The sequence below is a fragment of the Phocoena phocoena genome, chromosome 13 (assembly GCF_963924675.1).
Source record: "Phocoena phocoena chromosome 13, mPhoPho1.1, whole genome shotgun sequence".
In the NCBI taxonomy this organism is placed as follows: domain Eukaryota; kingdom Metazoa; phylum Chordata; class Mammalia; order Artiodactyla; family Phocoenidae; genus Phocoena; species Phocoena phocoena.
Window position 1 is genome coordinate 16,242,359 of NC_089231.1, and position 288,358 is coordinate 16,530,716.

Consider the following 288,358-nt stretch of genomic DNA (forward strand, 5'->3'; position numbering starts at 1 on the left):
GGCGGGCATGGATATTTTGAAAACGTGACTCACGTCCCCCCATGAGCAGCTGAGGGGCAAGCAGCCCCCAGCAAAGGCTCTAAGGAAGGCCTCGCAGGCCCGTCCGCCATTTCTCCCCGCAGAGCTGCGCTCGCATCTCGGGAGCAGGGGCGCAGAGGGGAAGGGGCGATTGCCCGGACGGAGGCCCACCGCTTGTGTGCATTTGCCGCCCCTCAGCTACAGGTAGGTGCCCTGACTCACATGCAAGCACGTTTACAGCGAGTCAGGACCAAACAAAAGCGTGTCTCTCACTGAGGCAGCCAGTTCCTCCTTCATTCCAGGCGCCCGAGAGGTCAGAGGGGTGAAGCCGGGCAGCCCCCCGACTCATCCCGCGCGAGGGACAGAACCGGCGGTCTCGCCTCCGGGGCGTTTGTGGTCCAGGAGGGGCCGCGGAGGTGGGCCGGAAGGGAGCGCGGGACGAGGCTGCGTGCGGCCTCCTGCTGCCTCCGCGCCAATGGGGAGCCGCCACCTCACGCGGGCCGGGCCCGCGGCCTCCTCTGAAGCTGGCCGATTAGGGCGCTTTAATCCTTTGCTCTTGTCCTCGGGCTCCGTCGGCGGGGAAGGGGGCTGGGCCGGCTGCCGGTTCCCTCAGCAACGGGGCCTGGCCCGGTTCCATTGTGCGGCGGGCCCCCGCTGGGAAGGGCCGTGGGGAAGGAAGGGGGGAGCGGCCTTGCCCGGGCTTTCCCTTCGCAGCCGCGGTGGAGCTGTGGACCCCCGGGCGCGTGCCGCCAGAAGGCGGTGGGACGCCCTCGGGGTCCTCGGACCCGCCCTGGGCGGGGACGGCCGCGGAGGGCCTGCGGGCAGAGCGGGGCTCACTGTTTACGCGCCGACACGAGGCTGCAGGCCGACTTGGCAGCGCGCAGCGGGAGGAGGCGTTCGAGAGCATTCGCGGGCGGGCGAGCTTTCCCTTGGATGCAGAGGAGGCGGCCGCTCCCCGACGGCCCTGCTTGGCGGCCGGTCCTGGCCTCCAGCCCCGAGAGCCCACACTTGGCATTTTCTGACCAGCCTGTCAAAACGACCGAGTCTTCTTAGCATTTCTATTTTCGGAGCTTCTTAATGCTTCTCCCACTACGGCCCCGTCTACCGCGAGGATTCGCTATCCTCCGCCCTCCGACTGCGCCATCTTCTATCCCCGTTTTACTGTGGTCCTTTCTCCCCCTCCCCTCTGCGCCTCATTCAACTCTCCCCACATTCCTTCTTCCCATTTATCTTTTATTTCCTTCACGCACGCACGCGTACACGCAAACACACACACATTGCTAAAACAAAGGAAAACCTCCCATCCTCTTTCTAGTCTCAGTTTTCTGTCAGGATAGTAAAAGTTCAGATGGCCTTGAGGGGGATCAATAAGACCATCCAGGGCTAAAGATATTAGCACACTTTGTGAACTAGATATGCCCTCCGCTTTAGAGAGCTTCTGTCGCTAGTAATGTTTGGATTCTTGGTACTTAAGGATGTGAGCTTCTAGATCTAGAGACACAGCTGCTACAAAAGTGACCACTTTTCCCTACCACACCCAAGGAGGAAGAAGCTCGTGTACTTTACAAACGCGATTTACATCCCTTAGAAATAAAATAAATGTCTTCTGGAGACACAACCTGCTGTTTTTAATAATTCCCACAACGCCGTTTCCTTACGGACTGTTGTTTCAGCCTGGAAGATGTCATGGTATTCAGTGTCACGTTGAGGAGACTGTCACCCATTCATGAGGTGCCTTTTTACTGTTGGAGCATCACTGACAGTACCCAGGGCCCAGGAGCACAGAGCATGCGAGCCCACATTGAACCTACCCCCCCAACCTGCCCACGAGTGAAAAGATCCTGGTTCATTTTTCACAGGGAGGAATGGTACCCTTAGACCAGCATCTTTCTCACGCCTGCCAGCACCACGGTCCTCAGACAGTTCAGTAGCCCACAAAGCCCTTCACTTCCAACTCCTGCAGGTATAGGGTTGTTATGAGGATTAAGATAATTCATGTGTGTTGAACATGGCACATAGGGCCCAGTGCTCAGTAAGAATTAGTAATACTGTCTTTGACCTTCTGGCCTTGGGAATGCACCTCTGTTATCTCCATGGCTCACCATAAGCTAGTGCACCAGGATTACTAACTTCGATTCACAGAGATGGAACCTCAGGCGGTTCAGTAATGTGCCCAGGGTCACCCAGCAGTTAGACGGTGCCGTCTGAATTCGAACTCAAAACACTCAGCAACATACAGGCTCTCTCCAAACATCCGCGGTCTCTCCTGCATCATGACAGTATTATAAATGGTCTGCCTAGCCTGAGTCCCCAGAGGTTTGTTCTGTGAAGACAAGTCCATTATGTCAATGCATTTGAAATCAGCTGGAGGCAGTCCTTCAGTGCACAGCTTTTAATGCCTATTAAGCAGGGTGGAGAAAGATCAATGAACAGGGGTGTTTTTGCAGCTCCACTAGGGCTCGCCGTCCTGACTGTACTGCCCAGGTTCTCTGGCAAGGCTGGAGTTTTAAAGCCTCCGAGGAGAACTACTTGAAACAAAGACGGAGGAGATGGCTGTTCCCATGCTCATGTAATTTTAGGGGAAAAGGAAAATTCCCTGCAGCGTATCCTCTAGATCCAGATGGTCTGACATGAAGTGTATCCGAAGAGCCATCATTAAGAATTATTCTCCTGAGGTCTTCACTCTGTTCAGAGTTCTCTTTTCGAAGGAAGATGCCTACAAGCATCTTCCCAGGGTGATGGGACCATCTTCTTGCAAAGCAATGAAGCATCGCCGTCAGGAGCTGGGGAGGCATGGGGGCGGGGGCACAGAAAGGGGATGGGGTAACAAAGGCGAGAGGCACGGCACCTCGGTGTTTTTCCCGAGGCGTCCTGGGGAATATCTTTTGATTCAATATTGGTTTCATGATCTTGCTGGGTTTTCTTGCTCCTCTCTGCTCCTTTCTGACCAAGAATGGGAAAGAGGGATGATGGAGGAGAGAGTGTGAGTAGATGGTGGAAGTCAAGGGAGGGGTTGGCTACCTGGCTGAGTGGAGGGGAGTGGATGAGAGGGAAGTTGTCTCTCACTCCAACACACGTGTGTGCATATATGTCACACACACACACTACCCCCTCCCTCCAGCAGCATTTTTAGAGAATAACAGTGCCCCCTGGTGGCCATTTACATGCAAGACTCCTCTAAACTTTCACTGAAGAATAACACAAGTTGTGTTATTCCATACTTATTTACTCTGGTTTCCCACAGTCGAAAGTCTCCCTTGTCCCTCTTGTCCTTTTCTTGGAAAATGAGCCAAGACATAAAGGTACTTCTGAGAAGCGCTTTGCAGCATTCCCGGTGGTACTTGGCGCGAGAGAGACAATACCCAGAAAACAGCTCCCAAACAGAAGGCCGTGTCCTTAGTGTCTTAAGGCCCTGGCCTTGTGCTTATTTGGGAAAGAAGCAGCAGGCTTGAGGAGCAGGGATCAGTGAAGAAGGTATTGATTTCAGGAATTGATTCCAGCCACGGTGCATTTTTTTAATCTGTACATTACCAGAAGAGCAGAGAACCCTGTATTATCAATATCATCCATTTCTGCTTCTCTGACCTAAGCTTGGTCTCTCCGGTAATGGCTCATTTCACTTTGCTATAATTAAAAGAAATGCCATCCATTTGCCTCACCGAGTTCCTACCCTGTACCAGGCTCTGTGCACAGGAGCTGGTGACATCAGGGTGGATGCAAACATACCTGTGGGACTTTGTTTTCCTCCCAGGAACTCAGACAGCCCAGGTCACAGGTGATCTTGATCTCCCTAAATCAACGAGATCGTGTGCACGGTGAGCTTAACTCACTGCCTGGTACCTCGTAAGTGTTCTGTAACAGCAGCTCTGAATGTACCTGATATGTATGGAACTACATGTATGTATAGAACTGAAAGCTATTTCTAGGGAGCAACATGAATTTTTAAGTGCTTTGGGATTTTATAAGGACTCATTAAAAGGCATCAGGATTTCCAGCTGTGAGATTTTTTGTTTATGTAGGAGTTCAAAGAGTTCTTTCCAAATGCTAACTCATGAATCTTCGCAAGATGCCCTGGAAATGGCTGGCCAGAAAAGGGAACACGGACGAACCATTAATCGGAGTAATATGGCAGTAGAGTCAGGGCAGGGAACAAACAGTTCTTCGATGTGCGCCCCCCGCCCGCAAGTCTGGAGCAGTAAAACTCCCCTGTAAAAAACGTGGTTTTGTACTGTAAGTTCTAGGTAAGGGAGACTCCTTCTTTACCCCAAGGCGGGGAAGGAATAAAGCTCTGAAAAATAGTTCCGGATGAGCCGGGAGCAGGATAACAGGGAGGAGAGTGGAGGCCTCACGTTGTCCCTTCTTCTCCCCAACATTTGAATATGGGTGAATCAGGTGAAAGTAAGTAGCAAGAGAGCCTCCAAGGGGAGGGCGCAGAGAGGAGTGCTAAAGGGGCATCAGGTGGGCTTGCAGGAGGCTTCCGGGGAGAATCCATTTCCTTGCCTTTTTTAGCTTCTACTGGCCACCTGGGTTCCTTGGCTTGTTGCCTCTTCCTCCACCTTCAAAGAGCATCTGTCAGTGTCTGCTCCATCATCACATGGCCTTTTCCTTTTGTCTCTAGCTCTCCCTATGTTCCTGTTATAAGAATCCTTGTGATGACGTTGGCTCACCCACGTAATGCAGGATAATCTCTCCATCTCAAGATTGTTAATCACTTCTGCAAAATCCCTCTTGCCATGTAGGGTAGCATTCCCAGGTCCTGGGGATTAAGATGTGGGTATTTTTGGGGGCCGTTATTCTGCCTCCCATGCTGGGAAATCAGGGCAGAGAGACTGAATAATATTTTGAAGAGGAACTTCTATAATATAGAAATCTTCCCATAACATCAACTTCCAAGGGCCGTGGACTGTTTCACCCATGAGTTGTCCATTGCGGTTCTGAAATATGCAGATGGGAAGTGTGCTTCTCCACATGTCCCCCACCTTGGGGGCAAGGGAGGTCACACCTGGGAGTCTCCTGAGCTAGGGGTGGTGAGACCCTAGAGCTGTACAAATTTCTTCCTCTGGAAAGCAGAGAAAGTCCTTTAAAGTCTAGCCACCCACCAAGCAGGCCCCACAGGTTGATAGGGAGATGCCCTTGGTCACAGCAGTTGTGGAGAATGGAAAAGAGATTTTATAACCAAAGCACATTGAGTCCTTTTGGACTGTCTCTGGCGAGACTGTTCCTGGCATTGGATTAGTAGGAGGAGTCTTGATGGGATCCACATATCAAATTTCCTTCTGCTTTGCAAGGGAACCAGGTTCAAGGTAAGAATTCTCAGTGGAGGGCTTCCCTGGTGGCGCAGTGGTTGATAGTCCGCCTGCCGATGCAGGGGACACGGGTTCGTGCCCCGGTCCGGGAAGATCCCACATGCCGCGGAGCAGCTGGGCCCGTGAGCCATGGCCGCTGAGCCTGCGCGTCCAGAGCCTGTGCTCCGCAACGGGAGAGGCCACAGCAGTGAGAGGCCCGCGTACCGCAAAAAAAAAAAAAAAAAATTGTCAGTGGAGAAAGCTGGTTTCAGAACACCTTCAAGAAATCCCCCAGTCAGCGCCATTCAAAAGGAGTGGCGCCACACCTTGCCCAAAGAGTAAGACAATGAGTTGGCATCCATGTGGCCCAGAACCTCCCAGATGGGCACAAGTCTTCTGTCCTGTTGTCAGATCTTGTGGGAGCTTCTAGGACTTGATCTGGCTCCAGAGTACGCAGGCGCCTCTGACCCTCCCTGCACCACAGCTGAACACACAGCCCTGAGCACAGCAGACTGACTGCCGCCTTTCTCTCTCAGTATTGAGGCTTTGGAGTCCCCAGTGGGAGGCTCTCCACAAACCACAGTCTCTTGTGTCACTGCTGAGGTTACAATGACCATCACTCCCCCAGCCCTGCCGGCCAATCCTCTCGAGCCTCGATTCCTGCTGTCCTTTCCCTTCCAAGGGGTTAGCCCCATCTACAAAGTTTTGGATAGCCCCAAGTTTAGGATAAGCACACTTTCCCTCTTCCAAGCTTGTACTGTTTACAGAGCTCTTTCAATCCTTTGATTGTACCAGGGAGAACAATCTTAATGAGCCATGTATCAGATAGGAATTGGTTAAGTGGCAAAACATGGCAGACTTGACTAACGCTGGATCAATCAGGGCAGTTTGAGGGTTTCTCAGCCTCAGCGCTGTTAACATCTGGAGCCAGATAATTCTTTGTTGGAGGGCTGTCCTGTGTGTTGTAGGATGTGTCACGGTGTCTTCAGCTTCTAACCACTAGATCAGTGATTCTCAATTGGGGAGGGGGCAATTTCGCCCCCAGAGGACGTTTGGCAATGTCTGGTTGTCACCACTGTGGAGGTAACTGGAGGGTGGTCTACTGGCATCTAGGGGGCTGCGGTCAGGGATGCTGCTAAATAATCCACAGTTCACAGCTCCCGACCACAAAGAATTATCTAGCCCCAAGTTTCAATCGTGCCATGACTGAGAAACCCTGGTTTAAAGAAACAGAAATGATGTTTAAGTTGGTCCAACAGGACGGGGAGAGAAAATCCCAAAAGAAATCTCCCCTCCCGCAGTAGGATTCTCATCCTATTCTCTCTGCTGATAAAGCCAGAAATAGTTCGTTTTAGCTGATAATTCCTGCGACGAAGTACCTCCCTGGAGGCACTTCCTGGCAAGAGACTCAGAGGGGACCTGGAGCAGGAGAGAGGGTGCTCGTTTCATTTGAAGGATGGCTGAGGAAGCGTGGGAGAGAGTTAATAGACGCATGCACCACTGATTGGGAAGAGGGACTGCAAAAATTCTAAAAGCCACCGAATGCAGCTGCATTTGGCAGAAGGAGCACTGACGGTACGTGGAAGAACGAAACGACAAATATTGAAAAGATCGGTTGCAGACACAGCCCACAGAAGACAGCAGGCAGGGCTCTTATCGTTTAGGATTATGTTTTTTTAGTACCCAGTGTCTGTTGAAATACTTACATCCCAAAGTGCATTCAACCATCACCTACTTGTACCTACACGTGAAAGCAGGCCTCCATTACAAAAGATAATGAACAGATAACACAGGGAAAATGGAAAGAGTGTGTTCATAAATGCCTCCGCTACAGATCAATCAACGCTGGGCACCGAAGGCTGTATTTTTTTTGTTCTGTGAGTGCAGCTAGGTGATAATAAATAGACGTAGGTTCTCACCAATTAGAGTAGCTGCTGGGTCCCTCCCCACACCCTCTCCCCATGACAATGAAGTGGGTACAGGTTGAGAGGGAAGGTCAGATGCGGAGCCAAAGGAAGGAGAGGTTAATTAAACTCACGGTGTGCTCAGCTGCCTGGTGCACGGGAATATTATTCTCAAACCTTTTTTCCCCCACCTACCACTAGCTCGAGATATAAGAGCGAAAATACATTCCAAAAAACCAAGTACGGGCAAATAGAAAACCATTCGATATTTTTTGTTCTACTTTTTCTTTCGGCTCTTTCAGATCAAGGGATAACGCAACTTCCTGGCCAGGTGCTCTCAGGTTCAAATCTCTTACAGAGCCGGCAGCAAAGCCAAGGATGAAGGGGAAGAAGGGATGGGCCGAGGAAGGTTTTCCTGCTGAAGTGTTCAAACATCCCGGACGTTCTCAGGTACTTTGGTGACATTTGTTGTTTCTTTTTGCACTAAGACCAGAACTGAGGGCGTGTGGTGGAAAGAGGGGGTGTGGCTCATGAGCATGTCTGTGAATGCCCCCGTTAAAGCTTTTACGTGAAAAGTCACCAATTAAAATGGAAAGATTTAGGGCAATTCTAGCTCATCAGGACTGGTGACTCTGACGTTGTTCAAAGATGGGGAACTCACCCTTCCACCCACTCCTGGCTTTCCTGGGGCTGGGAACTCCCACAGTCTGTCACTGCACCTCGGCCCCAGCATGTCAGGCAAGGGCATGGTCATTAGGCCACGACCTGGAGCTAGTCTGCAGGGTCCAAATCCAGGCTCCACCATTTCCTTCCTCTGTGACCTTGAGCAAGTCAGCTAGCTCTGGGGGGCTTCAGTTTCCTCCTCTGTAAAATGGGCACAACAAACAGCACCTCCATTGCAAAAGCCTGAATGAGGAAAGTAGTTGGCATCGTGCCAGGCTCCTAGGAGCTGTTTAAATACCAGCCGTTATTATTATTAGGGGTTCAAGTTCTGTTTTGCTCAGCTTTGTAGCTTATCAAAGGCCAAACACCTGAAGGTATTTAATTGCTTAAAATGACACTGACATTCCATTTACATGCTGTACAGATTATTTTCAAAGTGATGTTTGAGAGGATTTTGAATAACCTTCGGTCCTGTTTCTGAACGTGGGCAGGGATCCCTTTGCGGGTGCTCTCTACCGCTTCCAGATGGGCTGCAGATTCTGTCCCGCCGATGTCTGGGGAAGGCCTGGGGGCAGATATGATTGAGATGGACAGGATACCTGCACCCAGCCCCTCGGGGCAGAGGGGTCTGGAAACTTTGTGGGTGCCTAATAGCCTGAGAAACCTCTCAGGCCCACCTTGGAATTCCTTCTGTATTTTTCTCAGCAAAATCATTCTCCAGGTCCCTGCCTTTTCTTTGAGGTTCACTGTATTTGTGCCTCGGGTTCTATATATGGAAAATCACGATTGAAATCTAGAGTGGGAACAAGATGCTTGCCCTTAACAGTTCTGAACTGTACACTTAAAATGGTTAAGATGGTAAATTTTAGGTTTAGGGATGTTTGACCACAGTTACAAGTAATTTAAAGAAAAGAACAGACTGGACTGGGAGGGATCTGAGGGCCTTCGTTCATGATCTGACACCCAGTTCCGTGAGGCTCAAGTCCAGGGTGGCGGCTTCTGGGGCGTCTTCTGCAATCCTGGCGTTTTCTCTCGCTGTGTGGGTAGGACTCAGAGGGCAGCTGGGACTCTTAAGTCCTGTGGCTCCTGTGCCCTGACCCATCCCCAGAGGGGCCCTTGTTGACTGTTCCTCAAAGCAGGTGCCTCCCTGAGAGGAGGCCCGGTCGGTGTCCGAGGCCCCACCCAGGAGCAGTGCTTCTTACCGTTTCTCTGGGCTTTTGGGCACCAGGGTCATGGGGTGAGAGGTCAGGAGAGGAGGAGGCAGTGGCTACTTACAAGGCCTCATCGTGGCTTGGCTGCTCAGGCAGCCTTTTCCGAGGCTCCCGGCCTTCTCTGTGCCCTGGGTTGGAGGGGGAGGCCCGGAGGGTGTGCAAGCTCCCGGGCTGTAAAAAAAACCCAGACCCAGAGCCAAGGACAAATGAGCCTCTACTGCCCTCTGCTGGGAATCCCAGCTCATGACCACCAGGACTCGAGAAAAGGAAACACAAGGCAAGGCCTGGCCCAGAGAGCCAGGCAGGCCCAGGAGGCCCAGGAGGCCCGTGCGGACCTGCAGTACTGAAACGGGGGCCTCGAATTTCCCCAGGGCCCCAGTTTCTCACCGAGCCCGCTGTGAGGGTGCATCACCACCAGCAAGCCAGCTCCAGGCGAGCACGACTGGGCGCTCTCCCCTCCGGGCCAGGTGAGCTTCAGCTCTCCCCGCAGCCCCCCGGGGGCGGGCTCTGGCTCCTAACCCCCTGAGGGGTGCGCCTCGCCCTGCTTGCTCCTCTAGGGTGTGCCCTGTCCTGGGCTCGTCTTTGTCATTGCTGTTCCCCCATTTCCTTTCCAAAACAGAGTTCTAGATGCGCTGCCCAGTCCCCCCTTGTTGCAAGAGTCTCTGAAAAGCTTGCCTGCCCTAGGCCATTCCCGCCTGACCCTGCAGCCAGACTGAATTTCCATAATGTTGTTAAGGTGATGCTGTCACGCCCTTGTCTGACCTCCTTCAAAGTCTGCCGAGAGGGTGATTACAAAACAGCGTGAAATACAACGCGCATCACGATCTGGACCCTGCCCTTCCTTTCCGGGTTTCACACCAACATTACCTCCTCTGGAAGCATCTTCTTTTCATTCAAACAAGAGGCAGCATAGTCTCTGCTGCCAAACAGCCCGGATTCCTAGACCAGCTGCACTATTTGCTAGCTGACCTTGGGCGCGTTACCGCTCTGCCTCAACTTCCTCCTCTATAAAATGGGGACGATAATAGTAATAGTACGCTTCGTAGGGCTGTCGTTAAGGTGAATGATAGAATCCGTGTAAAGCACATAGTAGGCACCTTATACGTGTTGCTTATTGTTTTCTTAAAGATGTTTTTTTGATGTGGACCATTTTTAAAGTCTTTATTGAATTTGTTACAATATTGCTTCTGTTTTATGTTTTTTTTTATTATGAATTTATTTATTTATTTTTGGCTGCGTTGGGTCTCTGTTGTTGTGCACGGGCTTTCTCTAGTCTCGGTGAGCAGGGGCTGCTCTTCATTGCGGTGCACGGGCTTCTCATTGCGGTGGCTTCTCTTGTTGCGGAGCACAGGGCTCTAGGCGCATGGGCTTCAGTAGTTGTGGCTCGTGGGCTCAGTAGCTGTTACGGGCTCTAGAGCGCAGTCTCAGTAGTTGTGGCACACGGGCTTAGTTGCTCCATGGCATGTGGGATCTTCCCGGACCAGGGCTCAAACCGGTGCCCACTGTATTGGCAGGCAGATTCTTAACCACTGCACCACCAGGGAAGCCCCCGGTTTGTTTGTTTGTTTGTTTGTTTGTGAGGCATGTGGGATCTTAGCTCCCTGACCAGGGATTGAACCCGCACCTCCTGTATTGGAAGGCGAAATCTTAACCATTGGACTGCCAGGGAATGGTGTTGGTTATTATTATTTGTTGAAAATCTTGGCAAAGTTGTCCCTTTGACTCCAACTCCTATTATCTATCTGATTGCCTGAATATTCATCTGAGCAAATTATCCAGCAACCTTAGATATATAAAAAATATATATATATATATTTAAAAATATTTATTTATTTGGCTGCGTTGGGTCTTGGTTGTGGCACGCGGGATCTTTGTTGCGGCATGTGGGATCTTTAGTTGTGGCATGCGAAGTCTTAGTTGCAGTATGTGGGATCTAGTTCCCTGACCAGGGATCAAACCTGGGCCCCCTGCATTGGGAGCGTGGAGTCTTAGCCACTGGACCACCAGGGAAGTCCTGGCAGCAGATTTCTTAACAGAGATAGTGGACATCAGAGATTCCACCTACAACTTGGTATTTTGAAATTGTGCCATTTGGAAGAAGTATTTGAAGTGGAGTGTTTCTCTGGTTCAGGAACTCTGTTTTCACCAGCTTTATTTAAAAAGAACGATTTTGAATTCTCTTGCGTATTCATTCACGTATTCACTCAGTACGCATCCACTAAGTGCCCTCTGTGTGCCAGGCACTGTGTCAGGGGTCGGGCACACACAGTCCCTGCCCTCAAAGCTTAGGGTCTAGAAGAAAAAGACAAAAAGTAGGTTGACAATTCTACATTTACAAACTGAAGAAAGTGCGAGGAACATAACCAAGGGGGCGGTAGGATGAAGAGGACCTACTTAGGGGGCGTCTTCAGGGCTGACAACACGCAATTATTCATTGAATTTGACCAAATAGAAACCATTGGTAACTTTGACAACGACAGTTTCAGGTATAAAGAGTTGGGATTTGAGCACTTAAGAGTTAAGGAGGGCTTCCCTGGTGGCACAGTGGTTGAGAGTCCGCCTGCCGATGCAGGGGACATGGGTTCGTGCACTGGTCCGGGAAGATCCCACATGCCGCGGAACGGCTGGGCCCGTGAGCCATGGTCGCTGAGCCTGCGCGTCCGGAGCCTGTGCCCTGCAACAGGAGAGGCCACAACAGTGAGAGGCCCGCGTATCGCAGAAAAAACAAAACAAGAAAAACAACAACAAAATACAGAAGCAATATTGTAACAAATTCAGTAAAGACTTTAAAAATGGTCCACATCAAAAAAAAATCTTTAAAAAAAAAAAAAAAGAGGTGAGCTGCAGAGCTGGGCTTCAGACCCAGGGGAGCTGCCCTTTTAATCCCCGGCCTCTTAGTTTTATGCTGCCTCTTCTTGGTAGGATCACGTTTCTACCAGGAAGACTCCTGCAGTTAGAAGAATCTGAGTGGCTAAGGAAATCTGAAGTTTTGTACTACAGTGTAGAGAAAAGTGGGACTGCCTCTGGCTTCCCAGCTTAAACACTGTAACCCTGGAACATGACATGTCACCAGCGTCAGTTACAGAGAGTGACAGAGGATGCAAAACGTGGGATCCAGTACTCATTTGTCCTCCTGCGGAACTGCCTTCCCCCTATGAGGTGCCTGGTATCCTGGGTTTCAAGATGCGTCTGTGCCAGCGTGGAGATGATACTTCAGGGCAGAAGGCAGCCACCCAGATCCACGGTTGCCAGCAGAGCACACCTGCGCTCATCGGCTTGCATCAGGGTGGTGTGCAGGTGTACCTGGCGGGCCACGGCAGCTCGTGTTCATGAACAAGTACCACAGGCAGAAGCTGTGGGTGCAGAGCTTCAAGGAGGTGCCTTTCTGGTTCTTCCACAGCAGGCGGCACCTGCGCTGTGCGCCCGGGGGCCCTTTGCTTAGGAAGCTGGCTGAGCTCGGGCAGTGCTGGAGCAGCAGGGGTCCTCCCGCTTCTACTCTGGCTCTCGGCTGGTCATCCACGATGGCAAGGCGTATAACCAATTCCTAAAGGGGATTCTGGAGACCCCCAGTCTTCCCACTTAAGTGCCCCGGGCACCATAGCTTCCGCAGACTCAGGCAGCAGCATTGACCTTGGGCACGTTTGCATACTCTTTGGACCAGATGTGAAGCTTGGAGGAGTAGGTCCTGCAATGTCCCTTCTGTCCCTCACAGCCCTGCCATCCTCACTTAGATTGCATTTCTGGGGATAGATCTAGGGAGCGGGGCTCTGGTGACCCCAGGCCTAAGGCATCTGGTCAGAGAGCTCCCACGCAGTGTGGGCCGACCCTAATCGTGTCCCTTTAAAGAGGCTTTTTGGAAGCCAGCTGCCCCTGTGGCCCTGCCGGAAACAGACCTCCCTTCCCTCGTTGCTCACCAGTGGGGACTGGTCAGCCTCCTTCCCCTTCCTCACTGTATTACTTGGTGACATTCTTTTCAGTCTATGGACAAATCAGTGCTATCTTACTACAGTTTCTGCAGCCACTGGCCCTCTCTGCTGGCCAGCTCCGACATGTGCCTTGGTCACCCATGTTGGTCACATCTGCCAACAAGGGTCCAGGGCATGAAAATGAGGGAAAAGGTAGTCCTGAGAGTCGCACCAAGATATTGACACTTCATGGGTCAGACCTGAGATGTGTGAGGTCAGTGGGTGTGGCTAGAATGGCTCCCAGACCAGCAAGGTGAGTCTCAAGCTGACTGGGTGTTCCTACCGCTGAAGAAGATCCTCTGTCAGAAAGGGGCGTTGGTAGCAGACGCAGGTACTGCGGACAGGGACTCTCACTGTTGTGGCCTCTCCCGTGGCGGAGCACAGGCTCCGGACACGCAGGCTCAGCGGCCATGGCTCACAGGCCCAGCCGCTCTGCGGCACGTGGGATAGTCCCGGACCAGGGCACAAACCCGTGTCCCCTTCATCGGCAGGTGGACTCTCAACCACTGCGCCACCAGGGAAGCCCTGGGACATGGACTCTTGAAGCATCCAGGCTCATTGGCAAGGTTGGCTAATGAGATGGGTGTTTGGGTCAGCTCAGCTTGGCGTCCTTAACCACTGGATTCTTTACAGCGCCTCCCCTGGTTCCTATCATGCTTACAAAATGCTTTGTCCTTTCTACACAGGTGTGCTTCCAGGCAGGGTGCGTACAGGCGGGCTGACACTGGCGTGTCGCCCACCTGGCCTCCCCCAACAAGCACACTTTGCCCTGCTGGTGGGAATGCCACTGCATGCTCCGAAACCGTATGGTTCCTGGGATCACAACAAGGTCAGGTGACTCCAAAGTATAAAATCCGGTATTAAGAAACTTAATACCTAGTTAGCAATAACTGATTCCAGTGGGAAGGTTATCAGATGGTGTCTTGCCTTGTTAATAACACCTACCAGGAAGCCACATCTTGAATGACAAAGTTGATTTCAGGGCCAAGTTTTGTGCTGTTTGCCACAACTCCCGGTCAATACCTGCTCCTCTGGCCTGTACTTGTCATCTGCGGCTCAGACTGACTGCCCACTGACCTCCTCCCCTTGACGGGGAGGCTGGAAGCCCTTGCAGCTCAATGGGATTTTCTTCTTCCCCTTCTTTCTCAGCTCTGTAGTCTGCCTCAGGTCACCTAACTTATGGGGGCGGGGTCACCTAGCTGTGTGTGAGGGGAGGATCCCTCAGCAATGGTGGGATCTAGTGAGCAGAGACTAGATCCATTGTTTCTGGCTGAGAAACTTTTTATGCAAACCAAAGCTTACCTGGAAAGGCAGCATGTAAAATAGATAAAAGCAGAGCTGCTCCAGATGAAACAGAGGTGGGGAGCCCCAATCCCACCCTTCCAGAGAGAAGCTACTCTGAATAGTTTGAAAGGCAATGGACTCAGATGTGACGTCCACCATTATGGCAGGTCGTTGGGAAGGGAGACAAAGCCACTTACCCAAGCTGAGCACAGGACAGAGGATCCTGAGGTCAGAGAGTGATGTTGGAACCCAAGCGTGGCAGCAAAGGGGATAGGTGTTCGTAGAAGATGTATATTATAAAAATGATTGGTCTTTGGGGAAGGCACTAAATCTTCATAATAGAAAAATGACCATTCTACACAAAGTCGAATGTGGTAAAACTAAAGCTAATGAAAATACTTTAAACAAATATTCTTTTTAACACCTTTCCCTGTCAGACTTTATTGAGCATAAAACAGCAACATTTCTGAATTTAGGTCAACTTCTTAGGAAAGTTTTGGAGTGTGACCTGTGACTTTCACACAGAGATGGTAAATTACCTTCTCTTTTAAGAATAATGTGTCAATATTTAGAAATTACTTTTCATGTTCTTAGAAGAGTGAAATATTAAGCCACTCTGTTAACACACATGTCATCAAAAATCATACTTGGCTCTTTCTCTGCTGTGTTAGAAAGACACCAAGATCAAGTTTATAAGATTCAAGATGCCATTCCTTCTGTTTTCCAAGTAGGATGGTTTCTTGCAAGCTTCATTCAAACAAAGATTTGTATCTTTGACACGATATTTAATACTCCATCAAATGTGAACATTTAATGTCATTTAACGTTAGCCCACTTTTGCATTGATTCCGCATTTATTATTCAACAAGGATTGTGTATCTCTTCATTACTGGGTAATAAGCAGCAGCATAGTGGAGAAAACAATGGGCTGTGTTCTGGGTCTGAGTCAACCTGCCCTTGCCACTTGCCAGTTGGGCTCTCCAGGTGAATTGAGAGATCTTGGGTCAGCCTAACAATTTGTTTCCTCATCTATAAATTGCAAAGATGTTGAGAGTTAAATGAGATGCTGTGTGTAAAACATTTGTACCCAGCACACAGAAAGTGGCACATCCCACTCCAAAGACTTTTTCCTTCCTTTGCATAAATATTTATGCTCCCATGTCTTCATTCAATAATATTGATGCTACTAAAATAGTAGATGCAAATTGCCTTTTAAAAAGTCAGTTTTGGGGTGGGATAGTGAATAGGAAGGGAAATAGTTTGCTCAGAAAGGTGTGAATTTTGAAACTGAGGGTAATCATTAGTTAGATCCATTACACTTGGAACCTTTCTTCACTATCAAGCTTGCTTTAGTGCTTGCTACAAGAACTTGTATGTCCTCCAAACAGCACGTAGCGTAAACAATAAGATGTTCTCCAGGAACTTGGAGTCAGCTGTGTCTAGTTGGAGCTGAGCTGGTTGAGACTGGTTAGGACCATCCACCCTCCAACTGGGCATGCGCGAGTGTCCGCTCAGTGACCTTTTGACGTCAGAGGGCCGAAAACTCCACCCTCAGATCGTGCGAAGAGCCTCCATTTTTGAACGTGGAGAGAGCAACTGCCTCACCTTTTTCTTATTTCCAATCACCCTTCCCCACCCTCCCCATGCCTGAGACCGTCCTGCTTCAATCTCATAAATACCCTGAGCCTCTGGCCTCCGGCGAGGCAGCTCTGAGGCTTGTTCTGCGGTCTGGTCGCTAGGCTGCGTCACGGAGAGACTTCCACAAACTGGGGTCTGGGTGTTTATGGCTGCTTGGGCTTTGGGCAAGGGAATTTGGTTCAGTAGCAAAAGCGGAGCAGTGGCAAGGGACAGACTCCCCGTTGTACTGAGTTTTACCCTCCGTTGATAGCAGGCTGCGGGGAAGGAGGGCCAGAGGGGGAGCCTGGGGAAAAGTGGGTTGCTGTAGTGGATTGAAAAGCATCCCCCAAGTTCATATGCACCTGGAACCTCAGAACGTGAGAGGAACTAAGGTCCTTGCAGATGTTGGTAGTTGAGGTCAAAAGATAAGGAAAGATTATTTCCTAGAGCCCCAAAATGGGGTGTGGCCCTGGGGACACCCTGATTTCAGACTTTTGGCTTCCAGAACTGAGAATGTGTTGTTTTAAGTTAACCAGTTTGTAGTAATTTATTTCCGAAGTCCTAGGAAGAAGCCTTAGTTGCCAACGGTGGGTACAGGGAATTACCAGAAAAAATTCTTGTCTCTCCACTTCTGCCTCAATTTTCTTCCAAAGCATCTTGGGCCTGGGGGGAGGGGGTGCCTTAGGGATGAGATGGGGATGGTGATTAGAGTTGTACGGAGGAAAGCAAACATAAAAAACAGGTGTTTGGCTTTATTTTCATTTAAGCAGGGCAGTAATCTTTAAAGTCAGGCTTTACTGAGTTTTCTAAGTTCCTTTTTCTTAGAACAGAGTCTTACCTGCACAGTCGGAAATCGGGAGTGTGTGAGGGTGCGGACGAGGGGACCCGGCCCTCAGATGCTGGGACAAAACGGCTGACGGAGTCGGGGCTCATGGGGGCACGTAATCCCAACTCGAGTTCCCCTAACCTCGGGGTTGGGTTAGAACAAACCGAGGGAAACCGTGAGGACGGGAGCTGTTTCCCCGCTTCCCTTCTGGGACACGGGGCCTAGCCAGTCCCCACCCACCTACCAGAGGCAGCTTAGTGAGAGAGAACTGTTCTCCACTCATCCCCCAAACCGCTACATGACTGGGGGCTTATGAGGAAGACATCAGTGCCAGAGAAAAAGCATAAAGGGAATGCGTTTGCTCACGTATGCAAGAAGTCCTATGTGTGAATCTTCGCCACAAGTACAAATACCAGCTCAGTATATTTTTGCTTTCTAGCTCCAAATCACTGTATTGAGTCCTAGACATTTTCTTTCTTGTTTTTAAAGTCTTTCCCCCAATAACTTCAGCTTTCCAGAAGCTTTTTTTTTTTTTTTTCCCCCCCCGTTACGCGGGCCTCTCACTGTTGTGGCCTCTCCCGTTGCAGAGCACAGGCTCCGGACGCGCAGGCTCGGCGGCCATGGTTCACGGGCCCAGCCGCTCCGCGACATGTGGGATCATCCCGGACCGGGGCACGAACCCGTGTCCCCTGCATTGGGAGGCGGACTCTCAACCACTGCGCCACCAGGTAAGCCCTCCAGAAGCTTCTTTGTGAATCATTCTTTTTCTAGCTACAAGGGGAAAGTTGATTTCTGACGGCTCCATCAAAAGAGGTTCCTGAATTTCTAATCTGCACCTGCCCCTCCCCAGTCCCACCTTGCCTCTGACTGCCTTCATCTTTAAAGTACAGGTGTTTAAACTTAACACTTTGGTTGCATGTTGTAAATTCACAACCCGGTTCCCCCATCTTCAGTGCCTGTTGCCCATGTTACAACCATGCTGATGTCTTCTTTGGGGTTTGTATTGGGAACCTCATTTGCTCATAGATAAAACAAGAGACACTTCTTCTCAAAAGAGACCAAGGTGGCTTCCATTTCAATGGAAGATTTTAAAGATTGAGGCCAACACAGCACCAAGTCATTAGCGGTGAAGAAGAGTTAGTTTAGTGGCAAGTACATATTAACCAAAGCACAGGACCCTCGGGCAGGTTAGCGGGCAGAAGATCAATGTCTTGATAGAATTAGACGAGAACCAGACTCTGAAGGGATGGACGAACCCTCCCTGCTTCTGTCGGCAAAGGGACACGGGACCAAGAACAGACTGGTTGGATGTCCACTCCTTTGACCTATTTTTGAGCACCTACTATGTGCCTTGCACCACGATGAGTAAGACTAACCCTGTCCTCCACTCATGGATCTCACTGTCCAGGGAACTTTGATTCTCCTGTTGAAGAAGCTGTCTCTGAATCTAATCAGGTAACTGTTGCTGCCGGCTGCGTAACTGTGCCCTCCTGGAACTGTACTCTCTCGAGCCGCTTAAGACTGGTTAGGGCCACTGACCCTCCAGCTGGGCGTGTGTGAATGTCCTCTTGGTGACCTTTTGACATCAGAGAGCCGAGAACTCTACCCTCTGATGGTGCTGGTGCTACCATTTTCTCAACACTCTTCCTGTGAAGAAGCCTAGTTGCACCTGCACAGAATGACGACTACCTCACTGTTCTCTTGTCTCAGATCACCTTTCCCCACTCTCCCTCAGTTTTATCCCATAAAAGCCCCTTGCCTTCCAGGAGGCAGATTTGAGATTAGTTCTCTCGTCTCCTTGCTTGGCTGCCTTGCAAAGAAACCCTTTCTCTGCTGCAGACCTTGGTGTTTCAGGGTTGACTTGCTGTGCTTTGAGCAACGAACCCTGGTTTGGTAATAGTTTCTTGCAATATATGCAAACTCATCCAAAAGTATTTTTGAATATGTGATTAGTTTTAAAAATTATTTGCGAATGTTCACTTAGCCATGATGGAATGATAAGGCTGGAGGTACTGTCCCATCTTAAACAACCAGAATAGCAGACAAAATACAAGAAACAATAGTCTTTAGATACTGGACCAGGAGCACAGGATGGTGATCCCTGAGGGAAGGGAGACAAACAAGATAAGCCCTCGGTTCCTGGCGGTCAGGCCACAGCAGAGGGAGGTTCTGGAATCCTAAGTGTCATCTTGACAGTGTGTTACCAAGTATGTTTTTGTTTTTAGGCAATACACACCTAAGTATTTGCTTAGGGGCTAAAGGGTTACTTCCGAACAGCTCAGGAAAAAATGTCATACATATATGTATATAAATATACATACAAACATATACATTTGAGACAAAATGATACGATATGGGAAGATGTTAGTATTTAGAGAATCAGGGTGATGGGAATATGGGAATTCTTTGTATTAGTTTTGCAACTTTTCTCTTGCGTTTGGGAACATCTCAATTTTAAAATTTAAAAAAGCACCTATGTATGAGTTATGACATCAAAAACCACATGAGAGAACTTCCCTGGTGTCACAGTGGTTAAGAATCTGCCTGCCAATGTAGGGGACACAGTTTCGAGCCCTGGTCCGGGAAGATTCCACATGCTGCACAGCAACTAAGCCCATGTGCCACAACTACTGAGCCTGCGCTCTAGACCCACGAGCCACAACTTCTGAGCCCGTGTGCCACAATTACTGAAGCCCGAGCACTTAGAGCCTCTGCTCCGCAACAAGAGAAGCCACCGCAATGAGAAGCCCACGCGCGCACCACAACAAGGAGTAGCCTCTGCTCGCCACAATTAGAGAAAGCCCGTGTGCAGCAATGAAGACCCAATGCAGCGAAAACTAAATAAATAAATTTACAAAAAAAACCCATATGAGACCCTTTGCATTTTTAAACTTGATTGCATTTATGAAAAATTGTGATCAAAAACATTTATTGATGCTCAGAATATTAAACAATATATTTTAAAACTATACTTGTTCTCTGTATAAGAACTGGAAAATACAGGTAAGCAGAGACAAATAATCCCACCAATTAGAAACACTGCTAATCAAATTGTTTTTGCGTGTAAAGTACTTTATGTAACATTAACGGCTGGGGACGTTCAATTTCCATACTTTTTGCAAAGTGAATTTGGAGTGAACAAAATTCAATTGCAACTTACTTTAGAAGCCAATATGCATTGCCAATACTATGAAAAGTGCATTGTAGGAAGTACCTTAATAACAGATACTACGCCCCGTGTAGGGACTGGTACGATTTTGAGAATGCCAGATGGAGAATGATGATCCTTTTAAAAAGGCTGGCCCTTTACGGGAATTTCTGGAGTATTGCCAACCCTGTAAAGTGTTATAAACCCTATGATATTATATCATCGTCCCTATTTTACAGATAAAGAAATAGAAAAAGCATACACAAGATAAATAACACACTCTAAGTCACACCACTTGGAGCGGACTCAGACTTTAGGAAAGCCAAACTTTGTGTCTGCTGAAATGTTTTTAATGCTGTCAAACAGAAAAAAAAAAATTACGTTTATACAAACATTATTTCTGGGTGTATTTTTCTTACAGCTTATCAATATGAGAAATATGTCATATAATTCAAGGGCAAGTATTGAAAACTTATTGTGGTTGGGCCTGGATAAAATTCACAATGTTAAGCTAGAAAAACAGGTTGAAATACATGAAAGTAATGTGTAAATCCTGAGTTTTTGGCAACAGTTGGTAGTTGAAAGCAACAGCATACAAATACCAGGGGAACGTTTAAACAACAGGAAACAACTTAAAATTTATTGGGCCTTAAAAAAAAAAAAATCAGATCTCATCCTGACACTGAAATGGTGCAGATCTATGTGTCAATATCTCAGTTATCTGAGCTATGGATACATAATTGAATTTCTTGAGTTTGACGAGTTGAAAAAAATTGTGATTACTGAGACCACTTCATTGTTGCTTCACGTGCAAGTTAGATTTGGAGATCAAGGGAAAACAAAAGGTCTAAATGCCCCTTTTCAGTATTCTTTAAAGACTTTCTTTCCTAAGGCTATACCTCTATTTACCTGTTCACCTCTGGAAGAACAACACTTTAATGTTTTACATTCAAATGATCCCATGTGTTGAGGTTTGATTTTTCTTTTATTAGAAAACATGTAACTTATAATTTTTATAATTTTTAAAGTTACTTTCCAGAAAATACCTTCTCTAGAATCAAGTATTAGCTTTGGATTTAGTGAGCCTTTACTATCCTAATCTCTTCCTCACTTTGTCATTGGTATGGATAGGTTACCTTTCCTAAATTCCACTGATGTATATAAAAAAAAATCCTATGCTAATATTACAAAGCAACTGGTGTGTGAGATTCGAGTAAAATAAAAGCATGGCTGATGGAAAAGATGAAAAATCTGCACCATTCTTATTTTTTTAATGTTTTAAAATTATAAATACATGCTTGGTTTAAAAATTCAAATGTACAGAAAAATATAAGGTGAAAGGCAAAAAGTCCCTTTACCCTACCTAACTTCTAGCCCCATTCTCTACAGCTGCGCAGTTGAATATGGAAGCCCCTAGCTATATGTAGCTATTTAAATTAAAACCAAAATTAAAAAAAAGTTCCTCACACCAGCTGTATTGCAACTCCTCAGTGACCACATGGGACCAGAAGTTATCATATTGGAGAGTGAAGATATACAAGATTTCCATCATCACAGAAAGTCCATTGGTTACTGCTCCACAGAAACCATAATTAAGCACTAGCATATAAAAGGCTCATTATTATGAGTTATGAGTTCTTTATATATCCCAGATACAAACCCCTTATCAGATGTGATTTTCAAAAATTTTCTCTCATTCTGTGGGTTGTCTTTTTACTTTCTTGATGGTGTCCTTTAAAGCACAAAAGTTCATTTTGATTAAGTCCAATTTATTTTTTTCCCCTTGTTTGTACTTTTGGTGCTGTATCTAAGCTGTTGGTTAGCCCAAGGTCACAAAGATTTACTTCTGTGTTTTCCTGTAAGAGTTTTATAGTTTTAGCTCTTATTTAGGTGTATGATCCATTTTGAGTTAAAATTTGTGTATGGTATAAGGAAGGGATAGCCTTCCTTATACCATAAGTGGCTATCCAGGGATAGCCACTAGATAGCATGTGGCTATCCAGTTGTCCTTGGATCATTTGTTGAAAAGACTACTCTTCCTCATTGAATGGTATTGGCACCCTTACCAAATATCAATTGATCATAAAATGTATGGGTTTATTTCTGGACTGTTATATTTTATATTCCTTTGTAATGTCTATCCTGTTTTGATTACTATAGCTTTGTAATAAGTTTTAAAATTGGTTAAGTGTGAATCTTCCCACTTTGTTCTCTTTCAAGATTGTTTTGGGTATTGTGGGTTTCTTGCATTTCCATGTGAATTTTATCAGCTTATCAATTTCTGTAAAAAAGCCAGCTGGAATTTTGATGGGAATTGCATTGAATCTGTAGACCAATTTGGGGAGCACTGCCATCTAAACAGTGTTAAGTCTTCCAATCCACCAACAAAGATGTCTTTCCATTTATTTACATCTTCTTTCTTTCAACAATGTTCTGTAGTTTTGTTTTATTCATCTAATGCTATTATAAACAGGAGTAAAAAAAAAATCTCAATTTTAGAATGTCCATTGCTAGTATAGAAATAAAACTGATTTTTGTATGGTGATCTTTGTATCTATCCTGCAACCTGTTGAACTCATTAGTTTTGAAATGAATTCCTTATAATTTTCTATATACAACAAGATCATGTCATCTCTGAATACATATAGTCTTACTTCTTTTCCAATATGGTTGCCCTTTCTTTTTCTTGCCTAATCGCCCTGGCTAGTGCCTCAAGTACAGTGTTGAATAGAAGTGGTGAGAATGAAAATCCTTGTCTTATTTCTGATCTTAGGGGGAAAGCAGTCAGTATTCAGTCTGTCGCCATTAAGTATGATGTTTAAGTAGGTGTGTATTTTTGGTAGATGCCCTTGATCATCCTGAGGACGTTCCCCTTTTATTTCTAGTTTCTTGAGTATTTTTATTATGAAAGGGTGCTGAATTTTATCAAGTGCTTTTTCTGTATACATTAAGACAAGACAATGTGGTAATTTTGATCTTTAGGAACATGATCCTCATTCATGATTCTGTGTTTGTAAATTTGCCAATTTACTTATTTAAAATTTTTTATAACCCTAACGTCAATACTTGCAGCACTTTTATGACCATTCACGGACATGTGCAGACGGGTGAAAAAAACTGAGTTCCTTGAGGTGCATGGTCTCAGCTGAGGTCAAACAAGGCACTGCTTTGCCTTCTTGTTTCAGCTCTCCTGCAGAGATGACCAGAGGATGGAGAAGGCATGGGGAAAGGCAGTATAGTGCAAGAAGCTCTGGCTCTGGGGCCAGTTGGATGTGTCTGAATCCCAAGTCTGGCCCATTAGTTGGGTGGCCTCAGGCAAGTCACTTAATACTTCTGAACCTCATTTTGTCTCTTATAAAATAAACAGACTCTACCAGGATAAGCTGATTTTAGGATTTAAGGTTACAGTCTATTTGAGATACGTATATGTGTAAAACACACACATTTCCCCTAGGAGCAATGGCTCTGTATTCGCTAATTCAGTATTCATAGTGACATTATAGAATATAACTATTGTGAATAACAAGATAATTTACACATTATGTTTAATTTTGGATGTTAAACCAACCTTGCATTCCTGGGATAAATTTCACTTGGTCATGGTGTATGACCCTTTTTATATTTTGCTAGTATTTTGTTGATGATTTTTTGTGTCTATAGTCATAATAGATATTGCTCTGTAGTTTTCTTGCAATGTCTTTGGTTTTGTATTAGGGTAATACTGGCCTCAAAAGATTGAGTTGGGAAGTGTTCTCCTATTTTTGGAAAAAGGTTGCAAAGGATTGGTGCTACTTCTTTAAAAAATGTCTGGTAGAATACAGCAGTGAAGACATCTGGGCCTGGGATTTTCTTTGTGGGATGTTTTAAAATTACTAATTCAAGCTTTTTATTGCCAGCTGCTTTTTAAATTTGCTTTTAGGTAGAACCAAAGGTGACTGTCTCCTAAGGCCAATAAAATGAGAAAATACACCTTATTAAGGAAGACATGTCCAATATCTGTAAGATTCAGGTAAACAGCCACCAAGGTCATCCAGTAGCAAAATTATCCTGCTGTCTAGGGCTTTAACATAGACAAACATCTTGTCACTTCTCACGTGCTTTCATGACCTTAAGAAATTTCAGCCTGTTATACATAAGATTTACATACAAACCTCTTAACTGGCACTTGCAGCAAAGTCCTATAATCACAAACTAAAGTCCATACATTTCTAGATTATATACAGATATCCATATTTATATATCTTTAAATCTATCTACCAAAATACTGCCTGTCTCAGAACCTGTCAGGAAGGCAGTATGTAGTGGAATAAACACTGGAATAGAAGCCTGGAGGTCTCAGCTCTAACTTAAACAAGATGCCTCAATCTGTTTCTCCCACTGATAAAATTAGGTTAAGCCTGATGACCACCAAGGTACATTTTCTGGCTCTAAAAATACAACGACTTATTCTACAGTAATGCCATTCCCACTGTTCTGACTTCAGAGTGGTCAAAATGAAAACACTTTTGTTATATACACATAAACATATACACATCCGTACTTCATACTTACAGAACAAATCAACCAATTCACAGAATCTTAGGAAGTCCGTAGTTAAATAATATAATTCCAGCATCTCAAAGTCCTGAGTTTGCCATGAAACAGCTGTTACTAATTTTTTCTTTCCACATGTATATATATTTGCTTTTCCCCAATACCTGACTTTATGTTAAGTACTGTTGGATGAGACATCTATTAATTATGATCACTTTCAAAAACAAAAAGGTCACTTTTCAGAAATTCTGAGCCCATCAGAGAAAGCGAATGGTATTTCATCAGTTGTCTCTACTGGCACATTGCTTCTGCCAAACTGACATGAATAATGGTGGGTATGATGACTTGAAATAAACGCATCTGCAGTCCGGCTGCAACGACAACTATCTGACGGCATCACATTACTTGAGTTACTAAGATGTGAATGGTAAACACCACAGAATGAGTCTTGGGATGAACGATAATGGCCAGCTCCCACGGACACAGCTGTTGAGCTCTGGTAAGGGCTGTTACACATAACACAAGTTTGGAAGCAAGTCTTCCGTCCGGAGCCTCGGTGAATGTCTAGTTTAGCAATGAGAGGTTTTCCGACATTCACTTCCTGCTTTTCCTCTACAGTATCTTCCAATCCTGAGTACTGATATGATAAACACACTGTGAAGACTAGATGTTCCTGAAAAGGAAAAGAAAAGGTTTGTTATCTTCATCAACCCTGAAAGTATATTCAATCTTAGACTCTCATTCACACAACATACAGACAAAACCAAACAACAACAAAAACCCAGTCTCACTCCTGTTTCCCAGGTTCCAGACCCTCAAGGTATCCTTTACACCTTCCCTATACTAAGAAAGGCCGGCTAGAATTAGCTTCCTTTTCCCTCATTCAATGCTTTGAATTAGTATAGTCAAAATCATAGAGATCTGGTATTGTATTCCTGATGAACAGGGAAAAGGTATTTTCCAAGCAGTGGGGCTTGGGAAACGATATTTCCCTATGACTGGAGATGGGGAATAATCTTTTAATGAAACAATAACTGGCTTTACATCTAGGTCAAAATTTTGTTTAGCTGTTTTAAAAATACTACAGAATAATCACAACCATAGGTGGAGAAGTATAATTGAATCAGATAATGGACAGAAGTTCAAAGATACAAGGAGAGTGGAAGTAGATTAGCCACGGACGGGGCAACGGCAGGTTTATGACTGTCCTCGTCAACAGTGCTCACTTCATTCCCCAGGTTTTGGCTATAAATAAAAACTCAGTTTGGCAAGAATTTGGTTCTGTTAGAAAGTTCAACCCTATAGACCATGTACCATGTAGTTTCTGACTTAAGGTCAACGAGAGATGAAAAGAGATCAAAATAAATTCCAATTCTAATTTGTTAAGTTTTCTAGAAAGTCAGAAATAGGAAATGCTTAACTGAAAATGCTAAGATATTTACAAGTAGACTATGCTTTTTGTCTCTGTGGAGGGCAATTACTTGCATTCTCACACACCAATCCTCAGGCCATTATCAGGGACAGGATACAACATGCAAAAGGTCACTGAGACTTGCTGCACAGCCAGCTGTTCGCTCTACTTCAACTTAATACGCCAAGCAGCAGCACATCTATGGACCAATCCAAGGTTCACAGGCAAAAATGCATTTTCACTTTCATAAAGTTTTCCCTTAGTAGTTATAGACAGGAAAAGTAATAACCTTTAATTTTTGCAGTGAGCTGAGTCTAGTATAGAGGCAATGCTTGGGGAGATCCTTTGATACTAAATAGCTCCCAGTTTCTTCGGGCGTCCCTTTATTTGCATCTTTTGGGTCAATATCTAGGTCCTGTGAAAATCAGCAAATGTTATTAATGAAATCAATGGAAGTCACAACATCATCTGACCATAAAACATCTTAACAGGTACTGCTCTCTGATGAACTGTGGTCAGAGTAGATAATCCCTTACCTAGGGCTAGAGATACAATGAAAATATAACATTCTAGAGTCAATTCTAAATTCCTCACCGATACACTTAAGTTAGCTCTGAAAGGACAGTTACTTTCAAACTATTCCTACAAACACTACTAAGTGTCCTCAAGTTTCCTTTTAAGTTCGAGCCCCACTAGTGTTAGATTCCTGGATTCTCTCCTTCCACATACATCACTTTTGGGAAGGTGCAGGGGGATTTATGTGATTTGTATGTTTAAAAGGAATAAGTAGACATGCCAAAGGCAGCTTTTCCCTTTTTTCTTTTAGAGGCAACGGCTGTCGAGAGCAGGGGATCTACTCTGTGACTCTATAGAGAGCAGCCCTCAGGCTCCGCCTGCCCAGTGCCCGGGGGCCAACCCGGGTCCAGAGCTGCCGGGACTGGTGCACAGACCCGTCTAATTCTGGGGGTCACACTGAGCAAATGTCCTCCATGAAGGAGAAGCAAAGATGTTTTGGATTGTTTGCCTTACTCCGTGCTTACGCCTCCATTTACTACAACTACGTAGGAAGGAGGGATATTGTTTAGTGGCTTCCGTAGGCCAATACGAAATACATGTTCTGGAAAGAACTAGGTTTCTATTCTTCCAATATACTACTATAGCTTGACAAATACGACTTACACTGTTGTAGTAACTTTTTCTGGAAACGTTTTTGGAAACGTTTTTAAAAGGAAGTTATTCTGGACATATGTATAGCACATTTTATTCCTTCACATTTGATATCCTATTTAGGGTAAAGGAAATTAAAGCCTTCTTTTCTGGGTGAACTTCAGACATTCCTAAACTTAACAAATTTAAGGTATTTTGGCAAAATTAGTTTTTAAATACTACGACTATCATGACTGAAATGCAAATATTTTTATAAGTGTAAATATATGTATATATATATTGCCTTTACACTTATCAACTTTTAAATTTTCAGAAACTTAGTTGTTAGTAAGTGAGGATATATCATGATATTTTAAATAGAAGAAAAGGACTTACAAGTGGAAAATCGGTAACATAGGCGTCGCACATTGATATGTCAGGTGGTTTGTGGACTATACTCGTATAGATTATCATGACGTTGGAGAACTCAGCTGCAAATCCTAATTGGATCTGAACACCACATTGAAACTTAAGACACATACTCTCTGGAAGTTCTGAAAAAACAATTTATAAATATTTAAAGAATGCTTCGTAAGTTTTCTGATGTTAAGTGGCAAACAAATATTCTTCATGAGGCAAAATACAATTAGAGCTATTTCTGCTGCCTAAAAATGTTATATAAGTAACATTGTTTAAAGACACACACACACACACACACACACTTTAAAAAAAGGGTGCAATATTCTACTGGTCAAGCAAGTATCTTTTGTTTTCTATTTTCTTACAGCTCTTGTCCCTCTGCATACATAGTTTTTATAGTGGTAATCAAAAGTATACATACAATTGTAGATATATTTTCACTGTTTCCTTACTCTTCATGAAAATAGTTTTATTTAATGTGCTTCAATGTGTTAATTTACCAAAAATATATCTTAGAGAACAGACTGTTACGAAAAATAAGACATTATATAGGAGTTCAACAAATACAATTAATTTTCAGTTATCACTTAATAATGTATCCACAGCATAGATATTTGGGATTCATAGACGATTCAACCAACTATTATTTCAGCCAATACTTTAAACTTACTTTTTCACTAAATCACATAGAATTACCAGAGGTGATTAAGTTGCAGATGATTTCTGCCTCACCTTCTTTCTCTTGCTCACCCACCCATGGATTCAAACGTCCAGGAGACAATGCTCAGTTATGCTCAGTAATATTTATAAGCATTCAGTATTTGCTGACCATCACGTTTGTGTCTTTACATGTGATTTCATTCAGTATCAACAACCCTATCAAGTAAGCACTACTTCTTGTCCCCATTTTACAGAAAACATGTTTATCAGGTAGGGGACTGTCTGATTTTTGAAATGGCACATTTCAACATCTCACAATACAGGAGAATCTAAGGGATTGTATATTAGACAAATTGAAAATAGTTTTAAAGATAGAATTTAAGAATGATCATTTAAATTTTATCAAAGGTGAAAATAATGGGTTAATTTAATATTTCCAACATCAAATAAATCAGTGTAATATCTATAACTGAAACCTTTGCTTAGTCTTGGGTTTACTCACTAGGCTAAAATATTTTCCTTACAAAATTCGGAGGAAAGCTGTATGTTCAGAAGGAAAAACACTTTACAATTTTATATAAACATATTATAGAAACAGCTCATAGAAAATAGACTTTACTGTACCATGTGCCTTGGCCCACTGGAGATTCCGCACCAGAGATTCTGCAGAATGTGCTGTTCCCTGTATTGGGTCAGTGAGTGCTCTCTTTTCAGATAAGCTACTTCGAATCTCTAGAGCCTGTTTGCCTTTGGTAAGGTGACATTTACCCATATCTAAAAGATAAGAAGTGAATATAGGTCTTAAGACCACATCCTTTCATTTAGACCAAGAACTCTTCTACAAATCACACTATATCCTCAATATCACTTATTCACTCAACAGACATTTACCAAGCACCTACTATGTGCCAGGCATGGTTCCAGGTGCTAGGGATATAGCAGTGAGCAAAAAGGTAAAAATACTGGGCCAGCTCACTTCTAAAGGCCCCTTTCTAGCTTTTATCTTCTATAATTCTATTAATGAATCCCCAATATTTTAAGCCTTGAAATTCACAAAGGGCTGAAAATGTATTTCTTTACTGTATGGGCAGTCATAATTTTATGTCTATACTCTGTTGAGAAATCCATTCTCAACATGATAAACAAATACATTCTCATAATAAATGATGACACAGCTATGAGCAAGTTAAAATATCATGCTGTCTTTACCTAAGATTTGTTTTTAAAAAAGGAAATAATGTGTTAAAACTACCAATATGTTAAAGCACCATCACTGTCCTCCCCCAACTCAAAGTAACCAAAGTACTCTGTATATTCTTATGCATATTTTAATTTTCACTCATGTAGATATTGGTAAATAGTATGTGCGAACATTTTAGATTTTGTGCTTAACAAAAACGTTACACACATATTTTTGTAATACTATTTTCATTCAACATGATTTAGAGACTTATGAATAGTAACAAATCTCAATTTAAATTTATAAAACCAGATATTCTTTTGTATGAATACATTACAAGAAATGTATCCCATTTCTGTATATATTAATAAAAATAGATTAATATCTGTCTTGGGAAAGTAGTTACTTATCTGGGAAAAAGAGACATAAAACTCTAAGACTTTATCCCTTTTGCTCACAAAGAGATTCCAAATGTTTTTCTTTCACCAATAGTAAGGTCAGAGAGAGAGAGACAGAGTGTGATTTTATATATATGATTATTATAAACACACACACACACACACACACACAGAATGGGAGGAATATATCAAACAATTGAGAACTAAGTTATATCAACATATTGGGGGTTGCAGGGGAGCCTAAGGGTCATGAGCATATATAAAATTATATTGTTGTAGGAGAGAAGATGTAGAAATCAATTTTTTAAAAGAGGAAAAAGGAAGAATGAGCCAAATAAAAAATTAAATGGTTCAAACAGATACAAAAAGCCCACGGTAAAGGTAGCTGAACTAAATTTTCTAGCTGAAGGAGAAAGGTTATCACGTTGGATTTAAATTCATTGATTCTAAATGTGAAAATATTAGAAGCATTCCGTTTAAAATCAGAAATGAGGCAAGAATGTCTACCACTGCTACTTTTATTCAAGAATGTCTCAGAGGTCCTAGCTAGTGCGACATCAAGAACATATCAGAATTCCTCTAAATCAGTAAGAAGAGCAAAAACACCACAATAGAAAAATGGACCAAGGACACGAGCAGATTTTCATGAGAAGACATACGTATTGCCATTAAAAACATGTTCAATATCACTAACAATCAGGGAAACCCAAATCAAAATCACAATGAGATAGTATTTAACACATCTGATTGGCAAAAATAAAAAAGTCTGACATATGAAGTGATGAAAAGAGTGTGGATTTACACGACCTCTTGTACATTACGGGGAAGCGGGTAAGTGTAGATTGGTGCAACCACTTTGCAGAACGGTTTGGCATTATTTCTTAAAATTGAATACTGACATACCCCATGATCCAGTAATTCCAAATACTGGATTTATACCCCAAAGAAACTCTTGCATACATACTCCAGGAGACATATAAGAGATTGTTACAACGGTACTGTTCACGATAGCAAAAACTGGGATGTAACTCAAATGCTCAATAGGAGAGCAGCTGAAAAAACTAGTATGTTTGCACAGTAGAATATTATAATACAGTCAAAATGAATGAACCACAGTCATGCAACAATATGGATTACTCTTACCAATATAACATTAATTGAAAAACTTCAAGTCCCAAATACACAGCATAATATCTTTTGATAAAGTTAAAAACAACTAAAATTAAAATATACATACTTCTTGCAGACATAATATAAACTCAATTAAAACTATGTAAGAAGCAAATCAAGGGAATGATAAACAAGATTTAGAATGATGGTTACCGTGTAAGGGGGGGCAAGGAAAGAGAGAGAGGGAACATATAATTGGATGTAGATTACTGTCAAGGTCTGAGATTCATGTTAAACAACTAATTTCACAATAAAAACTGTCAGAAGTATGTTCTAAGGGACTTACATCATTAAAAATGAAATACTAATTAAATAATTTTTTCTAGCAGGTCTTGGAGTTTTATATAGTAAGATGGTTTTTGGGTCCCTTAAATGCCATACTGCTAAAACTAGATAGGAAAGAATTTATTTTGCAATTTCAAGCAACTGAACAATAATGCTGTCTGGAGTACAAAGATCAAAATCCGGGGTCACAGATTAACAACTGGAGCCTTGTAACAGCAGTCCGCTTATTTCATATTTTGTTTCACGGGTACACAACTGAAACTGGAAAGGTAGTTTTTCTGCCTTGACTATTTGGTCTATGATCTTTGAATACTTACATTTTTTTCTGAATATTTTTAAGTTATCCAGAAGATCCAAAGTTCAAATATATAATAAAAATATAATCCAGAAGTTCAGATATAAACTCATAGCACATACTGGGATGCCACTCATTGCCATAACAACAAAGTATATATCATATGTGGGTGAACTGGTGCTTTTTACTAAGTGTTAAGATAGTTAATATATCTTAAAGACTAAAATTAGAATAAAGCATTTTAGAGTCTTTGAAGCACCTTCACAGATCTCACTTTGAAAATAACTGACATACTCCAAAGGCTTTAATTTTTTTTTTTAAGCGCCAGAACTTTGTCTTCAAATGAGAACTTAAATAGAAGCCCACATAATATGTAAAACAGATAAAAGCAGAACTTCTTTGGTTGAAGAAGGAGGGCCAAAGCTCTGACTGTTTACATTAAAGGGGAAAGTAGTTAAGTGATCCAGCTAAGGGATCTACACCAACAAAAATATGAAAATAAACGAATGTGACTAACAGCAGGTCGTGAAACACTCAGATACCATACACTCAAGCTGCCATCTTAGGAACATCCATGAAACTCCATTTGCTAGTGAGCCAGTGTGTAAAAGAACTGCCTTCTTTTTGATATGACTTGGAAAATGGCATTTCAAAAAACACATGTCAATCTACGGCTGTAACATGTGATTATTCAACACCTGACACGAGCACAGCATTATGCCAGGCAGGGAAGGAAGGAATAGAAGGGAATGGAAGACATGGTGTTAGACCTCTAGGATCCTGTCCTTAAAGCAGAATTTTAAAACTGCTAAGTTCATCAAGAAAAAAAAAAAAAGAACCCAGCTTTTCCCCATAGGGTCTCAGCATTTCTGTAAAGTTTATCTGTCTGATCCTGAAAGAGGATGCTCATTAGGCAATTTTTTTTTTTTTTTTTTGCAAATAAGCAGACCGGGCAGCAACAGGCACTAAGCATAGAAACAAGGTGAAGAGCTCTGAGGATTAAACTTCATTTATTTCACAACCACGTCTGGGGTCAGACTCGTACTTCAAGTAATACTGCACAGATGCATGTAGCTAAGCCAATAGGGGGGGAAGGAGGGAAACCTGAGTGTTGTGAACATTATATAAAAAAAAATTGTCTTATAAATACGAATTCCAAATCTGCACAGTAACAATAGGAATAAAATAATGACCCAACAGAGAACCCTGAGTAGCTTTCTCTTTAGTTTTTATTTTACCTTCCGCAACTTCATCCAGTAACACAGTTATTTTCTTTTCTTCTAATAATCTATCTTTTAAAAATTTCATGAAGATTCCATTTGCCAACCCAGAATGCTGTATTTCAAAGGCTTCTGCTCCTTGACACCTGAAAAAAGACATTTTTAAAAAAGCAAGCACTTGCCGCATGAGGCTTCTGCAAAAACTGAGGAGCCTCATGTACTCCCCGCCTCTCTCGTGGCATCCCAAATAAAGAGTTAATCTTTAAGCAAGAACTAAATGCTTTGCTGCTTAGTAAAAACAAGATGCCAAGCTATGAAGTGCTGAAGTCAATTATTTAAAAATTTCTATCAAGAATATCGAGGCAGGGCTTCCCTGGTGGCGCAGTGGTTGAGAGTCCGCCTGCCATGCAGGGGACACGGGTTCGTGTCCCGGTCTGGGAAGATCCCACGTGCCGTGGAGCGGTTGGGCCCGTGAGCCATGGCCGCTGAGCCTGCGCCTCCGGAGCCTGTGCTCCGCAACGGGAGAGGCCACAACAGTGAGAGGCCCGCGGTCCGCAAAAAAAAGAATATCGAGGCAAATTTATGCCTAGATGGCTATGGATATTTCTAGGCTTCTAATCTACAATCAAAAAGAAGTCAACAAAGAATGAAGGAATCCTCAACAAAAACATAAAAGTTTCTTACGTGGCATATCCAAACACAATATTGGCAGTGACTTTTAGTGCGTCCAAGATTGGGATGGTATCATCGTAGTCATTTCTATTTAAAAGGTAGGAGAGGAGAAGGACAGATATAAATATGAAAAGTTAAAACAGCATTCTTAAAAGAACATAAATAACAAACATGATACTATCCTATTACACATAACTTAAAATTATAGGTTCAAATTCCTTTATCTTATTAGCTACATATTTACCAAAAGTAATCCAGGGCTCCTAAACTATTGAGACAGCAGAGACTCACACCTTTTTTCTTGTTAGCTTTAAAACTGGAGTTACATTTGAATTCGGCCATTGGATTTTGACTGGTAAAAGCTGAGCAAGCAAAACACTAAACCTGAGTAGAATCATCATTGGCTCCACTCCTTAGTATCACAATGGCAGACAAATGGGATCCAAATCTTCAAACGTCTGCTTCAGCTAAACTTTTTCTGTCTGCAATACCATGACTAACTAGAGGCCCTCACTCCATGCATGGTGTCTCTGCTAATTCCTGGAGGAACAGCTGCAGGGATTGTTAGAAACGTTCTAAAGGCAGGCTGAAGAGCTGTATGTTTTCCTTCTTTTTTTTTAAATTTTAATTTATATTATTTATTTTTGGCTGCGTTGGGTCTTCGTTGCTGCACTCAGGCTTTCTCTAGTTGGTGGCGAGCGGGAGCGACTCTTTGTTGTGGTGTGTGGGCTTCTCATTTCGGTGGCTTCTCTTGTTGCGGAGCACGGGCTCTAGGCGCGCGAGCTTCAGTAGTTACGGCACACAGGCTCAGCAGTTGTGGCTTGCGGGCTCTAGAGCACAGGCTCAGTAGTTGTGGCGCACGGGCTTAGGTGCTCCGTGGCATGTGGGATCTTCCCGGACCAGGGCTGGAAACCGTGTCCCCTGCACTGGCAGGTGGATTCTTAACCACTGCACCACCAGGGAAGCCCCTGTATCTTTTCTATTATGAGAAAATACCCATGCCCTTTTGTTCTTCACTTTTGTCCTAGAGCAGACAGGAAAAGGTAAAACACACACAGAAAATATATTTTCCTCTAGTTTTCTTCTTCATCACTTTCAGTCTATAAGCTAAAATTCACAAACTTGTGATTCCTACCATGCAGAGGTTTGCCTTTAGATTTAACTTCTCAAGGTTGATATTTAACTGACGAACAAGTTTCAGTATATAAAGAATGGACAGTTTACCTTTTCCTGCACATGTCCAACAGGAACACATTGAGTCCGGTTTCTTTTTCTTGCATCAATTTCAGTATATTTTGTACACACAGGCAATTTTCAGACCTATATGGATTTGGAGCATCAACAGGGACCATAAAGCTGTTCCCGAAGTTTTCATAACCATGTCCTGCATAATATAATAGTCCTGAAAAGCAAGAAAAAAGAGAAATCGCACTCTGAACATGTAGCACTCTTTAAGAAAAAAGGATGTTAATGCATGCTTATTTAAGATATGTGCAACTATAAACACAACTCAGTGTTAACTGAATTTGTATTAAATTATTTTGACAACCATCTTTATTTAAGTACTGAATTTTCAACCAACATCAAGATGCTATCCAGAAGTGTGTTTTAATTCATAAAGGTAATACATTTGTAACCAATGGTATCATATGGAATGCAGTTTTATCTCATGATGTTAAAATACAAAAAAAGGCTAAGGACTTCTTTGCTGACTCATCTGTCTCCTCTGTGAAACCAGAAACTTCTTCAGGGCAGGGCAGTCTTACATTTATCTGTGCATTCCTGGCACACAGCAGGAGTATAGTATTTAATGGATGAAGGAATAAACACAACTCAGACGAATAGCCACTGCAGTGTCAAGTATTCGAACCCATGTCCCCTGCATTGGCAGGTGGATTCTCAACCACTGCACCACCAGGGAGGCCCCTCTAACTCTTTGTAGTTACAGCCCTAACCCCTAGCAAGAATGTGGCTTTAAACGGCCACGAAAACTTGCTTCCTTTGGCCCTAGAGGGCAGGATCCAGGTTGCCTACTTTTCTTGAACTCCTATTTAAATGAGAAAAATGGGTCTTTCGTATGTATCACTTTGGGTAAAAAATGACAAAAGGGGCCCACCCATATATTCAGTGTGGGTTTATTCTACCTCAAGTGAGCCCTGAATATTATCATGTAGGCAGTGAGGACAATGAAAAAGAAATGAAGACAGAGTTCCTGGCCCTGAGGGTCTCGCAATTCATTCAGGCACGCTCATGTTATTAGTTAAAGAAGAGTCGGCATCTAATTAAATACCATATATCATGTGATGAGGGCAACCCTGTATGAAATGAATGAAGCGCAGAGAGGAATATCAGTGTAAGGTGAAGCAATAACGGACGGTCTTGAGAGAAAGGGTGCGATCTGGAAAGGCAGCGAGAAAGCAAGGTGTGTTACAGGCAGGATGCACAGAAACGAAGCTTGGGCCTGGAATGACAGCTAATGGAAAGGAGACTAGCCTGGCAAGGAATTAAATGATCACTGGAAATGAAAGTAAGAGTGCACAGATAGCATTTTGAAAATCACGACAAAGGGAGTGGGTTTAATTCGCTAAGCCGTGAAGATCAAGTGAAAAGACAACTCACAGAATGGGAGAAAATACTTATCTGTCTATAAGGACATATATATTTGTAAGGATGAATCCTGTATCTGTAAGGACACTTTGTATGCAGAATATATAAAGAACCCTTCAATTCAACAATAAAAAGACAATCCAATTTTAAAACGGGCAAAGGATTTGAATAAACATTTCTCCGAAGACAATATACAAATGGCAAATAAGCACATGAAAAGATGCCCAACATCATTAACCATGCAAAACAAAACAATGAGATACCATTTCACACTTATTAGCATGGCTATAATCAAAAAGGCAGTAACAAATGCTGACGAGGATGTAGAGAAATTAGAAAGCTCGTTTATTTCCGGCAGGAATATACAATAGCACAGGCGCTTTGGAGTCAAGCAGTTCGTCAAAAAACGAAACTCAGAATTATATGACCCAGCAATTCCACTCCAAGGGAAGTATCCAAGAGAACTGAAAACAAGTGTCCACAGAAGAATAGGCACACGAATGTTCATAGCAGTGCTATTCGCAATATCCAAAAACTGGAAAATGCCTAAATGCCAACCTGCTGATGAATGGATAAATAAAACGTTCTATATGCACACAACGGACGACTCATTGGCCATAAAAGTAACACTACCGCAGATGAACTTTAACTACACTGTGCTAAGTGAAAGAAGCCAGACGCAAAAGGACGCACATGGAGCGATTCCATTTATATGAAATGTCCTCAACAGACAAATCCAGAGACAGAAAGTGATCTGGTGTTGCCAGGAGTTTGGGGTATGGAGGACTGAGGTGTGACCGCTAATGGATATGGGTTTTTCTGTGGGCGTGATGAAAATGTTCTGGAATTAGGTGACTGCCCAGCTTTGTGCATATACTAAAAACCACTTGTATACTTTAAAAGAATTGTATACTTTATTTATTTATTTATTTTTTGGTACATGCGCCTCTCACTGTTGTGGCCTCTCCCGTTGCGGAGCACAGGCTCCGGACGCGCAGGCTCAGCGGCCATGGCTCACGGGCCCAGCTGCTCCGCGGCACGTGGGATCTTCCCGGACTTGGGCACGAACCCGCATCCCCTGCATCGGCAGGAGGACCCTCAACCACTGCGCCACCAGGGAAGCCCAAGAATTGTATACTTTAAAAGAGTAAAATTTATACTCTGCCAAGTACTCAAAATCTGACTCTGCTCTCTCTTTCCTGCTTCCAGAGCAAGACATGCTTATCTGTAACCTCCATGACCCTGCTCAGGTCACGATCTCCTTTCCACCTACCCAAATCTTCACCAAGGCTCCAGGCTTATCTCAGGTTCAGAACCCTCAGCAACTTATCACCTGGTCTCTAGTTTTCTAACACACTTCAGCCTCACCCTGCTGGGAAATCCTACAGCAGCACTCTTGACACTTAAAGTCATATACAGTATTTGCTTTATTGACATTTTACGGTTCTACGTAGATATAGTTTCTCTGATAAAAGCGATCGTAATAAAAACAGGAATTTTATATTTGCGTAGCATTTTCATGGTTTTCAAAGCACCTTCATATACATGATCTGATTTTAACCCATATAACAATCTTTAAATGACCTATTTAATAAGTGAGGAAATCAAATTTTAAAAGATTAAACAATTTGTTTAAAATCATGTAGCTGATAGGTGTTTGGATTCCATTTACAGTCTTCTCCCCCTCCCATTATATTAAGGGACTTATAATTTTCTTTCCTTTTTTTGGTTGGGCCATGCGGCATGTGGGATCTCAGTTCTCCCACCAGGGATCAAACACACGCCCCCCCAGTGGAAGCTTGGAGTCTTAACCACTGGACCACCAGGGAAGTCCTGTAATTTTCTTGGAGTATAGATCATGTTCTTTATTTTCTGTATCTCCCTCAACACCTAGAATACTCTTTATCTGGGCTAGGGACATAACAGGAACTCAGTAATTAGTTCTTTTTTTTTTTTTTTTTTTTGCAGTACGTGGGCCTCTCACTGTTGTGGCCTCTCCTGTTGCGGAGCACAGGCTCCAGACGCGCAGGCTCAGCGGCCATGGCTCACGGGCCCAGCCTCTTCGCGGCATGTGGGATCCTCCCGGACCGGGGCACGAACCTGCGTCCCCTGCATCGGCAGGCGGACTCTCAACCACTGCGCCACCAGGGAAGCCCCAGTAATTACTTCTTGACTGTATTAAATTAACAGTGCAAACTGGTCAGGGCAGAGGTAGATCTGGAGACCTTTCTAGAAAGAGTCTGACTTTCAGTAGCAATGGTACCATTTCTACAACTGATATCATTAAGAGACAGCCAACCAGAAAGCATGGGTATTGCTCCCATTGTATCACTTAACACATTCTGGCTCAAGCAAGACTTGGCTTGGGAGAAGAAGCAACTTCAAGGGAAGGTTCAGCCTCCATCATCCAGGAAAAGCTAAGTGTGTGGTCCAGTGTTTCACTGCTGCATGCCCAGCTCTGCAATCATGGATATTAAGGCACTGACAACAAAATACCTTTTCTCCACTGCAGAATAATTCATGAAAAGTGTAATAAGAATTTTGTATCAAAGTCTACATACAAATTATACTGCAGGAGATTAAGCATTTTTATGTTAAATAACTAGACCAAATGACTGTATTTTAAAAATTCCATCTCTAGTACTACTTGTACGTTTAATTAACTACCCTCATTACTCAAGGATAGAAGGACAAAACAGATCTCTTTTAAAATGTCAAAGAATTCAATGTGGTTAAAAATACAATCTTATAAATTAGATCTTTTGGGAATTTTATTTCTTGGGAATATGATTTCTAAGAATATAGTCTGTCACAGATATTTATTTTTGCCTACAGAGAAAATAATTGTTTAAATGGAAGATTTTCCCACTTGAGTTGAGCTGCAGTGCACCTGGCACAGGGCCTGATTAGAACATGCACCACCATGACCACCACCGCTGCCGCCATCGACCTACATAGCTCTTACTACACGCCAGGCACTGTTGGAAGAAGGCCCTTTACTTTTATTATCTTATAATGCTCACAACACATATCTCACAATAAGGTAGGCAATGTTATCATCCCCCTCTTACAGATGTAAAAGCTGAGACACCGGGAGGTTTAATGGCTCACCCACATTCACATGACTAATAAGCGATAGACTCGGAAGTGGGATGCCAGCCAGAGTAACTGCTGCGCTATGTTATACTGTCTCTTTATTATCTACTGCTGGCTTTCTAGTTAACTTTACTCTCAGAAAATATAAAATGTTGGTGTGCTGGTTTTCATCACTTCACCACACTATCACTTTAAAAACCCCTTCTTTTTTTTCAAATGAAATCTTAGACTGAACCGTAACACATAATAACAGATGAAAGCTGGGTTTCTCTGTTGAGGCCTGAAGTGGAATGTTGTCCAAATGCCCCATCTATCGGTGAAGGAAAATCTGAATTCAGAAAATCATGACAACAATAGCTACAGTATTTTGAGCGCTTTTAGTGTGCCAGACACAGGGATGATTATTTTATCTTACTTATTCTGGAACAACTTCATTAATTTAGCCTATCCATTTCAGAAGTTCTTTTTGGCTTAGAAAAGTGAATTAACTTCGTCATAGTCACACAGCTAGGAAGCAGAAAAGCCAGAGCGCCGAGCCTGGGGTTGGTTACTCTCAGGTTCGTTGCTTAACCACTGAGCTACAATGACGTGAATGATTCCTCTAGAGTGAATGAGGCTTTGGCCTTATTCTGACCAGACTCCTTTTTTTTTTTTCTTTTCAGGTTTGACATTAGCATTGTATTTTATTTATTTATTTTTAAAAACATCTTTATTGGAGTGTAATTGCTTTACAATGGTGTGTTAGTTTCTGCTTTATAACAAAGTGAATCAGCTATACATATACATATACCCTCATATCTCTTCCCTCTTGCGTCTCCCTCCCTCCCACCCTCCCTATCCCACCCCTCCAGGCGGTCACAAAGCATCGAGCTGATCTCCCTGTGCTATGCGGCTGCTTCCCACTGGCTATCTATTTTACATTTGGTAGTGTATATATGTCCATGCCACTGTCTCACTTCGTCCCAGCTTACCCTTCCCTCTCCCTGTATCCTCAAGTCCATTCTCTAGTAGGTCTGTGTCTTTATTCCCATCCTGCCCCTAGGTTCTTCATGACCCTTTTTTTTTTTTTTTTTAAAGATTCCCTACATATGTGTTAGCATACGGTATTTGTTTTTCTCTCTCTGACTTACTTCACTCTGTATGACAGACTCTAGGGGACTCCTTTAATCTTGTTTTCTATCAAAGCATATCTAAGCTGCAGCAAGTGACGAATGTCAAAAGGTGTTACGTAGGGTGGATATCAAGCCAAATATGTAGTTACTCTCCATCCTGGTTTATCTATACAACTGAAATCTTTATCCTTATTTATCTTCAAGGACATGTAGTATTTAAGTCAGTTATTCCTGTTCTTAGATTGTGTTTTTAATGTTTATATATGTTTAAAATTTGAGTTACTTATTTTCTGTTAATTTTTATTTCTCTCACAAACCCAAGGGCACTATAATACAAAAGGGCATAAACTTGAATGCCTGTGTTTCCCACATCTAATGGGAAATTCCTATGACTCTGCCTCGGCCTCCCCTACCCCCGAAGTACTCCTGGCCCCCCGGGGCTGTCAGCTGGACACAGGGCACAGTCCAGGGGAAACGCCTATGCCCTCAGGCCTCTACCACACTTACATGGAAAGTAGATGTGTCTGATGTTTGGGATATTCACAATACTTCAAAATATAATGCAGCCACCCTGTTAAGACATGAATCAGTAGTATTTAAACATCTTTTCCAGCTTTCTTAAGCTGCCATTTCGCTTTAATATACCTATTTATTCCATATTCCAAGTTGAGGTTTTCATACTGGGGCAAAGCTTCAGCATAAGCTGAACTCTTCTTGCCAGAACTTTAACTATTTCTGGTTCTCAAGCTTGCAGGGGCAATTAAAAGTTTTGATTTAAAAAGCCAAACCAAGGACTTAAAGCCAAGGTGATAATGTTAATAAGAAATGAGAACAAATAATCAAGTACATACTTCTTCATATAATTCCCTCACTCTTAAAATACTTCACCAATCCCAAAACCTAAGTTGGTAAATATTTTTTCCTTCTACCTCCTTACTTTTGGGGAAGTTTTAGAAGCCTTTTCCTGTTTAAGCCATCTATGCACTTAAAAATGGAGATAAATTATGTAATATAAAAATAATCAACCAACCACCTTATTAGAGACTAAAAATATAAACCAACTACCACAAAGGTACATTAGTATCATATATTCTACCATGTTTTCATAAGACAAATGAATGGATTCACCCAGATTCATCACTTTATATACTCATAAACAAGATTATGTTATTAAAACGTCACCGTAATAGTTGAAATCCCAAATCTGAGAGATTTAATTTGTTGATTCACCTGCCTAACTGTAATCCTTATTACTTAAGAAGAAACTCATTTAAAACTTATTTAGTGCGATTTTAAGACTGTCCCTCATCCCACATACAGTAATGTGTTAAATCTTGGAAAAAAATCTTTTCTTCCATTAAAAATTCTACTCTGAGAACCTTTAGCAGTTGTACCAAGCTTGCCTCATCGTATGACTCTAATTAGAAGTAAAAAGGCTACATTTAGAAATTATTTTTTTTTTTTTTTTTTTTTTTGCGGTACGCGGGCCTCTCACTGTTGTGGCCTCTCCCACCGCGGAGCACAGGCTCTGGATGCGCAGGCTCAGCGGCCATGGCTCACGGGCCCAGCCGCTCCGCGGCATGTGGGATCTTCCCGGACCAGGGCACAAACCCGTGTCCCCTGCATCGGCAGGCGGACTCTCAACCACTGCGCCACCAGGGAAGCCCTAGAAATTATTGAAGTAAAATAATTGGAAAGGTATAGAAGCCAAATTGACGCTTTGTTTATCGGTGGCATCCTGACAACAGGCCTGGAGATGTCACTTTCCCAGCAGCTGAATGTTATTACACAACATCGTGGTGAGCACAACTCTGAGACACATGGCTCACAGCACAACATTTGGCCGTTCCATGCTCGTGGTTATGCCCACTAAAAGAAAGAAATTACCAAAGAAATTGCTTACTACTGACAGCATATTCTCTCTTTAAAGAATCACTGACATATATGTAGTGTTCTTAACATATTTAAAAGAATGAGAAAAACCATTACAAATTTACTGTTAGAATTTTTGTGGAGGTCCATCTTTAACTGCATCTGCATAAAACTTTAGTTTACTGATTGCTTTCACATGTCTCACTCCCCAACATTTTCTTGTTAAATTCTACTGTAGTTCCCACTAAAAGACCTGAAAATACTATGCAATAGTTAGAAAAAGGAAACAAACGTGAAATGTTCATTCGGTTACAGCATTTTGTACGCTAAACACACACACACACACACACACACACACACACACACAGTAATATTTAACATATATGAATATACAATTTGCTATTTGGTCATTGAACTTTACTATACTGTAGATCTCGTAGTCAATAAAACAGAATCACGTAAGATAGGTAAGAATTCTAATAAGAACAACATTGTTTTGACACATGAAAGTAAAGACATCAAGCTAATTAGTCATATGGAACTATGGAATGAAGATCAAAATCCATCTTTTATTACAAGAATAAAACTTTTCAACAATCCGTTTACCATGCCTTTCTGTTTTTTAACTCTTAACCTAACTTATACAAGAAAAACAGTGGATAATTATAAAAGCAAAGATGACAAACATCTTACCATAGACTCCTTTGTCTAAAAGCAGTAAAAATTCATCCACGGCATTACGCATCTCATATTCAGTAAGATCCAGCAGTGAAACGACTTTGAAATCTAGCTGTCTTAACAAGTTGGTCAATTCATACACATCCACCAAAGGAGCTTTAAGCTTGGGGTGCTCCCAGTAATTCATATTTCCTATCAAAAGAGCAACCTTGTCCTTTGCTATTTAAAAAAAAAAGGGGGCGGGAGGGGGAGAAATTTAAAGGAGGATATAAAAATTAAACCTAATAAAATACTTTACAAATAAGATTTCATTATTTAATTTCATTTTAGAGTGAACACCTTACATAGCAGACCAATAAACTCTATTGAGGATACAGAGGCTGATGAATTAAACAACTGAAATTAATTGATGCTTTTGAGAACCAGGCAAAGGATATTAGCTGTATATGAAGCGTAATAGTAACTAATATTAAAGTAATACTTTTACTGATTCACAACAGAAGGAAAGAATATTCAATATAGACTTTTAGAGCAAATTTAAACAAAGAATGTTTGGAATTGGGTTCCCATCAAATTAGGTTCTGTTTTGCTGACAACGGAACAGGCTAGAAACAAAAGAAATACCAAAAAGAGGGAAAGGAAGAATTCCCATCAGAGCAGATAAGGGGAAATACCAAAGAGGAGGGAAAAGCAGGAGTTTAACAAGTACTGTACTTTTAAATTTTCAGTTGATGTACTGTCTCCCGTTAGCTTCTTCAAAAAAAATTTCGTGTTTGGGTGAGATGCGGTTACCTCAGGGCTGCATGAAGACTTTTTGTATGAATACCTTAGCAGTTCGGTCTGTGACCTTAGTGAACTGAGGCTCTGCTCAAGGACGTGGTCTCATACAAAAAGTGGTTCTGTTTGTAAGAGGCAAAAAGATCCACACCTGTGCCTTTAAAAGTACCAGCTGGCTTCATCTGGTATATAGCTTGTCCAAAAGAGTTGTGGAAGGCTGAGCATAGCTTAGTGCCTAAGAGGTCTTCAGAACTGTACTTCTGCTAGTCGCGGGTGGGGTTAAAGGTTAAAGACTTGAGACTGTGCCACGACAACAGGAACCTGTCACGATGTTTTTCTCAAGGGCTGGCAGTGGGGTGTGTGCAGCATGTTACGGTCTAAATCCATGATGGAGACACCAGAGAGCAGCAGAGAAGGTGTAACAGGAGCACGTGGCAGTCCCAGACTGACGCTGGCCAGGACTTGGTGACCAGCCTTTGTCACAGAGTGCTGCTAAGTAGCTTATCTGTAAATTAATATGGATTACACTCGTGTGGGATTGAAACAGGCACAAATAATCCCGTTGCGGACTTGATGGCTACAATACGTAATCTAATTTCAGATGCTTCAAATCGCCAAGATGATTAAACGTCACCAAAAATCTCTGGTGGAATTTCTTCTCTTTCCACAGAGCATTTAAGTCTAGGGTTAAACAAGGTCTGGAGAAAAACTAGCACCAACTAAAAGAATGTGACCCTCTCAGAGTGGCAGAATACCCCACTTTGTGAAAATCCTCAATACTTCTGTCATGGTATCTTTTTTTTGTTTCTTTGGCCTCGCCGCGGCTTGTGCAACCAGGGATTGAACCTGGGCCCTTGGCAGTGAAAGCGCCGAGTCCTAACTGCTGGACGGCCAGGGAATTCCCCTTGTCATGGTACGTTTATCCTACACTGACATTTTCGGAGATTTCTTGCTAATTGCCTATTCTTATGAGTATACACATTTTTGAAAAAAAATGAAATGATACTTAAGCCACATTTCTAACTCAGTAAGTCACTTCAAGTCCTGTACAAATGATAATCTCTTCTTCTATTCCAAAGAAAAGGCCAATTTTCAAGACTGTTTAATAAATAAGTAAATTGAGACATAAAGCCTCTACTAAACTGCCTTTCGTTTTAAAACAATAAAAAAAGTTGACAATACTCAGGATGGACTTCAACTAGGAGGCAGTAGAAAATATGATCACTTGTATTTTTTTTTAAAGTTTCTTCTTAAATAAACTAGAAATGTACTCTTACCCCAATTTACCCACTATATAGGAACACTTCAGCTGGCTAATCCACGGAAAAATTTCAGAGCATGTTTTTCAGAGCCCATCAACCCTATCAGAGTTCAGAGCCAATGTCAATACACTGATGGACTCAGTTCAATCCGTTCCTAAGTGAGAGGAGGTGGAGGATGTGTGGTCACTGGCTGACATCATTACAGTCCAAATCATGGGGTTCCCAATGCGATTCAAGTAGTAAAGTGTCTGCAAAGCATCGTGGGTTTCGTGGTGGGATATTATGATAGTTTAGGATATATATTAGATTAAAATTTTCTGTTGGCAGAAAACAATTATAAAGGTATGTAATAAAAAAAAATCACTGGGGTTTTTGGTTGGGGGAACAGTTGTCAAACTAACCATACAGGCTGTTTCTGCTAAGATCGATTATTTATTCACTAGTTTTGTTATCTGTTTGGAAGGAACACTTGGCATTATTTATAGAATGCAAGGGTTCAGGGCTTCCCTGGTGGCGCAGTGGTTAAGAATCCGCCTGCCAATACAAGGGGCACGGGTTCGAGCCCTGGTCCGGGAAGATCCCACATGCCGTGGAGCAGCTAAGCCCGTGCACCACAACTACTGAGCCTGAGCTCAAGAGCCCCCAAGCCACAGCTGCTGAGCCCACGTGCCACAACTACTGAAGCCTGTGCGCCTAGAGCCTGTGCTCCGCAACAAGAGAAGCCATGACAATGAGAAGCCCATGCACTGCAACGAAGAGTAGCCCCTGCTCGCCGCAACTAGAGAAAAGCCCGCGTACGGCAACGAAGACCCAACACAGCCAAAAATAAAGAAATAAATAAATTAAAAAGAAAAAAAAAGAATGCAAGGGTTCAGCAATTTGAGAACTATGGGCTTAGAATGTGTGTATCAATAATTGATCATAACTCTTCAAAAACTTTTCCCCAAGGATAATTTTTAACAGCTAGTTCCTAAACCGTCTTGGAGCATTTTGAGCTTGATGGTAATAAAGATGATGGGTAGGGAACTTACCTTGCCCACTCTACTTGTAAACCAGTTCCTGAACGATAGGTGAACTGGGGTGGATTTAGAATAGAGAAGCAGACTGCAGTGGTCGAAATGAGAGGTGACAAAGTCTCATTCCAGGAATTGGTTGTAGAAAGGGAAAGGAAAAGTCAGACTTTAGAGCTATGACCGAGAAAGAAACAGTAAAATCTGAAGTTGAGGAGATAAGAGTGAGGAATCAAAGAAAACTTCAAAATAGCAACTATATAAGCGACTTATGATGGTTTTCAAGTGATAAAATAAATGGAAGAAATTTTCTGTAGAAAAACATTTACTGTAAGAGCCACCCACAACTTCTTGAACACAAACCATTCACTGGAAAAAGGAAACACAAACACCAGTTGATTAAGCAACAGGATAAAACAACTTCAGAAAGAGATTTTAACTACATGATCCTAGACATCTTCCAAAGTTTAATGAAATGTATTCTTTAAAAACTGGTACAAGTTACATCAATAATTTTATGTCTGATTATTCTAATAGTGTATTACTCATCTCATCCAAAAAGAGTTAATATTCATAAGCAACTGGAAAAGGACCTGGTACATATTAAGTGCTATATAAGTGTTTAAATAAAAAACCCTTTGCGGCTTCCCTGGTGGCGCAGTGGTTGAGAGTCCGCCTGCTGAGGCAGAGGACATGGGTTCGTGCCCCGGTCCGGGAAGATCCCACATGCCGCAGAGAGGCTGGGCCCGTGAGCCATGGCCGCTGAGCCTGCGTGTCCGGAGCCTGTGCTCCACAACGGGAGAGGCCACAACAGTGAGAGGCCCGTGTACCGCAAAACAAAAAAAAAAAACAAAAAAAAACCTTTGGCCATCTATCAGTGATTGAGTATTAACATCAACTTTGACTGGGTGAATATACAGTCCTTGTTGGTTTCATGCATCAGATCTTTTAATCTCTATGTCCTACAAAATAAAGTCCAAGTTCCTTAGACAAAACCATTCATATTCTAATCCAGGATGCCTTTCCAGCTTGTGGTAAGAGGCAGCCCCTGCGGAACCATGGCTTCCTTGTCTTTAAGCAGTGTGGTCACCCTCACCCTGGCCCCTGCCCCCGGCTCCAAATCTGGGATGCCCTGTGGTTCTCTCTGAGCATAATGTAGTGTGACACTCTGCCAGTTCTGGGTCTCAACCTTAAGTCCAGAGAGTTTCCGGTTTGGGGATTCAGCCACCATGTAAAGAAATTTAACTACCTGGTGAGACCATGTGGGGAAGGAGGGGAGGAGAGAGAGGGAGAGAGTGAAGTAGACTGAGAATATTACATGACAGGAAAACAGGGGCACATGCCCTTTTACAGGGACAGCCACTGTTTAAGCACAACTGACAGCTCTCAATCAAAATCTACCATTTTCAGGAGAATCTAGAAACCTGAATTTATATATGCTATCTGATCAGTGACAACTGATTCTAATTGTTCAACACTGTGTGGGCCACCCCCCTTCCCCAGTCAGTGCCCTTTTCTCCATGGACTGAGCAATCCCACGTTACGCTACCCTTCACGGTGTCAGCCTCCACCTCTATGCTGATGACGCTCATAACTGTATCTCCGAGCCTGGCCTCTCCTTAAAGTTCCAGATCCACGTGCACAATTGCCTGCTGTGTATCTCCGCCTAGACGCGACACAGATACCTCAAACCGGTTAGGTCCCAAAATGAGGGTCATCTATCCTTTGGATCCTGCTTTTGATTCTGTATTCTCTAACTCAGTGGGCTGTATTACTACCTGCCTAGTGGTCCAGCAAGAATCTGGAGCAGGCATGGTGATTCCGCTGTACTTTTTATACCCTATGGTGAGGTGATGAAAACAGCTTACTGATTCCATCACCTCAAGGTCTTTTGAATTTGTTCTGTCTTCTTCTGCATGGTCTTGGTACTACTCTGGTTTAGATTCTCATTATTTCTTATCTAGACCATTGCAACAGTCTCGATTGTTCTCTTAACCTAAACAATGTCTCCCTCCAGTTTATTTTCTACACCGATACTAGACTGGCCTTTCAGAGGGACAAATCTCACCCCTCTATCAAGTTTTCTTCCAATAGCTTGTCTGAGAAACGGGGCTCCTCAAGACCTGGTCTCACCCTGCTTCTCCAGGCTCCTTCTCTTCATGTTCTAGAGAGTCGTTTGTTACCTGCAACTCCCCAGATACAACAGGCACCCTGTATTCCTTCTCTACAAAGTTTACTTAGGATTTCACGTTCCCTCTATCTGGAAGGCCCTTCTCCTATTCATCCTTCAACGTGTAGAGCTGCTATGGCAGCCTCTTTCGTGCTTTCCTAACCTCTAACTCCACCAAGATATAGTATTACTCATTTTTATGTGACCTATACATGTTTCTTATTGTCTATATGTATATTTGTTTGCACATTGACAAACACAGAAATCACTCCACAGAAGCTGATCTGGTCCCTGAAACTGAATTCATAATCTTTTAAAGCCTCCTATTCTATAATTTCTTGTATAAATATTCAAAGTAAAACATTTGGTTTCGATGTTATTCAAATATTTATAAAAGCTGTCAATTTAAAAAGTCTCAAATCCCTTCATGATCCCCATAAAAGAGTCACATGCTACAATTATATTTTGATGAAGCATTTTAAAGCTCTACTCACCCAAAGGTTGGTCAACTGTTTGCTCTTTATTATCTATAGAAAGGTAAAAATGCAAAAAGATAAGGAGCTGTTACCCACGATACATCTTCGGGGTTAGAGAGATACGGAAACAATGAACAATCGCATCTGTAGCACTGAAGGCCAGAGTGTGATTTCTAACAGCTAATTTATGATTTTTAAGGTTTTCAGGTTCTTGATTAAAAACACGTACCTAGATGGACAAGGGTTGGAATCGGGGCGGGAGAATGTCTCTGGTAACTGATTACCACAGCTGGGGGTGATACTCTTTAACACGTTAGGTAGAAATTACAATCTGAAAATGGTTGGTGGCGGCAAGCAGCAGCAGGAATTTAACATCTGCTGAACGATGGCGTGGGACTGCTGTACGTGCTGTAAATATGACTGATTTAAATCATCTCGGTTTATGAGGTATGTACTATTATTACCTCCATTATACAAATAAGGAATCTGAGGCAGAGAAAGACTGAGTCACTTGCCCAATGTTTTCAAGCTAGGAAATCTCATTCTGTGGTCACGCTCTTTGCCATCAACTATACATAAAATGAAATACCTCCCACTCTCAAGGACCATGCAGGAAGAGATGCAGGGAAAGATGGAGTTCAGTCAGTAATGTGTCTCTTACTATAGACAGAGTGTTTGCATTTTTAATAATATATATGCTACGAGAGTCCACTAAAAATATATTAAATTCTTTTTAGCTAAATTTCTTGGTGTTTCTAATTCTTGAGGAGTAACGATATAATGAAAGAGGAGGTCAGGAAAATTTTAGAAGCTTAGTGGTGCTGGTTTGCAAAAGTTTTCCTGAAATAGCTTTTCATAATATTCACTGAAGGGCATGAAATAACAGACAAACTTAGGAAAAGGGGATTCCTAACCAGATCAAGAGAAGCAACTAGCTACATGACGAGGGTGGTTCTCCAACACCACTTAGTTTTGGGTGCTTGAAGCACGTCTCACAGGGGCTTCCCGGAGCTCGAGGCTGGCACAGCAGGAATGACATGTGGGTAACAGTGGCGTTCTGGTTTGTCTCACTGGCTTATGTGTCATCACTCACAATAACAGATGTTTTTAACAAAATATGGGCACAAAACTAAGCAAACTAGTCACGGTGCTAAAACTATGAGAAATAACATGTCAAGAAATAAGAGGGATCTCTACATATATTAACTGATACATATAACTACCCTCTTATTGTACTCCTGTGAGGTTTTATTTTCAGATAGTCACAGGTTCCATCAGTGCCTTTCAGAATGCCCACAGCCTGGACTGATGTCCTCGGTCTTTATGGAGTCCTCATTATTACTACGCCTTTCATCTCAGGTAAGGCTTCCCTTCAGCTTAACTTGTTCAGAAATCTGTTCTGATTAAAACTGGCCAAAGAATGATAAATACTCCTGCCAACTGTCAGTCCCTTAATGGTCAATGACTAACTACTCATCTGTACAGCACTAACAATAATTTTACTTCCGTTACAGACACCCACCCAACTAGTTCAGATGTGTTCAATGACTGAGCAGCTTTGAACAAGGACCCAGGGGTCTGGTGAGTTCAGAGATGTTACTCCTGTCACTCTTTCAAAGGCTGCTTCTTGTCTTTCAAATTAAAGAGCAAGCATTTCCCCATTTAACTGCCTTTTGATGATACAGAGTTATTCACAATGATAGAGAATATCTATAGTATCTTTAAGTTACTGTATTCAATAACTAAATATCTAAAGCTAATGTTTTAATGTTTGTATTACTCACCGGGATGCCCGAGATTATTTAATTCATCTAAAATAAAATAAGAGAAAATAGATTAAATAATCTTTAAATAATTTAAATAGATTTAAATAACCTTTAAATAATCTGCCAATTTAGCACAGATAGTAAGACTGACAAAAGAAGTTGATTCTTGCACTGTTGAATCGTGTTATAATGTCTTATCAGGTTAGAACGTTTAAAATGCCATAAAGGAGAAGTCATGCAGTCAAATTGTGAAGAGGAGAGAACGTGGTGTGGACATCAGTTAGGACTCCTGAGCTATCACTACTTTCATTAAATGACAAAAAGCTAAACAGACTCATTCTTAATTTGATCAAAGTTTTAGATATGCTGGCCAATTACTGGATGAAAACCATCACGAGACAGGTTTGTCTGTGGCCTTGACTATACACTTCATGAAACTAATTAAAAACCTCAAACGATATTTTTGAGAATAAACTTTTAATTTTAGAACAGTTCAAGATTTTACAGAACTATCGTGAAGATACTACGGAGAGTTTCTACAGACACCCATACCTAGTTTCTCTATTCCTAACATCTGTTGTTAGTAAGACGTATTTGTCACAATTAATGAACCATTAATGTTCTTTTTTGTTCCAGGACCCCATTCGGGACACCACATCACGTTTACTTGTGTCTCCTTGGGCTCCTCTCTGCTGTGACAGTTTCTCAGACTTTCCTTGTTTTTGATAACACTGACAGTTTTGAGGATTATCGGTGAGGTATTTTGTAGAATGTCTGTAAATCGGGAGATGTCTGATGTTTTTCTCCTGGTTACACTGGTGGAATGTGTTTTTGGAGGTATAGTGGTTTCAGAATTGTTAGCCTGTAGAGCCTGGCTAACAGAAAGAAAATCATCTAAGCAAATACTTATGACATTATAGCCATCTATTTTTCCTTTACAAATTGTGTGAAGATAAAAATTAACATTCACAATAAATTATAAATGCTATACTATTCACAAAATAGTATGCAGTAACTTCTATGAGATATAAAATCAACTACAGAGTGGTATCAGCTAGAGTACAGGGTTCTGTACAATTTCTTCTGCCTTCTGTGTTCACTCATTCCCAGGTACTTAGGTTAGCACCTGTTCTTCCATCCCATAATCAGTGAGGTTGCTTCATACACTTGCAATAGGTTTAGATTCTTCTGTCATATTCTGTGTTCCATCCTGGGATCCCCCTCCTCTGACCTTCCTAAACGATTTAAAACCTGCATATATGTATTTACCACTACAGCTGCCATAGAGAATACTTTCACTGCCCTAAATAAATCCCCTGAGCTCCACCTATTCAACCCCCTACCCCTTCTCCTGATCAAGTATCTTTAACAAAGCACATAAAATAGGTCACATCATGTTCTACAGGTAAAAAAAGATACGGTATGTTGGGACATTGTTAACACGTGCCACTCCACCAACTATAAAATGCCTCAACTTTGAAGACTTTTTTAGAAAGAAGGGTTGGATCTAATTTTTCCATCTGAAATTTTTGGAGTAGTTTCATAGTTGGGTTTTCATCTGTGTTTGTAACAGATTTATCTGAAAGTTATTACTTAATAGTGTGTTTGCCACTGCAAAAATTATAGGAAGAATCTTGCAGGTAAAGAAGCAGCAAGGCGGTAATATACATGCATTACCCAGAAGCTGAACAGCAGTGCTAGTTTATGTTTATTCTTAGAGGTCTCCAATGTTAGGAGGTTTTAAAAATCATGCAATTAGCTGAAAAAGGAGAAGGAAGAAGAGTTTGGTTAGGATTTCTTTACATAGATTCCCTCATGTAGGGCTCATGGGCCACAGGATTAGAACTGCTTTATGCTAGAGAATTCCTGTCCGCAACTATGACTGGGATGAAAACAGTACTTATAGTATTTCAAAGTGACACCATAGCAGTATGAAGGACAGGAAAACCGGGAAACATAAGATTTAACATTATTTTTTTTACTTTGCTCAAGTAGAGCCTAAGGGTTTATAATAAAGAGGCAGAAATTGAAAAAATACTTTGCTATCCACAAACCTAATTTTCCAAAACAATGTAACATCACACTAGGGGAAGGTAATTTAAGTTTTAAAATTTACTCATTACAACTTATGTGCAAGGCTTTGGTTAATTAAAACAAGATAAAAGTTTATGTTAAAATAACTTTCAGTTCTCTTTAATCTACCATGTCACTTTTACCATAATATATAGTCTTCAGCCTTGTAGCTTCAAAAAATGGATCTTATAAATTTTATATTAAAACAGGATATTTAATATTTGGTAAGCATGCATTAAACAATAAATCTCCTGTCCTGAAACTGTTATAGAAATTACATTTGCATTTGAGAGGCATCTTACCATGGCTAAAGGATAGATAAAATAATCTAAACAACTATCCATGACAGTATAGTCATGTATTTTTACAAATTTTATGAAGATAATTAACATTAAGAATTAATTGCAACTGTTCACTATTCATAAGGTGTTGTACAGGAGCTTTATTTTATTTATTTTATTTTTTGGCCACACCATGCGGCGTATGGCATCTTACTTCCCCCACCAGGGATCGCACCTACACCCCCTGCAGTGGAAGCGCAGAGTCTTAACCACTGGACGGTCAGGGAAGTCCCAGGAACTTTATTTTTATATACAATAGAAAATCAATTAAAAATTAGGGTTTTTTTTTTAACATCTTTATTGGGGTATAATTGCTTTACAATAAAAATTAGTTGTTTTAATTAATGTCAGTTTAATAGTGTCTCTGGTAATTTATTAACCCTCAAAGACTAAGATACAGTATCCTTCTATCAAAATTTTTCCTTATAGCTAGTATTTTTTCCATCACTGCACTCAGTAAACCAGGGCACGAGGAACCAGCATGCGGGATATTTGGTTTCAAACCAAAGGATTACACTACCTTCAGTGCACTCCACTGCCACATCTGTTCTTCCTTGTTTCAGAGAAAACAAATGTGAATATATTGTAATTCATGATCTTAGGAAGGGCAGCCATCAAGCAGAGATAAATAGCACAGAAGTATGTTGACAAACCAACATATGCATCAATATCTCCTCCTACCGACAACATAACTAAATGCATTAAGCTTGACTAGAACACCCTCCCCACATCATGCTCTTCATACAGGGATTGTTGGTTAATAATCATTCTTTTCTTTATATGCCTGTGATTTTTTTTGAAAAAATGGTTTATTAAAAATCTTTTTCCCCTAAATCAAGGGTTTTTTTTTTTTTTAGCTAAAGCTTTAAGGAATACATTTTTGCCATAAATGTTTAACATAAACTATAAAACTAAAAAAATTATGAAAACGGTCTCAATAAAATAGCCTTTTTTACAGTTCTTTCTGCTCTTTGTATGTGAATCCTGATTAGGAGTTTTAGTATGTATGCTCTCAAATTTCTACTTAAGCATCAGCAGTTATTTTGTTTAACATACCATTAAATTCAATGGGTGAACAGAATTTCCGCTGTTCAAACACTTCATTTTATACGGCTCCGTTTGTCAGAATACTGAGCGATACTGCTTACCTACGATGACTTCTACTTTCTTGCTGTTTTGACTGTCTCGATCATTATATACACGACACCAATAGGTTCCTTGATGCTCCAAATCCACATAAGGCACCTGTATCAATATTAGAACATGCTCACATTTCCTCAATTTTAATTTAAGTGGCTTGGAGAAAGTTGAGTTTTTTTTTTTTTTAAACCTATAAATCCTAACATTTCAGACATTCCTAGATTATTTCCATTCATTAGGTCAAATATTAGCAAGCAAATAATACAATGAGTCTAACAGTGGTGAGTCTGATGCAATACTCAGTCTGACATTTTTCATACAAGCACTTACATGTGGGCTGGTGTTCTAGCCCTTTTGCAAATATAAGAATCAATTAATATTAGATAATAAAGAACTTGAAAAAATACTGAAAACATTAAAACACCCCAGAGAATATGAATTTTAATATTCACTGTAATTTTCAATTATACTATTTTTTTTACATATTAACCCCCCCAAATACCCCCAAGGCCAACTTCCTACCATGTATAGCTTTTTTGTCTCATGTGTTAATGGTGATTCATTTTTGAACCACTGGTAGTGAGGAATGGGGCTTCCAACAGCAACACACTGTAGGATCAACGTGCTGCCAGGCATCAACTTTTGGGACTTTGGTTCAATACAGATTTGCAACTTAGAGTCAGAGACGCCATCCAAACTTCCTTAAATTAAAAGAAAAATATCATGGAACATAAATAAAATCTCGAGGTTAAAAAATTTTTTTTAATTAAAAAAATATTTTCAAGTTCATCCATCTTTTTTTTTTTTTTTTTAACAATCTTCAATAGCATCTCCCAAATGATGTTTCATAAAACTGTAGCACATCTAGAAATATTAAGAGATGTTCTGTGGATATAAGGATGCTATAGACAAATAAGTTTAGAACATTCTGGGTTAAACAAAGTTAAACAGATGTCTTTATTGAAGGACTTCTCAGTTTTCCAAGTGTTAGTATGCACTGTGTATTTAAGGGGGGAAAATAGCTTAAGTGGTTTCTAAATGTGTTTGGCCACAGAGCCTTTTCGGTGGGAGCAAAGGACATAAACACCTTGAGCGATGTTTCCGTTCAAAACAGAAAGCTCTACGTTCTGCTGTTTCGTTTAACTTGCCTTCTTAAAATTAGGAGTTTTGTTATTAGCACTGAATAAATATGGATGGGTTAAGCGTTATCTATTGAATGCTCATCTGTTACTCTCTAAGGGCCTTGAGGACAGAAGGCTTGTCAATGTGATCCAGTAACAATGAAACTCAGTGTGTAGCACACTGCAGGTGATCAATAATGTTTGTTGAATGAATAAGATTCCATTTATAAACATATTAAAGTTAATTACATGCACAGAAATATTCTAGGAAAACATAAATCACTCAATTAATCATGACTATTTCTAGAGACTTTATTCGGGTGTAGGAAAAGCTAAATTGAGAGAAGAATGGAAGACAGACAAATTGGCAACAAAAAGTCTGTTTCCCTCATTCTTTTTGTCTAGCAAAAATGACAAATATGGTTCTTGACTGTTTGTGTGAAAAAATAATACCTGATGGCTACTCTTTAGAGTACACTGGGTTTTTCCCTTGATCAATACTAGTTATTGGACTAAAAAGATAGATGGCAAAAGTAGAAAACCAGTTGCATGAAATGCTTCACTGCAGCAAATGGTGCACTATATGCCCTGTCATGCCTACTTCAACTCTATACATAGTCTTTATTCCATGACACAATTTTTTAGAAGTAATACAATAGTTTGGGAGAAAAAGTATAGAAAGGAACTGAAAAGTGAGCAAGACGGCATTAGATTTCTCTTCTCCTCCAAAACCAGAGACCACAACAACATTCAGACCCATGAAAGGTGGCAAGTTTGAATAGGTCAGCAGCAGGGCCAGACTGAGAAAGGTCAGGTCAGCCCAAGACATCTGCATGTCCGTCTTGTCTGTCTGTCTATCCATCACATGGGATATGGGATAAAATATTATCGACTGGTGACATTATACTGGGTGAAGTACATATGTGAGTACTATCTTTGATACTTTGAAATTATTTATTTAAAAGTAAACATTTAAAATAAAATTAAAAAAAGGCAATTCCCATCGCAGCATTCAAGTTACTTTATCACTTACTCTGGAAGCTTTCTGTTACTTCTGTGACATCACAAACATCCAACTGTGACCACTGGCTAAATTCGAAGGTGAAATTATTATTAACTCGACAGACATAAAAGCCTGCATCTTTTATATGCACTGTGTTAAAAATAAGTTCTGATGCATTTCCGTTTGGAATCTGTGAAAGAATCAATGAGAGGATAAAAATGAATGACTCATCAAAACACACCTTATAAAAATGTGCTGTGCAAAATGTATGATGCTCTTGGAACTTTGAAAAGTATATCTTTTTTTCCCCCAAGTTCTAAAATATCTGTTACTTAAAAAACAACAACATTTGGAGTAACTTGGGACTGAAGTCTTAGGAAATCAGTCTTCTACAAATCTGTTAACAAGAGAGTTAGGCTCTCTCTCTCCCTTATATCTTCCCAAAACTCACTAACAGAGAAGTATCTAATCTGTCATTTAAAATTGTTTGATCATTAGTATCTAAAGAATCTAGAATTGTAACATTTATGAGCTAAGTAGTCATACAACATGACCAACCCATGATGGAGTGAAGGGATCACAGAAAGTTAGGCCTGGCTCTTTATTTCTGTTCTGATCAAATTAGCTGTCAGTATAAGAGCAAGTTATTTTACCCCAAGGCCTCATTTCCTCATCTGCAAAATTCTATCCGAGGATAGATGCCGTGACCAATACGCTTCTCTCAAGGTCTGGGTGGAGAAGGGCTATGGGAAGCCTATCAGTGATGGGAAGGAAGGTCCATGCAAGGGTTTCCCAAGCTTTTACTCCTGGGCTCTGGTCACCACGTTAAGTTTTCTTTCACCTTAGCTGCTCCCATCAATTTATCAGCACCACCCAACTCTGGCATATTGTCAAAGGGCTTTGTCAAGTGACTCGTTATATAGTGGCTCCCTTGCAAAGTACTTTAACAAGCTCTCCGTCTCCAAACTCCAACCAATTGAATTCGGCTCTCTCTCCTCTCAGAACCTGCACCGGAGAGAGAGCATTTTGCTGAAGATCTGACAGCTGGGATGGAGGCTGCCTTAGCACTGCCTGACCATCCTACCACGTGAACCTACTAAGTCTGCTTTCCTACTAGGCTATTCCTGTGGACTTTCTCTCTCCTCAAACCTCCTGCAATCCCACTTCTCTCAGCCGTTGACTTTAGTCTGTGCTTATTTGTAACTCTCTTCCCTCCTGTTAAAATGGAAAGCGTGTCTTCCTAACAAAGGTGACCTGGGCTTGGGTTGCATGGGGATGCTAAACCACTCAGAATCCCAAAGCTGGTACGTAAACCAGCTCAAGATGAAGATGTTGAGGAATCGACAGATGCAGAAAGAAGCCTTATCGGAGCTTTCCTTATCTGACCCAAAGCAGAAACTTCTGGGAAATGAGGCTGCCATAAACTCCCTCTTCAGGGTGGCTTTTATTCCTAGGAAGAAGACCGAGAGGAAACCTACCATAAATCCCCTCTCCAGGGAAGTTTTATATAGCCATGAGGAAGATGGAAAGACCACTTGCACTTGCATGAATAGATATTACCACAAACTTTCTCATCTCCTGTTTATTCTCCTAGAAACCCCTCTGTATCTATTTCCTAAAGAAACCCATTTGTTCTTCCCAGAGAGGCTTTTTCTTCTTCCTCCCTTTTCCTCTAACTGTAACCAATCACAGGACTACTTCTTTTGTAATTTCCCATATGAATAAACGTCTCTTGTTAATCTGTATTTTGCCTGTTAATTCACGGGCCCCCAGGGACTGAGCATGAACGGGTGGGAGAAAGGTTTTTTTCTCTCCAACAATCCCCTCATCCTCTCTGACTTTGCTCCTGCAATTTTCTCTCTGCTTTAGCATCTATTCTCCCTTTTATTGTATCACTCCCCAAAACATACTCTAGTACCTTTATATCTTAAACAAAAGAATCCCAAGTATACCCCCCCCCTTGACCCACATACCTCTCAGCAGCACCGAAAATGCTGACCACCCCTTTCTTCTTGAAATACTTTCCCAAGGGCTTCATACCATTCTCCTGGTTTTCCTCTTATCTTGCAAATTCTTCTTAGTCTCTCTACTGGTTCCTCCTCCACTACACAAACTTTCTTTTTTTTTTTTTTTTTTTTAACACATTTATCTATGTATTTATTTATTTCGGCCGTGCTGCATGGCACGCGGGATCTTAGTTCCCTGACCAGGGATCAAACCTGTGCCCCCTGCAGTGGAAGTGTCGAGTCCTAACCACTGGACCGCCAGGGAAGTCCCAACAAACTTTCAATGTTGTCTCCTGAGGTATCCAAGCTGACTTAGATGCATTTAGACATCCAATAGGCACTTCGAACTTAACATGTCTAAAACCAAACTCTTAGAGTTTCTGCCCTTAATCTCTTCCTCTCCCAGTCTCTTAACACCTCAGTAAATAACAGGTCCCCAGATGCTTAAGTAGAAAATCTAGGGTCATCCTTGAGCTCTCTTCCTTTCCCCTCAGGCTCCACATTTAATCTGTCGGGTTTGATGAACTCTATCTCTAAAATAAAGTGACTTACCCACTTTGATCCGTCTCCACTGCCATGTCCTAATCCACACTACTGTTATTTCTAGTCCAGTGTAGGCATTAGATAACTGGTCTTTTTTTTTTTTTTTTTTTTTTGTGGTACGCGGGCCTCTCACTGCTGTGGCCTCTCCCACCGCGGCGCAGGCTCAGCGGCCATGGCTCACGGGTGCAGCTGCTCTGCGGCATGTGGGATCCTCCTGGACCGGGGCACGAACCCGCGTCCCCTGCATCGGCAGGCGGACTCTCAACCACTGCGCCACCAGGGGAGCCCCTAACTGGTCTTCTTGCTTTGCTCTTGCTTCCCTTCAAGCAGCAAGTTGGTGTTTTAAAAACAAAAATTCTATCATGTTACTTCTCCTACTTAAGACCTTTAGTGGCTTCTCCCTTTGTATCACCCTGTTTATTTTCTCACAGCTCTTAACTCACAGAGTTATCTTATTTGCTCACTGTCTTTCCCCAGTGGAGCTGGCAGGGCCCCTGTGTGTCGGTGCTTCACCATCCTGGACTTAGAACCTGGCCTGGCACAAAACAGGTGTCCAACAAGTAGTTGTTAAGTGAGTATCTCCTGAAATAGACTACGAACCTAAGTGTGGTTTGACAAAACTCGACTGGTAAGGGCTTTAAAATCCATTGCAACTCCTCAGATCCATGATGCACTGCTCACCCTCTACATTCCTCCCCTTCTCAAGTCAGGACATAGTTCACAAATGATATACTTAATAGAGTAAGTTTCGTCCATGATTTCTTCCTCAAAAGGTGTTTATTAAGATGAAAGCCACTTTGCAATTGAGAAAATATGGTAAAAATAACTTTAGTTACCATCTCTTGAGAGCCTTGGCACATAAACTATCCCATCAATTAAGTTCTCTCGACCCCTGACGATAGGAATTCGAGTCGCTACTAAGAGTCAAGGATCCAACACAGGCCTGTCTGGTGCCAGTGCAGTCCTGTTACTGCAGTTCACATCTGCCTTACCTCACCTGTGTGTGAGGGACGGAAATTAAAAATTGTACAAATCCACACGTTTCTTTTTTTTTTTTTTTTTTTTTTGCGGTAGGCGGGCCTCTCACTGCCGCAGCCTCTCCCGCCGCGGAGCACAGGCTCCGGACGCGCAGGCGCAGCGGCCACGGCTCACGAGCCCAGCTGCTCCGTGGCATGTGGGATCTTCCCGGACCGGGGCACGAACCCGCGTCCCCTGCATCGGCAGGCGGACTCTCAACCACTGCGCCACCAGGGAAGCCCCCACACGTTTCTTCTAAGGCACAGGGTGATCCCATCAAAGGAAAGACTGTCATCTCGGAACAGCTCTTGAACTTAGTTTCAGATTTGCAAATGGAGTCTTAAGTTGAGTTGGAAAGAAAGTTTAGTTATGTGACTGACAGGCTGAAAAGAATAATGGAGTTTCAAGGTACCATCTAGGAGGGAAGGGAGCGAGGGGAGATGAATGAGGGAGAAGAGAGAAGCCCACCAGAGTGGGACACAACATGGCCAGACCACTGAGAAATCCCCAGCTCAAAGAGTGCTCAAAGAATGTTTAAGACAAGAGGATGCCAATATGCAATTTTAAATTATTTGTTGGCTGGCACGGGGATATAATTCTTCCACAAAAGGAATAAATGCCCCTTTCTACCGACCTGAGTTTTACTTCAGAATCTACCATAAAAGCCTAAATCTTTTGATATAATACAGTTACGGGGAATGCTTAAAATAATATTGCCTTCCGTGTTGCTTTGAAAATCTTTTAAAGATTTAGACTGGAACATAATCTGTTGTAAAGAATTTTGCGTAGATATTTTAGAATGTACTGGTGACGTTTCATGTTTGTTAACATTGTTGCCCCAAGTACTCCTGATTTTCCACAATTTTCAGAATAGAGAACTGATTTTATTACTGCTTACCAAAGTAGCGATTACTGAATAAACACTTCAGTTACAACACAGATCCTTTGACAAGGACCTATCATATCCTCTAACAAAATTCCTAGAAACACACTGAAGACAACAGGCTAATTAATTTTTTATCTTTCTGTCTTCTCATGACAGAGGAATTAAAAGACATTTAAAAGACATTAAAAAATTACCTCTTTATTCATTTTGAACCATTGATACTGTACAAAAGGATGCCCAGTTGCCCGGCAACACAGCTTCACAAACTGTCCAGCCAAGACTGCCTTGGATTCTGGGTTTACAGTGATCTTTATTCCTTAAAAAAAAAAAAAAAAAAGTTATATAAAGTCAGAGAAGAGGGGTTTTCCTTGTTTATGTTTCTGAAACCAAAAGAAGAAATATTTTGGAAATAACCTGCATATTCATCCTGGTTATAAGTCATCCATTCACATCTCCTTCTCCATCAGATGATGAGTTTGTGAGCTCCAGGCTCTGTAAAACCTGGAGGAAAGGAACTCACCTGCAGAAGACTTTGATCTACTGTACTTCCCCACGATTGGGGGAAAAAATTGTTTGCCATATTTCTTCAATTCTGAGAAACATTTTTTCCACATTCTAACGCCTCTGAAATCAGAATGAACCTTATCATAGCTGTCTGCATACAGCAGTCACGATGCTTTCTCTGCGCCAGCTCTAGAAATACTTAGTCATAAAGGCTTATCCGGCCAGCACTTCAACTGAGTTAGGTGTGCTGTTAGTAAGACAACTTGAGTTTAAATACCACTTAAATGTCTTCAAAAGACATATGAGGGACTTCCCTGGTAGCCCAGTGGGTGAGACTCTGTGCTCCCAATGCAGGGGGCCCGGGTTCGATCCCTGGTCAGGGAACTAGATCCTGCCTGCCACAACCAAGAGCCTGTGTGTGGTAATTAAGACCTGCTGCACGGGGCTTCCCTGATGGCGCAGTGGTTAAGAATCCACCTGCCAATGCAGGGGACACGGGTTTGAGCCCTGGTCGGGGAAGATCCCACATGCTGCAGAGCAACTAAGCGCGTGCACCACAACTACTGAGCCTGCGCTCTAGAGCCCGCGAGCCACAACTACTGAGCCCACGTGCCACAACTACTGAAGCCTGTGCGCCTAGAGCCCGCGCTCCACAACAAAAGCCACGACAATGAGAAGCCTGTGCACCGCAACAAAGAGTAGTCCCCGCTCACCGCAACCAGAGAAAGCCTGTGCGCAGCAGTGAAGACCCAACACAGCCAAAAATAAAAACAAAACAAATAAACAAGTTAAAAAAAAAAGACCTGGCACAGCCTAAATAAATAAATATTAAAAAAGAAAGGGCATATGAATGTCAATGCTGTGATTTAGCATTAAAACTATTCTGTAACCAGAAAGGTACAGAAACACAACAGCAGGATATAAATTTGATACATGTGATGCAAACAGTTCTCATCTGAGAAATGACTACCAGCATCAAAACTTGGAAAACTTTTGACAGGAGCTTCCTGTCAAAGATCCTGGAGTTGGGCTTCCCTGGTGGCGCAGTGGTTGAGAGTCCACCTGCCGATGCAGGGGACGTGGGTTCGTGCCCCGGTCCGGGAAGATCCTACACAAGATCTCCTCCTCCACGAGAGCCCCCAGTCTTGTCCATCTCAGGGAAGATAAACCAGGCCCCAGCCTTGCCCCAAGCATCCAGTTACTCAGGACGGAAACTTAGCAGCCCCCCCAAACCCCTCCTGCCCACGTCCTCCTTCCCCACGTGTAATTTAGCTGCGAGGCCTGTCGCTTAAGCACTTCCACATCTCACCATCTTCAATGCCATGAGCTTAATCCAAGCTGCCATCCCCTCCCAAACTGAACTATTGTCACAGCCTGCGAACTTTCTTTCCTTACTTCCAACCAGCAGCCCAATGTCTTTTTAAAACGTAAATTAATCCATGTCACTCCTCTGATAAAACCCTTTACTGACCTCCCATTGGATTTAGAATAAAACCCAAGCTCCTTACATGGCCAACGAGGCCCTCGTGCCCACCAGGCTCCAGCCGCGAGGGCCTCTTTCCTTCGGAAGACAAGCTCTTTCCTGCCTTTCCACCTCCTGGTCCTCTGCTGGATTCCCCCCTAACCCCCACTGTTTCCTGACACAGTCTCTCATCATCCAGGTCTCCAGCTGGTCCAGGAAACATGAGCTACCTCCCCCCTCCCACCCAGCATTACACTCATCCCACTTTCTGGGCTTCATTGCACTAATCACCCCAAGTCCCGTTTCTTATTATCTGTGTCACCTGCTAAAACAGAAGCTCTTGTCTCAGCCACCAGTTTACCAGATGCCTAGAATAGTGCCTGGTATATGTGAAACGGTGGGTGTTCAACACACGTGTTGAACGAATGTGTAGAATAATAACAAAAATTACTATAACGGCAATTTACTGGCTGCTTTACATATGCCTGGCACTTTGATCTCTAACTTTCAAAATAATCACGTGAGTTAGATATTAACTAGATCTATGTTACAATGAGGAAAATGAACTCGTGTCATTTGCAGAAAGTCATCCAAATTACCCTGTGTAAATTATTAACTTCTCTGAGATTCCTTTTTTTTCTCATTGTAAAACAGCAGAACCAGGATGCAAAGCTAAGGTTTCTTGGGCTTTAAAACCCTTTTAAGCCTTGGGTTATCCCAGTGATTGTTCTTTTTTCCTTCCACCTTTATTGAGGTATAAGTGACAGATAAAAACTGCATATATATAAGGGTGAGCAACACGACCCAGTATAGTGTACGTTTGTGAAATGGTTGTCACAATCAAGTCAATTAACACATCCGTCACCTCACATAGTTATCATTTTCTGATGGCTCTTAATGCATCTCCCAGGCTAATCCCATCTTCTGCCACAGTGAGCCTCTCTTACTGGAAGGAGGGTGTCAGGCACGGTGCAGTGTCTTGTGCTGTGGCAGTGCTGTGGCCAAGATCCTCTGCTGTTACACAAAGAGACGAGATGAGAAGGAAGGAAACCGAAAGCCTTTCTCTCTAGAGGGTCTTACGAAGAAATGAATGACTTCAGAGGAAGGCGCCCATGTGACCAGGATGCTCTAAAGGCTTCCTTTGTGGGAGACAAGACTGAATGATTTTTAACAGACATTCAGACTCACAGCTGCTACATCTGTCCTGTACCGACAGTTTTAGTAGTCTGAGTCTTCAAGAAGCAATCAAAGACATGTCTTTATTATCTACTGCTTCAAAGACTGAGAACTGAAAGGTACAGTGTGATTCGGAACCCGCCCGTGTCTTAACCACACATATTTCTTTCCACCCTGTCTCGTGTGCGACAGGGAACCACGGTCACCTCTAACCACCCTCGCGCAGCGCCCACTAGGCAGAATGTGCTGAACAGAGTAAAGAGGGAAGATGACACAGAGCTCTGGACGGTGTACCAAGGCAGACGAAAGTTCTGTTTTAAAGGTTGAATGCACAGCTTCCTGGCAAACGAGCCTATTTTCAGATAACATCTGCAAAGAAGTCAAAGAGGTTACTTGATTTCCTGTAAGCCGGAGAGAATCTGACTGGGTCTGATGGAACATGGGGATTGTGCTTTCAACACGTGTACACCTGTGTAGAGCAACGGGCTCAAGGTATTACACAATAAAACTACAACCCCCGCTGGAATCGCTAAACAGATAAATTAGGGTGATTCTTGACCTGACAAAAGGATTCATCATAGGTTCCCTTTGAGTTGTTGTCTCTTGCAATGCAGTTACTATCGAAGTAATTCACAGCTTTTCCAGGAACAGATCTATTGGGTACGTTTCAGCACATCTATTTTCAGAGGCCATGAACCAAAAAACTTTTTCTATCATCTTCCATCTAAAACTCTCCCTCAACGTTATTTTGAACATTTCAAAACTATTACTGAAAAGCACCCCAGAGAGTCCCAGAATAAATACCATTCCTCTTCCTCTAACAACTTCCCCTCATTACACAACCAGTGTACTGGTTGTGTACTTTCCTCTTACAGGTCAATTTACATTTGCATCTACTGTGGCTAAACCTGGTCTCCTACATCACACCCCTCATCCTTCTACATCATCGACAACTCCCTTTAACACCTTGGCATGGAAACCCATCCTTCCAGCCCTCACCACCACTCTCTTTCTAGCTCTCTTCTTTAATTTTACTCCCATTTATACGATCTTTGCCTCTTTTCACTTCTTAATATCTTGCTTTCAGGAATTTCTGTTGTTCATGGAACAAGATGAGTCCCTTATAAGTAAGGTCTAGCAGTTGAGTACTTTTTAAATTTGGCAAGAAGAAAAAAATGGAAGTCTGTGGGTCAAAGAGAGAATTGAGCTAATAATCCATAACTAAGCCTCCCAAACAATCCAGAAACTTTCTAGTATTATGGAAATGACATTGAGTTCAGGTCAGGGTCAGGAGACCTGGATTCTGATACTACTTTTGTCAATAACCAACTGTGATTTTGGCCAAATGATAACTTCTGGTAATCTCTTTTTCCACATAAATGTGTGCTCACATTTAAAATTTAAATGTACAGGACATGGAAGCAACCTAAGTGTCCACTGACAGATGAATGGATAAAGAAGATGTGGCACATATATATAATGGGATATTACTCAGCCATAAAAAGAAACGAAATTGAGTTATTTGTAGTGAGGTGGATGGACCTAGAGTCTGTCATACAGAGTGAAGTAAGTCAGAAAGAGAAAAACAAACACCGTATGTTAACACATATATATGGAAGCTAAATTTAAAAAAACCCCCAAAAACCTAGGGGCAGGACAGGAATAAAGACTCAGACGTAGAGAATGGACTTGAGGACACAGGGAGGGGGAAGGGTAAGTGGTGACAAAGTGAGAGAGTGGCATGGACATATATACACTACCAAACGTAAAATCGATAGCTAGAGGGAAGCAGCCGCATAGCACAGGGAGATCAGCTCAGTGCTTTGTGACCACCTAGAGGGGTGGGATAGGGAGAGTGGGAGGGAGGTGCAAGAGGGAGGAGATATGGGGATATATGTATATGTATAGCTGATTCACTTTGTTATACAGCAGAAACTAACACACCATTGTAAAGCAATTATACTCCAATAAAGATGTTAAAAAAATAAAAGTAAAATAAAAAATAAAATAAAATTTAAATGTTCATAATAGTACTGTTCTGGGCTTTCACAGAATTGCGAAGATAAAATGTGAAGTAAAGCTATCCTGGAAACGAAAGAATAATATTCAACTATCTTTGCTCTTGTCTCAGAGACAATAAAAGTAATAAAAAATTGGTACCAGAAACATGAGTATAGTACAAGGAATTAAAGAAGAAAAATGAATTGATATGAAAAAGGGGTGGGGAAAAATGGAAATGACGTCAGTGAAATCACATGACTCTGCCAGCACTTCTGAAATGTATACGCAGCAAAGCTCCTTTCATACAAGAATGAAATAAAACGGCAGCATCACAGAACCGGAGCAGAAAGAACCTTGGGATCCATCTAATGAAACCCACGTGTAACGTGTTAATTCTCTCTAAACATCCCCCACTGTCTAGCCTCTGCTTAGCCGATTCCAGGTCAGAGCACGGCTTCCTTGGCAACCAATCTCATGATGTGCGGGACTCTAGTTGATAGAGACTACTAGTCAGCACTCAAATGGTTTCTCTTAAACAAAACTCTAATTGATGGCGCTTATACATCTGCACTCAAATGGTTTCACTCAAAACAAAAACATCTCAAACGGCACATCTAAGTTTATCTGTATTTGCCAAGGTTACAGATGCCAATTTGGGTTGCTTTGAGATCAGAGTCTTTGACCCTTAAATAAAAAAAAAATAAATAAAGGTCTAAAAAAGTCATTACAGACCTCTGGTTCAAAACAATTTCAGCAAATTCATTTAACACCCCGCCCCTCTTCAATTCCCACTGAAATGACCACAGGAATAAAAATAGGGAAACAATGAGTCAGAGCTGGAAAATGCAGATGGACACCATCAATACATAAAAATTATAAGCCACTTTTCTAACAAAGGGCAGGCAAGACCAGTCTGAGAGGCAAGCTGGCCAACCCATGTGCTATGGAAAAGCCCAATCGGAGGGAAAGCAGAAGACAGTAAACCACAACCTTTTGAAAAATATATTAGGTGTCAGAGCTCATGGAGCACAAGAATTTGGGGGTGAGTTACCCTTGGCTTAGACCTCATGCTAAATGAGGGACCACTGAAGTTGGCTCCTAATCAAGGCAGGTGTTCCAGTTAGAGATGGGGGAACCCTCCCCAGCTACCTCTGAGCCACCAAAGCAAAGACATCCAAGAAACTTGGTACCACAGCTATCTTCTATGGTCATCTCTGGCTGTCATCCCACAAACAACTGGGACGGAATATGACAAAATCAGACTAAAATAAATCTGAAGTTTCCCCTTCTCCTTGTATTTAGGCCTGAAAGACCTGTTCAGAGGTTCACAGCATCTTAGTCACCCAAAACCAGGCTCTCTATAACGACAATCAGATAAAAGTCATCAGGCTCTTTGTGGAATAAGAACTAATGTCTTCTTATGAAACTGCGCTACCAAAAAAAAAAAGAGAGAAAATGTTAGATTATTCCTCCTTTTATTTTCACCAAGATTCAGGAATACACTCAAAAGGAAAAACGAGATTTAATATATACTTGTTCTTATGACTGTACTGGACGTGATGAGTTACATGTTTGTCTCCCCTACTAGACGATGAATTTTGAACATGCGGGAACTATTGTCTTAATTCATAGTACCAAGCACAATGCCTGGAATAGCAGAAGTATTAGAATACAGTAATGTTGATTGAATGAGCAAAACCCCAGATCAAGTTGATTCTATCAGAGCTTGCATTCTTAATATAATTACAGTAGTTTTTATTCTCAACGTCTTTATTGAAATATAAAAATTATTCTCAAATTCTTATATTTCTATATTCTAATGTATGTAAATACAGTAAGTTTTAGATTATCCAAGTAAGATTCCGGTAGAAAGCTAACTGTAAATTACTGAGTTTTATTAGATCCCCAAATATTTCCTCTTAAATCAATAATTAACATTCAAGTAACAACTGATTTCTAATGAATACTATAATGTGCCTAATATGACATAAAACTTCACAGAAATAGTGCATAAGTGGTCATGTAGAAACTGCTGTCTTTTTCCTATTCTCCCCTCAAATACGAGAGTGTCCCAGGGGACAACTGAAAACGCCTGTTGGCCCAACATCGGAACGATCTGCGCAGGGGAACACTGACGGTGAAGCGCTGATCCTACTATTTGGAGAGAAACACAAAGAGCAGGAACAGATTTTTCCCAAGAAGATGACTGATGTTTATCAGGATGGCACTGTACTCGCTGCTGGCCTATCACGTCAAAACAGAAAATACTGCTAAAAATTCCAGGCGCATCATTACACACACATAAACATGTGACTCAATTTCAGTCAAGCTCAGTTTCTTACGTGGGAAACTGTGAAAACTTGGAAACCTTTGATCTCAGGCCAGTGATCACACCACAGATCATGAGATGTGTGTGCAGCCTCCGTGGTCACCTAGATGCAACTGAACGCAGCATCATCTCAGCAGCTCCTCCAAGTCTGAGAGGTAGAGAACACTGACTCTCATTTTATTGACTTGGCAACAACGGTGGAGTAATTAAGTGCAATTATTGAAAAACGTAATGAGATAGTAAAGTTATAGTTAATTCCCAAAGAGGTTCCTTAGAGGCCCCGGTAAGTCTATAAAGTCTGAGAACTTAGTGGCTGAGTGCCCTAGACCAGCAGATTTCAATTGCCACAACTCTTGGGTACTTTTGAGACACTGGGGATACAAAAATTAATAAATGTCACCTGAAGAAATAATTTACTGTTTGGTGACAGAAAGCAATTGCATCTAGATGGGATCTGCATTATCCCAGGCCTCTTGTATGAAGAGGCACTGAGAAACATTTGTCAAGCATCAGATACAGTGGGTAACACAAGAGAGGCGTTTATAGAGGACCTACTTCCTCATCTACACTAGGCCTGGTAGAGCCAGGGATAACCTGAGAGTCCAGGTTTCCTGGCTCACAATCCAGGGTTCCTTCCATTTGTAGTAGACTTTTCAGGTGCTCCCCCTCACACGCCCAGCATCCAATTTTGTTTGGCGATCCATGAGGTTTCTGGAAAGCTAACTGAACCCACTCCACTCCTGGCTCTACGCCAGGGGAACTGGCACATTCCAACTCCCTGGCTGGTGACAGGTACAGGGGCAGGCACGTGGCCAAAATTAGTTAGCTTATTAAGGAATCTTACGATTTTTGCTGAGACGAAGATTAATGCAAGGAACAGCTGGTAGACATCCTATGACCAGGTAGAAAGTCAGCCTTGGGAGGAAGCCAATGACAAGAAAGGAAGAGCAAAGACAAAATACAACTCCTTGGAAACAGGGCTGCCCCCTGCCTTTCTCGAAGCCCAACCTGCTTCAAGACTTTTCTGTTGGAACCAGCATGCTCCCTTTATTACACCAACTTGAGTTGGGGTTTCTGCTACGTGTACTTGTCAGTACACCACTACAAGACGTGTCTCTAATTCCCCAAGCCCCCAAGAAAGAAGGTCTGCAGCGCCGCTGCCATCACGTGACTTGGATGACATGGTCCCTCCTGCTGACGTCATGGTAACTGACCAACTCCATCCACAGTTGTGGAAAGGAGGGACTGTTTCCTATTCCTCAAATCTGACCTTGGAAGTGAGCAACCTCACGCAATATTGGTATATTCAGGAAAAAAAAATCGTGGTTGAGTTACTCAACATTTCAAAAGCACCATGTTGGCAAAAAACTTCAACAATAAACATTTGTTACACTTTCTCTCATTCATATACATAAATAAATGTGTGTATTTACTTTCTTGGCTGCACTATTTTAACATAAGTTATAGAAACCTTTCCCCTCAACACTTTCACATGCACTTCCTTGGAATAAAGACATTCTTCTATAGAAGTACAGCACCATCGTCACATGGTAATTCCCTAACGTCTAATATGCAGGTTATACTCAAGTTATTCCAATTGTCCCCAAAATGTCTTCTATAGCTGTTTTTTTTGAAAAACAATCCAACAAATGTTTATACACTGTATTTGCTTTTTATGTGTTCTTTAGTCTCAACCTTGGGGGGGGGAAACGAGGCTCCATATGTGTACATGTTTCAAAAATACTTAACACAATTCATTTGGTCAAATGAGATATTTTCCTCTGTCTCCATGAACTCCTGGAGAACGTGACCCCGGGAAGCACGTACCTGGGGGGTTGAGGAGCTGAAGGACCTCAGTGTGCTCCATTGTCTGCAGGAAGTCGCTCAGCTCCACGACCGTACAGCCTTTCTCACCCAGCAGCTTCAGTAAACACAGGCTCGGGCTGCCTTCAGGCTCCAGGACCTTAAGACAACACTGCTCCAAGTCTAGACAACTGCAAACAACAAATTTAATTCAAGTCAACAGATTTTCTTCACTATGACCTGCCTGCTATGTGTTTGGCCCCGTCATGGGTGTTGTAGAGAATACACAGCAAGTTGTTGCGTGGTGGGGAAAACGGTTTACATTACGAATGCTGCTGTCCCTTTAGACACGGTCTCCTAATGATGCTCATCTTGGACAGCAGAAGTTGGCAAACTTTTCCTGTGAAGTGCCAGAGAGTAAATGTTTTAGGCTTCATACGGGCCACAATGTTTTAGGCTTCATATGTTTTATGCATATTCTTTTCTTGATTTTTGTTTTGTTTTATAATTTTTAAAATATAAAAAAACATTCTTAGCTATACAAAAACAGGCAGTGCCCTCAATATGGCCCACAGGCTGTTGTTTGCAGACTCCTGTTCTATATGTTTCGACACAATTTTGTCTTAAAATCATGAGCTTTTCTTTCACAAGCATGTCTTCTTTACCCAACTAGATAACAGTACTCCTTGCAAGCAGACACCCTATCATATATATATATATATATATATATATATATATATATATATATATATATATATATATATATATATATCTTTTTAAAATCCCTCAATATCTAAAATTTCTTGCCCATATGAATTATTTATAACTGAAATGCCTGGAAGCCTGGATGGAAGGGGTCAAACATAATGGTACCACAGCTGTGGCAGAGCCAAGATTAGTTAGCAAGCTTTCATACGACTTAAAATATTGTTGGTCCACATTCACTTTGATCAGTTTTAGTAAAAGGCTGCCACAGCATTTATATCATGGTCACCCAAGATTTATAATTCTGTGATAAAGTAGGTTATTTCATGAAGAAAATGGATTCAACCAAAATAACTTCAATACTAATATTCTATCTCAAAGAACTGTTAGAATTAAATTAGACAATCCACGTAAAAAGTACTTAGCGCAGTGTGCACCAAATAAGAAGCACTCAATAAAAGCCAGCTCTTATTATGCAATAAAAATATGGGAATATTAAAAGGAGACTAAGGCCGCTTATTTCTAAAACTGTTTTAGCTTTTCCTTAAAAACTGTTTTTGACCCTGGACGCCAGCCTCTGCCTCTGGACCCGTAAGGCCGAGGAGCCGCGGTCCGCAACCCTGAGCGCCAACCATGGGCCCGCGCCGCCAGATCCGCAAGCCCATAGTCCCAAGGAGGCGCGCCGCAAGCCCGGCTCCCGTCGCCCGCCCCCCCACCCCCTCCGGCCGGGCCCATCCTTAGGCACTTCCTCCCGTCAACTTGCTCGCCGGAGACATCGGGTTCTGAAGGAGATCCGAACTCTTCAGAAGAGCACACACTTGTTGTTAAAGGAAGAACCCCTTCTGCCGCCTGGCAAGAGAAATACGTGTTAAATTCACTCGTGGTGTGGACTTCAATTGGGAAACCCAGGCCCTGCTGGCCCTACAAGAGGCAGCAGAAGCGTTTCTAGTTCGTCTCTTTGAGGATGCCTATCTCCTCTCCTTACATGCCGGCCGTGTCACTCTGTTCCCGAAGGATGTGCCGCTGGCCAGGAGGATCCGAGGCATCAGGAAGGGCTCGGCTGAGCTCCTGCCGCCCATGACTCTGGATGATACCAGGGACTCTGCCCGTAACTAGGGCCAGATCCACGGAGTACAAGGTGGTGCCTGGACTTGCTGTCTCTGAGCAGAGCGTGCGTGTTGCTTTTGTAATTAGGTTTTCTTTAAGAAGAATAAGACTGCATGGCTTTCCTCTGTAACAGAGGTAATACATCACAGAATCAACACATTCCAAAAGTCCTGAGAATAATTTTCAGATGAAGGGACTCCAAGTTTGACTTCGCTTTGCAAATTATTCATACACCTGATGATTTGGAAGACACCAGATTTTCTAGGTTGTGAGAGAAAAGGATATTTACTGATTATTTTAGATCTTTCTGTACCATTTAAATTTTTTACCATATGTATATTTACTTTTATTTAAAACATAAGGGAAAAAAATAAGAGAAGACCACTTCAACCAGTTGCATGGAAGAGCCTGGCACGTCCAGCATGCAAATCTCTGTCCTTCAGATTGATTTCATCATCAGTGGCTGTAGCAAGTTCCTGTGTGGACTGTGCCTGCCAACAGATTATACAGCTTTTCAAAAACTCAATTGGGATGAAAACAGGAAATCGTTAAGGTTTGATGTTCTGGCTCCTTCTGGTAAATTCCTATCAAAATCATTCAGAAATTCTAGCTTGTAGAATTTATTCTTATTTGCAAGTCATAGACGATGTATCGTAATTTATACTGCAGAATTTTTCATTCCAGGACTTTTAAGAGCCTTTTCAATGTTCTTACAGGTATTTTTTATAACTCCCTTGTGGAGAGATAATAAAAATAATTCTTAAATGAGAAAAAGTTGAAGCAAAGTCACGATTATACAGAGATTATACTGTGTCCTTTGTGCGTTAGCATTAAGTTCTTCATTTGAATGCTTTGCCAACAGCCACAATTTAAACGAGAATTCAGGGATGTGTTTTTGGCTCTGGTGGAGTAGAGTGAGAGCAGATAAAAACCTTGCCCATCTCTTGTAACTGAAAGCAACTTAAGAGATCTCCAGAGAAATGGGAAGTGCCACCCGAAGACTTTTAGATATTGTGTGTAGTGAAAATGATTAGTGAGGGCGGACACTAATAATGATGTGTCAGCCAACTGAACTGAGAGACAAACTAAAGGGAAAAGGACCAAGTTCTGTTGTGTGATAGACTTTAACCCTTTGGAAAAACCGTTTCCTGTTCGACATCAACTCATTTTTATGTAGACACTGGAATAAAGCTTACCTATCTATGACTAAAATAAACAAACAAACAAACAAAAACTGTTTTTGAGAGACTCCCCTGGTGGCGCAGTGGTTAAGGATCCGCCTGCCAGTGCAGGGGACATGGGTTCGAGCCCTGGTCCAGGAAGATCCCACGTGCCGCGAAGCAACTAAGCCTGTGCACCACAACTACTGAGCCTGTGCTCTAAAGCCTGCGAGCCACAACTACTGAGCCCATGTGCCACAACTACTGAAGCCCACACGCCTAGAGCCCACGCTCCGCAACGAGAAGCCACCACAATGAGAAGCCCGCGCACCGCAAAGAAGAGTAGCCCCTGCGCACCGCAACAAAGACCCAATGCAGCCAAAAATAAATAAATAAATTTGTTAAAAAATTGTTTTTGAGTAATTACTGTTTTGGTAACCAGATAGTGTCCTCCAAAGCCTCCAGTCACTAGGTATTCTTTTCTAGGTATTCTAGCTAAATTTGTATATTCAATAGTCTATCCTTGTTAAATGTCAATAATCATATTACAGATCAACCGTTCCCAATTCTGGGCTGTACACTCTGGCAACACAATCTGAAGTCCACGGCAAATTGATAAAGTAAGGACAATAAGACTGCCTTTTACTCTAAGATTATCTTTCCTATTTTTAAAAGTGTCAAAGTGTCCTTTCTTTTATGAAATAATGGTGATTGCGATGGTAGCAAAAACAAAAGCTGAAGGTGCTGCTACAGTATTTTGTAAAATTTTCTTTTACTAGTCTCTGGAATACCCAAGGAACCGGTATTAGACACAATATAAGGATTACCCATTTTTCAAATAATTATTAAATATGAAATTTATAAAAACAAGGATGCTGTATGCTATTTTTTTTATGATTCAGAAAGGTTATCAAGATCTGATACATGAAATTAAGATGCCATCTTGTCAAATGCAACCAAACGGTGCTTTAATCTTTATATTAATATGGAGAAAACTAAAAACAATTTTACTTTCCCCCCACCAAATGAAGAAAGATCAAATTGAAATAGACAACGACTTCTCTTCCAGTACAAGAGGCACTGGAGAAAAACAAGGTGCTCTCTCTTCTTTCCTTTTACTGATTTTCCACATGGGCACCGGCTTTCAGCTAAGATGATGTTTATACATACTCAACTTTTCTTTCTTTCCTTTTTTAGTTACATTCCTGTCAGGCTGTGCTTTGAAGTGGTTTCTACCAGCTCTAATTTGAAATTTCTGATTTAATTAAAAAGACTGCTTTCTTACTGAAACAAATAGACTTTGCTTTAAAAATAACCCTACATTTATCTTTTAAAAATGTATAATCAAATAGAACATATTGATATTATACAACTTTTAGGGTACAAACCATGGCACTGCTTTTAGATTCTTTTGTTTCTCTTGGTACACTTACACTTCAGAATCCTTATTCATTAATTCAACAACTACTTATTAATCACCTAAAATAGGACAACCATTTTTTCTAGGTATTTTTCTAGCTGCAAACAAAATCGCCCATCCTCCTAGATTTTTCTACAGGAGAGGGACAGATATGTATACACACACAGAGATCTGTGCATCCATCCATCCAACTGTCCTAAGTGCTTTGGAGAAAAACAAAGCAAAGCAGAGGGATAGGTAAGGCTGGAGCAGACGTAGAGGGTGATTTTAAGTAGTGTGATCAGAGAAGACCTCACTGAGAAGGTGACCTTTTTAAAAAAAATGTAATCAATGTTGTTTATTTTTAAAATTTTTATTGAAATATAGTTGATTTACAATGCTGTGCTAGTTTCAAATGTATAGCAAAGTGATTCAATTATACATAAATATACAAATATATTCCTTTTTTACATTCTCCTCCATTATAGGTTATTACAAGATATTGAGTATAGTTCCCTCCGCTATATACTAGGCCCTTGTTGGTTAACTATTTTATATACAGTAGTGTGTATATTTTAGTCCCAAATTCCTAGTTTATCGCTCCCTCCTTTCCCCTTTGGTAACCATAAGTCTGTTTTCTACATCTGTGAGTCTATTTGTTTTGTAAATAACTTCATTTGTATCATTCTTTTAGATTCTACATATAAGCAATATCATATGATATTTGTCATTCTCTGTGAGAAGGTGACTTTTAAGCAAACACCTGAAGAGGTAAAGGAGCCTGTCTCGTGGGTCATCCGTGGAAAACACCTCAGGTTGAGCAAACGGCAAGTCCAAAGGCCCTACTGTCTTCAAGGAAGGGCAAGAAAGCATGTGTGACTAGAGCTGAGAGAGGGAGGGAGACACTAACAGGATATCAGTTCCAAGAGCTCACTGGTAGCTAACTGGTGTTTTTACTCTGAGATGGAGAAACAATGGGAGGATTTTGAACACAGGGAGGATAAGACCTGATTTAATGTTTTAAAAGATTCTTACTGCTATATTGAGAATAGACTGGGATGGGAGCGAAGCAGGAGGCGGAGAAGTTAGGCGGCCATTGGAACAATGCAGGTGAGAGATAATGGTGGCCTGGACCAGGGTGGTCGCAGTGGATGTAGGATTCTAGACACATACTGGAGGTATGGCAGAAGGGATTTGCTGATGCAGTGGATGTGGTATATAAAAGTGGAGTCAGGAATGACTCTCAAGTTTCTGGCCTCAGCACCTGGACAGATGTAGTTGCCCTTCACTGAGATGCAGAAGACTGCAAGAGAAAGAGGTTATGGCGGAAGACGTGTTAAGTTTTGGACGTGTTGCATTTAGGATGTCTATTAGTCATTCAAGAGGAGATCTACATGAATGAATCCAGGAGTTCAAAGCAAAGACATGGGCTGAAGCTAGGAGGACTTAAGGATAACACCAAGGTGGGGATGAGGTGAAGAAGTCTAGACAAAGAGATACAACGCCTAAGCTCTAGGGCATTCCAAAAATCCAAAGATGAAGAGGTAGAGACTGAAGAGATAGGGACAGGAGGAAACCTTCCTATCATAAAGTGCTCGAGGGCAGGATTCCGTAGCTAAAAGAGCACCTTCTACACAGCAAGTATGCAGTGGCTGACTGTTTTCCCTGGTCCCAAAGCCCCATCTCTAAGCTCCCTCCTTCATGGAATTTACACACTGTTAGAGCCTCCTGAAAGTTCTGCCATCTTTGGGGCTTGAACGTTCCAAGCCTCCGCAGAATTCACACTGCTTGGGCAAGACACTCAGAACCTGTGCTTATCTACACTGACAGCAAAGGGCACTCAATATTCAGGCAGTTTGGAATGGAACTAGGGCTGAGTTTGTTTAGGGCACTCCCACATGTTCATGTTTTGGGAAACTAAACTATATGTAAGGATTTATCCTGAATCACCAATAACCATCTGGAAACACTCCTTATCCCTGATGGGGCAGTTCAGAAGGAACTCCTGTGGCTTATTTATTAAATTCTTACCTAGTCTGAGGAAAGTTGTATAGAGTGAGGAAAAAAAGTGAAAAGAAACAGAATAGGCAACCTTCTGGGATTTTAGGGCTGTGAATCCAGCGACTCTGCAGAAAGCACTGCACATCCTCGTGGGAACTGTCATCCATTTGGACTAGATTCACTATAATTCCTGTGTTTGACACTAGAGAAAAATGCCTTTTGGACCTTTTACTATTGTAGATGCTCTTTTGCCATCGGTATGAAATCGTTTTAAAATCACTGTTTTAGTCTTAAATAGAAAAAGCACCGCCAGCTTACCTTGCCCCCTCAGTTGTCACTCCCCAGCCTCCCAGTTCCCAGGGCTAACCTTTTGTTAGGTCAGTTTAATTCTTCTGATCTCAACAGGTATGTGAGCTTAATGTTCTCCAGTTCTCCAACCTTCAGGGTGGCCTCCACTTTGCCCAGCACAACTAACCTACTCTGAGCTAACCTTCACCATCCTGGAAGGCTGGCCAAACTCATCTGTCTCCAGTAAACTTCCCACCCTGAAATCCCCAGCTTCCACAACTTCATGCCCTTTGTTGCTTGTCTCCTCTTGCTGGGCAACTGCCCTCTTTCCATACTACCTTCACCAGAGAAGTGGTCTCAAATTTTTCCATTAGTTCCTCAAACAAAGCTAATACCATTCTATAGCCTTTAACAAAACTTAACTGAAGGCTTAGGGAGGAAAACTGAACACCTGATGTCAGGTATCCACTACTTTTAGATTCCATCAGCCATGCCTCTTCAGTGGCAGGGCCTTACTGATGTTCTCCCTCCTTCATGGCCAAATAGGAGTGCTCACTTCAGGAGAACCTTCTTCAGGAAAGGCCAGAGCCTTCCCTAACTAGAGTAGTAGTTAATTTCACAAATTAACCAATCACAGATCTGGTAATCTGACCCCGCCCCCTGCCCACAAAGAAGACAACTGTTTATGTTATTTTAAGTCTAGAAATTCAGAAATCTATGGATGTAGAATAATAGTATGTATCTTGGATTTTCTTTGCACAGCCAAAAGCACAATGTATTCTTCCTAGAACAGAAAAAAAAAAAAAAGGGGTGTACTTCCCTGGCAGTCCGGTGGTTAAGACTCTGTGCTTCCAATGCAGGGAACATGGGTTCGATCCCTGGTTGGGGAACTAAGACCCCACGTGCCGTGCAGAGTAGCAAAAAATTAAAAATAAAAAGAGAAAGAAAGAAAGAAAAAAGTATGCCATCTGCTCAACTTTGCAAATTTACTTCTTGATTCCATCCTCACATCATTACTCCACTGAAGAGCCAAATAATCCCAAATCATTATTATTCTGGTTTAACCTCAAACTCTTTGAAACTCAAGGTTGTGGTGAGAATTAAATACTTACTACATTGTCTGTTATATATATTAAGTGATTAATAAATGATAAAAACCCACTGTGATTATTCACACCCAACATAGCATCTAACATATTATTTGTGATTGTCTCAGAATAACAGTCTATTACTGCATAAGCCCTTATAAGTAGGAGCTAAATATCTGACATCGTTTTATCTTCTGAAACATTTGCAAAAATCAGGCACTCAAAAAACTTAATTTTGAATGAATGGTTCCCCTCTCAATTCAAAATTATTTATAGAGTGTCTAAGATAGGTTCTATGCATAACATATAGGATCTTAAATCTTCTTGTTCTCGAGGTGTTTATAAAGACATGTACAAATAATTATACAAGACAAAGTTTGGTTATATGAGAAGTTAAAAAACTGCTAAGGGGTTCAAAGGCAGACCCAAATCGTAACAGTGATCTAGAGCAGTGGTTCTAAGTGTAGTCTGGGAAGCCCTACTGCAGTTCCTGAGACCCTTTTCACAGGATGCCCAAGGTCAAAATGAGTTTTCATAATAATACTAAGATGTTATTTATTTTTTTCATTCATTCTCTCAAGAATGGACATTGGCATATCCAGTGTTACCTGACCTGTGACAGTGCAACAGACTGAGTGCAGAAGGACATAAAAGATGCCGGTTCTCTGGGATTAAGCCAAGACATTAAAGAGATTTTCAAAATGTAAAACAATGCCACTTTTCTAACTAAATCTTTTGTTTTGGAAAAGGTTGTTCTTCCACAAAAACACGTTATTTCTGTTAACATGTAATGAATTATTCTCTTTAAATATTAAAAAATTGTTAATTTTAATTTCTAATACGGTAAATATCAGTATATGTTGTATGTATGTAACATATAGAACCCACGTTAAAAACTCTCGGGCAGGCGGGGGGGGGGGAGGGGGCGGTTTCCCTGGCAGCGCAGTGGTTAAGAATCCGCCTGCCTATGCAGGGGACACAGGTTTGAGCCCTGGTCCAGGAAGACCCCACATGCTGCGGAACAACTAAGCCCATGCGCCACAACTACTGAGTCTGCGCTCTAGAGCCCGTGAGCCACAACTACTGAAGCCCTCACGCCACAACTACTGAAGCCTGCGTGCCTAGAGCCCGTGCTCCACAATGAGAAGCTCACGCACCACAACGAAGAGTAGCCCCAGCTCGCCGCAACTAGAGAAAGCCCGCGTGCAGCAACGAAGACCCAACATAGCCAAAAATAAATAAATAGATAAATAAATAAATAAATAAAACCCAAAAACTCTCTGGGGTTCTCATTAATTCGTAAGAGTGTAAAGGAGTCCTGAGAGTCTTAAGCCCAGTTCCAAGCCTGGTAATAGGAAAATGGTTTAATGTTCATGGTGAAATCAGGAAGAAAACCTGGCAAGTTGGTTTGATGGAGGAAGACGGTGAGTTTAGTTTCTTTCTTTCCCACTATCCTTCTCCCTCTACATCTCCATTAAAACCTTCATGAATTTCTGCACCTCAAACCCTTCACCTTCATTATCTACCTGCACGTCCCCTTCCTAACCTCCCTTAGGTCTTCTAGGTCTGTGTATTTTAATCTTTTGGAATTACCGCCCTAACGTAATGGTCTCCGGATAGCTTTCTTTATATTCTCCTTGGTCAACCTCGATTTCTCTCTTTCAGCTAAAGGGAAGGAGGGTAGGAAAAGGATGTGCACTGCCGGAGTCCAACCTCGAATCTCTGCATTCCCAGGACTTTCCTGGGTTCAGGCTCTCTGTCTGGAAGGTTACTGAAGTTCTCCCACCTCCTTCCCCCCGCGCTCCTTACCCCCAGCGGCCCCTGCACCATCTCAAGTGGCCCAGCTGTTTTCCAACCTCACCCATCGCCGCGTCCGCCCTCCCTCTCCCGCGCCCACTTCACTCTCCCCGCGCGCCCCCCGCCCAAGTACGCCCCCACGTGACCCCGCCCCGCCCTTACACCCCACCCCACCCCGCGCCCCGGTGCCGCACCTGAGCCGGAGGCGCCCCCGACTCCCTGCCACCTCGGCCAGCCTCCTCCATCCCCGGCCCTCGGGCGCTCGGTCCAAGCTCCGGCCCAGCCTCCGCAGCAGCGGCTCCGGAAGGCGGTTGAGGGTCACGCCGGCAGCTGCGGGGAGCGGCGGCCCCGAGGGCGCGGCCGCCGGCGGCTGCGAGGCCAGGGGCGGCGGGGCCTGCAGCAGCTCCCCGCACAGCGACATGTCCCGCGCCGGCGACCCCGCGACAGCCGCTGCTCCCGCCGGCCGCATCGCGCACTTTCCGCTCGCCCCCTCGCTCGTCGCGGCGCCGCGGAGGCAGGGGCGGAAGGACTAATTGGACGGCGCTGCACCGTGCTCGGAGGAGGAAGCTCCGCTTCTCGCCCCGCAGAGCCAGGTTTGCCTGGGTGAGTCGGGCCGGCTGGCCGCGCTAGCGGCTCCGGGGGCGGGGCTGCCCACTGCGCGCGTGCGCGCGGCCGCGCACCTCCCCCCGCCCTTCGCGCCGCCTCTTCTGGGCCGCGGCGAGGCGCGCGCTTCAAACCCGGTTGGGAGATGGAGTCGTTGCTGAGCAGGAAGGGTCGAATGGTGGCAGCTGGAGGAGGAAGCGGTGGAGGAACTACGGTCGGGCGGCACCACTATGGCGAGGAAGCCTGTGGCGTCGGGGCTTCCCGAGGCTGTGGGAGGAGGGTTGCCTCACGCCAAGGAGGGGAGCACGTGGCTTTCCATCGCCGGCGGGTCCGCTCCTCCGGAGGCGCGCTCTGCTGACTCAGTGGCTTGCGTGTGCCCGGCGACGCCACCAGCACCCGCGTTGGGCAGCCTCAGCGGAGGCTTCCTCGTTTTAGGATTAGATGTGTATGGCATTGCTAAGGGAAGTGGTGCTAGAGATCCAGATACTCAATGGAAATTGCCTGAAATCTGTGCCTAGACTTCAACAATAACAACAAAACTGGGCTATGGTGTATTTAAACCTAATTCGATCTTGGAAATGATTGTTTTTAGCAGGAATCACCTGGGTTCCTCCGAGTCAGACTGCCATCCAGAATCTTCATAAATCAGAGCAGACAGCTTTATAGAGGTTGCCCTTCCCTGGAAGGACGCAGAATAGATGAAATAACAAATGCAGACGCACCTGAGCTCACTCTCCCACTCTTAGCGATATTCGAGGCCATTGCCCCATTGAAAACTAGAGGATAGTTTGGGACAAAAGCGAGAAAGTAACTTATAAAGTGTGACTAGCCAGGTAGCCCCCAGACAGGTTTCCTGGCCCAGTTTCTGGTGGTATTAACTTTTTCATCACACGGGACAGCAGGATTTTCTGTAGCAATAATTTGGACACCCAAATTCTCACTACCTTTTTTCAGAGTGGTAGCTCCACACAGCCTCCACCACATTCTAGCACAGTTAGTCACTATCCAGTGATTTTTTTTAATCCAGTGTAAGTTCAAAGTTCAGAATGCGGTATAATGGCTAAGTGCACAAACTTTGGATCCAGGAAGATCTGCTGGGTTCTAGTTTTATGACTTTGAATAAGTTACTTAATTCTCTGCCTCATCTATTAAAATGGGACTGAAAATATAGTATATATAGAGTCGTTACCAGAATTAAAGGAGTTGATGTATGTCAATCACTTAGCTCTGCTTAGCAAGTAGTAGATAATAAATGCCAACTTATCAGCATTATTCTTACAAGTGCAAATGCTTGTTTCATACCCGGTTTGACCTTGGTAAACCTTTTCCAATTGCTTCTGGTGACTTCTGCTTTTGTCCTCAGTCAGTGAACAGATATTAGTCTATTACCTTCAGGTACCAAGCATGGAAATCAAGTCTTCTGGTCTTTATTGGTCTGGTCCTTATTAGTGTAGTCTTCTAGTCTGTTAAAATTGAGATTCAAGGGACTCTTTTCTAAGTGTATATACACAAGTTTTTGCTTGTGCGCCTGCTCATTCATTACCCTGTGAGTATCCTTCCCAATTTGACCAGGTGCATCTTAGCCAGTACAGCTCAGCTGGGTAATGATGATGTCAGAGCCCTCCCACCCCCTCCCCTGCTTCTCCTCTCTGCCTCAAGACAAGTGCCTCCCTCATTTCACTGGAGTCAGGGCCCTGTTTTTCACCTAGCAATTTTATATCCTATGCATTCACCTCACCTGTCACCCTCCAGCCTCTACCTTGGGCTAACATTACGTTTTATGACTGGTCTTTTTCTCCTCCCAATCAAATGTTAATATCTTTTAATGTAATTTCACTCCTGTGTTTCTCTTATGGGGGCTAATGGTACAGTAGAAAGAATGTGACCTTTAGAGTTAGCCCTGAATTTGAATCTTGATGCTGCCAGGCATTAATGGTGTGACTTTAGGCAAGTTAACCTCTCACTTGCAGTTTCCACATCTGTAAAGAGTAGAAGATGATAGTACCTGTTTTAAATGATTGTTACGAGAATTAAATGAGAGATAATTTCTATATGTACACATAGAAAGTGTCTGGGAGAAGTAGATGCAGAGTTTATTAGTACTCTCAAAGTTGCCAGGTTAATTTTGGAAAAACATAATAAACAGTAATTCAACATTGTAAATCAACTATGCTCCAGTAAAATTAAAATAATAAAAAAATAAATAAACAGTAAGTCACGTACCTTTTCTATATCAGCCATTACATTTCTATAAAGATAGGAGAAAAACAGAGTGGAGATCTGACTTTTAAATGCCCCTTGAAAGTTCATGCATGTCTACGGATAATATACTCGGGAGTTCTTCCTCCTTAGTTGAAAGTGACATAGGGCTTTGTGAATCCAGACAATTTGCAGGAAGCCTGTGGTTTCATTCTATAGAAATCCATTGATGTCATCTTTAAAACACACATCTGGAATCTGACCCATAGCTTTTTTTTCCTTTACGTGTTTTGACTAGAGTTGGTACTCTAACCAAAAATGCCAGAATGCCATTATTTTATATCTGGACAGATTTTCAAAGGCCCAGTGCAGGAGAACACCCAGAGGTCCTGGGATCTGTATACAACAGAGGGAAAGGAAACAGGAGTCCTGTGACTTAAATGACATTCCTTGTCTCCCACCTTATTCCAATGTCATCACCCTTTGTGACCTCCAACTCAGCCTCTGTGTTGAGTCCACGCAAGCCACTTTCTGATACAAGGTTCTCCACTTTCCTTGCTGCCCCTTCTTGCCGCCATCTCTCAAAGGATTGGGGGGATTTTCCCATTTCAATTTCAACTTGGGAATAACAGCTAAGCATTGCATTAATATTCCATACCCTTCCTTCATGATGAATCATCCATGGCAGAGATTACATTTACTTGTCTCATTCATTCACAAATATTAATTGGATTCCTACCTTGTGCCAGGCTCTGTGCCAAATACTGTTAAGGGATGATTTTCATTTAGTTTTGTTTTTATTAAGCCTGTATTTTTTCTAGAGTTGTTTTAGGTTCACAGCAAAATTGAGGGGAAGGTACAGAGATATCTCATGTACCCTCTGCTCTCACCTACTTACAGCCTCCCCCATTATCAATATCCACCACCAGAGTGGTACATTTGTTACAACTGATGAACCTATACGGATACATAATAATCACCTTAAGTCCATAATTTACATTAGGGTTCATCCTGGTGTTGTACGTTCTGTGGGTTTAGACAAATGTATAATGATATGTATCCACCATTAAGGTATCATACAGAGTATTTTCACTGTCCTAAAAATCCTCTGTACTCTGCCTATTCATCTCTGCTCCCTCCCAACCCTTTTCAATCACTGGTCTTTTTACCGTCTCCATATTTTGACCCTTTTCAGAAAGTGATATAAGTGGAATCATACAGCCTTTTCAGATTGGCTTCTTTCACTTCATAATATGCATCTAAGATTCCTCCATGTCTTTTCATAGCTTGATAGCTCATTTCTTTTTAGTGCTAAATAATATTCTATTGTCTGGGTGTACCACAGTTTGTTTAGCCATTCACCTACTGAAGGACATCTGGGTTGTGTCTAAGTTTTGGCAACTGTGAATAAAGCTGCTGTAAAGATCTGTGTGTAGGTTTTGTGTGGACATACGTTTTCAGCTCCTCTGAGTAAATACCGAGGAGGGTGATTGCTAGATCATAGGGTAAGAGTATGCTTAGTTTTGTAAGAACCCCAAACTGTTTCCCACGGTGTCTGTGTCCTGCATTCCCACCATCAATGAATGAGAGTTCCTGTTGCCCACAACCTGGCCAACACTTGGTGTTTTTGGTGTTTCAGATTTTGGATAAGATGGTTTTTCAAAAAGAAAGTTAAAATCATGACTCTCAACGAATGTACAGTGAATACAAGTCAAAGGTTTTATTTAACACGTTAGTGAATGAGGGAACCAGAAAGGTGTTGTGACCACTTCAAAGGAAAATCCAAAAGTGAGATAAATATGTAAGCCCAGCAGGGAGCTGAGATGAATTAGCTTAATAGATGCAAAACAACTTCTTCCACAGTGGAGGAGGGAAATCCATTGAACCCCCCCCCCCACAGAAGTTATCTATTTATAATCAAGAATTATTTGCATTAGTATCAGTTTTCTACAACTTCTATCTCTCGGAGTTGCAAGATACCTTAGTCAAAGGGTTGACTAAATCCAATCTCTGCTTATGGCAAAGAAAGGGAGTGGTGAGTACTCTGTTGGCAGCAAGAAGGAAGGCTGAAAACGTGGAGGAGAAAGTACCGTGTGGAGCAGCAAGAGAAAAAACAAAACAAAAACCTCCTCACATACAAGGGATTTCCCATGAGGCTGTCAGTGGCTAGTTTAGCAGCGCTTTATGAGATGGAAGACATTCCCGTGTACAGCACACTCCTGTATACATTGCCACTTTCCCCTTCCTATTCAAGAAAACGTATCTGAGGAATAATACCAGGTATCATGATAGATACAACATTACGATAGGAGAAGTCTTGAATCAGGTCTAATTTACTATCTAAAATGCCAATCATTTATTATCTACAAAGCAGATCAGAAACTCTGATACTTAAATGATCAGCAGTAGCAAATCACTGGGGACACATTTCAACTGAAGGCAGGAACTGCAGTTGACGTGATATTTCTCATGGCCGTGAGACACTTTGTTGGGGTTTTCAAAAGGGTGCTAACTACGTTAAGCCACCCAACAGTCTTTTTTTTTTTTTTTTTTTCGGTATGCGGGCCTCTCACTGTCGCGGCCTCTCCCGTTGCGGAGCACAGGCTCCGGACGCGCAAGCTCAGCGGCCATGGCTCACGGGCCCAGCCGCTCCGCGGCATGTGGGATCCTCCCGGACCGGGGCACGAACCCCCGTCCCCTGTATCGGCAGGCGGACTCTCAACCACTGCGCCACCAGGGAAGCCTCCAACAGTCTTTTGACTTTGTGACACTAACAACTGCATTGGGCTACGATGCAATTTATGACGAAATTAATCCAATAATATTTACCAACCGCCAATCTGTACTCTCTTAGGATGTAACAGGGATGCTGGCCTCGCCAGTGTTCCTCATCCTTGACTGCACATAAGAATCACACGAGGGTAGCCCAGTTCCTCAAAAAGTTAAACATAGAATTATCATATGATCCGGCAATCCCACTTCTGGAATATACCCAAAAGAATTGCAAGCAGCAACTCAAACAGATGCCTGTACATCAATATTTGTAGCGGCATTATTCACAGTAACCAAAAGGTGGAAACAGCCCAAATGTCCAGTAACAGATGAATGGAAAAGCAAAACGTGCTACATACACACAATGGAATATTATGCAGCCTTAAAAAGGAAGGAAATTCTGACGCATGCTACAACCTGGAAAGCATATGCTTAGTGAAATACACCAGAAACAGAAGGACAAATATTGTATGATTCCGTTTATATAAGGTACCTAGAATGGGCAAATTCATAGAGACAGAAAGTAGAATAGGGTGGGGCTGGGGGGCTAGGGGAAATAAGGAGTCATTGTTTAATGGACACAAAGTTTCTGTTCGGGATGATGAAAAAGTTCTGGAAATGGATAGTGGTGATGGTTGCACAACATTGGGAATGTACTTAATGCCACTGAATTATATATTTAAAAATGGTTAAAATGGTAAACTTTATGTTGTATATGGTTTACCACATACACACAAAGGAACCTTAAAACCTGAGAAACCTTAAAAACATACTGATACCTGGCTCACAATCCCCAGAGATCTGATCTTAATTGGTCTGGGGTGTCTTTAGTTTTTCTTTCTTTTTTTTATTTTTTTAAATTTATTTTATTTTTTATTTATTTATTTTTTACGGTACGCGGGCCTCTCACTGTTGTGGCCTCTTTCGTTGCAGAGCACGGGCTCCGGACGGCAGGCTCAGCAGCCATGGCTCACGCGCCCAGCCGCTCTGCGGCATGTGGGATCTTCCCGGACCGGGGCACGTACCCGTGTCCCCTGCATCGGCAGGCGGACTCTCAACCACTGCACCACCAGGGAAGCCCTTTCTTTCTTTTTTTTAATAGTAGTTTTAAAAGTCCCTGAAGTGATTCTAAGGTACAACCAGGTTTCAGAAGGGATGCTTAATCTCCAGGGTGGTGGTGCTCAGCCTTGACTATATATTAGACTCATTTGGGGAGTTTTAAGATACATTGGTGTCTGAGTCTCACACCCAAGATTCTTATTTAATTGGCTCGGGAATGCTGCCTGGTTACTGAGAATTTTTTCTTAGTTTCCCATCTGATTCTAATATGTAACCAAGGTGAGAACCACTGCTCTAGGGAGAGCCCAGGATCTCTGCCTTTCATTCCACCTTTGGAGAGCAAGTACTTCCTTGTATGTCAATGATGAAACCAAGGGCATAGTGGGAAAGGAACTACTGATGAGAGTCAGAGGCTCAACTTCTCCAAGGCCACTTGATTCTCTTTCCCTTTACAGTCAGAATGTTAAAAGTGGGAGAAGTGGGCTTCCCTGGTGGTGCAGTGGTTGAGAGTCCGCCTGCCGATGCAGGGGACACGGGTTCATACCCCGGTCCGGGAAGATCCCAGATGCCGCGGAGTGGCTGGGCCCGTGAGCCATGGCCGCTGAGCCTGCGCGTCCGGAGCCTGTGCTCCGCAACGGGAGAGGCCATGGCAGTGAGAGGCCCGTGTACCGCAAAAAAAAAAAAAAAGTGGGAGAAGCAAAGCAGACCAGTAGAGGGTCCAGGAGAAAGGAGTGAAGATCTACCTATTAGGCTCATTCCTAAGGGAGAAAGGCTCTTTATTCTTCTGGCATCCAGCTCCTCCCAGCTTCTAACATGGGCACTGCTCCCTCACCATCCCTAGTCCCCACTTATTCCACTCCTTCCCCAAGAGGGGCTCAGAACTGACATGTCCAGCCAGGATTCCAAAGAGCCAGGGCCGTTAAGAGTATCTCGATCAAGGGACCATAGCTCTGGGACTTCCCTGGCAGTCCAGTGGTTAAGACTTTGTGCTTCCAATGCAAGGGGCGCGGGTTCAATCCCTGGTTGGGGGAACTAAGATCCCACATGTTGTGTGGTTCAGCCAAAAAAAGAGGGGGGGAACCATGGTGCTGGTGCCTGAAAAATGAGCTAGTTTACCTTTAAAGGGTCATCTAGATGGTGGACATGCATCATCCCTTGATTGATCCTGACTTACCTTCAGCCAATCTTTCATCACTTTTATCTTCCTTGGTATTTGTATTTCTGTTCTTCTGTATAAATACTGGCTCAGTCTGCTTATTAGGTCCTGTTGCATCCTGCCATCTTGTTTGTGATCGCCCTACTCCAGCTCTCAGTCCTTGGAAGCAAGGCCAACTAGACCGGGTGGGGTGGATTTAGACACGCAGCTGAAAAGCAACGTGAGATCAGGGTGGCCCCCGGAAGACAGGAAGTATGGAGAGAGCAGATGAGGCCAGCTCTACTCTAAGCCTTGAGGTAAAGTAGTGGTTCCCCATTAGTCTATGCCATTCCATCAAGGTGGAGTCCCACCATGAGGATTTTGGCTGATGACTTACCCAGTTATAATGAGAACACATTGCAGGCAGTGTCCCCCATATAACATGTCCTTCTTCCATATATATGCCCCTTGGGAAACAAGCAGACATTGGCAAGGAGACTTGGGGTTCCAGATCCTGGCTGCCCATTCAGACACAGCAGACAAGGGACACAACATATAAAATAGAACCTGTGTTTTCTAGAAGCCTGTAATCTAGCTGAGGAGAGAAATTTTATAAACATGAAAGAGTGGCAAAGCAAGATTTTGGACCTTAGGATTTCTATATTGGTGTGTACAGTTTAGAAGTTTTCCAGAGACTTTTATCAAAAGCCCTAGAGATGGGCCATGAATGAAGAGAAGTAAACTTCTAGGATTAGGGATGGTAGACTCAGAGAGTGCAAGGAGTCTGAGCAGTGAAGGCATGATTATTTCCTGGATAATACTTATATAATTTTACTTTTTAAAAAATGTGACACCTATGACTCTTCCCAGTCGAATGACAGTATTAACCTTTGTAGGTGAGCACACTCAGTTGGAAAGGTGAAAATACACTAGTGCTGGCTCTGCTCCGTGCTTCCAAGGGTGACCTGTTCTCAGTTTCTTGGGGGTCACTGATGGAGGGATCTGACTGTGCACATGGTGTTATGTACCAAGAATTGATTCAAAACTTCTGGCAGCTTGGGCTGTGCATTGGAGCTTGGGACTTCCTAGGTGTGGTACCCTGAGGACATATTTGGTGGCTCAGATTGAGGGTATGGACTAGATGCTTTGTAAGCCCCTTTCAACATTACGGTTCTGAGTGGAAGGGCATGAGGTCTCAGAGGAGAGCACGTGATCAAAGACTAGCCCTGGATGGTGATCACAGCTCTTCCAGTATCCTGGACTACTTCTAGTTAAGCAAATTAACATATAAATAAGATTATTTGTTGGGGGGCAGAGGGGCAATATTTAAATGACTGAAGGTTTAAATTGTAACATATTAGTTATCTGCTCAAATTAGATGTCGAGAACAAACAATGCTGTTTCAGGAGAATGGACACCGTATTAAATTAAAATGCAAGTAATATTTATTGGTTGAGGGAAAGGGGAGAAGGTGCATGTTTAGCCAAGCAACAGTTTAAATCATACTTAAGGCCTTTAAACATTAGTTATTTGCTAATCCTTACATGCTAATCATTCATTTATTCTGTAAAGCTACGTCAATGAAAACTTTTCTTTGAAACATTTTTTGTAGGAGGCTAGTTGAAATTATGAGTAAAAGGGCATTTATTTAAAATATTCTCTAAGCTTTTCACTGAGTGACTCTAACAAATTTAAGTTACTGAGGCTTTGCTGTATATAGATCAGAGCACGGAAGCTCCTGGAAATTTTTATGGCATCATAATAAAGATAATCAATAATTATTTCATGATAATGAGAATAGCTTGAACAAGTATGTATGTGGTCACCTGTTCAACACGATATTCATGGAAAGTCAGCCCTAAAGAGCACCTCAGTTGACTTAGGCCAACACCTTCAATTTCAGATGAGAGCTCTGTGGCGTAGAGAGGTTTTCTGTCTCTTCTTAAGCCTCTACAGTAGTAGTTGTTAAAGTGAGGGCCCTGGCCCAACTGCATCAGCTTTTCGGAAATGCAAATTCTCAGGCCCCCCCCACAAAACCTACTGAAAAAAACTCTGGGCGTGAGCCCAGGAAGATGTGGCTGAACCAGCCCTCCAGGTGATTCCAATCCACAGCAGTTTGAGAACTGCTCCCCCCAACTCTAGCTTTAAAATATCTTGAGACAATAACTTCTCCAGTGACATAGAGAATTACTTCCTGTTTTATGTCTAAATTTATCTCCCTAAAGCTTTGCAGGGCGTGGCACAGAGTCTGTACAAGTGCAGAGACACCTTTACGGGTAACAGCGCAGAGTGGGGCTCAGCAGAAGGGGGAGATGAAGACAGGGCTGGCGGTGGGCAGGGGCTGGGGAAACGAGGGCTGGTCTTTGCCCCTTCTTATTACTATTAATTGATAATCTCCTAATCTGAGATCCATTCCAAAGAGGGGCGCGGCACAATTTCATTTGGGGTCTGGGTTTTTAAGACAAACAACACTGAGTCGAGGGAGTGCAGAGTTGGGGTAAAACTTAGGAGCGATGTGGTAGAGACATGGGTGTCTCAGACGCTGGCCAACATTGTCCCACAAGTTGTCTGAATAAAGCAACGTAGAATGGAGAAGGGTCTAGCCCTCTGGGAGCGGAGCACAGACAAGCTAAAAAAGGCTCCAGATGACTGGCTGGGATCCAGGGCAGGATTCTGCCCCTCCCCACCCACTCCTGCGAAACCAGTGTTAGGGGAGAAATCCAGGGATTCAGGGTACCCAAGAGATGGGGGTTCAGGATGCCGAGGGAGCCATGTAGGTGGCCTGTGTTTCTGAGGTCTTCACAATGCTGTTTGGAAGGACTGTTCTGTCTGCCTAGAGTGGCACTCTTTTCTCAGAAATATTGCTTTTCAATACATGGTTCATTGGGAGCCCCCAGTTTCTTACCAGTCTGCTTCCTCAACCCAGTGATTGGCAGGCGTGTTGCCCAAGCTTGGCCAGTCCTGGGGATTTCTGACCTTCACCTTGATGAAGAGGGTCTCAGGCTCTCTCAGGTGGCAAACCTGTGAAGTATGAGCCTGAGCTGGCTGGTGGTCATGTCCCCACCGGCTGTGTGGACTTTTCCCATAGGGGGAGAAAGTGACCGGTACCCTGAGAGAAGCAGAAATGAGAGGTGGAGAAAGTAGTGTTCCATCCCTGGTTGTGGTTGCCGCCGAGGCCCAGCTCACTTTTCACCTTTCCTTTACTTGCAGTTGGCTGAGCCAACAAATTTGCTTTTTTGCTGTAGGCGAGGGAAAAAAAAAACCTTTTCCTCTACCCTCTTATGTTCAGTACCTGGGTCCTGCGAATTACACTGGTAAGCAACAGATGAGCCGGAGAAAATGTTTATTTCATGTGCACTGTGGGAACCATCAAAGGAGGTAGATGCCTCCTTAACTGGTTGGCCTTAAAGAATCATATACCTAATTTCGTAGAAGAGGGGGAGGGGAGAGAAAAGGCTTCTTATGGGAAGAACAAATAGGTTTCTTTAAGAAAGGCCAGTGGGTTTTAGAAAACTAGATGGGAGAGGAGAAAGTTTGTGATAACGTTTGTCTATACAGGTATGGGTAGTCTTTCCATCTTCTTCAGGGTCATAACAATCCCCTGGAGAAGGGAATTGGGTTAGGTTTTATTTTTGTTCTTTCTTCTGGGAGTAGATCCACCCTGCAGAGGAATTTATGGCAGCCTTATTTCCCAGAAGTTACTGCTTTTAGTCAAATAAGGGAAGCTCCCAGAGGGCTTTGTGTGTGTGTGTGTGTGTGTGTGTGTGTGTATGTGTGTGTGTGTGTGTGTGTGTGTGTATGTTTATCTGTTGAATCTCAAATGTCTTCAGCCTAAAATAATCATTATACAAAATATTTTGGTATCTTTTGGAGAGGCATATTCTGAACCCCTTCATTGCCTAAGCCAATTTCGTACCCTTTAGGTACTGTGCCTAGCTTCACGACATCTTTCTGTAGATGCTTTAACTAGCAAGACACCCAGTAGGTTTTCTAAAAAAATATTTTCTAAGTGGATAAGCAATCAATTCATACTAATTATTTGAGACTTAATTTTTTTTTTACAGTAGTGTTAGGTTTACAACAAAATTGAGAGGAAGATACATAGATTTCCCATATACCCCTGGTACCCACACATATATAGCCTTTCCCGTTATCAACATCACTCAGCAAAATGATACATTTCTTACAGTTGACAAACCTACACTGTCGCATCATAATTACCCAAAAGTCCACAGTTTACCTTAAAATTCACTCTTGGTGTTATACATTCATTCTATGGATTTAGACAAGTATACAATGACATATAGCCATCATTATAATACACAGTATTTTCACTGCCCTAAAAAATCTTCTGTGCTCCCCCTATTAACACCCTCCACCCTCATCCCTCACAACCACTGATATTTTTACTGTGTTCATAGTTTTTTCTTTTCCGGAATGTCATGTAGTTGGAATCATACAGACTTTCCAGACTGGTTTCTTTCACTTAGTAGTCTGCATTTAAGGTTCTTCCACGTCTTTTCATGGCTTGCTGGCTTATTTCTTTTTAGTGCTAAATAGTATTCCATTGTCTGCATGTACCAGTTTATTTACCCATTCACCTACTGAAGGACATCTGGGTTGCTTCCAAGTTTTGACAATTGTGAATAAAGCTGCTATAAACATCCGTGTGCAGATTTTTGTGTGGACATAAGTTTTCAACTCCTTTGTGTAAATACCAAGGAGTGTGATGGCTGGATTGTAGAGTTTGTTTAGTTTTGTAAGAACCCCAAACTGTTTCCCACAGTGTCTGTGTCCTTCTGCATTCCCACCAGCAATGAATGAGAGCTCCCGTTGCCCACAGCCTGGCCAACACTTGGTGTTGTCGAAGTTCCAAATTTTGGTCCTTCTAATCTGTGTGTAGTGGTTATTTTTAAAATTATGCCATCTGCTTTATAAATCCTGCATTGAGTATTCTTGTACCTCTTTAGAATGTGGTGTCTATTTCAGGGGCCTCAGCTGAAAATTTCATTTTACCATCCTGTTACACTTATCTTCCTTAACTTGGTATCTTCCCAAGCTCACTGATATCCATAAGCTTGTAGATTTCAAAGTTCACATATCTTCATGATATATAGCAACGACTTGAAAGGGCTATTACCTTCCTCTCTCGAGAAGCATTTCCCTTTATTCCTACCCTTCATTTACCGTCATTGAGCCAACACTTGAACCTTTGCACACTCTTTAATATAGTAATGACCACGTGGTTAGAAAAATTTGCTTGTGTAGAATTTTGCCGAAGAATTTTATCACTATAAATAATTTACATCCACTTATTTGTACAATTTTAATCAATTATGCTTTCTTTTTTCTGGAAAACATGTTGCCATTCACTCAATGGATTGATCGTTCTTGCATTTAGATGCTGCTACATTTTATGATAGATTCCTCTTAGGGTGTCCTCTGGAACAAATATATATATTTTTTGCATGGAAGTAGCATTGGCAGCTTGCTAGTCTCTAGCTCAGCGGTTATCTGTAACATCAGCTTTTTCAATAGTAACACAGTTTCATCCGTAGCTGTCTTCAGAGCTCTTCAAAGGATACTGCCTAATTCTGTTAACTTAATATTCAGGTGATTTCCCAAGTGAGTTTTAAATAGCTTCTGTTTAATCGAACCCCTTAGACCTATTTGCCTCAAAAGACATTTGGGAACAAGATTATCCCTAAACGATGGCATAAAGAAAAGACCAAGGCAGAGAAAGCTTCACTGCTGCAATCGTATCATTCCCGAGTGCACGTCTGCACTGCATTGGTCTAGTACACAACGAAATAACATGGACTCTACGTTTTGACTGTAAACTTCTGGTTTCACCTTGTTATGTTTCCTCCCTTTGTGGTTAGCCACTTGGGAGGGGATTTCCGGAGATGCAGGCTATATAGTTTGTTTCCCAAAATATTTTGTATTGTTTGAGGTAAGAGAGTATGTTGCCTACTCTGCAAAACCTAGGTCTCAGAGAGCTAATACGACTTATAGCTGTGATAACATGATCATAATTTGTCTCAGGGGTGAGGGGAGGTTCCCCTATTATGACACATTCTTTCATGAGAAAAGAAAACTTTAAAAAATATATTCCTTTTTTAAGTTGGTAAAATACACATAACATAAAATTTACCATTTTTTCTTCCAGTTCATATAACTGACATACGGCACTGTATGAGTTTCAGGTGTACAGCGTAATTATTTGACTTATATACACCACGAAATGATGATCACGATAAGTTCAGTGAACATCCGTCATCTCACAGAGACGCGAAATTAAAGAAATAGAAAAAAATTGTTTTCCTTGCGATGAGAACTCTTAGGATTTCCTCTCCTAACAACTGTCATGTAAAACACGCAGCAGTGCTCATTATATTTACCATAGTGTACATTACATCCCTAGTACGTCTTTATCTTATAACTGGAAGCTTGTGTCTTTTGACTGCTTTCCTCCAGTTCCCCCTCCCCCTATTCCCCATCTCTGGCATCCACAAATCTGAGGTCTTCTTCTGTGAGTTTGTTTGCACGTTTGTTTGTTTTCGAAGTATAACTGACCTATAATAATATGTTAATTTCTGTTAGGCAACATAGTGTTTTTTTTCTATACATTCCAAATGTGGTAAAATACACATAAAATTTACCCTTTTAACCAATTTTAATTGTACAATTAAGGGGCATTAAGTTCTCAGCATTGTGCAACCATCATCACCACATATTCCCAGAACCTTTTCATCATCCCAAACAGACGCTCTATCCATTTGACAATAACTCCCCATTTCCCCCTTCCTCCAGTCCCTGGTAACCTCTATTCTACTTTCTGTTTCTGTGAATTTGCCTTTTCTAGGTACCTTGACATAACTGGAATCATACAATATTTGTCCTTTTGCTTCTGGTTTATTTCACCATAATGCTTTCTAGGTCCCTCCATGTTGTAGCATGTGTCAGAATTTCCTTCCTTTAGAAGGCTGCATCCATTGTATGGCTATAGAACATTTTGTTTATCTGCTCATCTGATGATGGACATTTGGGCTGTTTCCACCTTTTGGCTATCGTGAATAATGCTGCTATGAACATTGCTATATAAGGATCTCTTTGTGTTCCCATTTGTAATTCTTCTTGGGTGTAATCTACCTAGGAGTGGAATCTTATGGTAATTTCACTTTCTGAGGAAATGAAGAAAGGAAAACTTTTGAAGTATTGTACTTTTTCTTCACTAACCACAAGTTGGCTCTGCAGTCCCCAAATATGATGTAACAGAATGTCTCAGAATACACTGTTGCCATTTAGAGCCATGAGGTTTGAGGTCATGGGTACACTCCCACAGCCTGTGAAATGCTCTAGAAACTGGTTTGGTATTCCTGATACGGGTTGGGGGAAGCAATTCACTTTGGGGTATCTTGTCTGAACCAATGATATCTCTTTACAGAAGAGCTCCAGGTCTTTTTCCAAGACCATCCCGCTTTTCAGGGCAACTCCCAAACTAACAGTGCATCCTTGGATTGATCCAGATTGGGGTCTTTATAGAACTGGACTAAATCCCAGGATTGCTCCGGGCAAGACTCGAAAACCACCTACCTCTTCCTAAACTGTCAAATCACATTCATCACCAAGTCCTGCCAATTTTAATTTTTCCGTATCACTTGATCCTACTTTCTCTCCATCTCTACTGTCACCCTCCTGGTCCAGGTTACCTTCACATCTCTTGTGAACTCGTGCACTAGCATTTCTCACTGGTCTTCCCTCATGTACCCTTGTTCTCCACACTGTAGCCAGAATGATTTTTCAAATTCAGATCTGATAATGTCAACAACAGGAGTTTGGTGGAGGGAGACCAGACAAGATGATTATAAAGTTCATATGGAAAAATAAACAGGTGATAACCAGGAAGTTTTTGAAAAACAAGAATAATGATAAAAAGACCAGCTCTAGCAAATATCAAAATAGATTTAAAAAGCCATAAGTACTAAAATGGTTTTACATCATTGCATGGCTAGACAGATCAGTTGAACAGAATGTAGAGCCATAAAAAAGAGACCCCAAATAGATGAGAACTTAAATTATAATGAAGATGGCATTTCCAATCACTGGGGAGATTTGATTTTGAATAACTGGGTGTTGAGACAAATGGTAAAATTGTTTCCTTAATTCATGTATCACACCAAAACAAGTTCCAAATGTATCAGAGATTTAGGTAATATTTTTAAAAATTGAAACCGCAAACATGGTACCATAAGGGAATTCAGGACAACATCTTCCCGCCCAGTATTCACTGAAAAACTCCCACCATCCCCACGAACTTTAAGAATTCGGGGAATTCAAAGTGTCAAAACAAATGAGTGACATACCCAGAGAAGGGAGGTTGAGGAAGGCTGGGATGGGAGCTGCCGGGAGGAGGTGGAAGGACAGATGTCAGCAAAGCTACACGGGAGAGATGATAATAGAGTGTGTTTGAGGAAAAGTGAAGAGATGGGCCGATAGGGGAGGAGCAGAGTTCAGGGAAGCGTTTCTACCTATGGGTCAAGATATTCTGGTCCTGGGAAGGAGCTCTCAGATGGTCCAGGTTCACACCAGTATAAAATATATTCTCTTTCAGAAGTCTCTGAAGTGCTGATGGCATGTGCCACCGACAGTCTGTGTCATTGATTAAGCTCTGATCCACACGTGTTACCAGCCGACGGAGGTGAAGGTATGGCTGAAAGTGACAAGAAAGTTGAGCCTGGGCAGGTCGAGTGTTTGAAGACAAGCCTGGCACGCTCCCTACACAAGAGCAGGAATAATTCGGAAACAAGACCTACATTTCCCTCAGAATTTGCTTCTGGGTCGGTTTCATCACAGGACAAGAGAGGACTCAGGAACGTCAGGCTGAGAGGTTTTTGCTTTATTCTGTTAATGATGGGGAATCATAGGAGATTTGTAAGCAAGGGAGACATCTGGAGAACAGCAGGGTTCCTAGAAGAGTGGTCTAGTGGCTCTCTGCTGGCAGGCTCAGGTGGCGCTGTGGTGCTGGGAAGTGGTGGTGATGGTGGTCGACCCGGTAAGGGGTGGTGAGTAGGCAGTTGCTGTGGTCCCATCGCTAGGGGGTGCGGGGGGCTGGGGAGAAACGAATGGACTCCAGTGAACGCTCATAAAGTAAATGAACGTGGGGAAGTGCTTGTGTGACACACGCAGATGCTAACTGGTTGTTCTACTGTCACGTGCAGCCACGTCTGCAGGTTGGGATGATATCTTCCTACCTGGAATGAGGTTCTCTTTTTGTCCTCAGGGAGACAGGTTTGGACAACTTATGAGAAAGAGGACTGTGAAATGTAAAGAGAAAGAAGGGCCATGTTCTCAAGGGTGTAGTCACGAGCCCTCTCATGGGGGCAGCAAAGACGGGAGTTTGCTGGGCTGGCAACACTGAGCCCAGAACTCAGCCACGGGAACCTTTTACACCAAGAGAGGGATCTAACTGCATGAAGCTTGGACACGACTCTGAAGTTCAAGAAAGGGAGAAAGGCAACTGGGGGTCAGCTGTGCTACAGAAAGCTGTGAGTTGGGGGGAACCTCCTTTGTGAAGTTTTGCTCCAGACAAGGAACGTACACTTTCCCTGCTGAATTTATCTGTTAAGTAGAATTAACTGGTCTCTTAATTGACCGTGTAAATATAAAAGTAAATGGTAGGAACAGGAAACGATATTTTGCCCAAAACCCTGATTTAAGATCAGCTTTACTATGCTTTAAAAATGCATGTTATTAATGCAGAATTTTGGGCATCAATGTCTGCAAGGCTACCTGACCAGTGGGTAACGCATGGTACAAGAGTTCAGGAGCTCTGTCCCCTGACTTTTGCAGAGCTCCTTAGGGCACACACAGTTTACATTTGCCTTTCACCTTTACATGTGCTGCAGGACGGGCTCTTGGGCTGTTTGGTTGCATAAGAGAGCAGCATGATGACACTGTCAAATGAGCAAGTATCACACGAGGTGAGGTGGCTGGTGATCATTCTTGTCTTAGACTTATGGCTCTCTGGATACGTGTCACGAGGAATACCACGTTCAGGAGCTTTTACTGCTGGGTATCTGCTTCTTGGGCTCATGGGAATTGAAATCCAAAGGAATCGTTCAAAGTCACAGGTTTACCAAATAGGTCCTATGGTTTTTGATGTCACTATGAAGGTCAGCTAAAAGGCATCCAAATTGGAAAGGAGAATATAAAATTATCTCTGTCTGCAGATGACACGGTGTAGGAAACCCTAAAGATTCCACAAAACAACTGGTAGAATAAATGAATTCAGGGAATTCGCAGCATACAAAATCAACATGCAAAGATCAGTTGAGTTTCTATACACCAAACAATGAACTATCTGAAAAGGAAATTAAGAAACAATCCCATTTACAATAGCATCAAAGAGAATAAAATACTTAGGAATAAATTTAACCAAGGGGATGAAAGATTTGTACTATGAGAACTATAAAACACTGATAAAAGAAATTAAAGGAGACACAAATAAATGGAAAGATATCCTGTATCCATGGATTAGAAGAATTAATATTGTTGAGATGTCCATACTTACCTAAAGCAATTTACAATTTCAATGCAATCTCTATAAAAATCCCAAAAACTTCTTTACACAAACAGAAGAAAATAATCCTAAGATTCATATGGAACCACAGAAGACCTGAATGGCCACAGTGATCTTGAGAAAGAACCAAAAAGCTGGACGCATTATACTTCCTGATTTCAAACTATATTATAAAGCAATAGTAATCAAAATAGTATCATACTGGCATAAAAACAGAGACCAATAGAACAGAATAGAGAGCCCAGAAATAAACCCATGCATACAGTGTCAACTAATTTTTGACAAGTAGGTGTCAAGAACACACAATGAGGAAAGGATATTCTTTTCAATAAATAGTGTCTGGAAACTGGATAACCACATGCAAAAGAATGAAACTGTACACTTATCTTTCACCATACACAAAAAGTAACTCAAAATGGACTAAAGATTTGAATGTAACATCTAAAACCATAAAACTCCTAGAAGAAAACATGGGGGAAAAACTTCTTGACATTGATCTTGACAATGATTTCTTGAATATGACACCAAAATCACAGGCAACAAAAGCAAAAATACACAAGTGAGATTATGTCAAACTAAAAAGCTTTTGCATAGCAAAGGAAACAATCAACAGGGTGAAAAGGCAACCTGCAGGATGGGAGAAAATATTTGCAAACCATATACAAATTATACCTCAAATAACCTGGAAAGTACATAAAGTACAAATTAAAAAAATTTTTAAAGGATAGGCGAGGGATCCATTAACTGTTTTTATTATACATTTTGAAAAGCTTTACTGAAATATAATTTACATAAAATAAAATGCTCCAAATGTTAGTGTATGATTCAACAATGTTGAATGTATTTATAGTCGTGCAGCCATTACCACAATCCAGTTTTAGAGCATTTCATCACCCCCAAAAGTTCCATCATGTCCCAGTCTGCGGTGTGTAATGATGTCTTTTGAAGCAGAAGAATTTTTAATTTTGATAAAACTCAATTTCCTAATTTTTATGCATTATGATTTTGGTGTCATATAGAAGAACTCTTTGCATAACTCAAAGACACAATTTTCTCCTATGTGTTTCTCTAGAAGTTTATCATTGTAGCACTTACATTTAGTTCTGTGATCCATTTTGAGTTAATTTTTGCGTATGGTATGAGGTAAGTTTCAAAGTTTGGATTTTTTGCATATGGATATCCAATTGTCCCAGCATCATTTATTGAAAAGACAATCCTGGACTTCCCCGGTGGCTCAGTGGTTAAGAATCTGCTGGCCAATGCAGGGGACACGGGTTCTATCCCTGGCCGGGGAAGATCCCACATGCTGCGGAGCAACTAAGCCCACGTGCCACAACTACTGAGACTGCACCCTAGAGCCCGAGAGCCACAACTACTGAGCCCACGCACCTAGAGCCAGGGCTCCGCAACAAGAGAAGCCACAACAATGAGAAGCCGGCTCAACGCAATGAAGAGTATCCCCCACTCGCCAAAACTAGAGAAAGCCCACGCACAGCAACAAAGACCCAACGCAGCCAAAAATAAAAATAAGTAAATAAATAAATAAAATTTTTTAAAAAAGGGACTTCCTGGTGGTGCAGTGGTTAAGAATCCGCCTGCCGATGCAGGGGACACGGGTTCGAGCCCTGGTCTGGGAAGATCCCACATGCCACACAGCAACTAAGCCCGTGCGCCACAACTACTGAGCCTGCGCTCGAGAGCCCACAAGCCACAACTACTGAGCCCGCGTGCCTAGAGCCCCTGCTCCGCAACAAGAGAAGCCACCGTAATGGGAAGCCTGCTCACCGCAACAAAGAGTGGCCCCCGCTCGCTGCAACTAGAGAAAGCCTGCGCATGCAACAAAGACCCGATGCAGCCAAAAAATTAAAAAAAAATAAAATAAATAAAATAAAAAAAGAAGACAATCCTTTCTTTTGTTGAATTACCTTGGTACCTTTGTCAAAAATCAATTGACATAAATGTGATTTTTATTATTTCTGGGCTTATTTCTGGACTCTCGATTCTGATACATATATAGCGACTGTCCATCTATATAATAGTGCGTCACCATTGCACTGTCTTGATTACGGTGGCTTTTTAACACGTTTTACAATCAGGTAGTATAAGTCCTCCAACTTTGCTGTTCTTTTTCAAAATTGTTTTAGCTATTCTAATTCCATTGCACTTCCATATAAAGTTTAGGATCAGCTTATCAATTTCTACAAAAGTACCACTGGAATTTTGATAGGCATTGCGTTGAATATATAGATCAATTTGGGGAGAATTGCAATCTTGACAATACTGAGTCTTCCATTCCATAAATATAAAATATCTATTTATTTAATCTTCTTTAATTTCTCTTTTCAATGTTTTATAATTTTCATTATATGTCTTTTAAGTTTATTTCTAAGTATTTTATTCTTATTGACACTATCGTGAATATAATTATTAATTCCATTTTTGAATTGTGTCGTTTGGGTTCTTCTGTACTATCTTACTGAAAAACTCAAACGAACTTTTTGGCCAACCCAATATATCGTGGTAGCTCTGAGTTCCAGTTATTTCCCCCGATCCCCAAGGCTGTTGTTGTTATTGCTGTTCGGTTTGGTTTTTAGTTTAGTAATTTACCTGAGATAAAATTGTGAAATCTGTCATGCCCAGAGTATGTGGGCACACATATTTCTGCTCAGTTTTCTTAAAAAAATATTTTTAAGCTTTGTTTCCTGGGAGTCACTCTTGTGTTTGCATGGCCTAGTGGGCAGCCAGTGAATGACTGGACAGAGGTTGTGTTTCAAATACCTTGAGCCAGTAAAACTTCCATCCTCTGCCAGTGTATCTGTGGGTAGGGGAATGCATTTAAGTTTCAGCCATGTTTGAGTCTGCCCTAATGTTTAGTTTCTGCTGGACCCTTTCATGTCTCCTCTGTGCATGCTGGGAATGTGTGGATGGAGAGCTGGGTCCCTCCTGGTCTCCACTGCAGATGAACGCAGCCCCAGCCAGACAGATGCCTACCCCAACCTCAAGCCCATCATGCTGCTAGAGCTGTTGGCCTTCTCCCCTCATCTGCTGCCAAGAGTTACTTCCATTGATAACACTGCTGGGCACAGGTGTTGTCCACTGCTCCAGATACAGTGAGCCCCCTTCAACCATGCCAATAAACATGGCAGTGCTCACAGCCTGCCCTGGCAGGACCTCTGTGACACTGGAGCTGGGTGGGGGAGTGAGAGCAGCTCTAGCCAAGAATGTCATAGAGACTCACTGTTAGTAGCCAAAGTTGAGATGTTTCTCAACCATAAATGCTTCTCCTGTTGTTGTATGCCTTTGGTTGATTTCCAGAGCATTAAAATGGTTGTCTATATTGTCTATCTTTTTTTTTTGTGGTACGCGTGCCTCTCACTGTTGTGGCCTCTCCCGTTGCGGAGCACAGGCTCCAGACGCGCAGGCTCAGCGGCCATGGCTCATGGGCCCAGCCGCTCCGCGGCATGTGGGATCTTCCCGGAACGGGGCACGAACCTGTGTCCCCTGCATCGGCAGGCAGACTCTCAACCACTGCGCCACCAGGGAAGCACTATATTGTCTATCTTTATATTTGCTTTCTGGGGAGAAGATTTTCTAGCCTCCTCATTCAGTCATGGCTGAAAGTCCTAACTCCCATTTCATTCTGTTTTTAATGGGGGGAAAAAAATCTAGTTTTCAAACCAAAATCCTAACTATTATACCTATACGTATATCACTCTCTTAGTTGTAAAGGGTGGAAGCCCCTAAAGCAGCAAGGAAACTGAGAATCCTAGATGTCTGGGAGTCTAAGGGAAAAGGCACAAGCTGATTCGGTACATTAGCACAGACCAAATAACATGACAAAGAGGGAGAAGGGCTCGATGTGAACTCTCATCTCTACTCTGCCTTGGGGCAGTATGGGATAGTGGATAAGTACAAATAGGGATGGGGCTTAATAAGCGAAGGAAGAAACCACAAGAAAGAGATAGCTTTTTAAAATTTGTGGTCCAAAAAACCCCATAAAATTCCTCACGTTCATCATTTTTAAGTGTGCAATGTGCTAATGGTAAGTATATTCACACTGTTGTCAAACAGGTCTCCAGAATGTTTTCATCTTGCAAAACTGAAACTCTGTACCCTTTAAAAAACAAATCCCTTTTCCTTCTTCCTGTGTAGTTTTTATTAAATAAAAATTCATAGCTTCTATATATCAGAACTTCACAAATTCATAACTTCTATGTATCAAAGCCACAAATTGGAAGGTAGAGCCTATTTGCAGGAAATTATATATGGAGGGCTTTTATATGTGCAAAAGGAAAATACTCAAATAGCAAAGTTGACCCCCGAAATTGAAAAGACAGACAATTCATGAAAGAAGAAGGTCCAAAGAACTTATAAAACACTATTTAACTTCATTAGCAATCAAAGAAATTGTGCTTCTAAGATGGCAAAAACATTGTCAGTGATAGTGTTCAGTGCCAAGAGTAATTACTCTCTCAGTAAGATGGGCGGGCTTACAACTACTGGTGGAAACATAGCACAATACAACTGATAGAGTTTTGTTTGGCAGTATATTTCAAAACCTTAAAATATTTGTAACTTCTGACTCACCAATACCACTTTTAACATCCTATCCTTAGACAAGAGTGATGTGCCCAAAGATTTATTTACAAGAATGTGTATCACATCATTGTTTATAAAAGCAAAAATATATAAGCAATCTAAATATCTAGCAGTAGAACACTGGCTACATAAAGTATAACACATTCATGTAACAGATTAGTATGTAGGCTTTCCTAAAGAATTCTTAATGAGAGGCCTATGTTAAGTAAAAAACAAACAGACAAACAAACAAAAAACCAGAAAAGAAAACTGTATGTGTAAGCATGCACAAACGGAAAACAGAAGAGTAGAAGGAATACACAAAAATGGTGGTTATCTTTGGGTAGCGGGAGATTTGAAAATTTTGAACTCAAAATATTAAAAACTTTTAGTGATGGGGATGTAATTTTCAGTAATTAGTATGTATTGCTCTTATAATCAGAAGGAAAGCCTTAAAAATGAAACTTCTATAAAATACTATACATACTATACACAAATATGTTTTTTTAATTACAAATTTATTTTCACTAATGTCTCACTGAAGTTGAATGATTTTCTTTTAATTTATTTATTACTTTATATTTTTTATTTTTGGCTGCGTTGGGTCTTCATTGCTGCTCGGGGGCTTTCTCTAGTTGCGGTGAGCAGGGGCTACGCTTCGTTGCGGTGCGCGGGCTTGTCATTGCAGTGGCTTCTCTTGTTGTGGAGCACGGGCTCTAGGCATGCGGGCTTCAGTAGTTGTGGCGTACAGGCTCAGTAGTTGTGGCTTGCGGGCTCCAGAGCACAGGCTCAATAGTTATGGCACACGGGCTTAGTTGCTCCACAGCATGTGGGATCTTCCCGGACCAGGGCTCGAACCCGTGTACCCTGCATTGGCAGGCGGATTCTTAACCACTGCACCACCAGGGAAGTCCCACAAATATTTTTAAAAATTTAAATTTCCATACACCATTCAAGTAATTAATTTGACTTAGTATTTGTGAAATTGGACCTCGGGCTCAACCTACAAATTTGTAAAAATTGGAATTTTCTCCTGTTCTGACAGTTGTAGTGCTTTCTTGGTCGCTGTTTTAAAATGAAACTGAAGCACGGGAATAACTGTGCTGGAACTTTATCATGGAAGTTCGGGTTTTTTTTTCAGATATTTAGACTGTCATATGCAGTTAAATTGAATTTTAACCTGGTTTCGATACTTGGGGTTTTAGGCAGCTGAAATAGGTACTTCAGGAACACGATGGATTAAATACAGTACTTCTGTAAGGTGTTCTGTGAACCTAACTACCATTTATGATTTTGATACCCTGGGGAAAAATGAATTCCAAATTCCAAACAACATTCGTATGTTTGGAAAAGTTCCTCTTAAATAAATGAATTCTGAAAAATTGCATTTTTAATTTTTATTTTGCAAGTAGTTTAAAACTTCATATTCTCATGAAGAATTTTATAGAAATCTGTTCCCTGGGATGAAAAACGCTAAGAGAACAGAATCTTATTTACAGTACTAATTCTTTTGCCATTGTACCTGAGGGAAAGGAGTACCTGTGGAGTCGACCCACCTGAGTGACTAGCAGCCGTTTAATATACAGGGAACTGAATGAAGGTTGCAAAGGCCGATTTGGGTCATGGCCACTGAGCAAGGAACCACACATACTGCAGAAGCTCTGAGAAACTTGGACCCTGGATGGGGATGAACTGTCGCTCTCAGGGGTGGGGGACCCTCCCCAGACAGTGACCGCTCCCCGCAGCTGGACTGACCTGCCCAGTTCCAGCTTGGCCAAGGACCCTGGCAGAAAATCTGATCTGACCTGACACGTGGTTGGTACCAAACCTCAGCTAAGAACGCGCTCTGCTGGGAAGGGCATTCAACACTCGTACCATTAGACGCGAGCATTCGAAGACCTTCTGTGCCAGGAGCAATAAAGTGAGTGATAAACCCCTCACGTACCAATCTCAGTTCAAGATATGGGAGCGAAGAGCAGTTTAAGAACCTAATGGATTTGCTTGAAATGCTCAGATGCGTTGGAAACTGACTAGATCCCAGTCCCTGGCAAGCCCAGAGTGGCTGGTGAATTGCACGGCACCCATTCTCATTCCAGACGCCAAGGAACTAACAGCCCCAGAGGCCTTTCAGGGAAGCAATTAAATAAAAAATACATTTCCAGCTCTGATAAAAAAATACACTTCCAGCTCTGCTCCTTAGATGGAAAATCTCCTCTCAAATGAAACTTGTTTCCTTCTCCTGTAGCTTCAGAAAAAGAGATTACCTAAATATATTTTCTCTGTTCCACATTACTTCACTTGGAATGATGCCAAATATTTTTAGGTCTTTATTTTTAATCACAAACTCACATACTTTTTGATGCTATTAGAGGGACACATATAAATATATGCCCTTCTTTTTCTCTTCAACATCCCTCCTTCTATTCCTTCCTTCAAATAATCATAAAAAATTCAGAACCTGGCCTGAGTTTAATCCCAAGGTCTCTGTTTCTGATTTCCTTCCATTCCTGCTTCCCCAAATGTAAGAGTTAAAACAAAAATTATACGGCTGCAGGCTGTGAGATGACTAATCCATTATACACATAAATATATATATATTTATATAGGACTTGAGGGAGTTCATCTTTCAAATTGTTTGTGAAGAACAAAATTAAGTTTCATAAATGAGTGTCAACTTTTCCATTTAAGAACTCCCAGGCAACTCTTCTTTCACGATCACATCACATTTACCTACTGTGTTGGGACACTGGTTCCCTTCTGGCTTTATCCTGTCCTGCTGTGTGTGATAACATTTGTTTATTTTTTATCATCACAACCTTCTTCTCTCTTCAATCTCACCTTAAAGCTATCTCCTCTTATCTGGAAAGGACCTTCCTCTGTGAAGAGGATTGGGCTTTAAATAAATCCAATGGATATCTACAATCACAAAAGTTTGGTAATTTCTGCATTCTGCTGGAGTTCATAGAAACGTGTTCCAAAAGAGACCGTCCTTATTTTAAAGTCTCTCAGCTTCCACTATCTTTCTTCTCAAATGAAGGTAAAACTGAAATAAATAGAACACGTCCACAGTGCTCTTGATACCTAATAATTCTAGATGATGATTTTTCGTCTTGCGAGAAGTTTAATTCCATCAAGGTATAGTGATGCATGCCCTGTTCTGTGTTAAAACAATTTGCTTTTGAGGATTATAGTGCCCAGTAGGGAGTGAATATTTACAGTTATGCCCCTTTCAAAGTCACCCCACTCGAAGCTGCTAATTTTAGCTGTGAGCCTCCTAAGAGGTTTCCTTCTCAGCTGTCAGTTTCCAGGTATGGTACATTAAAATACTTTTGCAAAGAGGCAAAGTGGTTACAGAATGATACTCCTGGATTTTCTACATTCTTTCTTGGAATTGGACAAAATTCAAGAAAAGAAATGTCCACGTCACAAAACCTATTTTGCCAACACGAACGATTTGAAAAAAAAGGGCTCATGGTATTTCTCCTCTGGATTTCTTCGGGTCTTTCTCCCTTTTCTTCTTACTACTGCAGTCAAAATAGGAAGAGAGAGAATGTGTGTGAGTGTGTGTGTGTGTGTGTGTGTGTGTCTGAGAGAGACAGAAAGGGGTGTGTGGCGGGGAGAGGGGGGACCACTGTGGGAGGAGGGTGGATCCTGCCTTGCTGTGGCTTCTGCTTTTCTCAGAGAACTTCAGAGAAGGACTGTAATACCAGCTCTAAATGAACAACATATGACTCTTATTTTCACCACCCCTCCCCCTCAACCCCCCTTCAGGTTTCCTATGTGTATTTCAAGTGCCTGATAGCCTTGGTAGGAGAACTCTGGTGTTACTCTGACCTTAATCACTTTATAAGGCAGGGAGATTTTGCTTTTCTAAGAGGCAAGCACCTGAACCTGAGGTCCTGCGTGGGCCCTAACAAACGCTGCAGTCTCCAAGCCACCAGTGACAGCTCATCTGGGTTTCATCCGCTCTCCCCGGGCTGCATTTCATCAGGCCGCTTTGCCAGGGCCTCCCCAGCAGCGTCAACAAGTGTCGCACCTACTGCAGAAACAGCCCTCGAGTTTCATCACAATGATGCTAAAAAATATTCTCCAGCTTCAGCAATGATCTAGTTCATTCAAGGGCAGGGAAAAAAATGCTCTGCTTCCAGAACTTCCCTGGGCACGGAATTTTCCCTCTTAGGAAGATAGGAGCTTTTCTGGAAACAGACCCAACTGCGCTTTGAAAAACTTTGGAAAAGACCCTGAACCCTGTAACTCCTCTGAATCCCCAATCCCAGGAACAGGGACACCCAATCAATGCCTCACACACAGCCTGGGGAGCCCACAGCTGAGCCGGCCCTCTTATCGCATCTCTTGGACAAAAAGTATTGAAAAGTAAGTATCTAGATTTTGGGTTTTACCTGAGGAATGGCTGTGCTTTATATATGTAGTTGTTTACATTTTCTACAACAGGGAACAAAGCAGATTGTTTCCTTATGAACTAGAACGAGATGAAACAAGTGGGGTCTATTTGAGCATATTTGGGTACATTACAGGGGTCTATTTGAGCATATTTGGGTACATTACAGGGTTTTAAAGTGGCCAAATTCTCCTTTTTCAGTTTTGGTCCATTCTGGCCCTTTTGAGAAACCATTATTATTTTTTAATGTCTGTTTATTTATTTTGGCTTGACAATAATTTTAAAACATTCTTTCAACTCATGGCTGTCTCAATAATTAGAAAAAATAAACATCTAGGATGGCTCAAAGGAGTGATCTGTGAAGGCTTTGCAAAGTAAAGTGTCATGAAAATCTGAGGTAATGACCCAGGTAACTCAGGCCCTAGGTCCTTCTGCCTGAAATATTTTAGAGTTTTAGTCAAAAGTTATTCCTTTTATTTGGACTATCTGGATGATTGAAAATCTCCACATTTTGAGGGGACACAGCAGCATCTTGTCTGACAGTGGGAATGAAAGCTGCTGAAAAGCTATCAGGCATTTCAAAATGGCTGATGCAAACATCCACTGAGTCATGAAAATATTTTCTTTCCTTTTTTTTAAAATTGGGTTAAGAACACTTAACCTGAGATCTACTGTCCTAATAAATTTTTCAGTGTACAATACAGTATTGTTAACTATAGGCAAGGCATTATACTTGAGTTGTTAAATAGCTTTTTGAAAAAATTTAAGGCAAAAAAGTCAACCGCAGAAAGATCGATAAAACAGCAGCAGTGTCATGTTACATTTTGACGACCACATCCAAACTTTGAAACTACCGATTCAGGGTGTCAGTTGCAGACATCTGGCAATCATTTAAAAATAGATAAAAGCAACAGCAGCATTTAGAGCTGCTTCTGCGCTGATTATTTCCCTTCCACAACCTTTTCCTTAGGTAGCCTTCATTTTTGAAGATTAGTTAACCAGGAACGGTCAGAAACGTTTTATAACAGCATACTAGGTAAGGGTAGATCGAACGAGCTTCTTTGCTGTAATCCTTCTTAACTGAAACCCCGGATGTTGTGAGCTGCCTTCTGAATGGACAATTTGACAGATCCTGTAGTAAAAGGCAACTGATGGTCAAGAAACATGATCAGATTTTGGAAATCCAGATTTAAAACCAATTTAAATGTAATTTAGCTCCCAAACTCCACTGTCCTTTCAAGTTTTTGCAAAACATGTAATCACAATTTGGGGAAGATTTTTAGGTAGGGTGGAATTCCTATTTTCATCACTTGCAAAGACACCCCCCCCCAATTTAATTCATTTTTCATCACCCCCCCCCCCCCACACACACACACGCTTACCTGTGGATATCAGCCTATGGAAAGAGGACGTAGTCGAGTATCTTAATCCAGATGGAGGGTGGGGAAGCAGGGTGCAGCTGGGGAACAAAGCCCAGGCTCCAGATTTGGAACCAGATCCTGACTTTAGCACAGTTTCCAGCCTGTCTGAACTCCAGTGTTCTCACCTGTAAAATGAAGATAACATCCACTTTGACAGGATTGATGGGGGAATTACATGAATAAATATACCTAAAGTGTCTTGTCACATCGTAGTTTCTCCACAAAGACTAGTTCCCTCCCCTTAGTTAATTAAAAAGCTTCTCTCTCTTTTTTTTGCTACAATTTCAGAATGCTTTCATAACATAAATCATTAAAGTAATAAAAACTACATATTTTGACACCAGTGCAACGATTAAACAAAAGTAGCATAGAAAATTAGATATTTTGAAGAAAATTCTATACTTGAAAACATTTGAGAGCAAAAGAAAAACCATTATATTTTAGAATGCATCTGCAATAATAAGAAAAATTATTTTTGCCTGAAAATGATTGATGGTGTACTTGTTATCTAAAAAGCAGATTTATCAACATCATCTGATAATGCTTTTTAATACATATTAGTATGATATTTAAATAGGAGTTTTCACATATCCATAGGAATGGAAGGTAAAGGTAGATCCATGCATACAAGATGATGTCTGTGATTATTGTGAAAACTTAGGCACAAACCTGCCTTTCCTCAAAGATTATAGTTGAGCCTTGCATTGATTCCCTTTTTCGCTCAGACATGAGCATTGTAGAGTGGGGGGATTGGGAGTAGGGGGGCGGTGAGGATGCTCAGGAAATGGGCTCGCCATTGGGGGAGCTGAGTGGAGATGGCAGCTGGGTGGGCCATCTCAGGAGCCATGGCTGGAATTTCAAGGTCAGTGATAAAGGTTCATAATGAACAGGGTGCTCCCTTGTTCTGGGGTGAGGGCGAGACAGGCACAGAGGGATGGAGAAGACAAGAATCACAAGCAGGGCTCATGGGACGGCTCTGAAGAGCTATACCAACGTCTTTATTATTGCCCTTGTGGTCTTGACTGAGATAGCACGCAGCTTTTGTCCAGGCACCTCGGGGTATCTGGATAAATTCTTTGCTTGAGTTACTGAGAGGTTTGCAAGGAACCCTGTTAATCTGTGCTTAATTCTGCAAAAAGGAAATTTGGAAATTCAGAACTGTAAACAAACTTGGAAGAAAGTAATCATGTCGTCTTAGGAGGCAAAAATGAAAGAATAAGTGCCCAACCTATATGAGAGAAAAGAGCATTTAAAAATGTTGGAGCCTTCATTGAGGTTTCTGCCAATGCACACCCACCTGGCCCATCCTACTGTCCGCCAGCAGACTTTGGACATCAGGTTGAAGAGATGTCAGTCTGGAGAGTTCACTTCTGAATACACAGTACCCTACCCCTCCCAGGGCCATTTCCTCCATAGCTGCTACCAGCACATCTGGGGCCACCCAGCTCACCTTGATCGTCACTTGGCCTTCATTCCTGCTCTTAGAAAACAAGGTTCATTCGCTCCTCAGTCAGTAGTTCAAGACCTTTCTCTAGTCCAGTGGTTTTCAAACTTCAAAGTGCAACAGAATCTAGAGAGCTTGTTAAAACACATTTTCCTGGGTCCCACACCCAGAGCTTCTCATTCTGAAGGTCCCAAGAATTTGCATTTCTGACTAGTTCCCAGGTGATGCTGATGGTGTGGTCCAGGGACCAGCACTCTGAGAACCACTTTAGCCGTTTCTTTGGTCTCTAATTCCTGAAGAAAACCTATTTGCGCTTGTTCTTTTCAACACTAAAGTTGCCTACTTCTCAGAGATGCAGAAGGCCCAGCCACAACATGCAACAGCTGTGGAGAACACAAAAGCTAAACCTATCAGGTGTCTTGCAGGCAAACAGCCTGCAGCGGAGCATGGCTGCTGGGAATACTGAGTGTGGAGAGGACACACTGAGGTGAGCAGTCCATTATTTGGGAGGGGGCTGTTTTTTCCAGCTGAGGCTATGGGAGAGGTGTCAAGGACAAGTCAGCACTTGAGCTGGGGTTTGAAACTGGTGGGATATGAACATATAGAGATGGAAGGTGGTCTTTTTCCGTAAAGGAAACAACAGTAACAAAAACCAAGACAAAATACGGAGGTCAAAAAGAGACAGGATGCCAGTGGAAATCAGAAATTTGTTTGGTTGGTTTGGTTAGTTGTTCCTAGAACTTTCTTGCAGAAGCATTCTTTGATTAAGCCGTCTATACTTAAATCGTTTACTTCTGTCTGTAACTTGGTGAAGGCATGTCCGACATAGCAATCTGGAACGGAGGGCTAATGGTAGGAATTTCAGATACCATGGGGAAGTATGTATGCATCGGTATGCTTTTTAGAAGTAACAATCAAAAAATCAACTCTCCTTTGCTCCCGCAACTAAAAAATCCAAGAAGTTTGGTCAGGATCCCAGGTCCGGTCTCTGCATTTCTGGAGACTCTGCTCTTTTGTGTGCTTTGGTTTCAACCTCAGGCTGGCTTTTTCAGTCTCAGCTGTTATCAACCTCCCTTGGAGTCAGCACGCTTTCTTCTTCCTGGTTAGAGGAGTTAAGCTTTGCATTGATTGGATAAACGCGGAATTTACTTTCTGCAGAAAGCCATGTGCTGATTGGCGTAGACCTTGGTTAGTGAACCCATCCCCGAGCAAGAGTGCTGGATCAGTTTAGACCAATCAGAACCCACAGAGCAGGAAGGACGAAGTCCAGCCCACCCGTCACCAGGTTTGAGTGATGCGAGAGGCGTGGAATGGAGTTAAGAAGACAAAGCGAAATGGCTGCTTCGGGAGGTTTTGCATATTTTGGAGAAAGGCCTCTAAAGTCACACGAACTCTCGCCTTAGTCATAAGTTTAGCAATGGGCAGCATTCTTACTTCAAAGATTTAGGATGGGCCTACCTTATACTTCAGCGTAGACAAGTTATTCTCCCACAGAATAGTGCTGCCTTTGAGTGGAATGAAGCTACTTATCTCTTACCTTACTAAAAAAAAAAAAAAAATTAGATAAAGAACGATTAAAAAAATTCTTCTGAAAACAAAACAATTGGAGGCAAAAATAAAAGGTTTTCTCCTAAGACCCTCTGACTGGCTGGGTTGAAGGATGGTGGTAGGAGGGGGTTGAGGTAATATTGACCCTCTCCACAGCACCGTGTCCCCGGTCCCCGCCACCGGCTTTCTTTGTGCTGGCTCACTGAGAGGTGGTTTGTTCAGCATAATTAATCCAGGCTCAGTTCATTACACCAGGGGCAGTGTTGTTCCTGCCCATTACAGGGCAAGGAGTGGGACAGAAGAGAAACTAGCATTTCCCAGGTCCCTCCCTACACTGGCTGATGCCTGAAATTTCACAGGATGCCACCTCTAGGTCCATTAATAATACAGTCTCCAATGAGGGATGACTCAGAGTTGCTCTGGGTTTTACGTTGTAGGGAAAGCGAGCATGAGGACACAGGGAGTCTGGGAGAAATGTGGAGGACCAGCCAGAGAGGGGATTTCTTTATCACATGTGTCCTTAGTGATGACCTTGATGACACTTGCCTAGATTGGACACAATGGTCAGTTCACCTCATTCAACTTCAAACCAAAGTGATTTTAACCAATTAATTCACCGAAGTTGGTCTCATTAAAACATGGTCATGAACTGTGTGTTTATATCATCATGATCTTTCCTCTCTTCCCTTTACCCTGAGGGAGGAGGACACGTTTAAGAAAGGCAGAGACATGCATCCTTTCAATAAGCTGAAAATCAGAATCAAGAAACCTGGATTCTGCCATTAACAAGCTGTGTGACCTTGGAAAAGTAACTTGACCTGCCTGTGATTCAGGGGTGTTTTTCAATTGTAAAATCAGGGGAGTTACTAAACTCTCTTCACAGGTTTCATTTAACCTTGAGCTATTTTTTTTCTTTTTTCTTTTTTTAACATCTTTATTGGCGTATAATTGCTTTACAACGGTGTGTTAGTTTCTGCTTCATAACAAAGTGAATCAGTTATACATATACATATGTTCCCATATCTCTTCCCTCTTGCGTCTCCCTCCCTCCCACCCTCCCTATCCCACCCCTCCAGGCGGCCACAAAGCTCCGAGCTGATCTCCCTGTGCTATGCGGCTGCTTCCCACTAGCTATCTACCTTACGTTTGTTAGTGTGTATATGTCCATGACTCTCTCTCGCCCTGTCACAGCAACCTTGAGCTATTTTTTTACCCTCCTGTAAGGAATTTCAAACTGCCACAGATTTTAAGGAGAGGGGAATGGGAAGACTCTCTAGCGCACCAAAAAAAAAAAAAAGTTCAAAACAAATCCAGAGAGAGCGAAGTAGCAGCTATAGCTCAGTGTGTTCACGTATCTATGTGCCAGGCACAGTCTCGGGCACATGGAGTCACTCACTGTTAATATTTAAAAATTAAATTATATTACACAACATCTATACATTTAAAATATTCAAAAGGATATGCAAAGACAAGCAATGTTCCCAACTAGCATCCCCTCCTTTCCCCAGGTACTCAGGCCTCTTCCCAGGGGCAACCAGGTTACCAGTTTCTTGTCTATTTCTAGAATCATTATGTGTATAAATAAGCATATTATAATACTTATTCTTCCTTTTTTTGCTTATGCAAGTGATAGCATGCGCTACGCTCTCTTCTATACTTTGTTTATTTCACTCAACAATATATCTTGGAGATCATTCCATATCAGTGCATACAGAACTGCCTTATTCTTTTTTAATGCTCATTGCTCTTAGAAATGTAAAATTCCATTGTATAGTTATACTGTAACCAGGTACCTGTTGATGGACATTTAGATTACTTTCAGTCTTCTGCTATCACAAGCAATGCTGCAACGAATATTAGGTGCTTGCTTGTTTGTCTCCTTCTTGTCTGTATTTAAAAAATTAACTATTCAAGCATGTTTTGCATATTGTACAATTCACCCTTTCTAAGTGTTCAATGATGTTGTTAAATTTATCTAGTTGAACAACCATCTTTATAGATCAGTTTTAAAACATTTTTCTCACCCACCAAAGATTCCTCATGCAGAACATTTGGAGGTTCCTTAAAAAATTAAAAATAGAGCTATTATATGATCCTGCAATCCCACGCCTGGGCATATATCCGGAGAAAGACATGGTCTGAAAGGATACATCCCCCCCAATGTTCATTGCAGCATTGTTACAATAGCCAAGACATGGAAGCAACCTAAATGTCCACCAACAGAGGAATGGATAAAGAAGATGTGGTACATACCTACAATGGAATATTACTCAGCCATTAAAAAGAATGAAATAATGCCATTTGCAGCAACATGGATGGACCTAGAGATTGTCATACCGAGTGTAGTCAGACAAAGAGAAATATCATATGATATCGCTTATATGCAGAATCTAAAAAGAAATGACACACATGAACTTATTTACAAAATGGAAACAGACTCACAGACTTAGAGAACAAATTTATGGTCAGCGGGGAAGGGTCGGGGAAAGGGACAGTTGGGGGTTTGGGATTGACATGTACACACTGCTATATTTAAAATAGATAACCAACAAGGACCTACTGTATAGCACAGGGAACTCTGCTCAATATTCTGTAATAACCTAAATGGGAAAAGAATTTGAAAAAGAATAGATACATGTATATGTATAACTGAATCACTTTACTGTACACCTGAAACTATCACAACGTTGTTTATCAACTATACTCCAATATAAAATAAAAAGTTAAAAAAAAAGATTCCGCATGCATGTTTATTGTGAATTAGCGTTCTCCCCACTGCCTGCACCTTCAGCAACCACTAATCTACTTTTGGCCTCAATAGCTTTTTTTGGACGTTTCATATAAATGAAATCATATACTATGTGGTGTCTTGTTTCTGGCTTCTTTCACTGAGTATAATGAGAATTCTTTTTAGGTTCATCTGTGTTGTACCATGTATCCTACTTTGTTTCTTTTCATTATCCATAGTATTCCGTTGTATGGCTAGACCACATTTTGTCTGTCAATTCACTAGTTGGACATCTAGGTTGTTTCCAATGGACATTTAGGTTATTTCCAATTTTTGATTATTATGAGTAATCCTGCTAAGAATATTTATGTACAAGTCTTTGTGTGGACGTATGTTTTCATTACTCTTGGGTGGATACCTAGGAATGGAATTTCTGGGTCTTTTGGTAAATTTATGTGTAACTTTTGAAGAAACTGTCAAGTTGTTTTCCAAAGCATCTGTACCATTTTACATTCCCACCTGCTGTGTCTGAGGGTTGTTTTTTTCCATAGCCTCGCCCACATTTGACTCTCTGTTTTGTAATAGCCATCCTAGTGGGTGTGAAATGCTATCTCATTGTGGTTTTGATTTGTATTTCCCTAATGACTAATGATGTTGAGTGTTTCTTCATGGGTTTATTTATTCATTTATTTAGCCTCTATTTCTCACATACAACCCGAAAATCATACCCAAGAAAGAGCACGACGCTTGCGCTCCAACAAATCTGGACTCATATCCCAGCCCTGCCACTTGCAGGCAGTGAGGAATTAGGTTTGTTACATCAACTCTTTAAAGTCACCTTAAGCTTCCAAGTCATTATCTGTGAAACAAGATAGAACACCTTCCTGGTAGTTTCACTGCGAGGATTAAATGAGATGTTTATGAAGTGCCCAGCCTGGGGGCTGACACATAGAAGGCGTCCCAAACATGTTAACTGTCTCTCCACACCTGGTCTGCCTCCCCAGATTTCCAGAACCCATCTTTGTGAAGGGTGCTTTTCGCTAACATGGGACTGGGTACTAAGTGACAGTGGGTGTGGCATCCAAATCTGGGGTAACTGACAATGGCCAATTCGGGAACCCAACTGCCCTTGGATTAGGCTGAGTTGTCAGGATTAATCCCTCCTGTCCCCAGTGAGAAAGCACGGACAGCTAGCTTTCCTGCAAGCCCCAGAAGAGCTGCTTACCCATTATCTGCAAATGGGCTGAGAGCTCTTCCCTGACCCCTTCAGTTGATAACAGCTTTCCTGCTGACAGCAGCCATGCCACTGGCTATCTGTGTGAGGGTAGATTGGCCAAAACAAAACTTGGCATCAGTCGAGGGCTTGAAATGTTCAAAGAGTTCTCCTATTACCTCTTACCTGTTCTCCACCAACGTGAGAGGGAGATGTTTTTGTAATTTTGCTGATATTAAACCCAAAGCTCTCGCTAGCAGCTTACACTAACATAGTACTTGCTATGCTATTCAGAAGAGTTTGTACATATACTCAATTTTCCTAACGACCAAATGAAGCAGATACTGCTCTTCTCTTCATTTTACAGTTGAAACTGAGGAAGAGAGAAGTTAAGCTAGTATGTGGCAGAGCTAAGATTTGAACCCAGGAATCCGGGCCCTTCATCATCACATCCTTCTCCTATTCTCTTAAGGGGTAGATACTCCATCGTGGAGTATCTGTCGAAATGTAACATGTGAATATTCTTATCCAGCAATTCCATTTCTTGGTATTTAGTCTAGAGAACCACTTACGTGCCCAAGGAGGCATGTACCAGGAAGTATTTTGAAACACGTTTGTAAGTCTGAAAAACTCCAGCCAAGCTACACGTCATCAACACAAGAAGAGACAGATTAAGCATGGTATTGCCATTTTATGCAATACTGATATCATCAAGCATTTAAAAAAAATAATGCAGCCCTTTATGGATTGGACTGACCTTGTAAGACTGCCGAAACTTGATAAGTAAGATAAGCCAACTAAATGGCAAGTATGTACAATTTAATGAGGTATGTACAACAACAGAAAAAAAAAGATATATATATTTAGATGACTCATATGTAAATGGATGGAAAAATGCCTGAAAGGATGGCAAATCCTTCCTCTTGAGAAAGTACTGAGATGGAGGGATAGTGCTTGTGGGAGACCATCTTTTTTGTGTATTTTAAAGAATACAAATGTACGTATTTAGGCTCTAATTAAAGGTAAACAAAAATTTTTAAAAAGAAAGCAACTTGCTTTGGACTACACAGCTAAAAAAACAAAAACTAAAACATGCAAATCTTGTGTTCATTCCAGTTGATATGTTATCACTCCAGGACTGTCCATGAACCCCACCTTGGCCCCCTCTGCTAATTTCAGTATTTCGTTAGTTATCCATCTGTAGCAGAGAATGCTAAATCTGTCTTCAAGGGTTCTCGCCTTCGGAGAAGCAAGGAAACATGAACCACAGCCTGACTTAACTGTCCTTTCCTTTATAGTCAGTGCCCTGTGGCCAGGATATGTGGTGACTGAACCAACTATGTGAGTCAAATAGCGTGTTTGTCAGTGTTGTAACCTGTGGGACTTTGCCATCAGGGAGCCGTCAGCTGGGAGGAGTCACGGATGGCACACAAGGTCTTCGACGTCACCCCAGCTCTTGACGTTTCATTTGTCCTTTCTTCTCTCTCCATCCACAGCAGTGGCCCCTGGGAATGGGAATAGTCATGTCTTGTAAATTGCTATTACAGGTGAATATTATACTAGGAGAAATTTTTAGACGTGAATTGGTATATCACTTACAAAAAAATCATTGTGGTAACCCACAGCAGAAAAGGAACTTGATGAAATGAGTGAAATCTTTCCTTAAAGCCTACCGATTACCATCTTGAAAACCAATTATGTAACAGATTCTTCCTAGGCTATCTACATACATTAGAGGATTAAGTGCTTTACAGGCAATAGCTCATTTAATCTTCACAACCACCTCTGAAGAATATACAACTATTATGCCTTCATTTTACAGATGAGGAAATTGAGGCACCAAATAATTGTGACACGCTTATTGAGTGAGAAAGGGGTGGAGCCGGAATCTGAACTCAGAGTATCTGGCTCTAGAACTCTTAGCCACCTGTGTTATGTTGCTTCTCAAAAATGTTAAATGGAGGGACTTCCCTGGTGGTCCGGTGGTTAGGACTCCACTGCAGGGGGCCCAGGTTCAATCTCTGGTCAGGGAACTAAGATCCCACAAGCTGCACGGCATCAAAAGTGACAAATGGAAATGTTAGAACTAAAACTTCTGACTTGTAGTCTGCTGCTTTTCTGGGATGACCCTAACTATATGCCACGTCCAAATCGGTGTACTAGTTGGAGATACAAAACGTGTAAGTTGCATAGTTCTCATCTTTGGGAAATTTACCACACCGGAAATAAATACACAAAATACATTTACGTGGAAGATGATTCTAAATCTAAGACTGTCTCTAAATTTCCACTGTTTGGATAGAGCGAAATGTTATTTCCAAGCCTGGGGCTCCACAAAGGATAGGCATGAAGCTAGCACTATACCCAGAGGACAGAGTGGAGAGGGTCCTCTGGGTTCAGACAGGCTGGTTCTTAGGGCCGCTGTGAGGTGGGCGCTGCTCAGCTCCAGGGCTGCCTCGCACACTGAAGATGTCAGCCCTTGTGGCTCTGAGGGGGCCCCGGGGGATTGGCCACTGCCTCGCACACTGAAGATGTCAGCCCTTGTGGCTCTGAGGGGGCCCCGGGGGATTGGCCACTGCCTCGCACACTGAAGATGTCAGCCCTTGTGGCTCTGAGGGGGCCCCGGGGGATTGGCCACTGCCTCGCACACTGAAGATGTCAGCCCTTGTGGCTCTGAGGGGGCCCCGGGGGATTGGCCACTGCCTCGCACACTGAAGATGTCAGCCCTTGTGGCTCTGAGGGGCCCCGGGGGATTGGCCACTGGAGCTAGGTGATCTGGAACACACTGCCGAACCTTTCTGAGTCTCAGGTTTCTCATCTGTAGGATGTAAGTGGTATTAATAACCGTTTAGGTCACTTAAAGGAGATTAAGTGAAATAACATACCTGGTGACGAACCAAGCATTTAATGCCGACTTGATGAATTCGCGCTTACTCAAAAATGCCAGCCCACTCGCCGCCCTCCCCGGGGTACCTGCCTGCTTCTCAGAAGGAGCTGTAGTTTCCCAGTTTCACCTGGAGAAATACGTCCCACCTGGCGATTCCTTTGTATTGAATCAGCTCCTCTTTTGGGAGGCAAATATGCACACACTTTTTGAGTGCAATAGGAAAAAAACTTTGAAAGAGGTGGCATTGGCCGTAGGCTCATGCAGTCTTCCCTCTCCAACTGGGCTGTGGCCGCCCTGCCGTCCACTAGGACTTGAGGTTAAAACCATGGCTGCCCTCCCTGGGGCACTGGCAACATCTGCAGACAATTTGGATTGTGACCACTTGGGGAGGGGGTGCTATCCCTTCTAGTGGGTCGAAGCCAGGGATGCTGCTAAACATCCTACGATGCCCAGGACCGCCCCCCATAACAACGTTTCTGGCCCGAATGTCAGCAGTGGTGGGTGAGAAAGCCTGCCCGAGGACTCCCAACCCACCCGCCAGACCGAGTGCGGCACCCAGCCAAGGGACCATGCTCCTTCTCTCCCTAAGTACCACTCATGGGGTGGTGGGGTTTCTCAAATTCCTGAGAAAAGTCATAGACGTCCCAGAACAAATGGTGATGTTGGGGATTTTTATTTTTCAGGTTCATGTGGCATGGAAAGATGACAGACTCAGGAGGGCCCCAGAGGCGCACACTTTGATTTTTATCTACTTTGCTTTCCCAGAAAGTTCCTGAGAAGTCAGACGCTGTGCTTCGTTGCATAATATCGGGTAGGCATCTCTAGCTCATCACCCTCTGAAATCTACCTGCAGACCAGGTTATTTGGTTCACAAGGGCATTGTTAAAGCATCACCTGGGAAAATAACCTGGGAAGTTAGTTCTGAGTAACTGATTGAACGACTGAATCCTCTATGATTTTTTTTCTAGAAGATTTCTTTGAATACCTTTTTGGACACGTTTTAGTGATCTCCTTTACTACCCATGGTGGTTCTTGGTTAGCCAACTCCCACACTGGTTCTTTTTTCAGATAATTCACTCTTTTTTGTTTTGTTTTTGTTTTTTGCACACACATATTTATTAATCACACCTTTTGTGCAAAGCATTTCATCCTTAATAAGAATATAAATATATATAAAAGGTATGTTTTGTTCCCTTTTTTTTAAAAAAACATCTTTATTGGGGTATAATTGCTCTACAATGTTGTGTTAGTTTCTGCTGTATAACAAAGTGATCAGCTATATGTATACATATATCCCCATATCCCCTCCTTCTTGAGCCTCCCTCCCACCCTCCCTATCCCACCCCTCTAGGTGGTCACAAAGCACTGAGCTGATCTCCCTGTGCGATGCAGCTGCTTCTGACTAGCTATCTGTGTTACACTTGGTAGCGTATATATGTCAATGCCACTCTCTTACTTCGTCCCAGCTTCCCCTTCCCCCTCCCCATGTCCTCAAGTCCATTCTCTACGTCTGCGTCTTTATTCCTGTCCTGCCCCTAGGTTCATCAGAACTTTTTTTTTTTTAGACTCCACTCTTAATTTCCTGTGGTGCATGGGAACGGCATGAATAACTTCACTTTAGACAATTTACTGAACTCTTCTTTATCACCTTTTACTGATATCCCCAGCCTGCCTAAATTCATCTCCCCACTGCTTGCCTTCTTCAGCTATGCTGGTCAGCAGTGAAAACGTTAAAACCAAGACAGACATGCCCAGTGGAGGGAAAGCAGAGGGCTGGAGTTCCCCCTGACTGGAGAATAAATAACCCAGAACTCCAGAACTGGTGCCCACCGTGGGAAAAGGGATTTATTATTAAAAGAAAATAGAAGTAAAATAATTGGGTAGGGAAGTGGTATCTTGTAACTTGTGAGTTGTTTTCTTTTCTTTCTTGGATTATGTCTACCCTTGAAAACATGGAGGGCACTGATAGACTTTCCTGAGGGATGACAGAAAACTTTTTGCTCCCGATCCCTTTTTCTAAGTCCAGAGAGGAGAAGAGCCAGCCTCTGAAATGGCTGCGCTTCCTTAGCAGAAGTCAAAATAAAATCTCACCTTCCAATGTGGATGTTTGGGTGTAGGACTGTGCACCCAGACTCCCCAGGCCGAGAGCACAGCCCCCCCTCTTTCTCGGTGTTTGTCCATAGGCATCCAGATAGAGGAATGGGCTCAAGTCCACTACTGAGCCTTCAGAGTAGCCCCCTGTCTCCCTAGGAAGCCCCGGTGTTTGGGTGGACCCTAACCTTGGCTACCGGCCCCCTCACACATTAGCCAGATACTTGTGAAACGTTCTGAAAGTGGCTCTCAATATGCAACCTGCAGGTAGGCTTAAAAAACAAGGGTAGGGACTTCCCTGGTGGCGCAGTGGTTAAGAATCTGCCTGCCAGTGCAGGGGACAAGGGTTTGAGCCCTGGTCCAGGAAGATCCCACATGCCGCAGAGCAACTAAGTCCATGCGCCACAACTACTGAGCCTGCGCTCTAGAGCCCGCGAACCACAACTACTGAGCTCACGTGCCACAACTACTGAAGCCCATGCACCTAGAGCCCATGCTGTGCAATAAGAGAAGCCACTGCAATGAGAAGCCCACGCGCCACAACGAAGAGTAGCCCCCGCTCACCGCAACTAGAGAAAGCCCGCGTGCAGCAATGAAGACCCAATGCAGCCAAAATAAATAACTAAATAAAATTGACTCTTTTAAAAAAAAAAACAAGGGTAGGATTTTTGGGTGAGATTTCCAGCAAGCAGAGGGAGAAAAGAGAACCACCCACAAGGTACAAGATACCACTTCCCTGTGCAAGTCTCATTTGCAGCTGATTGTTCAGCTCTACACCACATGAAGGGAAAAAACCAGTCAGCCAGTAAGAAACCAGGGGGCTCAATCAGCCCTGCTCTGGCTGAAATGAAACACTGGAGCCCAAGAGATCAGAATGAGTTCCCCAGGCTCAGCTCATGCATACTTGATATAACGGCTTCCATAAAAGTCAGGAACACACACACAAGGAGCAATTAAATGCTTCCTGAGAAGGAATCTGATCAAACTGATGGGAATGGGAACCCAGGTCTGCTAAGAACAGGCAGAAATGAAATATGATCAGCAGCTTCCTTGATAGGTTTTCAGGGAAGCTTATTTTTGGTGGTTTAGTCATTTGTTTGAAAGAGACTCAGGTAAGCAGCTGTTGGAGATGTGTCCCTGCACGCAGGTCTGTCTGCTCCTGGAGCCAGGGATCAACTAATGCAGGTGCTTACCTGGAGGAGAAGGAAAGAGGTAGCGCAGCTGGGAGACCCCAAATTAGAAGAGACATAGAGAGGAAGTGAGAGGGTCCCTGAGCCCCCCTCAGGTCCTGTCCATGGTACAGGTGTCACTGACTTTCTTGTTACTCCCGCCCCTGACATTTTTAGCTCTCCCCCTTCTAAGCCTTAGGAGAACATGGAGTTTTTCTCTTAATGATCTCCGGGGTTGCTCGCCAAAGATCGTGTGATAAGACAGAAACACAAGAATGTTCCTGGGATGGATTCAGAATGGTGTATTGCTCCCAAATACTGGGCTTTCCTCCGGTATAGATGGTACATTTTATACATTTTCAATGACATGGAAGCTAGTGAGAAAGCTCGTTGGCACACACTGGAAACCTTCCTGCCCTGTCTGTCACAAGGGGAAAAAAGATCCCAAGGGGTGAATGGATTAGCCCCTTAGCATTACTTCCGGTTAATGATCACCAGGGGAGGATGAACCCCTTCTGAGGGAGAAAACGTAGGTCAATTTTGTGATGATGTCACTCACATGTGTACAGTACCAGGCTGGGAAACCTACATTCCAAACTCCTTTATCCTTAGGAAGACATGGTTTTAGCTAATCTACTTTGTTCTTCCCTCTTCTGTACCGTAACATACACTCAACTCTGAGCACTGTTAAAGTATAATTTTCACTCCCGTGCAAATACAGAGTGAACTTCAAAGATTTTATTCAATTCTTTGAATAAGGAGGGAACCAGAAAATATTAAGGCCTGGTCAAAGAACGTTTGAGGAATTGGGTATTTATAGGCAACTTAATAAAGGAATGTTAGGATAAGATTGCTGCATTAGATAAAACACTGGTTAATGTCCTATAGGGCAATAAACCATAATTTGTGGGGTTATCTTGTCTGCTAGACAGAGATTATTTGCATCTCCATTGAATGCAAATCTACAGGCTTATATGTAACTTCACTAAATCTGGGAATTTTAATCAATAGTAATCATTGCTGAAACAAAGTACATTCCCCTACATAACTCTTAGACGGACCTTTGCTCCCATGTGACACTGAAATAGGATACCATCCACATTTTTGGCTTCTTTTTAAGTTTTAGATAGTTTTTCTTAATAGCGTCTTAAGATTAGGAGCAACATTTTTCATTTTGTCTGCCCCACTCTCACCCCAGCACTGCATCATCTTAGGCATGTAACATGCCCAATAGTGTTTATTGAAGGATGCATTTTTTTAAAATTAATTTATTTGTTTTTGACTGTGTTGGGTCTTCGTTGCTGCATGCGGGCTTTCTCTAGTTGCGGCGAGCAGGGGCTACTCTTCGTTGCAATGTGTGGACTTATTGCGGTGGCTTCTCTTGTTGCAGAGCACGGGCTCAGTAGCTGTGGCTCACAGGCTCTAGATCGCAGGCTCAGTAGTTGTGGCGCACGGTCTTAGTTGCTCCGTGGCATGTGGGATCTTCCCGGACCAGGGCTCGAACCTGTGTACCCTGCATTGGAGGCAGATTCTTAACCACTGTGCCACCAGGGAAGTCCAAAGGATGCATTTTTATCAATGAGAGGAAGCTTTTCTAGTTCCCCAAGTGACATATACAGCATGTTTATCCCTATTGTTTATCACCCATTCTTTTTTTTTATCACCCATTCTTATTCATAGCTTTATGATTTTTTTTTCTAAAGATGCTTCACATAATAAGAATATTCTTATTTCTTTATCATCAGGTCAGCCCAAGCCAGAGGTAACTTCGTATAAGAATGGTCAAACCATAGATGCGTGTGGCATTGTCTCCAGTTGTGAATTCTTTGAGAATCAATATGTTCATCTATTACATCTCTATTGGTAAGTGGATGTGCCTCTGTGGACTGTTCACTAAGATACCCATGTTCTGTCACGTGCTGGTTACTATGAGGTAAGGCCAAAAGATCGGCTCCTGTTTGGTTTTTGAGTTCTGCTGGATGCGATTAGCAGTCATCAAACAAGGCATCCAGCAATGACTCTGCTGAGCTCTGCCTGGTAACTCATCACACTCCTCTAATTTGCTGTCATTGATGGAATTACAACTTTATCTAGAATTTTACTCAAGGTGGCCCAGCCATTTTCATTCATTAAATGGGCTCTTCATTTAATCTTATTCTCTCTGGAAAGTTAAGAAGCTTCATGGGATTTCAGTATCTGTCGCGGAACATTTCTTGTGTAAGAATGGAAGGAAGGAGTAGTGATGGACCCTGACCCCATAGCAAGTTGGTGGTGGAGTTAAGGCTAGAAACTGTACCTCCTGGCTTGGTTTGAGGAAGTAGCGTGGTCCAGTATAGTGGTTTCTCATTCTTTTTCGTTCCCCCAAGAACTATGTGTTTGGATGAAATCAGGAAGCTCCATGTGTGAAGTAGAGAAATGAAAACTCCTCTGGTTGAAGCTGGGCGGGGAGTCTGTGCTCTTGGTCACCAGTGCTGCTGGATTGATCTTCATGTCACTTATGGTGGCTCTGAGGAGACTGAGGTCTGCAGAGCATGGTATGAAAATGACTGGTAGGCATGGATGTGTGTACATAGCCTCGGAGCTGAAAATAACAAAGTGAAGACTTGGGTTTGCATTAGTTCTGCCAGTTTTTTGGCTGTGTGACCTTGGCCAGTTACTTAACCTCTCTGAAACTCAATCTCTTCATCCCTAAAATGGTGGCTGAGAGAATTAAATGATTTAGTGTTTGTAAAAGGCTTGTTATAGAGTAGTTGCTCAATAAAAGCTTTCTTATCTCCTCATCTATGCCTTTGTTTCAAAGTAAGGTCAGAGGTCATTTCACCGTGGTTGAAATGCCTGACTCAATTGGCTTATGGCATATCAACCTGGTAATTCCAGACATCCGTTTATTCATTCATTTTTTACTTTTTAAATTATATTCATCAAGCAGCTACTATACGGCAGGCATGTTGCTTAATGCTGGGGTCGAAGTGAACAATGTGAACATTGTCTGCACCCTCATAAAACCTCAAGTCCATCAAGGAAGACAAGTGGTAAACAAATCATGCCCTCATGCTCCAACAGACTGGGAAGCAGCCCAACTGCCACGGCTGCCCCTCAGCCATGGATTGGACTTCCTGCCTCTTCATTCCAATTTTGCCAAGGCCTTCCCCACTCTCCTCTTTACCCCATTCACCTTAGAATCTACCTGTACAGCTCACAGGCAATTCTAGTTACCCATGGATCTGTCCAGCCTCAAACATCCTCTTCTCCTTTGCACAGTCCCCGCTTTGGGTGCTTATTTACTTCTCAGGATTAATGATTGTTCAGTAGACTGTGGGCCTCCTAAAGGCAGGAACCCTCTCTGTTTCACATTAATACATTATCTATCTATCTATCTATCTCTATCCATCCATCTCAAATATATATTTGTTGTTGTAGTTGTGGTTGTTAGTTTGCTTAGATCAGCATTGGCAAGTTTTCCTATAAAGGGCCAGATGGTAAATATTTTAGGCTTTGAAGGCCAGATGGTCTCTGTCACAACTCCTCAGCTTTGCCAGCATGGTGCAAAAGCAGCCACACACACACACACACACACACACATACACACACACACAAAAGCATGGTTGTGTTCCAATAAAACTTTATTTATAGAAGCAGTTGGGGGCCAGATTTGGCTTGTGGACCATAGTTTGCAACCCCTGGTCTAGATGGCAAGATCCTTGAGAATCTACACAGAGTACTTTGTATATTTTCTGCTCTTGCCTTTGTCCCTCTGAGCATGCAATACATATTTCTTGATTGATTCATTTGGGTCTTACACTAAGCTAAAATAGTATACTCACTTTTTATCCAGAAGGGAAGCTGAATGTGTATTCTTTTACTGATGAGATATGATTTAGGAATTGAGACTTGCTATTGTTATTTGTTTTTTTATAGAGGACCAGGAATATAGGCAAACCCAACATCTGTAGGGTGTTAAGGAAGTTAAGAAGTAGCCATGGTGAAGCCCCAGGGTCAGGTGGGCAGGTTACATGGGAGAGGCCAACACAGGGAAGAGAAACTTAGCAAGGGAGCTAGTGCTGTGGAAGGGGCAGGGGGTCCTCATTCTCTGCTCTGAAGTCCAGCAGGGCAGTGGTTTATCGTAAAAATGAAAGGTTAAATGTGACAGAATGCACTCTTTCCAAGTTCCTGGCCTGCCCTTTTGAAAAGTAGACCCCTACTGGGAAAAAGTATTCAGTCCTAAGGCAAGGAGAACGGTAGGGCAAGATAACAAAAGATGTGGCTGCATTTTTTTCTGCTTAGTAGTAAATATGTTGGATACTAATAATCTTTAAAAGTTCTGGCTTTCTGGGCTTCCCTGGTGGCGCAGTGGTTGAGAGTCCGCCTGCCGATGCAGGGGACACGGGTTCGTGCCCCGGTCCGGGAAGATCCCACATGCCGCGGAGCGGCTGGGCCCGTGAGCCGTGGCCGCTGAGCCTGCGCGTCTGGAGCCTGTGCTCTGCAACAGGAGAGGCCACAGCAGTGAGAGGCCCGCGTACCGCAAAAAAAAAAAAAAAAAAAAAAAAAAAAGTTCTGGCTTTCTACAGTAGTAGTTCTGAGCTGTAGCTGCCCATGAGCAGGGCAATAAAACCCACCAACGCTTGTCCTTCACCGTTGACAAAGTCAGTCCCCAGCCCAGGTGATTGCAATGTGTTGTCCAAGATGCAAAATACTTTACACCCGAAAACATTCGTCTGCAAAGTAGCTTGACTTCTACCCGTTCGTTAAGTGCTGGTTAAGAAAATGGGTGGGATGTTGTGCAAATGCCTTTCAAAGACTGAAAGTGAGCTGTTAGTTACAATATTAGTCTTGAATTTTCTTGCCATTATCAATGCACCATAAATCACCTGATTAGCTCATAGTTTCCCAAAGAAAAGTACTTTGCTTCACCTACCTGGGTTTAGTCCTGCAGTCATTAAATCTGAGTTCTTAGATATTTGAAAGCTCCTGTTTCTGTGTTTCCCAGCTTTTTCTGGTTTAATAAACCTGATCTGCTGTTCTGCCTTGAGGCCAAGAGCCCTGCTTCCGTATTTATCCACGTTCTTCATCTTCCCTCTTTCCTCAACCAGGTAGCACCTCTTCCCCCGTCCTTCCTGCGTTCTCCTCCTCATACCACCCTAATCTCGTACTTTGGGCAAATGAGACTACTTGGAGAGATTGATCAGTGCCGTTGTGACCTTTCCATTACCACAGGTCAAGTGTGCTTGGCAGACAAAAGAACATGGGAAGCCAAGAAAGCATTCCGAGAGAGAGAAACATCAATGATAACAGTATGGTTTGCACTGTAGCGTGAAATTTTTTTTTTTTTTCCCTAAAGACATAGGGGTCGGGAGGAGGGGAAGAAAATGCAAATATTGATAGATGTTTTCTACCTCATAGTGAAAGCAAGTCACGAGGACGTGTATACAAATGGGGAACTGTGGTCTCTTATGAACACAATTTAAAGACAGGCAGCAAAGCGACAGATACAAATCTGTCCAGGAACCCACACCTAGAGAGAGACACTCCTCTCCGCGGCAAGGAGGCCTCTTTGGATGGTCACGGTCACGTCCAGCAGTGCTGAGAGTGGGCCCAGGTTACAAGTGAGGCAGAAAGGAGGGAGGCGAGCGGGGTTGCCGGGGCAGGAGCTCCGACAGGGTTAGAGGGATGGGGAAGCAGCCCCTTTTGATCTCTCGTCAGCTCAGCCCTGGCATTGGCTGGGCTGGAGGCGGCCCCTGCAGAAGGCCTGGTGGGGACAGTGGCCGGGAGAACTGCACAGTCATCGCAAGCCAGTCTGCTCATATGAGTATGGGTTGCACAGGGCGCCCCCAATTCGTGTTCTCCTGGAGCCTCAGAAAGTGACCTTGTTTGGAAATAGGGTCTTTGCAGATGTAATTATTTAAATGAAGATGAGATCATACTTAGATTAATATGGGCCCTGACTGGTATCCTTATAAAGAGAGAAAACTGAAAACGGGTGTCCTTATAAAGACGCAGATGGAGTGTGAAAACAGCCATGTGAAGACAGGCAGAGATTGGGGCGACGCAGCTGTGAGGTGCGAAAAGCCCAGGATTGCCAGTGGCCACCCGAGGCTGGGAAGGGGCAAAAGGAGAGATTCTTCCAGAGAGCCTTCAGAGGGAGCTGAAGACCTGCTGAGACCTTGATCTTGGACTTCTGGCCTCCAGAACTGGGAAGGAATAACTTTTTGTTTTATGCTGTTCTCTTTGCGGTAGCTTGTTATGCCGGCTCTAGGAAACTAATACGTGGTGTGTCTGAGCATTCTAAAAAAATGCTTCTATTTACCTACCTTGGCGTAGGGCTGACCAGCTTTCCTGATAACATAGAGCTGGTTCCCAAGAAGATACCAGCTGAGTTCATCCAGGCCACCTGGGAGGCATCTGTGGTCAAAGGGCAAAGAACGTTTTTCCAACTCTACCATAACTGGGTATTTACTCAAGATTTTGAAGGAAAAAAATCAATATGAAGATTTCCTGGGTCACTTATGTTTATGCCCCCAGGGAACATCTGGCCATGTCTGGAGACATTTTTTTTTGTGGTACGCGGGCCTCTCACTGCTGTGGCCTCTCCTGTTGCGGAGCACAGGCTCCGGACGCGCAGGCTCAGCGGCCACGGCTCACGGGCCCAGCCACTCCGCGGCGTGTGGGATCTTCCGGGACCGGGGCACGAACCCGTGCACCCCACAGCAAAGAACCAGCCATTCTATAATGCCAGTAGTACTGAGGTTGAGAAACGGTATAATAAACCACCACAAAACAAAACAGAGGGCCCTGCACCAGCAGCAGCTGATTATTTCTCACGAATCTGTGGGCTGGCAGTGGTTCTTCCCCTGGAGTTGCCTGGCCCACTCATGGACTTGAGTCAGTCTGGCTGGGCTGGAAGGTCCAAGATGGTTTCACCAACAGGTCTGGTAGTTGATGCTGGCTGTTGGCTGGGCCACCTCAGTTCTCCTCCACATAGACTGTTACCCTCCAGTTGGCTGGAACTGGCTTCCTATGTGTCGGTCTCAGGGGAGCAATCCAGGAGAAAGCCGCAAGCCCTCTTGAGCTCCTTCACAACACAACACCATCCCCACCACGTCCTCCGGGCCAGAGCAAGTCACAGGGCCAGACCAGATTCAAGAGGCAGGAAGAGAGAGGCCACCTCTTAAAGAGTGGAGCAGGAATGTCACATTGCAACAGGGCGTACATAACTGGACGAGAGGAATTAGTGGCCGCATTTTGTAATCTACTGTACCCTTAAGAGTTTAAAATAAGCTTTGCTGCTTGTGAGCTGTGTGGCATTGAGCAAGCCAGTTAACTTCTCTGAGCTTCAGTTTCTTCATCCGTAAAATGAATGTTTGTGATGATATATTGAGGTGATTCACGCAAAATGATCAGCGAGGTGCGCAGGTCAGTGCAGCAAGTATTCGTTGTTACTAATTATCACTTCCTGAAAGTCTTGTGTTCCCAGAATTACTCTGAAAGAATTACTCTGTCCTAGCATATAATACCAGGTGTGTTTAGAGCCAGAATAATTTCATATGAATAGTTTTGAAAATGTTAGAATCAATGGAGAATTTTGAAAGACAAGAAGGAAATGGATATTTAACAGGAGAGCTGTAACCCAGACACAGGGTGGAAGATGTTTTTGTCATATGTGTTTATACTCCAAACCCTGTTTGGATGGTTTTTAGAAGGTGGAATCTGTGATTTTAGTGAAGTCTCGGCCTTCTCAGTTATTCCTCACATCTGGATGGACAGACAGACGCCAGGAGTCTTGGGACACTCTTATATTCCTGAAGCCACTCTGGTTTGTAGCTGGCAGAAGCTTGTTCATAAGTGCTTGTTGTCTGAGCCAAAGACTTTGGCCCCTGGAGGGACCCTCAGCCTCCTTCTCTGCTCAGGGAAACACAGATTCTTTCCCAAACATCTAAAAAACATGAGTTGCTGGTTGTAAATGAGGCTGGGCAAATGAGTAGTGGTGAATCCGTTAAGAATATCTCCATTCTTGGAAGAAACACCTCAAGGCATGCATCCTGCTAAAGGTAGAAGTGTTACCATCAACTTCACTTACAAAGGACAGGAGATTATATCCACCATTGAAAGCAAGGATTTGAAGCCAGGTTGTCTGGATTTAAATCCCAGATCTACCTCTTACAAGCTGTGTCATCTTGGGCCTCCACTTCCCCACTTGCAAAATGGGGATAAAGATAGTACCTCCTCTATAGGGTTGGCACAGGGATTAAATCAACACATGCAAAGAATTTAGAATACTCTATAAATAATAGTTACTTTGTGCCATCTGAACATGTTCCCCACACTGAACTATAATTTTGGAACTGATTAAAAACAAGACAATTTAGAGGTAAGAAAGGTAGCTTAATAAAAAGGAATGAAATAGTGCCATTTGCAGAGACGTCGTAAGTCAGAAAGAGAAAAACAAATACTGTATAACATCGCTTATATGTGGAATCTAGAAAAATGGTACAGATGAGCTTATTCACAATGCAGAAATAGAGACACAGAAGTAGAGAACAAACGTATGGATACCAAGGGGGAAAGAGGGTGGGATGAATTGGGAGATTGGGATTGACATATATACACTATTGATACTATGTATAAAATAGATAACTAATGAGAACCTACTGTATAGCGCAGGGAACCCTACTCAGTGCTCTGTGGTGACCTAAATGGGAAGGAAATCTAAAAAGGAGGGGATATATGTAGATGTATAGCTGATTCACTTTGCTGTACAGCAGAAACTAACACAACATTGTAAAGCAACTGTACTCTAATAAAAATTAACTTAAAAAAAAAGAAAGGTAGCTTAGTTTGGCAGTGTTTTTCCTCTCTGCTATTTGCCTCTTGGAGGACAAAATATAATTAACACGTTTGATTAAGGACTCACTGGGTAGAAATAAAGATGACTGACTCTTGCTGCTATGTCTTGGCTAAGAGGGAGAAGGCATTTCATCCAAGGTCAGAAAGCATTTTGTGAACTTCGTGTTCCCGTGAGCTTAAGTAGGTGTCACAAGTCTTAAGGGGGAGTGGTAGAGCTTTCTGGCACCAGGAAGGCCTCTGTGTTCCCAGCACGGAGCTGGGACGGGCCCCTGCGGCATTCTTCCTGAATGAATTCAGCATGCTTTGTGGCCATTCCTCAGACCACTGCCTGGAACATTTCTGGAGTGAGTCCCAAGGGTGTGACAAGAAACACCCATTTGGTCCCCAGGATGATAGGTCCGTGCTGATAATCTGCTGCTCATCGCCACATTCCGGTTTTAACTGGTAGGTAAGTGTCTCAGTGGAGTGGATGGTGATGGGGACCACGCCATGGGACACTCAGCTTTTCCTGTGTGCTCGCTCATCCTTTCCTGGGGACCAGACTTGGGCAGTTGCTCCCACCACGGTGCTGACTCTCAGGGCAGATCTATGCTAGTCTGGGGGCAGGTGACAGGTCAGTCCCTGAGCCCCTCCCCAGATGGTGGGACTGCCAGAGAAAGATGCACTAGTCACTGGAAATTGGACACACGCTGAATGGCTCGGGAAAGGCCATTCCATCGACACCTTCTGAGAACTTAGAGAGGACCAATAACATGAGGGAAGTTCTTGGGCCAACTGGGGTTCAGTCTCACTTTGTAATCACAGAATCATGGGCTGACATTTCTGAGGACTGAAAAGATAGTGAGAGAGAGAAAGCGGGGGTCGGGGTGGGGAGAGAGGACAAGCTCTCTGGTGTCTCTTCTCATAAAGGCACTAATCCTTTCATGAAAACCCCACCTAATCACCTCCCAAAGGCCCCGTTTCCAAATACCATCATATTGGGAGTTAGGGCTTCAACATATAAATTTTAGGGGGACATAGTTCAGTCTACAGGATTGCCCCAGATATGGAAGTTGTCCCAACCACGTGCAGGGACAGGCTTGGACCAGGCCAGTGGGGGTATATGGGGGACCACTGGTTAAGGATCAGAGATTTGGACTTCCCTGGTGGTGCAGTGGTTAAGAATCCATTTGCCGATGCAGGGGACAAGGGTTCGAGCCCTGGTCCGGGAAGATCCCACATGCCACGGAGCAACGAAGCCTGTGCGCCACAACTACTGAACCTGCACTCTGGAGCCCGTGAGCCACAACTACTGAGCCCACGTGCCACAACTACTGAAGCTCGTGTGCCTAGAGCACATGCTCTGCAACAAGAGAAGCCACTGCAATAAGAAGACCGTGCACCGCAACGAAGAGTAGCCCCCGCACGCCGCAACTAGAGAAAGACTGCGCAGCTACGAAGACCCAGCACAGCCAAAAATAAATAAATTAAATAAATAAATTTATTAAAAAAAAAAAAGAATCAGAGATTTGCAGCACTCTGCGAGGCCATGTGTGGATACTTACAAGGGCTGGCTCCAGAGTCATACCGCCCAGGTTCAAGTGTCAGCCTCTTAATTGGGCATGTAGCTTATCTTCTATCTGCCTCAGTTTCTATACCTGTAAAGTGGGAATAATAACAATATCTACCTTGCAAGGCTGGGGGAAGATGACCTGAGATAATACACATAAGGTTTTTAGAACAGTGCCTGTCACTTAGCAAATGCCAGGTAAATGTTCACTCTTTTTACCCTGAGGTCTTTTGTGATTTGTTTGACACAGTTAGTTACTCTCAGTCGTAAGAGCTTGAAAGTGGAATCAGGCTGCCTGCCCATTTCAGAGAAGATGAGGTCAAGCAGATCTTGGAATTCTTGAATGAGAATCTTAGTGCAGATTCCAGAGCTGGTATAGTGTGACCACTGCTTATATAGGTGTTAAGAAGCCAGGCTCCGTCCAAAGACACGGACTTTACCCAGGTAGGCAGGACAGATGCAAGACTGTATGTGAAGCTCGGGGCAATGATTCAGTCCAGATCTTGAAGTATTAACTCAGTTCTGAGCCATTACTGAGCTCCAGTGTTCCTCAGGCCCACAGGGCCTTTTCCCTTGCTCTTCCCTCTACCTGGAATGTTCTCTCCCCAGATAACCCCATGGCCAGTTCTCTTACTGCCTTCAGGTTTCTGCTCAAAATCACCTGATCACTGAGACCTTCTCTGACCAGCCATCTGGTCAGAAAAAATAGCACTCACAGGCCTCCCTGGTGGCGCAGTGGTTAAGAATCTGCCTGCCAATGCAGGGGACACAGGTTTGAGCCCTGGTCCGGGAAGATCCCACATGCCGCGGAGCAACTGAGCCCGAGCACTGCAACTATTAAGCCTGCGCTCTAGAGCCCATGAGCCACAACTACTGAGCCTGTGCACCACAAGTACTGAAGCCCGCGTGCCTAGAGCCCGTGCCGCGCAACAAGAGAAGCCACCTTAATGAGAAGCCCGTGCACTGCAACAAAGAGTAGCCCCCGCTCGCCACAACTAGAGAAAGCCCGCGTGCAGCGACGAAGACCCAACGCAGCCAAAAAAAAAAAAAAAAAGAAACAAAATAGCACTCCCTGCCTGCCCCCAGCGTATCCTGCCTTCCTTATCTTGCTTTCCTTTTCATGTAGCACGTGACGTAACGTATGTATGTGTACACACACACATTTAACAGCTTTGCGTAGGTATGATGGATATACAGTGAACTCCGCGCATTTAAGGTGTTCAATTCGGTGAGCTTTGACACGTGCACACGCACGTGGAACCATCACCGCCACCAAGAGCGTGGACACATCTATCCCTTCAAAAGATCTCTCGATGCCCCTTTGCAACCCCACTTTCCTGCCCTCTCTGTCTACCCATCCTCACACAACAACTGATCTGCTTTGGTCACTGGAGGCTAGTTTGTCTTTTCTAGAGTTTTTATATATATAAGATCATGGAGCATGTACTCTTTTGTAGCTGGCTTCTTTCACTTCCACATAATTATTTTGAGAATAATCTGTGTCATTTGGTGTGTCAGTGGTTCATTTCTTTTATGGCTGAGCAGTGTTTCTCAGTTTCATGGTTTGGATCTAGCAGAATTGTTATTCCGTTGATGGACACTTGGGTTATTTCCTGGCATGGTATATATTTATTTGTATTTTTCTTTGTTGTGAGTTTCCCCCAACGGGGAGGTAAGTTCCATGGGAGCAGAAACTTGTCTGATCTGTTCCCTGCTGGACCTCCAGTGGCCAGCGCCCTCTCAACAGGAATTCGATCGAGAGTTGTGGGTTGAATTAGGAAATGCATATAGTGCTTTTGTTATATTCTTTACTGAGTCCTGATCTGAGGGGAGAGGAAAGAGCTGCTGGGGTTCAGGACATGCTACCCCCAAATATGGTACCTTGGCATATGGAAGATCTTAAGTTGAGGGAATTTTTTTAAATGGAAGAAGCAGGAGGATCACTCTGACCTTCTCCCCTCGCCTTCCTTCCCTGAAACAAGTCCTAAAACTCCCCTGTGAAAGGTGTGTCCCCTGTACCAGGAGGAGGGAAGGCCTTGAGATGGGGAAACTGGAGCCAAGAACTCTGTACAAACAAACCTTGTTAAACTCCCCCTTCTCTTCCTGTTACCTCTTCACCATTTACCACCCACAGCCCAAACCCTTTGTCTTGTCAATTCTTCACAAATTTATTGTTTCTCTGTCTAAAAGGTCTAAAAGCTTCCTACTCTGGTCACTTCTTTGGGTCTTCATTCTCTTGAGAAGGCTCCATGTACGCGTACAAATTCAATGGACTTTGTATGCGTTGTTCCTGTTCATCTGTGTTTGTCAGTTTAATTTATCCCCCATAGAGCCATTCTCCAGACAGCCATCTGAACCCCGGGGGAAAGATCTGAATTACGGTGGCTTCTTGGTGGTCAGCCTGCTGGCACTGTAGCGGCTGTGCTGCTGAAGGGGTTGGGAAGGTGGGGAATAATGTTAAAAGGCCTCCTGCAGGAGCTGTAGGCCAAGGCCACCATGTCAGTGGCTCCTTGTCACCCATGAAGCTGCAGGGAGCCTGAGTTTCTGGTCACTCTGTGGCTGCCCCCTTTCTGGCCATGTCATTCCCCACTCCCTGGGCCGCTGCCCCAGTGGGCTGGGAATGCTTCCTCCTTGCCAACCCTGCCTAGCCTTCCCCCAGCATGGGCCTGCTCCCCCCGGCCCCGTGCCAGCGCCCTGCTGTCCTGTCTGCTGCCAGCACCGGGCCTGCTCACCCAGTGGGCCCCAGGAGATGGGAGCGAGGCTGAGGCGCAATGAGGTGGCCCGGTGAAGATGTCTAAGAGGTTCACAGCTAGCACCAAGGCTCCTACGACAGAGCAGCAGGCAAAGAGAAGCAATTAAATTGTGATGGGTTTCTTCCCTGATCACAGTCTCCAAGGCTGCTTTTGAGAGAGAAGTTCTTGGGTCTGGTTTTGCACGTTCCCCCCTGCCTGGGTCGAGCAATTAGATTTTTTAAAAAGCAAAACCAACCTGAACAGCCACTGAGTTCCATGGTGGGGGGGCAGCTGCTGGGCATTTACTGGGGACTCCTAACCACCAGTCAAGTGGCAGATGCTATTTTTCTGAGAATTTAATAAAGGGACCTTCACTCTTCATAGATAAGGGCAGAGTCATGGAGCTGGAAGTGACTCCAAGACCTTGTCGCTCAGAGTTGATTTCCCCTGGAAGCTTGTTAGAATGCCAGAGTTCCAGCGCTCACCCCGACTGGCAAATCAGATTCGGCATTTTAACGAGATCCCGGGCGATCTGTGTGCCCAGTAACGCATGAGAGGCCCTGCTCTATGGATGACCCCGCTTCTGGCTATACATTACTCCCGGGGAACTCTTAAAACATACTGAGGGGCTTCCCTGGTGGCGCAGTGGTTGAGAGTCCGCCTGCCGATGCAGGGGACACGGGTTCGTGCCCCGGTCTGGGAAGATCCCACATGCCGCGGAGCGGCTGGACCCGTGAGCCATGGCCGCTGAGCCTGCGCGTCTGGAGCCTGTGCTCCGCAACGGGAGAGGCCACAACAGTGAGAGGCCCATGTACCGCAAAAATAAAAAAATAAAAAAAAATACTGATACTCAGGTGCTACTCCCAAGAAATGCCGATTTAATTCATTAAATGCAATTGATCTAGTCCAATTCCTTTACTTTATATATCACCCAAGACCCGAGTGATCAGGGGACCCATCCAAGTTTCTAACAACTGGTTAGGAGCAAAGCTAGGATTACCCAAGAATCATGTCCCCACAGGGCCCCAGGGCCTCGTCCTGTCACTCACGCATCTCATTCTACCAGGGCCGCCCTCCAAAACAAAATCTGCTAACACACGTGCTGGAGTATAACTCAAAAAGGAGTGATCGTGTGTACTTCCTTGAAAAACAAGAATTCATGGAGGGCCTACAATATACCAGTTACTGTTCAAGACCCTGGGGGTTTTTTGTTTGTTTGTTTTTATTTTAATTTTCCAAAAGCATTGTTTTTGTTTATACAAAGTCCTACCCACTTCAGAGGCGGGAGGAGTGAGAGGGGTTCTTTTTCAATCCAAGGGCCTCCATATTGTTGTTCTGTCCCGACCAAACACACAGGCAAGCGGCATCATTTGGTAAACTGACTGCAATGTTTAGTCTCTCTCTGCTAGTGTAACAAGGTGATATCAATCTCTGCTTCTGTAAGGATCCTGAATTTGGGATTTTTGGCTGTCACTACTCCAACTTCTATTTCTGAAGGTTTGAAATCAACTGATGGAACAGTAGACAGGCATATAATCACAGTTTCCCCTGTCTGTTCAAATCTCCGATCAAATTTCATCTCCACTTTTTTTTTTCAAGGAAGCTGGTTGAGGGAATTTCCTGGCTGTCCAGTGGTTAGGATTCCACGCTTCCACTTCAGGGGGCACGGGTTCGATCCCTGGTCGGAGAACTAAGATCCCACATGCCACACGGCGAGGCCAAAAAAAAAAAAAAAAAGAAAGGAAGCTAGTGGACTCTTGCTGCAGTGGCTTTAAACCCACAGTAGTAGCAGCACAGTGAAGTCCCCAGTCTCATGGAATAGGGATGAGAGGGGGAGTCACACATGAGACAGACCAGTAAAACCAGTAAAGTGTCTGGTGACAAAGAGTAAAGGAAAGCCAGGGAGGGAAGGCATGTCAGGGGAGGAAAGTGCTCTGCAGTGAGCTGCTGGGAGCAGAGATGCGATGGGCAGGAGTGGAAGGGGGGCGTGATTATTACCTGGGGAAGAGTGTTCTCATCAGAGGGAATAGCAAGGGCAGAAGGAAGCCCGGAGGTGGGACTGTGCAAGGTCCCCGTGGCTGGAGAGGGTTGAGGGAGGAGACAGTCGTAGGAGAAGAATCCCAGAGACAAGACTGTTGGGTCTTGGAGGCCATGATCTATGCACGTTGAATCTTATTTTGAATGAGATGCAGACACACAGGAGCGTTTCTAAACAGAGAAATGATCTCTTCTGGCTTCGTTTTAAAAGGATGCTGCTGGGCTGCTGTGGGGTGAATGTTCTGTCTATAAAGTAGACAGGGCACAGTGTGGGGAGACCTGCAGGCAGCAACTCGGTAATTCAGACAAAAGGTGCAGGGGCTTGGTCCACGGTGGTCCTGGAGAAGGTGGCAGGAAGCCAGCAGGCTCTGGATGCATCTGACAGCACCAGATATGCTGCTGTTGGACCGGATGCTGGAGGGGAGTAGAGGACCGATTCCAAGGTATGCAGCCTGAGCGATCGGCAGAATGGAGTTGCAGATTTTTTTGAGATGAGAAGCGGGTTTGGATGGGAAAATCGAGGTTTGTTTTGGAGCATGCTGGGTATTTAAATAAATTAACAGTATCAGTCCTTCGGAATTCTAAGCTAACTTGCTTTTATGAAAGAGCTCTGGGTCCTCCGAGCCTATGTCCAGTGATACGTTGTTCTCTGTCCTGCTCTCAAGAGGCCATGTCTTTCACAGGTGGATTTGCAGTTTAATCTAGGAGTCTTTCTATTGTCACAATGTCCCTTGAGATTTCTGGAGACATTCTGGGACCCTAGGCTGGCTTGGTGGCCTGTTGGTGAGGTGCGTGGGGATTGTTTGCGGCTACGCTTGAGTTTTCTTTTGATAAGAGAGGTCAGTCATCTGTTAACTAAGCCTGTTGGCAGTAAGGCCATGAAATGTTTTCCTTTCTGGTCAGTTAGCTCATTTCTGTTCAGAGTGTCTGGTTGGTCTGCATTTGGTCCCAGAGGCTCAAAAAGCTGTCAGGGCTTCCCTGGTGGCGCAGTGGTTGAGAGTCTGCCTGCCGATGCAGGAGACGCAGGTTCGTGCCCCGATCCGGGAAGATCCCACATGCCGCGGAACAGCTGGGCCCGTGAGCCATGGCCGCTGAGCCTGCGTGTCCGGAGCCTGTGCTCCGCGACGGGAGAGGCCATGACAGTGAGAGGCCCGCGTACCGCAAAAAAAAAAAAAAAAAAAAAAAAAAAGAAAAGCTGTCAGAAGCTCAGCACTTTTGTGCCAAATGGAAGCCAGGAAACCACTCCCCGGACAAGGCCAGGCTGAGATCCCTCCTCTGCCATCCACTTACTGGCTCCCCTACATCCTTCGCTAGGTACCCGGAGCTAACGTTCATTTAGCTCAGCGCTATCTGAGCCCTGACTGCTCATCACAGTCACTTGGGAGGCTTGAAAAACACCAAGGGCAAAGCCCTTCACCCTGAGATGCTGCTTAATTGATTTTTTTGGGGGGGGGCCCTGGTACTAGTATATTTTTCCCTCTTTTATTTATTTTTTATTTTTTTTGCGGTACGCAGGCCTCTCACTGCTGTGGCCTCTCCCGTTGCGGAGCACAGGCTCCGGACGCACAGGCTCAGCGGCCATGGCTCACAGGCTCAGCCGCTCGGCGGCATGTGGGATCCTCCCGGACCGGGGCACGAACCCGTGTCCCCTGCATCGGCAGGCGGACTCTCAACCACTGCGCCACCAGGGAAGCCCCCCTCTTTTAAATAGACTATTTTTTCGAGCAGTGTTAGGTTCACAGCAGAATGGAGCCGAAAGCACAGTTTCCATATCTACCCGCTGTCCCCAACGCAGACTCTCCCACTGTCTGCGTCCCCCATGAGACTGAGATGTTTGTTACAACTGACGAGCCTCCACCGACACGTCGTTACCAGCCAAAGTCCAGGGTTTACATCAGGGCTCACTTGGCATTGTACAACCTATGGGTTTGGAAAATGCGTAGTGACATCTATCTACCAATATAGTATCATACAGAATTGTTTCACTGCCCTAAAAATCTTCTGGCACTGGTATTTTTTTATAAGCACTCCAAGGGATTCTAGGGTTCAGCCAGAGCTGAGAACTACCGATTTAGAGCTTCGTGTGTGCCAGGTCCTGCTTTAAGCACTTTACAGGAGTGAACTCCCATAATCCTCATGTCACCCCCTGGCGTAGGCCCATTTATTGTCCTGAGCCACTCAGTAGCTTGTCCAGTATCACATGGTGGACGGGCAGCATGTGAACCCAGGCAGGCTTGCCGCTAAGTCTGTCCCTTACCTATTATACACTGTACTGACTTCGTAACCTGCTTCCCCGATCTGCTCAGAACTGCACCTGAGTGAAGAGGAAAAGTAGAACTTCCCTGGTGCTTCTCTCCTGAGCAGAATTCTGTGCTTCCAACCCACAGCATCTATCCTTCAGGGCCCTCTCCCCACACAGCTCATTTCTTCTCTGTCCCTTACACACGACCTGCTTGTTCCAGCTCCGATACATCTGCCGGGAATGCCCTCGCCTCGTCCCCATTTAGCCAAAGTCTAATCCTCCCCTCTGGGCTCAGGTTACCTGCTCCTGGCTCCGTTCCCTGAGATCCAGGCCACCCTGACCTCTCCCCTCCAATCCACCAGAAGCGCTCACTGCCTCAGCTGTGCCTTTTGGAATATGATGACACTGGAGTTTGCAAATCACATGCTGCTCCCTGCTTAATACCTGAAAGTCTTATCTCTCAGCAAAATTGGTAGCTCCCCCAGGGAAGGAAACAAGTCTTTTTCCACCCATTTTTTCTCTCCCTTTTCAAGTCCCATGCAGTGTGCCGGGCATGTGTGGTCGTAGGTCCAACAGGACACATGGGAGGATGGGGTGTTCCTGCTTAGCAGAGGCCTCAGGAGAGTGGGAGCACACCTTCCTCACCCTGGTACCCTGTGCAATGTGGTGAGCGTCTCACAGAACGATTTCCACTCTTCCCTAAATGACTGCTCTGATCTGCTTCCCAGTGAATTGGAGCCTGAGGTCCAAACCCTTCATTCTGGGATGGAAAATCGTTCACCCTCTGGGCCCCGCCCACCTCCTGGTGGGCGACTCTTCGTCCTCACTGGCCTGGGTCCACCCCACTTTCTGCCTGTGGCTTGGCGTAAATATTAATTGCATCCCTCCTCACTCTCTAAAGCGTCCTGCTTCAACAGTAAATCATGCAGTTGCCCTAACTTTCAGCTCAGCACTCCGCCAGCTTCCAAATGAAGCATGGTTTGTTGTTTTCCGCGAGGGCCCAGAGCTTTCCCACCTCCTCTCACCTTTGGCCGTTCCTTCTGCCCGGAGTGATCAGCCCCCTTCCCAACCTCAGGTGTGTACCAGCTTTCCTGCCAGAATCCCACTGTGTATTTCCTAGACCTGCTTCAGCTTTCAAGTTCCCAGGACACCATTATTATGTGCCAGCCCCCTACCCCCAAATTTCTATAATTGGTCTGATTTTTAATGGTTAGCACGTACTGTCCTGTACTGGAGCTGCTTATATAGACACCTCGTTTCCCTTATTGGATGGGGAGCTCCTGAGGCGGGCCTAGGAATTTAACAACTTTATCCATACAGCAGCTAACTCAGTGCCTTACACGTGGGAGATATTTCTTCTTTTTTTTAGTTGTGTAACTTAAGAGAGTCACATCTTCTTTGGACCTCAGTTCCAAAATCTGTAAAATAAATCATCTCTGTATCAGTCAGGGTCTAACCAGAAAGACAGCAACCAAGCATTGAATGCAGGGTTACACAGGTGATGGAGCCAAACAGGCGGATATATTCCCATATCCTTCACACTATTTCTGGTTGCTAGTCTGTTCCAGCTATTTGTTCTTATGGTCATAATGTGTGTGTGTGTGTGTGTGTGTGTGTGTGTGTGTGTGTGTGTGTGCTAGTAGTGGTGTAGTATAGTGAAGACAGAGATCTTATAATACTTTATAATACTGTTCATTTTTTTTTTTTTTTGCGGTACGCGGGCCTCTCACAGCTGTGGCCTCTCCCGTTGTGGAGCACAGGCTCCAGACGCGCAGGCTCAGCGGCCATGGCTCACGGTCCCAGCCACTCCGCGGCATGTGGGATCCTCCTGGACCGGGGCACGAACCTGTGTCCCCTGCATCGGCAGGCGGACTCTGAACCGCTGCGCCACCAGGGAAGCCCCTGTTCATTTTTATTAGGGGAATTTGCAGCTAAAATCCCTAGCTGCAAATTTGTTTTGCATTTGTTTTCCTTTTGATCAATTTCTTGAACCTAATATGGTTTTTGACAGTTTTGTCCAGTTTCATAGTTGCTATTGGAAAAGGGGATTTACTAACTTCTTCCTCTGCCATATCTGGAAGTCCCCATATTCATTGATTTCTGAGTGCTGATCCAGCCTTGTTTTTCTCAGATAACCTCACTTGTTTAGAATGTATACATTTTTCTAAATATTGTGGATTCGGCTGGCTAATATTTTTAAGGACTTTTGCTGATATTGGGCAGTGAGGTCCTCCAGAGATTAGCATCAGCAGGAAGCTGCCATCTCCTATCTGCAGAGACAAAGGGAGGTGGCAGGGCTACCTGTTCCGGATGGGCCTGTCCTGTAGGACCTGGAGCTACAGGAGGGTAGAAATGCCTGCTAGAAATGCCACCTGAAGCTGGCTTCTCATGTCTTCCCACCCTCCCGTCTCCTGCCTTCTTTTGGTCAAATGCAGCAGAAAGCTGGTGGTCCTGAGAGCTGGGGAGATGCAGCCTCCAGGGGCCAGCTCTGTGATACAGAGCAAAAGAGGGGACGCGGTGGGCAGAGTGGATGGGAGGTAAGCAGTCCCTGGAGCAGCACGGCCCAAAGGACCCCTTCAGCTCTCCAGGTGTGCGGCTCAGTACATCTGTCGGATAAATAACTAAATAAATTGGTACATGTACAAGGAATCTCCTCATCAGGTTTGAAATATGTCCAGCTGCTTATGGAAAATTTCAAGAAATTCTGTGTGTTTCTAGTGTTGGAATTCTTCCATCTGTATAATAAATATAGCTTTGGGGCATATAAGGGGCTTGCTTATTCCTTTAGTTATTCTGAATAAGTCAATTTATAAAATGGATAGCAGCAGTTAGGCAAGTCATAAAATACAGACACTTAGTGTCAGAAAATATTATGACCCTCACCAGGTGCTATGACTGCACAGAGGACGAGGATGTCATCATGTAAGCGTTTATCGAGCCCAGCCTCTCCCCTTCATGCTGCACGGCCAGGCATGGCTCAGGGAGGGGGCGGGGAGACACTGCAGACTGCTTGTTCCCAGATCTTGTTTTCTTCCACTGGAAGGTGGAATACGTAGTAAAATAGAATAATATCTGAAATTCAGAGGGGATTCCAAATCCTACCTCTAGCCAGTAGTTTCAGCTTCCACTCCTATGAACTCTGTCTTCAGGGCTCCTGGCCAGATTACACAGTTTGAGCGTCAGCGATTTTAACATTGTTGGGAGAGTTTTCTGGGGAGCAGGCAAGTGACCTCCAGGAGACAAGAGGGGAAAGGAACAGCGACAGGAGCTGGGCTAATCTGCTTTTCAGTCCACATGGGGAGTAGTAATTTATTTTATCTGTGCCAGTGGAATCATGAATAAATAAATGTATGAAATAATGCATTTGAAAACACAACACCCTTAGGGGATGTTGCCGGTGATGGTGATGATGATGGTGACTGAAGTATAGGGATTTAAAAGTGTATCCGGCAAGATGGGAATAAAGACACAGACCTACTAGAGAATGGACTTGAGGACATGGGGAGGGGGAAGGGTGAGGTGGGACGAAGTGAGAGAGTGGCATGGACATATATACACTACCAAATGTAAAACAGATAGCTAGTGGGAAGCAGCCGCATAGCACAGGGAGATCAGCTCCGTGCTTTGTGACCACCTAGAGGGGCGGGATAGGGAGGGTGGGAGGGAGACTCAAGAGGGAGGGGATATGGGGATATATGTGTATGTATAACTGATTCACTTTGTTATAAAGCAGAAACTAACACACCATTGTAAAGCAATTATACTCCAATAAAGATGTTTAAAAAAATAAAATAAAATAAAAGCGTATCCGTTTGGATAGGTCTTTTGCACTGGTAGCTAAAGAAAAAAATGATTCCGTGTCTTTAATTGCACTTGTTACATTCTGTTCCCCAACCCCTGTCTTCATGTTATTTTATAGCGTTATTAGTCCTATGGATACTTGCCCTGGGCTCTTAGTTCTCACTCACATTTATAACACTTGCTCACAAGGCACAAAACCATCCTAAGTTGGTGCGATCCCAAGGAACTTCTAGAATTAGCGCCCCTCCCTGCCTCCTGCCACCCCACCTCCACCCCAGCATGGATGGAAACCAGGCTTCTCCTTCCCAGGTCAACGTTTGGGTTAGCCCATTGTTTGCCACGATTGTTATCCACTGCTGCAGGCAGCCGTGATGTTAAATTATCGCCTCTGAATTTTTTGGACAAATGCCCTCAGGGAAAATATTGTTCATGCTGGGTGAGCTCTGAATCAGGTCACAGAAAGACAGTCTCATGAGTGAGGTTGTGGGGCCTTTAGGGACTTTCCACCCCCTCACTTGTTCCCGTAAACCAATTCTTCTCCCTATCGTGCGCCACTCCTTCTCCCTATCGAAACCAATTCTTGGAGTTTTTCAGTTGACGGGGACTTGCCAGACAGCGGGTAATTTTCCAGTTGCCCGTAACAGGTATACGCCCTAACCGCCACAATGAACAGACAACTATAACGGCCAGAAGGTGGGACAAAAGTTCCTAAGCCAATGAATTCAAACGTCACCACATTTACCCAATCATTGTGAGAATATACCCGCCCTATGAGTAAATAAACCTATAAAAAGTATGTGATTCCGCTTTTAGGGGTTCCCCATCGGCCTCCTGCGTGAGGTTCAGGGAACCCCGGTGCATTGGCTCCTAATAAACCTCTTGCGTGTTGCAGCGGCTCTCGACTCTTGGCGGTTCTTGGGCGAGTTGGAATCCCTCGTAGACCGTTTGGGTCTAACATTTGGGGGCTCGTCCGGGATCCCCTCTCGCCCCCGGGTCACAAGAACATCGGGAGTCGGAGGTATCAGGTAGGCTCGAGCCCAATTGTCTGTTTGTTTGTCGTTTGTTGCTAGCCGCCATTAGGAAAAAGCCGTGCGAACCGGCTTGCTGTGGAATCTGTATTGGACTCCTGGCTAGGCAGACGTGCCGAAAGCTGGTGTCCACGGGCCCCGGGGGACGCCCTGGTGGTCCATCTGGAAGGAGAAACAAATTTTGTCTCCCCTTCATCTGGTTCTGGCAGGTTATATAAGCTGCCATCTGAATTTGAGTTGGTTTCGGGTTTAAGTTCGCGGCGGCTGGTTCTGGCAGGTTATATAAGCTGCCATCTGAATTTGAGTTGGTTTCGGGTTTAAGTTCGCGGCGGCTGGTTCTGGCAGGTTATATAAGCTGCCATCTGAATTTGAGTTGGTTTCGGGTTTAAGTTCGCGGCGGCAATATCAATGTGTGTCTTTTGAAATTTTATTGTTTTTCTGTACTATTATCTTTCTTTTGACGGACGACAATGGGACAAACTATGACGACGACTCTTTCTCTTACCCTAAGCCACTGGACCGAAGTTAGGGCTAGGGCCCACAACCTTTCGGTAGAAGTAAGGAAAGGAAAATGGCAAACGCTGTGTACCTCTGAGTGGCCTACATTTCAGACAGGGTGGCCACCCGAAGGATCTTTTTTGTTAGATAAGGTTGGGCTAGTCAAGTCTAGGGTCTTTAACACAGGACCCCACGGACACCCAGACCAGATACCATATATCTTGGTCTGGGAAGATCTAGTTCTCCCCCCGCCTCCGTGGGTCCGGCCCTTTGTTTCCTCAACAGGCACGTCTGCATGCGCTCCAGCACAATTGGAGATATTGGCCCTGAAGAAAACCCCAGACACGGAAAAGTCATCTGCTGCCTCGGACCCGCCAAAGGCGATATATCCTGACCTGCAGTCTGATTTGCTTCTTCTAGATTCCCCACCTCCTTATCCTCCGGCCCTAAATCCCATGTCGCCCCTAGGACCCCCAGCTTCACAACCCTCCGCACCAGTAGGGCCACCTGTTATGGCGGAAAGGGGGGGTCCCTCGGCGGGCACCAGAAGCCGGAGGGCTGTTTCCCCGGATTCTACTGCTTTACCCCTTAGAGAATATGGCCCCCCCGATAACCACGGGAATAGGCCCCTTCAATACTGGCCCTTTTCCTCTGCAGATCTTTATAATTGGAAGATGCATAACCCTACTTTCTCTGAAAACCCACAGGCTCTTACTGCTTTAATAGAGTCTCTTGTCTTCTCCCACCAACCCACCTGGGATGATTGTCAACAGCTCCTCCAGACTCTCCTCACAACTGAGGAGAGGCAACGGGTTCTCCTGGAGGCTAAAAAGAATGTGTTAGCCGCCAATGGACAACCTACCCAGTTGCCTAACGAGATTGATGCCGGGTTTCCACTCGTCAGGCCGAATTGGGACTTTAATACCCCGGAAGGTAAGGAGCACCTGAAAATGTATCGCCAGGCTCTGGTGGCGGGTCTCCATGGAGCGGCCAGGCGCCCCACGAATTTGGCTAAGGTAAGAGAGGTAACTCAGGGGCCCCAGGAATCGCCAACCGTGTTCCTAGAACGCTTAATGGAGGCTTTTAGACGATTCACTCCTTATGATCCAACCTCTAAGGAACATAAGGCCACCATAGCAATGGCCTTTATTGACCAGGCGGCCCCTGATATTAGAAAGAAGTTACAAAGGCTGGATGGCCTACAAGGTTTCTCCCTTCAGGACTTAGTAAAAGAGGCAGATAAGGTATATTATAAGAGGGAGACAGAAGAAGAAAGAGAAGAAAGAAAGCAGAAGGAACAAGAGGCTCGTGAGGTAAGATGAGATAAGAGGCAAGAAAGACATTTGAGTAAGATACTGGCCACTGTAGTCAGAGGAGGAAACAGTAGAGACAGAAATAGACAGAAAGGGCGAACAACGGATAGAAGGCGGCCATTAGACAAGGACCAATGTGCCTACTGTAAAGAAAAAGGTCATTGGGCAAGAGAATGCCCTAAAAAAAGGAACGGGGGAAGGATCACTAAGCCTTTTCATCTGTACGTGGCCGAGAATAAAGGTATTGCAAAGGGAGTACTAACTCAGAAACTGGGCCCCTGGAATCGCCCGGTTGCGTACCTATCAAAGAAATTGGATCCTGTGGCAGCAGGATGGCCCGCCTGTTTAAAAATAATCGCCGCGGTGGCCGCTTTGGTCAAAGATGCTGACAAACTGACTTTGGGGCAGAACCTAACGATAACAGCCCCCCATGCATTAGAAAGTGTAATTCGCCAGCCACCCGACAGATGGCTAACAAATGCCAGGATGACTCATTACCAAGCCCTGCTGTTAAACTCAGATCGTATTAAGTTTACCTCAGCCACAGGACTCAACCCGGCCACCTTGCTACCCGACCCTGACCTGGAAAGCACTACCGTCATCCATGATTGTCAGGAAGTACTGGCTGCAGCACACCGTAGCAGACCAGACTTGATGGATCAGCCCCTCCCCAACGCCGACGTTACCTGGTTTACTGACAGAAGCAGTTTCCTAGAGGAAGGTAAGCGTCGGGCGGGAGCAGCCGTGGTAGACGGGAAAGAGGTCATCTGGGCAGCCACATTACCGCAAGGGACATCGGCCCAACGGGCTGAACTAATCGCCATGACTAGAGCATTGGAACTAGCAGAAAACAAAAAGGTAAACATCTATACGGACAGTAGATACGCATTTGCTACCGCCCAGGTCCATGGGGCCATTTACCAACAAAGAGGGTTGCTCACCTCGGCGGGCAAAGAAATTAAAAACAAAGAAGAAATAGTGGCACTGCTAGCTGCCCTCATGCTCCCCACTAAAGTCAGCATCATTCATTGCCCCGGACACCAGAAGGACAATACCCCGGTGACAAGAGGCAACAACATGGCAGATAGGGTGGCACGAGAAGTGGCTCTATGGGAAATCATACTAGAACTATCAGATGAGAGTCCTGGGAAACCAAATGATAGGGGAACAAGTACCCCAGCCATAACTAAAGGAACATTATCTCCTCAACAAGCAAAATCCATGCTACAACAGATTCACAGATGGACACACTTGGGAACCAAAAAGATGATGTCCCTACTACACAAGACAGGTTATGATACCCCTGGACTAACTAAATTAGCTGAGCAGATTGCACGAGAGTGCATTCCATGCCAACAGGTAAACTCCCATAAAGGAAAACTTGAGGTCGAAAAAAGGCTCAGAGGAGACCGCCCAGGAGCCTATTGGGAGGTCGACTTCACTGAAATACGCCCTGGAAGGTACGGTAACAGGTATCTTCTAGTTTTTATAGATACCTTCTCAGGATGGGTAGAAGCTTTCCCGACGAAGGAGACAGCTACTGTGGTGGCCAAAAAGATCTTAAAAGAAATTTTCCCCCGGTTCGGGGCACCAAAGGTAATAGGATCAGATAATGGTCCTGCCTTCGTCGCCCAGGTAAGTCAGGGTGTGGCCAAATACCTGGGGACTGATTGGAAATTACATTGTGCCTATAGACCCCAGAGTTCAGGACAGGTAGAGAAAATGAATAGAACTCTAAAAGAGACCCTAACTAAATTGTCCATAGAGACTGGCGGTACAGATTGGACGGTGCTCCTTCCCTTAGCCCTGTTCCGGGCTAGAAATACCCCCTCCCGCTATTATCTTACTCCATTTGAAATACTATACGGGGCTCCACCTCCTCTTTTTACGCTAAGGAAAATATTAAGTCCTGACTGTCAGAATAACACTGACTTATATGCTAGGCTGTTGGGACTCCAGTTGGTCCAAAAGGAGGTGTGGTCCCAGCTGGCAGAGGCTTACCGACCAGGAACACCAGCAGAGGCTCATCCCTTCCAAGTCGGAGATTCCGTGTACGTCCGTCGGCACCGAACCCAGACTCTAGAGCCTCGGTGGAAAGGACCATACATCATCCTGCTCACCACCCCCACGGCTATAAAGGTAGACGGCATCGCTGCGTGGATCCACGCTTCACACGTGAAGGCCGCACCAGCATCTGCAACATCGGAATGGCGAGCCCAAAAGACCAGCAACCCGCTCAAGCTCAAGCTTCTGCGATCATCAGATTTATAACTTTAACTTTGTTACCCCTACTGACTGTGAGTAATTTTAGTCCTCACCTGCCCCAGCGTTTAACCTGGCAGGTAATTTCCCAGACTGGAGATGTAATATGGTCTGTTAGCAATATCGCTCCCCCATGGACCTGGTGGCCAAACCTTTTTCCTGATGTTTGTAAACTGGCCATAGGGGCTCCCGGTTGGGATTTAGAAGACTATTATGATCAACATAATGTTCCAAAAATTTTATCAACTAGAGCTGATTCCTCCGGAAAGGGTTGCAAAAACGGGATTCGGAGGACTGGGCTCAGAGCTCCTGCTTTCTACATATGCCCCGGGTTCCATCGCCACAGGTCCCTTAATTATAAATATGGAGGAACTAAAAACTTTTATTGCAAAAGCTGGGGATATGAAACCACAGGAGACACCTATTGGAAGCCCACCTCTGGCTGGGACTTTATTAAGGTGACAGCCAATTATACACACCCAACCAACCCCTTAACTTATAGGCCTGAATGTACTAAATGGTGCCATCCCCTTAAGATTTCTTTTAGTGAACCAGGAAAAAAAGATAAAAAACTGGATAAATGGCCATTCATGGGAAATCAGGTTTTATAAAGAAGGATATGATGATGGATTACTAATGACCATCAAACTAAAAATTAAAACCCCTACTCCAGTTCCTATAGGCCCCAACCCTGAGATAGGGCACTCTTTGCTACCTTTGGCCCCTCCCACAGCGTTACCAGAGATAAGAAACCAAACTTTTGAGCCAAAAGAAATGACAATCAAGCCCAAGACCCCCCGGGACCGAATGCTGTCATTGGTCCAGGCGGCTTTTGAGGTTTTAAATGCCACAAACCCGGAGGCTACCAAATCATGTTGGCTTTGCTACGCTGCTCCTCCCCCTTATTATGATGCTATAGGATATAATTCTAATTATAATAATGTTAACACTCCAGATCAATGTCGATAAAAACAAGAAGAAAATAATAAATTGACCCTGGCCTCAATATTAGAAAACGGTACATGTGTAGGAACGCCCCCCTCGTCCCACCGACATCTTTGTGCCAATTTAAGCCTCCCACAGGGCTCAGGGTATCTCCTCCCTCCTCCGGATGGATGGTGGGCATGTAACACAGGATTGACCCCCTGCATTTCTTTAGAGGTCCTTAAAGCTTCAACCGATTTTTGTGTGTTAGTTCAGCTGGTCCCCAGACTCATTTATCATTCAGATTCATCCTTTCTAGATAAATATGAGGGCAGAGGAAGGTTTAAGAGGGAACCCATAACACTCACCCTGGCTGTACTCCTAGGACTAGAAATGGCAGCCGGGGTAGGAACGGGTACAACAGCCCTCATCCAACAACCCCACTATTATGATGCCTTAAGGCAAGCTGTAGATGTTGACCTCCGGGCGTTAAAAAGTTCCATAACTCAGTTAAAAGAATCCCTCACCTCGCTTTCAGAGGTGGTAATGCAAAACAGGAGGGGATTAGATCTGCTGTTCCTTAAGGAGGGCGGACTATGTGCTGCACTAAAAGAAGAATGCTGTTTTTATATTGATCATTCTGGGGCTATTACCAAAACTATGGACAAACTTAGGGAGCGCCTGGACAAAAGACAACAGGAAAGGGAAAATCAAAAAGGATGGTTTCAATCATGGTTTGATAAATCTCCCTGGCTTACTACTTTAGTTTCCACCTTGTTAGGGCCCCTCATTATTTTATTGTTGCTCTTAACTTTCGGACCATACATTCTGAATCGCCTGATAGCCTTTATTAGAGAACGCATTAGTACGGTACAAGTTTTAATGCTAAGGCAACAATACCAAAACTCGCAAAAAGAAACTGAAATTCCATGATTGAAATTAGTTACAAAAAAAAAAGGGGGGGAATGTGGGGCCTTTAGGGACTTTCCACCCCCTCACTTGTTCCCGTAAACCAATTCTTCTCCCTATCGTGCGCCACTCCTTCTCCCTATCGAAACCAATTCTTCTCCCTATCGTGCGCCACTCCTTCTCCCTATCGAAACCAATTCTTGGAGTTTTTCAGTTGACGGGGACTTGCCAGACAGCGGGTAATTTTCCAGTTGCCCGTAACAGGTATACGCCCTAACCGCCACAATGAACAGACAACTATAACGGCCAGAAGGTGGGACAAAAGTTCCTAAGCCAATGAATTCAAACGTCACCACATTTACCCAATCATTGTGAGAATATACCCGCCCTATGAGTAAATAAACCTATAAAAAGTATGTGATTCCGCTTTTAGGGGTTCCCCATCGGCCTCCTGCGTGAGGTTCAGGGAACCCCGGTGCATTGGCTCCTAATAAACCTCTTGCGTGTTGCAGCGGCTCTCGACTCTTGGCGGTTCTTGGGCGAGTTGGAATCCCTCGTAGACCGTTTGGGTCTAACAAGGTCTTCCAGGAAAGCACCAGACAGGTCAAATCGTGATGATTCCCTGGGAATGGGGCTTTGGAGTTGCTCCAACCCCATTCTGCTTCCTTCATTGGCTGCCAGGCTGCTAATTTTCACTGTGATTGTGGGCTCTTGGTTCCCGAGACTACCATGGAACTAGGGATGGGGGGAGAGGACTAGGGCAAGTTAAGCTGCAAAAAACTCACTGTTCTTACTGAGATTCAGCCATTTTTTGTTGAATAAATGCTACCTACATGGCCTTTGGCTGACGTTTAGAGCTCTGAAGAAGTTGATTCAGACAAATTTCGCCAGTGTTCTTGTTGCTTTTATAAAGGAGGAAACTTCCAGGCGTCCTTATTTCACAGTTTTTGCTGATGCCCTCCATCTTCCACCTCTACCATGCCATTTAGCGCAGAATTGACTTACGTCATTATGATAAGTGAATATTTATATTATTTTCTTAATTTAGAAATTTGGAAAACTTGTATCCTTCGTTATAAGCTTGATAGTTTCCCAATAGTTCAAAATTGTTCTTATACAATCAGTAGTAATATTAAGGAATGGGAATCTTAAAAATATTGTATATTGAACCATATTAATATTTGGAGATCTTATGAACCAAGTTTTTCCAAATGACTAATACGTGATGTTACAAAATCATACATGGGTTAGAGAGGTATGTAAAATACAATGCAGACCAATGGAAGTATGAAAAATTCACTGGTATGGTTTCAGATTCCACATTGCAACTAATCTTTGTGTAGTATCAAAGAGGTTATCTGCAATCATATGAAAAGACCATTAGAATACTGCTTCCTTTTCCAACTACATATCTGTGTGAGGACAGATTTTCCTCATAATACTTCGACCCAAACAATGTGGTGTATCACACTGAAAACAGAAGCAGATACAAAAATCCAGCTGTTTTCTATTAAGCCACATGAAAAAATGTAAAGCAATACCACTCTTCCAATTTTACTTTGTTTTGGAAAAATATGGGTATTTTTCATAAGAATATGTTATTTATGCCAACATGTAATGAGTTAATTTTTGTTATTTTTGAAGGGATAAACAAATGTTTTTGATTTTTCTCAGTTTTAATTTTAATATGGTCAACATTGATGGATCTAACCTCCATAAACAAACGTTCTTTGAGTGTTCAATTATTTTTGAGGGTTTGATGGGGTCCTGCTGCCAAAATGTTTGAGAACCTCTGGTTTAGGCTAATTCCAGAAGGTTCAAGCTCAGAAGAAGCTCCATCTACTTAAGGTCACATGCATCCCTTTTTCTCTGATATGGAAATGTTTAACTTAGAAAGAACCTAGAGTATTCAGGCAAGATTTTCACAGCAAAGTGGAAGAAGGCTGCCGTCTCCTTCAGGCAAAAGGAAAGGTACGCAAGGAGAGAATGCAATTAATTGTTCAGGGAAATTCTTCCAGGATGGTTTTGCATTCCTGTCAAATCACTGTGGGGCACACTCTGCCAGCATCTTGCAAAGATTCTAAACCCCGATGCTACGTTCATACCATTTCAGCAGGTACGACTGAAGTCCCTTTTTTGAACTCCCTTTGTCCTCCTGGACCGCACCATACAGCTTGGCACAGAACTGACCCACAGAATCCTCTGAGAAATTTGCAGTTTCTCCCCCCGGTAGATTTTTAGTCATTTTAGGGCTGGACATGATGTCTCCCCCGTCTCCCCCCTGACCCTTCTTCAGCTCTTACCATCATATTTGTTCATACTCTTGTTGTCAGTTGACCCATCAAGATGAAAACTTAGAATAGAAAGATTTTATTTGCAAATATGATCTCTCTCTACACGCTATCATTTCCCTTCTCTGAATGTCCGTTTTCTAACGGGATTCACAGAGCCAAGCAACAGAGTCAGAGGCTCTGGTTTCCTATCCGAGCTCCACCACTTACCTACTTTTTCACTTTGGGGGGACGGCTCCTTGGAGCTTCAGTTTTGCAGACAGGGAGCAGCTAGCACACTGTGTAATAGAGGAGGTATTCAGCAGAGGCTGGGTTCCTTGCCCCATTTTCTCCACCTCCTTGTTAGGATGTTAGAGATAATTATTAGGGCATGCCAACCGCAAACCATAACTCTCTCAAAGGCACTCATTAGCCAGTGAGAAGTTAATTATACTTAATCCAGTTCCTTTTCCTCTTTAATGTACTCAGGATGACTTGTAAATCTTATATCAGCTAAAACACACGTTCCATAAAGTCCCACATTACTAAATCATAACATTTCCCGATCTGTTAATATAGTCATTCAGAAGTTAAGTATATTTAATTCATTTATCTTCTCCATATTTTTCTCAACTTTGTTTCGTTTCCCCTCCTTGATTCTGGAGAATCATCTCTATTTCCTCCTTTATTGCTTTCTTACCTGGTCCTTTGTGCCTCTTGGTCTTATTTTCCTCTCTTCCTTTTCCTTCTTCCCACGCAAGTTATAGTACCTTCAAGGATAACTGGTTTGTCCAGCAGAGGGACCATGGCCTGGATAAATCAGGAAGTCACAATTACTTGGGATTTTCTAGTAGCCCATGGTGCTGTTTTACACCCCTTGTAAGCTCTCGACTGAGGCCACATCTCCAAGAGCTAATCAAAAAGAGGCATGAAGGGAATGACGTGGGCAATGTGAAACTCATGCAAAAGTCATTTTCTCTTCATGCCTCCCTCAGCTTTAATTGAAGAGACCTAAGCCTAATTAATGGTGATGAGGATGAGGGTGTCTCCAAGGGTGGATCAAGGACAATTTGTAGCAGAATGCATCTGGGAACTTGAAAAGTAAATTCTTAGGCCCTTTACTCAGATTCTGATTCAAGAATTTTGAATGGAGTTCCCTGATAATTCTTCTGCATACTTCTTGAGAACCAGCGATAACCTGGTCTTAGCACTGCCTCATCCTTTCTTTTTTTTTTTTTTTTTTTTTTTTGCAGTACGCGGGCCTCTCACTGCTGTGGCCTCTCCCGTTGAGGAGCACAGGCTCCAGACGCGCAGGCCCAGCGGCCACGGCTCACGGGCCCAGCCGTTCCGCAGCATATGGGATCTTCCCAGACCGGGACACGAACCCGTGTCCCCTGCATCGGCAGGCAGACGCTCAACCACTGCGCCACCAGGGAAGCCCCTTTCTTTTTTTTTTATTAAGTTATGTTTGACCTACAACACTGTGTAAGTTGAAGGTGTACAATATATTGATTTGATACGTTTATATTGCAATATGACTACCATAGTAGCGTTAGCTAATACCTCTCTCACATCACGTAATTATCATTTTAGCACTTTTACATTCTTACAGAGTACATGTGGCATAAAATTTCTGCTTTACAAAGTCCCTTCACGTTGATTTTTTTTTTTCATTTGAACCTCAAAATAACTTTGTGAAATAGACAGGAGCAGGTACTGTTTCCCCTGGAAATTTGCCCTAAATTTTAGTCTCCCCAGGCTGTTGGTCAGGGCAAATCCAGAGATTAGCTTTGGGTCAGGCTTGGCCAACCTCGGCCACCCCTGAATGTCTTCTACTTGGGAACCAAGTTACCAAAAGAAACAAGGTGTTAATAAAATTGGAATCAGTCTATGATTTCTGAAGATGAGGCCTATGTGAGCAGGCACCCAACGACTGAGGGCTTACGAGCACATGAGCTCAGGAGACAATGAGTTCCCTCCAGTAAGGAAGAGAGAGGATAAGGAAGACGGTGTCCCATAGCTGTAAGCGTCTAACACTGACCCTCCTGGGTTAGATATTTGTGCCTCTTATACATGCACCAGTCAGTAAAGATCTGAGCATCATCTCTTAGTCTGAGCCAGACCCTCAGCTCCTGCCTTCTGAAAGTGGTTGCCTCTGAGCTGGATAATACAGAGAGTGAGATCAGCAGTGTTACAATTACAATGAGGTCAAATGAGATAAATAAGAATGCAAATATAAAGCAAGTATAACAAGTTTTTATTGGGACTGCAGAGCCTGGATAAGGGTCTTAATGGTAAAGGTCAGCAAAGCAGGTCAGGCTCCAGGCTCCATGTGGCTCCAGTCAAGAAAGGGAGGAGCCACCGAGCACCATCCCTCGTGGAGCAGGGAGGGAGAGCAGGCTTGGTGTGATCCAGGATTCGGTTTCTTCCCTGCTGGGCCAAAGCCAAACACCTGGCGGGTCTTGGTCAGGATGGCATGTGGACATTGGTTTCCAACCAGAGGGGCTCATGGCTGTGATTTAGTCTTTGGAATCATGTTAAATTAAAGAGGAAATGGCACTATGCTTCATACAGATAGTCCTAGTATGGTATCATCTATACAGCCTCCTGGCAAGAACCATGCCTTCTTAGCATGGTCTTAAAAAGAGTTACTGCTTATACTATTCCACTACAGGAGTTAGAGTACTTTAGTTATTTGTGTATAATACCTTACTCCAGAAAGTAATGCTTTTTCAAACTCCCATAACATAGAATGACTTAAAATAAAAGGAGAGAAGACGAAACTAGAATATAAAACGTTTCTCCATTCATCTGAGTAATTCATAGCATTTTCAGTTTGGGGTAAGATCGTGAAGAGTCTTAAGGGAAACTGCTGAGCATCTCAGCCAGTTGCCTCTGGCCACAAACCCCTTCCTAGGGGAACCACAGATCTCCTTGAGTGTGCAGGAAAACCATGGTCATTTTCTGTGTGTGCCATGAGGCAAGAAATGTAGGCATGCAAACTTACCTGTATCTTCTCTTCATCCTAGCGGTACCCAAAATGACGCTGCTGTTTATCAAATCTCTGCTAAAAACTGTTTGGGGGTGATCTGCTGCTCTGCAGTGAAGGTCCATTGAAGTGGATCTTCAGTCCACGGAAGCGGAGTGTCCGTCAGAGAATCAACAGCTCTCTCTTAACCCGAAAGATGACAGCAACACAGTTTGCAAACATGAGACCTATGAGCAGGAAAGCACACATCAAATTGATGAGAAGGAACATCCTATAAGGAAGAAGAAGGTATTGCCTCGGGTCCTCCCGCATCAGCTGACTCCCCCTCCTCCAAATTCAGTGGTGTGTGTTCACTCCGGCTATTGGCTGATAATGACCTTGGTACATCCAGTTCTGAAAATCCCTTGGATGTTAAAGACGTGAGGCAAACTGAAGAGGCTCGTGATCCCGATAACACAGAGGACGTTGTAGAGGGGTTGCTTTGTTCTAATTCAAGTAATAGTCCCTATAAACAAGATGTGTGTGGCCACAGGACAGTGCATTCCAAACTGTCAAGGTTAATGGATGGTGCCTTAGACACTAGTGGCCCTAATGAAGAAGTCTTCGACTCTAGTCATCAAAATCCCACAGTACAGAAATACATCAGCTTTAGCCTACCGCTGATGGAGGCAGCCTCATCCACTTCCCCAGGTGACAGGGCCACGAGCAACAAGCCTGTCAGCCGCCCGGCTTCCAGCACAGACTTGGACAGTGATTATGAACTCTGCTCAGAGATTACCCTAACCTACTGGTGACAGACCAGGGGAGATGTAAACCACCCACTGCTCCTGAAGCTGCTGAAGATGGCTATCCAGGAATTCAAGGGGAAACCAGAGACGGCCACCAGGCAGGAAAGGAATTTGCCAGTGACAATCTGCTAAACATGGATAAAGCAGTAACAGAGAGAGAGAGGAAGCACTTATCTGGTGAGTTAGGAAAATCAGGGATGAACCAGTGTTTGGAGACTGTGGCTGAGAAAAGAGTAGGGGGAAAAGACTTATTGAGCCGGACAGGCTCAGAGAAACCTGCCAGGGCGAGGCGACCGGGGATTAAGGGAAAAGCCAAGAAGCTGAACCCCAACCTGGAAGAAAGGGCAACAGAAGCCTCCCTGAATCGCCTGTATCCCAGAGGACCTGTTAAGCACCCATTAACCCCAAGTGACAAAAGAGAGAGTTCCCATGCCAAAGCAGAAGCGACTGGTTTGAATTCCCAGTTCCATGCAGGAGGCTGTGCTATTCCAACCCAAGCAGAGCAAGAAGCAAAAATCCTGCAGACTCCACCAAGCTCACTCTCCAAAGAAGGGAACTTGGACTTGCAGGGAGAAGGAGTGTGGGTTAAAAACGTACTTGAAACAAGCAGGATTCCAGACTGGAGAGATCGTCCTCAGGTAAGACTCCTCTTTTAAAAAATTATAAGCTAAAATGTATTTGTGCGTGTGCATGTGTGTGTATGTCCCTTCCCTTCACATTCACAATTGCTGTTCCACAATGTACATCAAAATGGTTCTTCCAGTACCGTCAGGGTACTTGTGAATGACAGGAGCTGCTGCTGGGAAGGAAATCTGGTTTTGAATAAAGGCCCAGATAAACCCTAAGCCATCCTAATTATAGCAAAAGACAGATAGAAGTAAGAGGCACTAATAGGATTCTGGACAGCTGGAAAAAGAAATTTGATATTTTGTCACTGCATGTGTTTTACCAGGCAATGTCACTATTTAGAAAGTTTTTAAGCAAATGTTTTGGGTGTAGCTTATAGAAAAGAAAAACCAAAACATTCTTTTTAGTAATGTTTTGGGGCAGTTTGAAAACTGGTAAGTGCTGGCTTTTATCAGAATTCGTAGTATGGATGAAAGATTTCTGTGTGTCTAAATGATTTGCAGAATTCACTTGATGCTGGAGAAAATAGATAAAGTAGATTTTGCTGTGCTCAAAAATCAGAGTAGGTTTTTGAATGAATGTCTGTTTTATTTTATTTTTCTTAGACCACAAAGTATTAAAGAGGCTAAGAAAACACAACAGGAAGCCAAAAAAAAAAAAGTTTTACTCTATTACTGATGTGGGGGTGTATTTGAAACAGATGCAGTTGAATTAATGGGAATAATTAATGTACAAATATGTTATGCTTGATATATGAACTTATTATATTTATAATTTTAAAGGGTTCCAAATGGGCTTTGAACTGATGCTATGCTGTGACCAAGATTTGGTTTTTGGAAATAAATACCTAAGAAAAGTTATTTATCAATTATTTTTACTCAGCCTCTGTTCTCCCTTCTCCCAGCTTTGTGGTTGGGACCTAGTATTGTTTTTATAGAAGACTAGATATACTCCAAAGAAAATTAAGTATTCCCAAATGCATTCAAAGTTATTGAACTCCCTTTGTAAAAAAGTAAAAATTTAATATATTGATTTCTAAAGACCCAGTCATAAAATAGCCTAAAAATCTAAAAATCTCCAGATCCAGGGTAGTTTTTTCCTGAGCAAATTGTCCTGTTCCACGGGCCAAATTAGCTGTATAAAGGTCACATCTATAATTTACTTCTTTGCAGGAGTGCCAGCTTTATCCTTTTTCGTTGTTTAACACACCAATGACCACAGATTCATGCCCAAGAGGAGTTTATGGAGGCGGTTTGGCCAAAAAGTAATACAAAATTAAGTTATAATGTAAATTTTTCCATGTCAATAACTATAGCATTTCCCTTTCTACTCATAAAATGCTCTTCCTGACTCAGCTAAGTGCCTTTTCACAGTCGTTTATCCATGTTGAGCGTTTCACTGGGCAAATTACTTCAATTATTAAAGGTTGAGTGTGGAGCAAGGGGAAGGGGGGAGCAAAGTGGCCCAAAAGAAGTAAGTGAAGGAGAGGGGGCTATTGACAATGTTAGTTTTAGACCCATCACTGTGGGAGGCAATGCCTAGCTCCCTCAGCTGCCAAAAGTTGAGAGGCGCTCAAGGAAGGAGCCCCCTTTGTCATCCTGAATTCTGAGATGGAGAGCCCTGGGGACCAGGAAGCTCACTTGTTTCCTGGCAATGCAGTGAAATAGAAGGGGCGGTCCCTGGGACACTCTTGTCTCTGCCAAACTTCTAATGGGACTCTTGCTCACACAGTCACACATTCATGGATGCACACCTACCTTGCCAGCTATCAGCTCAAGGTCCCATCTGTGGTTTCACACATGACCAAGGCAATTATCTCAGGACACTGAACATGAATTTTTAGAAAGCTTGCATTCTGCAGATAGAGGGGCCGTTTCTCACTCTGCTGTTCTCAGTAGCAGAGTTGACCTCTCACTCAAGGGACAATGTGAGTAGAAGCTATATATTAAGTAGCTCCGTGTAGCCCCAAGTTAGAAATAGGGTCTCTGTACCTGTGGCATTTATTGACCCTTAACTAAAGCAGGAATGTTCTGCCACAGGTATAGTGGCATAGTGAGTGCAGATTTCTTTTACCCATGCAAGTTAACCCATACAGTTACTCTCTAACTGTAGGAGATGTCTGTATTTCTTACACATGTACAGGAAATGGCTAAATATCATTGCAAATGTGACACCAAAGCATTAGGGGGTCATTGGAAACTAAATCAAATTTTTTATAATATTGCTAAAAAAAAAAAAAAAACCCAGCCCAAGATTGGTGAATCTTTCCGTAACTAAGTCAAAAGACATTTAAAATATTTACTCTCAGACATCTGAGGCTCGTGGGAACTTAAAATTTGAAATGGTTAAAAATCCTTGGTTGAAGGTAACATTAATAAATTTGCCCTCTCCTGACTCTTGCCTGATTCACTTTCTTGAAGGTGACTAGCAGTAGAAACAGTGACCAGCATCTTATCTTTTAGTATTTTCTCTTCATCTGTGTATTGCTTTTAGCATGCTGAGAAAAATTCCGTATCTCTAATTCTACGTTACAAGAACAAGGCAAACGTGTAGACTAAACTGAATCCAGGAGTCCTTACTTGCTGTCTTCCTTTCCCACTCTAACAAGGCAAAGCATCTTGTTCTGATTTGTCTTGAAATAGTACTTACCCAGGCTAAGACTGAAAAGCCCCCAGTTGCTCTACATTTATGGAAGATTTCTAAATTAATCCCAGTTTGGGAGTGGAAAACAGAAAGGGTACCCCAGGCTAACTTGAGTCATCTTCAAGGGTCACACTGCCAGTTGTTCACCTTGGTTCTGATCTTGCTTTCTTGATCCAACTCAGAGGCAGGGCCGGCCAGTCTGGCCCTCTTAAGTTTCCCTGTAGCCACACTGGGGTAAGATCATCCTCACTCTTTAATCAGAAGTACTGTGTCTGTCCTTCTGCATAGCTGCCCAGCTTCGCCCCAGAGAGATTTGCATTGCTCTTTGGGATCATGGGAACTCAAGTGTACGGTATGGAAATGTATTCTTAGGTTCTGATAGTTAAGAATCTTCCTGACCAGGAATCAGCATAAAGGGTGAGCTCCATGATGGTAGTGAGTTTGGTCACTGTTTTGTTCACTGAAATGTCCCAAGTCCTTGGAATAGTACTGGCCACGTAATAGGCACTCAATAATTGAATGAGTAAATAGCCATATGGTACTAGACAACTAGATTGAGTCCTCTCCCTTTTTTTCTTGATGAGTCTGGCTAAAGGTTTGTCTATTTTGTGTATCTTCTCAAAGAACCAGCTTTTAGTTTCACTCATCTTTGCTATTGTTTTCTTCATCTCTATTTTATTTATTTCTGCTCTGATCTTTATGATTCCTTTCCTTCTACTAACTTTAGGTTTTGTTTGTTCTTCTTTCTCTAGTTGCTTTAGGTGTAAGGCTAGGTTGTTTGAGACTTTTGTTTCCTGAGGTAAGATTGTATTGCTATAAACTTCCCTCTTAGAACTGCTTTTGCTGCGAATTCCAGGTATAGTCATGTATGATTCTAATAATCATTGGTCTCAACTACTTTATGGCCTTCATTGTCATAAGTACATTCCTTAGTTCCCCTCATATACCACCTTTCCACTAGGAAATTACTACCCATTGCTCTTCTGGCCCTGGGGATGGATTGGTTTATGCTAAACTGACCACACTTTGCATTCGGCTTCCTTGTGAATGCTGGTAATTCAGATACAACCTTGGCCTTGTTGGTGGCTTATCAGCTCTCACAGATTGCTAACTAGATCCAGGAAGATCTTACCACATCCCCCTAGCATTCAAGACCTTCCACAATATTGCTTCTATTTACCTCTGAGAGGCAAAGCAGACATACACGCTGGCTACCTTTTCTGGAAAAGGAAGACTTTTCTCAGAATGTGTTTTTTCCATCTTCTGGTCTGGAACGCCATCACTCAGCTTGTTGCTAGCTCAGCTCACCTACTCCTTCAAGGCCAAGGTGCAGGTCCTTCAAATTGTACTTCCACTGAAGCACTTTCCTCATCCCTAACTATGATTTCTCCTTCCAGAGAATCAGCGTGCATGTCCTCATTCTTTGTATAGTGTGGTGAGCTCTGGACCGGAGTTTGGTTCCTGCCCTACTGCTTTCTGACTCTGTGCCCTGGGAAAAACTACTTAAGCTCTCCCAGCCCCAGTTTCCTCATCTAAAACAAAATAATAATAATAACAATAACCGCCACCACCACCTCACAGAGTGTTGTACGGATTAAATGCTCAGCACCGTACCTATTATGCAGTTAACATTTAATAAGTATTTTCATTTTTCAATTTATTATTTACCTTCTTAATCCATATGTCCTTTCTCCCCATATCAGCCTCCTTTTGGCTGGCTACAAGAGGATTTAATACCTTTTTTTAATTGAAATTTTTAATGAGATATTGTATGTGCACATATAGTTGTAAGAAATGAGACAGAGAGAGCGCTGTACACTGTGCCCAGCTTCCCCCGATGGTAACATTTGGCAAAACTGTAGCATAATTTTCACAACCAAGACATTGACATTGATACCATCTGTTGATCTTATTCAGATCTTCCCAGTTTTACTTGTGCTTCTGTATGTGTGTATGTATGTGTGTAGTAAGATCTATAGAAATGTGTCACTTGTGTAGGCTCATGTGACAAATGTGGTAGGAAAGTTCATTTAAGTGCAGACGAGTAGCTAGGCAGGCAGTGTAATAACACGGTATATGGCAGCTTGAAATGTGCATGGCCACCCAGTGACAGGCAGACACGGGTCTCCAGTAAAATTCTTTTAAAGCATAGGAAGATATAAGCTGATAATCTAAACCTTCTTGCAATACAGTTTTCATATCTGGGACAGAACAATCTGAGATTCGAATTCATCTGCATAATAAAATGCATCACCCCAAATAACAACTGTTAGCACTGACTCAGGAAGGCGGATAAGCCAGCTCTCTGCTGATGATGGGAAGGGCCGAAGTTTATAATCACTCATCTCTCAGAACGTGGCAGTCACGCCTCTTGTCAGCACTACTCCACGGCTGACCCGGGGAGTAACACAAACGTTTGTTTTGTTTTTAATCACAAAGCCCACTGTGCCACTTCTGCCTAAACCCATTACCATCCTGGACCTGCATGATTACTGCTCACTGCAGGTGTTGTACTCAGTCGGTATTAAATAATCAACGGCCATCATCAAAAAATCTGCAAACAATAAATGCTGGAGAGGGTGTGGAGGAAAAGGAACCCTCCTGCACTGTTGGTGGGAATGTAACTTGATACAGCCACTATGGAGAACAGTATGGAGGTTCCTTAAAAAACTAAAAATAGAACTACCATACGACCCAGCAATCCCACTATTGGGCATATACCCTGAGAAAACCATAATTCTAAAAGAGTCATGTACCAAAATGTTCACTGCAGCTCTATTTACAATAGCCAAGACATGGAAGCCACCTAAACGCCCATCGACAGATGAATGGATAAAGAAGATATGGCACATATATACAATGGAATATTAGTCAGCCATGAAAAGAAACGAAATTGAGTTATTTGTAGTGAGGTGCAGGATGCGAATAAAGATGCAGACCTACTAGAGAACGGACTTGAGGACATGGGGAGGGGGAAGGGTAAGCTGGGACAAAGTGAGAGTGGCATGGACATACATACACTACCAAATGTAAAACTGATAGCTAGTGGGAAGCAGCCGCATAGCACGGGGAGATCAGCTTGGTGCTTTGTGACCACCTAGAGGGGTGGGATAGGGAGGGTGGGAGGGAGGGAGATGCAAGAGGGAAGAGATATGAGGGTATATGTATATGTATAGCTGATTCACTTTGTTATACAGCAGAAACTAACACACCATTGTAAAGCAATTATACTCCAATAACGATGTTAAAAAAAAAAAAAATCAACGGAAGCTCCTTAGTACCTACAGCCTTGCTACTCACCTTGTGGTCTGCAGACCAGCTTGGCAGAATGCAAAATCTCAAGCCCCGCCCCAGTCTTGCTGAATCAGAATTTGCAATTTTAGCCCAATTCTTAGGAGATTTGTATGCACACTAAAGTTCCAAAAGTCCTGGTCTGCAAGAAGAGATCTTTCCCACTGAGACCCTAAGGCAATGGTCTCAACCCTGCTGTACCTGGGATCACCTGGGACCTTAAACCATTCTGATGCCTGAGTACCGCCCCCGTCCCTCACTCCCCCTACAAGATTCTGATGTAATTTGTCTGCAGTGTGGCTTGGGCACTGAGGGTTTTAAAAGCTCCCAAATGATTCTCTGAACTTCTAAGACTGAGAATCTTAGCTGTGCTTTAGAACCATCGTTGGTTTTCTAAATATACAGGTGCCCAAGCCCCACACCCAGAGGTCCTGATTTTGGTGGTTCTAAGGCCCTCAGGGAGTGGAATGCAAGTGTCACCCTGGGGGTTCCAGGTCCCACACCGGCAGAGCAGGGCCACCTTTCCTGAGAGGTTGTACCCTTCATGAAAGCGCTCCCTCAAGGATACTGGAGCCCCTTGCACCTGATTTTCTGCAGTCTTAGCCAAGGAACAAAGCGCCAGGTTATTCAGTACTACTTTTCAAATCAAGGTAGTGGGCGTTCTCCACGTGTAATTTGTTTCTGCTCTGGTGCGGTATATGCATTCCTGCAACACCTCACATTCTGCAAAGTCACAGCTAAAACATTAGGCCTTCTGGGGAAAATAGTATTCCCGGCAGGTTACTTCATAAACAGGCCATTTAAAAACTAGAGACAAAAGCAAAAAATGAATGCAAGAAGTTCACTTGGACCACCCAGGGAGGCGGCTCAGGTTGCCTGAGGGCCGCCACAGCAGAGATTAAACATACACAAGGTCATTGAGTGGAAGTGCTGGCAGCCCTTTAGTCAGAGCAGCTGGAGGCTGAGATGCGAAAACAGAAATGGGTCTCTGTGGAGCGGTCTGTGAAGCTGGGCCTGGGAGGTGCCACCTGCCTTCAAGTGACCCCGGCCTGGAGTGTGCCTCTTAGGAGCACTGGGGCAGGCTTCTTTTTTTTGTTTTTTTTAATTTATTTTTTAATTGAAGTCTAATTGATTTACAACGTTGTGTTAATTTCTGCTGTACAGCAAAGTGACTCAGTTATACCTATATTCTTTTCAGATTCTTTCCCATTATAGTTCTCACAAGAGATTGAATATAGTTCCCTGTGCTCTACAGTAGGACCTTGCTGTTTATCCATTCTATGTGTAATAGTTGGCATCTCCCAACCCCAGTTCCTCAGTCCATCCCTCCCCCACCCCCCAGGCTTCAGTTTTTTTTTTTTTTGCGGTACGCGGGCCTCTCACTGTTGTGGTCTCTCCCGTTGCGGAGCACAGGCTCGGCGGCCATGGCTCATGGGCCCAGCCGCTCCGCGGCATGCGGGATCTTCCCAGACCGGGGCACGAACCCGTGTCCCTTGCATCGGCAGGCGGATTCTCAACCCCTGCGCCACCAGGGAAGCCCCTTCAGTTTTAATTTTATTAAAATATGACTAAAAAGGGTCCCTGCTGCCAATGCAAAAGCTGAGTTAAAGGCTATTCCCTTTCCTGCTCAAGATTCTATAGTTTACTCCAGCTATTCAGGGGCCCTTAGCCTAGGAAAAATTGCCCATGAGCCAATGCAGCATCTACGTTATACTGATGTCATTCCCTACTAACTGATTTCATCGGGCTACCTCATTACAGGACACGTGTTACAGAGTCTCCCCTGTGCTACGGGGGGCACAAAGACCTGCTGCTCAGGGGCTCCAAGGCCTCAGGGCACTGCCTCCAAGTGGGGGCGGGGATGATTTGCACTGGAATCACCTGCTAAGGTGCTTGTTTAAAGATACAGATCTCTGAATTTTACCCAAGACTTGTTGTATCTGCACCTTTAATTAAGTGATTCTTAATTAATTAAGCGATTTAATTAAGTGATCACTTTAATTAAGTGATTCTCTAAGTGATTCTGCTGAGCAGAATTTAAGCCATGGGCTTAACTAGAATGAGACCTAGTGTGAATACTACAACTTGAGGCGTTCCTGTAAAGAATCACAGGATTTTGGAAACAACAGGAAGTTTAGGGCTTGTCAAGTGTAACCCCTTTGCCCTAAGAGGAAAAAAACCTCATGACTTGGATTTTTCTCTGCTTTCTAGTTGGCTTGCTATAAATGCAGCTTGGGCTTCACCTGTCCAGCCACTGAAATAAATACAGATCCTGATTTATTGTAACTAATCCAAAACAGGTGTGCCATCTACAGCTGAGTTTTATTTTGAGGAGTAGGGACTGGACAAGAATTTGGGTGGCAGCAGGAGAGGCTGGTGAGAGGAGGGTCCTTTGGCTGTGAGGATGAGTTTTAGTCCCTGTAGCAAATCTCTCATCACTGCCTTGGGTGGGAGCTGAGTGCCAGAGACATGCCTTATTGGTCTTTTTTTTTGCTATGACTGAAAGTGAACTTGCTTCACTGAAAAGGGACCGAAAAAATATTGGGTTAACCAACCATCTATCTATATGAACGCTAAAGCTGTGGTAATCAGAACTGTGCGGTAGTAGCCCCAAACAGATAAATAGATAAACCAAAGTGAGTTGAGAGAACAGAATCAGACCTAAGAATATGTTGGAATTTGGTTTAAGATAGAAATAGCCAAGTTTTAGGGAAGAAGCAAAATCTTCAAAGTTGACACGAGTAGCCATCCGTGTGGGGAAAAAAATAAGACCAATGGACCTCAAATAAACTCCAGATAGGTCTTTTTTTTTAATTAATTAATTAATTTATTTATTTTTGGCTGCATTGGGTCTTTGTTGCTGCACACGGGCTTTCTTTTGTGGCGAGCGGAGGCTGTTCTTTGTTGCGGTGCACGGGCTTCTCATTGCGGTGGCTTCTCTTGTTGCAGAGCACAGGCTCTCAGTGTGCGGGCTTCAGTAGTTGTGGCGTGAGGGCTTCGGTAGTTGTGGCTCATGGGCTCTAGAGAGTAGGCTCAGTAGTTGTGGCTCATGGGCTTAGTTGCTCCACAGCATGTGGGATCTTCCCGGACCAGAGCTTGAACCCGTGTCCCATGCATTGGCAGGCAGATTCTTAACCACTGTACCGCCAGGGAAGCCCCAGATGGATCTTTGAGTTAAATATAAAAAACCCAAACTATAAACTACTGGAAAAAGTATTGGAAACTATTTTTATGACCTTGAAAGCCACAAGTTCTTCTTGGGATGTAAAGAACATCAACAACAAAAACAAAGAAAAAATGTGACAGTTTTGATTACATCAAATTAAAAATTTTATATAACAAAAAATACTGTAAACAAAATTAAATGAAAGTGACACACCAGGAAAAATATGTCAAACATGTAAGAGACAAAGATTAATTTCCAAGGCATATGAAAACCAAATAGATAAGAAAAGTACCCTTAACAACTGAATTTTTAAAAAGGTAAAAGTAAATAAATATGAAGTTCATAGAAGAGAGAATCTAAATGGTTATTTATATGAGAAGATGTACAATGTTGTGAGTAATTAGGAAAATATAAATTTAAAAGATGTAACATTTTCACCCATCAGACAGACAAAAGATTTAAAGGATGATAACATCAAGTTACTGAGATTATGGAGAAATGGGTTCATTGCCAGCAAGAACGTAACTTGGTGGTATCTTTTAACATGAAGAAGGGCAGCAGTGTCACTTTTCGGTATCTACTCTCAAGAAGAGCTTACACACGGGCCCCAGGGGGCCTGTGTACCATAATGTTTTGCAGAATTGTTTGTCTAAGGAAACATTTATGCAGAAACAGCTAAATAAAATGTGGCCTGTTCAGATGATGGGCATCTCAAAACATAATATAAAGAGAAAGGTATGGTGCAGCATGACCCATGGAGCATGATACCATTTATGCCCTCCAAACTAATCCAGAATAGTGTATGTTCTTATACATACATACATATACATAAAATTATTTTTTTTAAGTCTGGAAGGATACACACCAAAATGACAATGGTGACTAACTCCAGGGAGGGAAATAGGAATATTGCATTCAGAAGGGTGATTAGTAATGTAACATTTTAAAAGGAAACTGTATTCATTTATTACCTGCATTATTGAAAACTAGTAGTTTTTTGAATTTAACTTAATTTTAATTTTTTTTACATCTTTATTGGAGTATAATTGCTTTACAATGGTGTGTTCGTTTCTGCTGTATAACAAAGTGAATCAGCTATATGTATACATATATCCCCATATCCCCTCCCTCTTGAGCCTCCCACCCTCCCTATCCCACCCCTCTAGGTGGTCACAAAGCACCAAGCTGATCTCCCTGTGCTATGCAGCTGCTTCCCACTAGCTATCTATTTTACATTTGGTACTGTATATATGTCCATGCCACTCTCTCACTTCGTCCCAGCTTACTCTTCCCCCTCCCCGTGTCCTCAAGTCCATTCTCTACGTCTGTGTCTTTGTTCCTGTCCTGCTCCCAGGTTCATCAGAACCATTTTTTAAAAAAGTTTTAGATTCCATATATATGTGTTAGCATACAGTATTTGTTTTTCTCTCTCTGACTTACTTCAGTCTGTATGACAGACTCTAGGTCCGTCCACCTCACTACAAATAACTCAATTTTGTTTCTTTTTATGGCTGAAATTATCTTTATCCATTCATCTGTCGATGGACACTTAGGTTGCTTCCATGTCCTGCCTACTGTAAATAGAGCTGCAATGAACATTGTGGTACATGACTCTTTTTGAATCATGGTTTTCTCAGAGTATATGCCCAGTAGTGGGATTGCTGGGTGGTATGGTAGTTCTATTTTTAGTTTTTTTTTTTTTTTTTTTTTGCGGTATGCAGGCCTCTCACTGTTGTGGCCTCTCCCGTTGCAGAGCACGGGCTCCGGACGCGCAGGCTCAGCGGCCATGGCTCACGGGCCCAGCCGCTCCGTGGCATGTGGGATCCTCCTGGACCAGGGCACGAACCCGTGTCCCCTGCATTGGCAGGCAGACTCTCAACCACTGCGCCACCAGGGAAGCCCCTATTTTTAGTTTTTTAACGAACCTCCATACTGTTCTCCATAGTGGCTGTATCAATTTACATTCCCACCAACAGTGCAAGAGGGTTCTCTTTTCTCCACACCCTCTCCAGCATTTATTGTTTGTAGATTTTTTGATGATGGCCATTCTGACTGGTGTGAGGTGATACCTCATTGTGGTTTTGATTTGCATTTCTCTAATAATTAGTGATGTTGAGCATCTTTTCATGTGCCTCTTGGCCATCTGTGTGTCTTCTTTGGAGAAATGTCTACTTAGGTCTTCTGCCCATTTTTGGATTGGGTTGTTTGTTTTTTTTGATATTGAGATGCATGAGCTGCTTGTATATTTTGGAGATTAATCCTTTGTCAGTTGCTTCACTTGCAAGTATTTTCTCCCATTCTGAGGGTTGTCTTTTCGTCTTGTTTATGGTTTCCTTTTTTTTTTTTTTTTTTTTTAAACATCTTTATTGGGGTATAATTGCTTTACAATGGTGTGTTAGTTTCTGCTTTACAACAAAGTGAATCAGCTATACATATACATATGTTCCCATATGTCTTCCCTCTTGCGTCTCCCTCCCTCCCACTCTCCCCATCCCACCCTTCCAGGCTGTCACAAAGCACCGAGCTAATATCCCTGTGCCTTGCGGCTGCTTCCCCCCAGCTATCTACCTTACTACGTTTGTTAGTGTGTATATGTCCATGACTCTCTCTCGCCCTGTCAAAACTCACCCTTCCCCCTCCCCATATCCTTAAGTCCGTTCTCCAGTAGGTCTGCGTCTTTATTCCTATCTTACCCCTAGGTTTTTCATGACATTTTTTTCCCTTAAATTCCATATATATGTGTTAGCATACGGTATTTGTCTTTTTCTTTCTGACTTACTTCACTCTGTATGACAGATTCTAGGTCTATCCATCTCATTACAAATAGCTCAATTTCATTTCTTTTTAAGGCTGAGTAATATTCCATTGTGTATATGTGCCACATCTTCTTTATCCATTCATCCGATGCTGGGCGCTTAGGTTGTTTCCATGTCCTGGCTATTGTAAATAGAGCTGCAATGAACATTTTGGTACATGACTCTCTTTGAATTTTGGTTTTCTCAGGGTATATGCCAAGTAGTGGGATTGCTGGGTCATATGGTAATTCTATTTGTAGTTTTTTAAGGAACCTCCATACTGTTCTCCACAGTGGCTGAACCAATTCACATTCCCACCAGCAGTGCAAGAGTGTCCCCTTTTCTCCACACCCTCTCCAGCATTTATTGTTTCTTGATTTTTTGATGATGGCCATTCTGACTGGTGTGAGATGATATCTCATTGTAGTTTTGATTTGCATTTCTCTAATGATTAATGATGTTGAGCATTCTTTCATGTGTTTGTTGGCATTCTGTATATCTTCTTTGGAGAAATGTCTATTTAGGTCTTCTGCCCATTTTTGGATGGGGTTGTTTGTTTTTTTGTTATTGAGCTGCATGAGCTGCTTGTAAATTTTGGAGATTAATCCTTTGTCAGTTGCTTCATTTGCAAATGTTTTCTCCCATTCTGAGGGTTGTCTTTTGGTCTTGGTTATGGTTTCCTTTGCTGTGCAAAAGCTTTTAAGTTTCATTAGGTCCCATTTGTTTTTATTTCCATTACTGTAGGAAGTGGGTCAAAAAGGATCTTGCTGTGATATATGTCATAGAGTAAAACTAGTGTTTTTGAAAAGGAAAACCGACTGGGGCCTAGGAATCCTCGATTCTAGTCCTGGTTCTGCCAGTGACCAGCTGCACGTCCTGTGTCATTTCTCCTCCTCTTGAGGCCTCTTTCCTCAGTGTGAACTGAAGGGATTCAACAAGAAGATCTCTGTTTCCCAGGCACTAAAGTCCTGTGAGTCCTTAATTCAAAAAAATACCAAAAAAAAAATATCAGCTACCAAAAAAATATCAAATAAAATGGAAGGAAATGTGGATCTCAAGGTGAGGAAAGTCTGTCTAAGCATAAAGGGAAAGAAAAATGGATAAATCTGACAATGTTTGAGGTAATTAGGTTTAGATGAGTTCATGAGGGTGGACCCCCCCTCCCCCCCACAGTGGGATTAGTGATCTTATAAGAAAAAGAGGCGAGACCATGGGGAGGCAGCTGTACTGTGTGCATGCCAGAAAGAGAGCTCTCACCAGGAACCAAGTTGGTTCTCCAGATCTATGAGAAATAAAGTTCTGGTGTTTATATATATACAATGGAATATTACTCAGCCATAAAAAGAAATGAAATTGAGTTATTTGTAGTGAGGTGGATGGACCTAGAGTCTGTCATACAGAGTGAAGTAAGTCAGAAAGAGAAAAACAAATACCGTATGCTAACACATGTGTATGGAATCTAAGAAAAAAAATAAAAGGTCACGAAGAACCTAGGGGCAGGACAGGAATAAAGACGCAGACCTACTAGAGAATGGACCTGAGGATATGGGGAGGGGGAAGGGTAAGCTGGGACAAAGTGAGAGAGTGGCATGGACATATATACACTACCAAATGTAAAACCGATAGCTAGTGGGAAGCAGCTGCATAGCACAGGGAGATCAGCTCGGTGCTTTGTGACCACCTAGAGGGGTGGGATAGGGAGGGTGGGAGGGTGGGAGGGAGGGAGACGCAAGAGGGAAGAGATATGGGGATATATGTATATGTATAACTGATTCACTTTGTTATAAAGCAGAAAGTAACACACCATTGTAAAGCAATTATACTCCAATAAAGATGTTAAAAAAAAAATTCTGGTGTTTAAGCCACCCAGTCTATGGTATTTTGTTAGAGCAGTCTAAGTTGACTAACATATAAAGTCACCCTCAGAATTCACAGCCCCAGGTAATTGGGGAGCTATTTGGTGCACTAATATTGTAAATTACTAACAATCATCCTTATGGTTTAAAATAGCTTCTATTTGTATCTAATTTATACCAGAGGTTACCCTGTTCACTGGGAAGCTGTGTTCTTATGAATGGTGATATTGATATTTTTGTGTTCATTGCATGGCACGTATATGACACTTTACTAAGGCATTTTTCTGAAACGGAATTGTTACTTCCCAAAACTAAGCAATAAGGAATAAGCCATATCAGTCAGTTGTGTAGGTAAAAGATGATATTGACTTGGAGGTACACTTTTAGATCATCATCCCAGCTTCTATACTTGGTTAAAAGTTTGCACTGCCAGTGGGGAGAAACAGAAGTGTCTCCTCATCCACAAAAATAATCACCCTTTACTGAGTGTCTTCATGTTCCTAGTACTGAATGAATGCCCCGCATTTGCTATTTCCTTCAATCCTTGTAATAATAGTGTGAGCCGGCCCACAAGGCTCAAAGATGTTAATTAACAGGAACATGGCACGTTTATTTCAAGTGGGAATAATGGAATTCAGATTCCCTAAGGCAGTCAGGTCAACACACCACAAATTGAAGCTGCTGCTGCTACTGCCAAGGGCCACCGAAGTTTGAGAAAAGAGCCAGGATCATTCAGGAAAAAGAACCCCATTAATTGACTCCAAAATCCAGATTGTTTATGAAATTACCTAATTGTGCCCAAGGCAGATTTGGATTATGCTTGCCCCCTAGCTCCGCAGTCATCTGGGCTCAAGTGCTCCCAGGTCACTCCGTCTGCTTAGTCCTACAGCTCTTCACTTAGAGCCTCTCCTGTCCATCACACTGGATTAGATCCACACTATCCTGATTCATCTGCCCTGCTGGACTGTGAATTCCTTGTGGTCAGTGGTGAGCCTTACTGAGCACACAGTACCTGGTTGTTAGAAGAGCTCAATAAATGTTGAATTGAACATTGCCCTGTGATCTGAAAGGCCCATGTACAAAAGGGGATGTCAATCCAGCAAGTGTGACAAGCACTCCAGAAACATTGTCAACCAAAATAATATGTATAGATTTGAATAGTGATCATTCATTTCAAATGATATGAAGGTATAAATATGGGAAAGTCGTGTTTTAGTTTACTAGGGTTGCCATCATAAAATACCACAGACTGAATGGTTTAAACAACAGAAATTTATTTTCTCAAAGTTCTGGAGGCTAGAAGGGCAAGGTCAAGGGGTCAGCAGAGCTGGCTAGTTCTCAGGCCTTTCTCCTTGGCTTGAGGTGGCTGCCTTCTCACTGGGCATTTGTGCGGTCATCTCTCTGTGGGTGCACATGTCTGCTGTCTATATCCTAATCTCTTCTAATGACACCAGTCATATTGGATTAAGGGCCACTCTAAGGACCTTACTTTACCTTATTCACCTCTTTAAAGGCCCTGTTTCCAAATACGGTCACATTCTGAGCTTCAACACATGAATTTGCGGGTGGGGAAATAATTCAGCCTATAACACACAGTTTCTAAATCTATCACTGACCATTTTGGGGCACAAGTCACTGAGAATTAGGATCTGGAAAGTCAGCATTTTAACTACCTCAAAACTCTGATTGGGAAAATTCCACAATTCTGGAAAAGCAAACACGCCCCAATTTCTTCTCCCTGTGGAATGAGGATGCTGGCCGAGGGACCACCCAGCAGATTGCCCAGGTTCAGCTGACAGTGTGGTAGGCAGAACAATGCCCCCGAAAGATTAGGTCCATGCCCTAGTCCCCAGAACCCGTGGATATGTTACCTTACATGGCAAAAGGGACTTCGCAAATGTGAATAAGTTAAAGGTTTTGAGATGGGGGACTACCCTGGATTTCCCAGGGCTCCAAATGTAATCACAGAAGTCCTTCTAAGCGAGAGAGGGAGGGAGAAGAGTCAGAGAGAGACTGGAAGATGCTGTGCTGCTGGCTTTGGAGATGGAGGAATGGGGCATGAGCTAAGGAAAGCGGGCAGCCTCTAGAAGCTGGAAAAGGCAAGAGACTTCTTCTCTGGAGCTTCAGGAAGGAATGCAGCCCTGCCGCTAACTTGATTTTAGCCCAGGGAGATCCATGTCTGACTTCTGACTTCCAGAACTGTAAGATAATCAATTCGTATCTTTTAAGTGACTAAGTTTGTGGTCATTAGTTACAGCAGCCATAAAGAACTAATGCAGGGCCTCCCTGGTGGCGCAGTGGTCGAGAGTCTGCCTGCCGATGCAGGGGACACGGGTTCGTGCCCGGTCCTGGAAGATCCCATGTGCAGTGGAGCGGTTGGGCCCGTGAGCCACGGCCGCTGAGCCTGCGTTTTCCGGAGCCTGTGCTCCGCAACGGGAGAGGCCACAACAGTGAGAGGCCCGCGTACCGCAAAAACAAACAAACAAACAAACAAAAAACTAATGCAGACAGAAAGGATAATTTTTAAAACAAAGCACTTCAGAGCAAGTCAGGATCTTCCTTAGGTTTTTACTTCGGACATCAGAGAAGGAGCCCATTTATGACACACTATGCAAATTCTAGATGTCTTTGGCTTCAAAAGCTGACACAGAAGAGAAAACAAGAAGAACGGTAATTCCACCCAGAACAAGGCCAACTTCATCTAAAGCTGACACAGAAGAGAAAACAACAAGAAGAATGGTAATTCCACCCAGATCAAGGCCAGCTTCATCTAAAGCTGACACAGAAGAGAAAACAACAAGAAGAATGGTAATTCCACCCAGAACAAGGCCAGCTTCATCTAAAGTAAGTATGTTGGGAATTCCCTGCCTGTCCAGTGGTTAGGACTCAGCACTTCCACTGCAGGGGACCGGGGTCTGATCCCTGGTTGGGGAACTAGGATCCCACAAGCTGCGTGGCCAAAAAAATAATAACAATAAAATAAATAAAATATAAAATAAAAGAAAAATAAAAAAACAATAAAATAAAAATAAATAAATAAAGTATAACATTTTGGAACTCAGGGAGAAAGGACAGAGTCATGGACTCCACATGTAATCCACTCTGGAATTAGGATGCCTAGAATGTCTCCGTCTCCACACTGGTGTCCAGAGGAGCTCCTGGCCTGAGAATGCCTGTGAAGTGGCTGGACTCCAGGAGAAAGCGTCCTGGGAAGGTCATGCCCAGAACATACCTTCTGACCGCAGGGCAGTCAGAGAGGCTGGGATGGTGCAAAGGAGGCTGGGAAACTCTGAGCAGCCTCTGGCGCAGGGTTTCCCAAACTGGATGCTGCTGACATTTGGGCTGGATAATCCTTTATTATGTGCAGCTGTCCTGTGCATTGTAGGATGTTTAGCAGTGCCTCTGGCCAGTAGCAACCTCTACCTCTCATCTCTACCGCAGCGCCCAATGTCCCCTGGGGGGTGGGGGTGGGGTGCAACATAAATCACCCCATGTTGATTAGCTCTGGCTAAGTTCTGCACCCTCACCAGTGACAGCTGGGAAAGAAGCTGTTATTGCATCTAAATCAGTGCTGTCCAGTGGAAATATCATGCAAGCCACACATGTAACTTTGTGTAGGTATGTTCATAAGCTGTGCCACCACTGCCACGATTTAATTCCAGAATATTTTCATCGTCCCCCAAAGAAACCCCATACCCATGAATAGCCACCTCCTATCCTCCTCTCCACCATCCCTTGGCAAACTCCATTTTCTGTCTCTATAGGTTTGCGTGTTCTGGACATTTCGTATACAGTCACGCCTTGTTTTATTGCACGTCACTTTATTGTGCTTTGCAGATACTGGTTTTTATTTTATTTTTGACAAATTGAAGGTTTGTGGCAACCCTGAATTGAGCAAGTCTATTAGCATGATTTTCCCAACAGCAATTGCTCACTTCATGGTTCTGTGTCACATTTTGGTAATTCTTGCAATATTTCAAAGTTTTTCATTATTATTATATTTGTTATGGTGATCTGTGATCAGGGATCTTTGTTGTTACTACTATGACTCGCTGAAGGCTCAGATGGTAGTTAGCATTGTTTAGCAATGAAGTGTTTTGGTTTTTTAAAATTAATTAATTAATTTTTGGCTGCATTGGGTCTTCGTTGCTGCACGTGGGCTTCACACAGTGGTGGCTTCTCTTGTTGCGGAGCACGGGCTCTAGGCGCACGGGCGTCAGTAGTTGTGGCTCGCTGGCTTCAGTAGTTGTGGTTCACGGGCTCTAGAGCGCAGGCTCAGTAGTTGTGGCGCACGGGCTTAGTTGCTCTGTGGCATGTGGGATCTTCCCGGACCAGGGATCAAACCCATGTCCCCTGCATTGGCAAGCGAATTCTTAACCACTGCGCCACCAGGGAAGCCCTGAAGTCTTTTTGAATTTAGTTATGTGCATTTTTTTTTTTTTTAGATATAATGTTACCACACACTTAATAGACAAAGTATAGTGTAAACATAACTTTTATGTGCACTGGGAAACCAAAAATTCGTGTGGCTTGCTTTATTGTGATATTTGCTTTATTGCAGTGGTCTGGAACTGAACCCGCAATATCTCTGAGGTCTGCCTGTAAATGGAATCATACAATATGTGATTTTTGTCTGCCTTTTTTTCAATTAGCATAATATTCTCAAGGCTCATTCATGTTAGAGCATCTATCAATACTTCATTCCGTTGCGTGGCTGAATAATATTATGTTATATGGATCTACCGTACCTACTTTTGTCCATTCATCGGTTGATAGGCATTTGGGCCGTTTCCACTTTGTAGCTATTATGGATAATACTGCTGTGAACATTCGTGTACACGTTTTTGTGTGGACATATGTTTTCAGTTCTCTTGGGTAAATAGCTAGGAGTAGAATTGCTGGATAACTTTATGTCTAACCTTTGGGGAAATATCATATACTGTTTTTCAAAGAAGCTGCACCATTTCCCATTCCCACCAGCAGTGTATGTGGGTAAGCCGGGTATGTAATTTTAATTTATTTTGGAAGCCACATTGTTAAAAAAGTTCAAAGACACAGGTGAAATGAACTTTAATATTATATTTTAGTAACTCAGTGTAACCAAAATATTATCTCAACATGTAATCCATATACAAGTTATTAATGGGATATTTTACTTTTCTTTGGTTATAAGTCTTCAAAATCTGGTGTGTAGTTTACACTCAATTTGTATGCTAACTACTTATTGGAAATACATGATCTGTATTGAGATTTTATGAAATTAACAGTTGAAAGAGTAGATTCACATACCCAAACTGTTCTGAACCTACTTAAATTTTTTCCTAACTGAATCACGTGTCGTTAAAAATTTTACATGCAGATTAACTAAAGTTAAATAAAAACTTAAATTCAGTTCCTTAGTTGCACCACGCATGCTTCAGGAGCTCACTAGCCACATATGGCTAAAGTCTTCTGGACTGGACAGCCCAGCTCTAAGTTATTTCTGTTGTAATGGTGATTTTTAAAAAGCACACCGCCCCAGGCCTCAACTTTGGTTTTCTTTCCTCTTCTACAGCTGATCCAGTGACAAGATGTAATTTTTTCTCTCTTTTTTAAAATTTCTTTTTTGGAGTAGTTTTAGGTTCACAGCAAAATTGAGGGAAAGGTATTGAGATTTCCCATTTACCCCCTGCCCTCCTCAACTGTTAACATTCCCCACCCAGAGAGGTACATTTGTTACAACCGATGAACCTACACTGACACGTGGTTAACACCCAAAGTCCATAGTTGACTTTAGGGTTCACTCTTGGTGGTGTACATTCAATGGGTTTGGACAAGTGTATAATGACATGTAACCACCATCATAGTACGTAATGCTATTTTAAGGAAAGGGCTGCTTCCTGTATGTCATATACTCCTTGTTGGAACATGTGGCAAACAGCAGTGATTGTCACCCCCTGAGCCCCTCCAGCCTTCCACCCCTCACCCCATGCAGACCTTGTTTCTAATGACAAGCCCTAACTGAGGCGGCCCCCCACTGCCAGGACCTTCACGTCCCAGTTGGCATCCTGGCAGCCCTGCAGCTCGTTGGGCAGGCTCCACTGTGTCTCTTGTATCACTCTGAAAACAACATGCCACCCTGCCCCCAAGCCCTCTATCGGGTTGCTATCAAGCTACAGGACAAGAGAGGACACATTCTAGCCGCATTGGAGGTCACAGGTGACCGGGCTTGGGAAATCGGATGTGGAAAAGAAAGCTGGGGATTGGGAGGGGAAGTGGCTTTTCCCTTAAATGTGTTTTTCTCCTGAATTTTCATCCTGAGAAGTCTAAGAGGCTCCTAGTCTGAAGGGGGAGAAACAGCATCACTGGCTCCCCAGAGGCAGGGATTCTACGGCCCATTCCCTCAGGGATTCCTGGGCTTGCATAGGGCAGTGCTTCCCAAACTGTAACACACATACACGCCACCTGCCGAGCTTGTCTGACAGCAGCTTCTCATTGGGCAGGTCTGGGGAAGGCCTGGGATCATGCATTTCTAACAAACTCCCAGGGATTTCCAGGGACCGCACTTAGAGTAGTGAAGGCTGAAGGCTTTCCCCAGAGAGTAATCAACTGTGCCCCGTCCATCCCTTCGGCCCTCCTCCTCCAAGCTCAGTCGCCCAATCGCTTAGAATAGCTGATGTTTATTGAATGTAAATATGTGCCTGGGGCTGTGTTTTGCTTATTTAATTATCTCAACAACCCAAGGGGATTAATCCTGCTGGTGTCTGGGTTCTGGGTCAGGATGTGGTGCAGCCAGGCTTTGAACAGAGTTGGCCTGATTCCAAGCCCTAATCATGACATTACACAGCTTCCTAATTCCATTTTCGGGCTGAGCCCCTTAACTCTCTTTAGAACTAAAATAAACTCTGATAACGGTGGTTGCCTCTGGGGAAGGGGACTTCGTGAAGGGGTAGGAGGAAGACGTATTTGTCACTCTACACCCTTTCACCGGATACCGTGTGAATTTTGTGCTGTGTATGTATTACCTGTTCAAATAAATTAGTGATTGGTTTAAGAAACAGATAGTTAAAAAACAATAAGCCCATAGCCTTCCTATTCATAGTTAGAACACACACCAGTAACTGGGTCAGTATCAGACCAGTTCTCAAGGGGATCAGATATTTTCCTCCAAATTGGGCACTGAGCATCATGGCTGAGATGGTGAAGGTTCTATCCTTCCCATCCTCTGGGAATACAGAACAAGGCTGGCTTCGACTCTCACCAGACGATAACTGATCCAATACTTACCGCTTGGTTGGCGAGGACTTTTCCAGAGCTGGTAGACTCTATAGGAACAATAAAATGAGTAGATAATATTGGTAAAAACGGTGCTTTTCAAAGTCATAGGTGAGATTCCTTCCCTTGAGACAACTGGGCGTGGGTCTGAATTCCCCCGTGCTTATCTTTGCTCTTTTGTGATATCACACATTAACGAAGAGGGAAAAAATCATGATGTTAACCAGAAACTGGTTGTACTCAGCCCTCGTGGGTACCCAGATGCGATTCACTAGCCTCACTGCCGGTCCGCTAACCCTCAGCTCATTGCTGGGCTCCTGAAAATGTGAACTTTCACACATATGGTAAAGGAATTCAGGTGAATTCCTTTCGAATCCATATAGTGAGTGAATCTAATTGCTAAAAAGAGTTTACAAGAAGAGGCTCTGACCTAACCAGTTTTTACTGAACACATGAAGGTCTAGTGTAATTAGCCATAATGAAGAGTGCCAATAGGAGAGCGTGAATTTGGCTCAGAGGGACACGTTAGGGGACGGCAAGGTCCAGTTTGGCTGGAAGCTGGTGTATATAGATGAGAATATTAAGAAGGTGGGGGCTGGAGCCTCTGGGGGCCCGTATCACTGACCTGTGGAGTGGAAAGAGACCCAGCTCCCTGCTGGGCAAATAACAGAATGTTCCTGCTGTGCTCAAAATAGCTTTGGACACCTGCACCCTCCCCCCACCCAAAAAAAAAAAAACTCCACTAGTCTGAAATTTCATTTGCTTCCCACCTATATACAATAACCACACGGTCCTTCCCCTGTCCTTCCACCTCTCTTCACGTCACTAACAGAAGGGGTATAGGCACGTGTGTACAACAAGACCCAGGGGCCTCACAAACAGGTGGCTGGAATCAAGCCCAGCTCCCCACTACTATAAGGAAATTACCATAACTCTCCCATTTTGAGCCACACATATGCAGACTGCGGGAAACGTTCACCTGAGTCTGTGGAGGTCCTCCTGCCCTGTTCTGCAGGGTTGTGACATCTGTCCATATACTGTCCTGGTGCTGTTGGTCCACTGAGGTCACTGCCGAGAGGTGACCATTACCCTGGGCCATGCAGCCTCAGGTCTCCTGCTTTTTCTGTGCCACACCAGGGGCCTGATGGCCCATGTTGGGAGATCCCACGCAGCGCTGTCTGCCAGGGCTCTTGCTACCTCTCTGGCAAGAGCACTGCCCTTCTCTCCTGGAAGCTGGGAGCAGAGACACACCAGGTGCCTCTTTCCTCTCCTTTGCTCCCAGGCCAGCAGATCTCTCTCTCACCAGGGGAAGTCTGTCTCTGCTCAAAATACTCTGTTCATCCAGCAAATACTAATTGAACACCCACTCTATGTTAGACCTCTTTCTACGTGCCAGGGATGCAACAGTGAGCAAAGTGAAGTCCCCCGCCCCAACCCAGGGTGCTTACCTTCTAGTGGGGGGACAGACAATAAACAGAGGTACCTGTATCATCAGCAGTGATGGTGCTATAGAGACGACAAGGCAGGACAGAGAGGGAGGGGTGATGCTTTAAGAAGGGGGTCAGGCCTCTCTGAATCTTCTAACTGTTCTGAAAATCCTCTAAATCCCCCTGACATTTTAGGCATTTTGATGCCCAGGAGCTCAGAGTCTAGAATACAGGCTGGTTTAGTTCTTCCCTCACCACATCCCGCTCCGAGGCAGTAAGGAATGACCTCTCCATCTGCTTGACTGGGGAGAGAGCACGAAGGAGATACAAGGAGAAAAGCAACCATGGAGTAAGATTCCTTCAACAGCGAGGTGATAGGAAGGGGAGTGAGAAGTGTCCCACGTCTGTCAGGGTCTTGCTGTGTCCTCTCCATCTCCCCATCTCAAATTTCTGAGTGGCGGTTCTTCTCGCAAGGGGTCTCGTGGGGTAGGAGTATCAGCACAGATTGAAGGAGGGCAAGAGGGTTCTGAGCTGATGAATGCGCTAATTCCATGTCCTAAGCTGACCTTCGTAATTGTTACGGTGCTGCCCTTTTCAGAGGATCCAGGAACGCAGAGGATTGGCTTGAAAAGATACTGATGGATTTGAACGCAGAGAAAGTCAAAGGTACAAAGCAGCAGGGGGGGGGGCCCGAGCCCGAGCAAATTGCCGCCACCCCTTACGCTCCCTTATGCCCCAGTTTCTCTCCTCAATTACCTTCATCACGAAGGGCAAGGGCAGGAATCCTGAAGGCAGGGAAGAAACAGGGAAAGGAGCAGCCGGCTTCTCCTGGGGCGCTTCCAGTGTCATCCTCCTTCCTAGATTTTGAATATCTTCTCCGCAGAAAGGCTCAGATCAGTTCAAACCTCCTATTTTCTGTGGTCCTTCAAAGTTCCCATCCTCTTGACCCGTCCCTTGCTGACATGTCACACTGCAGGCGTCGCATCGTGTGTAGAGCTAGCGTTCTACAAATGTGGGATGGACCAGGCTAGTTAACCACGCCCCTCCCCAGCCAGATCCTTGGAGAGTCTCCGCACTTCCGGGAAAAGGGAGGCCGAGAAGCTTCTTGGCCGGTCGCTGATCCGAAGGACCAGTGGAGGCGGCAGGGACACTGGTCCTGAGGACCCCAGGCAGGATCCTCAAGAGGACTGGGGTCTGGGGACACCTGGCAGGCTGCAGGGGAGGGAGCCCCACACCAGGTGGGAAGAGGAGCAGTCTGAGATGTTGCAGTCGGTCTTCTCATCGGGGCTGGAGGAGCAGAGGTCAGGATGTGGCCTGTGGTGACACAGAGAGAGAGATGAACCGTGGGGCCCATCACACTCCATTCGCTGCGATGTCTAGTGTACCTCCCCAGACACACCGCCACGATTCCGCGCCCACCCTGCTCCTCCTGGCAGCCCCAGGCACACTGCCTGCGCCTTATCTCCATCCCCCCTGCACAACTTCGACACAAATAACTAAGTTGTACAGGGGTTCTGTTCGAGCCCAAAGATGGTAGCTGAGCTAACTCATGTTTATTTCTTTATTTATTTTATTGAAGTATAGTGGACTCCCAATATTATTTTAGTTTCAGGTGTACAACATAGTCAATTGATATTTTTATACATTATACTCCATACCAATTTATTATAAGATATTGACTCTATTTCCTGTGCTGTACATTACATCCTTGTAACTTATTTATTTTATACCTAGTAGTTTGTGCCTCTTAATCCCCTTCACCTATTTTGCCTCTCCCCCCACCCTTCTCTCCTTTGGGAACCACTAGTTTGTTCTTTCTGTGAGTCTGTTTCTGTTATGTTATATTTGTTCATTTGTTTTATTTTTTTAGATTCCACATATAGGTGAAAACATACAGTGTTTGTCTGTCTTTGTCTAACAGATTTAAGCATAATACCTTCCAAATCCATCCATGTTGTTGCAAATGGCAATATTTCATTCCTTTTCATGGCTGGGTAGTATTCCACTGTGTGTGTGTGTGTGTGTGTATGTGTGTGTGTGTGTGTGTGTGTGTATAAACCACTTCTTTATCCATTCATCTGTTGATAGACACTTAGGCTGCTTTTATATCTTAGCTATTGTAAATAGTGCTACTATGAACGTTGGGGTGCATGTATCTTTGCAAATTAGTGTTTTCATTTTCTTCAGATCAACACCCAGAAATGGACTGGCTGGATCCTATGGTAGTTCTATTTTTAAGTTTTTGAGGAACCTTCATACTGTTTTCCATAGTGGCTGAAACAATTTACGTTCCCACCAAGTGTTCCCTTTTCTCCACATCCTTGCCAACACTTGTTATTTAATGCATATTTATTAAGCACCTACTTAGTGTATCAAGTATTCCAGCAAACAGGTGTGTCAGTCCCACAAGAGCTTATAACACAATTCCCTGAGCTGGAAGCCCGAGAATGGTCCTTGATGTCCTCCTCATCTTCAATGCCTACATCTAACCAGTCCCCCAATCCTGTCAATTTTCCTTCTACAGTGTCTCCTGAGTTGGAATCTTCCTCTCCCTATTGGTTTCCAAAAGCTGCCATAACAAATTATCACCCTGGGGGGCTTAAAACAACAGAAACTTATTCTCTCACAGTTCTGATGGTCAGAGGTCTGAGATCAAGGTTTTGGCAAGGCTGGTTCCTCCTGGAGGCTCTCTCTGAAGGAGAAGCCATTCCATGCCTCTCTCCTGGCTTCTGATGGCTGCTGGCCATCCTTGTTGCTGCATCTCTCCAATCTCTGCCTATATGGTCACATGGTATTTTCCCTGTGTGTCTCTGTGTCCAAATTTCCCTCTTATAAAGAATACCAGTCATTGGATTGAGATCCATTCAAATTCAGTGTGACCTCATCTTAACTTGATTACATCTATAAAGACCCTATTTTCAAATAAGGTTAGATACACAGGTGCCAGGGGTTACAACTTGAACATATCTTTTTGGAGGACACAATTCCATCCACAACACACTCCATCCTTCAGCCACCACTGTAGCCCAGTCTTCATAATTTTATCTAGACCGCTGCAATAGACTCTTTGGACCACTGTCTTTCTCTTCTAAGATACTCTCATGTTACTGCAACAATCTTCCTGAAACCTAAATCTGGGAATATCATTCCCTTGTTCAGACCAATGACAACATCACTTTCCTAGCCCCTGTCATACTTGGATGGACCCTCTTGCTATAGGAATAAATCTGTGTGTGCCATGTGTAGGAGTCTCCAGAACAAGCCTGTGGGCTCCTTCAGCTGTCTCCCTGCTCCCACCCTTCCCAAATCCTAGTCATTCCAGATAAATGGGCACTTTGGATGCCCCAGTGCCTTTGTTCATGCTGTTTCCTCCATCATCTCTCCTTGTAGAGTACCTTCTGACCGCCTTGGCTTTGTCTACCTCCTTACACAGAATTCAGGTTCTAAGAAGACAGAATCTTTTCTGGTGAGAGTCTTTCCCCAGCAGGTAGGATGAGGCCTGGCACGTAGAGAGCTTTCCACGATTCTCTGTTGAATAAAGGAATGAAGGAATTAACAAATGTAAATAAACAGGCAGCAGATTCTGGATCTTTCTCTGCTACCCTTGTCCCTTCTCCTCTCCCTGAAGGAAACTTAATCTCTCCCATAACATTTTATTCCTAATCTCTCTGCTAGCATTTACTGTATATTTTAGCTGTTTGTAAGCCCAGCTGGGCTGTTACTCTGTGAGCTACGTGGAGACAGGCACTGGGTCGAATTCATCTGTAAATGCCAAGAACAAACACAGTGCCTGTCAATATTATTTGTCGAACTGAATTAAATCTACGTACAGAGGCAAGACAGAAGGGGGAGAAGTCGTATTCCCCCACCCCCTCCAATTTACGGCCTCCACTGTATTTATAGAGCTGAGCGTAGGGGCAGGGCAGGAGGTAAAGTTGCAAATTCTGTAAGTTTCCCTTTCTGCTGATGCTTGAAAAATTATCTTTCTGAGTCAGCACAGGTATTTTGATACTGCCTTGCGATTTCGGGCCTTTTTTTAAAGTGATGGTTTAAAAACAAGTGCTTTTGCATTTACCATCAAACTGATAGCGTTGGGTGGGAAAATAACCATCATGAAAACTGTTTACCCCTTCATCTTCTAAATTTCTTGTTCAGGGTCTAAATCTGACAACAAATATAGGGGACTCCCCAGTCACTGCCTCTCCATCACAGATGGGAGAGCCTGGGGCTCCGGCACAGACAGGTCCCTCCAAGAACAGTCTGAAGTGGTTGATGCTAATTACGGGGTCTGGAAGGCTGGGCTTTAGAACACCAGCCTCCCGGAGGGTGAAGCCGTGGGTAATTATCAGTCAAGTCCAGTTCACCTGCCTTCACCAGTCAAGGTTGTTTTCACTGTTGCTACAAAAGACTTTCATGACTTCCAAGCGGCACTTTTAAAAAACTTTATTTTTGGCTGCGTTGGGTCTTCGTTTCTGCGTGCAGGCGTTCTCTAGTTGTGGGAAGCAGGGGCTACTCTTCGTTGGGTTGCGCGGGCTTCTCATTGCAGAGCACAAGCTCTAGGCACACAGGCTTCAGTAGTTGTGGCGCTTGGGTTTCAGTAGTTGTGGCGCACGCGCTTAGCTGCTCCGTGGCATGTGGAATCTTCTCAGACCAGGGCTGGAACCCTGGTCGCTTGCATTGGCAGGCGGATTCTTAACCACTGCACCACCAGGGAAGTCTCCCAAAAGGCACGTTTGCCTGAGCTGTTTTCCAGGAACTTGGAGGCAGCTGTGTCTAGTCGGAGTTGAGCTGGTTGAGGCTGGTTAGGACCACCCACCCTCCAACTGGGCATGCGCGAGTGTCCGCTCAGTGACCTTTTGACGTCAGAGGGCCGAAAACTCCACCCTCAGATCGTGCGAAGAGCCTCCATTTTTGAGTGTGGAGAGAACAACTGTCTCACCTTTTTCTTATTTCCAATCACCTTTCCCCACCCTCCTCGTGCCTCAGACCGCCCTGCTTCAATCTCATAAATACCCTGAGCCCCTGGCCTCTGGCGAGGTAGCTCTGAGGCTTGTTCTGCGGTCTGGTCGCTAGGCTGCGTCACGGAGAAACTTACACGAACTGGGGTCTGGGCGCTTTGGGCTTGGGAATTTGGTTCAGTAGCAAAAGCGGAGCACTGGCAAGGGATAGACCCCCGCTTTGTACTGAGTTTTATTCTCCCGACAGACTTTACTTTCACCCCAGAAACAAGCATAGCCTCCGGAAGAAAGTCAGGCTCTCGGTTCTTGTCCTGTGGCTAGAACCTCCCTCTACGCCTCTCTGTTCCTCACTCTAAACCTCGCTCTCAGCCACACCCCGCGGTCAGGTGACGGGGCTTTGCTGTTGGGAGTTGATAGGCTGTGAGGAAGGAGGGCCAGTGGGGAAGCCTGGGGAAAAGTGGGTTGCTGTAGTGGATTGAAAAGCGGCCCCCAAGTTCGTATGCACTTGGAACCTCAGAACGTGAGAGAAGTTAGGTTCCTTGCAGATGTCACTAGTTGAGGTCCAAAGACAAAGATTCTTCTCTGGGGACACCCTGATTCCAGACTCTGGCCTCCAGAACTAAGGGAATGTGTGTTCTGTTAAGTTAACCAGTTTGTACTTATTTCCGAAGTCCTAGGAAAAAGCCCTAGTTGCCAACGGTGGGTACAGGGAATTACCAGAAAAAATTGTCTCTCTACTTCTGCCTCAATTTTCTTCCAAAGCATCTTGGGCCTGGGGGGAGGGGGTGCCTTAGGGATGAGATGGGGATGGTGATTAGAGTTGTACGGAGGAAAGCAAACATAAAAAACAGGTGTTTGGCTTTATTTTCATTTAAGCAGGGCAGTAATCTTTAAAGTCAGGCTTTACTGAGTTTTCTAAGTTCCTTTTTCTTAGAACAGAGTCTTACCTGTACAATCGGAAATCGGGAGTGTGTGAGGGTGCGGACGAGGGGACCCGGCCCTCAGATGCTGGGACAAAACGGCTGACGGAGTCGGGGCTCATGGGGGCACGTAATCCCAACTCGAGTTCCCCTAACCTCGGGGTTGGGTTAGAACAAACCGAGGGAAACCGTGAGGACGGGAGCTGTTTCCCCGCTTCCCTTCTGGGACACGGGGCCTAGCCAGTCCCCACCCACCTACCAGAGGCAGCTTAGTGAGAGAGAACTGTTCTCCACTCATCCCCCAAACCGCTACATGACTGGGGGCTTATGAGGAAGACATGATCAGTGCCAGAGAAAAAGCATAAAGGGAATGCGTTTGCTCACGCATTCAAGAAGTCCTATGTGTGAATCTTCGCCACAAGTACAAATACCAGCTCAGTATATTTTTGCTTTCTAGCTCCAAATCACTGTATTGAGTCCTAGACATTTTCTTTCTTGTTTTTAAAGTCTTTCCCCCAATAACTTCAGCTTTCCAGAAGCTTCTTTGTGAATCATTCTTTTTCTAGCTACAAGGGGAAAGTTGATTTCTGACGGCTCCATCAAAAGAGGTTCCTGAATTTCTAATCTGCACCTGCCCCTCCCCAGTCCCACCTTGCCTCTGACTGCCTTCATCTTTAAAGTACAGGTGTTTAAACTTAACCCCTTGGTTGCATGTTGTAAATTCACAACCCGGTTCCCCCATCTTCAGTGCCTGTTGCCCATGTTACAACCATGCTGATGTCTTCTTTGGGGTTTGTATTGGGAACCTCATTTGCTCATAGATAAAACAAGAGACACTTCTTCTCAAAAGAGACCAAGGTGGCTTCCATTTCAATGGAAGATTTTAAAGATTGAGGCCAACACAGCACCAAGTCATTAGCGGTGAAGAAGAGTTAGTTTAGTGGCAAGTACATATTAACCAAAGCACAGGACCCTCGGGCAGGTTAGCGGGCAGAAGATCAATGTCTTGATAGAATTAGACGAGAACCAGACTCTGAAGGGATGGACAAACCCTCCCTACCTCTGTCGGCAAAGGGACACGGGACCAAGAACAGATTGGTTGGATGTCCACTCCTTTGACCTATTTTTTGAGCACCTACTATGTGCCTTGCACCACGATGCGTAAGACTAACCCTGTCCTCCACTCATGGATCTCACTGTCCAGGGAACTTTGCGTCTCCTGCTGAAGAAGCTGTCTCTGATTCTAATCGGGTAACTGTTACAGCCGGCTGGGTAACTGTGCCCTCCTAGAACTGTGCTCTTTTGGGGGATATCTTCTGTTTAACCAGAAGCCTAACCTAAGGACCTGTAGCTGTCCTGCTGCTTACTTGAAGTACATGGCCTGTAAGGGACTCTTCAAGCCCCAGTCCTACAGCTTTTCATTTTTGGTAATGGCTGTCCAAGACAGGCAACCTGCGTATATGCTTATGTTCAGCTTTTCCAAGTGCCAAGTAGCATCACCCCTGTACACTTTGAAGCCTCGCTGAATAGGCAAGTAGCGTAGTAACCATGACAAGTACTTCCTGTTTCTAAAGTTTACAAGAACTGGCTCTGTACCATGTATTATTGTCAGGGTAGTACGGTAACTGCTACTAGGTTTTGGTTTTGCTCACACATTCTAGAAACTGTAAAGGGAGACGGATTTTTGCAAATGTTCTTCTGGAACCTAAGGTTTAACACCACCCCTCCCCCCGCCCCTCCTTGTTATCTAGTCCGAAATCTGCAGAGAAGTTTGGTCTGTGGGAATAATGCCACAGCTGGGTATGTTCCTAGCTCAGAACCCACAGCTGGGATTCCCTCCGTGGCCTCAGGGGCCTGGAGGAGGGAATCAAGGGACTCAAGTGGGTCTGCCAGTCTGGGACATAGCAAGAAACACGAAGAGTGCTCAGAAATGCATGGTGGTATTCAAGAAAAATCATTAGTCTTCCCAATTCCACTTTTCTTATGTTGGCATAGCTCCTAGTTGCATATGTGGAAATCAAGGCTCTCCTCTCATCGCCCGGCAAACTCTCAGATGCAGGAAAACAAAGATGCCCATATGGGAAAGGAAGACAGTTGCTTTTGTGGACCACTGTACTTGGGAGTTTACCATGAAATGGTCTTATGTGTTAGAATAGCTGGTATTTCTCCTTAACATTACACAACCCTAAGTCCCAAAGTCATACATTTCTATACCATTTTGCAAACATTAACTGTATTGACGCCTGTAAAGCACTTAGAGCAGTGCCTGCTAGGTGTTAAGGGCTACACAGGGCTTGGTGATTATCACTAGTAGTGGTGCTGAGACTTACGTCACCTGAGATGCACAAAAACACAAGCTTCTGGCTTGGACTCTGGGACTCTGGCTCACCATGTTACCAGGCAAAGATTGCACTGGTGCACGGAGCCCCTTAGCTCTAGGAAATGGTATTCGTCATGGAAACCCAGTCCTCTCCCAAGAAATCAAATTGGTGTTTTACAAACTCTTTCTTTCCCAGGAAATCAGGCAGGATTATAACCCCAGCTGGCTGAAGATTTCATGCCTCCCAGGAGGGTCTTGAATGAAGAAGGGTTGGTCAAGTGAGGAGGGTGTTTCAGGGTTTGGGGATTTTTTTTTTTTTTTTTGGCTGTGCCACGCTGCTTGTGGGATCTTAGTTCCCCAACCAGGGATCGAACCCGTGCCCTCGGCAGTGAAAGCGCAGAGTCCTAACCACTGGACTGCCAGGGAATTCCCAGGATTGGGGACTTTAGACTTGTGTCCTCCACTTTGTGTTCTTTTAACATTCAAAGCCTTCAGTGAAGCTCCTTTCTGGGCATCCCAGCAACTCCTAAAAATAAACTCAAGTTCTTGAAATGTTCTAGTTTGCCTTTAAGCTTTCTTTGGCTGGAGACCAGGCTATTTTCAGTTTCCCAGCCCCAGGTGGTATGGATTTGCTCTATCAAATGACAAATGACGCTGTGCCCTGTAGTGAGGGCTCAGCAAACACTTAGGAAAGGTTGGCCAGTGGGCGAGGCTGGCTGGGGAGTGGGGGAGCTCCCATTTAAAGATTCCTGGAACCCCAGGGGGAGACTGATGTATAGATAACCATCGAGTCCAGATAAGGAACATCTAAAAAGAAACAGGAGTTAAATTGTCCCACGGGAGGACACGGCAGTCTATGGCAAGAGTGCCCAGCTGAAGCCAAGAGCTGACGGGCTTACCTCTCCTGGCTCTGGGCAGTTGAATGTGGGCTTTAGAACCATGGCCTCTCCTTTGATCCATCTTTTCACATTTCCCCATCCTCCCACCGCCCACCTTCTACTTCACGTTCACCTTGCCCCAGGCCCTATCGATCCCTTGTCATTTTGACCAGCTCCCCAGCACCCTGTCCAGGAGCCACACCCGGTGTCCTTCAAGCTGATCCCTGCCTGTCGAAGGGCTCCCGGTGAATCTCATGTGCCTTTTCCTTCACCCTTCAGCCATATCCTTTCCTCTAGCCTCCAGTAGGAAAGCTTTTAGATGCTGTTAACAGAATAACCAACTACCAGCGGCCTCAAACATATGGACTTTCGTTGTTCCCTTCACAAGAACTCTAGGGGTAGAAGGCCTTTGGTGTTGATCCAGTGGCTTGAGGATACCTACTAGCTCCCAAGTCCATCCTTTCTGCTCCACCAGCCGTAGTGGGCTTTTCATTCTCGTGCTGGTTGCCTTGTGACTGCAAGTTGATTGCCGCAGCACCAGGCATCACAAGTTCGTCACAGGAAGGAGGAAGGGGGTAGGCAAGGTACCTCCCCTGTCTGTGCCTTCTATATAAGGAAAGCAAAGCTTTTTCGGAAGCTCCTTCGTGGAATTCCCCTTACATCATTAGCCAGAACTGACTAATGGCTACGCAGGAGGCTGGGAGCATACGTGGTTTTCCAACCTCCTCTAGTTGGAGGTGGCAAGGGAGGAGGGGGTCGAGGATCAGCAACGTCTGCCACACCTGCGCGCTCTCATCAGTAGAGAGGTCTCCTGAGACCGCACTGGACTGTCCGAGAATTATCTAAGAACTGATACCTAAGAGAGCACCCTCTGGTTTTTGCACTGCAGGGATCTTTTTTTTTTTTTTGCGGTACGCGGGCCTCTCACTGTCGCGGCCCCTCCCGTTGCGGAGCACAGGCTCCGGACGCGCAGGCTCAGCGGCCGTGGCTCATGGGCCTAGCCGCTCCGCGGCATGTGGGATCTTCCCGGACCGGGGCACGAACCCGTGTCCCCCGCATTGGCAGGCGGACCCTCAACCACTGCGCCACCAGGGAAGCCCATGACTGCTTCTTTATCAGCTTCCTCACTAGCTCTGAGGGCAGGACTTGTTATTCTTTGCTGAATTTTTTTAGAACTTTAGCACATAGTAAGGACTCCATTACTGAGTGAATAAACATGAATGAGTACCAGCAGCGGGAGGGGTAGACCAAAGAGGAACACTTCCAAACCTGGTTTTGAAAGCACCGTGAAGCTTGAAACTTAACTCTGCTCGCACAGCCGTCTCCAGCCCCTCCTCTATCCAACATGCCTGATTTTACAACCACATTGTCTCCACCTGCTAGCCTTTCCAAGCAGTTCTGCCTCCTAATTGTGGATCCCATGGAAGGCGTGTTGTCTCTTCACCCACCCCATGATGTGCAGGGTTATCTTCATCATTAGAGGGAGTGTTCTGGCTGCCACGAAGGGCATGACACTAATTTCAGTGACTAACAATAGAAGGTGGTGTGAGATAAGATCCCTCTTCTCAGATGGCTTATAATCCAGCTGAAGAGACAAGGTGTGTGTGTGGGGGAAGATAAACAGCAGTTCTTGACAAGTTGTGCTAATGGCCAAATGGATGGAATTTAACAAACAGTCCTGCTCCAGGAGTAAAAGGAAGGTCACCACTGATTCCTTCTCTTCCACTTGATGGATAAGATCCCTGCAGTGCGGGGCTCACAGAACAAGGGAAACGAATGTCAGCGAGTGCCAGGCACTTGACAGGATAGTGCTGACGTGCGTGTGGTTAGCCTTAGAGGAAGAGACCGAGGGTCAGAGAGGCTAAAGAGGTTACATGGAGGGCTTCCCTGGTGGCGCAGTGGTTGGGAGTCCGCCTGCCGATGCAGGGCACACGGGTTCGTGCCCCGGTCAGGGAAGATCCCACGTGCCGCAGAGCGGCTGGGCCCGTGAGCCATGGCCGCTGAGCCTGCGCGTCCGGAGCCTGTGCTCCGCAACGGGAGAGGCCACGACAGTGAGAAGCCCGCGTACCGCAAAAAAAAAGAAAAAGAGGTTACATGGGGTCACGAATGCAATATGTGATTAAGCTGAAGCCCAGGCGGCCAGTCCAGAGTCCACACACCACGATGGGTTTCCGACAAGAGCCCTAAACTCTCCTCCCCCTCACCTGAATAAGGATAATTTTCCTACGTAACAAAAGCACCTGAGTCTCACCACTCACTCCGTGATGAGAATAGCTGAGCAGCAGGAGAATCGTTCGCTGGAGTTCTTTCATAATGACTTAACTAAGAGATCTCCCGCTGAAAGAAAGGTCTGACTCATTTGAAAGGTGTGAGCCTGTGGTTTCTCTTTCCCTGAGTTGGCCTCCGAGGAGGCTGCCCTTGGAACCAATGCTGTGAGCCTCAGCAAGTATGCACTGGACTGTGAAAAGCTCTGCTTTGAGAACGTCCATTGGTTACAATCACATTTTATGGGGTTTCACATCAGCAGTGAACCAATTTGTATGGCTGCTTGCTTGAACCTAACTTCCAAAAGGCCAGCAGTCTTCTCTGTTCACTGATGCTTCTCCAGTCCTTAGAACAGCTTGGTATGTAGTAGGTGCTCAGTAAATACTCAAGTGGATGAATTTTACATGGTCAAGGATTCGCCATATTTCTTTATGTGTGGAACTTCAACAGGCTATGTTAAAGTAGGATTTTACTTTAAAAGGTAGAGAGGGGAGGAATCAGTCTACCTTAGTAGGAACAGGACTCTCCTGTAAGTCAAGGCATGATACACCATGGTTATGATATATCCCAATGACCAAACCACCCTAATCAAAGCTTACTTCTCCTGTGTTTCATCCTCTCCAGGTGTATCAGCCTTCAACTCTGATATGCTAGTTAGCAATAATGGGTGGGTAACGTCCCAGTTAGTAACACAGTGGCTTTTTGACTGGAGCCCTTTGGAAAAAATTGTCCAGTACCTGGCAGAGAATTCTACACATGGCAGCTAGTCCTTAAATGTCGGGCACTGATGTTGTGATGATGACAAGATCTTAAAGGGCTGACATAGGTAGTGGAAGCTCAGGCAGGGAGGAAGGCTCAGGAGAGGGTCCTGGTGTTTTTGATCAGATAATCTCCCTACACCTCTCAAATCATGACCAGGAGGCTACCCATGCTTTTATGATTTTTTTTTGCGGTATGCGGGCCTCTCACTGTTGTGGCCTCTCCCGTTGCGGAGCACAGGCTCCGGACGCACAGGCTGTGGACGCGCAGGCTCAGTGGCCATGGCCCATGGGCCCAGCCGCTCCACGGCACGAACCCGTGTCGCCTGCATCAGCTGGCGGACTCTCAACCACTGCACCACCAGGGAAGCCCTACGCTTTCTATGCTTTTAATAGTTCAGTAGATTTGTGCTATAGCTCAACAAAACAAAACACCCAAATTAGCAAACGAAAAGAACATTCTCTACACGTTATAGATGTTCAGGTATAGAGGGGAAACCATGAACACGTTAAAGTCCTGGACACTTAAAAAAACAAAACTTATTTACCAGATATTTCTTTTCCCCCTTCCATTTTCATATGATGGAAAAAAATATAGAGAGTTCCTTTAGAAACACAGGATGTGAACCAGTAGAGCTTCTGCTTGTGGCTAGAAGCCTCTTAAAAGAGAGTTGTCCCAGAGACAGAAGCAGATGAAAGCTCAAACCCTTTCAGATTTAGAGGTTTAATGGGTGAAGTTGAGTAGATCTGACTCGTGCGTGGTGTTCATTCACTTACTGATTCTTTCAAGAAGTGTTTATGGAGCCCCTGCTAGGTGCCAACCACTGTACCGGGCCTTAAACAGCCTAGAATGGGAGCTCCCTGCAGATGGGCATTTAGCCTGTATTGTATCCCATCACCTGGGATACTTTCTAGCACATTGGAGGTATTGAATAAATAAATTGATGAATGGTCCTAGCACTCACGGAATTTATAGCACAGGAAGCGAAATTTCTTATTCAGCACTTTTATGCCAACCAAATGAGTTAAATGACCATCAGGGTACCTGGCAGGAGGAAAGGAGAGGTGAATCATTGGCTGCAGGCAGCCTTGGGGAGTGTGGAAAACAGGAGTGGTACGCTGTTGTCCTGTTTCCTACTGACGGTGTGTAAAGGGATTGACTGACTTTCACACATGATTGATGGGAATAAGCGTCAGGACCCTGGAGCTACGTGTATTTCAGCTCTACGTTGTTGTGCGCTGGGGGAGAGACTCTCCTCCCCTCTGTAAGCCCAGTCATCGATTCCCGCACATTTGAACGGGGCTGCTTCAAAGCAGGAGTCCTGGGGGCGAAGAAGGAGGTGCTTGCCCCAAATCAGCGATTCCCTTCTCCTTGGCTGGGCGTAATTCTGATATGTTTCGAAATAATCAATGAGCTAAAAGTTTCAAGAGGCAAGAATTTAGACTGAGTTTACTTCTTTGAACAATGTCCAGTGTCGCAGGACAGTCAGATAGTCCCACGATGGGTTCACTCCTCCAAAAGTGAGATTTATTCTGTGCTCCCCCTTTCCTCACTTTCTCTTTCCCTGTCTGTATATCGCTTCCCCAAAACCCTAGAAGTCCTGAACCCCCTACTTCTTGTGGATGTGGTTTGCCTGCCACAGGGCATCTGTCTTAAAGTGGGTGAGGCACTTCAAGATTTTATAACCTTCCTGGGACAGAAATGATTGGCAGTGCTGAAGGCACTTCATTCGAGGTGGGTTCAAAAGACATGCCTCTTTAGTACAGGGGACAAAGTGTGCTCATTGCTGCTTTACAAGCACTGCATATATATATATATATATATATATATATATTTTTTTTTTTTTTTTTTTTTTTTTTTTTTTTTTTTGCGGTACACGGGCCTCTCACTGTTGTGGCCTCTCCCGTTGCAGAGCACAGGCTCCGGATGCGCAGGCTCAGCGGCCATGGCTCACGGGCCCAGCCGCTCCGCGGCGTGTGGGATCTTCCCGGACCGGGGCACGAACCCGTGTCCCCTGCATCGGCAGGCGGACTCTCAACCACTGCGCCACCAGGGAAGCCCAGCACTGCATATTTTGTTATGGTTATGTGAAATTTCCTTCTGAAAAGATTCACAAGCTCTTGTGACGATCAAAGAAGTTAACATGTAATTTAACATGTAATTCCATCTTTTTTTTCCTGCGAGATGGGCAAGAAATCATTACATGATTGTCAGGAGGCCTTTTGCTTTTAATGGGGAATTTGACCAAGGACCCCCTGGAGCATACAGTTGCTTAAACTTTTCTTCAGGATGTCTCTAATAGCTAGAGTTTGGGGATTCATGTTTAGATCTCAATCATTCCTTCTCATTGTCTGAGATTATAGTCATCAAGGATTAACACTCTTGAGATTGCAGTTATGCCCTGTTGTGGGATCTCCCAGGAACAATTCTACTAATATCACTTTTCATCTTCTAGGTGCAAATTCGGGAAACAGTCAGGGAGCAAATCTCTCTCGGCCGAATGCCAGCTTTCTCAGAGCCTACTGGGGAGGAGTCCGCGTTTACTATGACCACAATAGATTCCTTCTCCAATTTAGGAGGGATCGACACGAAAAATGCATCATTGGCCCAACACCTGGAGGTAGAAAGGTGTACCCAAGGCCCACGGCACGAAGAAAACCAAGATGGAGAAGACAGCACACCTGGATGTCCCTGGGGAGACCTAGGGTGTGAGCTGAGCATCCCAGAAGCCAATAGTGAAAATATGCCCCACTGTGAGCCGTTGGCGCGTCTCCCCCAGGAGAACAACGCTGACCCCGGGGAGCCCCGGGCTCCCTCTCTTGCTTCCCCTGAATTTGTACATACTGTCCCCACCTTGGAAACTGCGTGTGCTGGGCCAAGAGACAGAGTAACAGCGTGTGTGCTAGGCCGTCCTGAAGCAGGTGACCAAGAAGCGTGTGATACTGTGAGCTCTCCTGTTGGAGCCCCAGCTGGTAAATATTTGCCTCAAGAAATTTGCTCCGTGGACTTCGAGCTGGCAGGTCAAAGCAAAGCATCTGATCTGTGTTCTTCTGATGACAAGGCACTGGATATTCTTTCTCAGACACAAGGTTCAGAGCCTCCACGGTCTGCATACGGAAGCAGCAATGAGAGAACCTCTGCAGTGTTCCCTCTTTTTATCGGTGCTCTCATCTGGAACATTTCACAGAAAGCCAGTAAAGGTGCCACTGGGGAAAATCTCTCCAAGGTGGAGGGTTCCACCTCCATGTTGCCCTCCATGGTAAAGGCTGGTCAGGGGGCGCTGAGCCCCAGTCACTCAGGTGGGCTCGAGGGAAGACAGCCTCTGTCTTCTGAGAATGACTCTTTGGAATGGTCTAAAGAAGGTGGTGATGAGAGCTCTAGCTCCAGTGCCCCGGTCACTGCAGACATACCAGCCAGTCATAGTTCAACAGCAAAGTTTCCTCAGGAGAAGCCAACAACATTAATTGCTAATCTTGAGTGTTTTGAGGTGACTGGGGAGAGTGGGGACACATCCACTGGTACCATTGCCACCAAAGGCCACCCACCCAAATACCTCCCTGTTTCAGTTGCTGGGAACAGCCATGTAGGTGGCCCTGACGAGAGCTCACCTCGGGCACCAGATGACAATTTTTCTCAACTTCCTTCCAACGCACAGTTGGGTCATATTTTAAATGGTTCTACAACTGCATCTTCAAAAGGGCTAGCGTGCGTGGCTCCCAGTGGACCAGAAATCCACATCCACGTTCCTCAGCTCCCAGAGGGAGAGGATTTCTGTAGCAATTCCCCTCTTCAGATTGATAACCAGTCTGGAAAGAAGAGCCAGACCATGGGCAGAGTAGACACCAGGAGCCTTGAAGAGAATTTCCAAGAAAAAGGAAGTGAAACAACACAGAGGGTCCAGCAGGGTTCTCTTGACGAAAATTTCCAAGAAAGCTTGCCCATGACGTCTGCTGTACCAGGGGAAATAAACCTGGTACTCTTGGACCACTCATCAGCCAACTCCAGGGAGGGAAGGGAACAGAGCTCGGGCTTGGGAACTCATGTGCCCGTGGTGGCTGAATCTATAACAGAAGATGATAGCCAGGCTCTGAGTAATGTTCCGTCTCCCTCTACTACCCTTCTGGGGGAGCCTAAAGAGAGCGGTCCAGGATATTGGGAAGCAGGTAAACAGGTGAAGATTATAACTCTAGAGGCTTCCATTTCAGAAACCTGGCCACCAAGACAACTGACAGATTCTAAGTGCAAGGAGTCAGAACCTGGTCTCATCCCTGGTAGGGTCTGGGCTGTATCTGACGTTCTAAAGACTGATGATGCCATGCCTGAACTGGACCCCTCTGAGACAGCATCAGCCTGTAGTCCTCAGGCTGAGTCCGGCTCAGCAATTGCTAATAACAGAGAAATCCGTAAAGGTGAAGACCTAGCTGGCCATGCAAACTGGAGTTGTCTTTCCTCCCAGTGTTTGAGCCAACCCAGACTCCTGGAGTCCTCCGTGGACCCTGTAGATGAGAAAGAATTATGTGTCACAGACTTGCTATCAGAGGCTTCCAGAACTGGAAGGAAGGAAAATGTTAAGAGGGTAAGTCAAAACCGAGAGGAAAGCCAACTCAAGATGGATCGCCCTTCCTTCTTTAAGCAGTTCCTGACCTGCCCTAAAATCTTAGAGTCCTCTGTAGATCCCACTGATGAAACAAGTGTGGAGTGGGCCAGGGTGGAAACACCAGAGCCTTCTGAATCCACACTGGGGGCCATCAGAGTGGAGAGTAAATTGAATGATGGGAACTTGGGCCAGAGAGTAGAAGTCCAACCATCCATCTTGCAAGTTCCGTGCCCCCAGCAAAGTGGGGAAGCCATTCCAAGAGAAAACACCATCAGCCGAGACCAAGGGCACAGTGGGGGAGAGGGGGCGAGACAAAGACAACATGGTGGAGCAAAGGGGGACGTACAGTCTGCCATTTTGCCTGTCCCGGGTCCTGTCAAAGGTGGGGAAACGACTCCAACGGGACGCGGCAGAAGCCAAATACAAGAAGGCAGTGAGAGGCGCTTAGCGGAGTCTGAACAAAGTAAAAATAACAAAGCAGAATTCGTTTCCCACACTTTACCTCTTTCTAGCGGTCTTGCAAGAATGACTCCCGCCTCTGGAGTTGATACTCACGGCTCCACAAGTCAAAGTCATGAGCTCCCTGAGAATGATTTAGTGGAGCCCAGAAATCATCCATGTGCGTTTTCTGACTTAAAGGAAAGGGGAGCTATTGAAAGCGAGTGTGGGAAACATGTGCCCCCTTCTAGTGGTCTCACTTGGGGGCTTTTTACTTCATCTCTTGATGGAAGCATCACAGGCTTTTCAAGAAGCCACAGAATTGAGGAACATAAAATAGAGGAGCCCCCAGTTGGGGAAACCAAACCCACAAGCACATCTGGCTCCCCAGCAGCAACACTCATGTCCAGAGAATGTGCATCAGAGAAAGTTCCTAAGATGCTGCAGGACCCCTGCCAGCAGGGCTCCACCCTTGGCCGTGGGAAAATGTCAAGGGAGGAGAAGGTCCTCCCTGTGGTGGCCCAAGCTGGCTGCCTCCCCAGGGCCCCTCCAGCAGTGACTGGGTCAGAGGAGGTCAAGGGGAAGCAAGAAACCCCAGGGAGTGGACACGTAGCTGAGGGAGTAAAGAAGAAAATTCTGTCCAGGGTGGCCACCCTGAGGCTGAGACTGGAAGAGAAAGAAAACGCCAGAAAGAACTCGATCTTTCTTAAAAAGAGTCCTAAACTTGAAACATCGGTATCACGCACAGATGAGAAAAAAGACTCCAAAAGACCACCTTGCAAAAGCGAAGGGACAGGTGAGGCTGTGTTGCTTCCTATCATTGTTAACGTTTGGGTTTGTTGACCTGATGTCAAATTCGTGTGTCCTCCTGAGCCCTTGCAGTTAAGGTGCGTGTCCACTGGGGAGGCGACGGATGCTATGGCTGTGACCTGTGGCCTGGCATGTAGGCCCTTGGGTCTCAAACTTGAGCGGCCTCAGGATCCCCTAGAGGGCTTGTTAAGACAGGTTGCTGGGCGCAACCCCAGAGTTCCTGATTCCGGAGAAAGTGCATTTCTAACGAGTTCTTGAGTGATGTGCTGGGAGGACCACTGATGTAGGCTGCCTTGTAGGTATGCTTAACTGAGGGAGCGTGATTACTACGCCTTTCTGTTTAATTATCCTTCAAAAAAATTTTAAAGGAAACAGAAGCATTAATCAGTGTAGCTAATTAGTGTAATTAAATAGACCACATGCTAAACAGGATTCACAGAAAAACATTTAGGTACAGTCCAGCAGTCTCCGTTTAATCTTTTTTTCTTTTTCATTTGAAGTGGCTGATTGGATGTTGGGTTTTCTTCCAAATTTGAGTATAAAGTTTCTTTCCAACTTGCCCTCCCCTTTGAGCCGGAAGTCCCCCCCCGGGTCTCTGTTCCAGGTTTCAGACCACTTGAGGCTCAGAGCCCCGGTAACTGCAGTCAGTTCTGCTTCGCCTGGGGAACCGAGTCAATACCAAACTCCGTCCCATCACCCAGATTTCAGCCTCTTCTTCCTGAGCTCTTTCCCTTCCCATGAAAGCTGGCAGAAGTCAGAAGAGATTGCAGCCAGGTGAGGTGCCTGCCCGAGCTGGAGCAGAGTGCTGCGGCCCTCCCTAACCCAGGGGGAGAGACGTTTCCTCTTACCTCAGTGCTTACTGTGTTCCCAGACCTCAGCAAACGGGCCCACAGCCCCTGCTGCTGAAAAGATCAAACACAAAACTGCTTTCTGAGTTTTAAAACATATTTAGAGAGAATGAAACCATGTTTTCAAGAGATCTCAAGTGGTTTCAGCCCAGAGGAAAAAAATCTTAATTTGGAATTCTTGTCTGTTTCCGTGGGAGAAAGGACCATCCAGGTGCCGTTGGAGGATTTGATCTCCGGAACTGCCTCTCCAGGCATGAAGGGCTGCAGCCACAGGGAGCACAGCCTTCCGGGGGTGGGGTTGGTAGGAGTTAGGAGTGTGTGTGTGTTGGGATGTTAGGGATGACTTGGATAACTCTGAAAGAAATAGAACTTGAGTAAACTTTTTTTCCACATTCAAAGCTTAGTACAACCAAAGCTTTATAGTCACAGGGGACTTCTCTATCCTTTACCCTCAACACTTGGCCAGAATATACACCGCAGATAAACCTAGCTTCCCTCTCGAGCCTCCTTTTAGCTCCCTCTGTTTTGTTTTGTTTTTTTCCCTCCATCCCGCACAGGCAGGTGTCCTTTCCCAAAGCCCTGAGGCCTCCTGACCAAGCCAGCTTCCTATCCTAGACCCTCATTTTGTTCTGCCCATTTTATGCCTTTCCCTGAATTCCCCTCCCCCAATTTTGTCTTCAGAACTTACAACGGGTTGTGGACAGGGTTGGCAGCCTTAGGAACACTTAGGTATCAGCAAATCACCCAGGAAGGGCCCTTGAGGAAATATGTCCCGGGTGGGGCAGTGGGCTTGGTCAAGACTCTAGAGAAAGAGCTTGACACCGTGGGCCGGAGCACCTAGCACCGGTAGCTAGGTAGGGCCAGATGAAGTGAAATGAGTTTTGCCATCAGTAAGGACTTGGTATATTTAATCTTTCTCCCATAATATTGTTAGTACCCTGAGCTACTCTCTAATGCAAGAATTTGTTACCCAAGTGCCCCATTATTACTTCCTGAGAAGAAAACAAGCTTTTCAATACGCACTGTTATCCAAGCCAAGTCTGTTGCCAAGAGATGGGAGGCACATTTAACGCATTAACGATTTCACAGTAGAGGAATCTGAGGTAGCAGAGCAAACAAAGCATCGGTATTGATGACTTTTGGCTTGGCTGTGGATTCTATAACATTTTGTTACCAAAGCTGTGTAATTTTGAAACTCAGTGTGAAATAGACCGACACCACGTTTCCAGTAACCTCTACCTGCCAAATTATTCTGACCACCTGGCTGTGTCAGCCATCCTCCTCTTGTCTAGGCTGCCGCCCAGTGGCTGCCCTGAGTAATTACACATTTACCTGGTGTGCCACCCTCTCGTCCCTTATTTAAAAAGAGCTCAGCCTAACCCCTGGGAATTGTGTATTGCTCCTATTTCATTCAAGTAGACAGTTCTCTTTCGCTAATGAAATTGATATCCTAATGGATTGCAGTGATGTCCGATATCTTTCTGCAAAGATAACTGTGATCAAGGGGAAAGATGGGTGAATATTCTTCAGCAAATGACTTACTGTTGTTGCCTTTTACACCTGGGGGCTTAGCCACATTACTCGGCTAGTCCAGATTTTATTCTACTTCCTAACCCCCAGCTTTAATTTTGACCTGGATCATCTGGTAGTCATCTAAAAGCATCTTTATTTGGCCCAGATCCTATAGACTCGGTATCTACAACCCCCATCCCTCCCGTCCGTTTTTTTAAAGTTTCAAGTTCTGTTTCACTTCGTGCATTGCAGACCTCACTCAGGAATTTTAAGTAATGAAAAGTGGGAGTTTCCTATTACTGACTTGTTCATTTTCTATCTGTTTAGGAAAGTGCCGTCTCCCCTCAGACACCAGATTCCCTCACCCACCAAATGGAGGGTAATAATTATTATCCCTGTCTCTTGGGATTGTAGTGAGAATTAAATGTGATAAAATGGGAAAGTCTCTTGCCCACCCTAAAGCTCTCTGCAATTCTTATAAGAACACTGACCTACAAGTTTCTTGTTTCCAGCTCCAGTATTACTGAAAAAGATCCAGGCTGAGATGTTCCCCGACCACTCTGGAAATGTAAAATTAAGCTGCCAGTTTGCAGAGATTCATGAAGATTCTACTATCTGGTGGATGAAAGATTCAAAGTCGATAGCCCAAGTGCAGAGAAGGTGCGATATCCACCCCCCCCCCCCCCCCCCCGGTTACTTTTCACAGTTGGTTGTTTATTTCACAACATGGTTCTAAAGGAAAATAGTAAATTATAGGAAGTAAAAGGAAGATTGAAGCAGAGACTCCACACCCAAAGTATCCAGGAAGAGTAAGTAACAAAAGGACAGATACCTGGACAGGGAGGATGGTGAAGCGTTCTTGCCTTGCCTCGGCTACCATGATGTTTGGTGGCCTTAGGAAGGCACAAACCTTTCATCACATTTTTTAAAATCAGGGGAACCTGTCCAATCATCTTCTAGTCTGAGGTCCTGTGGTCCCAAGATTAAAGAGCTCTCTTTTATATGCCCGTGCATTTTGCTGTTCTCATAAATTCCCATTAACCTAACAAAAAGCTAAGAAGGTAAATCAAAAGGAAAAAACAATCCGTGAGGTTACAGAAAAGTGGCATCTACCCAGGGTGGTAAGCTGCCCTCTCTAAGATGGGAAAACCAGTTTATATCTGGGGCCATAGGTTAGAGGAGCTGAAGGGGAGGAGAGGAGAGATGAGTGAGCATCATTGCCAAGGATACCCTGTGTGCAGTGAACCTTCCTCAAGAGGCTTTCCAGCAATAGATGCTTGCTCGAGTGAACTGGTGAATCAAGCTTCGCCTTTTGCACCTGAGGAGGTGTGACTCATTCTGGAAACAGATGCCCTGGTTCGATGGAAACCAGCCTAACTCAGACAATTCTCAGAAGCTCCTTTCTGCCAAAGGAGGTCCTAGTACAGCTCCCTGAGTCACGGGAAGTGTTCTTAACCCACTAATATTATCACAGATAGGCTGAAAACGTGAGAGAAATCAGTTTCCTGTAAAATCAAATCAAATGTCTGCTTGGAACACATCTGGTAATTGTTCCAAATGCAACGATGGGAGACTTGAGCTATAGTTTCATGTCTGTAACATCACGCCAGAAAAATCCAACTAGTTATCTAGTTATCATCTCCTATAACTATGATTGTAATAAAGCTGCTTTGCCTAAAAGGCCGTCATTACCCTGCTTGTCTTATGCAAGGCTTAAGAATCACAATGAAGAATAAATGGCTTGATCATTACCCTGCTTGTCTTATGCAAGGCTTAAGAATTACAATGGGGGCTTCCCTGGTGGTGCAGTGGTTGAGAGTCCGCCTGCCGATGCAGGGGACACAGGTTCGTGCCCCAGTCCGGGAAGATCCCACCTGCCGCGGAGCAGCTGGGCCCGTGAGCCATGGCCACTGAGCCTGCGCATCCGGAGCCTGTGCTCCGCGGTGGGAGAGGCCACAGCAGTGGGAGGCCCGCGTACCGCAAAAAAAAAAAAAAAAAAAGAATTACACTGAAGAATAAATGGCTTGATTTTTTAAAAAATCAAGGTGGTTTCCTAGAGCTTTATTTAAAAAAAAAAAAGTGCTAATTATTCATTTAAAGTACTTTCCGTAGCCATCAGCCAAGAAAATGAACCAGCGTTTTTTGCTCTTGATCTAAGCTGAAAATTGGCACTTGAATTTTTCAGGTCCCTTTTCCATCTGAGGTGTCTTTAGAGAACCTAGCCTCCCTCTAGAAAGTGTGTGACCTCAGTAGGCACGCCATCTACTAATGACACGTGGCCAAGGCCTTTAAGTTCTTGGTGAGGTTGGCTTCATTCTTCTTGGTAACACTGTCTGGCTTAGGCGCACCCATGTGCCCTCCCTGTGCTACCACTGGAGATTTGGGAGTCATAACTCCTTTGATATTAAGTCATTTATATTTCAGGTGGATTTTCAAACGTTATCAAATTTTCACCCCTAATTCCGGTTGCATGTTTCCTTTTTTTTTTTTTTTTTTTTTTTTGCGGTACGTGGGCCTCTCACTGTTGTGGCCTCTCCCGTTGCGGAGCACACAGGCTCCGGACGCGCAGGCTCAGCGGCCATGGCTCACGGGCCCAGCCGCTCCGCGGCATGTGGGATCTTCCCAGACCGGGGCACAAACCCGTGTCCCCTGCATTGGCAGGCGGACTCTCAACCACTGCACCACCAGGGAAGCCCTGCATGTTTCCTTTACATGTCCCTCCAAGAAATCTCTCACTGCCTTGTCAAGATATAGTTATCAAAAAGTTGATCTGTCAAACAAATGTAACAGGAACATGTAACAAAGATCTTCCTTCTCTAACTCATTAAATAAAGAGTAAGATGGGAAAGCTGTTTAAAGGAACATCTAAGGAATGAATTTATACAGTGAATCAGGCAAAAGAATGCTGGAATGTTTGCAAATGGATACGAAACTTGTCAATGTTCAACAGGTAATAAACCTTGGGAGTTATCTTTTGTAGGTTTCTGTCCAGGAGAAGTGATAACTGGGTGGGTTCTATTGGGTTGACCAAAAATTCGTTCGGGTTTTTCTGTAACATCTTACAAAGATGTTTAAAGAGTAAATAGCAAAGTCCGACAGAGGGGCATCTGCTATAACTAACTTCTCCTTGGGTGAGCCCATTAACCAGCGACACACAAAGGACACTCAATCATCCTTTCGCCTTTGTCCCCAAGTTTAGGATACTTTTCCTTAATAGGCTAAATTTTGGAAATTAGGTGTCAGGACACGTTCTTGTGACTAGGACAAGGTGAATGTTCTCTGAGGAAACCAAGAAGAAAGTGGTAGCTTGTGCAATGGCTCCATGAAGATCTCAAGCTGGCACCCTTCACCGCTGCCTTGGCCGTCAGCACCTCCTTGGTAAACAGGAACCCATTCTCCACTCTGGGGAGAGAAGTGCTTGGGAGTGGCCTGGGCGTTAGAAAGGGCCATTGTCCCCATGGAGTGGATTGGCTGAAAGCTGAGCACAGATCACATCATTGCTGCCGGACAAGCAGGGAGGGAAGAGCTGGCTGCCATTAGAGGCAGGTTCTCCTTGGTTGGCCGTTGGAAGGACGTCTCCACCCAGGCTGGAAGGTGGGCAGTGGGTGCTGGCAATCCTCACCCCTGCTCCCTGGGGCTGCTGATGGATTCTGGGCTCTTCTGAGAAGCCCCCAGTTTACATGCCCTTCCCCTCCAGCCGATTTATTTCTTGGCTGTGTTAACTCTGGTCACACTTGGAGCTTCTTTTGCTTGCACTTGTCTCCCCAGCTAAGCTCCACTCCTGTTTGGCCCTTTGTGCATTTGGCCGTTCCTCCCCGTAAAAGCAAAAACCTGTGTCCCTTACAGGGTAAAAGAATATGAAACCAAGCTTTCCCCCTATTGATTCAAAAAGGTGCAAGACCACTTCTTTTCACTTCTCTCTTTTCACTTCTCACAGTTTATATGGGTATTTTCGGTTTGTCTATCTCCTCCCAGACTGTAAGACCCTCACGGGTGAAGACGGTGCCTTTTTCCCCATCACCAGATCCCCCGGTACTGGGCACCCAGCCTGACCCCCGCTGATGGCTCAGGGCCACTCCCCAGACTAGACCCCTCAGTCAGGCTTCACGTGCCAGGTGTCAGTTGCTACTCATGCACTCCCAGGAGGGGATCTTGCTCTTTCCTCTTTCCCAGACGAGGAAACTGAGGGCGAGAGACCAGAGCTCAGCTCAGGAATTGAATCCAGGTCTTTGTGACTCCTCAGCTACCCCTCGTAGAAGAAGGCCTCTGTGGGCCAAGACAGAAAAAGGCCGCCGAGATTTTGTGCCAAGCATCAGGATTTCTTGGCCGGAAGGAACTTGTCACGGGACCATTCTAGTTCAGCCGCCAGCCTTTCTGGCCGATCTCGACTGCCCCTTTCAGGGACACAGACGCTGTACTGATCAACAGGCTGATAGAGGAGGATACGGCACGCCCCCCGCCCCTCCCCCCGGTGACTCTTGGTATTTGGCAGCCTGTCCAGGAAGTCTTCCCCTTATAACTGGGCTTGTTCACGTCCACTTTCAACCATACATTCAGGATGTGCTTGGAGGAAGTAGTATGATTTAGTGGACTTTGTTTTAAGCCACGGGTACATTCCAGAAGAGGCATGTGTAACTCGGAGGCTTGAAGTCTACTGAAAAGCTGAACGATAACGAATACTTCTGTTGACTATGCAAACTGAGATGAATGGATTTTGCTGTTGAATTGTGAAATGAACCAAAACATACACTGCACACACGTGACCTTGGTGAATGTCTAACAAAATTCACCATCTAGAACAAAACTAGAATAATATTTGAGTATTTCTTTGGCTGCAAAGTAAATTTTCTGTTTGAGACTTTGGAACAAAGATTGTGGCTTTAACTCTAATCTCAATTATCCCCGATTTGAGGGCAGGGATCACACATCACTGGGAGGCAGCTTATCGCAGTCAAGAGGAGGGTTCCAGAGTCAGGTTATCTGGTTTAAGTCCTGAGTCTACTCTTATCAGCTGTGTGACCTTAGGCCCCTTGCTTAATCTCACTGTACCTCTGTTTCCTCTTCTGTGAACTGCAGACAGTAATAGTATTTGTTAGGTTGCTCCAAGGATGGCATGGAATAGTCCTTCAAGTGATGGGCACAATGCCTGACACATACCAAGTGCTCAATACACATTAGCCATGACCGTCATCATTGTCACCACCACGTTTTTCTGTTTAGAGCACAGTCCTGGGACTTGAGATTGGGTGGGCAGATGGATGGATGGTCTTTGCTAGGGGAGCACACTATTAAAGTCTTCAGCCCATGAGTCCTTATATACAACAAAGACTCCCCCTTCTGTTGTCTCTTACTGTGTCTGGGTTTGGAACTTTCAGGTTTCCTTTGAGCCCAGGACACCTGGATTAGTAACACAACTGAGGAATGCTGAGCAGAAATGTTAACGAAAGCCCCCAGAATTCACATTTTCCATTCTTTGCTCTACTAATGGCAGTCACACCTCCCAGGTGTTTCCGTGCATTCATATTGTATATTGAAGTGAGGGTGTGAAGCGAAAACATGCTGATCGTCTCCTACAAATAAGTTAACTTTAACAGCTGATCACAATCTTGTCTTTCAGCCAGCCCGTTGGCTGAACTCACGAGGGCAGGGAAGCGTTAGTTTCTTTCTCCTGTTAGAAAAGTGCAACTTCAGAACGATGATGCGTGCCCACGTTCATGTCCCCCACTGCAGAGCAGGAGACAGCTCCACTGTGTCCTTGGCCATCCTTCAAGCCAGTCAGAAGGACCAGGGCCTCTATTCCTGCTGCATCAAGAACGGTTACGGGAAAGTGACCACGGAATTTCACCTCACCACAGAAGGTAAACCTCAGCTTTGCCGTTTCCAGTGAAAACCGCTAGCCCCTACCAGTTCAGAATGCTGATTTGTACTGAAGGCATTCCCTTCTCTGTCATCTTCCAGTTCTCAAACAACTTTCAAGTCACCCAGATGTTAAAGGTAAGCTAACCTGAGCTGGACGTCAGAGGAAACGGGTGCATCCTAAAGCATGAAATATAGGCAATGGTAGAAGCAACGTTCCCATCGACTCTTTGAACCAAGTAGGAGAGAGCTCAGGAATGCCTGGGAAACGAATTCATAAGCTATTTCAACCTGACTACAGGGCCTGTGATAAGCGCGTTAGGCTCCAGAGGTCCAGAAGTGAATTATTAAAGAGATCAGACTGTGCAGTTGTTGGGACCGTGTTGGCGAGGGGGCGGGGGGCACTTCTGGGGTTAGACTTTCTCTGTGAAGCACCAGACTTGCATCCAGCCCATCTGCATGGGGTTTTTCAGCCTCTGGCACGTACACAGCATGGTTTTTTGGTTTTGTTTGTTTGTTTTAAGGGCTTCCTTTTCTCCACATTCTCACCAACGCTTGTTATCTCTTACCTTTGTTTTTGAATTTTATTTTATTTATTTTTTTATACAGCAGGTTCTTATTAGTCATCAGTTTTATACACATCCCTGTATACATGTCAATCCCAACCTCCCAATTCATCACACACCCTCACCCCCCGCCCGCTTTCCCCGCTTGGTGTCCCTGCGTTTGTTTGTTGTCTACATCACACGGCATGTTTTGTTTCTCCAGTTGTTTTACTTTTCAGTTCGACTAGCTGAGCAGATTCCCAAGAGTCAGGTGTCTAGGAGAATAAGTGCATTCATTCATTTGCATCCTAATGGAAATGGGAGATGGATTTTTGTGCTTTCCTTTGGCACTTGTGCACTCCTGGTGTAGCAACAAGCTACCAGCTGCCCTCGAACGTTCAGGCTGCCTCTGGGCCACCCACTGAGTCCATGCTGGTCATGTATTTCCTCTTGGGGAAAATTATCCATCCCCAACACACGAGCCCATCCTCACCCAGTGATCTGCCAAACTTTTAACAACCTGCCAGGGGGTTGGAGAGGCCCTGATTTGTACAGTTTTCCAATTTCTGTGGTGCAGATACTCTCACCATGGCCAAGTTTAAACTGCTAGTGTACACTGTATGTGCTGATTTTCTTTTAAGGCAAATAAAAACCCTGAAACCTCTGTGAAAACAAGATCATCAAGATGCAGTAACGTCTAGTAATTAGAGGCAAGGCGCTGGGATCTCGACTTAGAAATGGTCTAGCAAATACTGTGATATTTATCCAAAACAACAGACTTAAATACCAACTCTTCACAAACCATTCCAGTGTTACATGTCTTCAGTGTGTCGTGTACTTGCGTAATTTAAAATCCCTCCCTGTATCTGTCCCCATCCCCCCAAGAATCTAAATATGCAAAAGAATGTCCTTTCTTATATCGAAAACCAAAATGACCTTCAGGAGAACCAAAATGACCTTCAGGAGAACCAAAATGACCTTCAGGAGAACCAAAATGACCTTCAGAAGAACCAAAATGACCTTCAGGAGAAAGGTTTCTCTGTTTCATCAGCTGCTTAGCTGTCACTGGGCATCCCATCCCAGATTCTTGCTCTGACCTGGTTAATTTAGGTTTGCAGAGACTCGTTTCTCAAGGCTTTACCAGTCAGGAATGAGACCCCAGTGAGGATGAGGTACCGGTCACCGCTATTGTAGCCCTGTGACTCCCACCATTGGGTTGGGGTCTAGACCCTGAAGACATCACCTTCTGCCAGCCGCTTCTCCATGAGACTGGGGGTCCAGTTTCAATGGCGCACTGGGCTGGGGAGGCCGTACCTCCCTCTGCCTTTCCATGTACTTTCAGATGAAGAAGTTTCAAATGACTGCTTTATCACCTTTCTTGAGGAATCTCTCACTAGATATTTTATTTAAATCTCTAGAGGAGGAACATAGAACATTTTACAAATTGATCACTAACTAAAAGTCTAATAAAAGCCCCAAATGAATGATTCAAATAAAGCTAGCACAACTTAATGATGGCACACGTGGCTTTCAAAGAAAAATTCTAAGATGTATTTTTCTTGCATTGTTTTATCCTGGTTAAGTGGACATTTCTGGAAATTATGGACAGGATTATCGAGGATGGTGGAGTCCATGCTTGTCGTGTATTTCTTCTTAGGGAAAATTACTCATCTCCACACATACGCCCATCCCTATACAGTACGGCACTAAAAATGTTCCTTTCTATTACTAAGCAGAGAGTCTGGAACAACTTTTGTCTTTAGTTAATTACATTTGAATTTTAAGATACACAAACTTTTAACTTTCAAGAACAATTGAATTTTAGAAACTTTGGGACTTTTGAAGGAAAACAATGTAAATATAGCTCAGATTTATTGGGCTCTGGCGTATATACATAAAACATTTCCTATATTCTTTCAGAGGTCTTGGGGGCAAAATTGTTCATCAATCATGTAACTAGAATTAAGATTTGGGTTGTATAAATAGCATTCCCTCTCCATTTCATTACCTAATTCTAAAATTTAACTTAAACTATACTCTATAACTTTCTCGTTCTATTACTTAGCTCTTTCACAGATTACATCCTATCTCCTTTAAAATTTATTTGGGAAAATGTCCCATTTACCTACCTGCTTTCCTGTTCCTCTGCCCCCATTCTCTCTAAACGCCAAATAGGTTAGTCTTCAGGGGCATTTTGCTAGCCCTTGTGAAAGAGTTGCCTTCGAGCAACTCTCTGAATACTCTTTCACTGACACTTTCACCTACATTTTCTATTTGAAAATCCCCTACCTGCCTCCTTTCTTTCTGACAATAACTAGGTCTAGACACTAATCAATACCCTTTAAGAACAGTCTGTTCCCTTATACTTTTAACTAATCACATTGGTCATAGGCTGCCCTTAAAACATATGATTGGAAAATATTTTTCAAAGAGAAAAATATTTTGCTAAATATTCTAAATAGAAAGGTGAAGTGGGATTTTCACACAACCAGATAGGTGATGTCTATCTCAGAAAGATGAGTTTTCATCGACTTTTGAGGAGTGGAAGGTGGCTTTTTTACAATCTAAACAATCTTATTTCATTGAAAGCCATCTTATTTTCCTCTCTCAGCCAATCTGACCTGGTCATCTCTAGTGTAAAATGCAACGTTCTGGTCAAGTTGATTGTCATCTGAAACACATGCAGAATCAACTCAAACAGCTGATAGAAAACTCAGTACTTTTTACAAGTAGATCCAAAATGATTCTACCTTTTTTCAACTTCCCTTCAGAGGGAGTTCTTTTTACTTGTTTTGGTTTTTTCCCACTCATTTCTTATGACTACCACAGTCATTCTTAACAGAGGCAGTATCACCTCCAAGAGGACAAGACTGGGTCTTGGGGAGGCAGAAGAAAACTTATTTTTGTGTTAAGTACAGATAGCCATACCAGATACGCAGTACATCTGTGGTATTAAAATTTTCTGGGGAGCAGTTGTGGGGGGAAAAGACTAAAACGAATCCTTGCAGAAGTCAACAATGAAAAAAAAAGATTGGGAAACATTGATCAGGAGATCAATGATCTAGCAGATCAGTCTTACAACTGGTACCTCCTCCCTCTTCTACATTTCACCTGTCTTTTCAACTTGCCTTGAATCACCTTGCATGATTCTGTTCACGTTTTCTGGGTCTGTCTACAGTTCCTTTCCTGGTCTCCCCAGTTCTGTTCCCCCTCTCATCCAATCCACTTCTGTTGCCCTCTCATCCGATCCACTTCTGTTGCCCTCTCATCCGATCCACTGGGGCCTCACCTCCATGTTCTACATCCTCAGTGAACCATCTCCCCCTCGAGCTATGCCTCTGTTGGGAGTTAGTGTGGTTCCCCCTCCTAGATTCTGTAGGTCAACCCCGTCATTGTCCCTGTGTGGGAATGCTCGTTAGCCGAGGAGCCGGATTGGGGGATGTTCCTGTCCAACGGAAGTTGTGTTATATCTTTAGTATACGAAGAGATTGAATTCAGCCAACTCATCTTCGGAGGAGACTTCCTCAGCGACAGCTACTTCGGGGGCCGTCTGCGCGGTCAGATCGCCACGGAGGAGTTGCACTTTGGGGAAGGGGTCCACCGGAAAGCCTTCCGCAGCAAAGTGATGCAGGGCCTCACGCCAGTCTTCAAGCCCGGCCACACCTGTGTGCTCAAGGTGCACAACGCCGTTGCCTACGGGACCAGAAACAATGATGAGCTCATTCAGAGGAACTACAAACTCGCCGCCCAGGTGGGTCCAACTGGCCTGAAAGTGCTGCTTGAGGTGTGAGACGGACCCATGATACCCTGAGATGAAAATCAGACTCAGAATCGATGGGGGTGTCTCCAAGAGGGTGTCTCTCTCCCTCTGGGGTATGTTTATGAGGGAGTCACTAGATTGAGGCTAAATGCTGGAGATCACATCTCAGCCTCTGAATGATTTCTTGGCCTCGTGCCAGCCAGTTGGGACTAGTCTATGTCTGGGGGCACCTCACCAGTTCCTACCTGGGCTGGGATCACTTCTAGGAATGCTTCCTAGGAAGCCCCATCAGACCCCTAGGGGTTTGAATCTACCTGGACTCAGAATGACATGGGAAGTGGGGTGTCCAAATTACAATGGATGCCAGGATTCCCAGGGATCCTCAAGGACAGCCAAAATCAACGGTAGTTTCCGGAGTGTTTCGGTTTGTTTTAGGGAAGAGGAAGGAGGGTGGGACTATTCAGAAGGGTTAACGTTTGTCCTGTTTCCTGCCTTCCTGAGTTAGGTTCAATGTCCACCCATCAGCTATGAAGGGAGATTGACCCAAGTCTCTACCTAAGTTCCCTCCTGTGTTACTAAGTCGTAGGACCCTTGAGGCAAGAGGGGAGGGGAGGAAAACACGATCTTCTCCCCCTGCATCACCACCCCTCCCCCACCCCCCATCCATGCTTTTCACTCCATGCCAGCACTGGCCAAGCTTTCAGGAGAGCTGGGTCTAGCTCTTTCACAAACTAGGTGCATTCTGAATTTTTTTTTTAACCTATAAAACGAATAAGCTAGACTCAGATGAGTCTCTTGGGTGCTCTCAAACACTGTCCCTCCACGGTCATCTCAGATGTGGCAATGCCGTGTGGGACTTGGTACTCGTGAAGACAACCCCTCTTATCTGAGCATAGGATTTTGCCAATTGTACTCCTTTCTCCTCCTTCTTTGTTCTTCTCTTTCACTGAATATTCCTTCCATTTCAAGTGCCATCTGGCCCAGTCATGGAAAATCCCCCAGACTCCAGACTTCCACTTAGGAAAAGCAAACTGGATTCTGCTTTCCACTCTGTAGGGCTTTTCTAAACCAACAGTCTTGGCAAGGTGTTCATTACTTACAACTCAAGTTACACCTTTGAAGAAGAACCTCAGATGGGATAGCTTATGGGAAATCCAACAGTCCCCGTGCTCTATCTGACATCCTGCCCAGGGACCAGTCCCCTTAGCTCAGGGGTGAACTTCAGCCATGCGGGTTCTAGAAATTTCATAGTTCAGGGACACCTAGCCCTAGAGACCACTTGACCTTCACCCGGATGGTTCCTTCAGATCTCAGAGCTCCTCTGCAAGTGGCCAACTGTAGGCTACATTCACTGTTGTTTCTGTGCCCCCAGCGAAGGGATGGGTTTGGAAATCCATTGACTTAACCTATATTGGGAAATTTGAGCCTTACCGGGCAATGCTCTCTGAATTTCTTCTAATCACTGGGCTTTCCCATGTACTTCGGTGATCTAGGAGTGCTACGTTCAAAATACCGCCAGATACTATGCCAAGATCTATGCCGCTGAAGCACAGCCTCTGGAAGGCTTTGGAGAAGTGCCAGAGTAAGTATGATTCCCTCTTGTGTCCCCCCCCTCTAATTTGTTGGGGACTTGCGGGGCACTGAGGGATGAGAGGGTGAGAAGAAACAGTAGGACACACATTTCAACTGGTGTCTGTCTGTAAGCTCTAAGAGGGCACACACAGCTGCTATCCTTTTCTTCAGAGTCACCAGAGGCTTGCAGAAAAAGACTTGCTAGATATTTCAGTAAATGTGTATGTATGGAATAATTAAATAAATGCACATACCATGTTAAATAGAAAATGTATCTACTCTCATGGGTGTTACGTTGTCTAAACCATAAACAAATAGAACAGGAGTCCTGTGATGAAAATAAATATGGTGGTGTGTCAGGGAAGAAGGAGCTGGGTGATCAGGAACATAGGAGCATAGCACCCGATTCCTGGAACCCTACAGAGGTAAACTACACTGACTTTTATCCACTCGTTGACTAAATGTCGATTGGCACAAGCATATGTTGGGGTGTCTGGAGCTTGTATTTACTGATCTGCTTATCTGGTTGAGATCATAAATGGGAAGAGAAAACGCTGTGCCAGCGCACGTTGGAAACTTCAGACAGACCAGTCATTTACATATGAGTAGAAACTGGGAAAGGAGAGGAAAGAAGGAAGGGACTCTTGTCTGCATTATCTCTGTTAACTCACGAAATGGAAAAAAAAAACAACCCTGAGGTGGTATGTTGGACACACCATGTATGAAGTCTAATGCTTGCTGTTCTTCTCCAAGAAATGCTTAACATACTTCGTATACAAACAGTTCTCAGCAACTTCAAGAAAAATTAACATAATGCAAAGAAAACCACTTTCAATTGTGTTTCTGTTAAGTACGCTAAGACGGCAATCTGGACTGGGTTGTCATGAGAACTCGTCCTGTTCTTGCTTCTCCAGCCCCCTCTTCCTGCTCTGTCCTCTTCAGTTCCTCCTTGAGGAGGAAGAATCCACCCGTAATCAGTCCACCAGGCGTGGAACCACAGCGTCCTCCCGCAGGGGCACACCCAAGCTTTGTGCAGCTTGACTCATTACACAACTTGGGGGCTTTTCTAAGGAAAAGAACACAGTTATGAATATCAAGACGTGTCCAGGGACTTGGAAAGGGTCTGTGCGGGTGAAGGACAAGGGCTTAATCAGCTTCCGAGTAAATCTGTCACCGCCCTGGAGACAGATGAGGATGTTTTGGTATCCAAATACATTTCCTTCCTTACTGTGGGAGGATTTGTGAACTCATGGACGAGGACAGTACATGGAGGGATAAGGGTCCAAAAAAGGGCATCTGTGCCTGATTCCATGTTCACTGAACCAAAATCAGGATCCCATACTGGAAACACACAGCATTCTTTTTTTTTTTTTTTTAACTTTAAAAACTTTTGAAACAAAAGTTGGTACAACACCTGTATATTCTGCACCTCATTGACCAACTGTTAATAGTTAATTCAATATTCTTTCTGTAGATTCTGTGTACATATTCCTATATAACCACAACAGCTATCAAAACCAACACATTTAACATTGCTATAGTATCACCTAACATCCAATTTATATTAAAATTTCCCCTATTATTCCAAAAACACCCTTTTTACTAGAGGAACTGTAACTTATTCATTCCAGGACACTTAAAAAATTAAGTATAAAACTTAAAGTAAAAATAGACATCTTAAGTGCATAGCTCTGAATATTTACATATAGCTATGTCTAAGAGACTGCTACGCCAAACAAGGGGGTCTCTTAATTATGCCGGGACAACAGGTATAATCAGGACTGATTGCTTCCTTGTGAACCGATGCATATTACATCTTTTTGGCAAGAAGACTGTCAGTGACATACTGTGTCACATCAGAAGACACAATTCTGTTTGAACCATTCCTGGCGACAATAGGTTTGAATATTGGTTAAGGTGAACATAACCAGTTTTCAAGTTTTGTCTATAAGCCCCGTCTTCCCCAGTGTAGAAACTTACCGGAGGCCCTTTCAGGTAAATTAATTCCATTCAGTGAATTCATATTTGTAAAATGTCTCATCTCCTTCCTCCTCTGCCCTCTTAGGGCCGGGGCTCTTTGCAGAGAGAGCCACTTGCACCGTGGCTTCCTGTCAGGCAGTTCACAGGCTTTTTTTTTTCCCCTGCAACTGGCCAGGCTGTGTCCCCCTGTAAGCAGGAAGCATGGAGAGTGTGGAGTGGCCCACAGTTCAGCTGTCAAGGGGCACCACGGAGTGGATTGTAGTCACTTCTCTATCGTTAACTATCATTATAGCTGAACCCTTTTTCCGGGTGGTGTAGCCTCACCGCAGGCTTTTCGCCAATAGTTGATTCCCACGAACACACTCAGGGCACAGCATGTGGTCCCCCCAGGTGTTGGGTGGAAAATTGCCAGCAGGAAGGGAGAAGAGTGCAGAGCCCCTCCTCGGTTTTTCAAGAACCCAAGCCTGTCCGGCATGAAACTATAATGAGCCCAGCCCTAGTGGGGGAGCAGGGAGACTTCGCCCGTGGACCACGCACCACCTGACCACACCGGCCTCCTGTGATTCCACTGAGTCTGTCTTCTCGGCCCGGCTACAGTTCTGCTCCAGGAAGCAAGCACAGCCTCTGGGTCAGCAGTTGACATGACGGTATTAACTCCCTCAAGGAGAGCAGTAGGTCTTCAAGGGCGGGTGCCCCCTCCTCAGGAGGAGCAGCCATTTTAAGAGAATTGGTCCCATCAAAAGACATCTTTTTATCAGCACTTTCCAGAGGTAGCTCCCCCTTGTCTATCTTTTATCTTCGGCATGCTGATAGGATCCTGGCCTCTTCTGCTGTGGCAGGAATGCTTTTGGAGGAAGGTGAACAGCTCACAGGGCTGCTTCTGTCCGTCTCACTTCCGGCCTCTGGTTCTTGGTGGTAATCGCTGGCGCCAAGCCTGCAAAACGTCTTGGTGAATCAGGCTGACGGCGTGGGGGGCGGGGGGGGGCGGGCGGCAGGTTAGAAGGTAAGGGAGGTATGGGTGTCTTCTTCTGAGGTCTTAGGCTGTCACAACACTGTGGCATCTTTTGTGGACAGGAAGCTTTGTCATTTTTCACAGATCATTTCTTTGGGTCCCCTTCGCCGAGTCTGCCTGTGTATTTGGTTCAGCAGAAGCCCCCGTTCCTCTGCCGCTTCTGCTGACGTCGATTTGAGTTTGCAGCTTGCATGTTCTTTCTGTGTCTCTGGAGTTCCTCTCCTGTTCGTTTGCTCTCTCCGTTTTACCAACCTTGACTTCCTTTCTGAGCACGAGGACTCTCCTTACTTCTGAAACGGCCCCTGGCCTAAGGTCCACGCGGCTTCCTCAAAGGCCTCTGTGCTCGAAACCACGTTAGCAAAGGTGTAAGCGAGCGGGGTCTGAGAGGACAGGGCACGGGGGGCGCGTGTGTCTCTGGAGGGGTGGGGATGATTCGGACGCCCACCCGTCAGCCTCTAGATGCTCCGCTGAGCAGGGGGGACGTGCAGGGCCCACGGAGACGTGGCCACTTGGCACATGGCTGTGAGGGGAGGGGCAGAACAAAGGGGGGAGGGCCTCAGCACGATCCCTGCAAGGAGGCAGCCAGTGAGGGGAAAGGGCTCCCAAGCGGCGAGCCAAGGGAGGGCGGCCAGCGGGTTCCCCGCCGTGCCTCAGGCTCCTCTGCAGATCCAGGGCGCGAGGCTGGGTGGTTGGCCTGCCTGGGGTGGGGATGTGTTTATTTCCAGACCGGGAAGCTGGCCCTATGCTTCCCTTTTCTGGGCGGGTGGGTCTAGAAGAGAAAACCCTCCGCATTCCGGCAGCTTCCGGTTTTGAATTTGTGAATGACAGTAGAGTCAGCGTTCTTCACGCAAAGGATCCCCCTGGGGAGGGACCATGACTAGTTACCACCCTGAATCACGGCCAGCTCCATCTCTGGTTTTTAGGGCTACGGAACGAATAAGAACCTAGTAAACCCTGAACACCCTTTTGCCCTGCGGCAGGGTCAGTGGCCAGCTGTCTTCAGGGCGTCCTCAGGAGGCAACCTGGATGCCCCAAATCCTGCAGAAATGACCAAGTTGTCAGAGGGAGGCTGGGGACACCCCAGGCTGATTTCAGGGGCGCTGGGAAGGGCCCACCGCCCCAGGTGGGCCCACCAGCCCCCTGGCTAATACTTGACATTTCTTTGATAAAAGAAGACACAAACGCTTTCATCCTAGAAGTAGAAATAGTGCTTCAAATGACTCCCGCCGTGATTAGTAATCAGAGAACGTTGGTGTTTGAAGGGTCGGCCACTTGGTGTCTTAAAGGACATTGTCCTGGTCCAGAAATGCTCCCGAGAGAGATGGGGCGGGAAAGGAGGCATCCTTCTCACATTTTCTCAAGGAAATACTCGTAAATGACAGAGGAGGGTAAATATGTTCCCTTCAAAAGCTCTGGGGGCTTAATCTGCCTGCAGAGTCGTTTCTTTGAAATGTTAGCTTTTGTGTCTTTAAAATTCACTTGAATTTTGTATTCTTCCCTCTTTGTTTAATATAAAAAACGTTTTCCCAACAATCTTTGACTCAGACACCTGTGTGTAGCCTCCAGCTGAACTCCCAGGAGGAGGCAGGATGTGGGTGGAAACAGCACAGGCCCGGATGCTCTCCACTCTCTGGGAGAATCCTCTCTGCTCTGTTCTCACCCCTGGGGAAGCAGGCGGCACCCTGTGGTGTGAGTGCAGACCCGGCCGGGGTGCCCAACTCAAGCCTCCCTTCAAAGTAAGAGGCCTTCACCCTCATCTCACTGGAAAAGGGGACCCACGTCCCCACAGAGAGAGAAATGATGGTAGTGTCTGTGATAGTATTTTTGAAGGAAGAAAGGAGGCCACCGGCCCTGCTGCCCTCATGACTTTTCCTAAGCTTGGATTTGGTTACTAAGTGTTGCAGAATTGTTCTATATCTTTACCTGTAGACATTCTGACGCAAAACCTGGGCCACTTCTGAGGCCTTTTCATGATAGGGCTCTTTGTATGGTTTTACTAAGAGAACTGACACCAGCCATTCCCCTCCCCAACCCAGGTGACCATCACTGGACGCAGGTGACTGTCACACCATTAATGTTTTTCTTGTGTGTGTGTGGCACTTAGAGCCTTCCAGAAGCCTACTTTCTGAGCCTTTAAATATATCGACAGTTGTTAGGGGCCTGCATTAGCGACTTATACCTATTTGTCTACCCATTTGACAAATAATCTGTATTAAAAATACTTTCTACATTCATGAACATCAAAAAATCAGTGTCTCACCTTTTCCTTGGGGTGGCTATCGTGATTTCTACTTTAAGTCCTTGAAAATGATCAACACTTAACTAGGTGACCTCTTCTCTGACTGTCTACAAGTTTGTCAGATCAGATCCTATATCAGTTTAATGGTTGTGACTGGAAGGGGTGCTACTGGCCTCTAGTGAGAAGCGGCCAGAGGTGTTGCTAAACATCCTGTAATGCACAGGACAGCCCCACAATGAGAAACTATCTGGCCCCAAAGTTCAATAATGCTGAGACTGAGAAACTTTGTCCTATATAAACATTCATTCATTTTTGCCAAATGCTGTGCATGTACCATGCGCCAAGCTTTGTTCCATGCTAGGTGATGGGCACTTAAAGAATACAAAGGAAATGCAATAGGTTCTTGCGCCTCACAGCCAGTGGGAGTGCAAGGCATGTAGGACAAAACCCAGTGTGCTGGGGCTTCCCTGGTGGCGCAGTGGTTGAGAGTCCGCCTGCCGATGCAGGGGACACGGGTTTGTGCCCCGGTCCGGGAAGGTCCCACATGCCGCGGAGCGGCTGGGCCTGTGAGCCATGGCTGCTGAGCCTGCGCGTCCGGAGCCTGTGCTCTGTAACGGGAGAGGCCACAACAGCGAGAGGCCCGCGTGCCACAAAAAAAAACAAAAAAAACCCCACAAAAAACAACCCAGTGTGCTGGCATGAAGTGCAAGGAGCTATGGGGACATGGAGGAGGTAGGGGGTCTGGAAAAGCTCCCAGGAGGAGGAGGGTGTTGAAGAATGAGTAGGAGTTCGCCAGATGGAGAGTGAGGGTGGAGAACTGCCAGCAAAGGGAACAGCGTGTTCAAAGAAAGAAATGAAGAGCTGTGAAAGAAGGTTTTCAAGGAGATGGAAAATGCTCAGTAAATCTAGAGTACTGGCAGGGTAGAAAAAAGGGGGGCAGAGAAAGAGGCCAGAGGCAGGTTGGGGGTCAGAATGCAAAGAAGTTTCAATGCTCAGCTAATGAGCGTCGGGGCGAGAGGGAGAGGGGGGCTAACCGGAAGCTTTCAGCAGGGGAGCCTTGAGCAACGGAGCAGACACGTTGTTGTTCTTATTGTTGTTGTTTGCGGTCCGCGGGCCTCTCACTGTTGTGGCCTCTCCCGTTGTGGAGCACAGGCTCCAGACGCGCAGGCTCAGCGGCCATGGCTCATGGGCCCAGCGGCTCCGCAGCATGTGGGATCCTCCCGGACCGGGGCACGAACCCGTGTCCCCTGCATCGGCAGGCGGACTCCCAACCACTGCGCCACCAGGGAAGCCCCTGTTATTTTTAATAGAGTTTAATCTTTGGAATAGTTTTAGGTTCACAGCAAAATTGAATGGAGGGGACAGATTTCCCACATCCTCTCAGGCTCCACACATACACAGCCTCCCCCGTTATCAACATCCCCCAACAGACGGGAACATCTGTTATAATTGAATCCACATTGACACATCATCGTCACCCTAAGTCCACAGTGTACATTAGGGTTGTACATTCTGTGGGTTTGGACAAACGTCTAGTGATACTATAACGAATGATGATAACTATGATGTGTCATACAGAGTAGTGTCATTGCCCTAAAAATCCTCTGTGTGGATGTGGCTCTTAGAGCTAGCTATCTGTCCGTCAGCGATGGATATCCAAGGACAAGGCCCAGAGGCTGGATGTGGTGAGACCAGTCTGAAACTTGTTTCTGTCGCCCAAGGAAGAGGCAGTGACAGTGGAACTAAGCCATGGCCATGGGGAGTTTGAGAGGAAAGAATGGGCTTGCGTGACATTCGGTAGGTAGGTGTGTTTAACCAGACTTCATGGAAGGAGTAAAAAGGGAGAGAAGGTTGACTATGAACTTGGGAGACTGGGTAGACAATGCCGCCACTTGAAGACAGTATAGGCAGGGAGAAGACTCATGTAGGTGTAAGGCGAGGTGAATGCTTTTGCGTGGGCCGAGTCTGAGGTTTGTGGTCTCTGTGGCCCATCAGACTGCAGCAATTCAATCATCTAAGCCTGGAGTGGAAAGAGAAGGGAGGCAGTGCGCTGGTTTGCTGGGCATCTGCATACAGATGATCACAGCAACTGTGCAAGTGGTGGGCTTACCTGCGTAGAGTGCATAGGACAAGGGGAGGGAAGGACCAAGGATGGAAGCTCGAGAAACATGAACATGCAGGGCTCGGAGTCAGTGCTGAGCAGGGGCCGGCAAACGCTCAGGGGCAACATCAGTGGAACAAGAGCCAGGAGGGGACACCGTCCCCAGAGTCCAGGCAAGAGGGTGATTCTGGAGGGCAAAAGGGGTCAACGCTGTGAGAAGCTTCTTAGTTATCTATTTAATGACCTACCGTATTGGACAGGGAACTCTAGTCAATACTCTATTATGGCCTATATGGGAAAAGAATCTAAAGAGAGTGGCTATATGTATAACTGATTCACTTTGCTGTACAGCAGAAACTAACGCAGCATTGTAAGCCAACTATACGCCAATAAAAATTAAACAAACACTGTCAGATGCTGCGGAAGGATCCTGGGGAATAATCAGAGGCCATCAGAATGGATGACCACAGCAGGCGGGGACTTTGTAAGATGAGGGGTAATGGGTCAAAGAGGGAATTGGAACTGAGGCCATGGATACAAATGGAGGCGCCCCTTTCAAGAAGTGAAGGAAACAAGGAAAATCAGAATGAAATCTAAGGGCAAAGTCCCCCCAAAGGAAGGGCGGTGCTGGTTGTTTCTAAGATGGGGAGACAAGAACATGTTTGTGACCTTGAGGCAGAGAGAAGAAACAAAAGAATTCACCAACAGAAGACAAAACTTGAGACCAGGGCTGGGCAAACCCTTTCTGCAAAGGGCCAGATAGTAACTCTTTTAGGCTGTGTAGGTCCATAGGCAAAATCAACGCTATTATGTAGATGCTTATGTAACAATAAAGAAAACCAATATCTACAAATCTTTATTGATGAATTATACAGGTTTCGTAATAGAAGAATGGAATTCTTTCTTTTTAAATAGCATTTTGCTAACTTTTTAAAGTAACTTTGCTTACATTTGAGGTTGAGTTAGTGTTCCCTAAAAGCCAATCAATTGCAGATGTTCACCTGTAAAAACCATTCTTGTGGGCTGTATGAAAACAGGCACCTGACTGGAGCTGGTCCCTAGGTAACAGGGTGCGGACCCTGCTGTACACGTATTTTCCTGCGATGAGTAGTGGGTGAGGTGGGTTCATGTATACCCTTTCACAAGCTCTCATGCAGTTTATTCCTCGCCTGGTGACAAAAGGGAATGGGCAGTTGTGACACCAGATCTGTTCAGTGCTGGACTAACTGCATCTGGGAAGGGGTCGGGCGGGAGGCAGAGCATCACTGGGTGGAACTCAGAAGCGTCGGGGAAGCTTCAGGCCAGGCCAGGTAGGGTGCAGAGAGGACCAGGACGTGGGACTCGGACGGGCTTGCGCAGGTGTGCATGGAGGGAGCCTGAGCTGTGGGTACCAAGCACAGGCGTGGAGTTGTTGGATGGCCTCCCTCTTGCCTCCCACTCTGCCAGTTTATTCCTCCTTAGTCTTCACAACTCAGGGCACACACACCTGGCTGCTGACTGTCTTTATTAGCTGGGAGTTGGGGGTTAGATGTCCCTCCTCTGGGCACCTCCCCAACGACTGCCCTTGGAAAGCAGGGACTGTGTCTCTCGTCTCCCCCACCCCCTGAATCTTTGAGATCCTGACACAAGCTATTCAGCAGATTTTTGTTGAAGGGAAAGAATGCCAATCAACTCTATAGACGTTGGGGTGGAGGCAAATGACTAGTTCAGTTTTTGCCATGTTAAATTTTTTTTTTTTTGGCTGCGTTGGGCCTTTGTTGCTGCGCGTGGGCTTTCTCTAGTTGCAGCGAGCGGGGGCTACTCTTCGTTGTGGTGCGCGGGCTTCTCATTGCAGTGGCTTCTCTTGTTGTTGAGCACGGGCTCTAGTCGCGTGGGCTTCAGTAGCTGTGGCACGTGGGCTCAGTAGTTGTGGCACATGGGCTCAGTAGTTGTGGCTTGCAGGCTTAGTTGCTCTGCGGCATGTGGGATCTTCCTGGACCAGGTCTTGAACCCGTGTCCCCTGCATTGGCAGGCAGATCCTTAACCACTGCGCCATGGCAGGGAAGTCCTGCCATGTTAAATCTGAGACGCCTTTTAGACATCAAGTGTAGATGGTGAGTAGGCAGCTGGAGATGTGAGTTGGGAGTTCAGGGGAGAGGTCTGGGCTGGAGATATAAATGTGGCAACTGCCGACATATGAACTGTGTTTAGAACAAGGAGGGTCCATAGGGAACGTGTACAGAGTGAGCAGAGCTATCCCAGGGCGTGCCAGGGTGTAAAGGCTGGGGAGAACTGAGGAACCGGGAGAGGAGACCGGAAGTAGCCAGTGAAGCAGACAGAAAACCAAGAGGAAGTGAGTTTCTGGAAGCCACGGGAAAGTGTCTTAAAAAGAAGTGAGCGATCCAGTGTCCAGTGCAATTAAGGGCGAGTGACATGAGGGCTAAGAAGGGACAATTAGCCTCAGCTTGTGGTGCCCTTGACCGAGGCTTCTTTGAGCAGGAAAGTCACTTTGAGTGGATTCAAGACTGAATGGGAGGGAAGGGATTGGAGACAGTGAGTGTACAACTGATTTGGGTTTTGATGTAAACGGTGAGTTGGGAATGGGGGTGGGTTATGAGGTCCACAGGCTGAGTAGAGTCATCACTCTCTGTGAGAGAGTCATCACTCTCTGCTGTTGGGAATGAGTCTGTAGGGGGAAACCCTGGTGGGAGAGAGAGTGGGGAGCCATCACTGGAACAATATCCTTGAGCATCAGGGAGGGGTTGGGATACAGGGCACCAGCGGAGAGATGGTTCAGGTAGCAGCAAGGAGGGCTCCTCCACAGTAGATGGTGGGCAGGCAGAGGACATGGGCACTGACCTTGGGAGGCAGGAACACGTCGTGGGTGTAGCTGTGAGAATTTCTTATTGTTTCAGTTTTCACAGTCCAACAGGAAGCAAGGTCCTCATCTGAGAGTGAGGTTGGGGAGAAGGCGTGGGCGGTCTGAGGAGAGAGGAGCAGGTTGGGGATAATCATCTAGGACGGTGTGACGGTGAATGAGTCAGTGCAGGATCTGATCACCTCTCCACCTCCAGCTGCCATCGTTCTCACGTGGCCTCCTCCCTGTGTCCCGCGTCTGCCCTTTCACGCTCCGTACCACGCAGGGTGGCAGGGTGATCCCTGTCACATGCAGGTTTGATCATGTCACTCCTGTATCCAAAACCCTCCAGTGGCTTCTGTTCCTGCTCAGTACAAAGGGCAAAGTTTCTCAAGTGGCCCAGACTCCCCAAGGTCCAGCTCCCCGTTTCCTCCCATCCTCACGCAAACCACCACGCTCCCCTTGCTCGATGCTCTCCAGCCACATCGGCCCCTCGCTGCTGTTCGAACACGCCCCACACGCTCCTGCCCAGGGCCTCTTCCCTTTGCTGTTCCTTCTACTTGAAATGTTCCTTCCGTAGACGTCCTCATGGCTCTCTCCGTGCCCACCTCCTACAGGTCTCTGCTCAAATGTCCTTTATGATGAAGGCCTTCTCTGACCTCCCTAAATACAGTCGCAACCCCTCCTCCACACCCTGTGCTACCTCTCTCCTCTCCACTGCTTTAGTTTTCTTCATATAGCACAGGGCACTAGACGCTTATTTATTGTCTGTCTCCTTCATTTAAATGGAAGATCCCTGAGAGCAGAGCCTCTTTTCTTTACTGCTGTTTTCTGGAACAGTGTCTGGAAGAGTGTCTGACACATAGAAGCCACTGAATGAATATTTGTTGACTGAAAGGAAGGATGGATGGAAGGGTGGATAGATGCTGGATGGATGGATATATTAGTCACCTGACCAATGGGTCATTGAGGTATGCCTATAATGAAGACATTCATTGCTACATGAGCAATTGAACTCCATCCCAAGGAGGAGTTTCTCACCAACTCTAGGAACAAATAAAAGGAACACATCCTTTTATCCACTGAACAATCATTGGGGGAATTTTTAGTCTACAGCTGATGGAACCCAGGGATTTATGCTCAGCTCCCTACTCCTCCAGCTCAGGATAGAATATCCCCGCCATCTTTATTCCCATCTAAGAACACGATGTGTGCCCATGTTCTCTTCCCTTCCAGGATCATTCCTATTTTCCTTATCCATCGACCTGAGAACAATATCCCATACGCAACAGTGGAGGAAGAGCTGATTGGAGAATTTGTGAAGTATTCCATCAGGGATGGGAAGGAGATAAACTTCTTGAGAAGAGAATCGGAGGCTGGTCAGAAATGTTGCACCTTCCAGCACTGGGTCTACCAGAAAACAAGTGGCTGCCTCCTGGTCACAGACATGCAGGGTGAGGAGAGCAGCTTGGCCTGGGCTCCAGGGATGCTGTGGGCCTGGGATGTTCCTGGGGGGTGGGGCGGAGGGAGAGGTCTGCTGGGTACAGACTCTAAGCACCTTCACCAGCAGAAAGTGTTACTAATGTCTCGTCAGAAACAAAGCAACAAAGGAGCCCTAAACGAGCAACTCAGTGGAGTAACAAAGTACATTTTAATAATTCATTCTAGTAGCACCTTCCCATTACAACAGGTAACCAAAAACTGGCGCTCTGTATCCTCAATAGGCATAAATTCAGACGTACACATGAAAATCCAGATGTACCAAAAGATAAATTAAAATGTAAGAATTCACTCTTAATAGGCGGAAGGCTCTTTCACAGTTGCTTTAGATTTCAGCCTCTGCTGGTGAATTCACAGCATGTTTTCAGTTTATACCCACATTCTGGGGAATACACTTGTTGTATGAAGTAGGGATGTCATGATTAGGTTTCCCACAGAGACAGCCCTGAGACAAGTTGCAGTTTCCCCAAGACCACCCTCAAGTTCATTAATTTCCTGGGAGGACTCACGGAACTCAGGAAAGCTATTATGTTCATGGTTACAGTTTATTATAGTGAAAAGATACAGACTCAAATCAACCAAGGGAAGAGACACACGGGAAAGAGTCCAGGAGAGAGCAGGTGGGAATTCCCATTTGTCCCCTCCTGGTGAAGCCGTGGGGACAGTGCTGCCCCCCCTCAGTGATGTGGGAGCACTGCCAACCAGGAGAGCTCCCCTGAGACTTGGTGTTCAGAGATTTTATTAGGGAGCCATCACTGCCTGCTCGTGAGACTGACCTCTGCTTCTAGCCTCTTTGGACACTCTTATCAGAGCTTAGCAGTTACCTCCAAAAAGCTGGGCAAAAACGAATCCTTTATTTAGGCAAGATTAATCCTTTATTGCATGCGAATGTTCAAATGCAAATATTTGGGAGGGGGATCCCAGGAAACACTGGTAGGAGACTGAGGGAGTGTGGCAGGGAAGGGAAAGAAAGTCAGTAGGGTACCTTATACCCGGTTACCACTGTGTTACTGAGGCTCATGCCTGCTGGGGAAACTGGGGGAGGCTGGGCAGAACACACTTCTCAGAATTAGCACACCCAAGGAGTGAGGGAGCAGGGGTGTTGATACTCCAACTCCCTTTACTTACCAGCAGCAGGCTGTCCCAGATGGGGGTGTTAACTCCCCTGCGTTTGCCACCAGCACATGGGCAAGCCACGCTGAGCAAAGCAGGTGCCTGTGATCAGAGCGTGTTCTCAGGCCAAGAGATGCTGGTGGTGGTACCTGGACTTAGAGCTGTGTGCACGGAAGGGGTGAGGGTGAGGGTGAGGGTGATGGGCAGGGTCCCAACAGCTTCTGCCACAGGGGCTTTCCTATTCCTTTTCCTTTCCAAATAATAATGCTTTAAGAAAAATATCTGAACTGTAACTGAGTACCTACTAATGTCAGACATTGTCACATATAAGAATCCCAAGCTGTATGCAGCATGGTGGTGAAGAGCAAGAATGCCTGTGGGTTCTATTTCCTGCACCTCCACTTTCTAGCTGTTAGCCTTGGGCAAACCACTTACCTCTCTGTGCCTCAGTCATTTCCACGTGAGGTGGTTGGGAGGATGAAATGAGATAGCAAGACATTTAGTGCAGCATGGACACATAGTAAGAGTTCCCTATTTTAAAAAACTTTTGAAATAACCATAGGCATGAGAGATTGCAAAAACGTACAGAGGGGTCCCCATGTACCCTTCACCCAGCTTTGCCTAATGATAACACCTTACATACCTACAGTACACCATCAAAACCAGGAGACTCACATCGGCAGGATGTAATTAACAAGACTACAGACCTTATGTGGATTTCACCAGTTTTTGTCTGCACTCATTTTCCCCTATTTTTTGTTTAATCTTCATAATAACCCTGCCAAAGAGATGTTTTGGTTCCCATTTTACAGATGAGAAAACAGAGGCTGGGAGATAATGATCTAATCCCCAGCTGACTCAGAAGAAGAGGGGTCCAAGACTCCAACACTGCCTCTGACTCTGAACCCCAAACTCTTTCCACTAAAACTCAAATTTACAAATTTGCAAGATTTCCAAGTATCCCTTAATGTCAAAGGCTCCTGTGAGGGACTCCTCTGAGGTCAGCTGGGAAGTGCAATGTTACAGACTCGCAGGGGAGGCTGATCTGCAAGTTGAAGCCAGCCATATCCACTCACTTTTTTTTTTTTTTTTTTTTTTTGCGGTACGCGGGCCTCTCACTGTTGTGGCCTCTCCCGTTGCGGAGCACAGGCTCTGGACACGCAGGCTCAGCGGCCATGGCTCACGGGCCCAGCCGCTCCGCGGCACGTGGGATCTTCCCAGACCGGGGCACGAACCCACGTCCCCTGCATCGGCAGGCGGACTCTCAACCACTGCGCCACCAGGGAAGCCCTACTCACTTTTGAAGAGACTTTGCTGCCACACACAGACAATACGGTCTTAGACAGCTATTGTAATTAGACTGTGCAACTGTTGAGACTTCCCCATCTTTCCTCCTTCAGAGTTAATTTTGCATTAAATGCAGTTCATCTACTGAAAAGCAACACTCCGAAGCTTCACGCACGGTTAATTTTGCTTCCAGTCACTAGTAAACAGCTGTAGTGGAACGTTGTATCTCCCCGTAGATGACGTGTGTGGTTGAAAGTGATGGCACGGTGTTTCATAAGGGTGTTTATTTACTCTCTGTTGCTGCTGGGAAGGATCTTACTATTGTCATCATCACTGTGGCACAAGATAACACATCCATCCTCTAAGCGATCCCCACATTTTATAATTTTACTAAGACACTGGAATTAGGGTTTAAAAATCCCAAGCAAACCCAAGCTCCAGTCTCACTTTCTCAGACTCTTAGGTTATTCTCTCCCTGGTTGCCTTGGCTTGTTGATGAGATTGTGGCGAGTCCTGCAGGTCAGTGGGGTGAAAGGTGAGCCTGTGATTTGGCCCTAAGATCTGCACACACCGGAGACCACTGGGCTTCCTAAGAAGCTGTCACCCCAATAACCCAAGAACTCAAGTTCTGGAGAACAAACTGTAATACTGCCTTCTTCCTACCTTCTATCAGAAACAACCTGTAGATGACTATTATCCCCAACTTGGTTTAATAGCTGCACACTATAATCTAAATTATTATCCTATAGAGACCCTTAGTAAACGTTGTTGAATTGCTGGCAAACTAGAAAACCAAGAGAGAAGTTTCCTTTTGAAAATCAAATTCTACTTTTCCAAACATCAGTGACAGCTGGTAATTGTGAGAATTGAGGAAAAGCAATTCCCAAGCCTAAGGACCTTTTGCCAAATGGCTCTTTAAAACTGGACTTCTATGCGGCTTAGAGCTGTACTTTTTAAGTACAACTTTTCCACGAAACAAGATGTCCAAAGAGGGCTTTTGCAGTTTGGAGTCTTTTTTTTTTTTTTTAAGCCCAGTTCCTATCATAAAAACTATGTGAAGCATTTCCACATGTGTTTTAGTTGTTAGCAGCTTTGAAAGAATGAGATGAATTAGCTGCCAACTGTGAAAGCTTTTAAAATGCTTACTGGCTCCCCCAAAGTGCTGTGTCGAATTTAGCTCCCAGGTGCCCTGCAGAAAAGCAGGGCTCTTTGCTTCTGTCTGAACAGCAGCATGACATGTATTTTTGCCTCACTCCAGGCAGACATTGCTGAATCAGAAAATTAACACTTTAGCTGTCCTTTTTTTGTAATTTAATTTTATTTATTTTTGGCTGCATTGGATCTTCATTGCTGCACGTGGGCTTTCTCTAGTTTCGGGGAGCGGGGCTACTCTTTGAGGAGCACGGGCTTCTCATTGCGGTGGCTTCTCTAGTTGCGGAGCGCGGGCTCTAGGTGCGCAGCCTCAGTAGTTGTGGCGCAGGGATTTAGTTGCTCTGTGGCACGTGAGATCATCCCAGATCAGGGCTCGAACCCGTGTCCCATGTATTGGCAGGCGGATTCTTAACCACTGCGCCACCAGGGAAGTCCCTAGCTGTCCTTTTCTGAGCCTCAGAAAATAGTGCTCATGTGAGGGAGACCCATGGAACTAGGTTGCCATCAGGCCTGACCCCCAGGGTTGGCTTTTGCCAGGGATGCTGGTTCCTTCATCCACAGCCCAGACTGGCTTCTGGGCCGCCAGGCCCTTCAGTGAGCAAGTCGCCGGCTGGCCTTGGGGAATATAGTGACCACAGCCTGGCCCGGGTGGGACAAGAGTCGGGGGCCAGAGAAGAGGAGGCGAGGCTCAGGTGGCATAGCACCATGGACCCCATGCCCTGCCCTAAAAGGCCGGTCACTAGATGGCACGGGTGAGATTAAGGCAGCGGTCCACGGAGTCGGAGCCAGTGCCTACAGCCACGACCCTAGAGAGGCAGGAGCAGAAATGGTAGCTGGTCTGTCAAGGAGATTCTGGAAAGGCCAGAGGCTGTCCACGCTCTGGGCATCAGAGAGGATTGCCTTCTTCCAGACCTGGGTGAGAAAGGATGGCGCTTTTTGATTGCAGAAGGTGACAGCAACCTTGCCCTTCCCCACCTTGCAAGACAGTAGGCCTTTCATTCTCTTTGAATCCCTGGTTCCTTAGCCACTCTCCCATCTGCTTCTGCTGGGAGGGGAGAAGCAAAAGGACTCCTGAGTGCTTGGGATTCTACCAGGGATGCCTATGGCTTGTTTAGGGACCAGCGTGGGAAGCTCAGGCAGCTGTTTTGTTGATTGGGTATCCCGCCCTCCATCCCGCCACTTCCAATGGCTTAATGGAGAGAGGTTGGGATAAGCATCAAAAGCTCAGACCGGAGCTTCCCTGGTGGCGCAGTGGTTGCGAGTCCGCCTGCCGATGCAGGGGATGCGGGTTCGTGCCCCGGTCCGGGAAGATCCCACATGCCGTGGAGTGGCTGAGCCCGTGAGCCATGGCCGCTGAGCCTGCGCGTCCAGAGCCTGTGCTCCGCAATGGGAGAGGCCACAGCAGTGAGAGGCCCACGTACCACAAAAAAAAAAAGGTCAGACCGCGCGTGACATCTCCAGGCTGATGGTTAAAAGTCTACACGTACCTCAGTAGTGCTTCCCTGGGTCTAAAGCCGACCCAGAAAACCTTCAATCCTGAATCGGAATGCCATCTTTCTGGAGATGGGTGATTGTGTGTCTGCAATCTGGCCTTGAACTGAACAAAGGCCACCTTGAACTCTCTCACTGTTGTACAAGGGCTTCCGCTTTTGATGAAGAACACGGAACAGGCCTAAGCCCAAATCAGAGCGTTTCTGGGGAGAGAACTCCTGGGACAAGTGACAGGCCTCCCTCCTCCAGCAGAGGCAGTGGTCCAGGCAGGCAGAGGACAGCACTTTCGTTTCCGGAGCAGGCCCCGCCCCTTGCTCCCCTGACCGGCTGCCTCAGAAGCCTGCCTTGCCCACTATGCTCCCGTAAAGCAGGATGCACAGTCTGAAAGGCTGTCAGCTTCTGCTGATGGAAACAAGGAGGAAAGTATGTGTTTATGCAGGAAGGGAAAGGATGATGGGGCTGACGCTACCCCTCCCTGTGAATAGATGGTCCCTCTTTTCTGAGGAGACCCGTGTAACACAAATCCCGTCTTTGCTCTCTCTTCCCATAGGTGTAGGAATGAAGTTGACTGACGTTGGCATAGCAACATTGGCTAAAGGGTGAGTAGAAGAAAAAAAATCAAGTGCACATCACTCACCCCTGGGTTTCCAAACACCTCCTGGGCAGATGCTGTTAGGCTGACGTGGGCAGAGGAGACTTCTTGTCCTAACTGCGAAAGACAGATGTTCTTGGGATGAATTCAGTTCACTTCTCTCACTTACCTAAAATATTTATGGACTTTGTCCTCCCAGGGAAACACATTTGTTTCCTAACTTTGAAACAAATAAGAACTCTGAACACATTTCAAGATTGATTACTAACAGGTGGCCCATGGTTGGCGGGGGGGAAATGCCAGCATTATTGGGACTCCTTTTAACTAGGAATATTCTGTTTTTCTACATTTAATATCTTCGCTATTAGAGGCTTCTTTAAAAATTCTATTTTTGCAACTGAGTGAACTCAATTTGCATATTTCTAATGTATTTTCCCCATACTTTTCACTAAAAAGCATTTTAGGCGGCTCCCAGACTCCCATGTTGATGATTGATTATAGGGGCAAATGGCTATGGAAGGGCTGTGATTAGTGACTATGGTTGTTGTCAGTGGTATTGATTTCCGAATTTAGCATAGGGAGTTGCTTTGCTCACTGTGGGGTGTGCCCGGAGAGCACTAAAATAACATTTTACTGGGGTATCTCTTGAACAAACTGTCTCTTCTCACTGCTTTGCTTGACCACTAATGAGGAGAGAGCAGGCTATTTGAGGTTCTTTGTGAAAATAAAGCTCCAGGTTGGAGCTACCATGCTTTCTCCCACTGCTGCTCTTCCCATGTACTAGGACCATTTGTAAGGAGGAAGAAATGGGCGGGTGGGGGGGCAAGCAAGTGACTTTTAGCAGGGATGGTGTGTGTTTTAAAATGGAGGTTGTAGTATGGAGTTTTCTCAAACTAAAAATAGAACTACCATATGTCTCAGAAATGCCACTTCTGGGTATATATCCAAAAAAATTAAAACCGCTAATTCAAAAAGATACATGCACCCCAATGTTCATAGCAGCATTATTTACAGTTGCCAAGATATGGAAGAAACCTAAGTGTCCATCAACAGATGAATGGGTAAAGAAGATGTGGTATATATATATATACACAAAGGAATACTACTCAGCCATAAAAAAAGATTGAAATTTTGCCATTTGCAGCAACATGGATGGACTTGGCATTATGCTAAGTGAAATAAGTCAGAAAGACATTGTGTATCACTTATACGTGGAATCCAAAAAGTACAACAAACTAGTGAATATAACAAAAAAGAAGCAGACTCACAGATATAGAGAACAAACTAGTGGTTACCAGTGGGGGGAGAGAAGTGGGGAGGGGCAAGAGAGGGGTACGGGATTAAGAGGTACAATCTATTAGGTATAAAATAAGCTACAAGGGCTTCCCTGGTGGCACAGTGGTTGAGAGTCCGCCTGCCAATACAGGGGACACGGGTTCGTGTCCCGGTCCCAGAGGCTCCCACATGCCGCAGAGCGGCTAAGCCTGTGACCCATGGCCGCTGAGCCTGCGCGTCTGGAGCCTGTGCTCCGCAACGGGAGAGGCCACAACAGTGAGAGGCCCGCGTACCGCAAAAAAAAAAAAAAAAAAAGCTACAAGGATATATTGTGCAACATGGGGAATATAGCCAATATTTTATAATAACTATAAATGGAGTATAATCTTTAAAAAGTGTGAATCACTATGTTGTACACCTGTAACATATAATACTGTACATCAGCTATACTTCAATTAAAGTAGGCTTTCTTGTGGTTCAGATATGATGAAGCTGACAGATCAGGAGACAATTGCCACTGAAAAGAGTTATTCACAGTTCCCAAGAGGAGGGGGCTTGCCAGGCCATGGGGGGCCACGTGGGGAAGCACCAGGGTCAGTCAGCAGGCAGAAGGAGTGAGGGGAAAACATGGATGAGAGCTTTTACTGTGGTTTTGGAGGGAAGGAATAGGTGGGGCTGGGTAAGCAAGCTTGGAATTGACTAGTTTGAAAAGTCCCAGCAGGCTCTGGGGTGTCCGGCTGTCTGGGCTCATCTGGTACCTGCCCTGGGGTGATTAGGGCGGGTGGATAGTGGCCCAGAGTGTGAGACCCCAATAGAGGAGATGGTGGGAGGAGGCTGCAGATTGGTTAGTTGGCATATGAAAGGCATTCTAGAAGGCCAGTCATTTACTATCTCTAGGAATTGGCTAACCCTGGGAAGGGGAGTCTCTCCAGGGCCAGCAAAGCCCCGGATGTCAAAGTGTCAGAAACACGGACAATAAAATAGCGTGGTTGATACAGCTCACTCTCCTACAGCTGGGAACAACTTATTTACTTGAGTTTTCTGGTTATTTCAGACCATTGGCATCAGCAGTGCTTAAACAAGTACACTAATTTTCAATTAGTGTATGGAGGATGGAGAAAAGTAGAGGGATTTGAAAAAAGTGGAAAGGGGACCACTCTCTTTTAACCTGCAGATCAATAAGTCTGATTCATGAAGTTCTCACCAACTACGCAAAAGCTTCTAATTTGGTTTTAGAACTAAGATGCAGTTGGCATATTTTCCTTCTCAAAATCTGCTCAGTTCCAACACAAAATTGTATTTTCCTATCTCTACACTCCATCCCCCTTGCTGACTGGAGCCTGTCATATGGGTCAGGGAACTGGGCCATGGCCTTGGGCTTGTGAAGAGAGCACATCAGGAGGGGAGTATGATGTAGTGAGGAGAACAGGGCTTTTAGAAGAAGACTTGGGTTCAGTTCTTGGTCCTGCCACTTACTTCTGATTCTTCTAGTGGTAGCCTTTCTTCTTGGTGTCATAGGAATTTGGCCCATGTGATGAAAAGGGTGACAGTACAGCCTGATTTGCCCAGGACAGTACTATTTCATGCCTGCCATCCTAGCGTCCTGTCTAGTTACTCATTTGTCCTGGATAAGTTTCCCCATTGAGAAAATATATGGTACCCCTATTTACGAAGGACTTTTCCTGGACCCCAGAAAAAATTCCCAAGTTAAAGCTTTCCTTTACAGGCTCCATATTTGCAGAATATTAAAAATTCAGGCCTCATCCAGACCTGGTTTGAATGCTGGGTTCTTATCTTTCCAGCTCTGTGGACATGAGACCTGACATTCTCAAAGCCACTGATCTACAGAATGGGGACATGGGGTTGTCTTGAAGATTCCCCCACTTCGGGCTTCCCTGGTGGCGCAGTGGTTGAGAGTCCGCCTGCCGATGCAGGGGACACGGGTTCGTGCCCCGGTGCAGGAAGATACCACATGCCGTGGAGCGGCTAGGCCCGTGAGCCATGGCCACTGAGCCTGCGCGTCCGGAGCCTGTGCTCCGCGATGGGAGAGGCCACAACAGTGAGAGGCCCGCGTACCGCAAAAAAAAAAAAAAAAAAAAAGATTCCCCCAGTTCGTCTGCATCCAGTCCCTGAAGCTCAGTACATGCTTCATAAATACCTTCCCCCCAACCCATGCCCCAGCCTGACCCCAGGGTAGGCAAATTCCATACCATTATTTGGAACAACTGTCTACCAAAACAAAGCAGAAACCTGCCCAAGAAGTTTCAAAAACTAAGGCAAGCATAAGAGTGATGATTTAAGATATCTTTTAAAAGCATCTTAACGGCTTCCAGGAACCCAGACCATATTTTTTCTCCTCCTAATTTAAAAAAGAAATCCAATCCCTTTGGTTTTGTTCTCAGCTTTAATGTGACTTATCTGGCCTGGGACAGCTGCCCAGCACCCATTAGAGCTGGTAGCTGGAGGCCAGTGCATAATGTTGTCTATTAAGTGTTACTTACTGCCTCCCTCCCAAGGAGGGGGTGGGAGAGAAGGAAGTTCTGAAGTGTCTGAGAAAGATTAGATATTAGGAGTATTAGATCATCTTGTCCATTGTGTTTTTAAAAAACTTTTATTTGAAGTCACACTTTTTTCTTTTTTCTCCAAAAACTGATAAAAGGGGAAGCTTCTCTGACCAGAGGACAAGGGGCGGGGTCTGGGGAATGTCTTCGGAGGCCCCTGGGGGCTGGGTCCATCCCGCCTTCTTACTTGCCACGTGAGGAGCAGAGGTGCAGGGAAAGATGGCAGCCTGCTTATCGGCGCAGCCCTACATGGGGTACGGGGCCCCAAGGGACAGGAGGCGGGGTGCCACTGAAGAAACTCGAGTGAAAGTCAAAGCTGCAGAATGGAGACCAGGCACTGGGAGAGACTTGCAGAGGGTTCAAGTGCAAAGGCAGCTTACAGACAGGCAAAGAAGTCCAGGTGGGAAGCAACCTCGAGCAGGGGAAGGAAAGACTGGGGAGCCTGGCAGATGCCACAGGGTTTCCAGACAGCAGGAGAGGAGATTGGTGGTTGAGCACTGAGCACCTTCTCTTAATTCTTAGCGAGCAGCCTGCGCAGGCGTCCTTCATCCGTGCTGGAGAGGGAGAGTGACCCGCTCTCCGGAAGCCTAGGGAACGGGTGCCCCCGTCCTAAGAAGCAGCACTCCACGTAGGCAGCATTACACATGTTCTTTTAATCGCATGAAAAAGAACACCAGGTATGGACAGGAGAAACAGTGAGGAGGCAGGTATGACTTACTTTAATAATTATTAACAATGATGATAATAAATTTAAACCAGAAAGAAGAAAATCTCCCAAATTTAGGGTCCACCCTTTTTGGCTGGCAGTGGTCAGGATCTTCTTCAGGAAGAGGAGCCACTTATTTTCATCTAAAGAAAATATTCCCTGTGACTCAACCTGAACCCTATGTTTGACTGCGGACGCCCCAGTAAATGGGACCTGGCTTGTTCTCTTGTTTAGTGAAGTCATAATACTATTTAAAAGGTAAACTATTTATAATCTTATAAAAGAAAATAGGGGACCGTCATGACTTATTCATTTTAATGCAACTTTACCTGGTGGTATGAGCCTTAAAACTGAAGCATGGCATATTGTCCTATGAGCCAGCGATAAGAATGCTGTATCCCAGGGCTTCCCTGGTGGCGCAGTGGTTGAAAGTCGGCCTGCCGATGCAGGGGACGCGGGTTCGTTCCCCGGTCCGGGAAGATCCCACATGCCGCGGAGCCTGTGCGTCCGGAGCTTGTGCTCTGCAACTGGAGAGGCCACAACAGTGAGAGGCCCGCGTACTGCAAAAAAAAAAAAAAATAGAGTGCTGTATCCCAATCACCTGTACCCCAATACCTACAATCCTTCGGCAGTGTTGCGTACCAAAACTTCATGTTACGAAGTGTGGCAAATAGGATTGCTTCAACATCGAATAATACATTTTCTAGGCAGACCCAAGATACTAACGGCACTGTCGAACATATTTCTGATTTGAAATCGCTTGAGCATTTAGAGTTCTCTGAAGGGAGAGGAGGAAAAAATGACTAATTCCATACCCGAAGACTTGGAAATTTAACCTAATCAAACTAAAATCAGTGTATACCAACACTTGTTGGGGAGCAGAGCTGTACATGTCACAGTGGATCCTGCAAACACACACACCTGTCCCCAGCCAGCAGTTGAGTTTCTGGGGAGATGGTGATATTGCGATTCAGCCACCAGAGGGCACCAGAGCCAACGCTTTTGTCTTCTGTAATCTCCCCCAAAAAGCCCACTTCATGTTGGTGAAAAACAAAGAAAAGTACCCTGAGCAGATTTCTTCCCAGTCTGTAAGCATTGAACCAAAAATAGGATCGATATGAATAACCACAGAGGAACCCCTCCCTGTGGCCACCAGGCTGCCAGCCAGCATCGTGGCTCTACCTTTGGAAGAAAGAACAATTATGCATAGGATACATGGCATGTGTCAGGCATCCCTGACGTGGAAACCAAATTCAGGAGACCCTGGAGAGAATCACGAACGGCTTGTTCTTGCTGAGCGGCAAATGTGAGGTGATAGGGCCCAAATATCAAGGCAGACGTACAGTGAGGACAACTGCCTCAAGAAAGCAGGCTCTCCTGGCGTCAGCGTGATGTCCTATGAGCCATGAAACAGGAAAAATTAACACAGCCTCCCACATTCAGTCAGCTGAGTTCCAGAAAAAGGATCAGCCATCCATGCCAAGAGCAGCCCACCATGGAGCCTTGTGTGCTATGAACAGACAGAGTGGCGGCAGCCACCTGGGATGCTCAACCCAGGCACCATCCCGAGACACCACCCTGCCTGGAGAGGAAGGGCCGAAACATACTTGTGGGTGGAAGGAAATGGGAGCTAATATTCAAGAAACACACCCTGAGAATAGGCTCGGGGGTGTGCCTGTGTGCACACGGGGCCGTGTGCTGTGTGTGTGTGTGTGTGTGTGTGTGGTGACTCTGGGCGACTATTTAATGCAACGCATGAATCTTCCAGGAGGGCAGGAAACAAAGGGATTTGGAACAGAATTTCCTGACATCCTTTCAGTGCTTTGCACAGCAGGCCCGTGTCGCTGTAGATCCCGGATGTTCTAGCTGTCTCACCAACACCAGGCTTTAGGGGACCAGTCTCACAGGCCTAAGAGACCTAATAAAGGCACTTTCACACCCCAAATATCTGCCTTCCCATTCTGCCACTGCTGTCACCTACCCTGGAAGGCAGCCTGCATCTCATTTAAATCCGATCAAGCCGTTATGTAGCAGAGCTGCTTGGTCAGTGGCTGGTTTATTTGGCCAGTCTTTGCCATCAAGGAGATGTGGAGGCCCATGATGGGAACACTTTATTCTCTTCACAATTTTGGCGAGGCTGGCACTCCTGGCAATGCTCCTAGTGTGTGTTCAGAGTCTCCTGGGCCCAAGAGTCAGCCAGGACCCAGCCTGTCCACAGAGCGGGAATAGCATGGCAGTCTCTTGGCCTCCTGTCCAAAGTCTCACAAAAGACAGTTCTGTTGAAGTGACTGGAGTTGGAGCCATGGGCTTCCTCCCACTTCCCCAACACTACTGACTATTTACCCCCCTGCCCGGTCCATGCCCAGAACCAGAGGGACACAGCCAGGCCCCTAGTCATTTGTCTTCCAGATTCAGAGACAAGTCTGAACTGAAAGAAGATCTCGAAAGATTGATGGACTCGAGACCGCCCCCTGCAGGACAGGCTGGTAGACAGCAGGAGGACGAGCACCTGAGAGGGTAGGGCTGGGTGAAGGCAGAATTGTCTGGAAAAAAGCTACAGTGCCTTCAGGAAGGTCTACACAAAGTGCAGTGGTGGGGCTCCAGGTTACAGGGCTTGAAGAGGGAGATGCCACTAGAAAAAGGCATGGGGGGTTTGTGTGTGTGGCTAAAAAGGCCGAAGAGAAGGAGCCCGTAGGGGTACAGACTGTGGGGCTGAATAGAGTCCGTTTCAGAGGAGAGGCCCCTGCCTGAGGGTTTCAGGGCTTGCCCAGGGTGGCCTCCACGCCACCCTCCCCGCACCCTGGACGTCAGAGCAGGTGCTCTTCTGACAAGGCTGATGCTCTCGCCTTACCTTCCGGGCCCTGTGGCCCTGAAGGGGCTCCCCATATGCAGGTGGAATGAGGATGGGGCTTTGGGGGTCGGAGCTCTGTGGCCCGGGACAGCAGCTCAGTCTCAGACGGCCTGTTTCCTGGCTGTCTTGTCCCCGTCTCCCCTCCTTGGCTCTCTTGGGTCCCAGCTTCAGATTCCATTTCAGATATAAGGCGAGGACCGCATGCTTCCTGCACAGCCACGGGGACGGGCCTCCCGGCCTCAAGAACGGACCCATAGTAGACATCTGGGGCCCCCTCTTCTCCCCTGGGGCCCCTCTCTGCTCCCTCGTCCTAGGGCTCACATCACAGAGGCCCCCCTGGGTTTGGGGCGCCTTCCGAAGGCGTCAGAGCAGAAGGCTGGCAAGTGTGCAGGGCTGCTGGAATGGCCTTGCTAGCAGAAGTCGAGAACCAGATCGTGGGCGTGCCGCTGCCCTCCGGCTTTCTCCCAGCCTCGGTGGATGTCAGGAAAGAAAGTGCCAGGGCTTGTTTCCATGGAGGCACTGTGGCTCTTGCTTAATGGAGGCCTGAGGGCAGGGGCTGTGGCAGCCTCGAGAAGGACAGAGAGGCTGGCAGCCATGCGAAGGAGCCAGGCTTTGTTCTAAGGGAGGTGGAGCCTTCTGAGCCGTTGTGTGACCGTGATCTGACTTACACCTGGGGTGGCCATGGCATGCGCCCCAGACAAGGCGAGAAGCAAAGACAACCACCAGGAGGCTCTGGCAATGGGGAGGCCGGGGTGGGTGGTGCTGGCTGGACTGGGGTTCCCATGGTGTTTGGGGGCTGAGGTCCCCTGTCTAGAGGGGACCTCCAAGGTCAGCTTGGAGACAGGAGCAGAATACAACTTCTCTGGGCAACGGATTTGGTTACGGTACATCGTCCCCCCCAGAAGGCCCAGTGACTCTTACGGTAGCAGCTTGCAAAGTGGTCGTGTGAAAACAAGATGGCTGTTGTCAAATAATCTGGGAGGCCTGGCTTGAATAAGTGTAGGAGGTTTCCTCCGTGTGAGACTTCACAGGGTCTTTCAAGAGCCGGTGGGTATTTTGAACCCCAAGGGGGCAAGGAGAGCGATTATATAGCATTTTTCACAGTATTTATAACACAGAATTATTATTTTTTTCAAAGCATCTTATGGGGCTCTTGTTCCTTGGAATGTATTTTGGGAAATCCTGAGTACCCACAAGAGAAATGACAGCATGGCTTATGAACCTTCCACAAACGGCCTCCGGCCTCATCTCTCCTCAGGACGCCTGGTCTGCTCAGAACATCCTCTGAACTTTTGTCCATGCTGTTACACCTGCCAGATATTCCCAGAGCCATTATTCCTCCATGAAACATCCTTAGAACCCACCAGGCAGTGGGGGAAAAAATCACATCCCTGGGTTACTGGAGCCCTTTATCACAGCATAATGTAATTATTTGTTTACGTGTCTGTTTCCCCTGCAAGATGCCAGCTTTCTGGAAAAGAGCCACGTACATTATTAATCCTTTTTAATCTCCTTACGATGTCTGCCATACAGCTGGTGCCCAGTGAATGAAGAAATGAATGAACAAACGTGAGGAAATGGAGATATTGATGGAATGGCAGGAATTACTAGATGGTTCCAGAGCGGGCAGCTCCCTTAGCGCCCTTCCTTTTCCACGTAGGTGACAATCGATTCTACCTGTTCCTCAATCCAGCCCTGGCTTTACTTGCACACAGACACGGCACACGCACACCCCCTCCCCAAACTAGGGGGTTTCTTTCAATTCCTCCCCGCCATCCTCAACCTGAATTCCAAGTCCTTCTAGCCGTTCCTCATAAATGAAAATTTTCTTTAGAAAACGTCTCAGACTAAAACCTCTGTTATAAATAGTTTCTGGCTTGCTTCTAAAAGGGTTACCAATGTGTGGGGATTCTCTAGAGGTTTTTCTTGTCTCACCGAGTTTTCTTTAAACGAGTCCTTTATTAAGCCAGACAAGAACCTTGATTTCTCCCACGCAGCCAGAGGTGGGAGTTTTCTGCAGCGTTGCTCCACCCCCTCCCCTCTGTGGGAGTTTTCTGCAGCGTTGCTCCACCCCCTCCCCTCTCTGGGCGTGTTTGGAGGCAGGAAATTGCACAGGGAATCTGTGCTAAGCTGCGGGAGAAGCCGACCATTGCTGTCAAGTGGTGGTTTTCGTGGGAGTCCGAAAGGCTGTGCCATCCATTGTCAGCAAGAGAGGAAAGAGGACTCGGTTTTTTTTTTTTTTTTTTGTGGTACGCGGGCCTCTCACTGCTGTGGCCTCTCGCGTTGCGGAGCACAGGCTCCGGACGCGCAGGCTCAGTGGCCATGGCTCACGGGCCCAGCCGCTCCGCGGCACGTGGGATCTTCCCGGACCGGGGCACGAACCCGTGTCCCCTGCATCGGCAGGCGGACTCTCAACCACTGCGCCACCAGGGAAGCCCAAGGGGACTCGCTTTTAAGCAAGAAGTCAGCCTAGCACGGTTTCCAACACACCTTGAATAAATCTGTGTAATCCTCAACAAAATATTAGCCAACAGAATCCAACAACACATAAAAAGGACCTTTAAAAAAAAAAAAGGACCATATACCATGATCAAGTTGGATTCATTCCAGGGTCACAAGGATGGTTCAACATATGCAAATCAATCAGTGTGATACACCACATCAACAAAAGAAAAGACAAAACCCACATGATCGTCTCCATAGATGCAGAAAAAAGTGGGTATAGAGGGAACATATCTCACCATAATAAAAGCCATTTATGACAGACCCGCAGCCAACATAATACTAAATGGTGAAAAGCTGAATAAATCTGTGTGGAGCGAAGGCAGGATGTAAAAATAGCCCCCTAGCTCCTCCTGAAGTGGATTGTGACAGTGTGATTTTACAAAGTTGTATGACACAAACGTCAAGAAGGAAAGAGATCCATTTTCCGATTTAAAGAGGTTTCTGAAGTCAAAGAAGGATGATGTGAGATCATTCATACTTTAGTCATCTCCTTGCTACTCCAAGGGGGGTCCCTGCATCAGCATGGGTTCAGAGCTTGTCAGAAATGCAGCATCTCAGACCCCACCCCAGACCTACTCACTCCAAGCCAGCACTTTAGCAAGGCCCCTGCATGATGTGTATGCCCCACTCCCATCCAAGGGGCAAGATATTTACGAAAATACTCTGCTGGATGACGTTCAGTAGAATAAATGTATTGTTCCATGCTTGGAGATTGTGAGAGAAGATGGATAATTTAAAGCGATGGGCTAGAAAATTATACTAATTTGAGGATAAGGATACAAAGGTTCCGTTAGTAAAATTCAGTAGAACTAAGGTTTCTAAAAATGGAAATGTGTGAGAAAGTTCTCAAATACAAGGTTATTTTCTCCCATTGTATTAGATTCCTTGGGCTTCCAAAATGAATGATCACAAAACCGGGTAGCTTAAAACAATAGAAATGTGTCCTTTCCCAGTTCTGGAGGCTGAAAGTCCAGAGTCAGGCAGCAGGGTCGGTGTCTCCTGGAGGCTCTGAGGGAGAATGTGTCCCCTCCTCTCTCCTACGTTCCAGAGGTCGTTGCCATCCTCAGCGTTCCTTGACTTGTAGATTACGGCTCCCATCTCTGCCTCTGTTGTCACGTGCTATTCTCCCTGTGTGTCTATATCCTCTCCTCTTCTTACACAGACACCAGTAAGATGCCCTTATTGGATTAAGGGCCTGCTCTACTCCAGTATGACCTCATCTTAATGACATCTGCAATGACACTATTTCCAAATAAGGCCACATTCTGAGGTTCTGGGAAGGACATGACGTTTGGGGGAGACACTATTCGACCCAATACATTCATCCAACAAGAACAACAATGGCGAGTGTCTGCAATGGGGACCTTGCTGGAGAGATGTCATGATGCTTCAAATTTGTGGTCCCCTCCAATTCTGAGGGTGGCAGATGGCACACGTGGCATGCAAGGTGGACCACAAGCAGGAGAGCCTGGATTTTTCATTTCTTGGGTGTATGAGCACTTGGTGTAATTGAACTCGTGTCCTTTGGAAAAACTCTGGGTTAACTGATCTAGGAACACAAACGATGTTGCCCTGTTTTCTTCCCAGGCAGCAGCAATGGCTGTGAGTTTGAGAGAATAAGAGGTCAGATAGAAGCCCAGCAGCCCTGGCTGAGACAGAGACCAAATTGAGAAAGGAGAAAGATTTTTAATTCTGCAGATGCTAGGTAGCAAAAATCGCCTACACCTGAGATAGCTGGGGAGGGATGTTCCATATTGCCTGGGAGGCCCATTTGAGAGTCCAAAATTAGACGGAGAGAGAAAAGGAAGTTTAGCAGTGTGATCTGGAGATGCCCTGGGCCGAGATGAGGCAGCTCTGAGGATGGGGCCGGCATGCATTCATTTCTTCCCTTGACCTTTATTGAAAAGCCTCCCTAGACAGGTATTCTGGACATAAAGTAGTGTCCTGAGGGAGATCAGTCTGTGCACGGGAAGGCATACCCTGAATTCTGAGAAGTGGATGTAGTTCTCACAAGGATACAGGGAAGATGCTAGAGATATCTTCTCATGGTGTGAGAAGGGGGAGGCTCCACAGAAATGCACTTGAGCTGGGGCTTGAAGGAAGCCAGGGGCTGAGTCAGGGGCTCCTTGACTGAGCAAAGCTGCCTTCACTCTAGGGCCTTGCCCTATCTGTGTGCGGCCTTCTGTAGTAAAATCGGCCCCAGTCTCTGCTGCCTACTCTGGCTTTCCCGGAGGAGTCTAAAGAAGGTGCTAGATCCCTAGGGAGAGATCTGGGCTCCACCCAGCTGGGCTGCCCAGAAGTCCTGCTCCTTTGTCCCAAACTCAGCCATTCCCATTTCAGAAGGTGGGAACCATTATGTAAGGGACCATTTGTTACGCAGCATTATACACTTGGCCGCCAGGCTGGGCTTAAGAAGCAATTAGCAAATTTTCTGGGAGGTTGCAGTGCAACTAGTGATTCTTCTCTGCTGAGACTAGGTGTTGTCTGAATGTTTACAAGCCTCAAGGCAGCTTTAGACAGATGACCTTGACTAGTTTCCAATGTGCTTCTGTAGGGAGGCTGTCTTTGATCATCCTAGTTTGAGAAGTTCAGGAATCGGTGTGAGACAAGTGGGGCCTCCCTGGCAGGAGGATGGGATTAGGCTTTCCATTCCATCTGACAATCACAGGTCCAAGTGGCCTCGCATCCCTCCGGGGCGTGCTCAGGCAACAAGGAAATGCAGTCAGGCTATTTCAGCCTTTCTCATGACCTCCTACAGAAGAAGATAGAAATGTAAAGATGACATGATTGGCAGTGGCATTTCTTTCTACCCTGCTAGAGTCAACACCTGTCTTGGGCTGACTTTTTCTTCAACGAGGGAGTTTGGCTTTTAAAAACGGAGTCATTTTTCCAAGAAAATGTACTGTGGGCTCCCAGGGAGAGGAGGAAGAGCCGTTTCCCTTACAAGGAGGAGGAAGAGGCAGGCTGGATTTGTAACAAACACGTCAGGATGGAGCTGCTCACTGATGCTTTGGCTTCAGAGATGAAAGAAATCTTTCAGGCCCTTAACAGCCTAAAACCCAGCTTGGGTTTCCTAGGGAAAAGCGCACAAGTCCCAGTTTATTCAAGTCAGGTCTGTCAGCCTTTATGGTTTCTACCAGCAATGAAGGAGGCCCAATTTCTTGAATCACATTAGCTACAGATTCAGCTCAATGCCAGCATTGCAGACTTCCTTTTGCCAATTAGCGTTTTGGCCCTATTAATCAAATGCAGGAGAACTCACTCACACCCAGCAGGACCAGTTTCCTAGGCAGGCAGGCTGTGTGGTCACATAAGGCCCCACACTCAGATGGGCCTGGGCTTCGTTTAATGCATGTTCTGCTGTTGTCATCTTGAAAGTCTTAATAATTATTGCCCAAGGAACCCATGTTTTCGTTTTGCACTGGGCCCTGAAAATTATGTCGATGGTCTCATATGCCATCCACACCCCTGCGTATCCTCTTTACCAGGCAAATCCCATATCCTTCGATCTCAGCTTCAGCATCCCTTCCACAGGAAGCCCCTACCGGCTGCACCAATTATAACCTTGACAACTGTAATACAGCCTGGCCAGCATTAATTGAACGTCATCCACTGTACGTCGTGCGCTGATCTAGGTGGTTTGTGTGCATTTCCTCATCGTCATCCTCTCAGCAACCCTTCACCAGCTCTCTTGCTGGATTTTGGAGATTTGGGGGCATGGGGACTTGTCCATTCAGGAGGACACTTACCTCCCATGATCGATCGAGAGGTGAAAACACAGCCATTGACGATTTGAATATGAAATGTCCCAACCCAAAGGAACAGCCCGAGACCACTCCAGGCAGGTCAGCAGGGTCCCTCCAGGAGCCTACCAGAGACAAAGGCCCAGTTCTTCTCCTCCTGAGGAGAGGATGCACTGTCACAGGGGAGAGCCCTTCTGGAGGAGGGAGACTCAGAGGGCTGCACCCTGGTCTCTTCTCTCACACCCACTTGCTCTGCTGTCTTAGGCTGGCCGCACAGGCCTCTCAGCCTAAACTCCTTCAATGATAAGTGGAAGGGTCTAAACTCAACTTCTTCCAGCCCCAAAGTTCTAGATTTCTTTATTCAGAACCTCTGGATGGGATGGGATGGCTTTCAGATCACCAAGAGATCTTCTAATTTTTATGGAGATGGTCCAGCACTAGTCACTATGACTAAAAAAAAAAAAAAAAAAGCTATAAAATGCTGACATAGCAGAACTGTCAACCCCTAGAACATTTGTCTGATCATAATCTTTGGTCTTTACTTCATGCCAGTTGGTCTTTGCCTTTACTTCAATCCACAGGTTTTGTTTCTTCTATCAGTAGTTATGTCAACCATGTGGCCATTCTTGCCTAAAGTAGGAATAAATATATTTTCACACACCATTAGTTTCCCCGCTGAAACGTTTCTTTGAATGTTGGTGAAGGGTCCTGTTTAAAAAAAAAAAAAAAAAAATTGTTTCCCTCCACCCAAACCCACAGGTACAAAGGATTTAAAGGCAACTGTTCCATGACCTTCATTGATCAGTTTAAAGCGCTACACCAGTGTAACAAGTATTGTAAAATGCTGGGGCTGAAGTCGCTTCAAAACAGCAGCCAGAAACAGAAGAAGCCAAGCATTGGGAAAAGCAGAATTCAGCCAAGCTGCACACCGTGAAGAAGACGGCATCTGGGACCCCCGCGGGAAAGAAAACCTAACATCTCCTGTTAACTAACGGTCACCGGCTGGCAGCACACAGCCTTGTGGGTAGAAATTTGAAAACACCCTGGAGGGAACACATAGCCTGCAGAGAGCTGACAATCCTTATTCCCAGCTGCCTGTACTCCGAGCTGCTTCCAAAGCCGTCACCTGCTGTCTTCACTGAGATGATTTCGGAGCAGGATTTGTGAGCAGGCTTATGGAGAGACTGAATCCATTGTCAGTCTCAAAGAAGTCCATCTTTGTCTGTACCGTTAGCCTTTGTACCAACCTCACATTATGCATCTGTTTGTGTATTTGCACGTGGCTGTCTCGTTACGGACTTGGTCCTGAGCAGGGTCTGTCCACAGCCCCAATCTTCCCTACCCCCATTCCTAACCTCAGAATTTCTGGACATCCAGCTACTATATCAACAGAAAACGTGAATTCCGTCATTGGGTCTATCTGTCGCACTAGAGTCGATTATGCTATTGTAGCTGGAGGGGGGCTTCCGAAACGTCAGGCCACTTCCCATCATTACTCACATATCTGGTTAGAATGTTCTGTTTAATTAAATTCATCTTTAGACAAAAAGTGTAAGATGCATGTATTAGCACAGACACTTTTCTTTAGAATTTGTGCCCTATTTCACATTCCTCCAGGATTAGTAATTTCCTAATACGTCTCCCGGAGTACAGGATATTTGCATCTGTGTTTTTCCCCATTCTTAAAAGCACTACTTCCAGTGTGATCCACTTCCTACTTTGCTCTCTAAATCCAAGCTCCCTAAACCTAGGGCTGCCCCATGTAGGATTACTCTGGAAGATGCGTACAAATCCTGGCTGGGACACACAAGCTCACAGGGTCCTGGTCCCATCCACCCATTCCAAAGGGGTCTCCTTCCTACCAGGCTGGGTCCTGCCCAGCTGTGGAGCAGAATGGCCACAGCAGTTCACATTGGGCAAGAGGAAACGCTGTAAGGACAGCTCAGCGACTGTTTCACGCACCCCAAACTATAAGAACATCTCAAGCCCCAACAGTGTGTTGTTGTTATTGTCTAAGTAATAGACTATTTTTTAGAGCAGTTTTACATGTACCAAAAAATGAGTGGCAAGTACAAAGAGTTCCCATATGGCCCCTTACCGCCATTCCATATGTCCCCCTATTATTCGCATCTTACGTTAGTGTGATACATTTCTTATCACTGAGGAGCCAGTATTGACACATTATGATTCATTAAAGTCCACAGTTTACATTTCAGTCCACTCTTTGTGCTCACACTCTCTGGGTTTTGGCACACATACAATGACATGTATCCACCATCACAGCATCACCCACGGTCGTTTTGCTGCCCTAAAAATCCCCTGTGTTCCACCGATTTCTCCCTCCTTCCCTGGAGACCCAAGTCCTGGTAGCCACCGGTTGTTTTACTGCCTCCATAGTTTTGCTTTTTTCCAGAAGGGCACAAAGGAGGAAACCTACAGGATGTAGCCTTTTCAGATAGCTGGTTGTTTTTAAAGATGCTTCAACTACTCCCTGACCAGGGAGGATTATTAGGCCTCCTCTGAGGGGGCTCCTCAAACTGAAAGTGGACACGAACCTCCTGGGATCTTGTGAAAATGCAGGCTCTGATTCGGTGGGTCGGGGGTGGGGCCTGAGACTCTGCATTTCCACCACGCTCCCAGGGGATCTGCGTGCTGGCCTGGGACCACACTTAGGAGGGGTGTCTAGATCACAGGAGAAAGAGCCTGAAATGTTGAGGGGAGTGACTAGGCCTAGAGTTCAAACAGCAGTCGGCTGGAGGAGGCATCCAGCTGCTTCAGTTCTGGGAGGGAGCAACTTGGAGACAAAGAAACAGGGCAGCAGCGCTCCCAGTATGGGGTGGTCACCGTGTGCAGTCCCTCCGAGGCAGCAGGCTTCCGCAGGAGACTCCTGGCTGCTTCCGCTTGAGAACACTGCTCTCCACGGGCGTGGGGTTTAGATAAAGAAGAGGACATGATGTGATGTTTGTTTTGAAAAGAGATTTGAAGGAGAAAACTCTTCAGCTACTCGCAGCTCATCTTTTCAGAAAATCTGTCATCTCCAGCTTTTCTTCTGAAATGACTCCCCCAGCTACAGATGACAAAATGCTCATTTTTTCTATGAGGCAGCCTGTAGCCTGCTTTCCCTGCAGAGATCCTGCAGATGTATTTGGCAGTGGAGCTCTAGAAAGTTCCGTAAGAACAAAGCGCAGGACACATTTTGATCGGAATTAGTGTATATACATCAGCGTGGGTGGGACCAAAGACCCTCTCTTTGGTAATAATTTGTAATTATAAAAATATCAACACGGGCTTCTCTGGTTGCACAGTGGTTGGGAGTCCGCCTGCCGATGTGGGAGTCATGGGTTCATGCCCCGGTCCAGGAGCGGCTGGGCCCGTGGGCCGTGGCCGCTGGGCCTGTGCGTCCGGAGCCTGTGCTCCGCGGCGGGGGAGGCCACAGCAGTGAGAGGCCCGCGTACTGCAAAAAACAAAACAAAACAAAACAAAAAAAACCAAATCAACACAAGTGTTCAAAAAAATTATTGAAAGGTACAAAATGAAAAGTCAAAGTCATCCTGTAACCCTCCTCCCCCCACCCACCCCGAGCTGGCTTTGAATTTGGAAAGGAAAGGATTTCCTCCCAGATTTGGCATTTTGCAGGCAGCCTACAGGGTGGCTTGGATGGAGCTGCCCCCGCCTCCTTTTACAGATGCTTAGCTTACTTTTCAAAGTGCCCTTATTGTTTATAATAATCTGATTTCATCTGTTTATAAACATTTGGAGGACCAGGGACAGAAGGGGTGCCCACAGTCGGATTTGTCGCAGCCAGCGCTCCCAGGGATGGCCTTTGTGGGGCTGTCTGGCCATCTGTCCAGCCACCCAAACCTTGACCTTCTGTTCTGAGTTGAATGGCAGTTTTCCTCGCACCGTCAACTAACAGGCTGAGTGTGCCGTGAGCTCTTACACCAAAGGAGTTTCTCTGGGGTCTCAGAAATGCCCACACCCTCTGCCATTGTTCTAGCTCACTTTGCACCACATCCAGTTCCTATGGGTTTTCCCATCTGCCCCTGGAAGTGTGAGGTGCTAGGAGGTCTATAAACCTGACGCCTGCAGGGTCGTCATATGCATGCAAGCATCTCCGTTGCCTAAAGGGCTCCACAGCGGAGCTCCGTGAAGGGCAGATGACACCTCATTAAAATGGGCTGGTGTTTCCAACAGCAGGTTTATCACTAATGAGGAAGGCAGAGATGAGGACTTCTTGCCAGTGGCGTCCTGTTCTGGAGAGGTCTGGTTTGGGATCGTGTGAATATTTCACATTATCTTGTTGTATCAGCGCCTCCCCAGCCGTGCTTCTGATAAGCCTCCTGATAGCAAAGGGTTTCAATAGATTCTTATTAAAAAGAGTGCCAGAAGAAGTAATTATCTTCTAATTATATAGTGTTCTCTTTTCTAAATATACATCCTGTTTTGTGTGTGTGTCGGGCATGTGTTCAACTGTTTGCAGATGGGAGGAGCTGGCCTCGGCCCGGTCCTGGCTTGCTTCCTTTGTGTACGCTCTGCTCTGCTGGCCCAGTGTGTGCAAATGTGAACAGATGGGCATTTCTCCCCCATCTAGATCTGCAGACGCCACTTGGGCTTCAATAGTTCTAAAAAATCAAAGAGACACAAAACCCTCCTCTGCCTTCCAGCAAAGGGTGTGTTTTCCAACTCTGCTGTAGCAGCTCTGAAATCCTCTGAGAACTGGCTTGTTCTAGACTGTTCTATAAGAGCTGAGAGGCAAGATGGACCGCCAGGTTCATCTGTGTGGTCATGTGAGCACAGACTTCAACTTGACAGATGCAGTGAACAAATATTTAAACTGCAAATGGTACCACAGGATCAAGAATTTTTAAAATTCTATTTTTTATGAGAGGCCCACATGGACCAAGGTAGAAATCATCCCAGAGGCTTTTTTCAAACATTACATGTCTTCATCAGATACTAAGAAAAACCAGTCTGTCAGCTTCTTAGGGACGCAAACTTTCATTTTAGCACCAGAAGCAATTCTGATGGGATGTCTCACCTCCATCTTCCTCTCCAGCCCATCCCTTCCTCTTTCTCCGTCTACCTCTACATGAATGGTAAGATAGTGGTTGCTTCCCAGAGTTACGTTGTCCACAATACTTTCTTTGGTGTCTGTATTAGTTTCCTGGAGCCGCTGTGACAAAGTACCACAAATTGTGTGGCTTAAGCAACAGAAATGGATTGTCTTATGCTTCTGGAGGCTGGAAGTCCCAGCTCGAGCTGTTGGCAGGGCCATGCTCCCTCTCATGGTGACAGAGGAAGCTCTGTTGCAGCCCCTTTCTTAGCTTCTGGTAGTTCCTTGACCTGTGGCAGCATGAGTCCAATCTTCACGTGGAGTTCTCCCCAGATGCGTGTCTGGGTCCACATTTTCCCTTCTTATTATAAGGACACCAGTCATACTGGATCAGGACCCTTCCTAATGACCTTTGTTTTGACTTGATTACCTCTGTAAAGGCCCTATCTCCAACACAGGTCTCATTCTGAGGTCCTTGGGGGTTAGGACTTCACCGTATGAGTTTTTGCAGGGACAATTCAACCCAAATTGTGTCCTTGTCTTTCACACAGGAGAAATGGGACTGCTGCCCCCTTGAGTTGCGCAGCGGGTCAGCTGTGAAAGTGAGGAGTGTCACAGCCAAGCATATTTATGCACTGACAATCCCCAAATTATCTCTCTGAACTCCAGACCCATCTATGTAATAGCCTCGTCAACATCTCCATCTGCGTCACATCCATTGAGCTCTTATCTCTTACGAGAATCTGATTGCTACAAACCTATTCCAATACCACTTGTTAATAAAGGAGTTGGGAGTGACCTCATCTCCCTGAACCCAACTCCCTCATCTGATAAATTGTCACTGAATCAAACCTGCGTTCTTTCGCCCTCCTGTGGTAAAGCCAATCTACTGACACCGGGTTGTGATAAAGGAAAGTGCAGTGTTTATTGCAGTTGCCAAGCAAGGAGTACAAGCAGCTGATGCTCAAAAGACCTGAACTCCCTGGTGGATTTCAGGGAAAGGTTTTTAAAGACAGATTGAGGGAGAGTCGTGGGGTGCATGCTCAGCTCGTGGACATTTTTCTGATTGGTCGGTGGTGAGGTAATCGAGAGTCAACATCATCAACTTCCTGGTTCCAGCCACTCTGGGTCTACGTGCTTGACGTCGTTAATTTCCTCCACCTGGTGGGGATTTCAGTCTCTGCAAAACAGCTCAAGGATATGGCTCAGAATATTATGGCCCCTGAAGAGGAGCTAAACTTCTTTGTTTTATGGCTAATCTCCTGTTTTGTCTTGCTTCACTGTTTTCCTTGGTTTCTGCATTTTTCCCTTCTCCGACTAAATTTGCTCTTTGGAACTCAGGGAACGCTTAGGAGGCTAAGGTTTTTCTATAAACAAGAGGCAGAGAACACAGCAGGGTCCAGCTTGGTTACAAAATGAGTAATGATACCTAACTTGCAAAGATATGAGAATTAATTTACATATAAAAATAACTGACCAAGGGTGGCTTTCAGTAAATATGAATCATTACAACTTCCAAGCTTTTATATACTTCTTAGCTTGGAGAAGTTATTTATCTATAAATATCTATATCTCACTCATAATAGAGGAATGCGTTTCACGAATCATTCTACTATTCACGAGGGCAAAAATCGTACAATAAAACATCACCTAAAGATGACCTACAACCGTAAATAAACTGTATTTTTCCTTATCATTGATATTCAGAAAAGAGGAAAATGAGGAGAAATCATGCCATACAGTAGATTGATGTCATGCATTTTTTTCAGGCTTCAGTTTTCAAGTCATTTTACAATGTTTGATTGGTCCCAGGCTATACAGTCCCTCTATTAAGGGGGCTGAGCAAATCAAAGTTTTAATAATTTTGCTGCATGTCTCTTAAAAACCCTCACTTTCAAGCATCAAGGAGCATTTGCTGCCTAAAGGCAGTCCAGGAATTGCTGAAGAGCCCAGCTGCATTACCTTCCTGCCGTTTTTAGATAAGCACAGCTTTGATCAGTAGCCCTTCCAACCACCAGTTCCTCTTTCATCTTCCTTCTTTCTGGAAGAAGTGAATTTTGAGCAGGGCATAAAAAGAAGTGATGGATGGACAGAGAGAAGAAAGGAAGGTAGCCCCATGGGGGAGAATCTCAAGGGCCAGGGTTCAGAAGCAAGCAGAAAAGGAGCACCCCTGGGTGACAATAAGCGAATGTGCCTGAAAACACAGGAGGTTTCCTTTGAATAGGGAGAAAGGAGGAGCAGGCTGGGGGCATGATGGAGGCAGGGGCTTTGCTGACTGGTCAGAGACCGGCTTGTTTTTGTGGATTTATAAGGTGCTGAAGGCTTAGCACAGACACAGCTTGAGCAGCTAGAATACGGAGAGTATAGTGCTTGCCCAGGAAGGAGTCGGGGGGAGGAGCAGAGAGGAGGGCGCCTTGCCATTGGAGGCATCTCTGTGCCAACAAGCAGGGGAGGGCACCGGGAAACCGGAAAGACGTCGTTTCTAAAGGGCTCAGAAGCAAGTCACAGGCAGCCTGGAGGGACCCAGAGAGGGAGGGGGGACACAAGGGCGAGGCAGAAACCAAACTAGGTTGTTCCGTTCTAGCATCCGGAAACTTCCTTCTCGAGGCAGCTCTTCCCAGGGCTCAACAGGGCAGGGACCAACCCTGCATACAGGTCATCTCCACCCGGAAGGAGAGCAGGCAGGGTAGCGATTGGCCGAGGTGGGAAAATCCTGGCAGATGAAATTCAACAGAGGCAGCCGCTGTTTGCAGGTAGTCCAGCTGTTTCTCAGAATCAACAGACCACAGAAAAGTTCGCTCTCGATTATTTATTTATTTATTTATTTTTTTGCGGTACGCGGGCCTTTCACTGTTGTGGCCTCTCCCGCCGCGGAGCACAGGCTCCGGACGCGCAGGCCCAGCGGCCATGGCTCACGGGCCCAGCCGCTCCGCGTCATGTGGGATCTTCCCGGACCGGGGTACGAACCCGTGTCCCCTGCATCGGCAGGCGGACTCCCAACCGCTGCGCCACCAGGGAAGCCCCGCCCTCGATTATTGATTCACTTGGCACTGCTGCAGCTTCCCAGGAGGGTGTCCTGTTTTGCCTTTATGTCTGCATTTACACATCTTGCTAACAGTGCCTTGTGATACAGTCTTGAAGATCGATAGGGTCTTTGCTATTGTTTCCAGGTCTGTGTTACAGGAGACCAATAAATCAAACCCCTCACTGCAGCAGAAGGAGGGTTTAAATTAGATGTGGTCCTACGGCCATGAGTCATCTTCCTCCAGCCTCCCTCCCAATGATGAGCCTGAGATAAGGAAGAAAAACCACCTCTGCCCCAGAAGATGTAGTGAACCAAATGGGATGGTACTCTGCTTTCCTGCGCTCTGCCCTCACCATTTCGCCTCTAGAGTTCCAATCCCCTGGACAGTCATTTTAAGCACTAAAGCCCTCGCTTATCTGAGCCCTAGCAACCTCCAGGAAGAGTATCAAAGCAAAGAAGGGATGTGCAGAAGAGGCCCCCAGACCATCTTGGTTGCCCCCTGCCCCCATTTTGCTGGGGTCCCGCTGTCAGTACCCTCAAGCTGGCTTTCAGTGCCTCCGGCCTCAGTGCCTCGGGCATGTTTACTGTCTTTGAGACAGAGACACCTCACTGGGTGGGTCTCTCCACTAGTCAACACTGAACTTTTCAGGGTGCTTACAAGATGTTTCACCAAATAACTTTAGTCTGTTCTATTTTTATCCTTTTATCTGTATCGTATAACAGCTTAAAAGAATCGCCACAGTTCGTATAACTACATGCATATATTTACACCATTTACGGATACACAGTAAATACTCTAGGGTCCGCCGTGCCCCCCCCGCCGCCCCCCGCCGCAAGCTCCTCTTACAAAGGACCGCGCCTGGGTGCCCTCGGAGTACCTCCCCATCAGGAGCCCGAGTCTCTGCCTCCACAGCTGCGTGGCCTCCGCTCAGTTACTCTGGGAAATGGGCAGGGAACCTTGGCAGGACATGAATCTCGCAGCACAGATATTTGACAGAGTATGTTCGTGAACAAGCGCCTTGAAGCCATTGTGCCAGAGCCTGGCCAACAGCTCTCCTCACGAGAGTTTCTCTGGTCCACGACGCGGTGTGCGTGGCTCAGCGCCGAACTCTTCACTGCCTGGAGGAAAATGGCCTCCGTGGAGCAGCCACTAGGGGGGGCCCAAGAGCCTCGGCGGAGCCGGCTGGTTCTTCACACGGTTTCAGAACGTGGCAGAAGGCAGATCCTTCCGGAGATGCAAAGAGAACATCCCAGTGGAACCAGCTGAGGACTAAGAACACAGGCATCGATCACAAGATATCGGAGAGCAGAGGTGCCCCCACAGGAGGGCCTGAAACACAGACTAGAGAGCTTGGCGTATATATAGGCAGATGGACTGTTGTTGCTTAAAATCAGAGCCCCTCAGCCTCCTGGGGCTCGAGGACCCTCGCGAGAGTCGGATGACAGTTTTGAACCCTCATCCTAGAAAAGTGCATCTATGCGTAAAATGTCATTGTCAGTTTCAGGAGGTTGAAGGATCACCCTGATTCCATCCCTGGACCTGGGATTTAATGCATCCATCCTTAGGGCAAGAGAAATGGCAACATCTCGGGCTGGCATCTGGCATGAGGTATCCACAGAGCAGGTGTTCAGATGATTAAAGACAAGGTGTTTGTCAGGAAAAGAGGCCAGTGGATGACAGAGACAGGCAGCCACATAATTGTAACAGGACGATATTGGCCAAAATGAAATATTGATTAGCAATTATATGGTCCAGTAAATGGGGACATGTCCCTGGAGACGTGCATGCAATTCTTGGCTTTACCAATCATTCATGTATCCAACAAATATTTATCACAAACCCACCATGTGTGAGCTAGGGATATAACAGGGTCCCTGTCCTCACGTGCCTGACACAGTGTGGACGCGGTGTGGACACAGAAGATAAACAAGTGATGTCAGGTGAAGAGTGCTACAATGAGGGGGAAGGTTTCACTGAAAGGACAACTTTGAATAGATACAAGAATAACCTGAAGGAGTGAGGTATGCATATGTCTGGGAGAAAGTTTCTGGATAGAGGGAACAGCAAGTGCAAAGGTCCTGGGGCAGGAGCACACTTGGCATGTTTGAGGATCAGCACGCTGATGGGCGTGGCGGGGAGGAGCAGTAGGAGACGAGGTCTGTCTGAGAGGGAGGTATGGGATCCTTGGGTTTTGTTCCCAGTGTAATGAGAAGCCACTGAAGGATCTTGAACAGGGAAGTAACATGATCTCATTTAGCTTTTCTAAAATGAATCGGCTCCCAGTGGAGAAAGTGAATAGGCATGGTCAACACTCTCATGGGAGTAACAGTCATATTCTCCTGTTTTATCAGGTAAATTATCCACTCTTCCTTGATCTTGAGGTGGGGTCAGCAAACTTTTTCTGTAAATGGCCAGATAGTAAATATTTTAGGCTTTGTGGACCGTATGGCCTCTGTCGTAACTACTCCACTCTGCCTCTGGAGCTTGAAAGCAGCCTTCCACAGTATGTACATGGATGAAACTGGCTGTGTTCCAGGTGACCAGCCATCCCAACTTGCCTGGGACATAGGGGTTTTCCAGGATCTAAGAGTTTCAGTGCTCAGCTGAGATAGTGTGTGCAAATGGAGATGGTTGATGAATTCCAAGAAAACTTTATTTATGGACACTGAAATTTGAATTTCATATATATCTCACATGTCATGAAATAATCTTCTTTTGATTTTCCCCCCAATAATTTAAAAATACAAAAACCAAGCTTAGTTCACACAAAAACAGGTGGCAGTCTGGATTTGACCCACAGGCTGTAAGTTGTCAACCCCTGGTCTTGAGGACCCATCAGTGAAAGTCATGGCTACTCACGCTTTCCCTCCTCCTATGTTTCCCCTCCATCCTGATGCCAGCCCCTGCCCACCTCTCTAGCCTCATCCCCTGCAGGTCACCATGTTCCTGCCCTACTAGCTGGGTCTGGGTTCTGTGGCTGTTCCAGACTCCACCCACTTGAAGACTTGACACATGCTGTCCCTTTATCCTGAGAATTCTTCCCCTGCCTTTTCACCTGGAGAATGGATAGCTCCTACTCAGAGTGAAGGTTACATATGACTCTCTGCGTTAGACTTTCTCATACACACGCCCTTTGTTTTTTCTGCCCCAAAGGTTGACCAGCAGCCTATGTCCTGGCTTGGAGTGAAAGCTGCCCCAATGGTAATATAACCAGTTCTCTGGCTCAGGGATTCAAACCGGAGACACAGGGAGGGAGAAGTCACTTGATAGCACATGAGGAAACTGCAGACACCCCGAGGAGGCAGGCAAGCAGAGGCCATGAAGTAGCAGGGCCATGAGAGCCCAGTGTTCGTACAGCATGAGTCAGCAGTAGTTCCAGGTGAGCAGGGGCTGTAGGCAAGGATGGAGGCAGATGAGGCAGCAGGAAGAGCAGAAAGATGGAGCAAATGAATCACCATCACGGTTGAGACTTGATTTATTTCTACAGTCTAGGGAGCGACCAAACATCCCAGACTCTGGCGTACTCATGAATCCTGACTGTCCGCTTTCCACAAGGCCTTGCCTTATGACTGTTTGGGGGCTCCCGTGTGATTCCCGTCTCCTTCCTGCCATGAGGCCCCTTCCAAAAAAAAACCTTCCCCAGCTCAGTGCCTTGCACAAAGTAGGTACTTGAGAAATATGCAAGGATTTGTAAGATGTGAAATTTGTAAGAATGAGTCACTTGAGATGATCTAAGAAAAAACTGCTTCTTGCAATCAAAATTTCCTAACACACCACCTACCTTTTGGGGTTGTGATGTGTAGCCACTTCCTTGGGGATGAATACAGGGCCCTTTCCACGCCTTGTGTAGCCCAGCACATCACTCACTGTAATTGCTGAGCAAAGGCTCCCATCTGAGAGCCTGAGCTCATGCAGGGACATAGGAGGGACCAGAAAAGTCTCAGGCACGGGTTGTGAGGGTGCGGGGAGAGGGACCGTAAATACAGTAGCCACACATCCAAAGGGTGGACGAGAAGGTCTCACTTCTTTGTATCCAGCCACTATTGAGAGCCACGTGGGAAACCAGACAGGACGTGCTGCCCGGAAGACGGGCAGCCTTAAGAAACGAGAAGGACTTTAATTAGTTCTTGACTGGGCTAAATGTGCCAGAAAAGTGAAAAGGAAGAGACTTTCTCCAGGTGGAGCAAGATTGGTTCTTGTCTGGCATATTTAATGGGTCAACAGACACTCAACAGAACAAGTTATTCCACTCCTCTCCCCCTCCCCCTCAGGCCTTTGAAAACTTCCTTTATCAAAATTAAAGCTAGATTCTGCTGTCAGGGGAAGCTTTTAATGAATGAATTTGGAATACTCAGATAATGCACTTGAAATCCTTTCAGACCACTGCAGTTGTGATGTGCAGGGGCACATCCTACCTCTAGGGGGCAGTATCCCAAGAAGAGAGGGGCCCCGGGCTGAGAGCCCTGGGAACAGGCAGATGCTCACTTGAGCGCTTTAATTGAGATCATAGCACTGGCTTTTCCCTGGTTCCAGAAAGAAAGAAAAAGTCCCAGTTGAATAAGATGTAAAAGGCATCTTACCTGGCTTTTTGGAGAAATTAAAATTCTTCACGTACTCGTGCACTACCCACACACTCACACAAGCACACATGCGCCCTCAACACAGCCCGCCTCTCCCCCAGTCACCGCCAAATAGCACGATGTGCTTCTTTTGCTTGAAAGGTGATCTTTTCTCTGTAGCTGTGTGGCTGTATTTTTCTTACACATTTATTTTTCAAATAAACTCAAACTTCTAAATTATCTCAGAACGATTAAAGACAATCGGCTGTAGTTTTGAGAGGGGAACTCCCCACCAGGTACATTCCAGGTTCGTAGTTCCATTGCTCTCTGGAGGGAATTGCTGGGGAATGCTTTGGAAACTTGAAGGTAACGCAACCTCTATCGAGGTGAAAACATCTACTCTTCACTTGCCAAGGTCACGACTGAACTTCTCTTTAATTGGGTGGCTGCCTGAAGGCCCAGCGTGCTGTCTCTTATTCTTATTCATGCCTTTCTGTCACACACAGTTGGCGTTTCTTCCTTCCCGCCCCCGTGTTATCCGGTATCTACTTCAAAGAATCTGTAGCTCAGCTCTTCTCTTATTCATTTGCCTGCATCCTCCCTAGACTGCATATTCTATACACTATACTCTGGGGAGAATATCTTATTTTTGAATTCTCAGTGAGTAGCTTAACACCTGACACATAGTAGGAACACATGGTTGAATGTCGGTTGAATGAATGTCTTCCCCATCTTGGTGTATCCTATGCACAGTGTTTAAATATTCTCAGTACGTGTTAAATTTGCATCACGTAAACCATTTTTGTGGAACGCATATGGTGGCCTGCTTTCTAAATCAGGTTATCTTATGACCAGACCCTTTTGGAATGAATCTCCATTAGCCAACTACATTTTGGTGACCTTGTATGTGGCTTGAAGCCCTTCCTTTTCCTTCGGAAAGCTTGGAAGGAAGCTTGAATATTAAAGAAAGTAGATGTCCCCACAGGCCCTGGGGACTCCTTCTACCTCCCCACAGGCCCTGGGGGCTCCTGCCATGGCTTTGCACCCAACGGCTTCCTTGAGCCTGTCCCAAGGGAGGGGAAACAGAGGGGCAGTGAGGCATCCAACTGGTGGCTCTGGGGTTGGCTTTTCATGATAGGGAAAGAGGCAGGAAGGGAGGAAATGGCCTAATGACGGGGTGCTGTGACGTGAACCCATCCTGCACTGTGAAAGAACCAGTTCACAGCTTCCCTAGCGCCTGTGAGAAAGAAAAATTCTTCACACACATACCTGAAAAGCATTCTAATCCAGCCCCTAACTCCTCCTAAGGCCCCTCCACAGATCCCATGCTGCTCATGAAGCCGGCAAGTGGCAAAGTAAAAACTGCGAGATCTTCCCGTTACAGCATTGCCCCCAAATTCAACAGAGTGCCCTCAATCTACAACCTGTTGGCAACAAGAGCGATTCTTTTGCCAACAGTACTAAAAAAGATTACTCAAAGATTCAGTGTTTCTCCACCTGCAAAGAAATAAAGGGAATAATTAAAGTCTGGGGCACCCTGACTATGGCTCTATGATGCCATCTACTACCCCGAGGCTTCAATGTCTTTGTTTAGGTGACTATCCAACTCCTGGACTGAGAGCAACTTGGGGAAGGGACCTGGTCTCCTCCTTTGTGTCCCCAGAGCCCAGGACAATACCAGACACAAAGTCATCACACAACGCTTATCTGTCCAGTGGATGGTGGATGACACAGGGAAAGGAGAGCATATAATCACGGACCCATCCACCAAAGTCTAGAATACCAAATTAGGGAGTGTCCCCTTGAAACCTGAAGGAGACACTTCTCAGGTGAACAAAAGGGCAGGGGACTTTACGTGGCATCTAGTCACTCAGCCAGCAAGCACTGTTTGACTTCCTTTTGTGCCCACCCTTTGCGGGTGACACTCAACAGACCACCACCGGGATGAAGTGGCGAGGCCTGGGTCCACCTTGGGCGCAGACTGATGGGACAGCCTTGGGCATGTTCCTTAACCTTTTTGGGCTTCAGTTTCCGCATTGGAACAAAGAGGAAACTGGTTTCCAGTTCTAACAATCTATTGTCTTCTGATTCAAGGAAGTATACCAAGAAGAAAACACAGATTTAAGAAGCGTCCAGGAAAAATGTGTAGACTAGCCATGTACATATGAAACTGCTATGCTGTTTCACAGAACCTCCTTTGGGGCTGGATGGAACACTGGACAGGCCCCGAATGACAACTGTCACATTCAAGGTACATGCTGTTCTAAGGTGAAAGGATTCACAGGTCCTCACTGGCATGGGTCACAAAGTAAGGCCTGTCTCGAGTGAAAGAAAACATCTTAACGTGGCTGCCTGGGTTCTCTGTTGCCTCCCAGATTGCATGTGATTTTAACAACACTTCCTAGTGAACGCTTTCATCTTGCAAACCACATTCGGAGTCAGTAAGTGTCCCCAGGAATGCTTATTGCAGACAACCGGCAGTAATACTCCCAGGGGAAGTTGGAGAGATGCAGGCTGGGCTAGCGAGGGATGCTGTGATCAGAGATTGGAGCGGTGGGACTGGTAGACACAGCTTCACAATGTGTGTTCCTTACATGTAGATCTGCAGAAAGAACGGGTCCCTAACCCTGAATGCAGCATGGACCCAGGCAGGAATCGTAATAAGCTGTTATGCGAGTCAACCTAGTAGAAAAGATACAGAATGCCCTTTTTTTCGGCTCCCTGTTTAATTCCATCTGAGCAAAATCTCAGGGTGAGTGGGAGGGAGGAGGAATGCGTGAGGCCATCCTTGAGCTGTCGCTGAGCCTGGGAGAGATTCAGAGCCTGCAGCTCTGCGTCAGCCGATGCTGCAGCGGTTGGCTGGGTCACTGAGTTGGCTGGTCCGTGTCCTCATAGTTTGGCCACTCCCTTCCTGATTCCAAGCTACTGCTTAGATGTTCCTTCCCTTCCCTTCTCTTTCACTTCACCGTTACAGAGTTTCACAGTATTTGGCTTTCCCCGCATTAAGAGTACTCTCAGGGAAAGATTGTCCTATGACTCATCCCCCTCCTATTCTACACACTTCCCTCAGAATCCCTTGACAAAGCAGATGGGGGCCTGGGGATATTGATCCAATACTGGTAGGATTAACCCAGTTTCTACACAGCCTCAGTCGTGAAGCGTGAGGTTCTGTGGAATAACCAGGCCAGGGAAGGACCCAGGTAAAGGATAGAACCTTAGATTTAGGAGACCCACGTTCAGCTGTGGTTGGCATGACCAGACCACTCTTAGTCTGCTGTCTGTGGAAGGAGCCCCGATCCGGGCATCTCTGCCCTGCATTTTCTGGGTCAAGTGAAACAGTGTGCATGGGGATGATTTGTGTAACCCTCTATCAACTCTCCTTCCATTAGCATGCACTCCAGAAAAACACAAGAAAGGAATGTCAGTGGATTAATTATTTCAGGGGGGTCTGGGTCTCCTCTCGAGCGTGGATGATGCCAGGAGGGAGGACATGGGAGGGGAAGGAGGCGCAGGCCAGGCAGGAATGGCCCCCCCCTTCTCCAGATGGAAGCTTCTCAGGACCTTTACCGTGTATCGTAGGCATGTGGACGGCACTCACGTGGTCTTTTCCAGCAAGGGACTTGGAATTATTTTGCTCGTTTGATTCCCTCATAAATGGAACTGGAACGATCAGCATGGTGCCAGACAGAATGTGAGCCAGTGAACGCCCATTCCTGGAAATATCAGACACGTTTAACTTAAAAGTATCCCCAGTGCCTAGGGCAGCACCTGGCACATGGTAGCCCCTCGACACACAACTTATTTGATAAATGAAGGGTTGAATGAACTGGCCTCTGATGGTCCCTCCAATCCTTTCATTTTGATTAAACATATACTAGTTCATTTAGCCAAGTCGCGGGGGAGAAGTTTTAGGCCAGCATAAACAGAACCTACTTCTTACTTTAAACACCTCTCAGAGAAAGAATGTGTTTCAAACCAGACCACCTGGCTGGTCCAAGTGTCCCAGAAGCTCCATTGGGTTTAAAATGTTTGGATTTGCTATGACAGCCCACACACAGTTCATGTATAATTTCCTGATGGAAATTCATCGAAACATAAGGAAGAAGGACCTTGTATACAAATTCAGTAATCAGCCTGGTAATTGATTAAAATCAGTAGAAATCAAACATGTTCTAGAATTTCTGAAAGGTCAGTTAGGCCACATATAAGTTTATTAGAAAGTTGTCTTTTTATGATGACAAGTAGAAGACCCACACAACTTAATTTTTTACCTATAAGCATGGGTTTTACGAAACCTAGATATAAACCGGTTTTAGTTTTCCATAAGCATGGGTTGAACAATTACCACATGCCTAGCCTTGTGCTGGGCGCTCTGGGGGACGCTGCAATCTTTTTATTGACTCAGGAAGACAAGAAAATTCATCATCAGCTAAGTTATTTAACAACCACATATGAGAGGCAACATTCAGATGACATATTGGTTATGAGCACAAGAGGACCGGAGTTTCCTCAGTAATTACACAGGCCTGGGAGCACTGCTATAAGATGAACCTTCTTGCCCCTACCAAACAGATGTCAAGGCATTTAGTGAGCGGAGGGATGGCCTAACAGTAGCTGTTTAGTGTGATAATGGCGTTTGATGGTTTGGACACAAACACCATTGTCACACTCCACAGCTCTGTTAAGGAAAATCGGTAGCCACGAAAGTGTTAATTTCACCTGCACATTCCACCATAGCCACTGAGCATCACCAGGGAGCCTCGGCAGCTCCACAGAGAGACCTGAGCAAAGAAAAAGAGGGATAACGGGTCGGAAGCATCTTGAGCAATGGAAAGAAACAAAGATGTCGGACTTCTGTGCTCTGGAACAGCCAGGCTAATAAAGGGACCCACTGCCTTGTGGTCTGCTACCACCCACAATGTCCTCCCAGCAACAGGAAGGAAGACTTCCTCTGGAAATGAAGGAGAAATCTGTTTGCGTCAATTTTCTAAAAGGGCCAAGAGGGGCTTCCCTGGTGGCGCAGTGGTTGAGAGTCCGCCTACCGATGCAGGGGACGCGGATTCGTGCCCCGGTCTGGGAGGATCCCACATGCCGCGGAGCGGCCGGGCCCGTGAGCCATGGCCGCTGAGCCTGCGCGTCCGGAGCCTGTGCTCTGCAGCGGGGGAGGCCGCAGCAGTGAGAGGCCGGTGTACCGCAAAAATAAATAAATAAATAGGCTAAGAGAGAAAGAATCCCCAGAGGGAATCAATTTTAGGAAACAAATACTTGGTAGAAGACCACATTATAAACTGTAATAACATGACTGGATTCATTGATCGTCACTGACTCTCTCCTCACCATCTATCCCAACCCATCATCAGTAACTGTGGTCAATTCTGCAGTCTAAGAAAAACTATTTTGCATGGGAACCTACCATTTAGACGAGCGGTAATCCACTCTCAGTAACAGCTGTTGGATACAGAGGCATCCAACGGGGCTCAGATGTCACATCTTACTCACCGCAGCGGTTTCCCACTGCAGTAGCGGGTGATAGATGAGAGGAGGGAAGGACAGGAGGAAAATGGAGAGAGGGGAACTATTCCATTTTTTTGTTAATAATACTCCTTTTCTAGCAAACGGGAGCCTCCTGTGAATAAATCCCTTCTGGTTTACTTGATTTCTTGTTTTAAAAAAAGAAAAAGGGTTTCTGACTGATGTATGAGCTCCTGCCCACAGTGGAGCATGGGAGGAAATAAAGCATTTTATCTCAGCCTTTCTTTTCCCCAAAATGCTGGAAATGGAGAGAGATGGAGGCCAGTTTACTCCTTCCCCAAGATAACTGAGTTGTTAACCAGAGCATTGCTTCGGCCGTAAAATGGGCCCATTCTTAACTTGGAAATGAATCCTTCTGCCTTTTTTTTTCAGTAAAAATGTCCCTTATTCACACGCAGACCATGAAACAACCCTCTTCAACCTGGACCGTGCGGTTGAGAGCACACCACGGAAGCCACTCAGCTTCCGCGGGATTGTTGTGCTGGTCCCCGCCTCTTTTTTTCTCTCCAGTTTTATTGAGATATCTAGCATATTCATTTTAGTGTAAAACATCAGACTTGTTTTTTTTCTTTCCTTTTTCACTGTGTTGATTGCTCATCTTCCTACGAAGAGACTGACTTCCTTTGGTTCCTGTCTGTGACCCTGGCTCGCCTTTTCAGGGTGCAAGGTGGCAGGAAAGTGGCACCTGTCTCACTCTTGGACCTGCTGTCTTCAGGGGGAATTTTCCCCTGGGCATTTGGCAAGACTCACACCGAATACCAACTCTAGAGTTCCAGCTGGCCCCCTTTGCTACCGCAAACCCCTGGCATGCTGGGTGCAGCCGCAGGGGACACACTCGTGTGATTAACCATCCCTGGTTCTTCCCTTCCCTACAGCGCCTTCTAACAACTTAGCCGGGCTCATCTGCTTTGTCTTTGCCCGAGGGACTAGAACAGAAAGCCCCCGTTCTTGGTCACTCCTGGGATGTTCTGACCATGGCGAGAGGCTCCAGAAATCTCTTAACTCAGTTGGAAAGAATCATCGGGAGGTGATCAATTCACTAGTGACAAAGGTCCTGGCAGGACACACTTGGAGAGCTCTCTATCGGTCAAGCTCCTGGGGTCATTTGACTTCAGAATGCACTTCTCCGCGTGGGCCTTGTATGCCTTGAAAGCCTGAAGCTTTCGGTAACCTGCAAAAGACAGAATAGGGAAGGAAGAGTAAACAGGGGAAAGAAGAAAAGAGAGGAGGTAGTTAATGTGTTAATGGTAAATCTTACCAAAATCCTCCTCCAAATAAACCTCTATTTCTTTGGTCCAGGAGATTCATGGCAAGGAAAAAGTCCTTGAATTTGTTGAAAAGATTTTCTTTTCTACCCATTTGTAGAAAGCTTTGCCTATAAGGTTGTCCAGAGAGGCATCGTTTATAACAGTAAGAATTGCAAACAACTTAAATGTCCAATTATAGGGGAAGTGTGATATATTTATAGTCCACCCTAGTCATTTAAGGTGATGTTGTAGAAAAATGCCTATTGACTTGGAAAGAGATTTCAAGAGATGTTATCGAATGAAGAAGTAGTTTACAAAACTATATCCACAGTATGAGCCCCCTTCTGTGAAAAAAGGCATACATGCCTAGGGCAAAAACATCAACTGTTAACCATGGAATTATGGTTTTGTTTTTTGTTTTCTCCTTTTGCTTCTCTGCATTTATTCATTCTATAATTAATGTAATAGTTTTGTAATGAGAAAAATAAATAGAATGTAAACATTTTTAAGAAGTTTTTTTTGGTGTGGATTTCCTAATAAAAATTCCTTCTTGCAAAACATTCTTCTGAAACTGGGAAGTTAGAATTTACCCTATTCCTACTCTGCTTGTCAACAAGCTTGAAAAGTTAGCGCTGGGCTGAGAGATGGGCCACAGGCTAATTTCCTAGCAAATTATTAGCAAAATGCTTTATTAGGCGCTACAATTATTTTATGGTATTATGGCATAAACACATTTATTGAGTGCCTATTGTGAACAATTTAAAAATATAACAGCCATCATCTTTTATTACTTCTTTGATGGTTTCTGCGGGAGTGGTTGAATTCTGTCAACCTGCAAAGCAGTTTAAATGGGGAAGTAGAATGTTTTCATTTTTTTCAAATGCCATCCAATAATATGTCACTAAGAAAAAAAAAATTGGAAGTGGTTAATGCCAGGATCTACTTGGATATAGTTTTAAAATTTTAAATAGTCACTTCTCATTCTGCAGGTTTAAAACAATCTTTCATATTTTCAGATTTAACAACTGAACTTAAATAGCTCCAGCTAATTAAAAAAACTCAGAAAGTTTATAAGCTGGTTGGGAAACAATTACACTTGTTATTTCCTGTGAAAAAATTAATCGTTAAAGGCAAAGAGGTTGGAAATTAATTCAGGGTGATGTGTCCAAATGCCAGCAGTTTTCCACAGCTGGAAAAGGCCTTGGGGGATCGTGTTTAATTTCTCTCCTCTGATCTCAGCTACACAAATCTCCCATTGTCTCTCTTTGAGCCTTACTTCCTGAGAGAGGTTGAGTACCAGGCATTCCTAAATGGCTCTTTATTAAAATGAAACTTCTGTGCAGTGTCCCAGGCTCCCTTCCCTCACCTTCCCAACCTGGACAGAATCTCTAGACATTTCTAGCTGCTGTGGTCAATTCAGATTGCAGTTTTCCCATTGAGTTCATGGGTATGAAAAACAGGCAAGGCTGGATTTACTCTTTTTAAAGTTGGGCGTTTCTTTTCATAAATGGGGAGGGGGCAGGAAGGGGGAGTTCACTGAGAAGAAAGCCTTTACAAAGCCTAATCCTCTAGCTAATTCACCAACCTGTAAATATTCTGCGTGCATCACACCTCCCTGTAAGATGTCTGAGATTCACAAGCACCAGGAATATCACAAAACTCCCTATGCTTTCTCAGGTCAGATATGGGCATGAGTGGCCTGTCTTTGCTTTCACATTTTATTTCCCAGGGTCTGGGAACATTCTAGGGCCAACTCCAGAGAGCTGAGAAAAGAGTGCCTTGAGGACCGTGAAGTGTCACTTTGCTGCAAACCTAACCCTTCAGCACCTAAGAAAGATTCTTAAAAAGCAAATAATAAATGGAGATGCTTTTTTTAAATTCCAAATCCACATTTCCTGTCATTTCAGATAGATGTGTTAAAGACGTCAATTTGATTCTTTTAGACTATTATAGTCTAGAAGACAAAAGAAGTCAGTTGCATATGCCTGAGTCTTGTCATTTTGAAAGCACATGGAAATTTTAAAATAGAATGTTCTTTTCCATAGGGAGCAAGGAAGCATTTCTTTTCTCATTGAAATCCATCTAGAGGGGAAATCAGGAAAGTTTATGCATGTGTCCATTATGCCCTTTATCGCCAGCCAGAGTTGAGAGGGGATCACTGAGCAAATTCTCAGCCAAGTTGAGGTCTTCATAGACTCTTTTCAAAGAGAACTGCTGAGGCCTGGGGATTCCTAGGAGCCAGTTTCATTTCTATGCAGGTGTCCAGCTATTTCCAGTGCTGTCCAGGGAACAATACCAGTTGGACAGAGGAAGAGCTCCAGTGTTGGAGTTTTAGAAGTTGAGAAACAAAATGTAGGGACCTAGCCCTGCGGTTGTGCTTGCCCTGAAACAGGGGGAAGGGAAGGACTTCTGGGCAAACAATCCTAATTCCAGGTATCCTACGGGTGGAATCTTGTTTGAAGGCCTTGGTGTTATTGTTAAATCAGACCATCATAAAACAGGAAATGGCTTCATATACAGCCACTCCAAGGCCATGCCACCTCCAGGCTCTAGACTCCTCCCCCCTCCTTCACCTTCTCCTTTCCCTCCACTGGGGGGAGAAGCATCTTTAGGAGAGTCTCCAGTTTTCTTAGGCTCTCTGAAGATGCAGAATAATCGTGGCAAACAGATTCCATTGTGGTGTGTGTAACATGTCACATTGCTTAGGTGCTGTAGGGTGTTTTTAAACACCTGGGTGGCAGCTCACCCTCACTTCTCAAAGTCAGTGGCCCCCCAGAGGAACAGCCTAAATCACACAGGGGAGTTGGAAGATACTGGAATGTGTGTGGGGAGGCACCTACCTTCCAGTCACCTCATGTCTTCTCCGGGCCCAGGGCCCGTTCTCTGCCAGTGGGATGGTGCCTTCTGTTCTCCCCTCTCCTGGCTGTATGGGGGTGGCCATGGGCGCCAGCCCTGAGCTTCTGTGGGGTTTAGGCCTTTCCCCGCTCCCTTTATGGGATCCAGGGTTTTAAAGTAAACAGTTCTTTCTCTTTCTGATAAGTCACATTAAAGTATCGATTTGGAGGGAGGGAGGGCACGACCTTAGCCCTTAGTCATCGTCACCTTTGGTCAAGCTCACTAAGCAGGACTGGAAGGCCTGCGTCCCCCTCCTGTGGCCGAAATGGAGGCCCTTGCCCCTGCTAAGCCAGTATTTCCCTCAGAAATCCAGGTTTAAACCCGTTTAACTCCTTCCTCACAGGAAGACCGCAGTTGATTACACTGTCACCTCCTCAGATTTCTAGATCCAGAAAAGTCACCTGATCATAGGAACCTATTAAATATATCCTTGGCGTATCCTACTGCAAGCTCTCGACCAATATTTGGAAGCCAATCTCACGCTCCTCTTGAACCAATCGTTTCTGACGTAGTTACAATCTACTTACTTGTTCACGCCAACAGTGATTTATTAAGCCCCTCCTTACCTGCTCAGCTCTGGTATCACAATGGTGAGCGAGACAAACGGAGTTTACATGCTGGTTAAAAAAAAAAAAAAGACAGATAACAGAGAGAGCCATGCAAAGGCAATAACCACCACCACCGCTGGAGGCTGCCCCTGGCCCTCAATGTAGTCTGTCAGCTGCTATTATCTTTAATGTTTCTGATCATTTCTTTTCCTCCTCAGGCCACTTTGCTATTTTGCCTTCTTACGCTTTGAAAAGAAGCTATTTGTTATCCTCTCTAGTAAGAACCAGTCCTCACTTCAGATCGCATTTATCCTGGTCGAAGCTCATGACCCTCTGAGGAGAAGAGGCAGCCTTAACTAGTGGGTATGTTGCCATTTTGTCCTACACAGAATTGGAAGGGAAAGCAAAATATGCTCTGGCCTTTCTTCTTCTTCCCTAAGAACTGATGTCAAGAAATGAGTCCCGGGCTTCCCTGGTGGCGCAGTGGTTGAGAGTCCGCCTGCCGATGCAGGGGACGCGGGTTCGTGCCCCGGTCTGGGAAGATCCCCTGTGCCGCGGAGCGGCTGGGCCCGTGAGCCATGGCCGCTGAGCCTGCGCGTCCGGAGCCTGTGCTCCGCAACGGGAGAGGCCACGACAGTGAGAGGCCCGCGTACCGCAAAAAAAAAAAAGAAAGAAATGAGTCCCAAGTTTGCCCCTATCTTTGGTCCTGCTTCTGGTCCCTTCCCTCCAACCACCTGAGATCAAACTGAGAACTTGTTCCTAGAAAAGACCAGGGTGCTCTGGGAGGGCTGAGGGATTGGCCATGGCCTTGTGAAGGCTGGCACATTCATATGGTAAAAGCCCACATGTTCATCCTGAAGTGGGACAACAACATTGGCGTGGGTCCTGTGGAGGTCGCCCGGCTCCAGCTTTGTTCAATGGCTCTGGTGTCACCCTGACGCCTCGCTGGTCCTGCCTGGGATAACTTGCTTTGTACTTTTAAATCTGCTTCTCCTGGTTGCAGCAACTGTATTTCTTTTCAGAACTACTGTTGGTTTTTCACCTTTTCAGTGACACAGAGTCCCAAGTCCCCAATATAGATATTCTTTCAAACAGCAGGACAGGTTCCCCCCACACCCAGGCCTCACCGCATGAACATCCGGGTCGCTTTCACCAGCTTTGCTCGGTCTCTGAAAGTTGATGCGTTTTTGCCAAGACAGTTTCCCTTTCATTTGGAAAACCATGGTGAAGACAAATGTTCAACTTTCAGATGATTTCCTTTAAATTCCCAGCCATGGTACTTGCAAGGATTTTGAATTTCAGAGAAAGGGTAAATCTTGCCCTATTTATAATCCTTACCAAACTTCTTCCAGCAAATCACAGAACACCTGCCTCTGCAGCTTTAAAATGACTTTTTTTTTTTAAATTATAGGGGATGCATTCTTTTAAGATAAGATAGATTTGAATCCTGCAAGGTTGAAGTTCAGCTTAGAATGTCTGAAATCCCTAATGTTTGTACTCAGATACAGGCTGCAAAACAGGGCTTTGCAAACAGAGAAAAACAAAATCGGGTAACTTTCCACTGGTTGCAGCTGGAAGCAGGCTCCGCCTCCCGTGGGTGACTGACAGTGGTTTTCTCTTCCTGCCTTGAGTGGCAGGCTTTTTGAGACGGAAAAAAAAAGGAATCAGTTCCAACGAAGACTGCCAAACTTTTGCCAGGAGGGAGGCCGAAGTTTGAGAACTTGGAATCCAATCTCAAAAGAGTCTCGTTCGAGATTCTTTTGCCACTCAAATTTTTGCCTTTGCAAAAGACACTTTATATTTCTGAGCCTTTAGTTTCCTCTCTGTGTAGCAAAGCTGAAGATACTAGCTTGTCATTTGCTCTGAAACCTTGGTGAAATAGGAGATGAATTTGTTTTTGTTAATAATAGAGAAAAACAAAGATGGATGTAGAGAAATTACCAAGGTCTTGAGCTGTATCGACTAATTGGGGTAGTGAAGAAAAAGAGACCAAAGGAGTTGAATTTACCATGAGGGAAAGGGCCAAGCACAGGAGGACAGGCAGGATGCTGAGTGACCACAGCTTCAGGTTGGCCATCAAGAGAATCAAAACCACTTTCAAACCAACATCCCAATCCAGGACCCAAGTAAAAACATAGAGTGTTGACAGCGAGTCCTGGTTTCACCACTGTAGTCACACACAGGCCACCTTCTCCCACTAAAGGTCCTGCTCTTATGGGTGGAAATGGGCTCAGAACACCGTTAGGCATTGGGGGAGGGGCCTGACTGCAGGGGGCAAAGGGGAAGGGTCATCATTTGAGTGAGTGGTACCCACTCCCGGGAGGCAGTTGCAGACCAGCTGCAGACATTATGATACTTCCTGCCTAAACACTTCAACACTTGTCCCCAAGGAATAGGAGTATTCTGCTTAATCCGAGTACCATTATCAGAGCGAAATTAACAGTAATTCCCTAATAGTGTCTAATATTTAGCTCATTTTCAAATTTCCCAATTATCTCCAAAATCACTTTAGAACTGTTTTTCTTTTCTTTCTTTTTTTTTTTTTGGAGTATAATTGCTTTATAATGGTGTGTTAGTTTCTGCTTTATAACAAAGTGTATCAGTTATACATATACATATGTTCCCATATCTCTTCCCTCTTGAGTCTCCCTCCCTCCCACCCTCCCTCTCCCACCCCTCCAGGTGGTCACAAAGCACGGAGCTGATCTCCCTGTGCTATGCGGCTGCTTCCCACTAGCTATCTATTTTACATTTGGTAGTGTATATATGTCCATGCCACTCTCTCACTTTGTCCCAGCTTCCCCTTCCCACTCCCCATGATACTAGAAATTTTTCTTTTTAAAAACTATGATCCAGGCAAGATTAATGCTTTGCATTTGGTTTGTAAATGACAAAATTAATCGTTTGGTAGTGTATATATGTCCATGCCACTCTCTCACTTTGTCCCAGCTTACCCTTCCCACTCCCCATGATACTAGAAATTTTTCTTTCTTTTTAAAAACTATGATCCAGGCAAGATTAATGCCTTGCATTTGGTTTGTAAATGACAAAATTAATCTAGATGCTCTCTAGCAGTCTGTCAAAACTGTTATGTTTCCATCCTAGTTTTTCCAAAGATTGGCCACTCCTCTAGGACTTGCAATGAGAGAAGGTCTAGAATGCAGGTCCTTTAAACCTTCTGCCTGGCTTCCCCTCTCTCCACATGGCCTCCCCACTCTGAAGATAAGCAAATACTCTTGAGTACCTCTTCCTTCAATATCCAACAAGAATCTCCAGTGAGCCCTCATTCATTCATTCATTCACTCAAGAAATATTTGTTGAAAGCCACTGTGTCCTTAGCACTATTCTAGATCCTGGGTACGCAGCAGCAAAACCCAACCAACCAACCAAGAAAACCAGACTGAAATGCCTTCCCTCATGGAATTTACATCCAGAAGGAGGTGAGCAATAAACAGAATAAAGCAAGTCAGAAGTGGATAGTGGGTTTTGGGGAAGGACACAAGTTAAAATAGCGGTAGGCAGGGCGCCCCCTGTTTGAGCAGAGAACAGAAGGAAGTTAAAGAGTGAACCACGAGGAAGAGAATTTCCAGGCAAGAGGGACCTACACGCTCAAGTATGTCTCAAAACGGGAACAAGGCCAGCGTAACCAGTGCGGTGGGGCTGAGGGGAGAGTTACCAGATGAGGTCGTGTGGCCTCACATGGTATTTACAGTTCCAGTGTGGGCTTGGCCACCCACTATTCACAGTAGGTGGAAGATAAATGCTTCATTTTAATAACATTTGTTACAGTAAAGAAGAGATAAATTGGAATTGGAAGAATTATTCAGGAATCCGTTCCACCTCAAGTTCATTCCCTAATGAATTGAATCTAAAAATTTTTCAAATGTGACGCATTCAGATTTTCAAGATGTTAAAACGTGGGGGAAATTTGTGTGTTTCAAAATCAGTGAAATAGAGTCATTTGAATACTTTTTCCTATCTGCCCCCCTTTATATTTGACCGTATTCTTACCTAGTGTAGTTACTGACCCTGGAGCTAAACTGCCTGGGTTCAGACCCTGGCCCTCCCACTTACCAGCTGTGTGATCTTCTGAGAGTTACTTAACTTCTCTGTGCATCAGTTTTCTCATTTATAAATGTGTGTTAATAGTAGCACCTGTTTCATAAGGTCATTGTGAGGGTTCAGTGAATTAATACACATAAAGTGCTTACACGAGTGCCTGGCACAGAAGAAACACTCAAGTGTCATTATTAAACCCTCATAACCTCTTTGAGCTATTTCTGATTTTAAAATTGAAACGAGAATAATCAGAGACACCGCTAGTACAGGTCAAGGCCGGGACTTGAAGCTCACTTTTCTGGGGCAATTCTACTTCCCTCTGCAGCTGCCCTACCTAAGGAGGCTGGGTTCCAACACCCGTGACTTTGTTTTCCCAAGAGTCGCTCAAAACTCTGGGCACTGGGGACAAACTCTCGAGCGTTACACCGATTCTGCCCTGGTCCATGATCTTTGCCCAGATGCTCCATTGTGTTTTACAACCCACTAACCTGTCGCCTTGAGCATTTCTACTCTGGTGAGCACAAGAACGTGGAGGGATAGAGCCGGCCTTTGCCGGGGCTCGCACAGGGTCCCTGAGAATGCATCTCGGCAGCCGCAAAGCTCTGGGCCTCTTTCCTGAGAAGGAGACGCTAGCAGTGCCTTGTGACTAGGGAGTCCTTCCTGAAAGGGCACCCAACACCCGAGTCCAATGTTGAGTCACAGACGACAGATGCTCAGGATAGAGGGGCCCATCCCAGCTCTTCCTCTTGCCCTTGGTGACTTTCAAGGAGTTCTGATGGCACCATCTTCTCCCATCATCGGAGACTTCATATGGAAGAAAGTCATTTCATGAAATGCCATGTGAAAACAGGATTTAGTTGATGCATTCATTCATTTGTTCATGGTCTATGTTAGGTAGCTCTCTACCCAGGCGTGGGCTGGCATCACAGAACCGTCTCTCCCCCCACCCCACCTTCCCAGGAGCACCATGAGGCTCCTAAGTATAACCCCAAAGTCATCTAGATGCTTAAGGGGTAAAGGAACAGAATGACTGTTGTGATATTATGATTAATAATAAATATGTATTTGGTCTTCATCACCAAGTCGGGCACAGAGCTCCTAAAACTCTAAATTTCCTAAGTGATAAGAGCTCTAAAGGTGTCTTTTCTTATGTTAATGAAGTGACTTTTGGAACCTAGGTAGCCAAAAGATGGGGGCTGGTTGTCAGAGGACGCAGTCACGTGATTAGAGAGTTGGCATTTTTAGTCCCACCCCTGGACCTCCGGAGAGGGGAGAAGGGTAAGAGGTCGAATCACTCACCAGTGGCCAATGATTCAACAAGTCATGCCTATGTAAGAAGCGTCCACACAAATCCAAAACGATGAGGTTCAAAGAGCTTCCGAGTTGGTGAACACATTGGAGATTTGGGAAGAATGGCTGCCTATGAGAGGGCACGGATGCTGTGCCCTTTACCCATACCTTGCCCTGTGCGTCTCTTCTGTCTGGCTGTTCTTGAGCTATATATCTTTTTATAATAAACAGGTTACCTAGTAGGTAAAATGTTTCTCTGAGTTCCATGAGCCAATCTAGCAAATTAATGCAACCCAAGGAATGGGTCATGGGAACTTCTGATGGCTCAGAAGCACAGATGACAAACTGGACTTGCAACTGGTGTCTGAAGTGAGGGGGAGGGTCGTGGGACTGAGCCCTTATCCTGTGGGATCTGGTGCTGTCTCCAAGTAGATAGTGTTAAAATTGAACTGTAGGACACCCAGCTGGTGTCCGAGAATTGCTTGGTGGTGTGGAAAACTTTCCCACACATTCTAATTGGCGGCCAGGATCTTAACTACATACTCTGGACAATCTCAAATGCACCCCGGGTTGGTGGTCTCTGCTATAATTTTCCCGAAGGCCAAGGCCAGCTATGTGAAATAGTTTGCAACATATATTCTTGGGTGGAATCCTTGAAATAGAAACTTGGCAGGAAATTCAGAGCCACTTACAGAGGCATTGTATTAATGTTCCTCTGTTTCCTCCTGTTTCCCTCTAGGGTCAGTCTTAGGCTGAGAAGTTAGGGTGCAAATCCTGGGTATGTGTTCCTCTTATGCACAGGGGCTTCCGTGCCCATCCCTGAGTGTGTTTCTCATAGACCCCACTTTGATGGAGAGCTCTCCAGGGAAACACTCTGCCCCATCATTTTGTGCAGGTCACTATCTTCCCTTCTCTCCTTGCTCCCTGCCCCCGTGGCCTTTACCCCTTGCACATTCACAAACATTGAACTCCAACCCTGGGTCTCCCCTGAGTTCTGTCCATTGGCACCTCCCCCAAAAACTTTCTCTACCCTTGTTTCCTCTTCAACGCTCACTTTCTGGCACACTTAGGTATTGGTAGAATCAACTCAGGAATGACTCTGAATTAAAACAATGTTCAATGGAAAGAATTTTTTAAAAATCAAGTTAATTAATTTGCTTTCTGTCCTGGCTACAGCTGCTTTCTGTTTCACTTTTGTTTTCGAGTCAGGCAGAGAATGGAATCGGCACTCAGTTCTAGAGCCACCAGCTCCAGAATCCACTGAGCCAGATGCCAAACCAGTGCTTTGATCAGTGGTCATATTGTCACACCTGGACCCCTGAGGCAGTATCACGCCGTCCCCTTTATGCCTCTTGTGCTGTTGCCCCACACAGCTTTCCCTTATCACCTCCTAAAGTCCAGATGTCAGGCAGGGGGATTAGTGTGGTTGAGACACAAATCCAGTCCAGGAGCGTGTCTGCTGAGCCCCCATCCTGGGCCTGGTGGTGGACTCTCGAGCACAGAGAGAGAGACCACTGATGACTGCTCGTATCAGGTGAGGGGCAAGGCCTCAATGAACTCACAGCTGAATTGAAGAGACGTGGCTTTAGAATCGCTTATTAACTCTATTGAGATCATGTGCGCGTAATCCTCTCAGTGAGCAGTAGAGGTGGGACTCAGGGGTCAGAGCAGGCGTCTCAGACCTAGCCCCTGCCAGCCTTCTGTGGGAGGGGGGCTTCATAAAGCTGGATCTGGGCTTGGGCCGGGCCCTATGAACACGGGCACAGGTCCCAGCATTCCTCAGTGGGCATGCTGAGGCAAAGGGCTGACTTAATTCACGCAACCATGGGGAACCAGTGGACCCAAGGTGGTGTTTAGAAGACAGTGTCTGCTAGTTGTGGGCACAGGGGATTGTGGGTGGCACACAGGGCTACTTGAGTGTCCTCTCTGTGAGCACAGGGGATCCTGGGGTGACTCCCAGGGCTGAGCAGCCACTGTGGGCACAGAACAGGAATGTGGGATGGCTCTTTGATAGCTGCTGGGTATGTAGGTGGGAAGTGGAGAGAGGAAGCAGTTCCGAGGAGCAGCAGTAAAACAACAGTCGTGGGATTAGACAGGAGAGGACAGCCCGCAGTCAGGGGTCTTTGTCCAGAGAAATGTCCTGTGAGTGGTGCTTCAGAGCAGGGGATGCGTAGCCAGAGAATCGGAAGTGTGACTCCTGTTTCTGCACTTGTTGGGTGAACCTGAACCTAAATTTCCTCATCTGTAAAGTTCAGATAATAAAACCTACCTTCCCAAACTATGGTGAGGATTAAATGAGACGATGTATATAAAATACTTAGCATAGTGGTTGACACGTAGTACGCACTCAAATATTATTATTACTGTTGTTGGGCTGGTATAATAGAGAAAGTATTGAGAGAAAAGACACTCAGCTGGCTGTTGGGGGGCGGGGCATGAGATGGCTTATCATCCTGGGAGACCACAGGCCTTTTTCTTCATGGCTTTTCCCTCTGCAGCTGGGACTATAGACTCCAGCTGCCTTAAATCCCCTTCCTCGCCTTGCTGGGGTCCTTGGATCAGAGGTTTGGCGCCAGTTCAGAGGGCAAATCCCGGTATTTGCCTGAGCCCTGAGGATTTCCTTCTGCCTGAGGCTCCCAAGTGACCAGGGTAAGTTCCAGATAACAGATAAAATGCAAATTAAGTGACGGCAACATGCCTTCTCGCTCACAACCGTTCCTTCTGTCACTCAGCTGCCTTGGCCCTCGAGAGGGACAGCAGGGGAGTCCCAGGCACCGTGTGGAAGCCCCTCAATCTCTCCCTGCCTTCTGTTTTAGCTGCCTGGACTGGATTAAAAGCCAACAGGACAGACAAGGCGGCCCGAGTCCCCAGAGGCTGGCTGGGCTGCTCACCCAAGCTCTGCCCCAGGCTTCCCTCTCCCTGGTTAACTGGCCCAGGAACAAATTAATTGTCCTCAGTTGCTTTCCTTGGCCAGCTTGTAATTGGCAATCCTTTTGCACATTTCTCAGTAACAAAATCCAGCACCCCTTCATCTACTTGTGAGTCTGTTCCTTTCCTGGGTTTTGTAATGTGCTTGCTTGTTTGCTGCTTTGCAAAACAGTATATAACTGTTACTGTTTCTCCAAGACAAAAAGAAAATTTGTATTGCTAAAATCAAATTTAGTCCCTTCGGCTTTGTTTCCATGCTTCTGCACAGAAAATAACTTTTCATTTCAATGCTGAATCATAGTGTAATCTTGGAAGATATTTTAAATGGCAAACTCAGGAGATGTACCAACAATGCAGACAGCTCAGTGAGCTGACACCACGACCAGCAGTCACGGAGTTCTCACATGCACATAGATGACAATTGCACCATGTCTGCTGCCTGGCCAATAACACTGATCATGCCATTAAGTCCTAAAGGCATCCTAATATCAGAGATGCTAAAACATGAGGGGGGAAGGTGTGCTTTAACAGACAAAATGCAGTTGTTTTGCAAAAATATGATAATATAGCAAAACCTGTATTTTTCATTCAATATTCTATCAACATACTTCTGTGTCAAGGAATGTCTTGTATCAACACTCTTAAAAATAATTTTGGATTCCATTTTCTTTCATTGTGTTCCATTGACTGAATTTATTATTCACTAAAACCCTTTTTTTTTCTTTTTTTTGCAGTACGCGGGCCTCTCACTGTTGTGGCCTCTCCCATTGCAGAGCACAGGCTCCAGACGCGCAGGCTCCGGACGCGCAGGCTCCTGACGCGCAGGCTCAGCGGCCATGCCTCACGGGCCCAGCTGCTCCGCGGCGTGTGGGATCCTCCCAGACCCGGGCACAAACCCGCGTCTCCCTTATCGGCAGGCGGACTCAACCACTGCGCCACCAGGGAATTTTGAAGTAAGTTGGTTCCTTTTTTTCAGAATTATTATTTTTTTCAGAATGATGCAAAGACCACCTTTAAAGATAAATAATTGCACACATCTTTTGTAATTTTTAAAAGACTTTGATACATTGCATTATCAACTTTTTAGCTTGGTTCCAAGCAAAATGGGCAAAAGTATTCCTTGTCTGTGAGATCTTAAGTGGTACAAGGTGACCTTTCTCGATTCTATATTAGGAAGTCACTGCTACGACTCAGCTAATACCTCCTCAGACCGAGAATATCACAAATCTTGTTACACGTATCGACAAACCGTCTCTCCTCAATTAGAATTGTCAGATTCAGCAACTAAAAACACAGGACATCCAGTTAAATTTTAACTTCAAATAAACAAATATATATTTTTTAGGGTAATTATGTCCCATGCAATATTTGGGGCTTGCTTATACTAAAAATTATTCATTGTTTATCTGTAATGTGAATTTAACTAGGGATGCTATATTTTATATGGCAACCCTTTCCGAATGTATTCCAGGAGGCTGCCGGATCCTGGGCTGCTGCTACACTGACCTGGCTCAGCTCTTTTTGGAGGTTGAAAGTCAGCTTCCTTAGAGTTACTTCTTCATTCCTTAGAGCACATGACTATTTTAATAAGCATTGCATTTAAGCTTAGCTCTTCTGTTACGTGAAAGTTGATGTAACTAGGTAGGACAGGGAGAACTGGGGAAGGACCAGTAGACTCAGAGTCGTAACAAAGAGATTTGCAACCCAGCTTAACCCTTCCCAGCTGTGTTAGCTTCGTCTCCCAGAGCCTCTATTTTCCTACATAAAAATATTAGGAACAACATATGACTCTCCTCAGTATTGCTGTAAAACAACAATGGGCTGATTTCCATGAAAGGGTTTATAAACTCTAAAACATTATGAGCTAAAAATCACGGGGGAAAGTCCCATGAAGCCAGAGCTTTAGAAGTATTGATTTTTTTCCCAGGTTTGTGCTGCTGTGATCTCCTCCACCAGTCACCTGTGAAGCTCACACCCATTTACCCCTTCCCCCACCACACATAAAGCTCACCTGCAGGCCATCAGCAAAATCCCAACTACTCTTAGGAATGGTTTAGCTGAAGGTGCTGCACGTAGAAGACTAAAGACAACCAGGGAAGTCAGCTTCTCCAAGAGCTTTAGGAAAAGCATTCAAACAGATTCTTGTGTTTTAAGAGCAGGGCTTTAATTAGACCAGAGTTTATGGGATGTTTTCTTCAATCCAGGCTGTGCAAAGGGCATTTGGAAGTAATCAATAACCCAGAGAACAGTTTGGAACCAGGAAAAAACATCAATTGAATTAACCTCAAGTATATTGGCTGTTTTGGCTGAATGTGTGCATAGGGGAAGATCTCAGCAAGGACCGTCAAAAGGAAGATCAACTGTCAGTGTTTTGTTAAACTGTGGTGTCTCAAGGGGGCTGGGGATCAGTAGGCACCAGATGAATCTTTAGGACAGACAGTAGCAGTTGTCCAGCTCTTTAAAACTGATAAAAATGTATATAGGGGCTTCCCTGCTGGTGCAGTGGTTGAGAGTCCACCTGCCGATATGGGGGACGCGGGTTCGTGCCCCGGTCCGGGAGGATCCCACATGCCGCGGAGCTGCTGGGCCCGTGAGCCAATGGCCGCTGAGCCTGCGCGTCCGGAGCCTGTGCTCCGCGGTGGGAGAGGCCACAGCAGTGAGAGGCCCGCATACTGCAAAAAAAAAAAAAAGTATATAATTTTGGGCCAGGGAAGGCATTCTTAAGCAGCACACAGAGCCTCAAATCGAGACTTTCTAACATTAGATGATTAAAATAGTAAAAGTAAAAAGAAATCTAGGAAAAAGTAGCAATCTGTACCACAGCCCCACCTCTTCAGTTTAGGAAACATTCTTATAAATCAAGATGAAAATGAGGAAAAGAGAGGCTATGAACACGGAATTTACAGCAAAATAAACACATGAAAACAGGGTTAACTTCATTCATCATTATAGAGAGGTCGATGAGGATCAATTCTCAGTGAGCTCATAGGTTAAAACTAAGAAGTTGGTCAATATCCAGTATTCGTCACACTGTGGACAAGCTGCCATTCTCAAAGGCTGTGCTGGAAGTGTTAATGGTTTACTTTTTAAAGGATAATTTGATAGTGTCTATTAAAATTGGAAGTACCCCCCTCTTGGTGCAGTAATTCTATTACTGGGAACTTATATTCACAAAAGGAAAGTAAGACATGTATATAAAAATATTCATTGCAGCATTGTTTGTAAGATCAGAAAACTGAAAAGCAGACTACTGTATGGTAGACTGGTTACATAAATAATACAGCATACGAAGTAATAATGTAATAACACAGCCATACAATGTAAAATTGTGCAGAAAAAGAAAAAGACCAGGAATTGGGGTAAGCAGGATGGTGTATCCCATGCCTCCCCAGTCCAAAATATATCAGAATACATTTGGTATAAGTAAAAATATAGAAATACTTGCATGCATCTGTATATATATTTATTTGGTGGTAATAGCATACTTTTTCTTCCTTGAAGGATACAAAGAATATCATTGATGGTGGGTCCTTGGGGAGTGGGCTAGTGGTTGGGAGGTGGGGGCAGTGACCTTTTGCATCTGGGATTTTACCTTGCTTGGAGGTGGGATCAGAAGCAGAGCTCCAAGGCTGCTGAATGGGCAACAGATGAGGGGGACACGGTCTCTCGTCCAAAAGCTGAGGACGGGTGCAGCGCGACATCAAAGGACTAGGATTTCTGTACAGATGCAGGCCTGCTGGCTTGACATGAGCGGTCTCGGTAAAGCTGCAAGCACCAACAGCATACCTCACCTTGGAAGCTGAGGGCTTTGATCCTCGGCGTCCGACGGCCAGTCAGGGTTGGAGTTAGGGGAGCTTTCGCTTATCCTGGAAGGGGGTCACTCAGCTCAGGGTGCTTGCAGCATAGGTGTCTGCGGTGCTAAGCAGGTGTAAGAAGGGGGCCCACTCTAGCAGGGGAGTCATGGAAAGTTTCCTCCAGGAAGCCATGTTGGGCCTGAGCTCTGAAGGAGGGGTAGGAATTGTCTAGGCAAAAGGACGGGGATGGAAAGATACCAGGTAGAGGGAACAGCACGTGTGAAGGTGTAAAACAGTGGCAGGCGAGCCCCCGTGGCTGGAGCAGATAGAGTGGGAGAAGGCACCCTGTGAGACCTCGAGGTAGGCAGGGTGCCATCCAGCAGGACCCGGGGGCACAGGTTGGGGTTTCATCTTTATCCCAGGAGCGCTGGGAAGCTATTGAAGGGTATCACTTGTATCTAGACAGGATCATGTATTCAGCAGTGAGAAGAGGGGGATGGAGAAGGGCAAGAGAGGAAATTAAGAGGCTTTGGTGAAGTCCATGTGAGGGATGGTCACAGTGGGGGCGACAGAGCTAGAGCTAAAGTTGGATAGAAGCTTATGGGTGCCTCTTGTGATCTCTGCTTCCAAAGGGCCACACCAGCTGCCACCACTTCCTGTCTGAGCTGCCTCATTGTGGGGTTGGGGATGGGGACCAAAGTGAAAAGAAGTGAGAAAGATTTGCAGATCTGAACACCAGTCATGGGAGTTCCAGACTCTGTAGGACATGGGTCTGCGGCCCATATTCCCATCTGTGCTCTGGGCCTCCCTCCACTCCCAGGAATAGGGGTGCACAAACATGGTGATTATTTCCATGTATCAACATTAGACTTTAATATTGACCCACCACTAGAATAATAACCACTGTGTTCTGGGGGAATTAATCTCCAGGTACTGACTACCTTATTATCCCCCCTTTTCAGCATCATTCTTACTTCTCATTAATCTTTAGGAACAGGACCATCTCTTGGCAAAATTGTGAGTTTTCCATCCCCTCTTGTAGGCTACAGATATAAGGAAGGGGTGCTTCAGAGAGGCTGCAAAGGCCTGAAAATCCACGTGTACACCAAGCCTTTGAATACGTGTGGGTGCTGTTGTGGTTGATGGAACAAACATCTATTTCAGTGTTCTACTGCACTGAGGATAATTCAGGTCTGAATAACTTGTGGTCATTATGCGGTTTCTTAATCACTAGATCTTAAAAGTTCTGTGGATTTTTTTAAAAAGGGGCTATAATACTTAAGAACTGCTAGTTTATGGCAAAGGATCTGACATAGCAGGCTGATGTGTTATTCATTCAATAAGTAGTTATTGCATACCCATTCCAAGCCCTGGAGATATTCATGAATGACATAGACATAACCCCCATCCTCAAAATAGTAATACTAGTAAACAGACAGTAACTGGAACACTAGAGAAAAGCTGATCTTCAGTAGAAGGTAAGCAGTTGGCTGGAGATCAGTTGAGTTTTAAGACGTAGGGAAAAATGCTACTCCTTCCTGAGGGCTATACATTTTGAAAGAGGAGCCTCTAGAAGGGTAAACACAAAGGACTGAATTTCTACTGGTGAAAATTCAGGAAATAGTTTGGCAGGCTGCAGAAAGCCATTTAAAGAGCTTGACTGGAAGACAAATTACAACCTTTCCTAAAATAATAAAATAGTATTTAAACTATGTTAGTACCCAATATCATCAGTATGTTAACCACTTAATATCTGATATTGATTACAGGCTGTGCCTATGTAGAGGACTTTGCTTTCATATATTTAAAAATATACAAAATATATTTTTGAATATAGTTGCATCCTGATTGCTACTAGAATGTGAAAATATTGCTCGTTGGGTCTGGAAAGATGCTCCCTTTTGCTGGCTAGTAGCCGGTAGTTGGAATTCGATCCTGACATGCACAGTATAGACATGGGAAAGTCCAAGGTCATATTACCAATAATGGAAATAGAAACCAAAATCTTTTTTTAAATGAAAAGGAATTTGGGACCCAGCTGGCTGGTAAGAGATGGCATGTGGAGATGAACCCGCAGCTGCTGGAGTAACTCGTGGAAGGGGCAGACCAGACTGGTTAGCTGTCTAGAGGCACCAGGAGTTATTGGCCAAAGTGGCTGGAAAGGAGGAGAGGAGAAAGGTAGAAATGCCCAGTAGAGTTGGCACCAAAGAATCATTTCTCTACTTTCTTAGACTATCAATACCCTTTAAATGTGGGGGGGGGATCAACCTGAAGAGTATTCTTCCTAATTAATCTGCCTTAAAGTGTACTTTGCTGTTAATGATTATCACCTTGGAAGGCATTCACCAAACTCCCGTTGGGGACCCATCTGCCAAGCCACGTGTTTCCGAGGGAGGCTGAACTGAGTGCAGCCGACTTTGGCTTGGTTGGGAAATGAGAAAAGCTTCTAGACCTTCCACAAACCTTCTGTGCTCATAGTCGTCGGTTGGGTTGGCGTCATAGCAAACTTTAAGTGAGGGAGAATGTTTCCGCCATTCACTATAAGGGCGAAAGGTCAATCTCCATGAAATTCCTACCACCTTCCGATGGGGCGTCCCAGACTCAGTGGAGACTGGCTTTGTGATGAGTTCTCCTACCTGCTTGGCTTCAGTTTTCTCGTTGGGAAAACTAAGAGGCTGGTTGACAAAACCTCTTTGAAGCTTTGACATTGGGGGTTTTCTGATTCAGTTACCCCGTGGCAAGTACAGTTTCCCATCCTCTGCTTCATAGCTTCCCTTTCAACCCTTCTCCTCACGACTGTCGGTCGCTTGGGGTGGCTGTACATTTCCAGCCAAGCTGGGCAGGGAGGGTTTATCCCAGGGTAGATCAAGATGCACCAGGATCCCTTAGATCCTGACAGACACTCTAGTCATTCCCTGCTGGGAAATAGGCCATATCTCTGCCAACAGCATAACACAGATAACGGAGACCATGAAGGGTAGGGATGCAGTTTTAGCCTCTGACACTTCACACTAGTATCTAAGCCCCAAGGAAGTATAGTAAACTTTGGCTAGAAAATTGCCTAACGCTGAACAAGGGTAGCAGCCAGCCTTGTCCTCAGAAAGCTAAAGAGGTGTCTGTCTTCTGACCAGAAGCCCAGAGGGCAGTGGTCAAAGGCCACCACTGGAGGCTCCAACTAATCAAACCACCTTTTCAGGGCATAGTGAGGGGGAAGGGCTAGGCAAAGATGAAGCTTTCCCTTCTTAACTCCACAACCTTGTTGGAGAAACCAGTTTCTTGCCAGGAGAGTAGGAACTAATTATACTACTGTCCCCACATGTGCTGTCGACTATCAAGAGACCACCTGTGCACGAAGATGAGCAAACCTGGGCAGTTGCCTTTGAGCAGGTGGGATTCAGTCACACACTTGGGTTTCACCATTCCTCCATGAGATGCAGAGAGATCTTGGCACTAACCTCAGTGATATTGTGGATCATGGGGCATTTCTGTTGGCTCCGTCTTTGGCAGGACTGAGAGGTGAGGGGAGCTGGTCTCAGAGCTTCTCATGTCCCCTGTGAAGCCTGACCTCTCGTCGGCAAGCCCCAGCACCTTTAAGCTTCTCCCCAGGCGCCACGAGCCTCTACAGATAGCACACAGGGCCTAAGCATCCCATGCTTGCCTTTTTGTACAAATTTGCTAGCTTTACCTTGTCGGCAAGGGCACGAGGAACAAGCACCACCTACTGCAAGGCGGTCTGGAAATAGCTCTCAAAATTACAAATGCCTCTAGCTTTTGACACACAATTCTACTTTCAGGAAGTTATCCTACAATGTGCAAAACTGCAATGTTGCTTGTACAGCAAGGTATAAGAACATACCAAATATCTATTAGAAAGGCACTGGTCAAATGAACATAGGGTATATTTACAGAGCGAAATATTCTGGAGCCATTAAAATCGTGAAATGTGTGGATTTTTAAACAAACTGATAAACGAATTTCAAAGATATATTCTTTAAAAAACTCTTAGAACACTTTTAAAGCTGTATGAGGTTAAAAAAAAAAAAGCAGGATACACAGCAGCGTGTATAACCTGCTTCCATGTCAATAAATACAGGGAGGGGAGTAAACTGTGTCTGGAAGGACATCTGAGAAAGTTGCTCATGGTGGTTGCCATGGGAAGGAAAGTGGTACTTTGGGGTTTGAGAGTGGTAGAAACCTCTCAGCTGAGGCTTTGTCTCCAAAGGCCCCCGATAAAGTTCTAACACCTTTTCTGAGTGTGTGGCCCATTAATGCATTAGCACTTCAATATGGACTAGTTGATCATAGTCTCAGCCAGAAACAGAATGGAAAAGGATCAGACAGTAGTAAGACCGCTTACACTATTTGGAGTTGGTATTATATTCACATGGTTCAAAATTGAAATAATAAAAAGGAGCACATAGCAGTTGGTGAGAGGATAGATTTAGTGCGTGTTCGGGGGTGTGGTTACAATGTATGCATGGGGTGCCCTGTGGCATCAGTAAATGGCAGGTGTTTTTTTTTTGTTTTTTTGCGGTACGCGGGCTTCTCACTGTTGTGGCCTCTCCCGTTGCGGAGCACAGGCTCCGGACGCGCAGGTTCAGCGGCCGTGGCTCACGGGCCCAGCCGCTCCGCGGCACGTGGGATCTTCCTGGACCGGGGCATGAACCCGTGTCCTCTGCATCGGGAGGCGGACTCCCAACCACTGCGCCACCAGGGAAGCCCTAAATGGCAGTCTTGATAGTACTCGTACGGTACTATCTCTGGGTATGAGACTTCTGGGAATGTGTGTGGAAGAAAGAAAGTCAGAATATGAAAAAAATTGAGCCTGGGCCCCCTATGCCACTGACTGGTGTGTGGCATGAGAAAGTCAGCTTTCTGACCCAGGTGTCCACATCTACAAAGTGGGGCTGGTAACAGCACCCCACCCCTCAGTGGCTGTGATGTTTAAATGAAACGTCGTATAGCCAAGTAATTTGTACATGAGTATGAGAGAAAACCCTGTGCCCCGCTCAACGACAGCAAAACAAACAACCTGATTAAAAAATGGGCAGAGAAGCTAAATAGACATTTTTCCAAAGAAGACGTACACATGGCCAACAGGCACATGAATAAATGCTCAATGTCACTAATTATTAGGGAAACGAAAATCAAAGTCACAATGAGACATCACCTCACACCTGTTAGCATGGCTGTGATCGAAAAGACAAGAAATAACAAGTGTTGGAGAGGGTGTGGAGAAAAGGGAACCTTCGTACACTGTTGGTAGGATTAGAAATTGGTGCAGCCACTGCAGAGAGCAGTATGGAGATTCCTCAAAAAATTAAGACTAGAACTACCATATGATCCAGCTATCCCACTTCTGGGTATTTATCCAAAGAATGTGAAAATGCTAATTTGAAAAGATACAGGCAGCCTTATTTACAATAGCCGAGATATGGGACCAACCTAAGCATCCATCGGCAGGTGAATGGATAAAAAAGATGCGGTATATATGTGTACAATGGAATACTACTCAGCCATAAAAAAGATGAAATCTTGTCACTTGCAACAATATGGATGGACCTTGAGGGTATTATGCTAAGTTAAATAAGTCAGATGGAGAAAGACATACCATATTACTTCAATCATATGTGGAATATAAAAAGCAAGATCCCAAACAAATGAACAGCCCAAACCAAACAAAAAACAAACATGCCGATACCGAGAACAGAGTAGTGATTACCAGAGAGGATGGAGCAGGGTAGGGAAGGGCCAAATGGGTAAAGGGATCAACTGTATGGGGATGGATGGAAACTCAATTTTTGGTGGTGAGCACCCTGTAGTGTATACAGAAGTAGAAATATAATGTTGTACACATGGGACTTATATAATGTTATAAACCAGTGTTACCTCAATTAATAAAAAAGACCTGTGCCTAGATATAGTCGTTTCGCCACCTCTCCACTTTTCCACTGGCTCTTGTTCCTTTTCCTCTGTTTTTTAAGGATATGTAATCACCAGTATCTTTTATTGGAAGCTGCCTCTCATCCTCTTTAGAAGCTGGTGATGCATGACTAGCAGATTTATTTCTGTAAAAGTAACATGTGCTCTTCCCTTTGCTGGCATCTACGCCCCCTTTCTCTCTGGTATGCAACATGCATCGGTGATGTCCATCACCGCACTGTTTTGTTCATTTCTTTACTTTTGCTAAATGGATGTAAAGGCACATTAAATTGGGCCTTCTCTCTGCCTTCTCAGCCTAGGGGAGGGGGTTAACTCTACCGGGTGCCTGCTCTGAACCATCCATGGAGCCCCCCAGTGGAAAGTAAGACCCCAGACCCCAACCCCAAAGCAACCATTGTTATGTTTCTTGTATAGACTATGAACACAGACACGTGTATATTATAACCACCTTTGAAATACAAACTGGGGCCGTAATATTTAGGGTTTTGAACCTTGCACTTTCATTTTATAACATAGCTCTGAGATCATTTAGTACCAGTACACAGAGAGCCTCTTCTTTCTCTTTTCTTGGCTGAGTGGTAGACTGTTTTGTGGAACTTTTCCCATTCTTCTGGAATTGCAGCCAAGGGACAAAGCTATCAATGAACGATGCCCGGTGTCCGGGCAGTCGAAGGAGACCTCCCATCAGGTCCTGGCACCACCTACCCTGGCCTGTGTGGGGTGAGCCCTGGGGCTGGAAGGAGGCAAGGGGTCAGCTGGTGGGGTGAGCACTGCTCTTGTTGAGAAGTCACTTCCTTTCCCCCTAACCACATCCCACCCTCCGCCCGCCCTGGGCCAAGTTGGTGGACGGCGAAAGGCATCCCCAGGAGCCACTTGTGAGGACGCACTGGCAGAGAAGCCTAGCTTGCTGTCCAGCCTGCCACTTGCCGAGCCCCAGAACCGACAGCCGCGTGAGGACACACCTCAGGGCACGAGGTGAGAGAGCCAGACGGCTTGACGTGCCCTCTGGCAGCTTGTGTGATCACAGCCTGTGTGCCCCTGGGTGCCTGTGCCAGTATAAGGGCCCCATGGGGTGTAGGGTGCCATGTCTGGAGGTGAGGACAGCCCCACCGTCCCAGTTCCCTGGGCCTCTGGAATTGGGGCTCGTGAAGCAAGTCGTGCTTCTCAATTTTGGCTACAGAATTTGCTTCTCTCAGGGAGATTTGTAAACTCCCCATGTGTGGAGCTCAGCCCCAGACAGTCTGTTTTAATTGGTTAGGGGCGACACCACACCCAGTGCCATTTCTGAAGGGAAGACGGAGGGAGGACAAACCATAAAGAGTTCTTACTGGAGCCCCTTATTATTGGTTCGTGCTCAGGGTCTAGCCCCTCACTAGCTCATAGAAGATATTCCAGAGAATAAATAAAAGGCTGAATGGATGACTAAGAATGTGAACTGGGAAGTTTTGAAGACAAATGACGAGAGGCTAAATAGTGTGGTGGGAAAATCCAACCAGCTGGGCGTTGAGGGAATGGGCTCTGATTTAGCCTCTCCGTGTGCGAGCTGGGTGCTTCGGGCAAGAAACCTCCCCTCTCTGAGCCTTTGTTTCCTCATCTGTAGAAGCAAAGGGTTTGGAGCAAATACTTTCTAACGTTCCCCCTCTATTTCTGAAATCCTCTGAGTAGATGGCTGCTCTGCCTACCCCTGGCGTTTGGCCATTTTTCTTGCTTCATGTGCGACTCCAGTGCTTTCCAAATTGGCTTAAGCTTGAGAGCAGTTTTCCTTGAACAAGAACTCTGGGGCCATCAAAAAGAGGTTGCTTGGTGACGGTTTGTGCAGGGATGACAGTCACTCAGTGTGAGGGGAAAGGCAGAATGTTCCAGAACATTCTAATGCCCACAGTAGTTCACTGGTGGGTGGATGGGGGAGGGGGATATACACAAGCCTGGAGCATTTTTCTTTTTGGTGTGAGCTGTAGGCGTGTGACAGAATCATGGAAACCAAACCTGGCTTTAGGGATTTAAAGGCAAAATTGACTTTTCCTCTGACCTAGCTCGGTCCAGCATTGCCCAACTCTCTCCAAACACTGTATAACGGCTGTTTGTGTGGAGATGAAGAAAAGCTCTCTGTTGACTTGATTTCCAAACCCTGCCTTTTGGAATTGACACAAGAAGAGGGCAAATTGCTCTCCAGGCTTGACCATCCGGTCAGCCTACTCCAACCCCCTATCCCAGCTCTCTGGCTCCATCTACTCAAACAGAAGCTATTGAAACAGGTATCAGTAACACAGATAAAGAGTAGAGCAACATGGGCTTTGAACCCCAGGGCCAAAAGGCTTATTGCAAACTGGTCAACTTCTTTCTGTGGCTTCTAGCCCCCAGGGGTGAAAGACCAAAGCTCCTCTTCTTCCCTGAGACAGCTCTGTGTGTGGTCCAGTCCCCGGGATGGGGTGGGCGGGACACAGGGCGTGATCTGCACCTTCAGAGACGCCTCCTCAGCGTTCCAGGTTGCCAGAGCCCCAGGTTTGCTCTTGGCTGCATGTGGGGGGAAGACGCCCAAAATCAATGCAAAGACAGCACGCGGTTAAAGCACAAACCCTGAAACCAGACCACCTGACCTATCCCTTACAGGCTCCGTGACCTCAGATGAGTTTTAAAAAAATCTCTGTACCTTGATTTCCCCATCTGCAAAATGGAAATAACAATGCACCCACATAGGAAGGTTGTCAGGAGGACCAAATGTGTTCATAATTCTAAAGCAGCTTAGAACACTGCCTGGCACTTAGGGTGTTTCAAATAAATCAGTGGTTCTGAAACTTCAGCACGAATAAGAATCTCCAGGATAACTTATTTAAGTGGAGTTTACAGGGCTCCATTTTCTGAGGGGCTTTAGGTGAGAGCCTGAGGTTTTTTTATTTTTATCACCCATACCCAGGTGAATCTGAGGTAGGTGGTCAGCACTGCCTGGTCCCGGCTATGCCTGCATCTCCCACCTGAGCAACAGGACCCTGCTTCCCTTGGAACTGGCTCTAGTTGCCCTATGGGCGTCTCGAGTTTTTGTAGGTGGCTTGTCTGGTGGGTGCTGGAAAGATCTCCTTCTATACCAGTTGATCTTTTGAGTTTCAGCTCAAGTGATATCTCCTCCAGGAAAAATTCTTTACCTGACTTTTTTTTTCATGTGTACAGCATTGTAACTTGACATCTGTACACCTTACATAGTGATCAGTCCCAAAAGTGTAGTTACCACCCACCACCATACAATGGACTCCCTTCACCCATCCCCCAGTCCCCTGTCCCTCTGGTAACCACCAGTCTCTTCTCTGTATCTATAAGGGCTTTTTTGTTTTGTTTGTTCAGGTTTTGTTTTGCTTTGTTTTAGATTTCACATGTGAGTGAAATCATAGGGTATTTTACTTAGCATAATACTCCCAAGGTCCAGCCATGTTGCTGCAAATGGTAAAATTCCATTCTTTTTTATGGCTGAATAATATTCCATTGTATGTATGTACCACATCTTCTTCATCCATTCAACCATCAGTGAACACTTAGGTTGTTTCCATGTCTTGGCTATTGTAAATAATGCTGCAATGAACATATATATATTTTCAAATTAGTGTTTTCACATTCTTTGGATAAATACCCAGAAGTGCATAGATGGATGATATGGTATTTCTATTAATTTTTTGAGAAATCTCCGTAACGTTTTCCGTGGTGGCTGCACCAGTTGATAATCCCACCAACAGTGTATGAGTGTTCCCTTTTCTCTATATATTCTCCAATACTTGCTCTTTCTTTCTTTCTTTTTTTTTTAAGTCTTTACTGAATTTTTTACAATATTGCTTCTGTTTTATGTTTTGGTTTTTTGGCCGGGAGGCCTGTGGGATCCCAGCTTCCTGGCCAGGGATCAAACATGCACCCCCTGCATTGGAAGGTGAAGTCTTAACCACTGGACTGCCAGGGAAGTCCCAACACTTGCTGTTTCTTATATTTTTGATAATAGTCATTCTAACAAGTGTGAGGTGATATCTCATTGTGGTTTTGATTTGCATTTCCCTTATGATTACTGATGCTGAACATCTTTTGATGTGCCTGTTGGTCATCCGTGTGTCTTCTTTGGAAAAATGTGTATTCGGATCCTCTGCCCGTGTTTTTAATTGGGTTGTTTTTTGTTGAGCTGTGTAAGTTCTTTATATATTTTGGATATTAACCTCTTGTCAGATATACGACTTGCAAATATTTTCTCCCATTCAGTAGGTTGCCCTTTTGGTGATAGTTTCCTTTGCTGTGCAGAAGCTTTTTAGTTTGATCTAGTCCCATTTGTTTATTTTTGCTCTTGTTTCCCTTGCCCTGAGGAGACATATCCAAAAAGGTATTGCTAAGATCGATGTCAAAGGGGGTACTGCCTATGTTTTCATCTAGGAGTTTTATGGTTTCAGGTCTTCCATTCAAGTCTTCAATACATTTTTGTGTATAGCAGAAGACAGAGTTCTAGTTTCATTCCTTTGCATGTGGCTGTACAGTTTTCCCAACACCATTTTCTGAGCAGAGTGCTCTTTCTCCATTGTATATTCTTGTCTCCTTTGTTGTATATTAACTGCCCATATAAGTGTGGTTTCCATTGCTTTTGTGCCAGGACCATACTGTGTTGATTACTGTAGCTTTACAGTGTAGTTTGAAATCAGGGCCTGTGATACTTCCAGCTTTGTTCTTCTTTCTCAAGATTGTTTTGGCTGTTCAGGATCTTTTGTGTGGTTCCATACACATTTTAGAATTATTTGTTCTAGTTCTGTGAAATATGCCACTGGGATTTTGATACAGTTTGCACGGAATCAGTAGATCTTCACCTGACTTTTGGACAGACCCTGACCTCTGGGTGGAGGCATAAGCCCTTATCTGCCATTTCATATTCATTTTTTATAAATTTGAAGGAATCTCATTTGGGGCAAAAACCTCGTCTGATGGCAAAAATCTGAACTGAACTGACATGAGGCTATTTATAGTCTTTATTTATTCCATTTAGTGTGTATATTCACATGCTGGGCTGTAGAAATATTAATGGGTTTGATGACAATGTGTTGCCCTATCCTCTACTGGCAGTGTTATATAATGTATGATATATATATATATATATATATATACACACACACACATATATATATATATATATATACACACACACAACATAGTACTTTTTTTTTTTTTTTTTTTGCGGTACTCGGGCCTCTCACTGTTGTGGCCTCTCCCGTTGTGGAGCACAGGCTCCTGACGTGCAGGCTCAGCGGCCATGGCTCACGGGTCCAGCCGCTCCGCAGCATGTGGGATCTTCCCGGACCGGGGCACGAACCCGTGTCCCCTGCATCGGCAGGTGGACTCTCAACCACTGCGCCACCAGGGAAGCCCTACAACGTAGTACTTTAATAAAATGCAAAAAAAAAAAAATTCTGCTTTCCAAAGCACATCTGGCCCCAAGAGTTTTGGATTGTGGATCTGTAGCACATTTTTGCTCTGATTATTGGCTTTCTCGTCTGCCTTGCCACTAAATGAAAACCCTAAAGGCAAAGACCTGAGTTTCATTTTGCATCCTCCACATCTAGCCCATTTCTTGGTGCAAATAATGATCAGTTGGTGTTTCTTGAATGAACGAATGCTTTCTTGTAGAGGAAACTGTACCTGTCTCTCTTACTCTCTGTGACATACATGGGAGAGTTTGTAAAATTAACTTCACATGGCTCTTTTGGTTCCTCCTCCTTGGGACCAGGCCTGCAGCTGGGTAGGCTGTCTCCAAGTTGGGGTGATAAGAACCTCAAAAGACTGTTTCAGGCCTTCCCTGGTGGCGCAGTGGCTGAGAGTCCGCCTGCTGCTGCAGGGGACACAGGTTCGTGCCCCGGTCCGGGAAGATCCCACATGCCGCGGAGTGGCTAGGCCCGTGAGCCATGGCCGCTGAGCCTACACGTCCGGAGCCTGTGCTCCGCAACGGGAGAGGCCACAACAGTGAGAGGCCCGCGTACCGAAAAAAAAAAAAAAAAAAGACTGTTTCAAACAGCTAGATTCTTCCACTCTCCGTTTGAGCAGGGTTTTTGAAAAAGAGGGAGCATTTCCAGGGCATTGGAATGTCTTGAACAAAAGAATTCTCCAAGATTGGGGAACAGGTTGAAGCCTTCACGTCTGAGATCTTCTTTTCCTTCTCTGTCCCCAGGACAAAGCTCTATCTGTACACTATCTAAAGGGGAGAATACTCTTCCAGACCCACCCATCCCGGGCTTGGTAAAGGCAAGAACTCCAGGGCAGGAAACTGGGAAAGACACCTCCGAACCCAACAGAGCTGTTAGAAAAGAGGGGGATGAGGAGACTCAGAAACAGGATTAT

At 44.9% G+C, this 288,358-nt stretch overlaps 3 protein-coding genes and 1 pseudogene across 3 annotated transcripts; 3 read left to right on the forward strand and 1 right to left on the reverse strand.

The window, feature by feature from the left end:
- Positions 1 to 24,686: 24,686 nt before the first annotated feature.
- On the reverse strand, positions 24,687 to 79,556 carry MALT1 (MALT1 paracaspase). The gene is made up of 17 exons (XM_065889982.1): positions 79,282 to 79,556; positions 69,567 to 69,733; positions 60,462 to 60,583; positions 55,846 to 56,005; positions 54,214 to 54,392; positions 53,700 to 53,796; positions 53,072 to 53,104; positions 50,156 to 50,182; positions 48,390 to 48,422; positions 42,692 to 42,895; positions 34,536 to 34,713; positions 33,324 to 33,398; positions 32,658 to 32,785; positions 28,716 to 28,865; positions 27,408 to 27,565; positions 26,155 to 26,280; positions 24,687 to 25,127 (listed from the first exon to the last, which is right to left on the reverse strand). Exons 1-17 carry the CDS (start codon positions 79,554 to 79,556, stop codon positions 24,687 to 24,689), a joined length of 2,553 nt encoding a protein of 850 aa, XP_065746054.1.
- Positions 70,881 to 71,363, forward strand: LOC136133140 (histone H3-like centromeric protein A pseudogene; annotated as a pseudogene).
- A 40,444-nt stretch (positions 79,557 to 120,000) lies between the features above and the next one.
- LOC136132498 (alpha-protein kinase 2-like) lies at positions 120,001 to 155,104 on the forward strand. The gene is given in 5 exon segments (XM_065889418.1): positions 120,001 to 120,013; positions 122,661 to 122,778; positions 154,351 to 154,429; positions 154,467 to 154,578; positions 154,581 to 155,104. Coding segments are annotated over 5 exon segments (846 nt in total).
- On the forward strand, positions 155,104 to 242,114 carry LOC136133024 (alpha-protein kinase 2-like). Its single transcript, XM_065890108.1, is given in 11 exon segments — positions 155,104 to 155,736; positions 192,713 to 196,088; positions 198,975 to 199,122; positions 204,193 to 204,320; positions 204,421 to 204,456; positions 208,340 to 208,614; positions 210,117 to 210,205; positions 221,600 to 221,817; positions 227,457 to 227,505; positions 241,899 to 242,065; positions 242,068 to 242,114. Coding segments are annotated over 11 exon segments (5,037 nt in total). The 5' UTR covers positions 155,104 to 155,232.
- Positions 242,115 to 288,358: the final 46,244 nt, after the last annotated feature.

Coding starts and splice junctions, on each gene's coding strand:
- MALT1 (XM_065889982.1), bottom strand. CDS start 79,556: ATGCGGCCGGCGGGAGCAGCGGCTGTCGCGGGGTCGCCGGCGCGGGAC. Junction 60,584..69,566: donor TCAGCTCCTCAACCCCCCAG/GTACGTGCTTCC, acceptor TTTTTTTTTAAG/GAATAAAGATCACTGTAAAC. Junction 48,423..50,155: donor AAATAATCTCGGGCATCCCG/GTGAGTAATACA, acceptor ACCTTTCTATAG/ATAATAAAGAGCAAACAGTT.